Source organism: Corythoichthys intestinalis, chromosome 22 (genome assembly GCF_030265065.1).
Source record: "Corythoichthys intestinalis isolate RoL2023-P3 chromosome 22, ASM3026506v1, whole genome shotgun sequence".
Lineage (NCBI taxonomy): Eukaryota > Metazoa > Chordata > Actinopteri > Syngnathiformes > Syngnathidae > Corythoichthys > Corythoichthys intestinalis.
The window spans coordinates 38,011,640-38,299,997 of NC_080416.1; positions in this window are offsets into that span (position 1 = coordinate 38,011,640).

Sequence of the window (288,358 nt, forward strand, 5' to 3'; positions counted from 1 at the left end):
TATCGCATAGATCTCACTGTGAAAAGGCTTAAATGGCTTTTTTGACCTAAGTTTGAGGATTGCGCTCAAATCAAATGTCCTATAACCAAATTTCCACATGTAACTACTAGATTGTGATACAATACACTAATGGGTGAAGTTTGGTTGACTTCTGCGCAGCGGTTTGGGAGTTAACATCAAAATTACATTTCTCGGCCATATCGCATAGATCTCACTGTGAAAAGGCTTAAATGACTTTTTTAATTAAGTTTGATGATTGCGTTCAAACAAAATGTCCTAGAACAAAATTTTTAAATGTAACTACTAGATTGTGATACAATACACTATTGGGTGAAGTTTGGTTGACTTCTGCGCAGCGGTTTGGGAGTTAACATCAAAATTACATTTCTCGGCCATATCGCATAGATCTCACTGTGAAAAGGCTTAAATGGCTTTTTTGACCTAAGTTTGAGGATTGCGCTCAAATCAAATGTCCTAGAACCAAATTTCCACATGTAACTACTAGATTGTGATAAAATACACTAATGGGTGAAGTTTGGTTGACTTCTGCGCAGCGGTTTGGGAGTTAACATCAAAATTACATTTCTCGGCCATATCGCATAGATCTCACTGTGAAAAGGCTTAAATGGCTTTTTTGACCTAAGTTTGAGGATTGCGCTCAAACAAAATGTCCTAGAACAAAATTTTCAAATGTAACTACTAGATTGTGATACAATACACTATTGGGTGAAGTTTGGTTGACTTCTGCGCAGCGGTTTGGGAGTTAACATCAAAATTACATTTCTCGGCCATATCGCATAGATCTCACTGTGAAAAGGCTTAAATGACTTTTTTAATTAAGTTTGATGATTGCGTTCAAACAAAATGTCCTAGAAAAAAATTTTCAAATGTAACTACTAGATTGTGATACAATACACTATTGGGTGAAGTTTGGTTGACTTCTGCGCAGCGGTTTGGGAGTTAACATCAAAATTACATTTCTCGGCCATATCGCATAGATCTCACTGTGAAAAGGCTTAAATGGCTTTTTTGACCTAAGTTTGAGGATTGCGCTCAAACCAAATGTCCTAGAACGAAATTTTCAAATGTAACTACTAGAATGTGATACAATACACTATTGGGTGAAGTTTGGTTGACTTCTGCGCAGCGGTTTGGGAGTTAACATCAAAATTACATTTCTCGGCCATATCGCATAGATCTCACTGTGAAAAGGCTTAAATGGCTTTTTTGACCTAAGTTTGAGGATTGCGCTCAAATCAAATGTCCTAGAACCAAATTTCCACATGTAACTACTAGATTGTGATAAAATACACTAATGGGTGAAGTTTGGTTGACTTCTGCGCAGCGGTTTGGGAGTTAACATAAAAATTACATTTCTCGGCCATATCGCATAGATCTCACTGTGAAAAGGCTTAAATGACTTTTTTAATTAAGTTTGATGATTGCGCTCAAACAAAATTTCCTAGAACAAAATTTTCAAATGTAACTACTAGATTGTGATACAATACACTATTGGGTGAAGTTTGGTTGACTTCTGCGCAGCGGTTTGGGAGTTAACATCAAAATTACATTTCTCGGCCATATCGCATAGATCTCACTGTGAAAAGGCTTAAATGGCTTTTTTGACCTAAGTTTGAGGATTGCGCTCAAATCAAATGTCCTATAACCAAATTTCCACATGTAACTACTAGATTGTGATACAATACACTAATGGGTGAAGTTTGGTTGACTTCTGCGCAGCGGTTTGGGAGTTAACATCAAAATTACATTTCTCGGCCATATCGCATAGATCTCACTGTGAAAAGGCTTAAATGACTTTTTTAATTAAGTTTGATGATTGCGTTCAAACAAAATGTCCTAGAACAAAATTTTTAAATGTAACTACTAGATTGTGATACAATACACTATTGGGTGAAGTTTGGTTGACTTCTGCGCAGCGGTTTGGGAGTTAACATCAAAATTACATTTCTCGGCCATATCGCATAGATCTCACTGTGAAAAGGCTTAAATGGCTTTTTTGACCTAAGTTTGAGGATTGCGCTCAAATCAAATGTCCTAGAACCAAATTTCCACATGTAACTACTAGATTGTGATAAAATACACTAATGGGTGAAGTTTGGTTGACTTCTGCGCAGCGGTTTGGGAGTTAACATCAAAATTACATTTCTCGGCCATATCGCATAGATCTCACTGTGAAAAGGCTTAAATGACTTTTTTAATTAAGTTTGATGATTGCGCTCAAACAAAATTTCCTAGAACAAAATTTTCAAATGTAACTACTAGATTGTGATACAATACACTATTGGGTGAAGTTTGGTTGACTTCTGCGCAGCGGTTTGGGAGTTAACATCAAAATTACATTTCTCGGCCATATCGCATAGATCTCACTGTGAAAAGGCTTAAATGACTTTTTTAATTAAGTTTGATGATTGCGTTCAAACAAAATGTCCTAGAACAAAATTTTTAAATGTAACTACTAGATTGTGATACAATACACTATTGGGTGAAGTTTGGTTGACTTCTGCGCAGCGGTTTGGGAGTTAACATCAAAATTACATTTCTCGGCCATATCGCATAGATCTCACTGTGAAAAGGCTTAAATGGCTTTTTTGACCTAAGTTTGAGGATTGCGCTCAAATCAAATGTCCTAGAACCAAATTTCCACATGTAACTACTAGATTGTGATAAAATACACTAATGGGTGAAGTTTGGTTGACTTCTGCGCAGCGGTTTGGGAGTTAACATCAAAATTACATTTCTCGGCCATATCGCATAGATCTCACTGTGAAAAGGCTTAAATGACTTTTTTAATTAAGTTTGATGATTGCGCTCAAACAAAATTTCCTAGAACAAAATTTTCAAATGTAACTACTAGATTGTGATACAATACACTATTGGGTGAAGTTTGGTTGACTTCTGCGCAGCGGTTTGGGAGTTAACATCAAAATTACATTTCTCGGCCATATCGCATAGATCTCACTGTGAAAAGGCTTAAATGGCTTTTTTGACCTAAGTTTGAGGATTGCGCTCAAATCAAATGTCCTAGAACCAAATTTCCACATGTAACTACTAGATTGTGATAAAATACACTAATGGGTGAAGTTTGGTTGACTTCTGCGCAGCGGTTTGGGAGTTAACATCAAAATTACATTTCTCGGCCATATCGCATAGATCTCACTGTGAAAAGGCTTAAATGACTTTTTTAATTAAGTTTGATGATTGCGCTCAAACAAAATTTCCTAGAACAAAATTTTCAAATGTAACTACTAGATTGTGATACAATACACTATTGGGTGAAGTTTGGTTGACTTCTGCGCAGCGGTTTGGGAGTTAACATCAAAATTACATTTCTCGGCCATATCGCATAGATCTCACTGTGAAAAGGCTTAAATGGCTTTTTTGACCTAAGTTTGAGGATTGCGCTCAAATCAAATGTCCTATAACCAAATTTCCACATGTAACTACTAGATTGTGATACAATACACTAATGGGTGAAGTTTGGTTGACTTCTGCGCAGCGGTTTGGGAGTTAACATCAAAATTACATTTCTCGGCCATATCGCATAGATCTCACTGTGAAAAGGCTTAAATGACTTTTTTAATTAAGTTTGATGATTGCGTTCAAACAAAATGTCCTAGAACAAAATTTTTAAATGTAACTACTAGATTGTGATACAATACACTATTGGGTGAAGTTTGGTTGACTTCTGCGCAGCGGTTTGGGAGTTAACATCAAAATTACATTTCTCGGCCATATCGCATAGATCTCACTGTGAAAAGGCTTAAATGGCTTTTTTGACCTAAGTTTGAGGATTGCGCTCAAATCAAATGTCCTAGAACCAAATTTCCACATGTAACTACTAGATTGTGATAAAATACACTAATGGGTGAAGTTTGGTTGACTTCTGCGCAGCGGTTTGGGAGTTAACATCAAAATTACATTTCTCGGCCATATCGCATAGATCTCACTGTGAAAAGGCTTAAATGACTTTTTTAATTAAGTTTGATGATTGCGCTCAAACAAAATTTCCTAGAACAAAATTTTCAAATGTAACTACTAGATTGTGATACAATACACTATTGGGTGAAGTTTGGTTGACTTCTGCGCAGCGGTTTGGGAGTTAACATCAAAATTACATTTCTCGGCCATATCGCATAGATCTCACTGTGAAAAGGCTTAAATGACTTTTTTAATTAAGTTTGATGATTGCGTTCAAACAAAATGTCCTAGAACAAAATTTTCAAATGTAACTACTAGATTGTGATACAATACACTATTGGGTGAAGTTTGGTTGACTTCTGCGCAGCGGTTTGGGAGTTAACATCAAAATTACATTTCTCGGCCATATCGCATAGATCTCACTGTGAAAAGGCTTAAATGGCTTTTTTGACCTAAGTTTGAGGATTGCGCTCAAACAAAATGTCCTAGAACAAAATTTTCAAATGTAACTACTAGATTGTGATACAATACACTATTGGGTGAAGTTTGGTTGACTTCTGCGCAGCGGTTTGGGAGTTAACATCAAAATTACATTTCTCGGCCATATCGCATAGATCTCACTGTGAAAAGGCTTAAATGGCTTTTTTGACCTAAGTTTGAGGATTGCGCTCAAACCAAATGTCCTAGAACGAAATTTTCAAATGTAACTACTAGAATGTGATACAATACACTATTGGGTGAAGTTTGGTTGACTTCTGCGCAGCGGTTTGGGAGTTAACATCAAAATTACATTTCTCGGCCATATCGCATAGATCTCACTGTGAAAAGGCTTAAATGGCTTTTTTGACCTAAGTTTGAGGATTGCGCTCAAATCAAATGTCCTAGAACCAAATTTCCACATGTAACTACTAGATTGTGATAAAATACACTAATGGGTGAAGTTTGGTTGACTTCTGCGCAGCGGTTTGGGAGTTAACATAAAAATTACATTTCTCGGCCATATCGCATAGATCTCACTGTGAAAAGGCTTAAATGACTTTTTTAATTAAGTTTGATGATTGCGCTCAAACAAAATTTCCTAGAACAAAATTTTCAAATGTAACTACTAGATTGTGATACAATACACTATTGGGTGAAGTTTGGTTGACTTCTGCGCAGCGGTTTGGGAGTTAACATCAAAATTACATTTCTCGGCCATATCGCATAGATCTCACTGTGAAAAGGCTTAAATGGCTTTTTTGACCTAAGTTTGAGGATTGCGCTCAAATCAAATGTCCTATAACCAAATTTCCACATGTAACTACTAGATTGTGATACAATACACTAATGGGTGAAGTTTGGTTGACTTCTGCGCAGCGGTTTGGGAGTTAACATCAAAATTACATTTCTCGGCCATATCGCATAGATCTCACTGTGAAAAGGCTTAAATGACTTTTTTAATTAAGTTTGATGATTGCGTTCAAACAAAATGTCCTAGAACAAAATTTTTTAAATGTAACTACTAGATTGTGATACAATACACTATTGGGTGAAGTTTGGTTGACTTCTGCGCAGCGGTTTGGGAGTTAACATCAAAATTACATTTCTCGGCCATATCGCATAGATCTCACTGTGAAAAGGCTTAAATGACTTTTTTAATTAAGTTTGATGATTGCGCTCAAACAAAATTTCCTAGAACAAAATTTTCAAATGTAACTACTAGATTGTGATACAATACACTATTGGGTGAAGTTTGGTTGACTTCTGCGCAGCGGTTTGGGAGTTAACATCAAAATTACATTTCTCGGCCATATCGCATAGATCTCACTGTGAAAAGGCTTAAATGACTTTTTTAATTAAGTTTGATGATTGCGTTCAAACAAAATGTCCTAGAACAAAATTTTCAAATGTAACTACTAGATTGTGATACAATACACTATTGGGTGAAGTTTGGTTGACTTCTGCGCAGCGGTTTGGGAGTTAACATCAAAATTACATTTCTCGGCCATATCGCATAGATCTCACTGTGAAAAGGCTTAAATGGCTTTTTTGACCTAAGTTTGAGGATTGCGCTCAAACAAAATGTGCTAGAACAAAATTTTCAAATGTAACTACTAGATTGTGATACAATACACTATTGGGTGAAGTTTGGATGACTTCTGCGCAGCGGTTTGGGAGTTAACATCAAAATTACATTTCTCGGCCATATCGCATAGATCTCACTGTGAAAAGGCTTAAATGACTTTTTTAATTAAGTTTGATGATTGCGTTCAAACAAAATGTCCTAGAACAAAATTTTCAAATGTAACTACTAGATTGTGATACAATACACTATTGGGTGAAGTTTGGTTGACTTCTGCGCAGCGGTTTGGGAGTTAACATCAAAATTACATTTCTCGGCCATATCGCATAGATCTCACTGTGAAAAGGCTTAAATGGCTTTTTTGACCTAAGTTTGAGGATTGCGCTCAAATCAAATGTCCTAGAACCAAATTTCCACATGTAACTACTAGATTGTGATAAAATACACTAATGGGTGAAGTTTGGTTGACTTCTGCGCAGCGGTTTGGGAGTTAACATCAAAATTACATTTCTCGGCCATATCGCATAGATCTCACTGTGAAAAGGCTTAAATGGCTTTTTTGACCTAAGTTTGAGGATTGCGCTCAAACCAAATGTCCTAGAACGAAATTTTCAAATGTAACTACTAGAATGTGATACAATACACTATTGGGTGAAGTTTGGTTGACTTCTGCGCAGCGGTTTGGGAGTTAACATCAAAATTACATTTCTCGGCCATATCGCATAGATCTCACTGTGAAAAGGCTTAAATGGCTTTTTTGACCTAAGTTTGAGGATTGCGCTCAAATCAAATGTCCTATAACCAAATTTCCACATGTAACTACTAGATTGTGATACAATACACTAATGGGTGAAGTTTGGTTGACTTCTGCGCAGCGGTTTGGGAGTTAACATCAAAATTACATTTCTCGGCCATATCGCATAGATCTCACTGTGAAAAGGCTTAAATGACTTTTTTAATTAAGTTTGATGATTGCGTTCAAACAAAATGTCCTAGAACAAAATTTTTAAATGTAACTACTAGATTGTGATACAATACACTATTGGGTGAAGTTTGGTTGACTTCTGCGCAGCGGTTTGGGAGTTAACATCAAAATTACATTTCTCGGCCATATCGCATAGATCTCACTGTGAAAAGGCTTAAATGGCTTTTTTGACCTAAGTTTGAGGATTGCGCTCAAATCAAATGTCCTAGAACCAAATTTCCACATGTAACTACTAGATTGTGATAAAATACACTAATGGGTGAAGTTTGGTTGACTTCTGCGCAGCGGTTTGGGAGTTAACATCAAAATTACATTTCTCGGCCATATCGCATAGATCTCACTGTGAAAAGGCTTAAATGGCTTTTTTGACCTAAGTTTGAGGATTGCGCTCAAACAAAATGTCCTAGAACAAAATTTTCAAATGTAACTACTAGATTGTGATACAATACACTATTGGGTGAAGTTTGGTTGACTTCTGCGCAGCGGTTTGGGAGTTAACATCAAAATTACATTTCTCGGCCATATCGCATAGATCTCACTGTGAAAAGGCTTAAATGGCTTTTTTGACCTAAGTTTGAGGATTGCGCTCAAACCAAATGTCCTAGAACGAAATTTTCAAATGTAACTACTAGAATGTGATACAATACACTATTGGGTGAAGTTTGGTTGACTTCTGCGCAGCGGTTTGGGAGTTAACATCAAAATTACATTTCTCGGCCATATCGCATAGATCTCACTGTGAAAAGGCTTAAATGGCTTTTTTGACCTAAGTTTGAGGATTGCGCTCAAATCAAATGTCCTAGAACCAAATTTCCACATGTAACTACTAGATTGTGATAAAATACACTAATGGGTGAAGTTTGGTTGACTTCTGCGCAGCGGTTTGGGAGTTAACATAAAAATTACATTTCTCGGCCATATCGCATAGATCTCACTGTGAAAAGGCTTAAATGACTTTTTTAATTAAGATTGATGATTGCGCTCAAACAAAATTTCCTAGAACAAAATTTTCAAATGTAACTACTAGATTGTGATACAATACACTATTGGGTGAAGTTTGGTTGACTTCTGCGCAGCGGTTTGGGAGTTAACATCAAAATTACATTTCTCGGCCATATCGCATAGATCTCACTGTGAAAAGGCTTAAATGGCTTTTTTGACCTAAGTTTGAGGATTGCGCTCAAATCAAATGTCCTATAACCAAATTTCCACATGTAACTACTAGATAGTGATACAATACACTAATGGGTGAAGTTTGGTTGACTTCTGCGCAGCGGTTTGGGAGTTAACATCAAAATTACATTTCTCGGCCATATCGCATAGATCTCACTGTGAAAAGGCTTAAATGACTTTTTTAATTAAGTTTGATGATTGCGTTCAAACAAAATGTCCTAGAACAAAATTTTTAAATGTAACTACTAGATTGTGATACAATACACTATTGGGTGAAGTTTGGTTGACTTCTGCGCAGCGGTTTGGGAGTTAACATCAAAATTACATTTCTCGGCCATATCGCATAGATCTCACTGTGAAAAGGCTTAAATGGCTTTTTTGACCTAAGTTTGAGGATTGCGCTCAAATCAAATGTCCTAGAACCAAATTTCCACATGTAACTACTAGATTGTGATAAAATACACTAATGGGTGAAGTTTGGTTGACTTCTGCGCAGCGGTTTGGGAGTTAACATCAAAATTACATTTCTCGGCCATATCGCATAGATCTCACTGTGAAAAGGCTTAAATGACTTTTTTAATTAAGTTTGATGATTGCGCTCAAACAAAATTTCCTAGAACAAAATTTTCAAATGTAACTACTAGATTGTGATACAATACACTATTGGGTGAAGTTTGGTTGACTTCTGCGCAGCGGTTTGGGAGTTAACATCAAAATTACATTTCTCGGCCATATCGCATAGATCTCACTGTGAAAAGGCTTAAATGACTTTTTTAATTAAGTTTGATGATTGCGTTCAAACAAAATGTCCTAGAACAAAATTTTCAAATGTAACTACTAGAATGTGATACAATACACTATTGGGTGAAGTTTGGTTGACTTCTGCGCAGCGGTTTGGGAGTTAACATCAAAATTACATTTCTCGGCCATATCGCATAGATCTCACTGTGAAAAGGCTTAAATGGCTTTTTTGACCTAATTTTGAGGATTGCGCTCAAATCAAATGTCCTAGAACCAAATTTCCACATGTAACTACTAGATTGTGATAAAATACACTAATGGGTGAAGTTTGGTTGACTTCTGCGCAGCGGTTTGGGAGTTAACATCAAAATTACATTTCTCGGCCATATCGCATAGATCTCACTGTGAAAAGGCTTAAATGACTTTTTTAATTAAGTTTGATGATTGCGCTCAAACAAAATTTCCTAGAACAAAATTTTCAAATGTAACTACTAGATTGTGATACAATACACTATTGGGTGAAGTTTGGTTGACTTCTGCGCAGCGGTTTGGGAGTTAACATCAAAATTACATTTCTCGGCCATATCGCATAGATCTCACTGTGAAAAGGCTTAAATGGCTTTTTTGACCTAAGTTTGAGGATTGCGCTCAAATCAAATGTCCTATAACCAAATTTCCACATGTAACTACTAGATTGTGATACAATACACTAATGGGTGAAGTTTGGTTGACTTCTGCGCAGCGGTTTGGGAGTTAACATCAAAATTACATTTCTCGGCCATATCGCATAGATCTCACTGTGAAAAGGCTTAAATGACTTTTTTAATTAAGTTTGATGATTGCGTTCAAACAAAATGTCCTAGAACAAAATTTTTAAATGTAACTACTAGATTGTGATACAATACACTATTGGGTGAAGTTTGGTTGACTTCTGCGCAGCGGTTTGGGAGTTAACATCAAAATTACATTTCTCGGCCATATCGCATAGATCTCACTGTGAAAAGGCTTAAATGGCTTTTTTGACCTAAGTTTGAGGATTGCGCTCAAATCAAATGTCCTAGAACCAAATTTCCACATGTAACTACTAGATTGTGATAAAATACACTAATGGGTGAAGTTTGGTTGACTTCTGCGCAGCGGTTTGGGAGTTAACATCAAAATTACATTTCTCGGCCATATCGCATAGATCTCACTGTGAAAAGGCTTAAATGACTTTTTTAATTAAGTTTGATGATTGCGCTCAAACAAAATTTCCTAGAACAAAATTTTCAAATGTAACTACTAGATTGTGATACAATACACTATTGGGTGAAGTTTGGTTGACTTCTGCGCAGCGGTTTGGGAGTTAACATCAAAATTACATTTCTCGGCCATATCGCATAGATCTCACTGTGAAAAGGCTTAAATGACTTTTTTAATTAAGTTTGATGATTGCGTTCAAACAAAATGTCCTAGAACAAAATTTTCAAATGTAACTACTAGATTGTGATACAATACACTATTGGGTGAAGTTTGGTTGACTTCTGCGCAGCGGTTTGGGAGTTAACATCAAAATTACATTTCTCGGCCATATCGCATAGATCTCACTGTGAAAAGGCTTAAATGGCTTTTTTGACCTAAGTTTGAGGATTGCGCTCAAACAAAATGTGCTAGAACAAAATTTTCAAATGTAACTACTAGATTGTGATACAATACACTATTGGGTGAAGTTTGGATGACTTCTGCGCAGCGGTTTGGGAGTTAACATCAAAATTACATTTCTCGGCCATATCGCATAGATCTCACTGTGAAAAGGCTTAAATGACTTTTTTAATTAAGTTTGATGATTGCGTTCAAACAAAATGTCCTAGAACAAAATTTTCAAATGTAACTACTAGATTGTGATACAATACACTATTGGGTGAAGTTTGGTTGACTTCTGCGCAGCGGTTTGGGAGTTAACATCAAAATTACATTTCTCGGCCATATCGCATAGATCTCACTGTGAAAAGGCTTAAATGGCTTTTTTGACCTAAGTTTGAGGATTGCGCTCAAATCAAATGTCCTAGAACCAAATTTCCACATGTAACTACTAGATTGTGATAAAATACACTAATGGGTGAAGTTTGGTTGACTTCTGCGCAGCGGTTTGGGAGTTAACATCAAAATTACATTTCTCGGCCATATCGCATAGATCTCACTGTGAAAAGGCTTAAATGGCTTTTTTGACCTAAGTTTGAGGATTGCGCTCAAACCAAATGTCCTAGAACGAAATTTTCAAATGTAACTACTAGAATGTGATACAATACACTATTGGGTGAAGTTTGGTTGACTTCTGCGCAGCGGTTTGGGAGTTAACATCAAAATTACATTTCTCGGCCATATCGCATAGATCTCACTGTGAAAAGGCTTAAATGGCTTTTTTGACCTAAGTTTGAGGATTGCGCTCAAATCAAATGTCCTATAACCAAATTTCCACATGTAACTACTAGATTGTGATACAATACACTAATGGGTGAAGTTTGGTTGACTTCTGCGCAGCGGTTTGGGAGTTAACATCAAAATTACATTTCTCGGCCATATCGCATAGATCTCACTGTGAAAAGGCTTAAATGACTTTTTTAATTAAGTTTGATGATTGCGTTCAAACAAAATGTCCTAGAACAAAATTTTTAAATGTAACTACTAGATTGTGATACAATACACTATTGGGTGAAGTTTGGTTGACTTCTGCGCAGCGGTTTGGGAGTTAACATCAAAATTACATTTCTCGGCCATATCGCATAGATCTCACTGTGAAAAGGCTTAAATGGCTTTTTTGACCTAAGTTTGAGGATTGCGCTCAAATCAAATGTCCTAGAACCAAATTTCCACATGTAACTACTAGATTGTGATAAAATACACTAATGGGTGAAGTTTGGTTGACTTCTGCGCAGCGGTTTGGGAGTTAACATCAAAATTACATTTCTCGGCCATATCGCATAGATCTCACTGTGAAAAGGCTTAAATGGCTTTTTTGACCTAAGTTTGAGGATTGCGCTCAAACAAAATGTCCTAGAACAAAATTTTCAAATGTAACTACTAGATTGTGATACAATACACTATTGGGTGAAGTTTGGTTGACTTCTGCGCAGCGGTTTGGGAGTTAACATCAAAATTACATTTCTCGGCCATATCGCATAGATCTCACTGTGAAAAGGCTTAAATGGCTTTTTTGACCTAAGTTTGAGGATTGCGCTCAAACCAAATGTCCTAGAACGAAATTTTCAAATGTAACTACTAGAATGTGATACAATACACTATTGGGTGAAGTTTGGTTGACTTCTGCGCAGCGGTTTGGGAGTTAACATCAAAATTACATTTCTCGGCCATATCGCATAGATCTCACTGTGAAAAGGCTTAAATGGCTTTTTTGACCTAAGTTTGAGGATTGCGCTCAAATCAAATGTCCTAGAACCAAATTTCCACATGTAACTACTAGATTGTGATAAAATACACTAATGGGTGAAGTTTGGTTGACTTCTGCGCAGCGGTTTGGGAGTTAACATAAAAATTACATTTCTCGGCCATATCGCATAGATCTCACTGTGAAAAGGCTTAAATGACTTTTTTAATTAAGATTGATGATTGCGCTCAAACAAAATTTCCTAGAACAAAATTTTCAAATGTAACTACTAGATTGTGATACAATACACTATTGGGTGAAGTTTGGTTGACTTCTGCGCAGCGGTTTGGGAGTTAACATCAAAATTACATTTCTCGGCCATATCGCATAGATCTCACTGTGAAAAGGCTTAAATGACTTTTTTAATTAAGTTTGATGATTGCGTTCAAACAAAATGTCCTAGAACAAAATTTTCAAATGTAACTACTAGATTGTGATACAATACACTATTGGGTGAAGTTTGGTTGACTTCTGCGCAGCGGTTTGGGAGTTAACATCAAAATTACATTTCTCGGCCATATCGCATAGATCTCACTGTGAAAAGGCTTAAATGGCTTTTTTGACCTAAGTTTGAGGATTGCGCTCAAACAAAATGTGCTAGAACAAAATTTTCAAATGTAACTACTAGATTGTGATACAATACACTATTGGGTGAAGTTTGGATGACTTCTGCGCAGCGGTTTGGGAGTTAACATCAAAATTACATTTCTCGGCCATATCGCATAGATCTCACTGTGAAAAGGCTTAAATGACTTTTTTAATTAAGTTTGATGATTGCGTTCAAACAAAATGTCCTAGAACAAAATTTTCAAATGTAACTACTAGATTGTGATACAATACACTATTGGGTGAAGTTTGGTTGACTTCTGCGCAGCGGTTTGGGAGTTAACATCAAAATTACATTTCTCGGCCATATCGCATAGATCTCACTGTGAAAAGGCTTAAATGGCTTTTTTGACCTAAGTTTGAGGATTGCGCTCAAATCAAATGTCCTAGAACCAAATTTCCACATGTAACTACTAGATTGTGATAAAATACACTAATGGGTGAAGTTTGGTTGACTTCTGCGCAGCGGTTTGGGAGTTAACATCAAAATTACATTTCTCGGCCATATCGCATAGATCTCACTGTGAAAAGGCTTAAATGGCTTTTTTGACCTAAGTTTGAGGATTGCGCTCAAACCAAATGTCCTAGAACGAAATTTTCAAATGTAACTACTAGAATGTGATACAATACACTATTGGGTGAAGTTTGGTTGACTTCTGCGCAGCGGTTTGGGAGTTAACATCAAAATTACATTTCTCGGCCATATCGCATAGATCTCACTGTGAAAAGGCTTAAATGGCTTTTTTGACCTAAGTTTGAGGATTGCGCTCAAATCAAATGTCCTATAACCAAATTTCCACATGTAACTACTAGATTGTGATACAATACACTAATGGGTGAAGTTTGGTTGACTTCTGCGCAGCGGTTTGGGAGTTAACATCAAAATTACATTTCTCGGCCATATCGCATAGATCTCACTGTGAAAAGGCTTAAATGACTTTTTTAATTAAGTTTGATGATTGCGTTCAAACAAAATGTCCTAGAACAAAATTTTTAAATGTAACTACTAGATTGTGATACAATACACTATTGGGTGAAGTTTGGTTGACTTCTGCGCAGCGGTTTGGGAGTTAACATCAAAATTACATTTCTCGGCCATATCGCATAGATCTCACTGTGAAAAGGCTTAAATGGCTTTTTTGACCTAAGTTTGAGGATTGCGCTCAAATCAAATGTCCTAGAACCAAATTTCCACATGTAACTACTAGATTGTGATAAAATACACTAATGGGTGAAGTTTGGTTGACTTCTGCGCAGCGGTTTGGGAGTTAACATCAAAATTACATTTCTCGGCCATATCGCATAGATCTCACTGTGAAAAGGCTTAAATGGCTTTTTTGACCTAAGTTTGAGGATTGCGCTCAAACAAAATGTCCTAGAACAAAATTTTCAAATGTAACTACTAGATTGTGATACAATACACTATTGGGTGAAGTTTGGTTGACTTCTGCGCAGCGGTTTGGGAGTTAACATCAAAATTACATTTCTCGGCCATATCGCATAGATCTCACTGTGAAAAGGCTTAAATGGCTTTTTTGACCTAAGTTTGAGGATTGCGCTCAAACCAAATGTCCTAGAACGAAATTTTCAAATGTAACTACTAGAATGTGATACAATACACTATTGGGTGAAGTTTGGTTGACTTCTGCGCAGCGGTTTGGGAGTTAACATCAAAATTACATTTCTCGGCCATATCGCATGGATCTCACTGTGAAAAGGCTTAAATGGCTTTTTTGACCTAAGTTTGAGGATTGCGCTCAAATCAAATGTCCTAGAACCAAATTTCCACATGTAACTACTAGATTGTGATAAAATACACTAATGGGTGAAGTTTGGTTGACTTCTGCGCAGCGGTTTGGGAGTTAACATAAAAATTACATTTCTCGGCCATATCGCATAGATCTCACTGTGAAAAGGCTTAAATGACTTTTTTAATTAAGATTGATGATTGCGCTCAAACAAAATTTCCTAGAACAAAATTTTCAAATGTAACTACTAGATTGTGATACAATACACTATTGGGTGAAGTTTGGTTGACTTCTGCGCAGCGGTTTGGGAGTTAACATCAAAATTACATTTCTCGGCCATATCGCATAGATCTCACTGTGAAAAGGCTTAAATGGCTTTTTTGACCTAAGTTTGAGGATTGCGCTCAAATCAAATGTCCTATAACCAAATTTCCACATGTAACTACTAGATTGTGATACAATACACTAATGGGTGAAGTTTGGTTGACTTCTGCGCAGCGGTTTGGGAGTTAACATCAAAATTACATTTCTCGGCCATATCGCATAGATCTCACTGTGAAAAGGCTTAAATGACTTTTTTAATTAAGTTTGATGATTGCGTTCAAACAAAATGTCCTAGAACAAAATTTTTAAATGTAACTACTAGATTGTGATACAATACACTATTGGGTGAAGTTTGGTTGACTTCTGCGCAGCGGTTTGGGAGTTAACATCAAAATTACATTTCTCGGCCATATCGCATAGATCTCACTGTGAAAAGGCTTAAATGGCTTTTTTGACCTAAGTTTGAGGATTGCGCTCAAATCAAATGTCCTAGAACCAAATTTCCACATGTAACTACTAGATTGTGATAAAATACACTAATGGGTGAAGTTTGGTTGACTTCTGCGCAGCGGTTTGGGAGTTAACATCAAAATTACATTTCTCGGCCATATCGCATAGATCTCACTGTGAAAAGGCTTAAATGACTTTTTTAATTAAGTTTGATGATTGCGCTCAAACAAAATTTCCTAGAACAAAATTTTCAAATGTAACTACTAGATTGTGATACAATACACTATTGGGTGAAGTTTGGTTGACTTCTGCGCAGCGGTTTGGGAGTTAACATCAAAATTACATTTCTCGGCCATATCGCATAGATCTCACTGTGAAAAGGCTTAAATGACTTTTTTAATTAAGTTTGATGATTGCGTTCAAACAAAATGTCCTAGAACAAAATTTTCAAATGTAACTACTAGAATGTGATACAATACACTATTGGGTGAAGTTTGGTTGACTTCTGCGCAGCGGTTTGGGAGTTAACATCAAAATTACATTTCTCGGCCATATCGCATAGATCTCACTGTGAAAAGGCTTAAATGACTTTTTTAATTAAGTTTGATGATTGCGCTCAAACAAAATTTCCTAGAACAAAATTTTCAAATGTAACTACTAGATTGTGATACAATACACTATTGGGTGAAGTTTGGTTGACTTCTGCGCAGCGGTTTGGGAGTTAACATCAAAATTACATTTCTCGGCCATATCGCATAGATCTCACTGTGAAAAGGCTTAAATGACTTTTTTAATTAAGTTTGATGATTGCGTTCAAACAAAATGTCCTAGAACAAAATTTTCAAATGTAACTACTAGATTGTGATACAATACACTATTGGGTGAAGTTTGGTTGACTTCTGCGCAGCGGTTTGGGAGTTAACATCAAAATTACATTTCTCGGCCATATCGCATAGATCTCACTGTGAAAAGGCTTAAATGGCTTTTTTGACCTAAGTTTGAGGATTGCGCTCAAACAAAATGTGCTAGAACAAAATTTTCAAATGTAACTACTAGATTGTGATACAATACACTATTGGGTGAAGTTTGGATGACTTCTGCGCAGCGGTTTGGGAGTTAACATCAAAATTACATTTCTCGGCCATATCGCATAGATCTCACTGTGAAAAGGCTTAAATGACTTTTTTAATTAAGTTTGATGATTGCGTTCAAACAAAATGTCCTAGAACAAAATTTTCAAATGTAACTACTAGATTGTGATACAATACACTATTGGGTGAAGTTTGGTTGACTTCTGCGCAGCGGTTTGGGAGTTAACATCAAAATTACATTTCTCGGCCATATCGCATAGATCTCACTGTGAAAAGGCTTAAATGGCTTTTTTGACCTAAGTTTGAGGATTGCGCTCAAATCAAATGTCCTAGAACCAAATTTCCACATGTAACTACTAGATTGTGATAAAATACACTAATGGGTGAAGTTTGGTTGACTTCTGCGCAGCGGTTTGGGAGTTAACATCAAAATTACATTTCTCGGCCATATCGCATAGATCTCACTGTGAAAAGGCTTAAATGGCTTTTTTGACCTAAGTTTGAGGATTGCGCTCAAACCAAATGTCCTAGAACGAAATTTTCAAATGTAACTACTAGAATGTGATACAATACACTATTGGGTGAAGTTTGGTTGACTTCTGCGCAGCGGTTTGGGAGTTAACATCAAAATTACATTTCTCGGCCATATCGCATAGATCTCACTGTGAAAAGGCTTAAATGGCTTTTTTGACCTAAGTTTGAGGATTGCGCTCAAATCAAATGTCCTATAACCAAATTTCCACATGTAACTACTAGATTGTGATACAATACACTAATGGGTGAAGTTTGGTTGACTTCTGCGCAGCGGTTTGGGAGTTAACATCAAAATTACATTTCTCGGCCATATCGCATAGATCTCACTGTGAAAAGGCTTAAATGACTTTTTTAATTAAGTTTGATGATTGCGTTCAAACAAAATGTCCTAGAACAAAATTTTTAAATGTAACTACTAGATTGTGATACAATACACTATTGGGTGAAGTTTGGTTGACTTCTGCGCAGCGGTTTGGGAGTTAACATCAAAATTACATTTCTCGGCCATATCGCATAGATCTCACTGTGAAAAGGCTTAAATGGCTTTTTTGACCTAAGTTTGAGGATTGCGCTCAAATCAAATGTCCTAGAACCAAATTTCCACATGTAACTACTAGATTGTGATAAAATACACTAATGGGTGAAGTTTGGTTGACTTCTGCGCAGCGGTTTGGGAGTTAACATCAAAATTACATTTCTCGGCCATATCGCATAGATCTCACTGTGAAAAGGCTTAAATGGCTTTTTTGACCTAAGTTTGAGGATTGCGCTCAAACAAAATGTCCTAGAACAAAATTTTCAAATGTAACTACTAGATTGTGATACAATACACTATTGGGTGAAGTTTGGTTGACTTCTGCGCAGCGGTTTGGGAGTTAACATCAAAATTACATTTCTCGGCCATATCGCATAGATCTCACTGTGAAAAGGCTTAAATGGCTTTTTTGACCTAAGTTTGAGGATTGCGCTCAAACCAAATGTCCTAGAACGAAATTTTCAAATGTAACTACTAGAATGTGATACAATACACTATTGGGTGAAGTTTGGTTGACTTCTGCGCAGCGGTTTGGGAGTTAACATCAAAATTACATTTCTCGGCCATATCGCATAGATCTCACTGTGAAAAGGCTTAAATGGCTTTTTTGACCTAAGTTTGAGGATTGCGCTCAAATCAAATGTCCTAGAACCAAATTTCCACATGTAACTACTAGATTGTGATAAAATACACTAATGGGTGAAGTTTGGTTGACTTCTGCGCAGCGGTTTGGGAGTTAACATAAAAATTACATTTCTCGGCCATATCGCATAGATCTCACTGTGAAAAGGCTTAAATGACTTTTTTAATTAAGATTGATGATTGCGCTCAAACAAAATTTCCTAGAACAAAATTTTCAAATGTAACTACTAGATTGTGATACAATACACTATTGGGTGAAGTTTGGTTGACTTCTGCGCAGCGGTTTGGGAGTTAACATCAAAATTACATTTCTCGGCCATATCGCATAGATCTCACTGTGAAAAGGCTTAAATGACTTTTTTAATTAAGTTTGATGATTGCGTTCAAACAAAATGTCCTAGAACAAAAATTTCAAATGTAACTACTAGATTGTGATACAATACACTATTGGGTGAAGTTTGGTTGACTTCTGCGCAGCGGTTTGGGAGTTAACATCAAAATTACATTTCTCGGCCATATCGCATAGATCTCACTGTGAAAAGGCTTAAATGGCTTTTTTGACCTAAGTTTGAGGATTGCGCTCAAACAAAATGTGCTAGAACAAAATTTTCAAATGTAACTACTAGATTGTGATACAATACACTATTGGGTGAAGTTTGGATGACTTCTGCGCAGCGGTTTGGGAGTTAACATCAAAATTACATTTCTCGGCCATATCGCATAGATCTCACTGTGAAAAGGCTTAAATGACTTTTTTAATTAAGTTTGATGATTGCGTTCAAACAAAATGTCCTAGAACAAAATTTTCAAATGTAACTACTAGATTGTGATACAATACACTATTGGGTGAAGTTTGGTTGACTTCTGCGCAGCGGTTTGGGAGTTAACATCAAAATTACATTTCTCGGCCATATCGCATAGATCTCACTGTGAAAAGGCTTAAATGGCTTTTTTGACCTAAGTTTGAGGATTGCGCTCAAATCAAATGTCCTAGAACCAAATTTCCACATGTAACTACTAGATTGTGATAAAATACACTAATGGGTGAAGTTTGGTTGACTTCTGCGCAGCGGTTTGGGAGTTAACATCAAAATTACATTTCTCGGCCATATCGCATAGATCTCACTGTGAAAAGGCTTAAATGGCTTTTTTGACCTAAGTTTGAGGATTGCGCTCAAACCAAATGTCCTAGAACGAAATTTTCAAATGTAACTACTAGAATGTGATACAATACACTATTGGGTGAAGTTTGGTTGACTTCTGCGCAGCGGTTTGGGAGTTAACATCAAAATTACATTTCTCGGCCATATCGCATAGATCTCACTGTGAAAAGGCTTAAATGGCTTTTTTGACCTAAGTTTGAGGATTGCGCTCAAATCAAATGTCCTATAACCAAATTTCCACATGTAACTACTAGATTGTGATACAATACACTAATGGGTGAAGTTTGGTTGACTTCTGCGCAGCGGTTTGGGAGTTAACATCAAAATTACATTTCTCGGCCATATCGCATAGATCTCACTGTGAAAAGGCTTAAATGACTTTTTTAATTAAGTTTGATGATTGCGTTCAAACAAAATGTCCTAGAACAAAATTTTTAAATGTAACTACTAGATTGTGATACAATACACTATTGGGTGAAGTTTGGTTGACTTCTGCGCAGCGGTTTGGGAGTTAACATCAAAATTACATTTCTCGGCCATATCGCATAGATCTCACTGTGAAAAGGCTTAAATGGCTTTTTTGACCTAAGTTTGAGGATTGCGCTCAAATCAAATGTCCTAGAACCAAATTTCCACATGTAACTACTAGATTGTGATAAAATACACTAATGGGTGAAGTTTGGTTGACTTCTGCGCAGCGGTTTGGGAGTTAACATCAAAATTACATTTCTCGGCCATATCGCATAGATCTCACTGTGAAAAGGCTTAAATGGCTTTTTTGACCTAAGTTTGAGGATTGCGCTCAAACAAAATGTCCTAGAACAAAATTTTCAAATGTAACTACTAGATTGTGATACAATACACTATTGGGTGAAGTTTGGTTGACTTCTGCGCAGCGGTTTGGGAGTTAACATCAAAATTACATTTCTCGGCCATATCGCATAGATCTCACTGTGAAAAGGCTTAAATGGCTTTTTTGACCTAAGTTTGAGGATTGCGCTCAAACCAAATGTCCTAGAACGAAATTTTCAAATGTAACTACTAGAATGTGATACAATACACTATTGGGTGAAGTTTGGTTGACTTCTGCGCAGCGGTTTGGGAGTTAACATCAAAATTACATTTCTCGGCCATATCGCATGGATCTCACTGTGAAAAGGCTTAAATGGCTTTTTTGACCTAAGTTTGAGGATTGCGCTCAAATCAAATGTCCTAGAACCAAATTTCCACATGTAACTACTAGATTGTGATAAAATACACTAATGGGTGAAGTTTGGTTGACTTCTGCGCAGCGGTTTGGGAGTTAACATAAAAATTACATTTCTCGGCCATATCGCATAGATCTCACTGTGAAAAGGCTTAAATGACTTTTTTAATTAAGATTGATGATTGCGCTCAAACAAAATTTCCTAGAACAAAATTTTCAAATGTAACTACTAGATTGTGATACAATACACTATTGGGTGAAGTTTGGTTGACTTCTGCGCAGCGGTTTGGGAGTTAACATCAAAATTACATTTCTCGGCCATATCGCATAGATCTCACTGTGAAAAGGCTTAAATGGCTTTTTTGACCTAAGTTTGAGGATTGCGCTCAAATCAAATGTCCTATAACCAAATTTCCACATGTAACTACTAGATTGTGATACAATACACTAATGGGTGAAGTTTGGTTGACTTCTGCGCAGCGGTTTGGGAGTTAACATCAAAATTACATTTCTCGGCCATATCGCATAGATCTCACTGTGAAAAGGCTTAAATGACTTTTTTAATTAAGTTTGATGATTGCGTTCAAACAAAATGTCCTAGAACAAAATTTTTAAATGTAACTACTAGATTGTGATACAATACACTATTGGGTGAAGTTTGGTTGACTTCTGCGCAGCGGTTTGGGAGTTAACATCAAAATTACATTTCTCGGCCATATCGCATAGATCTCACTGTGAAAAGGCTTAAATGGCTTTTTTGACCTAAGTTTGAGGATTGCGCTCAAATCAAATGTCCTAGAACCAAATTTCCACATGTAACTACTAGATTGTGATAAAATACACTAATGGGTGAAGTTTGGTTGACTTCTGCGCAGCGGTTTGGGAGTTAACATCAAAATTACATTTCTCGGCCATATCGCATAGATCTCACTGTGAAAAGGCTTAAATGACTTTTTTAATTAAGTTTGATGATTGCGCTCAAACAAAATTTCCTAGAACAAAATTTTCAAATGTAACTACTAGATTGTGATACAATACACTATTGGGTGAAGTTTGGTTGACTTCTGCGCAGCGGTTTGGGAGTTAACATCAAAATTACATTTCTCGGCCATATCGCATAGATCTCACTGTGAAAAGGCTTAAATGACTTTTTTAATTAAGTTTGATGATTGCGTTCAAACAAAATGTCCTAGAACAAAATTTTCAAATGTAACTACTAGAATGTGATACAATACACTATTGGGTGAAGTTTGGTTGACTTCTGCGCAGCGGTTTGGGAGTTAACATCAAAATTACATTTCTCGGCCATATCGCATAGATCTCACTGTGAAAAGGCTTAAATGGCTTTTTTGACCTAAGTTTGAGGATTGCGCTCAAATCAAATGTCCTAGAACCAAATTTCCACATGTAACTACTAGATTGTGATAAAATACACTAATGGGTGAAGTTTGGTTGACTTCTGCGCAGCGGTTTGGGAGTTAACATCAAAATTACATTTCTCGGCCATATCGCATAGATCTCACTGTGAAAAGGCTTAAATGACTTTTTTAATTAAGTTTGATGATTGCGCTCAAACAAAATTTCCTAGAACAAAATTTTCAAATGTAACTACTAGATTGTGATACAATACACTATTGGGTGAAGTTTGGTTGACTTCTGCGCAGCGGTTTGGGAGTTAACATCAAAATTACATTTCTCGGCCATATCGCATAGATCTCACTGTGAAAAGGCTTAAATGGCTTTTTTGACCTAAGTTTGAGGATTGCGCTCAAATCAAATGTCCTATAACCAAATTTCCACATGTAACTACTAGATTGTGATACAATACACTAATGGGTGAAGTTTGGTTGACTTCTGCGCAGCGGTTTGGGAGTTAACATCAAAATTACATTTCTCGGCCATATCGCATAGATCTCACTGTGAAAAGGCTTAAATGACTTTTTTAATTAAGTTTGATGATTGCGTTCAAACAAAATGTCCTAGAACAAAATTTTTAAATGTAACTACTAGATTGTGATACAATACACTATTGGGTGAAGTTTGGTTGACTTCTGCGCAGCGGTTTGGGAGTTAACATCAAAATTACATTTCTCGGCCATATCGCATCGATCTCACTGTGAAAAGGCTTAAATGGCTTTTTTGACCTAAGTTTGAGGATTGCGCTCAAATCAAATGTCCTAGAACCAAATTTCCACATGTAACTACTAGATTGTGATAAAATACACTAATGGGTGAAGTTTGGTTGACTTCTGCGCAGCGGTTTGGGAGTTAACATCAAAATTACATTTCTCGGCCATATCGCATAGATCTCACTGTGAAAAGGCTTAAATGACTTTTTTAATTAAGTTTGATGATTGCGCTCAAACAAAATTTCCTAGAACAAAATTTTCAAATGTAACTACTAGATTGTGATACAATACACTATTGGGTGAAGTTTGGTTGACTTCTGCGCAGCGGTTTGGGAGTTAACATCAAAATTACATTTCTCGGCCATATCGCATAGATCTCACTGTGAAAAGGCTTAAATGACTTTTTTAATTAAGTTTGATGATTGCGTTCAAACAAAATGTCCTAGAACAAAATTTTCAAATGTAACTACTAGATTGTGATACAATACACTATTGGGTGAAGTTTGGTTGACTTCTGCGCAGCGGTTTGGGAGTTAACATCAAAATTACATTTCTCGGCCATATCGCATAGATCTCACTGTGAAAAGGCTTAAATGGCTTTTTTGACCTAAGTTTGAGGATTGCGCTCAAACAAAATGTGCTAGAACAAAATTTTCAAATGTAACTACTAGATTGTGATACAATACACTATTGGGTGAAGTTTGGATGACTTCTGCGCAGCGGTTTGGGAGTTAACATCAAAATTACATTTCTCGGCCATATCGCATAGATCTCACTGTGAAAAGGCTTAAATGACTTTTTTAATTAAGTTTGATGATTGCGTTCAAACAAAATGTCCTAGAACAAAATTTTCAAATGTAACTACTAGATTGTGATACAATACACTATTGGGTGAAGTTTGGTTGACTTCTGCGCAGCGGTTTGGGAGTTAACATCAAAATTACATTTCTCGGCCATATCGCATAGATCTCACTGTGAAAAGGCTTAAATGGCTTTTTTGACCTAAGTTTGAGGATTGCGCTCAAATCAAATGTCCTAGAACCAAATTTCCACATGTAACTACTAGATTGTGATAAAATACACTAATGGGTGAAGTTTGGTTGACTTCTGCGCAGCGGTTTGGGAGTTAACATCAAAATTACATTTCTCGGCCATATCGCATAGATCTCACTGTGAAAAGGCTTAAATGGCTTTTTTGACCTAAGTTTGAGGATTGCGCTCAAACCAAATGTCCTAGAACGAAATTTTCAAATGTAACTACTAGAATGTGATACAATACACTATTGGGTGAAGTTTGGTTGACTTCTGCGCAGCGGTTTGGGAGTTAACATCAAAATTACATTTCTCGGCCATATCGCATAGATCTCACTGTGAAAAGGCTTAAATGGCTTTTTTGACCTAAGTTTGAGGATTGCGCTCAAATCAAATGTCCTATAACCAAATTTCCACATGTAACTACTAGATTGTGATACAATACACTAATGGGTGAAGTTTGGTTGACTTCTGCGCAGCGGTTTGGGAGTTAACATCAAAATTACATTTCTCGGCCATATCGCATAGATCTCACTGTGAAAAGGCTTAAATGACTTTTTTAATTAAGTTTGATGATTGCGTTCAAACAAAATGTCCTAGAACAAAATTTTTAAATGTAACTACTAGATTGTGATACAATACACTATTGGGTGAAGTTTGGTTGACTTCTGCGCAGCGGTTTGGGAGTTAACATCAAAATTACATTTCTCGGCCATATCGCATAGATCTCACTGTGAAAAGGCTTAAATGGCTTTTTTGACCTAAGTTTGAGGATTGCGCTCAAATCAAATGTCCTAGAACCAAATTTCCACATGTAACTACTAGATTGTGATAAAATACACTAATGGGTGAAGTTTGGTTGACTTCTGCGCAGCGGTTTGGGAGTTAACATCAAAATTACATTTCTCGGCCATATCGCATAGATCTCACTGTGAAAAGGCTTAAATGGCTTTTTTGACCTAAGTTTGAGGATTGCGCTCAAACAAAATGTCCTAGAACAAAATTTTCAAATGTAACTACTAGATTGTGATACAATACACTATTGGGTGAAGTTTGGTTGACTTCTGCGCAGCGGTTTGGGAGTTAACATCAAAATTACATTTCTCGGCCATATCGCATAGATCTCACTGTGAAAAGGCTTAAATGGCTTTTTTGACCTAAGTTTGAGGATTGCGCTCAAACCAAATGTCCTAGAACGAAATTTTCAAATGTAACTACTAGAATGTGATACAATACACTATTGGGTGAAGTTTGGTTGACTTCTGCGCAGCGGTTTGGGAGTTAACATCAAAATTACATTTCTCGGCCATATCGCATAGATCTCACTGTGAAAAGGCTTAAATGGCTTTTTTGACCTAAGTTTGAGGATTGCGCTCAAATCAAATGTCCTAGAACCAAATTTCCACATGTAACTACTAGATTGTGATAAAATACACTAATGGGTGAAGTTTGGTTGACTTCTGCGCAGCGGTTTGGGAGTTAACATAAAAATTACATTTCTCGGCCATATCGCATAGATCTCACTGTGAAAAGGCTTAAATGACTTTTTTAATTAAGATTGATGATTGCGCTCAAACAAAATTTCCTAGAACAAAATTTTCAAATGTAACTACTAGATTGTGATACAATACACTATTGGGTGAAGTTTGGTTGACTTCTGCGCAGCGGTTTGGGAGTTAACATCAAAATTACATTTCTCGGCCATATCGCATAGATCTCACTGTGAAAAGGCTTAAATGGCTTTTTTGACCTAAGTTTGAGGATTGCGCTCAAATCAAATGTCCTATAACCAAATTTCCACATGTAACTACTAGATTGTGATACAATACACTAATGGGTGAAGTTTGGTTGACTTCTGCGCAGCGGTTTGGGAGTTAACATCAAAATTACATTTCTCTGCCATATCGCATAGATCTCACTGTGAAAAGGCTTAAATGACTTTTTTAATTAAGTTTGATGATTGCGTTCAAACAAAATGTCCTAGAACAAAATTTTTAAATGTAACTACTAGATTGTGATACAATACACTATTGGGTGAAGTTTGGTTGACTTCTGCGCAGCGGTTTGGGAGTTAACATCAAAATTACATTTCTCGGCCATATCGCATAGATCTCACTGTGAAAAGGCTTAAATGGCTTTTTTGACCTAAGTTTGAGGATTGCGCTCAAATCAAATGTCCTAGAACCAAATTTCCACATGTAACTACTAGATTGTGATAAAATACACTAATGGGTGAAGTTTGGTTGACTTCTGCGCAGCGGTTTGGGAGTTAACATCAAAATTACATTTCTCGGCCATATCGCATAGATCTCACTGTGAAAAGGCTTAAATGACTTTTTTAATTAAGTTTGATGATTGCGCTCAAACAAAATTTCCTAGAACAAAATTTTCAAATGTAACTACTAGATTGTGATACAATACACTATTGGGTGAAGTTTGGTTGACTTCTGCGCAGCGGTTTGGGAGTTAACATCAAAATTACATTTCTCGGCCATATCGCATAGATCTCACTGTGAAAAGGCTTAAATGACTTTTTTAATTAAGTTTGATGATTGCGTTCAAACAAAATGTCCTAGAACAAAATTTTCAAATGTAACTACTAGAATGTGATACAATACACTATTGGGTGAAGTTTGGTTGACTTCTGCGCAGCGGTTTGGGAGTTAACATCAAAATTACATTTCTCGGCCATATCGCATAGATCTCACTGTGAAAAGGCTTAAATGGCTTTTTTGACCTAAGTTTGAGGATTGCGCTCAAATCAAATGTCCTAGAACCAAATTTCCACATGTAACTACTAGATTGTGATAAAATACACTAATGGGTGAAGTTTGGTTGACTTCTGCGCAGCGGTTTGGGAGTTAACATCAAAATTACATTTCTCGGCCATATCGCATAGATCTCACTGTGAAAAGGCTTAAATGACTTTTTTAATTAAGTTTGATGATTGCGCTCAAACAAAATTTCCTAGAACAAAATTTTCAAATGTAACTACTAGATTGTGATACAATACACTATTGGGTGAAGTTTGGTTGACTTCTGCGCAGCGGTTTGGGAGTTAACATCAAAATTACATTTCTCGGCCATATCGCATAGATCTCACTGTGAAAAGGCTTAAATGGCTTTTTTGACCTAAGTTTGAGGATTGCGCTCAAATCAAATGTCCTATAACCAAATTTCCACATGTAACTACTAGATTGTGATACAATACACTAATGGGTGAAGTTTGGTTGACTTCTGCGCAGCGGTTTGGGAGTTAACATCAAAATTACATTTCTCGGCCATATCGCATAGATCTCACTGTGAAAAGGCTTAAATGACTTTTTTAATTAAGTTTGATGATTGCGTTCAAACAAAATGTCCTAGAACAAAATTTTTAAATGTAACTACTAGATTGTGATACAATACACTATTGGGTGAAGTTTGGTTGACTTCTGCGCAGCGGTTTGGGAGTTAACATCAAAATTACATTTCTCGGCCATATCGCATAGATCTCACTGTGAAAAGGCTTAAATGGCTTTTTTGACCTAAGTTTGAGGATTGCGCTCAAATCAAATGTCCTAGAACCAAATTTCCACATGTAACTACTAGATTGTGATAAAATACACTAATGGGTGAAGTTTGGTTGACTTCTGCGCAGCGGTTTGGGAGTTAACATCAAAATTACATTTCTCGGCCATATCGCATAGATCTCACTGTGAAAAGGCTTAAATGACTTTTTTAATTAAGTTTGATGATTGCGCTCAAACAAAATTTCCTAGAACAAAATTTTCAAATGTAACTACTAGATTGTGATACAATACACTATTGGGTGAAGTTTGGTTGACTTCTGCGCAGCGGTTTGGGAGTTAACATCAAAATTACATTTCTCGGCCATATCGCATAGATCTCACTGTGAAAAGGCTTAAATGACTTTTTTAATTAAGTTTGATGATTGCGTTCAAACAAAATGTCCTAGAACAAAATTTTCAAATGTAACTACTAGATTGTGATACAATACACTATTGGGTGAAGTTTGGTTGACTTCTGCGCAGCGGTTTGGGAGTTAACATCAAAATTACATTTCTCGGCCATATCGCATAGATCTCACTGTGAAAAGGCTTAAATGGCTTTTTTGACCTAAGTTTGAGGATTGCGCTCAAACAAAATGTCCTAGAACAAAATTTTCAAATGTAACTACTAGATTGTGATACAATACACTATTGGGTGAAGTTTGGTTGACTTCTGCGCAGCGGTTTGGGAGTTAACATCAAAATTACATTTCTCGGCCATATCGCATAGATCTCACTGTGAAAAGGCTTAAATGGCTTTTTTGACCTAAGTTTGAGGATTGCGCTCAAACCAAATGTCCTAGAACGAAATTTTCAAATGTAACTACTAGAATGTGATACAATACACTATTGGGTGAAGTTTGGTTGACTTCTGCGCAGCGGTTTGGGAGTTAACATCAAAATTACATTTCTCGGCCATATCGCATAGATCTCACTGTGAAAAGGCTTAAATGACTTTTTTAATTAAGTTTGATGATTGCGTTCAAACAAAATGTCCTAGAACAAAATTTTTAAATGTAACTAATAGATTGTGATACAATACACTATTGGGTGAAGTTTGGTTGACTTCTGCGCAGCGGTTTGGGAGTTAACATCAAAATTACATTTCTCGGCCATATCGCATAGATCTCACTGTGAAAAGGCTTAAATGACTTTTTTAATTAAGTTTGATGATTGCGCTCAAACAAAATTTCCTAGAACAAAATTTTCAAATGTAACTACTAGATTGTGATACAATACACTATTGGGTGAAGTTTGGTTGACTTCTGCGCAGCGGTTTGGGAGTTAACATCAAAATTACATTTCTCGGCCATATCGCATAGATCTCACTGTGAAAAGGCTTAAATGACTTTTTTAATTAAGTTTGATGATTGCGTTCAAACAAAATGTCCTAGAACAAAATTTTCAAATGTAACTACTAGATTGTGATACAATACACTATTGGGTGAAGTTTGGTTGACTTCTGCGCAGCGGTTTGGGAGTTAACATCAAAATTACATTTCTCGGCCATATCGCATAGATCTCACTGTGAAAAGGCTTAAATGGCTTTTTTGACCTAAGTTTGAGGATTGCGTTCAAACAAAATGTCCTAGAACAAAATTTTCAAATGTAACTACTAGATTGTGATACAATACACTATTGGGTGAAGTTTGGTTGACTTCTGCGCAGCGGTTTGGGAGTTAACATCAAAATTACATTTCTCGGCCATATCGCATAGATCTCACTGTGAAAAGGCTTAAATGGCTTTTTTGACCTAAGTTTGAGGATTGCGCTCAAACCAAATGTCCTAGAACGAAATTTTCAAATGTAACTACTAGAATGTGATACAATACACTATTGGGTGAAGTTTGGTTGACTTCTGCGCAGCGGTTTGGGAGTTAACATCAAAATTACATTTCTCGGCCATATCGCATAGATCTCACTGTGAAAAGGCTTAAATGGCTTTTTTGACCTAAGTTTGAGGATTGCGCTCAAACCAAATGTCCTAGAACGAAATTTTCAAATGTAACTACTAGAATGTGATACAATACACTATTGGGTGAAGTTTGGTTGACTTCTGCGCAGCGGTTTGGGAGTTAACATCAAAATTACATTTCTCGGCCATATCGCATAGATCTCACTGTGAAAAGGCTTAAATGACTTTTTTAATTAAGTTTGATGATTGCGCTCAAACAAAATTTCCTAGAACAAAATTTTCAAATGTAACTACTAGATTGTGATACAATACACTATTGGGTGAAGTTTGGTTGACTTCTGCGCAGCGGTTTGGGAGTTAACATCAAAATTACATTTCTCGGCCATATCGCATAGATCTCACTGTGAAAAGGCTTAAATGACTTTTTTAATTAAGTTTGATGATTGCGTTCAAACAAAATGTCCTAGAACAAAATTTTCAAATGTAACTACTAGATTGTGATACAATACACTATTGGGTGAAGTTTGGTTGACTTCTGCGCAGCGGTTTGGGAGTTAACATCAAAATTACATTTCTCGGCCATATCGCATAGATCTCACTGTGAAAAGGCTTAAATGGCTTTTTTGACCTAAGTTTGAGGATTGCGTTCAAACAAAATGTCCTAGAACAAAATTTTCAAATGTAACTACTAGATTGTGATACAATACACTATTGGGTGAAGTTTGGTTGACTTCTGCGCAGCGGTTTGGGAGTTAACATCAAAATTACATTTCTCGGCCATATCGCATAGATCTCACTGTGAAAAGGCTTAAATGGCTTTTTTGACCTAAGTTTGAGGATTGCGCTCAAACCAAATGTCCTAGAACGAAATTTTCAAATGTAACTACTAGAATGTGATACAATACACTATTGGGTGAAGTTTGGTTGACTTCTGCGCAGCGGTTTGGGAGTTAACATCAAAATTACATTTCTCGGCCATATCGCATAGATCTCACTGTGAAAAGGCTTAAATGGCTTTTTTGACCTAAGTTTGAGGATTGCGCTCAAACCAAATGTCCTAGAACGAAATTTTCAAATGTAACTACTAGAATGTGATACAATACACTATTGGGTGAAGTTTGGTTGACTTCTGCGCAGCGGTTTGGGAGTTAACATCAAAATTACATTTCTCGGCCATATCGCATAGATCTCACTGTGAAAAGGCTTAAATGGCTTTTTTGACCTAAGTTTGAGGATTGCGCTCAAATCAAATGTCCTAGAACCAAATTTCTACATGTAACTACTAGATTGTGATAAAATACACTAATGGGTGAAGTTTAGTTGACTTCTGCGCAGCGGTTTGGGAGTTAACATAAAAATTACATTTCTCGGCCATATCGCATAGATCTCACTGTGAAAAGGCTTAAATGACTTTTTTAATTAAGTTTGATGATTGCGCTCAAACAAAATTTCCTAGAACAAAATTTTCAAATGTAACTACTAGATTGTGATACAATACACTATTGGGTGAAGTTTGGTTGACTTCTGCGCAGCGGTTTGGGAGTTAACATCAAAATTACATTTCTCGGCCATATCGCATAGATCTCACTGTGAAAAGGCTTAAATGTCTTTTTTGACCTAAGTTTGAGGATTGCGCTCAAATCAAATGTCCTATAACCAAATTTCCACATGTAACTACTAGATTGTGATACAATACACTAATGGGTGAAGTTTGGTTGACTTCTGCGCAGCGGTTTGGGAGTTAACATCAAAATTACATTTCTCGGCCATATCGCATAGATCTCACTGTGAAAAGGCTTAAATGACTTTTTTAATTAAGTTTGATGATTGCGTTCAAACAAAATGTCCTAGAACAAAATTTTTAAATGTAACTACTAGATTGTGATACAATACACTATTGGGTGAACTTTGGTTGACTTCTGCGCAGCGGTTTGGGAGTTAACATCAAAATTACATTTCTCGGCCATATCGCATAGATCTCACTGTGAAAAGGCTTAAATGGCTTTTTTGACCTAAGTTTGAGGATTGCGCTCAAATCAAATGTCCTATAACCAAATTTCCACATGTAACTACTAGATTGTGATACAATACACTAATGGGTGAAGTTTGGTTGACTTCTGCGCAGCGGTTTGGGAGTTAACATCAAAATTACATTTCTCGGCCATATCGCATAGATCTCACTGTGAAAAGGCTTAAATGACTTTTTTAATTAAGTTTGATGATTGCGCTCAAACAAAATTTCCTAGAACAAAATTTTCAAATGTAACTACTAGATTGTGATACAATACACTATTGGGTGAAGTTTGGTTGACTTCTGCGCAGCGGTTTGGGAGTTAACATCAAAATTACATTTCTCGGCCATATCGCATAGATCTCACTGTGAAAAGGCTTAAATGACTTTTTTAATTAAGTTTGATGATTGCGTTCAAACAAAATGTCCTAGAACAAAATTTTCAAATGTAACTACTAGATTGTGATACAATACACTATTGGGTGAAGTTTGGTTGACTTCTGCGCAGCGGTTTGGGAGTTAACATCAAAATTACATTTCTCGGCCATATCGCATAGATCTCACTGTGAAAAGGCTTAAATGGCTTTTTTGACCTAAGTTTGAGGATTGCGCTCAAATCAAATGTCCTATAACCACATTTCCACATGTAACTACTAGATTGTGATACAATACACTAATGGGTGAAGTTTGGTTGACTTCTGCGCAGCGGTTTGGGAGTTAACATCAAAATTACATTTCTCGGCCATATCGCATAGATCTCACTGTGAAAAGGCTTAAATGACTTTTTTAATTAAGTTTGATGATTGCGTTCAAACAAAATGTCCTAGAACAAAATTTTTAAATGTAACTACTAGATTGTGATACAATACACTATTGGGTGAAGTTTGGTTGACTTCTGCGCAGCGGTTTGGGAGTTAACATCAAAATTACATTTCTCGGCCATATCGCATAGATCTCACTGTGAAAAGGCTTAAATGGCTTTTTTGACCTAAGTTTGAGGATTGCGTTCAAACAAAATGTCCTAGAACAAAATTTTCAAAGGTAACTACTAGATTGTGATACAATACACTATTGGGTGAAGTTTGGTTGACTTCTGCGCAGCGGTTTGGGAGTTAACATCAAAATTACATTTCTCGGCCATATCGCATAGATCTCACTGTGAAAAGGCTTAAATGACTTTTTTAATTAAGTTTGATGATTGCGCTCAAACAAAATTTCCTAGAACAAAATTTTCAAATGTAACTACTAGATTGTGATACAATACACTATTGGGTGAAGTTTGGTTGACTTCTGCGCAGCGGTTTGGGAGTTAACATCAAAATTACATTTCTCGGCCATATCGCATAGATCTCACTGTGAAAAGGCTTAAATGACTTTTTTAATTAAGTTTGATGATTGCGTTCAAACAAAATGTCCTAGAACAAAATTTTCAAATGTAACTACTAGATTGTGATACAATACACTATTGGGTGAAGTTTGGTTGACTTCTGCGCAGCGGTTTGGGAGTTAACATCAAAATTACATTTCTCGGCCATATCGCATAGATCTCACTGTGAAAAGGCTTAAATGACTTTTTTAATTAAGTTTGATGATTGCGCTCAAACAAAATTTCCTAGAACAAAATTTTCAAATGTAACTACTAGATTGTGATACAATACACTATTGGGTGAAGTTTGGTTGACTTCTGCGCAGCGGTTTGGGAGTTAACATCAAAATTACATTTCTCGGCCATATCGCATAGATCTCACTGTGAAAAGGCTTAAATGACTTTTTTAATTAAGTTTGATGATTGCGTTCAAACAAAATGTCCTAGAACAAAATTTTTAAATGTAACTACTAGATTGTGATACAATACACTATTGGGTGAAGTTTGGTTGACTTCTGCGCAGCGGTTTGGGAGTTAACATCAAAATTACATTTCTCGGCCATATCGCATAGATCTCACTGTGAAAAGGCTTAAATGGCTTTTTTGACCTAAGTTTGAGGATTGCGTTCAAACAAAATGTCCTAGAACAAAATTTTCAAAGGTAACTACTAGATTGTGATACAATACACTATTGGGTGAAGTTTGGTTGACTTCTGCGCAGCGGTTTGGGAGTTAACATCAAAATTACATTTCTCGGCCATATCGCATAGATCTCACTGTGAAAAGGCTTAAATGACTTTTTTAATTAAGTTTGATGATTGCGCTCAAACAAAATTTCCTAGAACAAAATTTTCAAATGTAACTACTAGATTGTGATACAATACACTATTGGGTGAAGTTTGGTTGACTTCTGCGCAGCGGTTTGGGAGTTAACATCAAAATTACATTTCTCGGCCATATCGCATAGATCTCACTGTGAAAAGGCTTAAATGACTTTTTTAATTAAGTTTGATGATTGCGTTCAAACAAAATGTCCTAGAACAAAATTTTCAAATGTAACTACTAGATTGTGATACAATACACTATTGGGTGAAGTTTGGTTGACTTCTGCGCAGCGGTTTGGGAGTTAACATCAAAATTACATTTCTCGGCCATATCGCATAGATCTCACTGTGAAAAGGCTTAAATGGCTTTTTTGACCTAAGTTTGAGGATTGCGCTCAAACAAAATGTCCTAGAACAAAATTTTCAAATGTAACTACTAGATTGTGATACAATACACTATTGGGTGAAGTTTGGTTGACTTCTGCGCAGCGGTTTGGGAGTTAACATCAAAATTACATTTCTCGGCCATATCGCATAGATCTCACTGTGAAAAGGCTTAAATGACTTTTTTAATTAAGTTTGATGATTGCGTTCAAACAAAATGTCCTAGAACAAAATTTTCAAATGTAACTACTAGATTGTGATACAATACACTATTGGGTGAAGTTTGGTTGACTTCTGCGCAGCGGTTTGGGAGTTAACATCAAAATTACATTTCTCGGCCATATCGCATAGATCTCACTGTGAAAAGGCTTAAATGGCTTTTTTGACCTAAGTTTGAGGATTGCGCTCAAACCAAATGTCCTAGAACGAAATTTTCAAATGTAACTACTAGAATGTGATACAATACACTATTGGGTGAAGTTTGGTTGACTTCTGCGCAGCGGTTTGGGAGTTAACATCAAAATTACATTTCTCGACCATATCGCATAGATCTCACTGTGAAAAGGCTTAAATGGCTTTTTTGACCTAAGTTTGAGGATTGCGCTCAATCCAAATGTCCTAGAACGAAATTTTCAAATGTAACTACTAGAATGTGATACAATACACTATTGGGTGAAGTTTGGTTGACTTCTGCGCAGCGGTTTGGGAGTTAACATCAAAATTACATTTCTCGGCCATATCGCATAGATCTCACTGTGAAAAGGCTTAAATGGCTTTTTTGACCTAAGTTTGAGGATTGCGCTCAAATCAAATGTCCTAGAACCAAATTTCCACATGTAACTACTAGATTGTGATAAAATACACTAATGGGTGAAGTTTGGTTGACTTCTGCGCAGCGGTTTGGGAGTTAACATAAAAATTACATTTCTCGGCCATATCGCATAGATCTCACTGTGAAAAGGCTTAAATGACTTTTTTAATTAAGTTTGATGATTGCGCTCAAACAAAATTTCCTAGAACAAAATTTTCAAATGTAACTACTAGATTGTGATACAATACACTATTGGGTGAAGTTTGGTTGACTTCTGCGCAGCGGTTTGGGAGTTAACATCAAAATTACATTTCTCGGCCATATCGCATAGATCTCACTGTGAAAAGGCTTAAATGGCTTTTTTGACCTAAGTTTGAGGATTGCGCTCAAACCAAATGTCCTAGAACGAAATTTTCAAATGTAACTACTAGAATGTGATACAATACACTATTGGGTGAAGTTTGGTTGACTTCTGCGCAGCGGTTTGGGAGTTAACATCAAAATTACATTTCTCGGCCATATCGCATAGATCTCACTGTGAAAAGGCTTAAATGGCTTTTTTGACCTAAGTTTGAGGATTGCGCTCAAACCAAATGTCCTAGAACGAAATTTTCAAATGTAACTACTAGAATGTGATACAATACACTATTGGGTGAAGTTTGGTTGACTTCTGCGCAGCGGTTTGGGAGTTAACATCAAAATTACATTTCTCGGCCATATCGCATAGATCTCACTGTGAAAAGGCTTAAATGACTTTTTTAATTAAGTTTGATGATTGCGCTCAAACAAAATTTCCTAGAACAAAATTTTCAAATGTAACTACTAGATTGTGATACAATACACTATTGGGTGAAGTTTGGTTGACTTCTGCGCAGCGGTTTGGGAGTTAACATCAAAATTACATTTCTCGGCCATATCGCATAGATCTCACTGTGAAAAGGCTTAAATGGCTTTTTTGACCTAAGTTTGAGGATTGCGCTCAAATCAAATGTCCTATAACCAAATTTCCACATGTAACTACTAGATTGTGATACAATACACTAATGGGTGAAGTTTGGTTGACTTCTGCGCAGCGGTTTGGGAGTTAACATCAAAATTACATTTCTCGGCCATATCGCATAGATCTCACTGTGAAAAGGCTTAAATGACTTTTTTAATTAAGTTTGATGATTGCGTTCAAACAAAATGTCCTAGAACAAAATTTTCAAATGTAACTACTAGATTGTGATACAATACACTATTGGGTGAAGTTTGGTTGACTTCTGCGCAGCGGTTTGGGAGTTAACATCAAAATTACATTTCTCGGCCATATCGCATAGATCTCACTGTGAAAAGGCTTAAATGACTTTTTTAATTAAGTCTGATGATTGCGCTCAAACAAAATTTCCTAGAACAAAATTTTCAAATGTAACTACTAGATTGTGATACAATACACTATTGGGTGAAGTTTGGTTGACTTCTGCGCAGCGGTTTGGGAGTTAACATCAAAATTACATTTCTCGGCCATATCGCATAGATCTCACTGTGAAAAGGCTTAAATGACTTTTTTAATTAAGTTTGATGATTGCGTTCAAACAAAATGTCCTAGAACAAAATTTTTAAATGTAACTACTAGATTGTGATACAATACACTATTGGGTGAAGTTTGGTTGACTTCTGCGCAGCGGTTTGGGAGTTAACATCAAAATTACATTTCTCGGCCATATCGCATAGATCTCACTGTGAAAAGGCTTAAATGGCTTTTTTGACCTAAGTTTGAGGATTGCGCTCAAACAAAATGTCCTAGAACAAAATTTTCAAATGTAACTACTAGATTGTGATACAATACACTATTGGGTGAAGTTTGGTTGACTTCTGCGCAGCGGTTTGGGAGTTAACATCAAAATTACATTTCTCGGCCATATCGCATAGATCTCACTGTGAAAAGGCTTAAATGACTTTTTTAATTAAGTTTGATGATTGCGTTCAAACAAAATGTCCTAGAACAAAATTTTCAAATGTAACTACTAGATTGTGATACAATACACTATTGGGTGAAGTTTGGTTGACTTCTGCGCAGCGGTTTGGGAGTTAACATCAAAATTACATTTCTCGGCCATATCGCATAGATCTCACTGTGAAAAGGCTTAAATGGCTTTTTTGACCTAAGTTTGAGGATTGCGCTCAAACCAAATGTCCTAGAACGAAATTTTCAAATGTAACTACTAGAATGTGATACAATACACTATTGGGTGAAGTTTGGTTGACTTCTGCGCAGCGGTTTGGGAGTTAACATCAAAATTACATTTCTCGACCATATCGCATAGATCTCACTGTGAAAAGGCTTAAATGGCTTTTTTGACCTAAGTTTGAGGATTGCGCTCAATCCAAATGTCCTAGAACGAAATTTTCAAATGTAACTACTAGAATGTGATACAATACACTATTGGGTGAAGTTTGGTTGACTTCTGCGCAGCGGTTTGGGAGTTAACATCAAAATTACATTTCTCGGCCATATCGCATAGATCTCACTGTGAAAAGGCTTAAATGGCTTTTTTGACCTAAGTTTGAGGATTGCGCTCAAATCAAATGTCCTAGAACCAAATTTCCACATGTAACTACTAGATTGTGATAAAATACACTAATGGGTGAAGTTTGGTTGACTTCTGCGCAGCGGTTTGGGAGTTAACATAAAAATTACATTTCTCGGCCATATCGCATAGATCTCACTGTGAAAAGGCTTAAATGACTTTTTTAATTAAGTTTGATGATTGCGCTCAAACAAAATTTCCTAGAACAAAATTTTCAAATGTAACTACTAGATTGTGATACAATACACTATTGGGTGAAGTTTGGTTGACTTCTGCGCAGCGGTTTGGGAGTTAACATCAAAATTACATTTCTCGGCCATATCGCATAGATCTCACTGTGAAAAGGCTTAAATGGCTTTTTTGACCTAAGTTTGAGGATTGCGCTCAAACCAAATGTCCTAGAATGAAATTTTCAAATGTAACTACTAGAATGTGATACAATACACTATTGGGTGAAGTTTGGTTGACTTCTGCGCAGCGGTTTGGGAGTTAACATCAAAATTACATTTCTCGGCCATATCGCATAGATCTCACTGTGAAAAGGCTTAAATGGCTTTTTTGACCTAAGTTTGAGGATTGCGCTCAAACCAAATGTCCTAGAACGAAATTTTCAAATGTAACTACTAGAATGTGATACAATACACTATTGGGTGAAGTTTGGTTGACTTCTGCGCAGCGGTTTGGGAGTTAACATCAAAATTACATTTCTCGGCCATATCGCATAGATCTCACTGTGAAAAGGCTTAAATGACTTTTTTAATTAAGTTTGATGATTGCGCTCAAACAAAATTTCCTAGAACAAAATTTTCAAATGTAACTACTAGATTGTGATACAATACACTATTGGGTGAAGTTTGGTTGACTTCTGCGCAGCGGTTTGGGAGTTAACATCAAAATTACATTTCTCGGCCATATCGCATAGATCTCACTGTGAAAAGGCTTAAATGGCTTTTTTGACCTAAGTTTGAGGATTGCGCTCAAATCAAATGTCCTATAACCAAATTTCCACATGTAACTACTAGATTGTGATACAATACACTAATGGGTGAAGTTTGGTTGACTTCTGCGCAGCGGTTTGGGAGTTAACATCAAAATTACATTTCTCGGCCATATCGCATAGATCTCACTGTGAAAAGGCTTAAATGACTTTTTTAATTAAGTTTGATGATTGCGTTCAAACAAAATGTCCTAGAACAAAATTTTCAAATGTAACTACTAGATTGTGATACAATACACTATTGGGTGAAGTTTGGTTGACTTCTGCGCAGCGGTTTGGGAGTTAACATCAAAATTACATTTCTCGGCCATATCGCATAGATCTCACTGTGAAAAGGCTTAAATGACTTTTTTAATTAAGTTTGATGATTGCGCTCAAACAAAATTTCCTAGAACAAAATTTTCAAATGTAACTACTAGATTGTGATACAATACACTATTGGGTGAAGTTTGGTTGACTTCTGCGCAGCGGTTTGGGAGTTAACATCAAAATTACATTTCTCGGCCATATCGCATAGATCTCACTGTGAAAAGGCTTAAATGACTTTTTTAATTAAGTTTGATGATTGCGTTCAAACAAAATGTCCTAGAACAAAATTTTTAAATGTAACTACTAGATTGTGATACAATACACTATTGGGTGAAGTTTGGTTGACTTCTGCGCAGCGGTTTGGGAGTTAACATCAAAATTACATTTCTCGGCCATATCGCATAGATCTCACTGTGAAAAGGCTTAAATGGCTTTTTTGACCTAAGTTTGAGGATTGCGTTCAAACAAAATGTCCTAGAACAAAATTTTCAAAGGTAACTACTAGATTGTGATACAATACACTATTGGGTGAAGTTTGGTTGACTTCTGCGCAGCGGTTTGGGAGTTAACATCAAAATTACATTTCTCGGCCATATCGCATAGATCTCACTGTGAAAAGGCTTAAATGACTTTTTTAATTAAGTTTGATGATTGCGCTCAAACAAAATTTCCTAGAACAAAATTTTCAAATGTAACTACTAGATTGTGATACAATACACTATTGGGTGAAGTTTGGTTGACTTCTGCGCAGCGGTTTGGGAGTTAACATCAAAATTACATTTCTCGGCCATATCGCATAGATCTCACTGTGAAAAGGCTTAAATGACTTTTTTAATTAAGTTTGATGATTGCGTTCAAACAAAATGTCCTAGAACAAAATTTTCAAATGTAACTACTAGATTGTGATACAATACACTATTGGGTGAAGTTTGGTTGACTTCTGCGCAGCGGTTTGGGAGTTAACATCAAAATTACATTTCTCGGCCATATCGCATAGATCTCACTGTGAAAAGGCTTAAATGGCTTTTTTGACCTAAGTTTGAGGATTGCGCTCAAACAAAATGTCCTAGAACAAAATTTTCAAATGTAACTACTAGATTGTGATACAATACACTATTGGGTGAAGTTTGGTTGACTTCTGCGCAGCGGTTTGGGAGTTAACATCAAAATTACATTTCTCGGCCATATCGCATAGATCTCACTGTGAAAAGGCTTAAATGACTTTTTTAATTAAGTTTGATGATTGCGTTCAAACAAAATGTCCTAGAACAAAATTTTCAAATGTAACTACTAGATTGTGATACAATACACTATTGGGTGAAGTTTGGTTGACTTCTGCGCAGCGGTTTGGGAGTTAACATCAAAATTACATTTCTCGGCCATATCGCATAGATCTCACTGTGAAAAGGCTTAAATGGCTTTTTTGACCTAAGTTTGAGGATTGCGCTCAAACCAAATGTCCTAGAACGAAATTTTCAAATGTAACTACTAGAATGTGATACAATACACTATTGGGTGAAGTTTGGTTGACTTCTGCGCAGCGGTTTGGGAGTTAACATCAAAATTACATTTCTCGACCATATCGCATAGATCTCACTGTGAAAAGGCTTAAATGGCTTTTTTGACCTAAGTTTGAGGATTGCGCTCAATCCAAATGTCCTAGAACGAAATTTTCAAATGTAACTACTAGAATGTGATACAATACACTATTGGGTGAAGTTTGGTTGACTTCTGCGCAGCGGTTTGGGAGTTAACATCAAAATTACATTTCTCGGCCATATCGCATAGATCTCACTGTGAAAAGGCTTAAATGGCTTTTTTGACCTAAGTTTGAGGATTGCGCTCAAATCAAATGTCCTAGAACCAAATTTCCACATGTAACTACTAGATTGTGATAAAATACACTAATGGGTGAAGTTTGGTTGACTTCTGCGCAGCGGTTTGGGAGTTAACATAAAAATTACATTTCTCGGCCATATCGCATAGATCTCACTGTGAAAAGGCTTAAATGACTTTTTTAATTAAGTTTGATGATTGCGCTCAAACAAAATTTCCTAGAACAAAATTTTCAAATGTAACTACTAGATTGTGATACAATACACTATTGGGTGAAGTTTGGTTGACTTCTGCGCAGCGGTTTGGGAGTTAACATCAAAATTACATTTCTCGGCCATATCGCATAGATCTCACTGTGAAAAGGCTTAAATGGCTTTTTTGACCTAAGTTTGAGGATTGCGCTCAAACCAAATGTCCTAGAACGAAATTTTCAAATGTAACTACTAGAATGTGATACAATACACTATTGGGTGAAGTTTGGTTGACTTCTGCGCAGCGGTTTGGGAGTTAACATCAAAATTACATTTCTCGGCCATATCGCATAGATCTCACTGTGAAAAGGCTTAAATGGCTTTTTTGACCTAAGTTTGAGGATTGCGCTCAAACCAAATGTCCTAGAACGAAATTTTCAAATGTAACTACTAGAATGTGATACAATACACTATTGGGTGAAGTTTGGTTGACTTCTGCGCAGCGGTTTGGGAGTTAACATCAAAATTACATTTCTCGGCCATATCGCATAGATCTCACTGTGAAAAGGCTTAAATGGCTTTTTTGACCTAAGTTTGAGGATTGCGCTCAAATCAAATGTCCTAGAACCAAATTTCCACATGTAACTACTAGATTGTGATACAATACACTAATGGGTGAAGTTTGGTTGACTTCTGCGCAGCGGTTTGGGAGTTAACATCAAAATTACATTTCTCGGCCATATCGCATAGATCTCACTGTGAAAAGGCTTAAATGACTTTTTTAATTAAGTTTGATGATTGCGCTCAAACAAAATTTCCTAGAACAAAATTTTCAAATGTAACTACTAGATTGTGATACAATACACTATTGGGTGAAGTTTGGTTGACTTCTGCGCAGCGGTTTGGGAGTTAACATCAAAATTACATTTCTCGGCCATATCGCATAGATCTCACTGTGAAAAGGCTTAAATGACTTTTTTAATTAAGTTTGATGATTGCGTTCAAACAAAATGTCCTAGAACAAAATTTTCAAATGTAACTACTAGATTGTGATACAATACACTATTGGGTGAAGTTTGGTTGACTTCTGCGCAGCGGTTTGGGAGTTAACATCAAAATTACATTTCTCGGCCATATCGCATAGATCTCACTGTGAAAAGGCTTAAATGGCTTTTTTGACCTAAGTTTGAGGATTGCGCTCAAATCAAATGTCCTATAACCAAATTTCCACATGTAACTACTAGATTGTGATACAATACACTAATGGGTGAAGTTTGGTTGACTTCTGCGCAGCGGTTTGGGAGTTAACATCAAAATTACATTTCTCGGCCATATCGCATAGATCTCACTGTGAAAAGGCTTAAATGACTTTTTTAATTAAGTTTGATGATTGCGTTCAAACAAAATGTCCTAGAACAAAATTTTTAAATGTAACTACTAGATTGTGATACAATACACTATTGGGTGAAGTTTGGTTGACTTCTGCGCAGCGGTTTGGGAGTTAACATCAAAATTACATTTCTCGGCCATATCGCATAGATCTCACTGTGAAAAGGCTTAAATGGCTTTTTTGACCTAAGTTTGAGGATTGCGTTCAAACAAAATGTCCTAGAACAAAATTTTCAAAGGTAACTACTAGATTGTGATACAATACACTATTGGGTGAAGTTTGGTTGACTTCTGCGCAGCGGTTTGGGAGTTAACATCAAAATTACATTTCTCGGCCATATCGCATAGATCTCACTGTGAAAAGGCTTAAATGACTTTTTTAATTAAGTTTGATGATTGCGCTCAAACAAAATTTCCTAGAACAAAATTTTCAAATGTAACTACTAGATTGTGATACAATACACTATTGGGTGAAGTTTGGTTGACTTCTGCGCAGCGGTTTGGGAGTTAACATCAAAATTACATTTCTCGGCCATATCGCATAGATCTCACTGTGAAAAGGCTTAAATGACTTTTTTAATTAAGTTTGATGATTGCGTTCAAACAAAATGTCCTAGAACAAAATTTTCAAATGTAACTACTAGATTGTGATACAATACACTATTGGGTGAAGTTTGGTTGACTTCTGCGCAGCGGTTTGGGAGTTAACATCAAAATTACATTTCTCGGCCATATCGCATAGATCTCACTGTGAAAAGGCTTAAATGACTTTTTTAATTAAGTTTGATGATTGCGCTCAAACAAAATTTCCTAGAACAAAATTTTCAAATGTAACTACTAGATTGTGATACAATACACTATTGGGTGAAGTTTGGTTGACTTCTGCGCAGCGGTTTGGGAGTTAACATCAAAATTACATTTCTCGGCCATATCGCATAGATCTCACTGTGAAAAGGCTTAAATGACTTTTTTAATTAAGTTTGATGATTGCGTTCAAACAAAATGTCCTAGAACAAAATTTTTAAATGTAACTACTAGATTGTGATACAATACACTATTGGGTGAAGTTTGGTTGACTTCTGCGCAGCGGTTTGGGAGTTAACATCAAAATTACATTTCTCGGCCATATCGCATAGATCTCACTGTGAAAAGGCTTAAATGGCTTTTTTGACCTAAGTTTGAGGATTGCGTTCAAACAAAATGTCCTAGAACAAAATTTTCAAAGGTAACTACTAGATTGTGATACAATACACTATTGGGTGAAGTTTGGTTGACTTCTGCGCAGCGGTTTGGGAGTTAACATCAAAATTACATTTCTCGGCCATATCGCATAGATCTCACTGTGAAAAGGCTTAAATGACTTTTTTAATTAAGTTTGATGATTGCGCTCAAACAAAATTTCCTAGAACAAAATTTTCAAATGTAACTACTAGATTGTGATACAATACACTATTGGGTGAAGTTTGGTTGACTTCTGCGCAGCGGTTTGGGAGTTAACATCAAAATTACATTTCTCGGCCATATCGCATAGATCTCACTGTGAAAAGGCTTAAATGACTTTTTTAATTAAGTTTGATGATTGCGTTCAAACAAAATGTCCTAGAACAAAATTTTCAAATGTAACTACTAGATTGTGATACAATACACTATTGGGTGAAGTTTGGTTGACTTCTGCGCAGCGGTTTGGGAGTTAACATCAAAATTACATTTCTCGGCCATATCGCATAGATCTCACTGTGAAAAGGCTTAAATGGCTTTTTTGACCTAAGTTTGAGGATTGCGCTCAAACAAAATGTCCTAGAACAAAATTTTCAAATGTAACTACTAGATTGTGATACAATACACTATTGGGTGAAGTTTGGTTGACTTCTGCGCAGCGGTTTGGGAGTTAACATCAAAATTACATTTCTCGGCCATATCGCATAGATCTCACTGTGAAAAGGCTTAAATGACTTTTTTAATTAAGTTTGATGATTGCGTTCAAACAAAATGTCCTAGAACAAAATTTTCAAATGTAACTACTAGATTGTGATACAATACACTATTGGGTGAAGTTTGGTTGACTTCTGCGCAGCGGTTTGGGAGTTAACATCAAAATTACATTTCTCGGCCATATCGCATAGATCTCACTGTGAAAAGGCTTAAATGGCTTTTTTGACCTAAGTTTGAGGATTGCGCTCAAACCAAATGTCCTAGAACGAAATTTTCAAATGTAACTACTAGAATGTGATACAATACACTATTGGGTGAAGTTTGGTTGACTTCTGCGCAGCGGTTTGGGAGTTAACATCAAAATTACATTTCTCGACCATATCGCATAGATCTCACTGTGAAAAGGCTTAAATGGCTTTTTTGACCTAAGTTTGAGGATTGCGCTCAATCCAAATGTCCTAGAACGAAATTTTCAAATGTAACTACTAGAATGTGATACAATACACTATTGGGTGAAGTTTGGTTGACTTCTGCGCAGCGGTTTGGGAGTTAACATCAAAATTACATTTCTCGGCCATATCGCATAGATCTCACTGTGAAAAGGCTTAAATGGCTTTTTTGACCTAAGTTTGAGGATTGCGCTCAAATCAAATGTCCTAGAACCAAATTTCCACATGTAACTACTAGATTGTGATAAAATACACTAATGGGTGAAGTTTGGTTGACTTCTGCGCAGCGGTTTGGGAGTTAACATAAAAATTACATTTCTCGGCCATATCGCATAGATCTCACTGTGAAAAGGCTTAAATGACTTTTTTAATTAAGTTTGATGATTGCGCTCAAACAAAATTTCCTAGAACAAAATTTTCAAATGTAACTACTAGATTGTGATACAATACACTATTGGGTGAAGTTTGGTTGACTTCTGCGCAGCGGTTTGGGAGTTAACATCAAAATTACATTTCTCGGCCATATCGCATAGATCTCACTGTGAAAAGGCTTAAATGGCTTTTTTGACCTAAGTTTGAGGATTGCGCTCAAATCAAATGTCCTATAACCAAATTTCCACATGTAACTACTAGATTGTGATACAATACACTAATGGGTGAAGTTTGGTTGACTTCTGCGCAGCGGTTTGGGAGTTAACATCAAAATTACATTTCTCGGCCATATCGCATAGATCTCACTGTGAAAAGGCTTAAATGACTTTTTTAATTAAGTTTGATGATTGCGTTCAAACAAAATGTCCTAGAACAAAATTTTTAAATGTAACTACTAGATTGTGATACAATACACTATTGGGTGAAGTTTGGTTGACTTCTGCGCAGCGGTTTGGGAGTTAACATCAAAATTACATTTCTCGGCCATATCGCATAGATCTCACTGTGAAAAGGCTTAAATGGCTTTTTTGACCTAAGTTTGAGGATTGCGCTCAAATCAAATGTCCTAGAACCAAATTTCCACATGTAACTACTAGATTGTGATAAAATACACTAATGGGTGAAGTTTGGTTGACTTCTGCGCAGCGGTTTGGGAGTTAACATCAAAATTACATTTCTCGGCCATATCGCATAGATCTCACTGTGAAAAGGCTTAAATGACTTTTTTAATTAAGTTTGATGATTGCGCTCAAACAAAATTTCCTAGAACAAAATTTTCAAATGTAACTACTAGATTGTGATACAATACACTATTGGGTGAAGTTTGGTTGACTTCTGCGCAGCGGTTTGGGAGTTAACATCAAAATTACATTTCTCGGCCATATCGCATAGATCTCACTGTGAAAAGGCTTAAATGACTTTTTTAATTAAGTTTGATGATTGCGTTCAAACAAAATGTCCTAGAACAAAATTTTCAAATGTAACTACTAGATTGTGATACAATACACTATTGGGTGAAGTTTGGTTGACTTCTGCGCAGCGGTTTGGGAGTTAACATCAAAATTACATTTCTCGGCCATATCGCATAGATCTCACTGTGAAAAGGCTTAAATGGCTTTTTTGACCTAAGTTTGAGGATTGCGCTCAAATCAAATGTCCTATAACCAAATTTCCACATGTAACTACTAGATTGTGATACAATACACTAATGGGTGAAGTTTGGTTGACTTCTGCGCAGCGGTTTGGGAGTTAACATCAAAATTACATTTCTCGGCCATATCGCATAGATCTCACTGTGAAAAGGCTTAAATGACTTTTTTAATTAAGTTTGATGATTGCGTTCAAACAAAATGTCCTAGAACAAAATTTTTAAATGTAACTACTAGATTGTGATACAATACACTATTGGGTGAAGTTTGGTTGACTTCTGCGCAGCGGTTTGGGAGTTAACATCAAAATTACATTTCTCGGCCATATCGCATAGATCTCACTGTGAAAAGGCTTAAATGGCTTTTTTGACCTAAGTTTGAGGATTGCGCTCAAATCAAATGTCCTAGAACCAAATTTCCACATGTAACTACTAGATTGTGATAAAATACACTAATGGGTGAAGTTTGGTTGACTTCTGCGCAGCGGTTTGGGAGTTAACATCAAAATTACATTTCTCGGCCATATCGCATAGATCTCACTGTGAAAAGGCTTAAATGACTTTTTTAATTAAGTTTGATGATTGCGCTCAAACAAAATTTCCTAGAACAAAATTTTCAAATGTAACTACTAGATTGTGATACAATACACTATTGGGTGAAGTTTGGTTGACTTCTGCGCAGCGGTTTGGGAGTTAACATCAAAATTACATTTCTCGGCCATATCGCATAGATCTCACTGTGAAAAGGCTTAAATGACTTTTTTAATTGTTTGATGATTGCGTTCAAACAAAATGTCCTAGAACAAAATTTTCAAATGTAACTACTAGATTGTGATACAATACACTATTGGGTGAAGTTTGGTTGACTTCTGCGCAGCGGTTTGGGAGTTAACATCAAAATTACATTTCTCGGCCATATCGCATAGATCTCACTGTGAAAAGGCTTAAATGGCTTTTTTGACCTACGTTTGAGGATTGCGCTCAAATCAAATGTCCTAGAACCAAATTTCCACATGTAACTACTAGATTGTGATAAAATACACTAATGGGTGAAGTTTGGTTGACTTCTGCGCAGCGGTTTGGGAGTTAACATCAAAATTACATTTCTCGGCCATATCGCATAGATCTCACTGTGAAAAGGCTTAAATGACTTTTTTAATTAAGTTTGATGATTGCATTCAAACAAAATGTCCTAGAACAAAATTTTCAAATGTAACTACTAGATTGTGATACAATACACTATTGGGTGAAGTTTGGTTGACTTCTGCGCAGCGGTTTGGGAGTTAACATCAAAATTACATTTCTCGGCCATATCGCATAGATCTCACTGTGAAAAGGCTTAAATGGCTTTTTTGACCTAAGTTTGAGGATTGCGCTCAAATCAAATGTCCTAGAACCAAATTTCCACATGTAACTACTAGATTGTGATACAATACACTAATGGGTGAAGTTTGGTTTACTTCTGCGCAGCGGTTTGGGAGTTAACATCAAAATTACATTTCTCGGCCATATCGCATAGATCTCACTGTGAAAAGGCTTAAATGGCTTTTTTGACCTAAGTTTGAGGATTGCGTTCAAACAAAATGTCCTAGAACAAAATTTTCAAAGGTAACTACTAGATTGTGATACAATACACTATTGGGTGAAGTTTGGTTGACTTCTGCGCAGCGGTTTGGGAGTTAACATCAAAATTACATTTCTCGGCCATATCGCATAGATCTCACTGTGAAAAGGCTTAAATGACTTTTTTAATTAAGTTTGATGATTGCGTTCAAACAAAATGTCCTAGAACAAAATTTTCAAATATAACTACTAGATTGTGATACAATACACTATTGGGTGAAGTTTGGTTGACTTCTGCGCAGCGGTTTGGGAGTTAACATCAAAATTACATTTCTCGGCCATATCGCTTAGATCTCACTGTGAAAAGGCTTAAATGGCTTTTTTGACCTAAGTTTGAGGATTGCGCTCAAATCAAATGTCCTAGAACGAAATTTTCAAATGTAACTACTAGAATGTGATACAATACACTATTGGGTGAAGTTTGGTTGACTTCTGCGCAGCGGTTTGGGAGTTAACATCAAAATTACATTTCTCGGCCATATCGCATAGATCTCACTGTGAAAAGGCTTAAATGGCTTTTTTGACCTAAGTTTGAGGATTGCGCTCAAATCAAATGTCCTAGAACCAAATTTCCACATGTAACTACTAGATTGTGATAAAATACACTAATGGGTGAAGTTTGGTTGACTTCTGCGCAGCGGTTTGGGAGTTAACATCAAAATTACATTTCTCGGCCATATCGCATAGATCTCACTGTGAAAAGGCTTAAATGGCTTTTTTGACCTAAGTTTGAGGATTGCGCTCAAATCAAATGTCCTATAACCAAATTTCCACATGTAACTACTAGATTGTGATACAATACACTAATGGGTGAAGTTTGGTTGACTTCTGCGCAGCGGTTTGGGAGTTAACATCAAAATTACATTTCTCGGCCATATCGCATAGATCTCACTGTGAAAAGGCTTAAATGACTTTTTTAATTAAGTTTGATGATTGCGTTCAAACAAAATGTCCTAGAACAAAATTTTTAAATGTAACTACTAGATTGTGATACAATACCCTATTGGGTGAAGTTTGGTTGACTTCTGCGCAGCGGTTTGGGAGTTAACATCAAAATTACATTTCTCGGCCATATCGCATAGATCTCACTGTGAAAAGGCTTAAATGGCTTTTTTGACCTAAGTTTGAGGATTGCGCTCAAATCAAATGTCCTAGAACCAAATTTCTACATGTAACTACTAGATTGTGATAAAATACACTAATGGGTGAAGTTTGGTTGACTTCTGCGCAGCGGTTTGGGAGTTAACATCAAAATTACATTTCTCGGCCATATCGCATAGATCTCACTGTGAAAAGGCTTAAATGACTTTTTTAATTAAGTTTGATGATTGCGCTCAAACAAAATTTCCTAGAACAAAATTTTCAAATGTAACTACTAGATTGTGATACAATACACTATTGGGTGAAGTTTGGTTGACTTCTGCGCAGCGGTTTGGGAGTTAACATCAAAATTACATTTCTCGGCCATATCGCATAGATCTCACTGTGAAAAGGCTTAAATGACTTTTTTAATTAAGTTTGATGATTGCGTTCAAACAAAATGTCCTAGAACAAAATTTTCAAATGTAACTACTAGATTGTGATACAATACACTATTGGGTGAAGTTTGGTTGACTTCTGCGCAGCGGTTTGGGAGTTAACATCAAAATTACATTTCTCGGCCATATCGCATAGATCTCACTGTGAAAAGGCTTAAATGGCTTTTTTGACCTAAGTTTGAGGATTGCGCTCAAATCAAATGTCCTATAACCAAATTTCCACATGTAACTACTAGATTGTGATACAATACACTAATGGGTGAAGTTTGGTTGACTTCTGCGCAGCGGTTTGGGAGTTAACATCAAAATTACATTTCTCGGCCATATCGCATAGATCTCACTGTGAAAAGGCTTAAATGACTTTTTTAATTAAGTTTGATGATTGCGTTCAAACAAAATGTCCTAGAACAAAATTTTTAAATGTAACTACTAGATTGTGATACAATACACTAATGGGTGAAGTTTGGTTGACTTCTGCGCAGCGGTTTGGGAGTTAACATCAAAATTACATTTCTCGGCCATATCGCATAGATCTCACTGTGAAAAGGCTTAAATGACTTTTTTAATTAAGTTTGATGATTGCGTTCAAACAAAATGTCCTAGAACAAAATTTTTAAATGTAACTACTAGATTGTGATACAATACACTATTGGGTGAAGTTTGGTTGACTTCTGCGCAGCGGTTTGGGAGTTAACATCAAAATTACATTTCTCGGCCATATCGCATAGATCTCACTGTGAAAAGGCTTAAATGGCTTTTTTGACCTAAGTTTGAGGATTGCGCTCAAATCAAATGTCCTAGAACCAAATTTCCACATGTAACTACTAGATTGTGATAAAATACACTAATGGGTGAAGTTTGGTTGACTTCTGCGCAGCGGTTTGGGAGTTAACATCAAAATTACATTTCTCGGCCATATCGCATAGATCTCACTGTGAAAAGGCTTAAATGACTTTTTTAATTAAGTTTGATGATTGCGCTCAAACAAAATTTCCTAGAACAAAATTTTCAAATGTAACTACTAGATTGTGATACAATACACTATTGGGTGAAGTTTGGTTGACTTCTGCGCAGCGGTTTGGGAGTTAACATCAAAATTACATTTCTCGGCCATATCGCATAGATCTCACTGTGAAAAGGCTTAAATGACTTTTTTAATTAAGTTTGATGATTGCGTTCAAACAAAATGTCCTAGAACAAAATTTTCAAATGTAACTACTAGATTGTGATACAATACACTATTGGGTGAAGTTTGGTTGACTTCTGCGCAGCGGTTTGGGAGTTAACATCAAAATTACATTTCTCGGCCATATCGCATAGATCTCACTGTGAAAAGGCTTAAATGGCTTTTTTGACCTACGTTTGAGGATTGCGCTCAAATCAAATGTCCTAGAACCAAATTTCCACATGTAACTACTAGATTGTGATAAAATACACTAATGGGTGAAGTTTGGTTGACTTCTGCGCAGCGGTTTGGGAGTTAACATCAAAATTACATTTCTCGGCCATATCGCATAGATCTCACTGTGAAAAGGCTTAAATGACTTTTTTAATTAAGTTTGATGATTGCATTCAAACAAAATGTCCTAGAACAAAATTTTCAAATGTAACTACTAGATTGTGATACAATACACTATTGGGTGAAGTTTGGTTGACTTCTGCGCAGCGGTTTGGGAGTTAACATCAAAATTACATTTCTCGGCCATATCGCATAGATCTCACTGTGAAAAGGCTTAAATGGCTTTTTTGACCTAAGTTTGAGGATTGCGCTCAAATCAAATGTCCTAGAACCAAATTTCCACATGTAACTACTAGATTGTGATACAATACACTATTGGGTGAAGTTTGGTTGACTTCTGCGCAGCGGTTTGGGAGTTAACATCAAAATTACATTTCTCGGCCATATCGCATAGATCTCACTGTGAAAAGGCTTAAATGACTTTTTTAATTAAGTTTGATGATTGCGTTCAAACAAAATGTCCTAGAACAAAATTTTCAAATATAACTACTAGATTGTGATACAATACACTATTGGGTGAAGTTTGGTTGACTTCTGCGCAGCGGTTTGGGAGTTAACATCAAAATTACATTTCTCGGCCATATCGCTTAGATCTCACTGTGAAAAGGCTTAAATGGCTTTTTTGACCTAAGTTTGAGGATTGCGCTCAAATCAAATGTCCTAGAACGAAATTTTCAAATGTAACTACTAGAATGTGATACAATACACTATTGGGTGAAGTTTGGTTGACTTCTGCGCAGCGGTTTGGGAGTTAACATCAAAATTACATTTCTCGGCCATATCGCATAGATCTCACTGTGAAAAGGCTTAAATGGCTTTTTTGACCTAAGTTTGAGGATTGCGCTCAAATCAAATGTCCTAGAACCAAATTTCCACATGTAACTACTAGATTGTGATAAAATACACTAATGGGTGAAGTTTGGTTGACTTCTGCGCAGCGGTTTGGGAGTTAACATCAAAATTACATTTCTCGGCCATATCGCATAGATCTCACTGTGAAAAGGCTTAAATGGCTTTTTTAATTAAGTTTGATGATTGCGTTCAAACAAAATGTCCTAGAACAAAATTTTTAAATGTAACTACTAGATTGTGATACAATACACTATTGGGTGAAGTTTGGTTGACTTCTGCGCAGCGGTTTGGGAGTTAACATCAAAATTACATTTCTCGGCCATATCGCATAGATCTCACTGTGAAAAGGCTTAAATGGCTTTTTTGACCTAAGTTTGAGGATTGCGCTCAAATCAAATGTCCTAGAACCAAATTTCCACATGTAACTACTAGATTGTGATAAAATACACTAATGGGTGAAGTTTGGTTGACTTCTGCGCAGCGGTTTGGGAGTTAACATCAAAATTACATTTCTCGGCCATATCGCATAGATCTCACTGTGAAAAGGCTTAAATGACTTTTTTAATTAAGTTTGATGATTGCGCTCAAACAAAATTTCCTAGAACAAAATTTTCAAATGTAACTACTAGATTGTGATACAATACACTATTGGGTGAAGTTTGGTTGACTTCTGCGCAGCGGTTTGGGAGTTAACATCAAAATTACATTTCTCGGCCATATCGCATAGATCTCACTGTGAAAAGGCTTAAATGACTTTTTTAATTAAGTTTGATGATTGCGTTCAAACAAAATGTCCTAGAACAAAATTTTCAAATGTAACTACTAGATTGTGATACAATACACTATTGGGTGAAGTTTGGTTGACTTCTGCGCAGCGGTTTGGGAGTTAACATCAAAATTACATTTCTCGGCCATATCGCATAGATCTCACTGTGAAAAGGCTTAAATGGCTTTTTTGACCTAAGTTTGAGGATTGCGCTCAAATCAAATGTCCTATAACCAAATTTCCACATGTAACTACTAGATTGTGATACAATACACTAATGGGTGAAGTTTGGTTGACTTCTGCGCAGCGGTTTGGGAGTTAACATCAAAATTACATTTCTCGGCCATATCGCATAGATCTCACTGTGAAAAGGCTTAAATGACTTTTTTAATTAAGTTTGATGATTGCGTTCAAACAAAATGTCCTAGAACAAAATTTTTAAATGTAACTACTAGATTGTGATACAATACACTATTGGGTGAAGTTTGGTTGACTTCTGCGCAGCGGTTTGGGAGTTAACATCAAAATTACATTTCTCGGCCATATCGCATAGATCTCACTGTGAAAAGGCTTAAATGACTTTTTTAATTAAGTTTGATGATTGCGTTCAAACAAAATGTCCTAGAACAAAATTTTCAAATGTAACTACTAGATTGTGATACAATACACTATTGGGTGAAGTTTGGTTGACTTCTGCGCAGCGGTTTGGGAGTTAACATCAAAATTACATTTCTCGGCCATATCGCATAGATCTCACTGTGAAAAGGCTTAAATGGTTTTTTTGACCTAAGTTTGAGGATTGCGCTCAAATCAAATGTCCTAGAACCAAATTTCCACATGTAACTACTAGATTGTGATAAAATACACTAATGGGTGAAGTTTGGTTGACTTCTGCGCAGCGGTTTGGGAGTTAACATCAAAATTACATTTCTCGGCCATATCGCATAGATCTCACTGTGAAAAGGCTTAAATGACTTTTTTAATTAAGTTTGATGATTGCATTCAAACAAAATGTCCTAGAACAAAATTTTCAAATGTAACTACTAGATTGTGATACAATACACTATTGGGTGAAGTTTGGTTGACTTCTGCGCAGCGGTTTGGGAGTTAACATCAAAATTACATTTCTCGGCCATATCGCATAGATCTCACTGTGAAAAGGCTTAAATGGCTTTTTTGACCTAAGTTTGAGGAATGCGCTCAAATCAAATGTCCTAGAACCAAATTTCCACATGTAACTACTAGATTGTGATACAATACACTAATGGGTGAAGTTTGGTTTACTTCTGCGCAGCGGTTTGGGAGTTAACATCAAAATTACATTTCTCGGCCATATCGCATAGATCTCACTGTGAAAAGGCTTAAATGGCTTTTTTGACCTAAGTTTAATAATTGCGCTCAAACCAAATGTCCTTGAACGAAATTTTAAAATGTAACTACTAGAATGTGATACAATACACTATTGGGTGAAGTTTGGTTGACTTCTGCGCAGCGGTTTGGGAGTTAACATCAAAATTACATTTTCTCGGCCATATCGCATAGATCTCACTGTGAAAAGGCTTAAATGGCTTTTTTGACCTAAGTTTGAGGATTGCGCTCAAATCAAATGTCCTATAACCAAATTTCCACATGTAACTACTAGATTGTGATACAATACACTAATGGGTGAAGTTTGGTTGACTTCTGCGCAGCGGTTTGGGAGTTAACATCAAAATTACATTTCTCGGCCATATCGCATAGATCTCACTGTGAAAAGGCTTAAATGACTTTTTTAATTAAGTTTGATGATTGCGTTCAAACAAAATGTCCTAGAACAAAATTTTCAAATGTAACTACTAGATTGTGATACAATACACTATTGTGTGAAGTTTGGTTGACTTCTGCGCAGCGGTTTGGGAGTTAACATCAAAATTACATTTCTCGGCCATATCGCATAGATCTCACTGTGAAAAGGCTTAAATGGCTTTTTTGACCTAAGTTTGAGGATTGCGCTCAAACCAAATGTCCTAGAACGAAATTTTCAAATGTAACTACTAGAATGTGATACAATACACTATTGGGTGAAGTTTGGTTGACTTCTGCGCAGCGGTTTGGGAGTTAACATCAAAATTACATTTCTCGGCCATATCGCATAGATCTCACTGTGAAAAGGCTTAAATGGCTTTTTTTACCTAAGTTTGAGGATTGCGCTCAAATCAAATGTCCTAGAACCAAATTTCCACATGTAACTACTAGATTGTGATAAAATACACTAATGGGTGAAGTTTGGTTGACTTCTGCGCAGCGGTTTTGGAGTTAACATCAAAATTACATTTCTCGGCCATATCGCATAGATCTCACTGTGAAAAGGCTTAAATGACTTTTTTAATTAAGTTTGATGATTGCGCTCAAACAAAATTTCCTAGAACAAAATTTTCAAATGTAACTACTAGATTGTGATACAATACACTATTGGGTGAAGTTTGGTTGACTTCTGCGCAGCGGTTTGGGAGTGAACATCAAAATTACATTTCTCGGCCATATCGCATAGATCTCACTGTGAAAAGGCTTAAATGGCTTTTTTGACCTAAGTTTGAGGATTTCGCTCAAATCAAATGTCCTAGAACCAAATTTCCACATGTAACTACTAGATTGTGATAAAATACACTAATGGGTGAAGTTTGGTTTACTTCTGCGCAGCGGTTTGGGAGTTAACATCAAAATTACATTTCTCGGCCATATCGCATAGATCTCACTGTGAAAAGGCTTAAATGACTTTTTTAATTAAGTTTGATGATTGCGCTCAAACAAAATTTCCTAGAACAAAATTTTCAAATGTAACTACTAGATTGTGATACAATACACTATTGGGTGAAGTTTGGTTGACTTCTGCGCAGCGGTTTGGGAGTTAACATCAATATTACATTTCTCGGCCATATCGCATAGATCTCACTGTGAAAAGGCTTAAATGGCTTTTTTGACCTAAGTTTGAGAATTGCGCTCAAATCAAATGTCCTATAACCAAATTTCCACATGTAACTACTAGATTGTGATACAATACACTAATGGGTGAAGTTTGGTTGACTTCTGCGCAGCGGTTTGGGAGTTAACATCAAAATTACATTTCTCGGCCATATCGCATAGATCTCACTGTGAAAAGGCTTAAATGACTTTTTTAATTAAGTTTGATGATTGCGTTCAAACAAAATGTCCTAGAACAAAATTTTTAAATGTAACTACTAGATTGTGATACAATACACTATTGGGTGAAGTTTGGTTGACTTCTGCGCAGCGGTTTGGGAGTTAACATCAAAATTACATTTCTCGGCCATATCGCATAGATCTCACTGTGAAAAGGCTTAAATGGCTTTTTTGACCTAAGTTTGAGGATTGCGCTCAAATCAAATGTCCTAGAACCAAATTTCCACATGTAACTACTAGATTGTGATAAAATACACTAATGGGTGAAGTTTGGTTGACTTCTGCGCAGCGGTTTGGGAGTTAACATCAAAATTACATTTCTCGGCCATATCGCATAGATCTCACTGTGAAAAGGCTTAAATGACTTTTTTAATTAAGTTTGATGATTGCGCTCAAACAAAATTTCCTAGAACAAAAGTTTCAAATGTAACTACTAGATTGTGATACAATACACTATTGGGTGAAGTTTGGTTGACTTCTGCGCAGCGGTTTGGGAGTTAACATCAAAATTACATTTCTCGGCCATATCGCATAGATCTCACTGTGAAAAGGCTTAAATGACTTTTTTAATTAAGTTTGATGATTGCGTTCAAACAAAATGTCCTAGAACAAAATTTTCAAATGTAACTACTAGATTGTGATACAATACACTATTGGGTGAAGTTTGGTTGACTTCTGCGCAGCGGTTTGGGAGTTAACATCAAAATTACATTTCTCGGCCATATCGCATAGATCTCACTGTGAAAAGGCTTAAATGGCTTTTTTGACCTAAGTTTAAAGATTGCGCTCAAACCAAATGTCCTAGAACGAAATTTTCAAATGTAACTACTAGATTGTGATACAATACACTAATGGGTGAAGTTTGGTTGACTTCTGCGCAGCGGTTTGGGAGTTAACATCAAAATTACATTTCTCGGCCATATCGCATAGATCTCACTGTGAAAAGACTTAAATGGCTTTTTTGACCTAAGTTTGAGGATTGCGCTCAAATCAAATGTCCTATAACCAAATTTCCACATGTAACTACTAGATTGTGATACAATACACTAATGGGTGAAGTTTGGTTGACTTCTGCGCAGCGGTTTGGGAGTGAACAAAATTACATTTCTCGGCCATATCGCATAGATCTCACTGTGAAAAGGCTTAAATGGCTTTTTTGACCTAAGTTTGAGGATTGCGCTCAAATCAAATGTCCTAGAACCAAATTTCCACATGTAACTACTAGATTGTGATAAAATACACTAATGGGTGAAGTTTGGTTGACTTCTGCGCAGCGGTTTGGGAGTTAACATCAAAATTACATTTCTCGGCCATATCGCATAGATCTCACTGTGAAAAGGCTTAAATGACTTTTTTAATTAAGTTTGATGATTGCGCTCAAACAAAATTTCCTAGAACAAAATTTTCAAATGTAACTACTAGATTGTGATACAATACACTATTGGGTGAAGTTTGGTTGACTTCTGCGCAGCGGTTTGGGAGTTAACATCAAAATTACATTTCTCGGCCATATCGCATAGATCTCACTGTGAAAAGGCTTAAATGGCTTTTTTGACCTAAGTTTGAGGATTGCGCTCAAATCAAATGTCCTATAACCAAATTTCCACATGTAACTACTAGATTGTGATACAATACACTAATGGGTGAAGTTTGGTTGACTTCTGCGCAGCGGTTTGGGAGTTAACATCAAAATTACATTTCTCGGCCATATCGCATAGATCTCACTGTGAAAAGGCTTAAATGACTTTTTTAATTAAGTTTGATGATTGCGTTCAAACAAAATGTCCTAGAACAAAATTTTCAAATGTAACTACTAGATTGTGATACAATACACTATTGGGTGAAGTTTGGTTGACTTCTGCGCAGCGGTTTGGGAGTTAACATCAAAATTACATTTCTCGGCCATATCGCATAGATCTCACTGTGAAAAGGCTTAAATGGCTTTTTTGACCTAAGTTTGAGGATTGCGCTCAAATCAAATGTCCTAGAACCAAATTTCCACATGTAACTACTAGATTGTGATAAAATACACTAATGGGTGAAGTTTGGTTGACTTCTGCGCAGCGGTTTGGGAGTTAACATCAAAATTACATTTCTCGGCCATATCGCATAGATCTCACTGTGAAAAGGCTTAAATGACTTTTTTAATTAAGTTTGATGATTGCGCTCAAACAAAATTTCCTAGAACAAAATTTTCAAATGTAACTACTAGATTGTGATACAATACACTATTGGGTGAAGTTTGGTTGACTTCTGCGCAGCGGTTTGGGAGTTAACATCAAAATTACATTTCTCGGCCATATCGCATAGATCTCACTGTGAAAAGGCTTAAATGACTTTTTTAATTAAGTTTGATGATTGCGTTCAAACAAAATGTCCTAGAACAAAATTTTCAAATGTAACTACTAGATTGTGATACAATACACTATTGGGTGAAGTTTGGTTGACTTCTGCGCAGCGGTTTGGGAGTTAACATCAAAATTACATTTCTCGGCCATATCGCATAGATCTCACTGTGAAAAGGCTTAAATGGCTTTTTTGACCTAAGTTTAAAGATTGCGTTCAAACCAAATGTCCTAGAACGAAATTTTCAAATGTAACTACTAGATTGTGATACAATACACTAATGGGTGAAGTTTGGTTGACTTCTGCGCAGCGGTTTGGGAGTTAACATCAAAATTACATTTCTCGGCCATATCGCATAGATCTCACTGTGAAAAGGCTTAAATGGCTTTTTTGACCTAAGTTTGAGGATTGCGCTCAAATCAAATGTCCTATAACCAAATTTCCACATGTAACTACTAGATTGTGATACAATACACTAATGGGTGAAGTTTGGTTGTCTTCTGCGCAGCGGTTTGGGAGTGAACATCAAAATTACATTTCTCGGCCATATCGCATATATCTCACTGTGAAAAGGCTTAAATGACTTTTTTAATTAAGTTTGATGATTGCATTCAAACAAAATGTCCTAGAACAAAATTTTCAAATGTAACTACTAGATTGTGATACAATACACTATTGGGTGAAGTTTGGTTGACTTCTGCGCAGCGGTTTGGGAGTTAACATCAAAATTACATTTCTCGGCCATATCGCATAGATCTCACTGTGAAAAGGCTTAAATGGCTTTTTTGACCTAAGTTTGAGGATTGCGCTCAAATCAAATGTCCTAGAACCAAATTTCCACATGTAACTACTAGATTGTGATACAATACACTAATGGGTGAAGTTTGGTTGACTTCTGCGCAGCGGTTTGGGAGTTAACATCAAAATTACATTTCTCGGCCATATCGCATAGATCTCACTGTGAAAAGGCTTAAATGGCTTTTTTGACCTAAGTTTGAGGATTGCGCTAAAATCAAATGTCCTAGAACCAAATTTCCACATGTAACTACTAGATTGTGATACAATACACTAATGGGTGAAGATTGGTTTACTTCTGCGCAGCGGTTTGGGAGTTAACATCAAAATTACATTTCTCGGCCATATCGCATAGATCTCACTGTGAAAAGGCTTAAATGGCTTTTTTGACCTAAGTTTAATAATTGCGCTCAAACCAAATGTCCTAGAACGAAATTTTCAAATGTAACTACTAGAATGTGATACAATACACTATTGGGTGAAGTTTGGTTGACTTCTGCGCAGCGGTTTGGGAGTTAACATCAAAATTACATTTCTCGGCCATATCGCATAGATCTCACTGTGAAAAGGCTTAAATGGCTTTTTTGACCTAAGTTTGAGGATTGCGCTCAAATCAAATGTCCTAGAACCAAATTTCCACATGTAACTACTAGATTGTGATACAATACACTATTGGGTGAAGTTTGGTTTACTTCTGCGCAGCGGTTTGGGAGTTAACATCAAAATTACATTTCTCGGCCATATCGCATAGATCTCACTGTGAAAAGGCTTAAATGGCTTTTTTGACCTAAGTTTAATAATTGCGCTCAAACCAAATGTCCTTGAACGAAATTTTAAAATGTAACTACTAGAATGTGATACAATACACTATTGGGTGAAGTTTGGTTGACTTCTGCGCAGCGGTTTGGGAGTTAACATCAAAATTACATTTTCTCGGCCATATCGCATAGATCTCACTGTGAAAAGGCTTAAATGGCTTTTTTGACCTAAGTTTGAGGATTGCGCTCAAATCAAATGTCCTATAACCAAATTTCCACATGTAACTACTAGATTGTGATACAATACACTAATGGGTGAAGTTTGGTTGACTTCTGCGCAGCGGTTTGGGAGTTAACATCAAAATTACATTTCTCGGCCATATCGCATAGATCTCACTGTGAAAAGGCTTAAATGGCTTTTTTGACCTAAGTTTGAGGATTGCGCTCAAACAAAATGTCCTAGAACAAAATTTTCAAATGTAACTACTAGATTGTGATACAATACACTATTGGGTGAAGTTTGGTTGACTTCTGCGCAGCGGTTTGGGAGTTAACATCAAAATTACATTTCTCGGCCATATCGCATAGATCTCACTGTGAAAAGGCTTAAATGACTTTTTTAATTAAGTTTGATGATTGCGTTCAAACAAAATGTCCTAGAACAAAATTTTCAAATGTAACTACTAGATTGTGATACAATACACTATTGTGTGAAGTTTGGTTGACTTCTGCGCAGCGGTTTGGGAGTTAACATCAAAATTACATTTCTCGGCCATATCGCATAGATCTCACTGTGAAAAGGCTTAAATGGCTTTTTTGACCTAAGTTTGAGGATTGCGCTCAAACCAAATGTCCTAGAACGAAATTTTCAAATGTAACTACTAGAATGTGATACAATACACTATTGGGTGAAGTTTGGTTGACTTCTGCGCAGCGGTTTGGGAGTTAACATCAAAATTACATTTCTCGGCCATATCGCATAGATCTCACTGTGAAAAGGCTTAAATGGCTTTTTTTACCTAAGTTTGAGGATTGCGCTCAAATCAAATGTCCTAGAACCAAATTTCCACATGTAACTACTAGATTGTGATAAAATACACTAATGGGTGAAGTTTGGTTGACTTCTGCGCAGCGGTTTTGGAGTTAACATCAAAATTACATTTCTCGGCCATATCGCATAGATCTCACTGTGAAAAGGCTTAAATGACTTTTTTAATTAAGTTTAATGATTGCGCTCAAACAAAATTTCCTAGAACAAAATTTTCAAATGTAACTACTAGATTGTGATACAATACACTATTGGGTGAAGTTTGGTTGACTTCTGCGCAGCGGTTTGGGAGTGAACATCAAAATTACATTTCTCGGCCATATCGCATAGATCTCACTGTGAAAAGGCTTAAATGGCTTTTTTGACCTAAGTTTGAGGATTTCGCTCAAATCAAATGTCCTAGAACCAAATTTCCACATGTAACTACTAGATTGTGATAAAATACACTAATGGGTGAAGTTTGGTTTACTTCTGCGCAGCGGTTTGGGAGTTAACATCAAAATTACATTTCTCGGCCATATCGCATAGATCTCACTGTGAAAAGGCTTAAATGACTTTTTTAATTAAGTTTGATGATTGCGCTCAAACAAAATTTCCTAGAACAAAATTTTCAAATGTAACTACTAGATTGTGATACAATACACTATTGGGTGAAGTTTGGTTGACTTCTGCGCAGCGGTTTGGGAGTTAACATCAATATTACATTTCTCGGCCATATCGCATAGATCTCACTGTGAAAAGGCTTAAATGGCTTTTTTGACCTAAGTTTGAGAATTGCGCTCAAATCAAATGTCCTATAACCAAATTTCCACATGTAACTACTAGATTGTGATACAATACACTAATGGGTGAAGTTTGGTTGACTTCTGCGCAGCGGTTTGGGAGTTAACATCAAAATTACATTTCTCGGCCATATCGCATAGATCTCACTGTGAAAAGGCTTAAATGACTTTTTTAATTAAGTTTGATGATTGCGTTCAAACAAAATGTCCTAGAACAAAATTTTTAAATGTAACTACTAGATTGTGATACAATACACTATTGGGTGAAGTTTGGTTGACTTCTGCGCAGCGGTTTGGGAGTTAACATCAAAATTACATTTCTCGGCCATATCGCATAGATCTCACTGTGAAAAGGCTTAAATGGCTTTTTTGACCTAAGTTTGAGGATTGCGCTCAAATCAAATGTCCTAGACCCAAATTTCTACATGTAACTACTAGATTGTGATAAAATACACTAATGGGTGAAGTTTGGTTGACTTCTGCGCAGCGGTTTGGGAGTTAACATCAAAATTACATTTCTCGGCCATATCGCATAGATCTCACTGTGAAAAGGCTTAAATGACTTTTTTAATTAAGTTTGATGATTGCGCTCAAACAAAATTTCCTAGAACAAAATTTTCAAATGTAACTACTAGATTGTGATACAATACACTATTGGGTGAAGTTTGGTTGACTTCTGCGCAGCGGTTTGGGAGTTAACATCAAAATTACATTTCTCGGCCATATCGCATAGATCTCACTGTGAAAAGGCTTAAATGACTTTTTTAATTAAGTTTGATGATTGCGCTCAAACAAAATTTCCTAAAACAAAATTTTCAAATGTAACTACTAGATTGTGATACAATACACTATTGGGTGAAGTTTGGTTGACTTCTGCGCAGCGGTTTGGGAGTTAACATCAAAATTACATTTCTCGGCCATATCGCATAGATCTCACTGTGAAAAGGCTTAAATGACTTTTTTAATTAAGTTTGATGATTGCGTTCAAACAAAATGTCCTAGAACAAAATTTTCAAATGTAACTACTAGATTGTGATACAATACACTATTGGGTGAAGTTTGGTTGACTTCTGCGCAGCGGTTTGGTAGTTAACATCAAAATTACATTTCTCGGCCATATCGCATAGATCTCACTGTGAAAAGGCTTAAATGACTTTTTTAATTAAGTTTAATGATTGCGCTCAAACCAAATGTCCTAGAACGAAATTTTCAAATGTAACTACTAGAATGTGATACAATACACTATTGGGTGAAGTTTAGTTGACTTCTGCGCAGCGGTTTGGGAGTTAACATCAAAATTACATTTCTCGGCCATATCGCATAGATCTCACTGTGAAAAGGCTTAAATGGCTTTTTTGACCTAAGTTTGAGGATTGCGCTCAAATCAAATGTCCTAGAACCAAATTTCCACATGTAACTACTAGATTGTGATAAAATACACTAATGGGTGAAGTTTGGTTGACTTCTGCGCAGCGGTTTGGGAGTTAACATCAAAATTACATTTCTCGGCCATATCGCATAGATCTCACTTTGAAAAGGCTTAAATGACTTTTTTAATTAAGTTTGATGATTGCATTCAAACAAAATGTCCTAGAACAAAATTTTCAAATGTAACTACTAGATTGTGATACAATACACTATTGGGTGAAGTTTGGTTGACTTCTGCGCAGCGGTTTGGGAGTTAACATCAAAATTACATTTCTCGGCCATATCGCATAGATCTCACTGTGAAAAGGCTTAAATGGCTTTTTTGACCTAAGTTTGAGGATTGCGCTCAAATCAAATGTCCTAGAACCAAATTTCCACATGTAACTACTAGATTGTGATACAATACACTAATGGGTGAAGTTTGGTTGACTTTTGCGCAGCGGTTTGGGAGTTAACATCAAAATTACATTTCTCGGCCATATCGCATAGATCTCACTGTGAAAAGGCTTAAATGGCTTTTTTGACCTAAGTTTAATAATTGCGCTCAAACCAAATGTCCTAGAACGAAATTTTCAAATGTAACTACTAGAATGTGATACAATACACTATTGGGTGAAGTTTGGTTGACTTCTGCGCAGCGGTTTGGGAGTTAACATCAAAATTACATTTCTCGGCCATGTCGCATAGATCTCACTGTGAAAAGGCTTAAATGGCTTTTTTGACCTAAGTTTGAGGATTGCGCTCAAATCAAATGTCCTAGAACCAAATTTCCACATGTAACTACTAGATTGTGATACAATACACTATTGGGTGAAGTTTGGTTGACTTCTGCGCAGCGGTTTGGGAGTTAACATCAAAATTACATTTCTCGGCCATATCGCATAGATCTCACTGTGAAAAGGCTTAAATGGCTTTTTTGACCTAAGTTTAATAATTGCGCTCAAACCAAATGTCCTTGAACGAAATTTTAAAATGTAACTACTAGAATGTGATACAATACACTATTGGGTGAAGTTTGGTTGACTTCTGCGCAGCGGTTTGGGAGTTAACATCAAAATTACATTTCTCGGCCATATCGCATAGATCTCACTGTGAAAAGGCTTAAATGACTTTTTTAATTAAGTTTGATGATTGCGTTCAAACAAAATGTCCTAGAACAAAATTTTCAAATGTAACTACTAGATTGTGATACAATACACTATTGTGTGAAGTTTGGTTGACTTCTGCGCAGCGGTTTGGGAGTTAACATCAAAATTACATTTCTCGGCCATATCGCATAGATCTCACTGTGAAAAGGCTTAAATGGCTTTTTTTACCTAAGTTTGAGGATTGCGCTCAAATCAAATGTCCTAGAACCAAATTTCCACATGTAACTACTAGATTGTGATAAAATACACTAATGGGTGAAGTTTGGTTGACTTCTGCGCAGCGGTTTTGGAGTTAACATCAAAATTACATTTCTCGGCCATATCGCATAGATCTCACTGTGAAAAGGCTTAAATGACTTTTTTAATTAAGTTTGATGATTGCGCTCAAACAAAATTTCCTAGAACAAAATTTTCAAATGTAACTACTAGATTGTGATACAATACACTATTGGGTGAAGTTTGGTTGACTTCTGCGCAGCGGTTTGGGAGTGAACATCAAAATTACATTTCTCGGCCATATCGCATAGATCTCACTGTGAAAAGGCTTAAATGGCTTTTTTGACCTAAGTTTGAGGATTTCGCTCAAATCAAATGTCCTAGAACCAAATTTCCACATGTAACTACTAGATTGTGATAAAATACACTAATGGGTGAAGTTTGGTTTACTTCTGCGCAGCGGTTTGGGAGTTAACATCAAAATTACATTTCTCGGCCATATCGCATAGATCTCACTGTGAAAAGGCTTAAATGACTTTTTTAATTAAGTTTGATGATTGCGCTCAAACAAAATTTCCTAGAACATAATTTTCAAATGTAACTACTAGATTGTGATACAATACACTATTGGGTGAAGTTTGGTTGACTTCTGCGCAGCGGTTTGGGAGTTACCATCAATATTACATTTCTCGGCCATATCGCATAGATCTCACTGTGAAAAGGCTTAAATGGCTTTTTTGACCTAAGTTTGAGAATTGCGCTCAAATCAAATGTCCTATAACCAAATTTCCACATGTAACTACTAGATTGTGATACAATACACTAATGGGTGAAGTTTGGTTGACTTCTGCGCAGCGGTTTGGGAGTTAACATCAAAATTACATTTCTCGGCCATATCGCATAGATCTCACTGTGAAAAGGCTTAAATGACTTTTTTAATTAAGTTTGATGATTGCGTTCAAACAAAATGTCCTAGAACAAAATTTTTAAATGTAACTACTAGATTGTGATACAATACACTATTGGGTGAAGTTTGGTTGACTTCTGCGCAGCGGTTTGGGAGTTAACATCAAAATTACATTTCTCGGCCATATCGCATAGATCTCACTGTGAAAAGGCTTAAATGGCTTTTTTGACCTAAGTTTGAGGATTGCGCTCAAATCAAATGTCCTAGAACCAAATTTCCACATGTAACTACTAGATTGTGATAAAATACACTAATGGGTGAAGTTTGGTTGACTTCTGCGCAGCGGTTTGGGAGTTAACATCAAAATTACATTTCTCGGCCATATCGCATAGATCTCACTGTGAAAAGGCTTAAATGACTTTTTTAATTAAGTTTGATGATTGCGCTCAAACAAAATTTCCTAGAACAAAATTTTCAAATGTAACTACTAGATTGTGATACAATACACTATTGGGTGAAGTTTGGTTGACTTCTGCGCAGCGGTTTGGGAGTTAACATCAAAATTACATTTCTCGGCCATATCGCATAGATCTCACTGTGAAAAGGCTTAAATGACTTTTTTAATTAAGTTTGATGATTGCGTTCAAACAAAATGTCCTAGAACAAAATTTTCAAATGTAACTACTAGATTGTGATACAATACACTATTGGGTGAAGTTTGGTTGACTTCTGCGCAGCGGTTTGGGAGTTAACATCAAAATTACATTTCTCGGCCATATCGCATAGATCTCACTGTGAAAAGGCTTAAATGGCTTTTTTGACCTAAGTTTGAGGATTGCGCTCAAACAAAATGTCCTAGAACAAAATTTTCAAATGTAACTACTAGATTGTGATACAATACACTATTGGGTGAAGTTTGGTTGACTTCTGCGCAGCGGTTTGGGAGTTAACATCAAAATTACATTTCTCGGCCATATCGCATAGATCTCACTGTGAAAAGGCTTAAATGGCTTTTTTGACCTAAGTTTGAGGATTGCGCTCAAATCAAATGTCCTAGAACCAAATTTCCACATGTAACTACTAGATTGTGATAAAATACACTAATGGGTGAAGTTTGGTTGACTTCTGCGCAGCGGTTTGGGAGTTAACATCAAAATTACATTTCTCGGCCATATCGCATAGATCTCACTGTGAAAAGGCTTAAATGACTTTTTTAATTAAGTTTGATGATTGCGCTCAAACAAAATTTCCTAGAACAAAATTTTCAAATGTAACTACTAGATTGTGATACAATACACTATTGGGTGAAGTTTGGTTGACTTCTGCGCAGCGGTTTGGGAGTTAACATCAAAATTACATTTCTCGGCCATATCGCATAGATCTCACTGTGAAAAGGCTTAAATGGCTTTTTTGACCTAAGTTTGAGGATTGCGCTCAAATCAAATGTCCTAGAACCAAATTTCCACATGTAACTACTAGATTGTGATAAAATACACTAATGGGTGAAGTTTGGTTGACTTCTGCGCAGCGGTTTGGGAGTTAACATCAAAATTACATTTCTCGGCCATATCGCATAGATCTCACTGTGAAAAGGCTTAAATGACTTTTTTAATTAAGTTTGATGATTGCGCTCAAACAAAATTTCCTAGAACAAAATTTTCAAATGTAACTACTAGATTGTGATACAATACACTATTGGGTGAAGTTTGGTTGACTTCTGCGCAGCGGTTTGGGAGTGAACATCAAAATTACATTTCTCGGCCATATCGCATAGATCTCACTGTGAAAAGGCTTAAATGGCTTTTTTGACCTAAGTTTGAGGATTAAGCTCAAATCAAATGTCCTAGAACCAAATTTCCACATGTAACTACTAGATTGTGATAAAATACACTAATGGGTGAAGTTTGGTTGACTTCTGCGCAGCGGTTTGGGAGTTAACATCAAAATTACATTTCTCGGCCATATCGCATAGATCTCACTGTGAAAAGGCTTAAATGACTTTTTTAATTAAGTTTGATGATTGCGCTCAAACAAAATTTCCTAGAACAAAATTTTCAAATGTAACTACTAGATTGTGATACAATACACTATTGGGTGAAGTTTGGTTGACTTCTGCGCAGCGGTTTGGGAGTTAACATCAATATTACATTTCTCGGCCATATCGCATAGATCTCACTGTGAAAAGGCTTAAATGGCTTTTTTGACCTAAGTTTGAGAATTGCGCTCAAATCAAATGTCCTATAACCAAATTTCCACATGTAACTACTAGATTGTGATACAATACACTAATGGGTGAAGTTTGGTTGACTTCTGCGCAGCGGTTTGGGAGTTAACATCAAAATTACATTTCTCGGCCATATCGCATAGATCTCACTGTGAAAAGGCTTAAATGACTTTTTTAATTAAGTTTGATGATTGCGTTCAAACAAAATGTCCTAGAACAAAATTTTTAAATGTAACTACTAGATTGTGATACAATACACTATTGGGTGAAGTTTGGTTGACTTCTGCGCAGCGGTTTGGGAGTTAACATCAAAATTACATTTCTCGGCCATATCGCATAGATCTCACTGTGAAAAGGCTTAAATGGCTTTTTTGACCTAAGTTTGAGGATTGCGCTCAAATCAAATGTCCTAGAACCAAATTTCCACATGTAACTACTAGATTGTGATAAAATACACTAATGGGTGAAGTTTGGTTGACTTCTGCGCAGCGGTTTGGGAGTTAACATCAAAATTACATTTCTCGGCCATATCGCATAGATCTCACTGTGAAAAGGCTTAAATGACTTTTTTAATTAAGTTTGATGATTGCGCTCAAACAAAATTTCCTAGAACAAAATTTTCAAATGTAACTACTAGATTGTGATACAATACACTATTGGGTGAAGTTTGGTTGACTTCTGCGCAGCGGTTTGGGAGTTAACATCAAAATTACATTTCTCGGCCATATCGCATAGATCTCACTGTGAAAAGGCTTAAATGACTTTTTTAATTAAGTTTGATGATTGCGTTCAAACAAAATGTCCTAGAACAAAATTTTCAAATGTAACTACTAGATTGTGATACAATACACTATTGGGTGAAGTTTGGTTGACTTCTGCGCAGCGGTTTGGGAGTTAACATCAAAATTACATTTCTCGGCCATATCGCATAGATCTCACTGTGAAAAGGCTTAAATGGCTTTTTTGACCTAAGTTTGAGGATTGCGCTCAAACAAAATGTCCTAGAACAAAATTTTCAAATGTAACTACTAGATTGTGATACAATACACTATTGGGTGAAGTTTGGTTGACTTCTGCGCAGCGGTTTGGGAGTTAACATCAAAATTACATTTCTCGGCCATATCGCATAGATCTCACTGTGAAAAGGCTTAAATGACTTTTTTGACCTAAGTTTGAGGATTGCGTTCAAACAAAATGTCCTAGAACAAAATTTTCAAATGTAACTACTAGATTGTGATACAATACACTATTGGGTGAAGTTTGGTTGACTTCTGCGCAGCGGTTTGGGAGTTAACATCAAAATTACATTTCTCGGCCATATCGCATAGATCTCACTGTGAAAAGGCTTAAATGACTTTTTCAATTGTTTGATGATTGCGTTCAAACAAAATGTCCTAGAACAAAATTTTCAAATGTAACTACTAGATTGTGATACAATACACTATTGGGTGAAGTTTGGTTGACTTCTGCGCAGCGGTTTGGGAGTTAACATCAAAATTACATTTCTCGGCCATATCGCATAGATCTCACTGTGAAAAGGCTTAAATGACTTTTTTAATTAAGTTTGATGATTGCGCTCAAACAAAATTTCCTAGAACAAAATTTTCAAATGTAACTACTAGATTGTGATACAATACACTATTGGGTGAAGTTTGGTTGACTTCTGCGCAGCGGTTTGGGAGTGAACATCAAAATTACATTTCTCGGCCATATCGCATAGATCTCACTGTGAAAAGGCTTAAATGGCTTTTTTGACCTAAGTTTGAGGATTGCGCTCAAATCAAATGTCCTAGAACCAAATTTCCACATGTAACTACTAGATTGTGATAAAATACACTAATGGGTGAAGTTTGGTTGACTTCTGCGCAGCGGTTTGGGAGTTAACATCAAAATTACATTTCTCGGCCATATCGCATAGATCTCACTGTGAAAAGGCTTAAATGACTTTTTTAATTATGTTTGATGATTGCGCTCAAACAAAATTTCCTAGAACAAAATTTTCAAATGTAACTACTAGATTGTGATACAATACACTATTGGGTGAAGTTTGGTTGACTTCTGCGCAGCGGTTTGGGAGTTAACATCAAAATTACATTTCTCGGCCATATCGCATAGATCTCACTGTGAAAAGGCTTAAATGGCTTTTTTGACCTAAGTTTGAGGATTGCGCTCAAATCAAATGTCCTATAACCAAATTTCCACATGTAAATACTAGATTGTGATACAATACACTAATGGGTGAAGTTTGGTTGACTTCTGCGCAGCGGTTTGGGAGTTAACATCAAAATTACATTTCTCGGCCATATCGCATAGATCTCACTGTGAAAAGGCTTAAATGACTTTTTTAATTAAGTTTGATGATTGCGTTCAAACAAAATGTCCTAGAACAAAATTTTTAAATGTAACTACTAGATTGTGATACAATACACTATTGGGTGAAGTTTGGTTGACTTCTGCGCAGCGGTTTGGGAGTTAACATCAAAATTACATTTCTCGGCCATATCGCATAGATCTCACTGTGAAAAGGCTTAAATGGCTTTTTTGACCTAAGTTTGAGGATTGCGCTCAAATCAAATGTCCTAGAACCAAATTTCCACATGTAACTACTAGATTGTGATAAAATACACTAATGGGTGAAGTTTGGTTGACTTCTGCGCAGCGGTTTGGGAGTTAACATCAAAATTACATTTCTCGGCCATATCGCATAGATCTCACTGTGAAAAGGCTTAAATGACTTTTTAAATTAAGTTTGATGATTGCGCTCAAACAAAATTTCCTAGAACGAAATTTTCAAATGTAACTACTAGAATGTGATACAATACACTATTGGGTGAAGTTTGGTTGACTTCTGCGCAGCGGTTTGGGAGTTAACATCAAAATTACATTTCTCGGCCATATCGCATAGATCTCACTGTGAAAAGGCTTAAATGGCTTTTTTGACCTAAGTTTGGGGATTGCGCTCAAACCAAATGTCCTAGAACAAAATTTTCAAATGTAACTACTAGATTGTGATACAATACACTATTGGGTGAAGTTTGGTTGACTTCTGCGCAGCGGTTTGGGAGTTAACATCAAAATTACATTTCTCGGCCATATCGCATAGATCTCACTGTGAAAAGGCTTAAATGACTTTTTTAATTAAGTTTGATGATTGCGTTCAAACAAAATGTCCTAGAACAAAATTTTCAAATGTAACTACTGGATTGTGATACAATACACTATTGGGTGAAGTTTGGTTGACTTCTGCGCAGCGGTTTGGGAGTTATCATCAAAATTACATTTCTCGGCCATATCGCATAGATCTCACTGTGAAAAGGCTTAAATGGCTTTTTTGACCTAAGTTTGAGGATTGCGCTCAAACCAAATGTCCTAGAACGAAATTTTCAAATGTAACTACTAGAATGTGATACAATACACTATTGGGTGAAGTTTGGTTGACTTCTGCGCAGCGGTTTGGGAGTTAACATCAAAATTACATTTCTCGGCCATATCGCATAGATCTCACTGTGAAAAGGCTTAAATGGCTTTTTTGACCTAAGTTTGAGGATTGCGCTCAAATCAAATGTCCTAGAACCAAATTTCCACATGTAACTACTAGATTGTGATAAAATACACTAATGGGTGAAGTTTGGTTGACTTCTGCGCAGCGGTTTGGGAGTTAACATCAAAATTACATTTCTCGGCCATATCGCATAGATCTCACTGTGAAAAGGCTTAAATGACTTTTTTAATTAAGTTTGATGATTGCGCTCAAACAAAATTTCCTAGAACAAAATTTTCAAATGTAACTACTAGATTGTGATACAATACACTATTGGGTGAAGTTTGGTTGACTTCTGCGCAGCGGTTTGGGAGTGAACATCAAAATTACATTTCTCGGCCATATCGCATAGATCTCACTGTGAAAAGGCTTAAATGGCTTTTTTGACCTAAGTTTGAGGATTGCGCTCAAATCAAATGTCCTAGAACCAAATTTCCACATGTAACTACTAGATTGTGATAAAATACACTAATGGGTGAAGTTTGGTTGACTTCTGCGCAGCGGTTTGGGAGTTAACATCAAAATTACATTTCTCGGCCATATCGCATAGATCTCACTGTGAAAAGGCTTAAATGACTTTTTTAATTAAGTTTGATGATTGCGCTCAAACAAAATTTCCTAGAACAAAATTTTCAAATGTAACTACTAGATTGTGATACAATACACTATTGGGTGAAGTTTGGTTGACTTCTGCGCAGCGGTTTGGGAGTTAACATCAATATTACATTTCTCGGCCATATCGCATAGATCTCACTGTGAAAAGGCTTAAATGGCTTTTTTGACCTAAGTTTGAGAATTGCGCTCAAATCAAATGTCCTATAACCAAATTTCCACATGTAACTACTAGATTGTGATACAATACACTAATGGGTGAAGTTTGGTTGACTTCTGCGCAGCGGTTTGGGAGTTAACATCAAAATTACATTTCTCGGCCATATCGCATAGATCTCACTGTGAAAAGGCTTAAATGACTTTTTTAATTAAGTTTGATGATTGCGTTCAAACAAAATGTCCTAGAACAAAATTTTTAAATGTAACTACTAGATTGTGATACAATACACTATTGGGTGAAGTTTGGTTGACTTCTGCGCAGCGGTTTGGGAGTTAACATCAAAATTACATTTCTCGGCCATATCGCATAGATCTCACTGTGAAAAGGCTTAAATGGCTTTTTTGACCTAAGTTTGAGGATTGCGCTCAAATCAAATGTCCTAGAACCAAATTTCCACATGTAACTACTAGATTGTGATAAAATACACTAATGGGTGAAGTTTGGTTGACTTCTGCGCAGCGGTTTGGGAGTTAACATCAAAATTACATTTCTCGGCCATATCGCATAGATCTCACTGTGAAAAGGCTTAAATGACTTTTTTAATTAAGTTTGATGATTGCGCTCAAACAAAATTTCCTAGAACAAAATTTTCAAATGTAACTACTAGATTGTGATACAATACACTATTGGGTGAAGTTTGGTTGACTTCTGCGCAGCGGTTTGGGAGTTAACATCAAAATTACATTTCTCGGCCATATCGCATAGATCTCACTGTGAAAAGGCTTAAATGACTTTTTTAATTAAGTTTGATGATTGCGTTCAAACAAAATGTCCTAGAACAAAATTTTCAAATGTAACTACTAGATTGTGATACAATACACTATTGGGTGAAGTTTGGTTGACTTCTGCGCAGCGGTTTGGGAGTTAACATCAAAATTACATTTCTCGGCCATATCGCATAGATCTCACTGTGAAAAGGCTTAAATGGCTTTTTTGACCTAAGTTTGAGGATTGCGCTCAAACAAAATGTCCTAGAACAAAATTTTCAAATGTAACTACTAGATTGTGATACAATACACTATTGGGTGAAGTTTGGTTGACTTCTGCGCAGCGGTTTGGGAGTTAACATCAAAATTACATTTCTCGGCCATATCGCATAGATCTCACTGTGAAAAGGCTTAAATGACTTTTTTAATTAAGTTTGATGATTGCGTTCAAACAAAATGTCCTAGAACAAAATTTTCAAATGTAACTACTAGATTGTGATACAATACACTATTGGGTGAAGTTTGGTTGACTTCTGCGCAGCGGTTTGGGAGTTAACATCAAAATTACATTTCTCGGCCATATCGCATAGATCTCACTGTGAAAAGGCTTAAATGACTTTTTTAATTAAGTTTGATGATTGCGTTCAAACAAAATGTCCTAGAACAAAATTTTCAAATGTAACTACTAGATTGTGATACAATACACTATTGGGTGAAGTTTGGTTGACTTCTGCGCAGCGGTTTGGGAGTTAACATCAATATTACATTTCTCGGCCATATCGCATAGATCTCACTGTGAAAAGGCTTAAATGGCTTTTTTGACCTAAGTTTGAGAATTGCGCTCAAATCAAATGTCCTATAACCAAATTTCCACATGTAACTACTAGATTGTGATACAATACACTAATGGGTGAAGTTTGGTTGACTTCTGCGCAGCGGTTTGGGAGTTAACATCAAAATTACATTTCTCGGCCATATCGCATAGATCTCACTGTGAAAAGGCTTAAATGACTTTTTTAATTAAGTTTGATGATTGCGTTCAAACAAAATGTCCTAGAACAAAATTTTTAAATGTAACTACTAGATTGTGATACAATACACTATTGGGTGAAGTTTGGTTGACTTCTGCGCAGCGGTTTGGGAGTTAACATCAAAATTACATTTCTCGGCCATATCGCATAGATCTCACTGTGAAAAGGCTTAAATGGCTTTTTTGACCTAAGTTTGAGGATTGCGCTCAAATCAAATGTCCTAGAACCAAATTTCCACATGTAACTACTAGATTGTGATAAAATACACTAATGGGTGAAGTTTGGTTGACTTCTGCGCAGCGGTTTGGGAGTTAACATCAAAATTACATTTCTCGGCCATATCGCATAGATCTCACTGTGAAAAGGCTTAAATGACTTTTTTAATTAAGTTTGATGATTGCGCTCAAACAAAATTTCCTAGAACAAAATTTTCAAATGTAACTACTAGATTGTGATACAATACACTATTGGGTGAAGTTTGGTTGACTTCTGCGCAGCGGTTTGGGAGTTAACATCAAAATTACATTTCTCGGCCATATCGCATAGATCTCACTGTGAAAAGGCTTAAATGACTTTTTTAATTAAGTTTGATGATTGCGTTCAAACAAAATGTCCTAGAACAAAATTTTCAAATGTAACTACTAGATTGTGATACAATACACTATTGGGTGAAGTTTGGTTGACTTCTGCGCAGCGGTTTGGGAGTTAACATCAAAATTACATTTCTCGGCCATATCGCATAGATCTCACTGTGAAAAGGCTTAAATGGCTTTTTTGACCTAAGTTTGAGGATTGCGCTCAAACAAAATGTCAGAACAAAATTTTCAAATGTAACTACTAGATTGTGATACAATACACTATTGGGTGAAGTTTGGTTGACTTCTGCGCAGCGGTTTGGGAGTTAACATCAAAATTACATTTCTCGGCCATATCGCATAGATCTCACTGTGAAAAGGCTTAAATGACTTTTTTAATTAAGTTTGATGATTGCGTTCAAACAAAATGTCCTAGAACAAAATTTTCAAATGTAACTACTAGATTGTGATACAATACACTATTGGGTGAAGTTTGGTTGACTTCTGCGCAGCGGTTTGGGAGTTAACATCAAAATTACATTTCTCGGCCATATCGCATAGATCTCACTGTGAAAAGGCTTAAATGACTTTTTTAATTAAGTTTGATGATTGCGTTCAAACAAAATGTCCTAGAACAAAATTTTCAAATGTAACTACTAGATTGTGATACAATACACTATTGGGTGAAGTTTGGTTGACTTCTGCGCAGCGGTTTGGGAGTTAACATCAATATTACATTTCTCGGCCATATCGCATAGATCTCACTGTGAAAAGGCTTAAATGGCTTTTTTGACCTAAGTTTGAGAATTGCGCTCAAATCAAATGTCCTATAACCAAATTTCCACATGTAACTACTAGATTGTGATACAATACACTAATGGGTGAAGTTTGGTTGACTTCTGCGCAGCGGTTTGGGAGTTAACATCAAAATTACATTTCTCGGCCATATCGCATAGATCTCACTGTGAAAAGGCTTAAATGACTTTTTTAATTAAGTTTGATGATTGCGTTCAAACAAAATGTCCTAGAACAAAATTTTTAAATGTAACTACTAGATTGTGATACAATACACTATTGGGTGAAGTTTGGTTGACTTCTGCGCAGCGGTTTGGGAGTTAACATCAAAATTACATTTCTCGGCCATATCGCATAGATCTCACTGTGAAAAGGCTTAAATGGCTTTTTTGACCTAAGTTTGAGGATTGCGCTCAAATCAAATGTCCTAGAACCAAATTTCCACATGTAACTACTAGATTGTGATAAAATACACTAATGGGTGAAGTTTGGTTGACTTCTGCGCAGCGGTTTGGGAGATAACATCAAAATTACATTTCTCGGCCATATCGCATAGATCTCACTGTGAAAAGGCTTAAATGACTTTTTTAATTAAGTTTGATGATTGCGCTCAAACAAAATTTCCTAGAACAAAATTTTCAAATGTAACTACTAGATTGTGATACAATACACTATTGGGTGAAGTTTGGTTGACTTCTGCGCAGCGGTTTGGGAGTTAACATCAAAATTACATTTCTCGGCCATATCGCATAGATCTCACTGTGAAAAGGCTTAAATGACTTTTTTAATTAAGTTTGATGATTGCGTTCAAACAAAATGTCCTAGAACAAAATTTTCAAATGTAACTACTAGATTGTGATACAATACACTATTGGGTGAAGTTTGGTTGACTTCTGCGCAGCGGTTTGGGAGTTAACATCAAAATTACATTTCTCGGCCATATCGCATAGATCTCACTGTGAAAAGGCTTAAATGGCTTTTTTGACCTAAGTTTGAGGATTGCGCTCAAACAAAATGTCCTAGAACAAAATTTTCAAATGTAACTACTAGATTGTGATACAATACACTATTGGGTGAAGTTTGGTTGACTTCTGCGCAGCGGTTTGGGAGTTAACATCAAAATTACATTTCTCGGCCATATCGCATAGATCTCACTGTGAAAAGGCTTAAATGACTTTTTTAATTAAGTTTGATGATTGCGTTCAAACAAAATGTCCTAGAACAAAATTTTCAAATGTAACTACTAGATTGTGATACAATACACTATTGGGTGAAGTTTGGTTGACTTCTGCGCAGCGGTTTGGGAGTTAACATCAAAATTACATTTCTCGGCCATATCGCATAGATCTCACTGTGAAAAGGCTTAAATGACTTTTTTAATTAAGTTTGATGATTGCGTTCAAACAAAATGTCCTAGAACAAAATTTTCAAATGTAACTACTAGATTGTGATACAATACACTATTGGGTGAAGTTTGGTTGACTTCTGCGCAGCGGTTTGGGAGTTAACATCAAAATTACATTTCTCGGCCATATCGCATAGATCTCACTGTGAAAAGGCTTAAATGGCTTTTTTGACCTAAGTTTGAGGATTGCGCTCAAACAAAATGTCCTAGAACAAAATTTTCAAATGTAACTACTAGATTGTGATACAATACACTATTGGGTGAAGTTTGGTTGACTTCTGCGCAGCGGTTTGGGAGTTAACATCAAAATTACATTTCTCGGCCATATCGCATAGATCTCACTGTGAAAAGGCTTAAATGACTTTTTTAATTAAGTTTGATGATTGCGTTCAAACAAAATGTCCTAGAACAAAATTTTCAAATGTAACTACTAGATTGTGATACAATACACTATTGGGTGAAGTTTGGTTGACTTCTGCGCAGCGGTTTGGGAGTTAACATCAAAATTACATTTCTCGGCCATATCGCATAGATCTCACTGTGAAAAGGCTTAAATGGCTTTTTTGACCTAAGTTTGAGGATTGCGCTCAAACCAAATGTCCTAGAACGAAATTTTCAAATGTAACTACTAGAATGTGATACAATACACTATTGGGTGAAGTTTGGTTGACTTCTGCGCAGCGGTTTGGGAGTTAACATCAAAATTACATTTCTCGGCCATATCGCATAGATCTCACTGTGAAAAGGCTTAAATGGCTTTTTTGACCTAAGTTTGAGGATTGCGCTCAAATCAAATGTCCTAGAACCAAATTTCCACATGTAACTACTAGATTGTGATAAAATACACTAATGGGTGAAGTTTGGTTGACTTCTGCGCAGCGGTTTGGGAGTTAACATCAAAATTACATTTCTCGGCCATATCGCATAGATCTCACTGTGAAAAGGCTTAAATGACTTTTTTAATTAAGTTTGATGATTGCGCTCAAACAAAATTTCCTAGAACAAAATTTTCAAATGTAACTACTAGATTGTGATACAATACACTATTGGGTGAAGTTTGGTTGACTTCTGCGCAGCGGTTTGGGAGTTAACATCAAAATTACATTTCTCGGCCATATCGCATAGATCTCACTGTGAAAAGGCTTAAATGGCTTTTTTGACCTAAGTTTGAGGATTGCGCTCAAATCAAATGTCCTATAACCAAATTTCCACATGTAACTACTAGATTGTGATACAATACACTAATGGGTGAAGTTTGGTTGACTTCTGCGCAGCGGTTTGGGAGTTAACATCAAAATTACATTTCTCGGCCATATCGCATAGATCTCACTGTGAAAAGGCTTAAATGGCTTTTTTGACCTAAGTTTGAGGATTGCGCTCAAACCAAATGTCCTAGAACGAAATTTTCAAATGTAACTACTAGAATGTGATACAATACACTATTGGGTGAAGTTTGGTTGACTTCTGCGCAGCGGTTTGGGAGTTAACATCAAAATTACATTTCTCGGCCATATCGCATAGATCTCACTGTGAAAAGGCTTAAATGGCTTTTTTGACCTAAGTTTGAGGATTGCGCTCAAATCAAATGTCCTAGAACCAAATTTCCACATGTAACTACTAGATTGTGATAAAATACACTAATGGGTGAAGTTTGGTTAACTTCTGCGCAGCGGTTTGGGAGTTAACATCAAAATTACATTTCTCGGCCATATCGCATAGATCTCACTGTGAAAAGGCTTAAATGACTTTTTTAATTAAGTTTGATGATTGCGCTCAAACAAAATTTCCTAGAACAAAATTTTCAAATGTAACTACTAGATTGTGATACAATACACTATTGGGTGAAGTTTGGTTGACTTCTGCGCAGCGGTTTGGGAGTTAACATCAAAATTACATTTCTCGGCCATATCGCATAGATCTCACTGTGAAAAGGCTTAAATGGCTTTTTTGACCTAAGTTTGAGGATTGCGCTCAAACCAAATGTCCTAGAACGAAATTTTCAAATGTAACTACTAGAATGTGATACAATACACTATTGGGTGAAGTTTGGTTGACTTCTGCGCAGCGGTTTGGGAGTTAACATCAAAATTACATTTCTCGGCCATATCGCATAGATCTCACTGTGAAAAGGCTTAAATGGCTTTTTTGACCTAAGTTTGAGGATTGCGCTCAAATCAAATGTCCTAGAACCAAATTTCCATTTGTAACTACTAGATTGTGATAAAATACACTAATGGGTGAAGTTTGGTTGACTTCTGCGCAGCGGTTTGGGAGTTAACATCAAAATTACATTTCTCGGCCATATCGCATAGATCTCACTGTGAAAAGGCTTAAATGACTTTTTTAATTAAGTTTGATGATTGCGCTCAAACAAAATTTCCTAGAACAAAATTTTCAAATGTAACTACTAGATTGTGATACAATACACTATTGGGTGAAGTTTGGTTGACTTCTGCGCAGCGGTTTGGGAGTGAACATCAAAATTACATTTCTCGGCCATATCGCATAGATCTCACTGTGAAAAGGCTTAAATGGCTTTTTTGACCTAAGTTTGAGGATTGCGCTCAAATCAAATGTCCTAGAACCAAATTTCCACATGTAACTACTAGATTGTGATAAAATACACTAATGGGTGAAGTTTGGTTGACTTCTGCGCAGCGGTTTGGGAGTTAACATCAAAATTACATTTCTCGGCCATATCGCATAGATCTCACTGTGAAAAGGCTTAAATGGCTTTTTTGACCTAAGTTTGAGGATTGCGCTCAAATCAAATGTCCTATAACCAAATTTCCACATGTAACTACTAGATTGTGATACAATACACTAATGGGTGAAGTTTGGTTGACTTCTGCGCAGCGGTTTGGGAGTTAACATCAAAATTACATTTCTCGGCCATATCGCATAGATCTCACTGTGAAAAGGCTTAAATGACTTTTTTAATTAAGTTTGATGATTACGTTCAAACAAAATGTCCTAGAACAAAATTTTTAAATGTAACTACTAGATTGTGATACAATACACTATTGGGTGAAGTTTGGTTGACTTCTGCGCAGCGGTTTGGGAGTTAACATCAAAATTACATTTCTCGGCCATATCGCATAGATCTCACTGTGAAAAGGCTTAAATGGCTTTTTTGACCTAAGTTTGAGGATTGCGCTCAAATCAAATGTCCTAGAACCAAATTTCCACATGTAACTACTAGATTGTGATAAAATACACTAATGGGTGAAGTTTGGTTGACTTCTGCGCAGCGGTTTGGGAGTTAACATCAAAATTACATTTCTCGGCCATATCGCATAGATCTCACTGTGAAAAGGCTTAAATGACTTTTTTAATTAAGTTTGATGATTGCGCTCAAACAAAATTTCCTAGAACAAAATTTTCAAATGTAACTACTAGATTGTGATACAATACACTATTGGGTGAAGTTTGGTTGACTTCTGCGCAGCGGTTTGGGAGTTAACATCAATATTACATTTCTCGGCCATATCGCATAGATCTCACTGTGAAAAGGCTTAAATGGCTTTTTTGACCTAAGTTTGAGGATTGCGCTCAAATCAAATGTCCTAGAACCAAATTTCCACATGTAACTACTAGATTGTGATAAAATACACTAATGGGTGAAGTTTGGTTAACTTCTGCGCAGCGGTTTGGGAGTTAACATCAAAATTACATTTCTCGGCCATATCGCATAGATCTCACTGTGAAAAGGCTTAAATGACTTTTTTAATTAAGTTTGATGATTGCGCTCAAACAAAATTTCCTAGAACAAAATTTTCAAATGTAACTACTAGATTGTGATACAATACACTATTGGGTGAAGTTTGGTTGACTTCTGCGCAGCGGTTTGGGAGTTAACATCAAAATTACATTTCTCGGCCATATCGCATAGATCTCACTGTGAAAAGGCTTAAATGGCTTTTTTGACCTAAGTTTGAGGATTGCGCTCAAACCAAATGTCCTAGAACGAAATTTTCAAATGTAACTACTAGAATGTGATACAATACACTATTGGGTGAAGTTTGGTTGACTTCTGCGCAGCGGTTTGGGAGTTAACATCAAAATTACATTTCTCGGCCATATCGCATAGATCTCACTGTGAAAAGGCTTAAATGGCTTTTTTGACCTAAGTTTGAGGATTGCGCTCAAATCAAATGTCCTAGAACCAAATTTCCATTTGTAACTACTAGATTGTGATAAAATACACTAATGGGTGACGTTTGGTTGACTTCTGCGCAGCGGTTTGGGAGTTAACATCAAAATTACATTTCTCGGCCATATCGCATAGATCTCACTGTGAAAAGGCTTAAATGACTTTTTTAATTAAGTTTGATGATTGCGCTCAAACAAAATTTCCTAGAACAAAATTTTCAAATGTAACTGCTAGATTGTGATACAATACACTATTGGGTGAAGTTTGGTTGACTTCTGCGCAGCGGTTTGGGAGTGAACATCAAAATTACATTTCTCGGCCATATCGCATAGATCTCACTGTGAAAAGGCTTAAATGGCTTTTTTGACCTAAGTTTGAGGATTGCGCTCAAATCAAATGTCCTAGAACCAAATTTCCACATGTAACTACTAGATTGTGATAAAATACACTAATGGGTGAAGTTTGGTTGACTTCTGCGCAGCGGTTTGGGAGTTAACATCAAAATTACATTTCTCGGCCATATCGCATAGATCTCACTGTGAAAAGGCTTAAATGACTTTTTTAATTATGTTTGATGATTGCGCTCAAACAAAATTTCCTAGAACAAAATTTTCAAATGTAACTACTAGATTGTGATACAATACACTATTGGGTGAAGTTTGGTTGACTTCTGCGCAGCGGTTTGGGAGTTAACATCAAAATTACATTTCTCGGCCATATCGCATAGATCTCACTGTGAAAAGGCTTAAATGGCTTTTTTGACCTAAGTTTGAGGATTGCGCTCAAATCAAATGTCCTATAACCAAATTTCCACATGTAACTAATAGATTGTGATACAATACACTAATGGGTGAAGTTTGGTTGACTTCTGCGCAGCGGTTTGGGAGTTAACATCAAAATTACATTTCTCGGCCATATCGCATAGATCTCACTGTGAAAAGGCTTAAATGACTTTTTTAATTAAGTTTGATGATTGCGTTCAAACAAAATGTCCTAGAACAAAATTTTTAAATGTAACTACTAGATTGTGATACAATACACTATTGGGTGAAGTTTGGTTGACTTCTGCGCAGCGGTTTGGGAGTTAACATCAAAATTACATTTCTCGGCCATATCGCATAGATCTCACTGTGAAAAGGCTTAAATGGCTTTTTTGACCTAAGTTTGAGGATTGCGCTCAAATCAAATGTCCTAGAACCAAATTTCCACATGTAACTACTAGATTGTGATAAAATACACTAATGGGTGAAGTTTGGTTGACTTCTGCGCAGCGGTTTGGGAGTTAACATCAAAATTACATTTCTCGGCCATATCGCATAGATCTCACTGTGAAAAGGCTTAAATGACTTTTTTAATTAAGTTTGATGATTGCGCTCAAACAAAATTTCCTAGAACGAAATGTTCAAATGTAACTACTAGAATGTGATACAATACACTATTGGGTGAAGTTTGGTTGACTTCTGCGCAGCGGTTTGGGAGTTAACATCAAAATTACATTTCTCGGCCATATCGCATAGATCTCACTGTGAAAAGGCTTAAATGGCTTTTTTGACCTAAGTTTGAGGGTTGCGCTCAAACCAAATGTCCTAGAACAAAATTTTCAAATGTAACTACTAGATTGTGATACAATACACTATTGGGTGAAGTTTGGTTGACTTCTGCGCAGCGGTTTGGGAGTTAACATCAAAATTATATTTCTCGGCCATATCGCATAGATCTCACTGTGAAAAGGCTTAAATGACTTTTTTAATTAAGTTTGATGATTGCGTTCAAACAAAATGTCCTAGAACAAAATTTTCAAATGTAACTACTAGATTGTGATACAATACACTATTGGGTGAAGTTTGGTTGACTTCTGCGCAGCGGTTTGGGAGTTATCATCAAAATTACATTTCTCGGCCATATCGCATAGATCTCACTGTGAAAAGGCTTAAATGGCTTTTTTGACCTAAGTTTGAGGATTGCGCTCAAACAAAATGTCCTAGAACAAAATTTTCAAATGTAACTACTAGATTGTGATACAATACACTATTGGGTGAAGTTTGGTTGACTTCTGCGCAGCGGTTTGGGAGTTAACATCAAAATTACATTTCTCGGCCATATCGTATAGATCTCACTGTGAAAAGGCTTAAATGACTTTTTTAATTAAGTTTGATGATTGCGTTCAAACAAAATGTCCTAGAACAAAATTTTCAAATGTAACTACTAGATTGTGATACAATACACTATTGGGTGAAGTTTGGTTGACTTCTGCGCAGCGGTTTGGGAGTTAACATCAAAATTACATTTCTCGGCCATATCGCATAGATCTCACTGTGAAAAGGCTTAAATGACTTTTTTAATTAAGTTTGATGATTGCGTTCAAACAAAATGTCCTAGAACAAAATTTTCAAATGTAACTACTAGATTGTGATACAATACACTATTGGGTGAAGTTTGGTTGACTTCTGCGCAGCGGTTTGGGAGTTAACATCAATATTACATTTCTCGGCCATATCGCATAGATCTCACTGTGAAAAGGCTTAAATGGCTTTTTTGACCTAAGTTTGAGAATTGCGCTCAAATCAAATGTCCTATAACCAAATTTCCACATGTAACTACTAGATTGTGATACAATACACTAATGGGTGAAGTTTGGTTGACTTCTGCGCAGCGGTTTGGGAGTTAACATCAAAATTACATTTCTCGGCCATATCGCATAGATCTCACTGTGAAAAGGCTTAAATGACTTTTTTAATTAAGTTTGATGATTGCGTTCAAACAAAATGTCCTAGAACAAAATTTTTAAATGTAACTACTAGATTGTGATACAATACACTATTGGGTGAAGTTTGGTTGACTTCTGCGCAGCGGTTTGGGAGTTAACATCAAAATTACATTTCTCGGCCATATCGCATAGATCTCACTGTGAAAAGGCTTAAATGGCTTTTTTGACCTAAGTTTGAGGATTGCGCTCAAATCAAATGTCCTAGAACCAAATTTCCACATGTAACTACTAGATTGTGATAAAATACACTAATGGGTGAAGTTTGGTTGACTTCTGCGCAGCGGTTTGGGAGTTAACATCAAAATTACATTTCTCGGCCATATCGCATAGATCTCACTGTGAAAAGGCTTAAATGACTTTTTTAATTAAGTTTGATGATTGCGCTCAAACAAAATTTCCTAGAACAAAATTTTCAAATGTAACTACTAGATTGTGATACAATACACTATTGGGTGAAGTTTGGTTGACTTCTGCGCAGCGGTTTGGGAGTTAACATCAAAATTACATTTCTCGGCCATATCGCATAGATCTCACTGTGAAAAGGCTTAAATGACTTTTTTAATTAAGTTTGATGATTGCGTTCAAACAAAATGTCCTAGAACAAAATTTTCAAATGTAACTACTAGATTGTGATACAATACACTATTGGGTGAAGTTTGGTTGACTTCTGCGCAGCGGTTTGGGAGTTAACATCAAAATTACATTTCTCGGCCATATCGCATAGATCTCACTGTGAAAAGGCTTAAATGGCTTTTTTGACCTAAGTTTGAGGATTGCGCTCAAACAAAATGTCCTAGAACAAAATTTTCAAATGTAACTACTAGATTGTGATACAATACACTATTGGGTGAAGTTTGGTTGACTTCTGCGCAGCGGTTTGGGAGTTAACATCAAAATTACATTTCTCGGCCATATCGCATAGATCTCACTGTGAAAAGGCTTAAATGGCTTTTTTGACCTAAGTTTGAGGATTGCGCTCAAATCAAATGTCCTAGAACCAAATTTCCACATGTAACTACTAGATTGTGATAAAATACACTAATGGGTGAAGTTTGGTTGACTTCTGCGCAGCGGTTTGGGAGTTAACATCAAAATTACATTTCTCGGCCATATCGCATAGATCTCACTGTGAAAAGGCTTAAATGACTTTTTTAATTAAGTTTGATGATTGCGCTCAAACAAAATTTCCTAGAACAAAATTTTCAAATGTAACTACTAGATTGTGATACAATACACTATTGGGTGAAGTTTGGTTGACTTCTGCGCAGCGGTTTGGGAGTTAACATCAAAATTACATTTCTCGGCCATATCGCATAGATCTCACTGTGAAAAGGCTTAAATGACTTTTTTAATTAAGTTTGATGATTGCGTTCAAACAAAATGTCCTAGAACAAAATTTTCAAATGTAACTACTAGATTGTGATACAATACACTATTGGGTGAAGTTTGGTTGACTTCTGCGCAGCGGTTTGGGAGTTAACATCAAAATTACATTTCTCGGCCATATCGCATAGATCTCACTGTGAAAAGGCTTAAATGGCTTTTTTGACCTAAGTTTGAGGATTGCGCTCAAACAAAATGTCCTAGAACAAAATTTTCAAATGTAACTACTAGATTGTGATACAATACACTATTGGGTGAAGTTTGGTTGACTTCTGCGCAGCGGTTTGGGAGTTAACATCAAAATTACATTTCTCGGCCATATCGCATAGATCTCACTGTGAAAAGGCTTAAATGACTTTTTTAATTAAGTTTGATGATTGCGTTCAAACAAAATGTCCTAGAACAAAATTTTCAAATGTAACTACTAGATTGTGATACAATACACTATTGGGTGAAGTTTGGTTGACTTCTGCGCAGCGGTTTGGGAGTTAACATCAAAATTACATTTCTCGGCCATATCGCATAGATCTCACTGTGAAAAGGCTTAAATGACTTTTTTAATTAAGTTTGATGATTGCGTTCAAACAAAATGTCCTAGAACAAAATTTTCAAATGTAACTACTAGATTGTGATACAATACACTATTGGGTGAAGTTTGGTTGACTTCTGCGCAGCGGTTTGGGAGTTAACATCAATATTACATTTCTCGGCCATATCGCATAGATCTCACTGTGAAAAGGCTTAAATGGCTTTTTTGACCTAAGTTTGAGAATTGCGCTCAAATCAAATGTCCTATAACCAAATTTCCACATGTAACTACTAGATTGTGATACAATACACTAATGGGTGAAGTTTGGTTGACTTCTGCGCAGCGGTTTGGGAGTTAACATCAAAATTACATTTCTCGGCCATATCGCATAGATCTCACTGTGAAAAGGCTTAAATGACTTTTTTAATTAAGTTTGATGATTGCGTTCAAACAAAATGTCCTAGAACAAAATTTTTAAATGTAACTACTAGATTGTGATACAATACACTATTGGGTGAAGTTTGGTTGACTTCTGCGCAGCGGTTTGGGAGTTAACATCAAAATTACATTTCTCGGCCATATCGCATAGATCTCACTGTGAAAAGGCTTAAATGGCTTTTTTGACCTAAGTTTGAGGATTGCGCTCAAATCAAATGTCCTAGAACCAAATTTCCACATGTAACTACTAGATTGTGATAAAATACACTAATGGGTGAAGTTTGGTTGACTTCTGCGCAGCGGTTTGGGAGTTAACATCAAAATTACATTTCTCGGCCATATCGCATAGATCTCACTGTGAAAAGGCTTAAATGACTTTTTTAATTAAGTTTGATGATTGCGCTCAAACAAAATTTCCTAGAACAAAATTTTCAAATGTAACTACTAGATTGTGATACAATACACTATTGGGTGAAGTTTGGTTGACTTCTGCGCAGCGGTTTGGGAGTTAACATCAAAATTACATTTCTCGGCCATATCGCATAGATCTCACTGTGAAAAGGCTTAAATGACTTTTTTAATTAAGTTTGATGATTGCGTTCAAACAAAATGTCCTAGAACAAAATTTTCAAATGTAACTACTAGATTGTGATACAATACACTATTGGGTGAAGTTTGGTTGACTTCTGCGCAGCGGTTTGGGAGTTAACATCAAAATTACATTTCTCGGCCATATCGCATAGATCTCACTGTGAAAAGGCTTAAATGGCTTTTTTGACCTAAGTTTGAGGATTGCGCTCAAACAAAATGTCCTAGAACAAAATTTTCAAATGTAACTACTAGATTGTGATACAATACACTATTGGGTGAAGTTTGGTTGACTTCTGCGCAGCGGTTTGGGAGTTAACATCAAAATTACATTTCTCGGCCATATCGCATAGATCTCACTGTGAAAAGGCTTAAATGACTTTTTTAATTAAGTTTGATGATTGCGTTCAAACAAAATGTCCTAGAACAAAATTTTCAAATGTAACTACTAGATTGTGATACAATACACTATTGGGTGAAGTTTGGTTGACTTCTGCGCAGCGGTTTGGGAGTTAACATCAAAATTACATTTCTCGGCCATATCGCATAGATCTCACTGTGAAAAGGCTTAAATGACTTTTTTAATTAAGTTTGATGATTGCGTTCAAACAAAATGTCCTAGAACAAAATTTTCAAATGTAACTACTAGATTGTGATACAATACACTATTGGGTGAAGTTTGGTTGACTTCTGCGCAGCGGTTTGGGAGTTAACATCAAAATTACATTTCTCGGCCATATCGCATAGATCTCACTGTGAAAAGGCTTAAATGGCTTTTTTGACCTAAGTTTGAGGATTGCGCTCAAACAAAATGTCCTAGAACAAAATTTTCAAATGTAACTACTAGATTGTGATACAATACACTATTGGGTGAAGTTTGGTTGACTTCTGCGCAGCGGTTTGGGAGTTAACATCAAAATTACATTTCTCGGCCATATCGCATAGATCTCACTGTGAAAAGGCTTAAATGACTTTTTTAATTAAGTTTGATGATTGCGTTCAAACAAAATGTCCTAGAACAAAATTTTCAAATGTAACTACTAGATTGTGATACAATACACTATTGGGTGAAGTTTGGTTGACTTCTGCGCAGCGGTTTGGGAGTTAACATCAAAATTACATTTCTCGGCCATATCGCATAGATCTCACTGTGAAAAGGCTTAAATGGCTTTTTTGACCTAAGTTTGAGGATTGCGCTCAAACCAAATGTCCTAGAACGAAATTTTCAAATGTAACTACTAGATTGTGATACAATACACTATTGGGTGAAGTTTGGTTGACTTCTGCGCAGCGGTTTGGGAGTTAACATCAAAATTACATTTCTCGGCCATATCGCATAGATCTCACTGTGAAAAGGCTTAAATGGCTTTTTTGACCTAAGTTTGAGGATTGCGCTCAAACCAAATGTCCTAGAACGAAATTTTCAAATGTAACTACTAGAATGTGATACAATACACTATTGGGTGAAGTTTGGTTGACTTCTGCGCAGCGGTTTGGGAGTTAACATCAAAATTACATTTCTCGGCCATATCGCATAGATCTCACTGTGAAAAGGCTTAAATGGCTTTTTTGACCTAAGTTTGAGGATTGCGCTCAAATCAAATGTCCTAGAACCAAATTTCCACATGTAACTACTAGATTGTGATAAAATACACTAATGGGTGAAGTTTGGTTGACTTCTGCGCAGCGGTTTGGGAGTTAACATCAAAATTACATTTCTCGGCCATATCGCATAGATCTCACTGTGAAAAGGCTTAAATGATTTTTTTAATTAAGTTTGATGATTGCGCTCAAACAAAATTTCCTAGAACAAAATTTTCAAATGTAACTACTAGATTGTGATACAATACACTATTGGGTGAAGTTTGGTTGACTTCTGCGCAGCGGTTTGGGAGTTAACATCAAAATTACATTTCTCGGCCATATCGCATAGATCTCACTGTGAAAAGGCTTAAATGGCTTTTTTGACCTAAGTTTGAGGATTGCGCTCAAATCAAATGTCCTATAACCAAATTTCCACATGTAACTACTAGATTGTGATACAATACACTAATGGGTGAAGTTTGGTTGACTTCTGCGCAGCGGTTTGGGAGTTAACATCAAAATTACATTTCTCGGCCATATCGCATAGATCTCACTGTGAAAAGGCTTAAATGACTTTTTTAATTAAGTTTGATGATTGCGTTCAAACAAAATGTCCTAGAACAAAATTTTTAAATGTAACTACTAGATTGTGATACAATACACTATTGGGTGAAGTTTGGTTGACTTCTGCGCAGCGGTTTGGGAGTTAACATCAAAATTACATTTCTCGGCCATATCGCATAGATCTCACTGTGAAAAGGCTTAAATGGCTTTTTTGACCTAAGTTTGATGATTGCGCTCAAACAAAATTTCCTAGAACAAAATTTTCAAATGTAACTACTAGATTGTGATACAATACACTATTGGGTGAAGTTTGGTTGACTTCTGCGCAGCGGTTTGGGAGTTAACATCAAAATTACATTTCTCGGCCATATCGCATAGATCTCACTGTGAAAAGGCTTAAATGGCTTTTTTGACCTAAGTTTGAGGATTGCGCTCAAACCAAATGTCCTAGAACGAAATTTTCAAATGTAACTACTAGAATGTGATACAATACACTATTGGGTGAAGTTTGGTTGACTTCTGCGCAGCGGTTTGGGAGTTAACATCAAAATTACATTTCTCGGCCATATCGCATAGATCTCACTGTGAAAAGGCTTAAATGGCTTTTTTGACCTAAGTTTGAGGATTGCGCTCAAATCAAATGTCCTAGAACCAAATTTCCACATGTAACTACTAGATTGTGATAAAATACACTAATGGGTGAAGTTTGGTTGACTTCTGCGCAGCGGTTTGGGAGTTAACATCAAAATTACATTTCTCGGCCATATCGCATAGATCTCACTGTGAAAAGGCTTAAATGGCTTTTTTGACCTAAGTTTGAGGATTGCGCTCAAATCAAATGTCCTAGAACCAAATTTCCACATGTAACTACTAGATTGTGATAAAATACACTAATGGGTGAAGTTTGGTTGACTTCTGCGCAGCGGTTTGGGAGTTAACATCAAAATTACATTTCTCGGCCATATCGCATAGATCTCACTGTGAAAAGGCTTAAATGACTTTTTTAATTAAGTTTGATGATTGCGCTCAAACAAAATTTCCTAGAACAAAATTTTCAAATGTAACTACTAGATTGTGATACAATACACTATTGGGTGAAGTTTGGTTGACTTCTGCGCAGCGGTTTGGGAGTTAACATCAAAATTACATTTCTCGGCCATATCGCATAGATCTCACTGTGAAAAGGCTTAAATGACTTTTTTAATTAAGTTTGATGATTGCGTTCAAACAAAATGTCCTAGAACAAAATTTTCAAATGTAACTACTAGATTGTGATACAATACACTATTGGGTGAAGTTTGGTTGACTTCTGCGCAGCGGTTTGGGAGTTAACATCAAAATTACATTTCTCGGCCATATCGCATAGATCTCACTGTGAAAAGGCTTAAATGGCTTTTTTGACCTAAGTTTGAGGATTGCGCTCAAACAAAATGTCCTAGAACAAAATTTTCAAATGTAACTACTAGATTGTGATACAATACACTATTGGGTGAAGTTTGGTTGACTTCTGCGCAGCGGTTTGGGAGTTAACATCAAAATTACATTTCTCGGCCATATCGCATAGATCTCACTGTGAAAAGGCTTAAATGACTTTTTTAATTAAGTTTGATGATTGCGTTCAAACAAAATGTCCTAGAACAAAATTTTCAAATGTAACTACTAGATTGTGATACAATACACTATTGGGTGAAGTTTGGTTGACTTCTGCGCAGCGGTTTGGGAGTTAACATCAAAATTACATTTCTCGGCCATATCGCATAGATCTCACTGTGAAAAGGCTTAAATGGCTTTTTTGACCTAAGTTTGAGGATTGCGCTCAAACCAAATGTCCTAGAACGAAATTTTCAAATGTAACTACTAGATTGTGATACAATACACTATTGGGTGAAGTTTGGTTGACTTCTGCGCAGCGGTTTGGGAGTTAACATCAAAATTACATTTCTCGGCCATATCGCATAGATCTCACTGTGAAAAGGCTTAAATGGCTTTTTTGACCTAAGTTTGAGGATTGCGCTCAAACCAAATGTCCTAGAACGAAATTTTCAAATGTAACTACTAGAATGTGATACAATACACTATTGGGTGAAGTTTGGTTGACTTCTGCGCAGCGGTTTGGGAGTTAACATCAAAATTACATTTCTCGGCCATATCGCATAGATCTCACTGTGAAAAGGCTTAAATGGCTTTTTTGACCTAAGTTTGAGGATTGCGCTCAAATCAAATGTCCTAGAACCAAATTTCCACATGTAACTACTAGATTGTGATAAAATACACTAATGGGTGAAGTTTGGTTGACTTCTGCGCAGCGGTTTGGGAGTTAACATCAAAATTACATTTCTCGGCCATATCGCATAGATCTCACTGTGAAAAGGCTTAAATGACTTTTTTAATTAAGTTTGATGATTGCGCTCAAACAAAATTTCCTAGAACAAAATTTTCAAATGTAACTACTAGATTGTGATACAATACACTATTGGGTGAAGTTTGGTTGACTTCTGCGCAGCGGTTTGGGAGTTAACATCAAAATTACATTTCTCGGCCATATCGCATAGATCTCACTGTGAAAAGGCTTAAATGGCTTTTTTGACCTAAGTTTGAGGATTGCGCTCAAATCAAATGTCCTATAACCAAATTTCCACATGTAACTACTAGATTGTGATACAATACACTAATGGGTGAAGTTTGGTTGACTTCTGCGCAGCGGTTTGGGAGTTAACATCAAAATTACATTTCTCGGCCATATCGCATAGATCTCACTGTGAAAAGGCTTAAATGACTTTTTTAATTAAGTTTGATGATTGCGTTCAAACAAAATGTCCTAGAACAAAATTTTTAAATGTAACTACTAGATTGTGATACAATACACTATTGGGTGAAGTTTGGTTGACTTCTGCGCAGCGGTTTGGGAGTTAACATCAAAATTACATTTCTCGGCCATATCGCATAGATCTCACTGTGAAAAGGCTTAAATGGCTTTTTTGACCTAAGTTTGATGATTGCGCTCAAACAAAATTTCCTAGAACAAAATTTTCAAATGTAACTACTAGATTGTGATACAATACACTATTGGGTGAAGTTTGGTTGACTTCTGCGCAGCGGTTTGGGAGTTAACATCAAAATTACATTTCTCGGCCATATCGCATAGATCTCACTGTGAAAAGGCTTAAATGGCTTTTTTGACCTAAGTTTGAGGATTGCGCTCAAACCAAATGTCCTAGAACGAAATTTTCAAATGTAACTACTAGAATGTGATACAATACACTATTGGGTGAAGTTTGGTTGACTTCTGCGCAGCGGTTTGGGAGTTAACATCAAAATTACATTTCTCGGCCATATCGCATAGATCTCACTGTGAAAAGGCTTAAATGGCTTTTTTGACCTAAGTTTGAGGATTGCGCTCAAATCAAATGTCCTAGAACCAAATTTCCACATGTAACTACTAGATTGTGATAAAATACACTAATGGGTGAAGTTTGGTTGACTTCTGCGCAGCGGTTTGGGAGTTAACATCAAAATTACATTTCTCGGCCATATCGCATAGATCTCACTGTGAAAAGGCTTAAATGACTTTTTTAATTAAGTTTGATGATTGCGCTCAAACAAAATTTCCTAGAACAAAATTTTCAAATGTAACTACTAGATTGTGATACAATACACTATTGGGTGAAGTTTGGTTGACTTCTGCGCAGCGGTTTGGGAGTGAACATCAAAATTACATTTCTCGGCCATATCGCATAGATCTCACTGTGAAAAGGCTTAAATGGCTTTTTTGACCTAAGTTTGAGGATTGCGCTCAAATCAAATGTCCTAGAACCAAATTTCCACATGTAACTACTAGATTGTGATAAAATACACTAATGGGTGAAGTTTGGTTGACTTCTGCGCAGCGGTTTGGGAGTTAACATCAAAATTACATTTCTCGGCCATATCGCATAGATCTCACTGTGAAAAGGCTTAAATGACTTTTTTAATTAAGTTTGATGATTGCGTTCAAACAAAATGTCCTAGAACAAAATTTTTAAATGTAACTACTAGATTGTGATACAATACACTATTGGGTGAAGTTTGGTTGACTTCTGCGCAGCGGTTTGGGAGTTAACATCAAAATTACATTTCTCGGCCATATCGCATAGATCTCACTGTGAAAAGGCTTAAATGGCTTTTTTGACCTAAGTTTGAGGATTGCGCTCAAATCAAATGTCCTAGAACCAAATTTCCACATGTAACTACTAGATTGTGATAAAATACACTAATGGGTGAAGTTTGGTTGACTTCTGCGCAGCGGTTTGGGAGTTAACATCAAAATTACATTTCTCGGCCATATCGCATAGATCTCACTGTGAAAAGGCTTAAATGACTTTTTTAATTAAGTTTGATGATTGCGCTCAAACAAAATTTCCTAGAACAAAATTTTCAAATGTAACTACTAGATTGTGATACAATACACTATTGGGTGAAGTTTGGTTGACTTCTGCGCAGCGGTTTGGGAGTTAACATCAAAATTACATTTCTCGGCCATATCGCATAGATCTCACTGTGAAAAGGCTTAAATGACTTTTTTAATTAAGTTTGATGATTGCGTTCAAACAAAATGTCCTAGAACAAAATTTTCAAATGTAACTACTAGATTGTGATACAATACACTATTGGGTGAAGTTTGGTTGACTTCTGCGCAGCGGTTTGGGAGTTAACATCAAAATTACATTTCTCGGCCATATCGCATAGATCTCACTGTGAAAAGGCTTAAATGGCTTTTTTGACCTAAGTTTGAGGATTGCGCTCAAACAAAATGTCCTAGAACAAAATTTTCAAATGTAACTACTAGATTGTGATACAATACACTATTGGGTGAAGTTTGGTTGACTTCTGCGCAGCGGTTTGGGAGTTAACATCAAAATTACATTTCTCGGCCATATCGCATAGATCTCACTGTGAAAAGGCTTAAATGACTTTTTTAATTAAGTTTGATGATTGCGTTCAAACAAAATGTCCTAGAACAAAATTTTCAAATGTAACTACTAGATTGTGATACAATACACTATTGGGTGAAGTTTGGTTGACTTCTGCGCAGCGGTTTGGGAGTTAACATCAAAATTACATTTCTCGGCCATATCGCATAGATCTCACTGTGAAAAGGCTTAAATGACTTTTTTAATTAAGTTTGATGATTGCGTTCAAACAAAATGTCCTAGAACAAAATTTTCAAATGTAACTACTAGATTGTGATACAATACACTATTGGGTGAAGTTTGGTTGACTTCTGCGCAGCGGTTTGGGAGTTAACATCAAAATTACATTTCTCGGCCATATCGCATAGATCTCACTGTGAAAAGGCTTAAATGGCTTTTTTGACCTAAGTTTGAGGATTGCGCTCAAACAAAATGTCCTAGAACAAAATTTTCAAATGTAACTACTAGATTGTGATACAATACACTATTGGGTGAAGTTTGGTTGACTTCTGCGCAGCGGTTTGGGAGTTAACATCAAAATTACATTTCTCGGCCATATCGCATAGATCTCACTGTGAAAAGGCTTAAATGACTTTTTTAATTAAGTTTGATGATTGCGTTCAAACAAAATGTCCTAGAACAAAATTTTCAAATGTAACTACTAGATTGTGATACAATACACTATTGGGTGAAGTTTGGTTGACTTCTGCGCAGCGGTTTGGGAGTTAATATCAAAATTACATTTCTCGGCCATATCGCATAGATCTCACTGTGAAAAGGCTTAAATGGCTTTTTTGACCTAAGTTTGAGGATTGCGCTCAAACCAAATGTCCTAGAACGAAATTTTCAAATGTAACTACTAGAATGTGATACAATACACTATTGGGTGAAGTTTGGTTGACTTCTGCGCAGCGGTTTGGGAGTTAACATCAAAATTACATTTCTCGGCCATATCGCATAGATCTCACTGTGAAAAGGCTTAAATGGCTTTTTTGACCTAAGTTTGAGGATTGCGCTCAAATCAAATGTCCTAGAACCAAATTTCCACATGTAACTACTAGATTGTGATAAAATACACTAATGGGTGAAGTTTGGTTGACTTCTGCGCAGCGGTTTGGGAGTTAACATCAAAATTACATTTCTCGGCCATATCGCATAGATCTCACTGTGAAAAGGCTTAAATGACTTTTTTAATTAAGTTTGATGATTGCGCTCAAACAAAATTTCCTAGAACAAAATTTTCAAATGTAACTACTAGATTGTGATACAATACACTATTGGGTGAAGTTTGGTTGACTTCTGCGCAGCGGTTTGGGAGTTAACATCAAAATTACATTTCTCGGCCATATCGCATAGATCTCACTGTGAAAAGGCTTAAATGACTTTTTTAATTAAGTTTGATGATTGCGTTCAAACAAAATGTCCTAGAACAAAATTTTCAAATGTAACTACTAGATTGTGATACAATACACTATTGGGTGAAGTTTGGTTGACTTCTGCGCAGCGGTTTGGGAGTTAACATCAAAATTACATTTCTCGGCCATATCGCATAGATCTCACTGTGAAAAGGCTTAAATGGCTTTTTTGACCTAAGTTTGAGGATTGCGCTCAAACAAAATGTCCTAGAACAAAATTTTCAAATGTAACTACTAGATTGTGATACAATACACTATTGGGTGAAGTTTGGTTGACTTCTGCGCAGCGGTTTGGGAGTTAACATCAAAATTACATTTCTCGGCCATATCGCATAGATCTCACTGTGAAAAGGCTTAAATGACTTTTTTAATTAAGTTTGATGATTGCGTTCAAACAAAATGTCCTAGAACAAAATTTTCAAATGTAACTACTAGATTGTGATACAATACACTATTGGGTGAAGTTTGGTTGACTTCTGCGCAGCGGTTTGGGAGTTAACATCAAAATTACATTTCTCGGCCATATCGCATAGATCTCACTGTGAAAAGGCTTAAATGACTTTTTTAATTAAGTTTGATGATTGCGTTCAAACAAAATGTCCTAGAACAAAATTTTCAAATGTAACTACTAGATTGTGATACAATACACTATTGGGTGAAGTTTGGTTGACTTCTGCGCAGCGGTTTGGGAGTTAACATCAAAATTACATTTCTCGGCCATATCGCATAGATCTCACTGTGAAAAGGCTTAAATGGCTTTTTTGACCTAAGTTTGAGGATTGCGCTCAAACAAAATGTCCTAGAACAAAATTTTCAAATGTAACTACTAGATTGTGATACAATACACTATTGGGTGAAGTTTGGTTGACTTCTGCGCAGCGGTTTGGGAGTTAACATCAAAATTACATTTCTCGGCCATATCGCATAGATCTCACTGTGAAAAGGCTTAAATGACTTTTTTAATTAAGTTTGATGATTGCGTTCAAACAAAATGTCCTAGAACAAAATTTTCAAATGTAACTACTAGATTGTGATACAATACACTATTGGGTGAAGTTTGGTTGACTTCTGCGCAGCGGTTTGGGAGTTAACATCAAAATTACATTTCTCGGCCATATCGCATAGATCTCACTGTGAAAAGGCTTAAATGGCTTTTTTGACCTAAGTTTGAGGATTGCGCTCAAACCAAATGTCCTAGAACGAAATTTTCAAATGTAACTACTAGAATGTGATACAATACACTATTGGGTGAAGTTTGGTTGACTTCTGCGCAGCGGTTTGGGAGTTAACATCAAAATTACATTTCTCGGCCATATCGCATAGATCTCACTGTGAAAAGGCTTAAATGGCTTTTTTGACCTAAGTTTGAGGATTGCGCTCAAATCAAATGTCCTAGAACCAAATTTCCACATGTAACTACTAGATTGTGATAAAATACACTAATGGGTGAAGTTTGGTTGACTTCTGCGCAGCGGTTTGGGAGTTAACATCAAAATTACATTTCTCGGCCATATCGCATAGATCTCACTGTGAAAAGGCTTAAATGACTTTTTTAATTAAGTTTGATGATTGCGCTCAAACAAAATTTCCTAGAACAAAATTTTCAAATGTAACTACTAGATTGTGATACAATACACTATTGGGTGAAGTTTGGTTGACTTCTGCGCAGCGGTTTGGGAGTTAACATCAAAATTACATTTCTCGGCCATATCGCATAGATCTCACTGTGAAAAGGCTTAAATGGCTTTTTTGACCTAAGTTTGAGGATTGCGCTCAAATCAAATGTCCTATAACCAAATTTCCACATGTAACTACTAGATTGTGATACAATACACTAATGGGTGAAGTTTGGTTGACTTCTGCGCAGCGGTTTGGGAGTTAACATCAAAATTACATTTCTCGGCCATATCGCATAGATCTCACTGTGAAAAGGCTTAAATGACTTTTTTAATTAAGTTTGATGATTGCGTTCAAACAAAATGTCCTAGAACAAAATTTTTAAATGTAACTACTAGATTGTGATACAATACACTATTGGGTGAAGTTTGGTTGACTTCTGCGCAGCGGTTTGGGAGTTAACATCAAAATTACATTTCTCGGCCATATCGCATAGATCTCACTGTGAAAAGGCTTAAATGGCTTTTTTGACCTAAGTTTGATGATTGCGCTCAAACAAAATTTCCTAGAACAAAATTTTCAAATGTAACTACTAGATTGTGATACAATACACTATTGGGTGAAGTTTGGTTGACTTCTGCGCAGCGGTTTGGGAGTTAACATCAAAATTACATTTCTCGGCCATATCGCATAGATCTCACTGTGAAAAGGCTTAAATGGCTTTTTTGACCTAAGTTTGAGGATTGCGCTCAAACCAAATGTCCTAGAACGAAATTTTCAAATGTAACTACTAGAATGTGATACAATACACTATTGGGTGAAGTTTGGTTGACTTCTGCGCAGCGGTTTGGGAGTTAACATCAAAATTACATTTCTCGGCCATATCGCATAGATCTCACTGTGAAAAGGCTTAAATGGCTTTTTTGACCTAAGTTTGAGGATTGCGCTCAAATCAAATGTCCTAGAACCAAATTTCCACATGTAACTACTAGATTGTGATAAAATACACTAATGGGTGAAGTTTGGTTGACTTCTGCGCAGCGGTTTGGGAGTTAACATCAAAATTACATTTCTCGGCCATATCGCATAGATCTCACTGTGAAAAGGCTTAAATGACTTTTTTAATTAAGTTTGATGATTGCGCTCAAACAAAATTTCCTAGAACAAAATTTTCAAATGTAACTACTAGATTGTGATACAATACACTATTGGGTGAAGTTTGGTTGACTTCTGCGCAGCGGTTTGGGAGTGAACATCAAAATTACATTTCTCGGCCATATCGCATAGATCTCACTGTGAAAAGGCTTAAATGGCTTTTTTGACCTAAGTTTGAGGATTGCGCTCAAATCAAATGTCCTAGAACCAAATTTCCACATGTAACTACTAGATTGTGATAAAATACACTAATGGGTGAAGTTTGGTTGACTTCTGCGCAGCGGTTTGGGAGTTAACATCAAAATTACATTTCTCGGCCATATCGCATAGATCTCACTGTGAAAAGGCTTAAATGACTTTTTTAATTAAGTTTGATGATTGCGCTCAAACAAAATTTCCTAGAACAAAATTTTCAAATGTAACTACTAGATTGTGATACAATACACTATTGGGTGAAGTTTGGTTGACTTCTGCGCAGCGGTTTGGGAGTTAACATCAATATTACATTTCTCGGCCATATCGCATAGATCTCACTGTGAAAAGGCTTAAATGGCTTTTTTGACCTAAGTTTGAGAATTGCGCTCAAATCAAATGTCCTATAACCAAATTTCCACATGTAACTACTAGATTGTGATACAATACACTAATGGGTGAAGTTTGGTTGACTTCTGCGCAGCGGTTTGGGAGTTAACATCAAAATTACATTTCTCGGCCATATCGCATAGATCTCACTGTGAAAAGGCTTAAATGACTTTTTTAATTAAGTTTGATGATTGCGTTCAAACAAAATGTCCTAGAACAAAATTTTTAAATGTAACTACTAGATTCTGATACAATACACTATTGGGTGAAGTTTGGTTGACTTCTGCGCAGCGGTTTGGGAGTTAACATCAAAATTACATTTCTCGGCCATATCGCATAGATCTCACTGTGAAAAGGCTTAAATGGCTTTTTTGACCTAAGTTTGAGGATTGCGCTCAAATCAAATGTCCTAGAACCAAATTTCCACATGTAACTACTAGATTGTGATAAAATACACTAATGGGTGAAGTTTGGTTGACTTCTGCGCAGCGGTTTGGGAGTTAACATCAAAATTACATTTCTCGGCCATATCGCATAGATCTCACTGTGAAAAGGCTTAAATGACTTTTTTAATTAAGTTTGATGATTGCGCTCAAACAAAATTTCCTAGAACAAAATTTTCAAATGTAACTACTAGATTGTGATACAATACACTATTGGGTGAAGTTTGGTTGACTTCTGCGCAGCGGTTTGGGAGTTAACATCAAAATTACATTTCTCGGCCATATCGCATAGATCTCACTGTGAAAAGGCTTAAATGACTTTTTTAATTAAGTTTGATGATTGCGTTCAAACAAAATGTCCTAGAACAAAATTTTCAAATGTAACTACTAGATTGTGATACAATACACTATTGGGTGAAGTTTGGTTGACTTCTGCGCAGCGGTTTGGGAGTTAACATCAAAATTACATTTCTCGGCCATATCGCATAGATCTCACTGTGAAAAGGCTTAAATGGCTTTTTTGACCTAAGTTTGAGGATTGCGCTCAAACAAAATGTCCTAGAACAAAATTTTCAAATGTAACTACTAGATTGTGATACAATACACTATTGGGTGAAGTTTGGTTGACTTCTGCGCAGCGGTTTGGGAGTTAACATCAAAATTACATTTCTCGGCCATATCGCATAGATCTCACTGTGAAAAGGCTTAAATGACTTTTTTAATTAAGTTTGATGATTGCGTTCAAACAAAATGTCCTAGAACAAAATTTTCAAATGTAACTACTAGATTGTGATACAATACACTATTGGGTGAAGTTTGGTTGACTTCTGCGCAGCGGTTTGGGAGTTAACATCAAAATTACATTTCTCGGCCATATCGCATAGATCTCACTGTGAAAAGGCTTAAATGACTTTTTTAATTAAGTTTGATGATTGCGTTCAAACAAAATGTCCTAGAACAAAATTTTCAAATGTAACTACTAGATTGTGATACAATACACTATTGGGTGAAGTTTGGTTGACTTCTGCGCAGCGGTTTGGGAGTTAACATCAAAATTACATTTCTCGGCCATATCGCATAGATCTCACTGTGAAAAGGCTTAAATGGCTTTTTTGACCTAAGTTTGAGGATTGCGCTCAAACAAAATGTCCTAGAACAAAATTTTCAAATGTAACTACTAGATTGTGATACAATACACTATTGGGTGAAGTTTGGTTGACTTCTGCGCAGCGGTTTGGGAGTTAACATCAAAATTACATTTCTCGGCCATATCGCATAGATCTCACTGTGAAAAGGCTTAAATGACTTTTTTAATTAAGTTTGATGATTGCGTTCAAACAAAATGTCCTAGAACAAAATTTTCAAATGTAACTACTAGATTGTGATACAATACACTATTGGGTGAAGTTTGGTTGACTTCTGCGCAGCGGTTTGGGAGTTAACATCAAAATTACATTTCTCGGCCATATCGCATAGATCTCACTGTGAAAAGGCTTAAATGGCTTTTTTGACCTAAGTTTGAGGATTGCGCTCAAACCAAATGTCCTAGAACGAAATTTTCAAATGTAACTACTAGAATGTGATACAATACACTATTGGGTGAAGTTTGGTTGACTTCTGCGCAGCGGTTTGGGAGTTAACATCAAAATTACATTTCTCGGCCATATCGCATAGATCTCACTGTGAAAAGGCTTAAATGGCTTTTTTGACCTAAGTTTGAGGATTGCGCTCAAATCAAATGTCCTAGAACCAAATTTCCACATGTAACTACTAGATTGTGATAAAATACACTAATGGGTGAAGTTTGGTTGACTTCTGCGCAGCGGTTTGGGAGTTAACATCAAAATTACATTTCTCGGCCATATCGCATAGATCTCACTGTGAAAAGGCTTAAATGACTTTTTTAATTAAGTTTGATGATTGCGCTCAAACAAAATTTCCTAGAACAAAATTTTCAAATGTAACTACTAGATTGTGATACAATACACTATTGGGTGAAGTTTGGTTGACTTCTGCGCAGCGGTTTGGGAGTTAACATCAAAATTACATTTCTCGGCCATATCGCATAGATCTCACTGTGAAAAGGCTTAAATGGCTTTTTTGACCTAAGTTTGAGGATTGCGCTCAAATCAAATGTCCTATAACCAAATTTCCACATGTAACTACTAGATTGTGATACAATACACTAATGGGTGAAGTTTGGTTGACTTCTGCGCAGCGGTTTGGGAGTTAACATCAAAATTACATTTCTCGGCCATATCGCATAGATCTCACTGTGAAAAGGCTTAAATGACTTTTTTAATTAAGTTTGATGATTGCGTTCAAACAAAATGTCCTAGAACAAAATTTTTAAATGTAACTACTAGATTGTGATACAATACACTATTGGGTGAAGTTTGGTTGACTTCTGCGCAGCGGTTTGGGAGTTAACATCAAAATTACATTTCTCGGCCATATCGCATAGATCTCACTGTGAAAAGGCTTAAATGGCTTTTTTGACCTAAGTTTGATGATTGCGCTCAAACAAAATTTCCTAGAACAAAATTTTCAAATGTAACTACTAGATTGTGATACAATACACTATTGGGTGAAGTTTGGTTGACTTCTGCGCAGCGGTTTGGGAGTTAACATCAAAATTACATTTCTCGGCCATATCGCATAGATCTCACTGTGAAAAGGCTTAAATGGCTTTTTTGACCTAAGTTTGAGGATTGCGCTCAAACCAAATGTCCTAGAACGAAATTTTCAAATGTAACTACTAGAATGTGATACAATACACTATTGGGTGAAGTTTGGTTGACTTCTGCGCAGCGGTTTGGGAGTTAACATCAAAATTACATTTCTCGGCCATATCGCATAGATCTCACTGTGAAAAGGCTTAAATGGCTTTTTTGACCTAAGTTTGAGGATTGCGCTCAAATCAAATGTCCTAGAACCAAATTTCCACATGTAACTACTAGATTGTGATAAAATACACTAATGGGTGAAGTTTGGTTAACTTCTGCGCAGCGGTTTGGGAGTTAACATCAAAATTACATTTCTCGGCCATATCGCATAGATCTCACTGTGAAAAGGCTTAAATGACTTTTTTAATTAAGTTTGATGATTGCGCTCAAACAAAATTTCCTAGAACAAAATTTTCAAATGTAACTACTAGATTGTGATACAATACACTATTGGGTGAAGTTTGGTTGACTTCTGCGCAGCGGTTTGGGAGTTAACATCAAAATTACATTTCTCGGCCATATCGCATAGATCTCACTGTGAAAAGGCTTAAATGGCTTTTTTGACCTAAGTTTGAGGATTGCGCTCAAACCAAATGTCCTAGAACGAAATTTTCAAATGTAACTACTAGAATGTGATACAATACACTATTGGGTGAAGTTTGGTTGACTTCTGCGCAGCGGTTTGGGAGTTAACATCAAAATTACATTTCTCGGCCATATCGCATAGATCTCACTGTGAAAAGGCTTAAATGGCTTTTTTGACCTAAGTTTGAGGATTGCGCTCAAATCAAATGTCCTAGAACCAAATTTCCATTTGTAACTACTAGATTGTGATAAAATACACTAATGGGTGAAGTTTGGTTGACTTCTGCGCAGCGGTTTGGGAGTTAACATCAAAATTACATTTCTCGGCCATATCGCATAGATCTCACTGTGAAAAGGCTTAAATGACTTTTTTAATTAAGTTTGATGATTGCGCTCAAACAAAATTTCCTAGAACAAAATTTTCAAATGTAACTACTAGATTGTGATACAATACACTATTGGGTGAAGTTTGGTTGACTTCTGCGCAGCGGTTTGGGAGTGAACATCAAAATTACATTTCTCGGCCATATCGCATAGATCTCACTGTGAAAAGGCTTAAATGGCTTTTTTGACCTAAGTTTGAGGATTGCGCTCAAATCAAATGTCCTAGAACCAAATTTCCACATGTAACTACTAGATTGTGATAAAATACACTAATGGGTGAAGTTTGGTTGACTTCTGCGCAGCGGTTTGGGAGTTAACATCAAAATTACATTTCTCGGCCATATCGCATAGATCTCACTGTGAAAAGGCTTAAATGACTTTTTTAATTAAGTTTGATGATTGCGTTCAAACAAAATGTCCTAGAACAAAATTTTTAAATGTAACTACTAGATTGTGATACAATACACTATTGGGTGAAGTTTGGTTGACTTCTGCGCAGCGGTTTGGGAGTTAACATCAAAATTACATTTCTCGGCCATATCGCATAGATCTCACTGTGAAAAGGCTTAAATGGCTTTTTTGACCTAAGTTTGAGGATTGCGCTCAAATCAAATGTCCTAGAACCAAATTTCCACATGTAACTACTAGATTGTGATAAAATACACTAATGGGTGAAGTTTGGTTGACTTCTGCGCAGCGGTTTGGGAGTTAAGATCAAAATTACATTTCTCGGCCATATCGCATAGATCTCACTGTGAAAAGGCTTAAATGACTTTTTTAATTAAGTTTGATGATTGCGCTCAAACAAAATTTCCTAGAACAAAATTTTCAAATGTAACTACTAGATTGTGATACAATACACTATTGGGTGAAGTTTGGTTGACTTCTGCGCAGCGGTTTGGGAGTTAACATCAAAATTACATTTCTCGGCCATATCGCATAGATCTCACTGTGAAAAGGCTTAAATGACTTTTTTAATTAAGTTTGATGATTGCGTTCAAACAAAATGTCCTAGAACAAAATTTTCAAATGTAACTACTAGATTGTGATACAATACACTATTGGGTGAAGTTTGGTTGACTTCTGCGCAGCGGTTTGGGAGTTAACATCAAAATTACATTTCTCGGCCATATCGCATAGATCTCACTGTGAAAAGGCTTAAATGGCTTTTTTGACCTAAGTTTGAGGATTGCGCTCAAACAAAATGTCCTAGAACAAAATTTTCAAATGTAACTACTAGATTGTGATACAATACACTATTGGGTGAAGTTTGGTTGACTTCTGCGCAGCGGTTTGGGAGTTAACATCAAAATTACATTTCTCGGCCATATCGCATAGATCTCACTGTGAAAAGGCTTAAATGACTTTTTTAATTAAGTTTGATGATTGCGTTCAAACAAAATGTCCTAGAACAAAATTTTCAAATGTAACTACTAGATTGTGATACAATACACTATTGGGTGAAGTTTGGTTGACTTCTGCGCAGCGGTTTGGGAGTTAACATCAAAATTACATTTCTCGGCCATATCGCATAGATCTCACTGTGAAAAGGCTTAAATGACTTTTTTAATTAAGTTTGATGATTGCGTTCAAACAAAATGTCCTAGAACAAAATTTTCAAATGTAACTACTAGATTGTGATACAATACACTATTGGGTGAAGTTTGGTTGACTTCTGCGCAGCGGTTTGGGAGTTAACATCAAAATTACATTTCTCGGCCATATCGCATAGATCTCACTGTGAAAAGGCTTAAATGGCTTTTTTGACCTAAGTTTGAGGATTGCGCTCAAACAAAATGTCCTAGAACAAAATTTTCAAATGTAACTACTAGATTGTGATACAATACACTATTGGGTGAAGTTTGGTTGACTTCTGCGCAGCGGTTTGGGAGTTAACATCAAAATTACATTTCTCGGCCATATCGCATAGATCTCACTGTGAAAAGGCTTAAATGACTTTTTTAATTAAGTTTGATGATTGCGTTCAAACAAAATGTCCTAGAACAAAATTTTCAAATGTAACTACTAGATTGTGATACAATACACTATTGGGTGAAGTTTGGTTGACTTCTGCGCAGCGGTTTGGGAGTTAACATCAAAATTACATTTCTCGGCCATATCGCATAGATCTCACTGTGAAAAGGCTTAAATGGCTTTTTTGACCTAAGTTTGAGGATTGCGCTCAAACCAAATGTCCTAGAACGAAATTTTCAAATGTAACTACTAGAATGTGATACAATACACTATTGGGTGAAGTTTGGTTGACTTCTGCGCAGCGGTTTGGGAGTTAACATCAAAATTACATTTCTCGGCCATATCGCATAGATCTCACTGTGAAAAGGCTTAAATGGCTTTTTTGACCTAAGTTTGAGGATTGCGCTCAAATCAAATGTCCTAGAACCAAATTTCCACATGTAACTACTAGATTGTGATAAAATACACTAATGGGTGAAGTTTGGTTGACTTCTGCGCAGCGGTTTGGGAGTTAACATCAAAATTACATTTCTCGGCCATATCGCATAGATCTCACTGTGAAAAGGCTTAAATGACTTTTTTAATTAAGTTTGATGATTGCGCTCAAACAAAATTTCCTAGAACAAAATTTTCAAATGTAACTACTAGATTGTGATACAATACACTATTGGGTGAAGTTTGGTTGACTTCTGCGCAGCGGTTTGGGAGTTAACATCAAAATTACATTTCTCGGCCATATCGCATAGATCTCACTGTGAAAAGGCTTAAATGGCTTTTTTGACCTAAGTTTGAGGATTGCGCTCAAATCAAATGTCCTATAACCAAATTTCCACATGTAACTACTAGATTGTGATACAATACACTAATGGGTGAAGTTTGGTTGACTTCTGCGCAGCGGTTTGGGAGTTAACATCAAAATTACATTTCTCGGCCATATCGCATAGATCTCACTGTGAAAAGGCTTAAATGACTTTTTTAATTAAGTTTGATGATTGCGTTCAAACAAAATGTCCTAGAACAAAATTTTTAAATGTAACTACTAGATTGTGATACAATACACTATTGGGTGAAGTTTGGTTGACTTCTGCGCAGCGGTTTGGGAGTTAACATCAAAATTACATTTCTCGGCCATATCGCATAGATCTCACTGTGAAAAGGCTTAAATGGCTTTTTTGACCTAAGTTTGATGATTGCGCTCAAACAAAATTTCCTAGAACAAAATTTTCAAATGTAACTACTAGATTGTGATACAATACACTATTGGGTGAAGTTTGGTTGACTTCTGCGCAGCGGTTTGGGAGTTAACATCAAAATTACATTTCTCGGCCATATCGCATAGATCTCACTGTGAAAAGGCTTAAATGGCTTTTTTGACCTAAGTTTGAGGATTGCGCTCAAACCAAATGTCCTAGAACGAAATTTTCAAATGTAACTACTAGAATGTGATACAATACACTATTGGGTGAAGTTTGGTTGACTTCTGCGCAGCGGTTTGGGAGTTAACATCAAAATTACATTTCTCGGCCATATCGCATAGATCTCACTGTGAAAAGGCTTAAATGGCTTTTTTGACCTAAGTTTGAGGATTGCGCTCAAATCAAATGTCCTAGAACCAAATTTCCACATGTAACTACTAGATTGTGATAAAATACACTAATGGGTGAAGTTTGGTTAACTTCTGCGCAGCGGTTTGGGAGTTAACATCAAAATTACATTTCTCGGCCATATCGCATAGATCTCACTGTGAAAAGGCTTAAATGACTTTTTTAATTAAGTTTGATGATTGCGCTCAAACAAAATTTCCTAGAACAAAATTTTCAAATGTAACTACTAGATTGTGATACAATACACTATTGGGTGAAGTTTGGTTGACTTCTGCGCAGCGGTTTGGGAGTTAACATCAAAATTACATTTCTCGGCCATATCGCATAGATCTCACTGTGAAAAGGCTTAAATGGCTTTTTTGACCTAAGTTTGAGGATTGCGCTCAAACCAAATGTCCTAGAACGAAATTTTCAAATGTAACTACTAGAATGTGATACAATACACTATTGGGTGAAGTTTGGTTGACTTCTGCGCAGCGGTTTGGGAGTTAACATCAAAATTACATTTCTCGGCCATATCGCATAGATCTCACTGTGAAAAGGCTTAAATGGCTTTTTTGACCTAAGTTTGAGGATTGCGCTCAAATCAAATGTCCTAGAACCAAATTTCCATTTGTAACTACTAGATTGTGATAAAATACACTAATGGGTGAAGTTTGGTTGACTTCTGCGCAGCGGTTTGGGAGTTAACATCAAAATTACATTTCTCGGCCATATCGCATAGATCTCACTGTGAAAAGGCTTAAATGACTTTTTTAATTAAGTTTGATGATTGCGCTCAAACAAAATTTCCTAGAACAAAATTTTCAAATGTAACTACTAGATTGTGATACAATACACTATTGGGTGAAGTTTGGTTGACTTCTGCGCAGCGGTTTGGGAGTGAACATCAAAATTACATTTCTCGGCCATATCGCATAGATCTCACTGTGAAAAGGCTTAAATGGCTTTTTTGACCTAAGTTTGAGGATTGCGCTCAAATCAAATGTCCTAGAACCAAATTTCCACATGTAACTACTAGATTGTGATAAAATACACTAATGGGTGAAGTTTGGTTGACTTCTGCGCAGCGGTTTGGGAGTTAACATCAAAATTACATTTCTCGGCCATATCGCATAGATCTCACTGTGAAAAGGCTTAAATGACTTTTTTAATTAAGTTTGATGATTGCGTTCAAACAAAATGTCCTAGAACAAAATTTTTAAATGTAACTACTAGATTGTGATACAATACACTATTGGGTGAAGTTTGGTTGACTTCTGCGCAGCGGTTTGGGAGTTAACATCAAAATTACATTTCTCGGCCATATCGCATAGATCTCACTGTGAAAAGGCTTAAATGGCTTTTTTGACCTAAGTTTGAGGATTGCGCTCAAATCAAATGTCCTAGAACCAAATTTCCACATGTAACTACTAGATTGTGATAAAATACACTAATGGGTGAAGTTTGGTTGACTTCTGCGCAGCGGTTTGGGAGTTAAGATCAAAATTACATTTCTCGGCCATATCGCATAGATCTCACTGTGAAAAGGCTTAAATGACTTTTTTAATTAAGTTTGATGATTGCGCTCAAACAAAATTTCCTAGAACAAAATTTTCAAATGTAACTACTAGATTGTGATACAATACACTATTGGGTGAAGTTTGGTTGACTTCTGCGCAGCGGTTTGGGAGTTAACATCAAAATTACATTTCTCGGCCATATCGCATAGATCTCACTGTGAAAAGGCTTAAATGACTTTTTTAATTAAGTTTGATGATTGCGTTCAAACAAAATGTCCTAGAACAAAATTTTCAAATGTAACTACTAGATTGTGATACAATACACTATTGGGTGAAGTTTGGTTGACTTCTGCGCAGCGGTTTGGGAGTTAACATCAAAATTACATTTCTCGGCCATATCGCATAGATCTCACTGTGAAAAGGCTTAAATGGCTTTTTTGACCTAAGTTTGAGGATTGCGCTCAAACAAAATGTCCTAGAACAAAATTTTCAAATGTAACTACTAGATTGTGATACAATACACTATTGGGTGAAGTTTGGTTGACTTCTGCGCAGCGGTTTGGGAGTTAACATCAAAATTACATTTCTCGGCCATATCGCATAGATCTCACTGTGAAAAGGCTTAAATGACTTTTTTAATTAAGTTTGATGATTGCGTTCAAACAAAATGTCCTAGAACAAAATTTTCAAATGTAACTACTAGATTGTGATACAATACACTATTGGGTGAAGTTTGGTTGACTTCTGCGCAGCGGTTTGGGAGTTAAGTTCAAAATTACATTTCTCGGCCATATCGCATAGATCTCACTGTGAAAAGGCTTAAATGACTTTTTTAATTAAGTTTGATGATTGCGTTCAAACAAAATGTCCTAGAACAAAATTTTCAAATGTAACTACTAGATTGTGATACAATACACTATTGGGTGAAGTTTGGTTGACTTCTGCGCAGCGGTTTGGGAGTTAACATCAAAATTACATTTCTCGGCCATATCGCATAGATCTCACTGTGAAAAGGCTTAAATGGCTTTTTTGACCTAAGTTTGAGGATTGCGCTCAAACAAAATGTCCTAGAACAAAATTTTCAAATGTAACTACTAGATTGTGATACAATACACTATTGGGTGAAGTTTGGTTGACTTCTGCGCAGCGGTTTGGGAGTTAACATCAAAATTACATTTCTCGGCCATATCGCATAGATCTCACTGTGAAAAGGCTTAAATGACTTTTTTAATTAAGTTTGATGATTGCGTTCAAACAAAATGTCCTAGAACAAAATTTTCAAATGTAACTACTAGATTGTGATACAATACACTATTGGGTGAAGTTTGGTTGACTTCTGCGCAGCGGTTTGGGAGTTAACATCAAAATTACATTTCTCGGCCATATCGCATAGATCTCACTGTGAAAAGGCTTAAATGGCTTTTTTGACCTAAGTTTGAGGATTGCGCTCAAACCAAATGTCCTAGAACGAAATTTTCAAATGTAACTACTAGAATGTGATACAATACACTATTGGGTGAAGTTTGGTTGACTTCTGCGCAGCGGTTTGGGAGTTAACATCAAAATTACATTTCTCGGCCATATCGCATAGATCTCACTGTGAAAAGGCTTAAATGGCTTTTTTGACCTAAGTTTGAGGATTGCGCTCAAATCAAATGTCCTAGAACCAAATTTCCACATGTAACTACTAGATTGTGATAAAATACACTAATGGGTGAAGTTTGGTTGACTTCTGCGCAGCGGTTTGGGAGTTAACATCAAAATTACATTTCTCGGCCATATCGCATAGATCTCACTGTGAAAAGGCTTAAATGACTTTTTTAATTAAGTTTGATGATTGCGCTCAAACAAAATTTCCTAGAACAAAATTTTCAAATGTAACTACTAGATTGTGATACAATACACTATTGGGTGAAGTTTGGTTGACTTCTGCGCAGCGGTTTGGGAGTTAACATCAAAATTACATTTCTCGGCCATATCGCATAGATCTCACTGTGAAAAGGCTTAAATGGCTTTTTTGACCTAAGTTTGAGGATTGCGCTCAAATCAAATGTCCTATAACCAAATTTCCACATGTAACTACTAGATTGTGATACAATACACTAATGGGTGAAGTTTGGTTGACTTCTGCGCAGCGGTTTGGGAGTTAACATCAAAATTACATTTCTCGGCCATATCGCATAGATCTCACTGTGAAAAGGCTTAAATGACTTTTTTAATTAAGTTTGATGATTGCGTTCAAACAAAATGTCCTAGAACAAAATTTTTAAATGTAACTACTAGATTGTGATACAATACACTATTGGGTGAAGTTTGGTTGACTTCTGCGCAGCGGTTTGGGAGTTAACATCAAAATTACATTTCTCGGCCATATCGCATAGATCTCACTGTGAAAAGGCTTAAATGGCTTTTTTGACCTAAGTTTGATGATTGCGCTCAAACAAAATTTCCTAGAACAAAATTTTCAAATGTAACTACTAGATTGTGATACAATACACTATTGGGTGAAGTTTGGTTGACTTCTGCGCAGCGGTTTGGGAGTTAACATCAAAATTACATTTCTCGGCCATATCGCATAGATCTCACTGTGAAAAGGCTTAAATGGCTTTTTTGACCTAAGTTTGAGGATTGCGCTCAAACCAAATGTCCTAGAACGAAATTTTCAAATGTAACTACTAGAATGTGATACAATACACTATTGGGTGAAGTTTGGTTGACTTCTGCGCAGCGGTTTGGGAGTTAACATCAAAATTACATTTCTCGGCCATATCGCATAGATCTCACTGTGAAAAGGCTTAAATGGCTTTTTTGACCTAAGTTTGAGGATTGCGCTCAAATCAAATGTCCTAGAACCAAATTTCCACATGTAACTACTAGATTGTGATAAAATACACTAATGGGTGAAGTTTGGTTAACTTCTGCGCAGCGGTTTGGGAGTTAACATCAAAATTACATTTCTCGGCCATATCGCATAGATCTCACTGTGAAAAGGCTTAAATGACTTTTTTAATTAAGTTTGATGATTGCGCTCAAACAAAATTTCCTAGAACAAAATTTTCAAATGTAACTACTAGATTGTGATACAATACACTATTGGGTGAAGTTTGGTTGACTTCTGCGCAGCGGTTTGGGAGTTAACATCAAAATTACATTTCTCGGCCATATCGCATAGATCTCACTGTGAAAAGGCTTAAATGGCTTTTTTGACCTAAGTTTGAGGATTGCGCTCAAACCAAATGTCCTAGAACGAAATTTTCAAATGTAACTACTAGAATGTGATACAATACACTATTGGGTGAAGTTTGGTTGACTTCTGCGCAGCGGTTTGGGAGTTAACATCAAAATTACATTTCTCGGCCATATCGCATAGATCTCACTGTGAAAAGGCTTAAATGGCTTTTTTGACCTAAGTTTGAGGATTGCGCTCAAATCAAATGTCCTAGAACCAAATTTCCATTTGTAACTACTAGATTGTGATAAAATACACTAATGGGTGAAGTTTGGTTGACTTCTGCGCAGCGGTTTGGGAGTTAACATCAAAATTACATTTCTCGGCCATATCGCATAGATCTCACTGTGAAAAGGCTTAAATGACTTTTTTAATTAAGTTTGATGATTGCGCTCAAACAAAATTTCCTAGAACAAAATTTTCAAATGTAACTACTAGATTGTGATACAATACACTATTGGGTGAAGTTTGGTTGACTTCTGCGCAGCGGTTTGGGAGTTAACATCAAAATTACATTTCTCGGCCATATCGCATAGATCTCACTGTGAAAAGGCTTAAATGGCTTTTTTGACCTAAGTTTGAGGATTGCGCTCAAACCAAATGTCCTAGAACGAAATTTTCAAATGTAACTACTAGAATGTGATACAATACACTATTGGGTGAAGTTTGGTTGACTTCTGCGCAGCGGTTTGGGAGTTAACATCAAAATTACATTTCTCGGCCATATCGCATAGATCTCACTGTGAAAAGGCTTAAATGGCTTTTTTGACCTAAGTTTGAGGATTGCGCTCAAATCAAATGTCCTATAACCAAATTTCCACATGTAACTACTAGATTGTGATACAATACACTAATGGGTGAAGTTTGGTTGACTTCTGCGCAGCGGTTTGGGAGTTAACATCAAAATTACATTTCTCGGCCATATCGCATAGATCTCACTGTGAAAAGGCTTAAATGACTTTTTTAATTAAGTTTGATGATTGCGTTCAAACAAAATGTCCTAGAACAAAATTTTTAAATGTAACTACTAGATTGTGATACAATACACTCTTGGGTGAAGTTTGGTTGACTTCTGCGCAGCGGTTTGGGAGTTAACATCAAAATTACATTTCTCGGCCATATCGCATAGATCTCACTGTGAAAAGGCTTAAATGGCTTTTTTGACCTAAGTTTGAGGATTGCGCTCAAATCAAATGTCCTAGAACCAAATTTCCACATGTAACTACTAGATTGTGATAAAATACACTAATGGGTGAAGTTTGGTTGACTTCTGCGCAGCGGTTTGGGAGTTAACATCAAAATTACATTTCTCGGCCATATCGCATAGATCTCACTGTGAAAAGGCTTAAATGACTTTTTTAATTAAGTTTGATGATTGCGCTCAAACAAAATTTCCTAGAACGAAATTTTCAAATGTAACTACTAGAATGTGATACAATACACTATTGGGTGAAGTTTGGTTGACTTCTGCGCAGCGGTTTGGGAGTTAACATCAAAATTACATTTCTCGGCCATATCGCATAGATCTCACTGTGAAAAGGCTTAAATGGCTTTTTTGACCTAAGTTTGAGGATTGCGCTCAAACCAAATGTCCTAGAACGAAATTTTCAAATGTAACTACTAGAATGTGATATAATACACTATTGGGTGAAGTTTGGTTGACTTCTGCGCAGCGGTTTGGGAGTTAACATCAAAATTACATTTCTCGGCCATATCGCATAGATCTCACTGTGAAAAGGCTTAAATGGCTTTTTTGACCTAAGTTTGAGGATTGCGCTCAAATCAAATGTCCTAGAACCAAATTTCCACATGTAACTACTAGATTGTGATAAAATACACTAATGGGTGAAGTTTGGTTGACTTCTGCGCAGCGGTTTGGGAGTTAACATCAAAATTACATTTCTCGGCCATATCGCATAGATCTCACTGTGAAAAGGCTTAAATGACTTTTTTAATTAAGTTTGATGATTGCGCTCAAACAAAATTTCCTAGAACAAAATTTTCAAATGTAACTACTAGATTGTGATACAATACACTATTGGGTGAAGTTTGGTTGACTTCTGCGCAGCGGTTTGGGAGTGAACATCAAAATTACATTTCTCGGCCATATCGCATAGATCTCACTGTGAAAAGGCTTAAATGGCTTTTTTGACCTAAGTTTGAGGATTGCGCTCAAATCAAATGTCCTAGAACCAAATTTCCACATGTAACTACTAGATTGTGATAAAATACACTAATGGGTGAAGTTTGGTTGACTTCTGCGCAGCGGTTTGGGAGTTAACATCAAAATTACATTTCTCGGCCATATCGCATAGATCTCACTGTGAAAAGGCTTAAATGACTTTTTTAATTAAGTTTGATGATTGCGCTCAAACAAAATTTCCTAGAACAAAATTTTCAAATGTAACTACTAGATTGTGATACAATACACTATTGGGTGAAGTTTGGTTGACTTCTGCGCAGCGGTTTGGGAGTTAACATCAATATTACATTTCTCGGCCATATCGCATAGATCTCACTGTGAAAAGGCTTAAATGGCTTTTTTGACCTAAGTTTGAGAATTGCGCTCAAATCAAATGTCCTATAACCAAATTTCCACATGTAACTACTAGATTGTGATACAATACACTAATGGGTGAAGTTTGGTTGACTTCTGCGCAGCGGTTTGGGAGTTAACATCAAAATTACATTTCTCGGCCATATCGCATAGATCTCACTGTGAAAAGGCTTAAATGACTTTTTTAATTAAGTTTGATGATTGCGTTCAAACAAAATGTCCTAGAACAAAATTTTTAAATGTAACTACTAGATTGTGATACAATACACTATTGGGTGAAGTTTGGTTGACTTCTGCGCAGCGGTTTGGGAGTTAACATCAAAATTACATTTCTCGGCCATATCGCATAGATCTCACTGTGAAAAGGCTTAAATGGCTTTTTTGACCTAAGTTTGAGGATTGCGCTCAAATCAAATGTCCTAGAACCAAATTTCCACATGTAACTACTAGATTGTGATAAAATACACTAATGGGTGAAGTTTGGTTGACTTCTGCGCAGCGGTTTGGGAGTTAACATCAAAATTACATTTCTCGGCCATATCGCATAGATCTCACTGTGAAAAGGCTTAAATGACTTTTTTAATTAAGTTTGATGATTGCGCTCAAACAAAATTTCCTAGAACAAAATTTTCAAATGTAACTACTAGATTGTGATACAATACACTATTGGGTGAAGTTTGGTTGACTTCTGCGCAGCGGTTTGGGAGTTAACATCAAAATTACATTTCTCGGCCATATCGCATAGATCTCACTGTGAAAAGGCTTAAATGACTTTTTTAATTAAGTTTGATGATTGCGTTCAAACAAAATGTCCTAGAACAAAATTTTCAAATGTAACTACTAGATTGTGATACAATACACTATTGGGTGAAGTTTGGTTGACTTCTGCGCAGCGGTTTGGGAGTTAACATCAAAATTACATTTCTCGGCCATATCGCATAGATCTCACTGTGAAAAGGCTTAAATGGCTTTTTTGACCTAAGTTTGAGGATTGCGCTCAAACAAAATGTCCTAGAACAAAATTTTCAAATGTAACTACTAGATTGTGATACAATACACTATTGGGTGAAGTTTGGTTGACTTCTGCGCAGCGGTTTGGGAGTTAACATCAAAATTACATTTCTCGGCCATATCGCATAGATCTCACTGTGAAAAGGCTTAAATGACTTTTTTAATTAAGTTTGATGATTGCGTTCAAACAAAATGTCCTAGAACAAAATTTTCAAATGTAACTACTAGATTGTGATACAATACACTATTGGGTGAAGTTTGGTTGACTTCTGCGCAGCGGTTTGGGAGTTAACATCAAAATTACATTTCTCGGCCATATCGCATAGATCTCACTGTGAAAAGGCTTAAATGGCTTTTTTGACCTAAGTTTGAGGATTGCGCTCAAACCAAATGTCCTAGAACGAAATTTTCAAATGTAACTACTAGAATGTGATACAATACACTATTGGGTGAAGTTTGGTTGACTTCTGCGCAGCGGTTTGGGAGTTAACATCAAAATTACATTTCTCGGCCATATCGCATAGATCTCACTGTGAAAAGGCTTAAATGGCTTTTTTGACCTAAGTTTGAGGATTGCGCTCAAATCAAATGTCCTAGAACCAAATTTCCACATGTAACTACTAGATTGTGATAAAATACACTAATGGGTGAAGTTTGGTTGACTTCTGCGCAGCGGTTTGGGAGTTAACATCAAAATTACATTTCTCGGCCATATCGCATAGATCTCACTGTGAAAAGGCTTAAATGACTTTTTTAATTAAGTTTGATGATTGCGCTCAAACAAAATTTCCTAGAACAAAATTTTCAAATGTAACTACTAGATTGTGATACAATACACTATTGGGTGAAGTTTGGTTGACTTCTGCGCAGCGGTTTGGGAGTTAACATCAAAATTACATTTCTCGGCCATATCGCATAGATCTCACTGTGAAAAGGCTTAAATGGCTTTTTTGACCTAAGTTTGAGGATTGCGCTCAAATCAAATGTCCTATAACCAAATTTCCACATGTAACTACTAGATTGTGATACAATACACTAATGGGTGAAGTTTGGTTGACTTCTGCGCAGCGGTTTGGGAGTTAACATCAAAATTACATTTCTCGGCCATATCGCATAGATCTCACTGTGAAAAGGCTTAAATGGCTTTTTTGACCTAAGTTTGAGGATTGCGCTCAAATCAAATGTCCTAGAACCAAATTTCCACATGTAACTACTAGATTGTGATACAATACACTAATGGGTGAAGTTTGGTTGACTTCTGCGCAGCGGTTTGGGAGTTAACATCAAAATTACATTTCTCGGCCATATCGCATAGATCTCACTGTGAAAAGGCTTAAATGACTTTTTTAATTAAGTTTGATGATTGCGTTCAAACAAAATGTCCTAGAACAAAATTTTTAAATGTAACTACTAGATTGTGATACAATACACTATTGGGTGAAGTTTGGTTGACTTCTGCGCAGCGGTTTGGGAGTTAACATCAAAATTACATTTCTCGGCCATATCGCATAGATCTCACTGTGAAAAGGCTTAAATGGCTTTTTTGACCTAAGTTTGAGGATTGCGCTCAAATCAAATGTCCTAGAACCAAATTTCCACATGTAACTACTAGATTGTGATAAAATACACTAATGGGTGAAGTTTGGTTGACTTCTGCGCAGCGGTTTGGGAGTTAACATCAAAATTACATTTCTCGGCCATATCGCATAGATCTCACTGTGAAAAGGCTTAAATGACTTTTTTAATTAAGTTTGATGATTGCGCTCAAACAAAATTTCCTAGAACAAAATTTTCAAATGTAACTACTAGATTGTGATACAATACACTATTGGGTGAAGTTTGGTTGACTTCTGCGCAGCGGTTTGGGAGTTAACATCAAAATTACATTTCTCGGCCATATCGCATAGATCTCACTGTGAAAAGGCTTAAATGACTTTTTTAATTAAGTTTGATGATTGCGTTCAAACAAAATGTCCTAGAACAAAATTTTCAAATGTAACTACTAGATTGTGATACAATACACTATTGGGTGAAGTTTGGTTGACTTCTGCGCAGCGGTTTGGGAGTTAACATCAAAATTACATTTCTCGGCCATATCGCATAGATCTCACTGTGAAAAGGCTTAAATGGCTTTTTTGACCTAAGTTTGAGGATTGCGCTCAAACAAAATGTCCTAGAACAAAATTTTCAAATGTAACTACTAGATTGTGATACAATACACTATTGGGTGAAGTTTGGTTGACTTCTGCGCAGCGGTTTGGGAGTTAACATCAAAATTACATTTCTCGGCCATATCGCATAGATCTCACTGTGAAAAGGCTTAAATGACTTTTTTAATTAAGTTTGATGATTGCGTTCAAACAAAATGTCCTAGAACAAAATTTTCAAATGTAACTACTAGATTGTGATACAATACACTATTGGGTGAAGTTTGGTTGACTTCTGCGCAGCGGTTTGGGAGTTAACATCAAAATTACATTTCTCGGCCATATCGCATAGATCTCACTGTGAAAAGGCTTAAATGGCTTTTTTGACCTAAGTTTGAGGATTGCGCTCAAACCAAATGTCCTAGAACGAAATTTTCAAATGTAACTACTAGAATGTGATACAATACACTATTGGGTGAAGTTTGGTTGACTTCTGCGCAGCGGTTTGGGAGTTAACATCAAAATTACATTTCTCGGCCATATCGCATAGATCTCACTGTGAAAAGGCTTAAATGGCTTTTTTGACCTAAGTTTGAGGATTGCGCTCAAATCAAATGTCCTAGAACCAAATTTCCACATGTAACTACTAGATTGTGATAAAATACACTAATGGGTGAAGTTTGGTTGACTTCTGCGCAGCGGTTTGGGAGTTAACATCAAAATTACATTTCTCGGCCATATCGCATAGATCTCACTGTGAAAAGGCTTAAATGACTTTTTTAATTAAGTTTGATGATTGCGCTCAAACAAAATTTCCTAGAACAAAATTTTCAAATGTAACTACTAGATTGTGATACAATACACTATTGGGTGAAGTTTGGTTGACTTCTGCGCAGCGGTTTGGGAGTTAACATCAAAATTACATTTCTCGGCCATATCGCATAGATCTCACTGTGAAAAGGCTTAAATGGCTTTTTTGACCTAAGTTTGAGGATTGCGCTCAAATCAAATGTCCTATAACCAAATTTCCACATGTAACTACTAGATTGTGATACAATACACTAATGGGTGAAGTTTGGTTGACTTCTGCGCAGCGGTTTGGGAGTTAACATCAAAATTACATTTCTCGGCCATATCGCATAGATCTCACTGTGAAAAGGCTTAAATGACTTTTTTAATTAAGTTTGATGATTGCGTTCAAACAAAATGTCCTAGAACAAAATTTTTAAATGTAACTACTAGATTGTGATACAATACACTATTGGGTGAAGTTTGGTTGACTTCTGCGCAGCGGTTTGGGAGTTAACATCAAAATTACATTTCTCGGCCATATCGCATAGATCTCACTGTGAAAAGGCTTAAATGGCTTTTTTGACCTAAGTTTGATGATTGCGCTCAAACAAAATTTCCTAGAACAAAATTTTCAAATGTAACTACTAGATTGTGATACAATACACTATTGGGTGAAGTTTGGTTGACTTCTGCGCAGCGGTTTGGGAGTTAACATCAAAATTACATTTCTCGGCCATATCGCATAGATCTCACTGTGAAAAGGCTTGAATGGCTTTTTTGACCTAAGTTTGAGGATTGCGCTCAAACCAAATGTCCTAGAACGAAATTTTCAAATGTAACTACTAGAATGTGATACAATACACTATTGGGTGAAGTTTGGTTGACTTCTGCGCAGCGGTTTGGGAGTTAACATCAAAATTACATTTCTCGGCCATATCGCATAGATCTCACTGTGAAAAGGCTTAAATGGCTTTTTTGACCTAAGTTTGAGGATTACGCTCAAATCAAATGTCCTAGAACCAAATTTCCACATGTAACTACTAGATTGTGATAAAATACACTAATGGGTGAAGTTTGGTTAACTTCTGCGCAGCGGTTTGGGAGTTAACATCAAAATTACATTTCTCGGCCATATCGCATAGATCTCACTGTGAAAAGGCTTAAATGACTTTTTTAATTAAGTTTGATGATTGCGCTCAAACAAAATTTCCTAGAACAAAATTTTCAAATGTAACTACTAGATTGTGATACAATACACTATTGGGTGAAGTTTGGTTGACTTCTGCGCAGCGGTTTGGGAGTTAACATCAAAATTACATTTCTCGGCCATATCGCATAGATCTCACTGTGAAAAGGCTTAAATGGCTTTTTTGACCTAAGTTTGAGGATTGCGCTCAAACCAAATGTCCTAGAACGAAATTTTCAAATGTAACTACTAGAATGTGATACAATACACTATTGGGTGAAGTTTGGTTGACTTCTGCGCAGCGGTTTGGGAGTTAACATCAAAATTACATTTCTCGGCCATATCGCATAGATCTCACTGTGAAAAGGCTTAAATGGCTTTTTTGACCTAAGTTTGAGGATTGCGCTCAAATCAAATGTCCTAGAACCAAATTTCCATTTGTAACTACTAGATTGTGATATAATACACTAATGGGTGAAGTTTGGTTGACTTCTGCGCAGCGGTTTGGGAGTTAACATCAAAATTACATTTCTCGGCCATATCGCATAGATCTCACTGTGAAAAGGCTTAAATGACTTTTTTAATTAAGTTTGATGATTGCGCTCAAACAAAATTTCCTAGAACAAAATTTTCAAATGTAACTACTAGATTGTGATACAATACACTATTGGGTGAAGTTTGGTTGACTTCTGCGCAGCGGTTTGGGAGTGAACATCAAAATTACATTTCTCGGCCATATCGCATAGATCTCACTGTGAAAAGGCTTAAATGGCTTTTTTGACCTAAGTTTGAGGATTGCGCTCAAATCAAATGTCCTAGAACCAAATTTCCACATGTAACTACTAGATTGTGATAAAATACACTAATGGGTGAAGTTTGGTTGACTTCTGCGCAGCGGTTTGGGAGTTAACATCAAAATTACATTTCTCGGCCATATCGCATAGATCTCACTGTGAAAAGGCTTAAATGACTTTTTTAATTAAGTTTGATGATTGCGCTCAAACAAAATTTCCTAGAACAAAATTTTCAAATGTAACTACTAGATTGTGATACAATACACTATTGGGTGAAGTTTGGTTGACTTCTGCGCAGCGGTTTGGGAGTTAACATCAAAATTACATTTCTCGGCCATATCGCATAGATCTCACTGTGAAAAGGCTTAAATGGCTTTTTTGACCTAAGTTTGAGGATTGCGCTCAAATCAAATGTCCTATAACCAAATTTCCACATGTAACTACTAGATTGTGATACAATACACTAATGGGTGAAGTTTGGTTGACTTCTGCGCAGCGGTTTGGGAGTTAACATCAAAATTACATTTCTCGGCCATATCGCATAGATCTCACTGTGAAAAGGCTTAAATGACTTTTTTAATTAAGTTTGATGATTGCGTTCAAACAAAATGTCCTAGAACAAAATTTTTAAATGTAACTACTAGATTGTGATACAATACACTATTGGGTGAAGTTTGGTTGACTTCTGCGCAGCGGTTTGGGAGTTAACATCAAAATTACATTTCTCGGCCATATCGCATAGATCTCACTGTGAAAAGGCTTAAATGGCTTTTTTGACCTAAGTTTGAGGATTGCGCTCAAATCAAATGTCCTAGAACCAAATTTCCACATGTAACTACTAGATTGTGATAAAATACACTAATGGGTGAAGTTTGGTTGACTTCTGCGCAGCGGTTTGGGAGTTAACATCAAAATTACATTTCTCGGCCATATCGCATAGATCTCACTGTGAAAAGGCTTAAATGACTTTTTTAATTAAGTTTGATGATTGCGCTCAAACAAAATTTCCTAGAACGAAATTTTCAAATGTAACTACTAGAATGTGATACAATACACTATTGGGTGAAGTTTGGTTGACTTCTGCGCAGCGGTTTGGGAGTTAACATCAAAATTACATTTCTCGGCCATATCGCATAGATCTCACTGTGAAAAGGCTTAAATGGCTTTTTTGACCTAAGTTTGAGGATTGCGCTCAAACAAAATGTCCTAGAACAAAATTTTCAAATGTAACTACTAGATTGTGATACAATACACTATTGGGTGAAGTTTGGTTGACTTCTGCGCAGCGGTTTGGGAGTTAACATCAAAATTACATTTCTCGGCCATATCGCATAGATCTCACTGTGAAAAGGCTTAAATGACTTTTTTAATTAAGTTTGATGATTGCGTTCAAACAAAATGTCCTAGAACAAAATTTTCAAATGTAACTACTAGATTGTGATACAATACACTATTGGGTGAAGTTTGGTTGACTTCTGCGCAGCGGTTTGGGAGTTAACATCAAAATTACATTTCTCGGCCATATCGCATAGATCTCACTGTGAAAAGGCTTAAATGGCTTTTTTGACCTAAGTTTGAGGATTGCGCTCAAACCAAATGTCCTAGAACGAAATTTTCAAATGTAACTACTAGAATGTGATACAATACACTATTGGGTGAAGTTTGGTTGACTTCTGCGCAGCGGTTTGGGAGTTAACATCAAAATTACATTTCTCGGCCATATCGCATAGATCTCACTGTGAAAAGGCTTAAATGGCTTTTTTGACCTAAGTTTGAGGATTGCGCTCAAATCAAATGTCCTAGAACCAAATTTCCACATGTAACTACTAGATTGTGATAAAATACACTAATGGGTGAAGTTTGGTTGACTTCTGCGCAGCGGTTTGGGAGTTAACATCAAAATTACATTTCTCGGCCATATCGCATAGATCTCACTGTGAAAAGGCTTAAATGACTTTTTTAATTAAGTTTGATGATTGCGCTCAAACAAAATTTCCTAGAACAAAATTTTCAAATGTAACTACTAGATTGTGATACAATACACTATTGGGTGAAGTTTGGTTGACTTCTGCGCAGCGGTTTGGGAGTTAACATCAAAATTACATTTCTCGGCCATATCGCATAGATCTCACTGTGAAAAGGCTTAAATGGCTTTTTTGACCTAAGTTTGAGGATTGCGCTCAAATCAAATGTCCTATAACCAAATTTCCACATGTAACTACTAGATTGTGATACAATACACTAATGGGTGAAGTTTGGTTGACTTCTGCGCAGCGGTTTGGGAGTTAACATCAAAATTACATTTCTCGGCCATATCGCATAGATCTCACTGTGAAAAGGCTTAAATGACTTTTTTAATTAAGTTTGATGATTGCGTTCAAACAAAATGTCCTAGAACAAAATTTTTAAATGTAACTACTAGATTGTGATACAATACACTATTGGGTGAAGTTTGGTTGACTTCTGCGCAGCGGTTTGGGAGTTAACATCAAAATTACATTTCTCGGCCATATCGCATAGATCTCACTGTGAAAAGGCTTAAATGGCTTTTTTGACCTAAGTTTGATGATTGCGCTCAAACAAAATTTCCTAGAACAAAATTTTCAAATGTAACTACTAGATTGTGATACAATACACTATTGGGTGAAGTTTGGTTGACTTCTGCGCAGCGGTTTGGGAGTTAACATCAAAATTACATTTCTCGGCCATATCGCATAGATCTCACTGTGAAAAGGCTTAAATGGCTTTTTTGACCTAAGTTTGAGGATTGCGCTCAAACCAAATGTCCTAGAACGAAATTTTCAAATGTAACTACTAGAATGTGATACAATACACTATTGGGTGAAGTTTGGTTGACTTCTGCGCAGCGGTTTGGGAGTTAACATCAAAATTACATTTCTCGGCCATATCGCATAGATCTCACTGTGAAAAGGCTTAAATGGCTTTTTTGACCTAAGTTTGAGGATTGCGCTCAAATCAAATGTCCTAGAACCAAATTTCCACATGTAACTACTAGATTGTGATAAAATACACTAATGGGTGAAGTTTGGTTAACTTCTGCGCAGCGGTTTGGGAGTTAACATCAAAATTACATTTCTCGGCCATATCGCATAGATCTCACTGTGAAAAGGCTTAAATGACTTTTTTAATTAAGTTTGATGATTGCGCTCAAACAAAATTTCCTAGAACAAAATTTTCAAATGTAACTACTAGATTGTGATACAATACACTATTGGGTGAAGTTTGGTTGACTTCTGCGCAGCGGTTTGGGAGTTAACATCAAAATTACATTTCTCGGCCATATCGCATAGATCTCACTGTGAAAAGGCTTAAATGGCTTTTTTGACCTAAGTTTGAGGATTGCGCTCAAATCAAATGTCCTATAACCAAATTTCCACATGTAACTACTAGATTGTGATACAATACACTAATGGGTGAAGTTTGGTTGACTTCTGCGCAGCGGTTTGGGAGTTAACATCAAAATTACATTTCTCGGCCATATCGCATAGATCTCACTGTGAAAAGGCTTAAATGACTTTTTTAATTAAGTTTGATGATTGCGTTCAAACAAAATGTCCTAGAACAAAATTTTTAAATGTAACTACTAGATTGTGATACAATACACTATTGGGTGAAGTTTGGTTGACTTCTGCGCAGCGGTTTGGGAGTTAACATCAAAATTACATTTCTCGGCCATATCGCATAGATCTCACTGTGAAAAGGCTTAAATGGCTTTTTTGACCTAAGTTTGATGATTGCGCTCAAACAAAATTTCCTAGAACAAAAATTTCAAATGTAACTACTAGATTGTGATACAATACACTATTGGGTGAAGTTTGGTTGACTTCTGCGCAGCGGTTTGGGAGTTAACATCAAAATTACATTTCTCGGCCATATCGCATAGATCTCACTGTGAAAAGGCTTAAATGGCTTTTTTGACCTAAGTTTGAGGATTGCGCTCAAACCAAATGTCCTAGAACGAAATTTTCAAATGTAACTACTAGAATGTGATACAATACACTATTGGGTGAAGTTTGGTTGACTTCTGCGCAGCGGTTTGGGAGTTAACATCAAAATTACATTTCTCGGCCATATCGCATAGATCTCACTGTGAAAAGGCTTAAATGGCTTTTTTGACCTAAGTTTGAGGATTGCGCTCAAATCAAATGTCCTAGAACCAAATTTCCACATGTAACTACTAGATTGTGATAAAATACACTAATGGGTGAAGTTTGGTTAACTTCTGCGCAGCGGTTTGGGAGTTAACATCAAAATTACATTTCTCGGCCATATCGCATAGATCTCACTGTGAAAAGGCTTAAATGACTTTTTTAATTAAGTTTGATGATTGCGCTCAAACAAAATTTCCTAGAACAAAATTTTCAAATGTAACTACTAGATTGTGATACAATACACTATTGGGTGAAGTTTGGTTGACTTCTGCGCAGCGGTTTGGGAGTTAACATCAAAATTACATTTCTCGGCCATATCGCATAGATCTCACTGTGAAAAGGCTTAAATGGCTTTTTTGACCTAAGTTTGAGGATTGCGCTCAAACCAAATGTCCTAGAACGAAATTTTCAAATGTAACTACTAGAATGTGATACAATACACTATTGGGTGAAGTTTGGTTGACTTCTGCGCAGCGGTTTGGGAGTTAACATCAAAATTACATTTCTCGGCCATATCGCATAGATCTCACTGTGAAAAGGCTTAAATGGCTTTTTTGACCTAAGTTTGAGGATTGCGCTCAAATCAAATGTCCTAGAACCAAATTTCCATTTGTAACTACTAGATTGTGATAAAATACACTAATGGGTGAAGTTTGGTTGACTTCTGCGCAGCGGTTTGGGAGTTAACATCAAAATTACATTTCTCGGCCATATCGCATAGATCTCACTGTGAAAAGGCTTAAATGACTTTTTTAATTAAGTTTGATGATTGCGCTCAAACAAAATTTCCTAGAACAAAATTTTCAAATGTAACTACTAGATTGTGATACAATACACTATTGGGTGAAGTTTGGTTGACTTCTGCGCAGCGGTTTGGGAGTTAACATCAAAATTACATTTCTCGGCCATATCGCATAGATCTCACTGTGAAAAGGCTTAAATGGCTTTTTTGACCTAAGTTTGAGGATTGCGCTCAAACCAAATGTCCTAGAACGAAATTTTCAAATGTAACTACTAGAATGTGATACAATACACTATTGGGTGAAGTTTGGTTGACTTCTGCGCAGCGGTTTGGGAGTTAACATCAAAATTACATTTCTCGGCCATATCGCATAGATCTCACTGTGAAAAGGCTTAAATGGCTTTTTTGACCTAAGTTTGAGGATTGCGCTCAAATCAAATGTCCTAGAACCAAATTTCCATTTGTAACTACTAGATTGTGATAAAATACACTAATGGGTGAAGTTTGGTTGACTTCTGCGCAGCGGTTTGGGAGTTAACATCAAAATTACATTTCTCGGCCATATCGCATAGATCTCACTGTGAAAAGGCTTAAATGACTTTTTTAATTAAGTTTGATGATTGCGCTCAAAAGAAATTTCCTAGAACAAAATTTTCAAATGTAACTACTAGATTGTGATACAATACACTATTGGGTGAAATTTGGTTGACTTCTGCGCAGCGGTTTGGGAGTTAACATCAAAATTACATTTCTCGGCCATATCGCATAGATCTCACTGTGAAAAGGCTTAAATGGCTTTTTTGACCTAAGTTTGATGATTGCGCTCAAACAAAATTTCCTAGAACAAAAATTTCAAATGTAACTACTAGATTGTGATACAATACACTATTGGGTGAAGTTTGGTTGACTTCTGCGCAGCGGTTTGGGAGTTAACATCAAAATTACATTTCTCGGCCATATCGCATAGATCTCACTGTGAAAAGGCTTAAATGGCTTTTTTGACCTAAGTTTGAGGATTGCGCTCAAACCAAATGTCCTAGAACGAAATTTTCAAATGTAACTACTAGAATGTGATACAATACACTATTGGGTGAAGTTTGGTTGACTTCTGCGCAGCGGTTTGGGAGTTAACATCAAAATTACATTTCTCGGCCATATCGCATAGATCTCACTGTGAAAAGGCTTAAATGGCTTTTTTGACCTAAGTTTGAGGATTGCGCTCAAATCAAATGTCCTAGAACCAAATTTCCACATGTAACTACTAGATTGTGATAAAATACACTAATGGGTGAAGTTTGGTTAACTTCTGCGCAGCGGTTTGGGAGTTAACATCAAAATTACATTTCTCGGCCATATCGCATAGATCTCACTGTGAAAAGGCTTAAATGACTTTTTTAATTAAGTTTGATGATTGCGCTCAAACAAAATTTCCTAGAACAAAATTTTCAAATGTAACTACTAGATTGTGATACAATACACTATTGGGTGAAGTTTGGTTGACTTCTGCGCAGCGGTTTGGGAGTTAACATCAAAATTACATTTCTCGGCCATATCGCATAGATCTCACTGTGAAAAGGCTTAAATGGCTTTTTTGACCTAAGTTTGAGGATTGCGCTCAAACCAAATGTCCTAGAACGAAATTTTCAAATGTAACTACTAGAATGTGATACAATACACTATTGGGTGAAGTTTGGTTGACTTCTGCGCAGCGGTTTGGGAGTTAACATCAAAATTACATTTCTCGGCCATATCGCATAGATCTCACTGTGAAAAGGCTTAAATGGCTTTTTTGACCTAAGTTTGAGGATTGCGCTCAAATCAAATGTCCTAGAACCAAATTTCCATTTGTAACTACTAGATTGTGATAAAATACACTAATGGGTGAAGTTTGGTTGACTTCTGCGCAGCGGTTTGGGAGTTAACATCAAAATTACATTTCTCGGCCATATCGCATAGATCTCACTGTGAAAAGGCTTAAATGACTTTTTTAATTAAGTTTGATGATTGCGCTCAAACAAAATTTCCTAGAACAAAATTTTCAAATGTAACTACTAGATTGTGATACAATACACTATTGGGTGAAGTTTGGTTGACTTCTGCGCAGCGGTTTGGGAGTTAACATCAAAATTACATTTCTCGGCCATATCGCATAGATCTCACTGTGAAAAGGCTTAAATGGCTTTTTTGACCTAAGTTTGAGGATTGCGCTCAAACCAAATGTCCTAGAACGAAATTTTCAAATGTAACTACTAGAATGTGATACAATACACTATTGGGTGAAGTTTGGTTGACTTCTGCGCAGCGGTTTGGGAGTTAACATCAAAATTACATTTCTCGGCCATATCGCATAGATCTCACTGTGAAAAGGCTTAAATGGCTTTTTTGACCTAAGTTTGAGGATTGCGCTCAAATCAAATGTCCTAGAACCAAATTTCCATTTGTAACTACTAGATTGTGATAAAATACACTAATGGGTGAAGTTTGGTTGACTTCTGCGCAGCGGTTTGGGAGTTAACATCAAAATTACATTTCTCGGCCATATCGCATAGATCTCACTGTGAAAAGGCTTAAATGACTTTTTTAATTAAGTTTGATGATTGCGCTCAAAAGAAATTTCCTAGAACAAAATTTTCAAATGTAACTACTAGATTGTGATACAATACACTATTGGGTGAAGTTTGGTTGACTTCTGCGCAGCGGTTTGGGAGTGAACATCAAAATTACATTTCTCGGCCATATCGCATAGATCTCACAGTGAAAAGGCTTAAATGGCTTTTTTGACCTAAGTTTGAGGATTGCGCTCAAATCAAATGTCCTAGAACCAAATTTCCACATGTAACTACTAGATTGTGATAAAATACACTAATGGGTGAAGTTTGGTTGACTTCTGCGCAGCGGTTTGGGAGTTAACATCAAAATTACATTTCTCGGCCATATCGCATAGATCTCACTGTGAAAAGGCTTAAATGACTTTTTTAATTAAGTTTGATGATTGCGCTCAAACAAAATTTCCTAGAACAAAATTTTCAAATGTAACTACTAGATTGTGATACAATACACTATTGGGTGAAGTTTGGTTGACTTCTGCGCAGCGGTTTGGGAGTTAACATCAAAATTACATTTCTCGGCCATATCGCATAGATCTCACTGTGAAAAGGCTTAAATGGCTTTTTTGACCTAAGTTTGAGGATTGCGCTAAAATCAAATGTCCTAGAACCAAATTTCCACATGTAACTACTAGATTGTGATACAATACACTAATGGGTGAAGTTTGGTTTACTTCTGCGCAGCGGTTTGGGAGTTAACATCAAAATTACATTTCTCGGCCATATCGCATAGATCTCACTGTGAAAAGGCTTAAATGGCTTTTTTGACCTAAGTTTAATAATTGCGTTCAAACAAAATGTCCTAGAACAAAATTTTCAAATGTAACTACTAGATTGTGATACAATACACTATTGGGTGAAGTTTGGTTGACTTCTGCGCAGCGGTTTGGGAGTTAACATCAAAATTACATTTCTCGGCCATATCGCATAGATCTCACTGTGAAAAGGCTTAAATGGCTTTTTTGACCTAAGTTTGAGGATTGCGCTCAAACCAAATGTCCTAGAACGAAATTTTCAAATGTAACTACTAGAATGTGATACAATACACTATTGGGTGAAGTTTGGTTGACTTCTGCGCAGCGGTTTGGGAGTTAACATCAAAATTACATTTCTCGGCCATATCGCATAGATCTCACTGTGAAAAGGCTTAAATGGCTTTTTTGACCTAAGTTTGAGGATTGCGCTCAAATCAAATGTCCTAGAACCAAATTTCCACATGTAACTACTAGATTGTGATAAAATACACTAATGGGTGAAGTTTGGTTGACTTCTGCGCAGCGGTTTGGGAGTTAACATCAAAATTACATTTCTCGGCCATATCGCATAGATCTCACTGTGAAAAGGCTTAAATGACTTTTTTAATTAAGTTTGATGATTGCGCTCAAACAAAATTTCCTAGAACAAAATTTTCAAATGTAACTACTAGATTGTGATACAATACACTATTGGGTGAAGTTTGGTTGACTTCTGCGCAGCGGTTTGGGAGTTAACATCAAAATTACATTTCTCGGCCATATCGCATAGATCTCACTGTGAAAAGGCTTAAATGACTTTTTTAATTAAGTTTGATGATTGCGTTCAAACAAAATGTCCTAGAACAAAATTTTCAAATGTAACTACTAGATTGTGATACAATACACTATTGGGTGAAGTTTGGTTGACTTCTGCGCAGCGGTTTGGGAGTTAACATCAAAATTACATTTCTCGGCCATATCGCATAGATCTCACTGTGAAAAGGCTTAAATGGCTTTTTTGACCTAAGTTTGAGGATTGCGCTCAAACCAAATGTCCTAGAACAAAATTTTCAAATGTAACTACTAGATTGTGATACAATACACTATTGGGTGAAGTTTGGTTGACTTCTGCGCAGCGGTTTGGGAGTAAACATCAAAATTACATTTCTCGGCCATATCGCATAGATCTCACTGTGAAAAGGCTTAAATGACTTTTTTAATTAAGTTTGATGATTGCGTTCAAACAAAATGTCCTAGAACAAAATGTTCAAATGTAACTACTAGATTGTGATACAATACACTATTGGGTGAAGTTTGGTTGACTTCTGCGCAGCGGTTTGGGAGTTAACATCAAAATTACATTTCTCGGCCATATCGCATAGATCTCACTGTGAAAAGGCTTAAATGGCTTTTTCGACCTAAGTTTGAGGATTGCGCTCAAACCAAATGTCCTAGAACGAAATTTTCAAATGTAACTACTAGAATGTGATACAATACACTATTGGGTGAAGTTTGGTTGACTTCTGCGCAGCGGTTTGGGAGTTAACATCAAAATTACATTTCTCGGCCATATCGCATAGATCTCACTGTGAAAAGGCTTAAATGGCTTTTTTGACCTAAGTTTGAGGATTGCGCTCAAATCAAATGTCCTAGAACCAAATTTCCACATGTAACTACTAGATTGTAATAAAATACACTAATGGGTGAAGTTTGGTTGACTTCTGCGCAGCGGTTTGGGAGTTAACATCAAAATTACATTTCTCGGCCATATCGCATAGATCTCACTGTGAAAAGGCTTAAATGACTTTTTTAATTAAGTTTATGATTGCGCTCAAACAAAATTTCCTAGAACAAAATTTTCAAATGTAACTACTAGATTATGATACAATACACTATTGGGTGAAGTTTGGTTGACTTCTGCGCAGCGGTTTGGGAGTTAACATCAAAATTACATTTCTCGGCCATATCGCATAGATCTCACTGTGAAAAGGCTTAAATGGCTTTTTTGATCTAAGTTTGAGGATTGCGCTCAAATCAAATGTCCTATAACCAAATTTCCACATGTAACTACTAGATTGTGATACAATACACTAATGGGTGAAGTTTGGTTGACTTCTGCGCAGCGGTTTGGGAGTTAACATCAAAATTACATTTCTCGGCCATATCGCATAGATCTCACTGTGAAAAGGCTTAAATGACTTTTTTAATTAAGTTTGATGATTGCGTTCAAACAAAATGTCCTAGAACAAAATTTTTAAATGTAACTACTAGATTGTGATACAATACACTATTGGGTGAAGTTTGGTTGACTTCTGCGCAGCGGTTTGGGAGTTAACATCAAAATTACATTTCTCGGCCATATCGCATAGATCTCACTGTGAAAAGGCTTAAATGGCTTTTTTGACCTAAGTTTGAGGATTGCGCTCAAATCAAATGTCCTAGAACCAAATTTCCACATGTAACTACTAGATTGTGATAAAATACACTAATGGGTGAAGTTTGGTTGACTTCTGCGCAGCGGTTTGGGAGTTAACATCAAAATTACATTTCTCGGCCATATCGCATAGATCTCACTGTGAAAAGGCTTAAATGACTTTTTTAATTAAGTTTGATGATTGCGCTCAAACAAAATTTTCTAGAACAAAATTTTCAAATGTAACTACTAGATTGTGATACAATACACTATTGGGTGAAGTTTGGTTGACTTCTGCGCAGCGGTTTGGGAGTTAACATCAAAATTACATTTCTCGGCCATATCGCATAGATCTCACTGTGAAAAGGCTTAAATGACTTTTTTAATTAAGTTTGATGATTGCGTTCAAACAAAATGTCCTAGAACAAATTTTTCAAATGTAACTACTAGATTGTGATACAATACACTATTGGGTGAAGTTTGGTTGACTTCTGCGCAGCGGTTTGGGAGTTAACATCAAAATTACATTTCTCGGCCATATCGCATAGATCTCACTGTGAAAAGGCTTAAATGGCTTTTTTGACCTAAGTTTGAGGATTGCGCTCAAACAAAATGTCCTAGAACAAAATTTTTAAATGTAACTACTAGATTGTGATACAATACACTATTGGGTGAAGTTTGGTTGACTTCTGCGCAGCGGTTTGGGAGTTAACATCAAAATTACATTTCTCGGCCATATCGCATAGATCTCACTGTGAAAAGGCTTAAATGACTTTTTTAATTAAGTTTGATGATTGCATTCAAACAAAATGTCCTAGAACAAAATTTTCAAATGTAACTACTAGATTGTGATACAATACACTATTGGGTGAAGTTTGGTTGACTTCTGCGCAGCGGTTTGGGAGTTAACATCAAAATTACATTTCTCGGCCATATCGCATAGATCTCACTGTGAAAAGGCTTAAATGGCTTTTTTGACCTAAGTTTAATAATTGCGCTCAAACCAAATGTCCTAGAACGAAATTTTAAAATGTAACTACTAGAATGTGATACAATACACTATTGGGTGAAGTTTGGTTGACTTCTGCGCAGCGGTTTGGGAGTTAACATCAAAATTACATTTCTCGGCCATATCGCATAGATCTCACTGTGAAAAGGCTTAAATGGCTTTTTTGACCTAAGTTTGAGGATTGCGCTCAAATCAAATGTCCTAGAACCAAATTTCCACATGTAACTACTAGATTGTGATACAATACACTAATGGGTGAAGTTTGGTTGACTTTTGCGCAGCGGTTTGGGAGTTAACATCAAAATTACATTTCTCGGCCATATCGCATAGATCTCACTGTGAAAAGGCTTAAATGACTTTTTTAATTAAGTTTGATGATTGCGCTCAAACAAAATTTCCTAGAACAAAATTTCCAAATGTAACTACTAGATTGTGATACAATACACTATTGGGTGAAGTTTGGTTGACTTCTGCGCAGCGGTTTGGGAGTTAACATCAAAATTACATTTCTCGGCCATATCGCATAGATCTCACTGTGAAAAGGCTTAAATGGCTTTTTTGACCTAAGTTTGAGGATTGCGCTAAAATCAAATGTCCTAGAACCAAATTTCCACATGTAACTACTAGATTGTGATACAATACACTAATGGGTGAAGTTTGGTTTACTTCTGCGCAGCGGTTTGGGAGTTAACATCAAAATTACATTTCTCGGCCATATCGCATAGATCTCACTGTGAAAAGGCTTAAATGGCTTTTTTGACCTAAGTTTAATAATTGCGTTCAAACAAAATGTCCTAGAACAAAATTTTCAAATGTAACTACTAGATTGTGATACAATACACTATTGGATGAAGTTTGGTTGACTTCTGCGCAGCGGTTTGGGAGTTAACATCAAAATTACATTTCTCGGCCATATCGCATAGATCTCACTGTGAAAAGGCTTAAATGGCTTTTTTGACCTAAGTTTGAGGATTGCGCTCAAACCAAATGTCCTAGAACGAAATTTTCAAATGTAACTACTAGAATGTGATACAATACACTATTGGGTGAAGTTTGGTTGACTTCTGCGCAGCGGTTTGGGAGTAAACATCAAAATTACATTTCTCGGCCATATCGCATAGATCTCACTGTGAAAAGGCTTAAATGGCTTTTTTGACCTAAGTTTGAGGATTGCGCTCAAATCAAATGTCCTAGAACCAAATTTCCACATGTAACTACTAGATTGTGATAAAATACACTAATGGGTGAAGTTTGGTTGACTTCTGCGCAGCGGTTTGGGAGTTAACATCAAAATTACATTTCTCGGCCATATCGCATAGATCTCACTGTGAAAAGGCTTAAATGACTTTTTTAATTAAGTTTGATGATTGCGTTCAAACAAAATGTCCTAGAACAAAATTTTCAAATGTAACTACTAGATTGTGATACAATACACTATTGGGTGAAGTTTGGTTGACTTCTGCGCAGCGGTTTGGGAGTTAACATCAAAATTACATTTCTCGGCCATATCGCATAGATCTCACTGTGAAAAGGCTTAAATGGCTTTTTTGACCTAAGTTTGAGGATTGCGCTCAAACAAAATGTCCTAGAACAAAATTTTCAAATGTAACTACTAGATTGTGATACAATACACTATTGGGTGAAGTTTGGTTGACTTCTGCGCAGCGGTTTGGGAGTAAACATCAAAATTACATTTCTCGGCCATATCGCATAGATCTCACTGTGAAAAGGCTTAAATGACTTTTTTAATTAAGTTTGATGATTGCGTTCAAACAAAATGTCCTAGAACAAAATTTTCAAATGTAACTACTAGATTGTGATACAATACACTATTGGGTGAAGTTTGGTTGACTTCTGCGCAGCGGTTTGGGAGTTAACATCAAAATTACATTTCTCGGCCATATCGCATAGATCTCACTGTGAAAAGGCTTAAATGGCTTTTTTGACCTAAGTTTGAGGATTGCGCTCAAACCAAATGTCCTAGAACGAAATTTTCAAATGTAACTACTAGAATGTGATACAATACACTATTGGGTGAAGTTTGGTTGACTTCTGCGCAGCGGTTTGGGAGTTAACATCAAAATTACATTTCTCGGCCATATCGCATAGATCTCACTGTGAAAAGGCTTAAATGGCTTTTTTGACCTAAGTTTGAGGATTGCGCTCAAATCAAATGTCCTAGAACCAAATTTCCACATGTAACTACTAGATTGTGATAAAATACACTAATGGGTGAAGTTTGGTTGACTTCTGCGCAGCGGTTTGGGAGTTAACATCAAAATTACATTTCTCGGCCATATCGCATAGATCTCACTGTGAAAAGGCTTAAATGACTTTTTTAATTAAGTTTGATGATTGCGCTCAAACAAAATTTCCTAGAACAAAATTTTCAAATGTAACTACTAGATTGTGATACAATACACTATTGGGTGAAGTTTGGTTGACTTCTGCGCAGCGGTTTGGGAGTTAACATCAAAATTACATTTCTCGGCCATATCGCATAGATCTCACTGTGAAAAGGCTTAAATGGCTTTTTTGATCTAAGTTTGAGGATTGCGCTCAAATCAAATGTCCTATAACCAAATTTCCACATGTAACTACTAGATTGTGATACAATACACTAATGGGTGAAGTTTGGTTGACTTCTGCGCAGCGGTTTGGGAGTTAACATCAAAATTACATTTCTCGGCCATATCGCATAGATCTCACTGTGAAAAGGCTTAAATGACTTTTTTAATTAAGTTTGATGATTGCGTTCAAACAAAATGTCCTAGAACAAAATTTTTAAATGTAACTACTAGATTGTGATACAATACACTATTGGGTGAAGTTTGGTTGACTTCTGCGCAGCGGTTTGGGAGTTAACATCAAAATTACATTTCTCGGCCATATCGCATAGATCTCACTGTGAAAAGGCTTAAATGGCTTTTTTGACCTAAGTTTGAGGATTGCGCTCAAATCAAATGTCCTAGAACCAAATTTCCACATGTAACTACTAGATTGTGATAAAATACACTAATGGGTGAAGTTTGGTTGACTTCTGCGCAGCGGTTTGGGAGTTAACATCAAAATTACATTTCTCGGCCATATCGCATAGATCTCACTGTGAAAAGGCTTAAATGACTTTTTTAATTAAGTTTGATGATTGCGCTCAAACAAAATTTTCTAGAACAAAATTTTCAAATGTAACTACTAGATTGTGATACAATACACTATTGGGTGAAGTTTGGTTGACTTCTGCGCAGCGGTTTGGGAGTTAACATCAAAATTACATTTCTCGGCCATATCGCATAGATCTCACTGTGAAAAGGCTTAAATGACTTTTTTAATTAAGTTTGATGATTGCGTTCAAACAAAATGTCCTAGAACAAATTTTTCAAATGTAACTACTAGATTGTGATACAATACACTATTGGGTGAAGTTTGGTTGACTTCTGCGCAGCGGTTTGGGAGTTAACATCAAAATTACATTTCTCGGCCATATCGCATAGATCTCACTGTGAAAAGGCTTAAATGGCTTTTTTGACCTAAGTTTGAGGATTGCGCTCAAACCAAATGTCCTAGAACGAAATTTTCAAATGTAACTACTAGAATGTGATACAATACACTATTGGGTGAAGTTTGGTTGACTTCTGCGCAGCGGTTTGGGAGTTAACATCAAAATTACATTTCTCGGCCATATCGCATAGATCTCACTGTGAAAAGGCTTAAATGGCTTTTTTGACCTAAGTTTGAGGATTGCGCTCAAATCAAATGTCCTAGAACCAAATTTCCACATGTAACTACTAGATTGTGATAAAATACACTAATGGGTGAAGTTTGGTTGACTTCTGCGCAGCGGTTTGGGAGTTAACATCAAAATTACATTTCTCGGCCATATCGCATAGATCTCACTGTGAAAAGGCTTAAATGACTTTTTTAATTAAGTTTGATGATTGCGCTCAAACAAAATTTCCTAGAACAAAATTTTCAAATGTAACTACTAGATTGTGATACAATACACTATTGGGTGAAGTTTGGTTGACTTCTGCGCAGCGGTTTGGGAGTTAACATCAAAATTACATTTCTCGGCCATATCGCATAGATCTCACTGTGAAAAGGCTTAAATGACTTTTTTAATTAAGTTTGATGATTGCGTTCAAACAAAATGTCCTAGAACAAAATTTTCAAATGTAACTACTAGATTGTGATACAATACACTATTGGGTGAAGTTTGGTTGACTTCTGCGCAGCGGTTTGGGAGTTAACATCAAAATTACATTTCTCGGCCATATCGCATAGATCTCACTGTGAAAAGGCTTAAATGGCTTTTTTGACCTAAGTTTGAGGATTGCGCTCAAACAAAATGTCCTAGAACAAAATTTTCAAATGTAACTACTAGATTGTGATACAATACACTATTGGGTGAAGTTTGGTTGACTTCTGCGCAGCGGTTTGGGAGTAAACATCAAAATTACATTTCTCGGCCATATCGCATAGATCTCACTGTGAAAAGGCTTAAATGACTTTTTTAATTAAGTTTGATGATTGCGTTCAAACAAAATGTCCTAGAACAAAATTTTCAAATGTAACTACTAGATTGTGATACAATACACTATTGGGTGAAGTTTGGTTGACTTCTGCGCAGCGGTTTGGGAGTTAACATCAAAATTACATTTCTCGGCCATATCGCATAGATCTCACTGTGAAAAGGCTTAAATGGCTTTTTTGACCTAAGTTTGAGGATTGCGCTCAAATCAAATGTCCTAGAACCAAATTTCCACATGTAACTACTAGATTGTGATAAAATACACTAATGGGTGAAGTTTGGTTGACTTCTGCGCAGCGGTTTGGGAGTTAACATCAAAATTACATTTCTCGGCCATATCGCATAGATCTCACTGTGAAAAGGCTTAAATGACTTTTTTAATTAAGTTTGATGATTGCGCTCAAACAAAATTTCCTAGAACAAAATTTTCAAATGTAACTACTAGATTGTGATACAATACACTATTGGGTGAAGTTTGGTTGACTTCTGCGCAGCGGTTTGGGAGTTAACATCAAAATTACATTTCTCGGCCATATCGCATAGATCTCACTGTGAAAAGGCTTAAATGGCTTTTTTGATCTAAGTTTGAGGATTGCGCTCAAATCAAATGTCCTATAACCAAATTTCCACATGTAACTACTAGATTGTGATACAATACACTAATGGGTGAAGTTTGGTTGACTTCTGCGCAGCGGTTTGGGAGTTAACATCAAAATTACATTTCTCGGCCATATCGCATAGATCTCACTGTGAAAAGGCTTAAATGACTTTTTTAATTAAGTTTGATGATTGCGTTCAAACAAAATGTCCTAGAACAAAATTTTTAAATGTAACTACTAGATTGTGATACAATACACTATTGGGTGAAGTTTGGTTGACTTCTGCGCAGCGGTTTGGGAGTTAACATCAAAATTACATTTCTCGGCCATATCGCATAGATCTCACTGTGAAAAGGCTTAAATGGCTTTTTTGACCTAAGTTTGAGGATTGCGCTCAAATCAAATGTCCTAGAACCAAATTTCCACATGTAACTACTAGATTGTGATAAAATACACTAATGGGTGAAGTTTGGTTGACTTCTGCGCAGCGGTTTGGGAGTTAACATCAAAATTACATTTCTCGGCCATATCGCATAGATCTCACTGTGAAAAGGCTTAAATGACTTTTTTAATTAAGTTTGATGATTGCGCTCAAACAAAATTTTCTAGAACAAAATTTTCAAATGTAACTACTAGATTGTGATACAATACACTATTGGGTGAAGTTTGGTTGACTTCTGCGCAGCGGTTTGGGAGTTAACATCAAAATTACATTTCTCGGCCATATCGCATAGATCTCACTGTGAAAAGGCTTAAATGACTTTTTTAATTAAGTTTGATGATTGCGTTCAAACAAAATGTCCTAGAACAAATTTTTCAAATGTAACTACTAGATTGTGATACAATACACTATTGGGTGAAGTTTGGTTGACTTCTGCGCAGCGGTTTGGGAGTTAACATCAAAATTACATTTCTCGGCCATATCGCATAGATCTCACTGTGAAAAGGCTTAAATGGCTTTTTTGACCTAAGTTTGAGGATTGCGCTCAAACAAAATGTCCTAGAACAAAATTTTTAAATGTAACTACTAGATTGTGATACAATACACTATTGGGTGAAGTTTGGTTGACTTCTGCGCAGCGGTTTGGGAGTTAACATCAAAATTACATTTCTCGGCCATATCGCATAGATCTCACTGTGAAAAGGCTTAAATGACTTTTTTAATTAAGTTTGATGATTGCGTTCAAACAAAATGTCCTAGAACAAAATTTTCAAATGTAACTACTAGATTGTGATACAATACACTATTGGGTGAAGTTTGGTTGACTTCTGCGCAGCGGTTTGGGAGTTAACATCAAAATTACATTTCTCGGCCATATCGCATAGATCTCACTGTGAAAAGGCTTAAATGACTTTTTTAATTAAGTTTGATGATTGCGCTCAAACAAAATTTCCTAAAACAAAATTTTCAAATGTAACTACTAGATTGTGATACAATACACTATTGGGTGAAGTTTGGTTGACTTCTGCGCAGCGGTTTGGGAGTTAACATCAAAATTACATTTCTCGGCCATATCGCATAGATCTCACTGTGAAAAGGCTTAAATGGCTTTTTTGACCTAAGTTTGAGGATTGCGCTAAAATCAAATGTCCTAGAACCAAATTTCCACATGTAACTACTAGATTGTGATACAATACACTAATGGGTGAAGTTTGGTTTACTTCTGCGCAGCGGTTTGGGAGTTAACATCAAAATTACATTTCTCGGCCATATCGCATAGATCTCACTGTGAAAAGGCTTAAATGGCTTTTTTGACCTAAGTTTAATAATTGCGCTCAAACCAAATGTCCTAGAACGAAATTTTCAAATGTAACTACTAGAATGTGATACAATACACTATTGGGTGAAATTTGGTTGACTTCTGCGCAGCGGTTTGGGAGTTAACATCAAAATTACATTTCTCGGCCATATCGCATAGATCTCACTGTGAAAAGGCTTAAATGGCTTTTTTGACCTAAGTTTGAGGATTGCGCTCAAATCAAATGTCCTAGAACCAAATTTCCACATGTAACTACTAGATTGTGATACAATACACTAATGGGTGAAGTTTGGTTTACTTCTGCGCAGCGGTTTGGGAGTTAACATCAAAATTACATTTCTCGGCCATATCGCATAGATCTCACTGTGAAAAGGCTTAAATGGCTTTTTTGACCTAAGTTTAATAATTGCGCTCAAACCAAATGTCCTTGAACGAAATTTTAAAATGTAACTACTAGAATGTGATACAATACACTATTGGGTGAAGTTTGGTTGACTTCTGCGCAGCGGTTTGGGAGTTAACATCAAAATTACATTTCTCGGCCATATCGCATAGATCTCACTGTGAAAAGGCTTAAATGACTTTTTTAATTAAGTTTGATGATTGCATTCAAACAAAATGTCCTAGAACAAAATTTTCAAATGTAACTACTAGATTGTGATACAATACACTATTGGGTGAAGTTTGGTTGACTTCTGCGCAGCGGTTTGGGAGTTAACATCAAAATTACATTTCTCGGCCATATCGCATAGATCTCACTGTGAAAAGGCTTAAATGGCTTTTTTGACCTAAGTTTAATAATTGTGCTCAAACCAAATGTCCTAGAACGAAATTTTAAAATGTAACTACTAGAATGTGATACAATACACTATTGGGTGAAGTTTGGTTGACTTCTGCGCAGCGGTTTGGGAGTTAACATCAAAATTACATTTCTCGGCCATATCGCATAGATCTCACTGTGAAAAGGCTTAAATGGCTTTTTTGACCTAAGTTTGAGGATTGCGCTCAAATCAAATGTCCTAGAACCAAATTTCCACATGTAACTACTAGATTGTGATACAATACACTAATGGGTGAAGTTTGGTTGACTTTTGCGCAGCGGTTTGGGAGTTAACATCAAAATTACATTTCTCGGCCATATCGCATAGATCTCACTGTGAAAAGGCTTAAATGACTTTTTTAATTAAGTTTGATGATTGCGCTCAAACAAAATTTCCTAGAACAAAATTTCCAAATGTAACTACTAGATTGTGATACAATACACTATTGGGTGAAGTTTGGTTGACTTCTGCGCAGCGGTTTGGGAGTTAACATCAAAATTACATTTCTCGGCCATATCGCATAGATCTCACTGTGAAAAGGCTTAAATGGCTTTTTTGACCTAAGTTTGAGGATTGCGCTAAAATCAAATGTCCTAGAACCAAATTTCCACATGTAACTACTAGATTGTGATACAATACACTAATGGGTGAAGTTTGGTTTACTTCTGCGCAGCGGTTTGGGAGTTAACATCAAAATTACATTTCTCGGCCATATCGCATAGATCTCACTGTGAAAAGGCTTAAATGGCTTTTTTGACCTAAGTTTAATAATTGCGTTCAAACAAAATGTCCTAGAACAAAATTTTCAAATGTAACTACTAGATTGTGATACAATACACTATTGGGTGAAGTTTGGTTGACTTCTGCGCAGCGGTTTGGGAGTTAACATCAAAATTACATTTCTCGGCCATATCGCATAGATCTCACTGTGAAAAGGCTTAAATGGCTTTTTTGACCTAAGTTTGAGGATTGCGCTCAAACCAAATGTCCTAGAACGAAATTTTCAAATGTAACTACTAGAATGTGATACAATACACTATTGGGTGAAGTTTGGTTGACTTCTGCGCAGCGGTTTGGGAGTTAACATCAAAATTACATTTCTCGGCCATATCGCATAGATCTCACTGTGAAAAGGCTTAAATGACTTTTTTGACCTAAGTTTGAGGATTGCGCTCAAATCAAATGTCCTAGAACCAAATTTCCACATGTAACTACTAGATTGTGATAAAATACACTAATGGGTGAAGTTTGGTTGACTTCTGCGCAGCGGTTTGGGAGTTAACATCAAAATTACATTTCTCGGCCATATCGCATAGATCTCACTGTGAAAAGGCTTAAATGACTTTTTTAATTAAGTTTGATGATTGCGCTCAAACAAAATTTCCTAGAACAAAATTTTCAAATGTAACTACTAGATTGTGATACAATACACTATTGGGTGAAGTTTGGTTGACTTCTGCGCAGCGGTTTGGGAGTTAACATCAAAATTACATTTCTCGGCCATATCGCATAGATCTCACTGTGAAAAGGCTTAAATGGCTTTTTTGATCTAAGTTTGAGGATTGCGCTCAAATCAAATGTCCTATAACCAAATTTCCACATGTAACTACTAGATTGTGATACAATACACTAATGGGTGAAGTTTGGTTGACTTCTGCGCAGCGGTTTGGGAGTTAACATCAAAATTACATTTCTCGGCCATATCGCATAGATCTCACTGTGAAAAGGCTTAAATGACTTTTTTAATTAAGTTTGATGATTGCGTTCAAACAAAATGTCCTAGAACAAAATTTTTAAATGTAACTACTAGATTGTGATACAATACACTATTGGGTGAAGTTTGGTTGACTTCTGCGCAGCGGTTTGGGAGTTAACATCAAAATTACATTTCTCGGCCATATCGCATAGATCTCACTGTGAAAAGGCTTAAATGGCTTTTTTGACCTAAGTTTGAGGATTGCGCTCAAATCAAATGTCCTAGAACCAAATTTCCACATGTAACTACTAGATTGTGATAAAATACACTAATGGGTGAAGTTTGGTTGACTTCTGCGCAGCGGTTTGGGAGTTAACATCAAAATTACATTTCTCGGCCATATCGCATAGATCTCACTGTGAAAAGGCTTAAATGACTTTTTTAATTAAGTTTGATGATTGCGCTCAAACAAAATTTTCTAGAACAAAATTTTCAAATGTAACTACTAGATTGTGATACAATACACTATTGGGTGAAGTTTGGTTGACTTCTGCGCAGCGGTTTGGGAGTTAACATCAAAATTACATTTCTCGGCCATATCGCATAGATCTCACTGTGAAAAGGCTTAAATGACTTTTTTAATTAAGTTTGATGATTGCGTTCAAACAAAATGTCCTAGAACAAATTTTTCAAATGTAACTACTAGATTGTGATACAATACACTATTGGGTGAAGTTTGGTTGACTTCTGCGCAGCGGTTTGGGAGTTAACATCAAAATTACATTTCTCGGCCATATCGCATAGATCTCACTGTGAAAAGGCTTAAATGGCTTTTTTGACCTAAGTTTGAGGATTGCGCTAAAATCAAATGTCCTAGAACCAAATTTCCACATGTAACTACTAGATTGTGAGACAATACACTAATGGGTGAAGTTTGGTTTACTTCTGCGCAGCGGTTTGGGAGTTAACATCAAAATTACATTTCTCGGCCATATCGCATAGATCTCACTGTGAAAAGGCTTAAATGGCTTTTTTGACCTAAGTTTAATAATTGTGCTCAAACCAAATGTCCTAGAACGAAATTTTAAAATGTAACTACTAGAATGTGATACAATACACTATTGGGTGAAGTTTGGTTGACTTCTGCGCAGCGGTTTGGGAGTTAACATCAAAATTACATTTCTCGGCCATATCGCATAGATCTCACTGTGAAAAGGCTTAAATGGCTTTTTTGACCTAAGTTTGAGGATTGCGCTCAAATCAAATGTCCTAGAACCAAATTTCCACATGTAACTACTAGATTGTGATACAATACACTAATGGGTGAAGTTTGGTTGACTTTTGCGCAGCGGTTTGGGAGTTAACATCAAAATTACATTTCTCGGCCATATCGCATAGATCTCACTGTGAAAAGGCTTAAATGGCTTTTTTGACCTAAGTTTGAGGATTGCGCTCAAACCAAATGTCCTAGAACGAAATTTTCAAATGTAACTACTAGAATGTGATACAATACACTATTGGGTGAAGTTTGGTTGACTTCTGCGCAGCGGTTTGGGAGTTAACATCAAAATTACATTTCTCGGCCATATCGCATAGATCTCACTGTGAAAAGGCTTAAATGACTTTTTTGACCTAAGTTTGAGGATTGCGCTCAAATCAAATGTCCTAGAACCAAATTTCCACATGTAACTACTAGATTGTGATAAAATACACTAATGGGTGAAGTTTGGTTGACTTCTGCGCAGCGGTTTGGGAGTTAACATCAAAATTACATTTCTCGGCCATATCGCATAGATCTCACTGTGAAAAGGCTTAAATGACTTTTTTAATTAAGTTTGATGATTGCGCTCAAACAAAATTTCCTAGAACAAAATTTTCAAATGTAACTACTAGATTGTGATACAATACACTATTGGGTGAAGTTTGGTTGACTTCTGCGCAGCGGTTTGGGAGTTAACATCAAAATTACATTTCTCGGCCATATCGCATAGATCTCACTGTGAAAAGGCTTAAATGGCTTTTTTGATCTAAGTTTGAGGATTGCGCTCAAATCAAATGTCCTATAACCAAATTTCCACATGTAACTACTAGATTGTGATACAATACACTAATGGGTGAAGTTTGGTTGACTTCTGCGCAGCGGTTTGGGAGTTAACATCAAAATTACATTTCTCGGCCATATCGCATAGATCTCACTGTGAAAAGGCTTAAATGACTTTTTTAATTAAGTTTGATGATTGCGTTCAAACAAAATGTCCTAGAACAAAATTTTTAAATGTAACTACTAGATTGTGATACAATACACTATTGGGTGAAGTTTGGTTGACTTCTGCGCAGCGGTTTGGGAGTTAACATCAAAATTACATTTCTCGGCCATATCGCATAGATCTCACTGTGAAAAGGCTTAAATGGCTTTTTTGACCTAAGTTTGAGGATTGCGCTCAAATCAAATGTCCTAGAACCAAATTTCCACATGTAACTACTAGATTGTGATAAAATACACTAATGGGTGAAGTTTGGTTGACTTCTGCGCAGCGGTTTGGGAGTTAACATCAAAATTACATTTCTCGGCCATATCGCATAGATCTCACTGTGAAAAGGCTTAAATGACTTTTTTAATTAAGTTTGATGATTGCGCTCAAACAAAATTTTCTAGAACAAAATTTTCAAATGTAACTACTAGATTGTGATACAATACACTATTGGGTGAAGTTTGGTTGACTTCTGCGCAGCGGTTTGGGAGTTAACATCAAAATTACATTTCTCGGCCATATCGCATAGATCTCACTGTGAAAAGGCTTAAATGACTTTTTTAATTAAGTTTGATGATTGCGTTCAAACAAAATGTCCTAGAACAAATTTTTCAAATGTAACTACTAGATTGTGATACAATACACTATTGGGTGAAGTTTGGTTGACTTCTGCGCAGCGGTTTGGGAGTTAACATCAAAATTACATTTCTCGGCCATATCGCATAGATCTCACTGTGAAAAGGCTTAAATGGCTTTTTTGACCTAAGTTTGAGGATTGCGCTAAAATCAAATGTCCTAGAACCAAATTTCCACATGTAACTACTAGATTGTGAGACAATACACTAATGGGTGAAGTTTGGTTTACTTCTGCGCAGCGGTTTGGGAGTTAACATCAAAATTACATTTCTCGGCCATATCGCATAGATCTCACTGTGAAAAGGCTTAAATGGCTTTTTTGACCTAAGTTTAATAATTGCGCTCAAACCAAATGTCCTAGAACGAAATTTTAAAATGTAACTACTAGAATGTGATACAATACGCTATTGGGTGAAGTTTGGTTGACTTCTGCGCAGCGGTTTGGGAGTTAACATCAAAATTACATTTCTCGGCCATATCGCATAGATCTCACTGTGAAAAGGCTTAAATGGCTTTTTTGACCTAAGTTTGAGGATTGCGCTCAAATCAAATGTCCTAGAACCAAATTTCCACATGTAACTACTAGATTGTGATACAATACACTAATGGGTGAAGTTTGGTTGACTTTTGCGCAGCGGTTTGGGAGTTAACATCAAAATTACATTTCTCGGCCATATCGCATAGATCTCACTGTGAAAAGGCTTAAATGACTTTTTTAATTAAGTTTGATGATTGCGCTCAAACAAAATTTCCTAGAACAAAATTTCCAAATGTAACTACTAGATTGTGATACAATACACTATTGGGTGAAGTTTGGTTGACTTCTGCGCAGCGGTTTGGGAGTTAACATCAAAATTACATTTCTCGGCCATATCGCATAGATCTCACTGTGAAAAGGCTTAAATGGCTTTTTTGACCTAAGTTTGAGGATTGCGCTAAAATCAAATGTCCTAGAACCAAATTTCCACATGTAACTACTAGATTGTGATACAATACACTAATGGGTGAAGTTTGGTTTACTTCTGCGCAGCGGTTTGGGAGTTAACATCAAAATTACATTTCTCGGCCATATCGCATAGATCTCACTGTGAAAAGGCTTAAATGGCTTTTTTGACCTAAGTTTAATAATTGCGTTCAAACAAAATGTCCTAGAACAAAATTTTCAAATGTAACTACTAGATTGTGATACAATACACTATTGGGTGAAGTTTGGTTGACTTCTGCGCAGCGGTTTGGGAGTTAACATCAAAATTACATTTCTCGGCCATATCGCATAGATCTCACTGTGAAAAGGCTTAAATGGCTTTTTTGACCTAAGTTTGAGGATTGCGCTCAAACCAAATGTCCTAGAACGAAATTTTCAAATGTAACTACTAGAATGTGATACAATACACTATTGGGTGAAGTTTGGTTGACTTCTGCGCAGCGGTTTGGGAGTTAACATCAAAATTACATTTCTCGGCCATATCGCATAGATCTCACTGTGAAAAGGCTTAAATGGCTTTTTTGACCTAAGTTTGAGGATTGCGCTCAAATCAAATGTCCTAGAACCAAATTTCCACATGTAACTACTAGATTGTGATAAAATACACTAATGGGTGAAGTTTGGTTGACTTCTGCGCAGCGGTTTGGGAGTTAACATCAAAATTACATTTCTCGGCCATATCGCATAGATCTCACTGTGAAAAGGCTTAAATGACTTTTTTAATTAAGTTTGATGATTGCGCTCAAACAAAATTTCCTAGAACAAAATTTTCAAATGTAACTACTAGATTGTGATACAATACACTATTGGGTGAAGTTTGGTTGACTTCTGCGCAGCGGTTTGGGAGTTAACATCAAAATTACATTTCTCGGCCATATCGCATAGATCTCACTGTGAAAAGGCTTAAATGGCTTTTTTGATCTAAGTTTGAGGATTGCGCTCAAATCAAATGTCCTATAACCAAATTTCCACATGTAACTACTAGATTGTGATACAATACACTAATGGGTGAAGTTTGGTTGACTTCTGCGCAGCGGTTTGGGAGTTAACATCAAAATTACATTTCTCGGCCATATCGCATAGATCTCACTGTGAAAAGGCTTAAATGACTTTTTTAATTAAGTTTGATGATTGCGTTCAAACAAAATGTCCTAGAACAAAATTTTTAAATGTAACTACTAGATTGTGATACAATACACTATTGGGTGAAGTTTGGTTGACTTCTGCGCAGCGGTTTGGGAGTTAACATCAAAATTACATTTCTCGGCCATATCGCATAGATCTCACTGTGAAAAGGCTTAAATGGCTTTTTTGACCTAAGTTTGAGGATTGCGCTCAAATCAAATGTCCTAGAACCAAATTTCCACATGTAACTACTAGATTGTGATAAAATACACTAATGGGTGAAGTTTGGTTGACTTCTGCGCAGCGGTTTGGGAGTTAACATCAAAATTACATTTCTCGGCCATATCGCATAGATCTCACTGTGAAAAGGCTTAAATGACTTTTTTAATTAAGTTTGATGATTGCGCTCAAACAAAATTTTCTAGAACAAAATTTTCAAATGTAACTACTAGATTGTGATACAATACACTATTGGGTGAAGTTTGGTTGACTTCTGCGCAGCGGTTTGGGAGTTAACATCAAAATTACATTTCTCGGCCATATCGCATAGATCTCACTGTGAAAAGGCTTAAATGACTTTTTTAATTAAGTTTGATGATTGCGTTCAAACAAAATGTCCTAGAACAAATTTTTCAAATGTAACTACTAGATTGTGATACAATACACTATTGGGTGAAGTTTGGTTGACTTCTGCGCAGCGGTTTGGGAGTTAACATCAAAATTACATTTCTCGGCCATATCGCATAGATCTCACTGTGAAAAGGCTTAAATGGCTTTTTTGACCTAAGTTTGAGGATTGCGCTCAAACAAAATGTCCTAGAACAAAATTTTTAAATGTAACTACTAGATTGTGATACAATACACTATTGGGTGAAGTTTGGTTGACCTGCGCAGCGGTTTGGGAGTTAACATCAAAATTACATTTCTCGGCCATATCGCATAGATCTCACTGTGAAAAGGCTTAAATGACTTTTTTAATTAAGTTTGATGATTGCGTTCAAACAAAATGTCCTAGAACAAAATTTTCAAATGTAACTACTAGATTGTGATACAATACACTATTGGGTGAAGTTTGGTTGACTTCTGCGCAGCGGTTTGGGAGTTAACATCAAAATTACATTTCTCGGCCATATCGCATAGATCTCACTGTGAAAAGGCTTAAATGACTTTTTTAATTAAGTTTGATGATTGCGCTCAAACAAAATTTCCTAAAACAAAATTTTCAAATGTAACTACTAGATTGTGATACAATACACTATTGGGTGAAGTTTGGTTGACTTCTGCGCAGCGGTTTGGGAGTTAACATCAAAATTACATTTCTCGGCCATATCGCATAGATCTCACTGTGAAAAGGCTTAAATGGCTTTTTTGACCTAAGTTTGAGGATTGCGCTAAAATCAAATGTCCTAGAACCAAATTTCCACATGTAACTACTAGATTGTGAGACAATACACTAATGGGTGAAGTTTGGTTTACTTCTGCGCAGCGGTTTGGGAGTTAACATCAAAATTACATTTCTCGGCCATATCGCATAGATCTCACTGTGAAAAGGCTTAAATGGCTTTTTTGACCTAAGTTTAATAATTGCGCTCAAACCAAATGTCCTAGAACGAAATTTTCAAATGTAACTACTAGAATGTGATACAATACACTATTGGGTGAAATTTGGTTGACTTCTGCGCAGCGGTTTGGGAGTTAACATCAAAATTACATTTCTCGGCCATATCGCATAGATCTCACTGTGAAAAGGCTTAAATGGCTTTTTTGACCTAAGTTTGAGGATTGCGCTCAAATCAAATGTCCTAGAACCAAATTTCCACATGTAACTACTAGATTGTGATACAATACACTAATGGGTGAAGTTTGGTTTACTTCTGCGCAGCGGTTTGGGAGTTAACATCAAAATTACATTTCTCGGCCATATCGCATAGATCTCACTGTGAAAAGGCTTAAATGACTTTTTTAATTAAGTTTGATGATTGCATTCAAACAAAATGTCCTAGAACAAAATTTTCAAATGTAACTACTAGATTGTGATACAATACACTATTGGGTGAAGTTTGGTTGACTTCTGCGCAGCGGTTTGGGAGTTAACATCAAAATTACATTTCTCGGCCATATCGCATAGATCTCACTGTGAAAAGGCTTAAATGGCTTTTTTGACCTAAGTTTAATAATTGCGCTCAAACCAAATGTCCTAGAACGAAATTTTAAAATGTAACTACTAGAATGTGATACAATACACTATTGGGTGAAGTTTGGTTGACTTCTGCGCAGCGGTTTGGGAGTTAACATCAAAATTACATTTCTCGGCCATATCGCATAGATCTCACTGTGAAAAGGCTTAAATGGCTTTTTTGACCTAAGTTTGAGGATTGCGCTCAAATCAAATGTCCTAGAACCAAATTTCCACATGTAACTACTAGATTGTGATACAATACACTAATGGGTGAAGTTTGGTTGACTTTTGCGCAGCGGTTTGGGAGTTAACATCAAAATTACATTTCTCGGCCATATCGCATAGATCTCACTGTGAAAAGGCTTAAATGACTTTTTTAATTAAGTTTGATGATTGCGCTCAAACAAAATTTCCTAGAACAAAATTTTCAAATGTAACTACTAGATTGTGATACAATACACTATTGGGTGAAGTTTGGTTGACTTCTGCGCAGCGGTTTGGGAGTTAACATCAAAATTACATTTCTCGGCCATATCGCATAGATCTCACTGTGAAAAGGCTTAAATGGCTTTTTTGACCTAAGTTTGAGGATTGCGCTAAAATCAAATGTCCTAGAACCAAATTTCCACATGTAACTACTAGATTGTGATACAATACACTAATGGGTGAAGTTTGGTTTACTTCTGCGCAGCGGTTTGGGAGTTAACATCAAAATTACATTTCTCGGCCATATCGCATAGATCTCACTGTGAAAAGGCTTAAATGGCTTTTTTGACCTAAGTTTAATAATTGCGCTCAAACCAAATGTCCTAGAACGAAATTTTCAAATGTAACTACTAGAATGTGATACAATACACTATTGGGTGAAGTTTGGTTGACTTCTGCGCAGCGGTTTGGGAGTTAACATCAAAATTACATTTCTCGGCCATATCGCATAGATCTCACTGTGAAAAGGCTTAAATGGCTTTTTTGACCTAAGTTTGAGGATTGCGCTCAAATCAAATGTCCTAGAACCAAATTTCCACATGTAACTACTAGATTGTGATACAATACACTAATGGGTGAAGTTTGGTTTACTTCTGCGCAGCGGTTTGGGAGTTAACATCAAAATTACATTTCTCGGCCATATCGCATAGATCTCACTGTGAAAAGGCTTAAATGGCTTTTTTGACCTAAGTTTAATAATTGCGCTCAAACCAAATGTCCTTGAACGAAATTTTAAAATGTAACTACTAGAATGTGATACAATACACTATTGGGTGAAGTTTGGTTGACTTCTGCGCAGCGGTTTGGGAGTTAACATCAAAATTACATTTCTCGGCCATATCGCATAGATCTCACTGTGAAAAGGCTTAAATGGCTTTTTTGACCTAAGTTTGAGGATTGCGCTCAAATCAAATGTCCTAGAACCAAATTTCCACATGTAACTACTAGATTGTGATACAATACACTAATGGGTGAAGTTTGGTTGACTTCTGCGCAGCGGTTTGGGAGTTAACATCAAAATTACATTTCTCGGCCATATCGCATAGATCTCACTGTGAAAAGGCTTAAATGGCTTTTTTGACCTAAGTTTGAGGATTGCGCTCAAACAAAATGTCCTAGAACAAAATTTTCAAATGTAACTACTAGATTGTGATACAATACACTATTGGGTGAAGTTTGGTTGACTTCTGCGCAGCGGTTTGGGAGTTAACATCAAAATTACATTTCTCGGCCATATCGCATAGATCTCACTGTGAAAAGGCTTAAATGGCTTTTTTGACCTAAGTTTGAGGATTGCGCTCAAATCAAATGTCCTAGAACCAAATTTCCACATGTAACTACTAGATTGTGATACAATACACTAATGGGTGAAGTTTGGTTTACTTCTGCGCAGCGGTTTGGGAGTTAACATCAAAATTACATTTCTCGGCCATATCGCATAGATCTCACTGTGAAAAGGCTTAAATGGCTTTTTTGACCTAAGTTTAATAATTGCGTTCAAACAAAATGTCCTAGAACAAAATTTTCAAATGTAACTACTAGATTGTGATACAATACACTATTGGGTGAAGTTTGGTTGACTTCTGCGCAGCGGTTTGGGAGTTAACATCAAAATTACATTTCTCGGCCATATCGCATAGATCTCACTGTGAAAAGGCTTAAATGGCTTTTTTGACCTAAGTTTGAGGATTGCGCTCAAACCAAATGTCCTAGAACGAAATTTTCAAATGTAACTACTAGAATGTGATACAATACACTATTGGGTGAAGTTTGGTTGACTTCTGCGCAGCGGTTTGGGAGTTAACATCAAAATTACATTTCTCGGCCATATCGCATAGATCTCACTGTGAAAAGGCTTAAATGACTTTTTTGACCTAAGTTTGAGGATTGCGCTCAAATCAAATGTCCTAGAACCAAATTTCCACATGTAACTACTAGATTGTGATAAAATACACTAATGGGTGAAGTTTGGTTGACTTCTGCGCAGCGGTTTGGGAGTTAACATCAAAATTACATTTCTCGGCCATATCGCATAGATCTCACTGTGAAAAGGCTTAAATGACTTTTTTAATTAAGTTTGATGATTGCGCTCAAACAAAATTTTCTAGAACAAAATTTTCAAATGTAACTACTAGATTGTGATACAATACACTATTGGGTGAAGTTTGGTTGACTTCTGCGCAGCGGTTTGGGAGTTAACATCAAAATTACATTTCTCGGCCATATCGCATAGATCTCACTGTGAAAAGGCTTAAATGGCTTTTTTGATCTAAGTTTGAGGATTGCGCTCAAATCAAATGTCCTATAACCAAATTTCCACATGTAACTACTAGATTGTGATACAATACACTAATGGGTGAAGTTTGGTTGACTTCTGCGCAGCGGTTTGGGAGTTAACATCAAAATTACATTTCTCGGCCATATCGCATAGATCTCACTGTGAAAAGGCTTAAATGACTTTTTTAATTAAGTTTGATGATTGCGTTCAAACAAAATGTCCTAGAACAAAATTTTTAAATGTAACTACTAGATTGTGATACAATACACTATTGGGTGAAGTTTGGTTGACTTCTGCGCAGCGGTTTGGGAGTTAACATCAAAATTACATTTCTCGGCCATATCGCATAGATCTCACTGTGAAAAGGCTTAAATGGCTTTTTTGACCTAAGTTTGAGGATTGCGCTCAAATCAAATGTCCTAGAACCAAATTTCCACATGTAACTACTAGATTGTGATAAAATACACTAATGGGTGAAGTTTGGTTGACTTCTGCGCAGCGGTTTGGGAGTTAACATCAAAATTACATTTCTCGGCCATATCGCATAGATCTCACTGTGAAAAGGCTTAAATGACTTTTTTAATTAAGTTTGATGATTGCGCTCAAACAAAATTTTCTAGAACAAAATTTTCAAATGTAACTACTAGATTGTGATACAATACACTATTGGGTGAAGTTTGGTTGACTTCTGCGCAGCGGTTTGGGAGTTAACATCAAAATTACATTTCTCGGCCATATCGCATAGATCTCACTGTGAAAAGGCTTAAATGACTTTTTTAATTAAGTTTGATGATTGCGTTCAAACAAAATGTCCTAGAACAAATTTTTCAAATGTAACTACTAGATTGTGATACAATACACTATTGGGTGAAGTTTGGTTGACTTCTGCGCAGCGGTTTGGGAGTTAACATCAAAATTACATTTCTCGGCCATATCGCATAGATCTCACTGTGAAAAGGCTTAAATGGCATTTTTGACCTAAGTTTGAGGATTGCGCTAAAATCAAATGTCCTAGAACCAAATTTCCACATGTAACTACTAGATTGTGAGACAATACACTAATGGGTGAAGTTTGGTTTACTTCTGCGCAGCGGTTTGGGAGTTAACATCAAAATTACATTTCTCGGCCATATCGCATAGATCTCACTGTGAAAAGGCTTAAATGGCTTTTTTGACCTAAGTTTAATAATTGCGCTCAAACCAAATGTCCTAGAACGAAATTTTAAAATGTAACTACTAGAATGTGATACAATACACTATTGGGTGAAGTTTGGTTGACTTCTGCGCAGCGGTTTGGGAGTTAACATCAAAATTACATTTCTCGGCCATATCGCATAGATCTCACTGTGAAAAGGCTTAAATGGCTTTTTTGACCTAAGTTTGAGGATTGCGCTCAAATCAAATGTCCTAGAACCAAATTTCCACATGTAACTACTAGATTGTGATACAATACACTAATGGGTGAAGTTTGGTTGACTTTTGCGCAGCGGTTTGGGAGTTAACATCAAAATTACATTTCTCGGCCATATCGCATAGATCTCACTGTGAAAAGGCTTAAATGACTTTTTTAATTAAGTTTGATGATTGCGCTCAAACAAAATTTCCTAGAACAAAATTTCCAAATGTAACTACTAGATTGTGATACAATACACTATTGGGTGAAGTTTGGTTGACTTCTGCGCAGCGGTTTGGGAGTTAACATCAAAATTACATTTCTCGGCCATATCGCATAGATCTCACTGTGAAAAGGCTTAAATGGCTTTTTTGACCTAAGTTTGAGGATTGCGCTAAAATCAAATGTCCTAGAACCAAATTTCCACATGTAACTACTAGATTGTGATACAATACACTAATGGGTGAAGTTTGGTTTACTTCTGCGCAGCGGTTTGGGAGTTAACATCAAAATTACATTTCTCGGCCATATCGCATAGATCTCACTGTGAAAAGGCTTAAATGGCTTTTTTGACCTAAGTTTAATAATTGCGTTCAAACAAAATGTCCTAGAACAAAATTTTCAAATGTAACTACTAGATTGTGATACAATACACTATTGGGTGAAGTTTGGTTGACTTCTGCGCAGCGGTTTGGGAGTTAACATCAAAATTACATTTCTCGGCCATATCGCATAGATCTCACTGTGAAAAGGCTTAAATGGCTTTTTTGACCTAAGTTTGAGGATTGCGCTCAAACCAAATGTCCTAGAACGAAATTTTCAAATGTAACTACTAGAATGTGATACAATACACTATTGGGTGAAGTTTGGTTGACTTCTGCGCAGCGGTTTGGGAGTTAACATCAAAATTACATTTCTCGGCCATATCGCATAGATCTCACTGTGAAAAGGCTTAAATGGCTTTTTTGACCTAAGTTTGAGGATTGCGCTCAAATCAAATGTCCTAGAACCAAATTTCCACATGTAACTACTAGATTGTGATAAAATACACTAATGGGTGAAGTTTGGTTGACTTCTGCGCAGCGGTTTGGGAGTTAACATCAAAATTACATTTCTCGGCCATATCGCATAGATCTCACTGTGAAAAGGCTTAAATGACTTTTTTAATTAAGTTTGATGATTGCGCTCAAACAAAATTTCCTAGAACAAAATTTTCAAATGTAACTACTAGATTGTGATACAATACACTATTGGGTGAAGTTTGGTTGACTTCTGCGCAGCGGTTTGGGAGTTAACATCAAAATTACATTTCTCGGCCATATCGCATAGATCTCACTGTGAAAAGGCTTAAATGGCTTTTTTGATCTAAGTTTGAGGATTGCGCTCAAATCAAATGTCCTATAACCAAATTTCCACATGTAACTACTAGATTGTGATACAATACACTAATGGGTGAAGTTTGGTTGACTTCTGCGCAGCGGTTTGGGAGTTAACATCAAAATTACATTTCTCGGCCATATCGCATAGATCTCACTGTGAAAAGGCTTAAATGACTTTTTTAATTAAGTTTGATGATTGCGTTCAAACAAAATGTCCTAGAACAAAATTTTTAAATGTAACTACTAGATTGTGATACAATACACTATTGGGTGAAGTTTGGTTGACTTCTGCGCAGCGGTTTGGGAGTTAACATCAAAATTACATTTCTCGGCCATATCGCATAGATCTCACTGTGAAAAGGCTTAAATGGCTTTTTTGACCTAAGTTTGAGGATTGCGCTCAAATCAAATGTCCTAGAACCAAATTTCCACATGTAACTACTAGATTGTGATACAATACACTAATGGGTGAAGTTTGGTTTACTTCTGCGCAGCGGTTTGGGAGTTAACATCAAAATTACATTTCTCGGCCATATCGCATAGATCTCACTGTGAAAAGGCTTAAATGACTTTTTTAATTAAGTTTGATGATTGCGCTCAAACAAAATTTTCTAGAACAAAATTTTCAAATGTAACTACTAGATTGTGATACAATACACTATTGGGTGAAGTTTGGTTGACTTCTGCGCAGCGGTTTGGGAGTTAACATCAAAATTACATTTCTCGGCCATATCGCATAGATCTCACTGTGAAAAGGCTTAAATGACTTTTTTAATTAAGTTTGATGATTGCGTTCAAACAAAATGTCCTAGAACAAATTTTTCAAATGTAACTACTAGATTGTGATACAATACACTATTGGGTGAAGTTTGGTTGACTTCTGCGCAGCGGTTTGGGAGTTAACATCAAAATTACATTTCTCGGCCATATCGCATAGATCTCACTGTGAAAAGGCTTAAATGGCTTTTTTGACCTAAGTTTGAGGATTGCGCTCAAACAAAATGTCCTAGAACAAAATTTTTAAATGTAACTACTAGATTGTGATACAATACACTATTGGGTGAAGTTTGGTTGACCTGCGCAGCGGTTTGGGAGTTAACATCAAAATTACATTTCTCGGCCATATCGCATAGATCTCACTGTGAAAAGGCTTAAATGACTTTTTTAATTAAGTTTGATGATTGCGTTCAAACAAAATGTCCTAGAACAAAATTTTCAAATGTAACTACTAGATTGTGATACAATACACTATTGGGTGAAGTTTGGTTGACTTCTGCGCAGCGGTTTGGGAGTTAACATCAAAATTACATTTCTCGGCCATATCGCATAGATCTCACTGTGAAAAGGCTTAAATGACTTTTTTAATTAAGTTTGATGATTGCGCTCAAACAAAATTTCCTAAAACAAAATTTTCAAATGTAACTACTAGATTGTGATACAATACACTATTGGGTGAAGTTTGGTTGACTTCTGCGCAGCGGTTTGGGAGTTAACATCAAAATTACATTTCTCGGCCATATCGCATAGATCTCACTGTGAAAAGGCTTAAATGGCTTTTTTGACCTAAGTTTGAGGATTGCGCTAAAATCAAATGTCCTAGAACCAAATTTCCACATGTAACTACTAGATTGTGAGACAATACACTAATGGGTGAAGTTTGGTTTACTTCTGCGCAGCGGTTTGGGAGTTAACATCAAAATTACATTTCTCGGCCATATCGCATAGATCTCACTGTGAAAAGGCTTAAATGGCTTTTTTGACCTAAGTTTAATAATTGCGCTCAAACCAAATGTCCTAGAACGAAATTTTCAAATGTAACTACTAGAATGTGATACAATACACTATTGGGTGAAATTTGGTTGACTTCTGCGCAGCGGTTTGGGAGTTAACATCAAAATTACATTTCTCGGCCATATCGCATAGATCTCACTGTGAAAAGGCTTAAATGGCTTTTTTGACCTAAGTTTGAGGATTGCGCTCAAATCAAATGTCCTAGAACCAAATTTCCACATGTAACTACTAGATTGTGATACAATACACTAATGGGTGAAGTTTGGTTTACTTCTGCGCAGCGGTTTGGGAGTTAACATCAAAATTACATTTCTCGGCCATATCGCATAGATCTCACTGTGAAAAGGCTTAAATGACTTTTTTAATTAAGTTTGATGATTGCATTCAAACAAAATGTCCTAGAACAAAATTTTCAAATGTAACTACTAGATTGTGATACAATACACTATTGGGTGAAGTTTGGTTGACTTCTGCGCAGCGGTTTGGGAGTTAACATCAAAATTACATTTCTCGGCCATATCGCATAGATCTCACTGTGAAAAGGCTTAAATGGCTTTTTTGACCTAAGTTTAATAATTGCGCTCAAACCAAATGTCCTAGAACGAAATTTTAAAATGTAACTACTAGAATGTGATACAATACACTATTGGGTGAAGTTTGGTTGACTTCTGCGCAGCGGTTTGGGAGTTAACATCAAAATTACATTTCTCGGCCATATCGCATAGATCTCACTGTGAAAAGGCTTAAATGGCTTTTTTGACCTAAGTTTGAGGATTGCGCTCAAATCAAATGTCCTAGAACCAAATTTCCACATGTAACTACTAGATTGTGATACAATACACTAATGGGTGAAGTTTGGTTGACTTTTGCGCAGCGGTTTGGGAGTTAACATCAAAATTACATTTCTCGGCCATATCGCATAGATCTCACTGTGAAAAGGCTTAAATGACTTTTTTAATTAAGTTTGATGATTGCGCTCAAACAAAATTTCCTAGAACAAAATTTTCAAATGTAACTACTAGATTGTGATACAATACACTATTGGGTGAAGTTTGGTTGACTTCTGCGCAGCGGTTTGGGAGTTAACATCAAAATTACATTTCTCGGCCATATCGCATAGATCTCACTGTGAAAAGGCTTAAATGGCTTTTTTGACCTAAGTTTGAGGATTGCGCTAAAATCAAATGTCCTAGAACCAAATTTCCACATGTAACTACTAGATTGTGATACAATACACTAATGGGTGAAGTTTGGTTTACTTCTGCGCAGCGGTTTGGGAGTTAACATCAAAATTACATTTCTCGGCCATATCGCATAGATCTCACTGTGAAAAGGCTTAAATGGCTTTTTTGACCTAAGTTTAATAATTGCGCTCAAACCAAATGTCCTAGAACGAAATTTTCAAATGTAACTACTAGAATGTGATACAATACACTATTGGGTGAAGTTTGGTTGACTTCTGCGCAGCGGTTTGGGAGTTAACATCAAAATTACATTTCTCGGCCATATCGCATAGATCTCACTGTGAAAAGGCTTAAATGGCTTTTTTGACCTAAGTTTGAGGATTGCGCTCAAATCAAATGTCCTAGAACCAAATTTCCACATGTAACTACTAGATTGTGATAAAATACACTAATGGGTGAAGTTTGGTTGACTTCTGCGCAGCGGTTTGGGAGTTAACATCAAAATTACATTTCTCGGCCATATCGCATAGATCTCACTGTGAAAAGGCTTAAATGACTTTTTTAATTAAGTTTGATGATTGCGCTCAAACAAAATTTTCTAGAACAAAATTTTCAAATGTAACTACTAGATTGTGATACAATACACTATTGGGTGAAGTTTGGTTGACTTCTGCGCAGCGGTTTGGGAGTTAACATCAAAATTACATTTCTCGGCCATATCGCATAGATCTCACTGTGAAAAGGCTTAAATGACTTTTTTAATTAAGTTTGATGATTGCGTTCAAACAAAATGTCCTAGAACAAATTTTTCAAATGTAACTACTAGATTGTGATACAATACACTATTGGGTGAAGTTTGGTTGACTTCTGCGCAGCGGTTTGGGAGTTAACATCAAAATTACATTTCTCGGCCATATCGCATAGATCTCACTGTGAAAAGGCTTAAATGGCATTTTTGACCTAAGTTTGAGGATTGCGCTAAAATCAAATGTCCTAGAACCAAATTTCCACATGTAACTACTAGATTGTGAGACAATACACTAATGGGTGAAGTTTGGTTTACTTCTGCGCAGCGGTTTGGGAGTTAACATCAAAATTACATTTCTCGGCCATATCGCATAGATCTCACTGTGAAAAGGCTTAAATGGCTTTTTTGACCTAAGTTTAATAATTGCGCTCAAACCAAATGTCCTAGAACGAAATTTTAAAATGTAACTACTAGAATGTGATACAATACACTATTGGGTGAAGTTTGGTTGACTTCTGCGCAGCGGTTTGGGAGTTAACATCAAAATTACATTTCTCGGCCATATCGCATAGATCTCACTGTGAAAAGGCTTAAATGGCTTTTTTGACCTAAGTTTGAGGATTGCGCTCAAATCAAATGTCCTAGAACCAAATTTCCACATGTAACTACTAGATTGTGATACAATACACTAATGGGTGAAGTTTGGTTGACTTTTGCGCAGCGGTTTGGGAGTTAACATCAAAATTACATTTCTCGGCCATATCGCATAGATCTCACTGTGAAAAGGCTTAAATGACTTTTTTAATTAAGTTTGATGATTGCGCTCAAACAAAATTTCCTAGAACAAAATTTCCAAATGTAACTACTAGATTGTGATACAATACACTATTGGGTGAAGTTTGGTTGACTTCTGCGCAGCGGTTTGGGAGTTAACATCAAAATTACATTTCTCGGCCATATCGCATAGATCTCACTGTGAAAAGGCTTAAATGGCTTTTTTGACCTAAGTTTGAGGATTGCGCTAAAATCAAATGTCCTAGAACCAAATTTCCACATGTAACTACTAGATTGTGATACAATACACTAATGGGTGAAGTTTGGTTTACTTCTGCGCAGCGGTTTGGGAGTTAACATCAAAATTACATTTCTCGGCCATATCGCATAGATCTCACTGTGAAAAGGCTTAAATGGCTTTTTTGACCTAAGTTTAATAATTGCGTTCAAACAAAATGTCCTAGAACAAAATTTTCAAATGTAACTACTAGATTGTGATACAATACACTATTGGGTGAAGTTTGGTTGACTTCTGCGCAGCGGTTTGGGAGTTAACATCAAAATTACATTTCTCGGCCATATCGCATAGATCTCACTGTGAAAAGGCTTAAATGGCTTTTTTGACCTAAGTTTGAGGATTGCGCTCAAACCAAATGTCCTAGAACGAAATTTTCAAATGTAACTACTAGAATGTGATACAATACACTATTGGGTGAAGTTTGGTTGACTTCTGCGCAGCGGTTTGGGAGTTAACATCAAAATTACATTTCTCGGCCATATCGCATAGATCTCACTGTGAAAAGGCTTAAATGGCTTTTTTGACCTAAGTTTGAGGATTGCGCTCAAATCAAATGTCCTAGAACCAAATTTCCACATGTAACTACTAGATTGTGATAAAATACACTAATGGGTGAAGTTTGGTTGACTTCTGCGCAGCGGTTTGGGAGTTAACATCAAAATTACATTTCTCGGCCATATCGCATAGATCTCACTGTGAAAAGGCTTAAATGACTTTTTTAATTAAGTTTGATGATTGCGCTCAAACAAAATTTCCTAGAACAAAATTTTCAAATGTAACTACTAGATTGTGATACAATACACTATTGGGTGAAGTTTGGTTGACTTCTGCGCAGCGGTTTGGGAGTTAACATCAAAATTACATTTCTCGGCCATATCGCATAGATCTCACTGTGAAAAGGCTTAAATGGCTTTTTTGATCTAAGTTTGAGGATTGCGCTCAAATCAAATGTCCTATAACCAAATTTCCACATGTAACTACTAGATTGTGATACAATACACTAATGGGTGAAGTTTGGTTGACTTCTGCGCAGCGGTTTGGGAGTTAACATCAAAATTACATTTCTCGGCCATATCGCATAGATCTCACTGTGAAAAGGCTTAAATGACTTTTTTAATTAAGTTTGATGATTGCGTTCAAACAAAATGTCCTAGAACAAAATTTTTAAATGTAACTACTAGATTGTGATACAATACACTATTGGGTGAAGTTTGGTTGACTTCTGCGCAGCGGTTTGGGAGTTAACATCAAAATTACATTTCTCGGCCATATCGCATAGATCTCACTGTGAAAAGGCTTAAATGGCTTTTTTGACCTAAGTTTGAGGATTGCGCTCAAATCAAATGTCCTAGAACCAAATTTCCACATGTAACTACTAGATTGTGATACAATACACTAATGGGTGAAGTTTGGTTTACTTCTGCGCAGCGGTTTGGGAGTTAACATCAAAATTACATTTCTCGGCCATATCGCATAGATCTCACTGTGAAAAGGCTTAAATGACTTTTTTAATTAAGTTTGATGATTGCGCTCAAACAAAATTTTCTAGAACAAAATTTTCAAATGTAACTACTAGATTGTGATACAATACACTATTGGGTGAAGTTTGGTTGACTTCTGCGCAGCGGTTTGGGAGTTAACATCAAAATTACATTTCTCGGCCATATCGCATAGATCTCACTGTGAAAAGGCTTAAATGACTTTTTTAATTAAGTTTGATGATTGCGTTCAAACAAAATGTCCTAGAACAAATTTTTCAAATGTAACTACTAGATTGTGATACAATACACTATTGGGTGAAGTTTGGTTGACTTCTGCGCAGCGGTTTGGGAGTTAACATCAAAATTACATTTCTCGGCCATATCGCATAGATCTCACTGTGAAAAGGCTTAAATGGCTTTTTTGACCTAAGTTTGAGGATTGCGCTCAAACAAAATGTCCTAGAACAAAATTTTTAAATGTAACTACTAGATTGTGATACAATACACTATTGGGTGAAGTTTGGTTGACCTGCGCAGCGGTTTGGGAGTTAACATCAAAATTACATTTCTCGGCCATATCGCATAGATCTCACTGTGAAAAGGCTTAAATGACTTTTTTAATTAAGTTTGATGATTGCGTTCAAACAAAATGTCCTAGAACAAAATTTTCAAATGTAACTACTAGATTGTGATACAATACACTATTGGGTGAAGTTTGGTTGACTTCTGCGCAGCGGTTTGGGAGTTAACATCAAAATTACATTTCTCGGCCATATCGCATAGATCTCACTGTGAAAAGGCTTAAATGACTTTTTTAATTAAGTTTGATGATTGCGCTCAAACAAAATTTCCTAAAACAAAATTTTCAAATGTAACTACTAGATTGTGATACAATACACTATTGGGTGAAGTTTGGTTGACTTCTGCGCAGCGGTTTGGGAGTTAACATCAAAATTACATTTCTCGGCCATATCGCATAGATCTCACTGTGAAAAGGCTTAAATGGCTTTTTTGACCTAAGTTTGAGGATTGCGCTAAAATCAAATGTCCTAGAACCAAATTTCCACATGTAACTACTAGATTGTGAGACAATACACTAATGGGTGAAGTTTGGTTTACTTCTGCGCAGCGGTTTGGGAGTTAACATCAAAATTACATTTCTCGGCCATATCGCATAGATCTCACTGTGAAAAGGCTTAAATGGCTTTTTTGACCTAAGTTTAATAATTGCGCTCAAACCAAATGTCCTAGAACGAAATTTTCAAATGTAACTACTAGAATGTGATACAATACACTATTGGGTGAAATTTGGTTGACTTCTGCGCAGCGGTTTGGGAGTTAACATCAAAATTACATTTCTCGGCCATATCGCATAGATCTCACTGTGAAAAGGCTTAAATGGCTTTTTTGACCTAAGTTTGAGGATTGCGCTCAAATCAAATGTCCTAGAACCAAATTTCCACATGTAACTACTAGATTGTGATACAATACACTAATGGGTGAAGTTTGGTTTACTTCTGCGCAGCGGTTTGGGAGTTAACATCAAAATTACATTTCTCGGCCATATCGCATAGATCTCACTGTGAAAAGGCTTAAATGACTTTTTTAATTAAGTTTGATGATTGCATTCAAACAAAATGTCCTAGAACAAAATTTTCAAATGTAACTACTAGATTGTGATACAATACACTATTGGGTGAAGTTTGGTTGACTTCTGCGCAGCGGTTTGGGAGTTAACATCAAAATTACATTTCTCGGCCATATCGCATAGATCTCACTGTGAAAAGGCTTAAATGGCTTTTTTGACCTAAGTTTAATAATTGCGCTCAAACCAAATGTCCTAGAACGAAATTTTAAAATGTAACTACTAGAATGTGATACAATACACTATTGGGTGAAGTTTGGTTGACTTCTGCGCAGCGGTTTGGGAGTTAACATCAAAATTACATTTCTCGGCCATATCGCATAGATCTCACTGTGAAAAGGCTTAAATGGCTTTTTTGACCTAAGTTTGAGGATTGCGCTCAAATCAAATGTCCTAGAACCAAATTTCCACATGTAACTACTAGATTGTGATACAATACACTAATGGGTGAAGTTTGGTTGACTTTTGCGCAGCGGTTTGGGAGTTAACATCAAAATTACATTTCTCGGCCATATCGCATAGATCTCACTGTGAAAAGGCTTAAATGACTTTTTTAATTAAGTTTGATGATTGCGCTCAAACAAAATTTCCTAGAACAAAATTTTCAAATGTAACTACTAGATTGTGATACAATACACTATTGGGTGAAGTTTGGTTGACTTCTGCGCAGCGGTTTGGGAGTTAACATCAAAATTACATTTCTCGGCCATATCGCATAGATCTCACTGTGAAAAGGCTTAAATGGCTTTTTTGACCTAAGTTTGAGGATTGCGCTAAAATCAAATGTCCTAGAACCAAATTTCCACATGTAACTACTAGATTGTGATACAATACACTAATGGGTGAAGTTTGGTTTACTTCTGCGCAGCGGTTTGGGAGTTAACATCAAAATTACATTTCTCGGCCATATCGCATAGATCTCACTGTGAAAAGGCTTAAATGGCTTTTTTGACCTAAGTTTAATAATTGCGCTCAAACCAAATGTCCTAGAACGAAATTTTCAAATGTAACTACTAGAATGTGATACAATACACTATTGGGTGAAGTTTGGTTGACTTCTGCGCAGCGGTTTGGGAGTTAACATCAAAATTACATTTCTCGGCCATATCGCATAGATCTCACTGTGAAAAGGCTTAAATGGCTTTTTTGACCTAAGTTTGAGGATTGCGCTCAAATCAAATGTCCTAGAACCAAATTTCCACATGTAACTACTAGATTGTGATACAATACACTAATGGGTGAAGTTTGGTTTACTTCTGCGCAGCGGTTTGGGAGTTAACATCAAAATTACATTTCTCGGCCATATCGCATAGATCTCACTGTGAAAAGGCTTAAATGGCTTTTTTGACCTAAGTTTAATAATTGCGCTCAAACCAAATGTCCTTGAACGAAATTTTAAAATGTAACTACTAGAATGTGATACAATACACTATTGGGTGAAGTTTGGTTGACTTCTGCGCAGCGGTTTGGGAGTTAACATCAAAATTACATTTCTCGGCCATATCGCATAGATCTCACTGTGAAAAGGCTTAAATGGCTTTTTTGACCTAAGTTTGAGGATTGCGCTCAAATCAAATGTCCTAGAACCAAATTTCCACATGTAACTACTAGATTGTGATACAATACACTAATGGGTGAAGTTTGGTTGACTTCTGCGCAGCGGTTTGGGAGTTAACATCAAAATTACATTTCTCGGCCATATCGCATAGATCTCACTGTGAAAAGGCTTAAATGGCTTTTTTGACCTAAGTTTGAGGATTGCGCTCAAACAAAATGTCCTAGAACAAAATTTTCAAATGTAACTACTAGATTGTGATACAATACACTATTGGGTGAAGTTTGGTTGACTTCTGCGCAGCGGTTTGGGAGTTAACATCAAAATTACATTTCTCGGCCATATCGCATAGATCTCACTGTGAAAAGGCTTAAATGACTTTTTTAATTAAGTTTGATGATTGCGTTCAAACAAAATGTCCTAGAACAAAATTTTCAAATGTAACTACTAGATTGTGATACAATACACTATTGGGTGAAGTTTGGTTGACTTCTGCGCAGCGGTTTGGGAGTTAACATCAAAATTACATTTCTCGGCCATATCGCATAGATCTCACTGTGAAAAGGCTTAAATGGCTTTTTTGACCTAAGTTTGAGGATTGCGCTCAAACCAAATGTCCTAGAACGAAATTTTCAAATGTAACTACTAGAATGTGATACAATACACTATTGGGTGAAGTTTGGTTGACTTCTGCGCAGCGGTTTGGGAGTTAACATCAAAATTACATTTCTCGGCCATATCGCATAGATCTCACTGTGAAAAGGCTTAAATGGCTTTTTTGACCTAAGTTTGAGGATTGCGCTCAAATCAAATGTCCTAGAACCAAATTTCCACATGTAACTACTAGATTGTGATAAAATACACTAATGGGTGAAGTTTGGTTGACTTCTGCGCAGCGGTTCGGGAGTTAACATCAAAATTACATTTCTCGGCCATATCGCATAGATCTCACTGTGAAAAGGCTTAAATGACTTTTTTAATTAAGTTTGATGATTGCGCTCAAACAAAATTTCCTAGAACAAAATTTTCAAATGTAACTACTAGATTGTGATACAATACACTATTGGGTGAAGTTTGGTTGACTTCTGCGCAGCGGTTTGGGAGTGAACATCAAAATTACATTTCTCGGCCATATCGCATAGATCTCACTGTGAAAAGGCTTAAATGGCTTTTTTGACCTAAGTTTGAGGATTGCGCTCAAATCAAATGTCCTAGAACCAAATTTCCACATGTAACTACTAGATTGTGATAAAATACACTAATGGGTGAAGTTTGGTTGACTTCTGCGCAGCGGTTTGGGAGTTAACATCAAAATTACATTTCTCGGCCATATCGCATAGATCTCACTGTTAAAAGGCTTAAATGACTTTTTTAATTAAGTTTGATGATTGCGCTCAAACAAAATTTCCTAGAACAAAATTTTAAAATGTAACTACTAGATTGTGATACAATACACTATTGGGTGAAGTTTGGTTGACTTCTGCGCAGCGGTTTGGGAGTTAACATCAATATTACATTTCTCGGCCATATCGCATAGATCTCACTGTGAAAAGGCTTAAATGGCTTTTTTGACCTAAGTTTGAGAATTGCGCTCAAATCAAATGTCCTATAACCAAATTTCCACATGTAACTACTAGATTGTGATACAATACACTAATGGGTGAAGTTTGGTTGACTTCTGCGCAGCGGTTTGGGAGTTAACATCAAAATTACATTTCTCGGCCATATCGCATAGATCTCACTGTGAAAAGGCTTAAATGACTTTTTTAATTAAGTTTGATGATTGCGCTCAAACAAAATTTCCTAAAACAAAATTTTCAAATGTAACTACTAGATTGTGATACAATACACTATTGGGTGAAGTTTGGTTGACTTCTGCGCAGCGGTTTGGGAGTTAACATCAAAATTACATTTCTCGGCCATATCGCATAGATCTCACTGTGAAAAGGCTTAAATGGCTTTTTTGACCTAAGTTTGAGGATTGCGCTCAAATCAAATGTCCTAGAACCAAATTTCCACATGTAACTACTAGATTGTGATAAAATACACTAATGGGTGAAGTTTGGTTGACTTCTGCGCAGCGGTTTGGGAGTTAACATCAAAATTACATTTCTCGGCCATATCGCATAGATCTCACTGTGAAAAGGCTTAAATGACTTTTTTAATTAAGTTTGATGATTGCGCTCAAACAAAATTTCCTAGAACAAAATTTTCAAATGTAACTACTAGATTGTGATACAATACACTATTGGGTGAAGTTTGGTTGACTTCTGCGCAGCGGTTTGGGAGTTAACATCAAAATTACATTTCTCGGCCATATCGCATAGATCTCACTGTGAAAAGGCTTAAATGGCTTTTTTGACCTAAGTTTGAGGATTGCGCTCAAACCAAATGTCCTAGAACGAAATTTTCAAATGTAACTACTAGAATGTGATACAATACACTATTGGGTGAAGTTTGGTTGACTTCTGCGCAGCGGTTTGGGAGTTAACATCAAAATTACATTTCTCGGCCATATCGCATAGATCTCACTGTGAAAAGGCTTAAATGGCTTTTTTGACCTAAGTTTGAGGATTGCGCTCAAATCAAATGTCCTAGAACCAAATTTCCATTTGTAACTACTAGATTGTGATAAAATACACTAATGGGTGAAGTTTGGTTGACTTCTGCGCAGCGGTTTGGGAGTTAACATCAAAATTACATTTCTCGGCCATATCGCATAGATCTCACTGTGAAAAGGCTTAAATGACTTTTTTAATTAAGTTTGATGATTGCGCTCAAACAAAATTTCCTAGAACAAAATTTTCAAATGTAACTACTAGATTGTGATACAATACACTATTGGGTGAAGTTTGGTTGACTTCTGCGCAGCGGTTTGGGAGTGAACATCAAAATTACATTTCTCGGCCATATCGCATAGATCTCACTGTGAAAAGGCTTAAATGGCTTTTTTGACCTACGTTTGAGGATTGCGCTCAAATCAAATGTCCTAGAACCAAATTTCCACATGTAACTACTAGATTGTGATAAAATACACTAATGGGTGAAGTTTGGTTGACTTCTGCGCAGCGGTTTGGGAGTTAACATCAAAATTACATTTCTCGGCCATATCGCATAGATCTCACTGTGAAAAGGCTTAAATGACTTTTTTAATTAAGTTTGATGATTGCGCTCAAACAAAATTTCCTAGAACAAAATTTTCAAATGTAACTACTAGATTGTGATACAATACACTATTGGGTGAAGTTTGGTTGACTTCTGCGCAGCGGTTTGGGAGTTAACATCAAAATTACATTTCTCGGCCATATCGCATAGATCTCACTGTGAAAAGGCTTAAATGACTTTTTTAATTAAGTTTGATGATTACGCTCAAACAAAATTTCCTAGAACAAAATTTTCAAATGTAACTACTAGATTGTGATACAATACACTATTGGGTGAAGTTTGGTTGACTTCTGCGCAGCGGTTTGGGAGTTAACATCAAAATTACATTTCTCGGCCATATCGCATAGATCTCACTGTGAAAAGGCTTAAATGACTTTTTTAATTAAGTTTGATGATTGCGTTCAAACCAAATGTCCTAGAACAAAATTTTCAAATGTAACTACTAGATTGTGATACAATACACTATTGGGTGAAGTTTGGTTGACTTCTGCGCAGCGGTTTGGGAGTTAACATCAAAATTACATTTCTCGGCCATATCGCATAGATCTCACTGTGAAAAGGCTTAAATGGCTTTTTTGACCTAAGTTTGAGGATTGCGCTCAAACAAAATGTCCTAGAACAAAATTTTCAAATGTAACTACTAGATTGTGATACAATACACTATTGGGTGAAGTTTGGTTGACTTCTGCGCAGCGGTTTGGGAGTTAACATCAAAATTACATTTCTCGGCCATATCGCATAGATCTCACTGTGAAAAGGCTTAAATGACTTTTTTAATTAAGTTTGATGATTGCGTTCAAACAAAATGTCCTAGAACAAAATTTTCAAATGTAACTACTAGATTGTGATACAATACACTATTGGGTGAAGTTTGGTTGACTTCTGCGCAGCGGTTTGGGAGTTAACATCAAAATTACATTTCTCGGCCATATCGCATAGATCTCACTGTGAAAAGGCTTAAATGGCTTTTTTGACCTAAGTTTGAGGATTGCGCTCAAACCAAATGTCCTAGAACGAAATTTTCAAATGTAACTACTAGAATGTGATACAATACACTATTGGGTGAAGTTTGGTTGACTTCTGCGCAGCGGTTTGGGAGTTAACATCAAAATTACATTTCTCGGCCATATCGCATAGATCTCACTGTGAAAAGGCTTAAATGGCTTTTTTGACCTAAGTTTGAGGATTGCGCTCAAATCAAATGTCCTAGAACCAAATTTCCACATGTAACTACTAGATTGTGATAAAATACACTAATGGGTGAAGTTTGGTTGACTTCTGCGCAGCGGTTTGGGAGTTAACATCAAAATTACATTTCTCGGCCATATCGCATAGATCTCACTGTGAAAAGAATTAAATGGCTTTTTTGACCTAAGTTTGAGGATTGCGCTCAAACCAAATGTCCTAGAACGAAATTTTCAAATGTAACTACTAGAATGTGATACAATACACTATTGGGTGAAGTTTGGTTGACTTCTGCGCAGCGGTTTGGGAGTTAACATCAAAATTACATTTCTCGGCCATATCGCATAGATCTCACTGTGAAAAGGCTTAAATGGCTTTTTTGACCTAAGTTTGAGGATTGCGCTCAAATCAAATGTCCTAGAACCAAATTTCCACATGTAACTACTAGATTGTGATAAAATACACTAATGGGTGAAGTTTGGTTGACTTCTGCGCAGCGGTTTGGGAGTTAACATCAAAATTACATTTCTCGGCCATATCGCATAGATCTCACTGTGAAAAGGCTTAAATGACTTTTTTAATTAAGTTTGATGATTGCGCTCAAACAAAATTTCCTAGAACAAAATTTTCAAATGTAACTACTAGATTGTGATACAATACACTATTGGGTGAAGTTTGGTTGACTTCTGCGCAGCGGTTTGGGAGTGAACATCAAAATTACATTTCTCGGCCATATCGCATAGATCTCACTGTGAAAAGGCTTAAATGGCTTTTTTGACCTAAGTTTGAGGATTGCGCTCAAATCAAATGTCCTAGAACCAAATTTCCACATGTAACTACTAGATTGTGATAAAATACACTAATGGGTGAAGTTTGGTTGACTTCTGCGCAGCGGTTTGGGAGTTAACATCAAAATTACATTTCTCGGCCATATCGCATAGATCTCACTGTGAAAAGGCTTAAATGACTTTTTTAATTAAGTTTGATGATTGCGCTCAAACAAAATTTCCTAGAACAAAATTTTCAAATGTAACTACTAGATTGTGATAAAATACACTAATGGGTGAAGTTTGGTTGACTTCTGCGCAGCGGTTTGGGAGTTAACATCAAAATTACATTTCTCGGCCATATCGCATAGATCTCACTGTGCAAAGGCTTAAATGACTTTTTTAATTAAGTTTGATGATTGCGCTCAAACAAAATTTCCTAGAACAAAATTTTCAAATGTAACTACTAGATTGTGATACAATACACTATTGGGTGAAGTTTGGTTGACTTCTGCGCAGCGGTTTGGGAGTTAACATCAAAATTACATTTCTCGGCCATATCGCATAGATCTCACTGTGAAAAGGCTTAAATGGCTTTTTTGACCTAAGTTTGAGGATTGCGCTCAAATCAAATGTCCTATAACCAAATTTCCACATGTAACTACTAGATTGTGATACAATACACTAATGGGTGAAGTTTGGTTGACTTCTGCGCAGCGGTTTGGGAGTTAACATCAAAATTACATTTCTCGGCCATATCGCATAGATCTCACTGTGAAAAGGCTTAAATGACTTTTTTAATTAAGTTTGATGATTGCGTTCAAACAAAATGTCCTAGAACAAAATTTTTAAATGTGACTACTAGATTGTGATACAATACACTATTGGGTGAAGTTTGGTTGACTTCTGCGCAGCGGTTTGGGAGTTAACATCAAAATTACATTTCTCGGCCATATCGCATAGATCTCACTGTGAAAAGGCTTAAATGGCTTTTTTGACCTAAGTTTGAGGATTGCGCTCAAATCAAATGTCCTAGAACCAAATTTCCACATGTAACTACTAGATTGTGATAAAATACACTAATGGGTGAAGTTTGGTTGACTTCTGCGCAGCGGTTTGGGAGTTAACATCAAAATTACATTTCTCGGCCATATCGCATAGATCTCACTGTGAAAAGGCTTAAATGACTTTTTTAATTAAGTTTGATGATTGCGCTCAAACAAAATTTCCTAGAACAAAATTTTCAAATGTAACTACTAGATTGTGATACAATACACTATTGGGTGAAGTTTGGTTGACTTCTGCGCAGCGGTTTGGGAGTTAACATCAAAATTACATTTCTCGGCCATATCGCATAGATCTCACTGTGAAAAGGCTTAAATGACTTTTTTAATTAAGTTTGATGATTGCGTTCAAACAAAATGTCCTAGAACAAAATTTTCAAATGTAACTACTAGATTGTGATACAATACACTATTGGGTGAAGTTTGGTTGACTTCTGCGCAGCGGTTTGGGAGTTAACATCAAAATTACATTTCTCGGCCATATCGCATAGATCTCACTGTGAAAAGGCTTAAATGGCTTTTTTGACCTAAGTTTGAGGATTGCGCTCAAATCAAATGTCCTATAACCAAATTTCCACATGTAACTACTAGATTGTGATACAATACACTAATGGGTGAAGTTTGGTTGACTTCTGCGCAGCGGTTTGGGAGTGAACATCAAAATTACATTTCTCGGCCATATCGCATAGATCTCACTGTGAAAAGGCTTAAATGGCTTTTTTGACCTAAGTTTGAGGATTGCGCTCAAATCAAATGTCCTAGAACCAAATTTCCACATGTAACTACTAGATTGTGATAAAATACACTAATGGGTGAAGTTTGGTTGACTTCTGCGCAGCGGTTTGGGAGTTAACATCAAAATTACATTTCTCGGCCATATCGCATAGATCTCACTGTGAAAAGGCTTAAATGACTTTTTTAATTAAGTTTGATGATTGCGCTCAAACAAAATTTCCTAGAACAAAATTTTCAAATGTAACTACTAGATTGTGATACAATACACTATTGGGTGAAGTTTGGTTGACTTCTGCGCAGCGGTTTGGGAGTTAACATCAAAATTACATTTCTCGGCCATATCGCATAGATCTCACTGTGAAAAGGCTTAAATGGCTTTTTTGACCTAAGTTTGAGGATTGCGCTCAAATCAAATGTCCTAGAACCAAATTTCCACATGTAACTACTAGATTGTGATACAATACACTAATGGGTGAAGTTTGGTTGACTTTTGCGCAGCGGTTTGGGAGTTAACATCAAAATTACATTTCTCGGCCATATCGCATAGATCTCACTGTGAAAAGGCTTAAATGACTTTTTTAATTAAGTTTGATGATTGCGCTCAAACAAAATTTCCTAGAACAAAATTTTCAAATGTAACTACTAGATTGTGATACAATACACTATTGGGTGAAGTTTGGTTGACTTCTGCGCAGCGGTTTGGGAGTTAACATCAAAATTACATTTCTCGGCCATATCGCATAGATCTCACTGTGAAAAGGCTTAAATGGCTTTTTTGACCTAAGTTTGAGGATTGCGCTAAAATCAAATGTCCTAGAACCAAATTTCCACATGTAACTACTAGATTGTGATACAATACACTAATGGGTGAAGTTTGGTTTACTTCTGCGCAGCGGTTTGGGAGTTAACATCAAAATTACATTTCTCGGCCATATCGCATAGATCTCACTGTGAAAAGGCTTAAATGGCTTTTTTGACCTAAGTTTAATTATTGCGCTCAAACCAAATGTCCTAGAACGAAATTTTCAAATGTAACTACTAGAATGTGATACAATACACTATTGGGTGAAGTTTGGTTGACTTCTGCGCAGCGGTTTGGGAGTTAACATCAAAATTACATTTCTCTGCCATATCGCATAGATCTCACTGTGAAAAGGCTTAAATGGCTTTTTTGACCTAAGTTTGAGGATTGCGCTCAAATCAAATGTCCTATAACCAAATTTCCACATGTAACTACTAGATTGTGATACAATACACTAATGGGTGAAGTTTGGTTGACTTCTGCGCAGCGGTTTGGGAGTGAACATCAAAATTACATTTCTCGGCCATATCGCATAGATCTCACTGTGAAAAGGCTTAAATGGCTTTTTTGACCTAAGTTTGAGGATTGCGCTCAAATCAAATGTCCTAGAACCAAATTTCCACATGTAACTACTAGATTGTGATACAATACACTAATGGGTGAAGTTTGGTTGACTTCTGCGCAGCGGTTTGGGAGTTAACATCAAAATTACATTTCTCGGCCATATCGCATAGATCTCACTGTGAAAAGGCTTAAATGACTTTTTTAATTAAGTTTGATGATTGCGCTCAAACAAAATTTCCTAGAACAAAATTTTCAAATGTAACTACTAGATTGTGATACAATACACTATTGGGTGAAGTTTGGTTGACTTCTGCGCAGCGGTTTGGGAGTTAACATCAAAATTACATTTCTCGGCCATATCGCATAGATCTCACTGTGAAAAGGCTTAAATGGCTTTTTTGACCTAAGTTTGAGGATTGCGCTCAAATCAAATGTCCTAGAACCAAATTTCCACATGTAACTACTAGATTGTGATACAATACACTAATGGGTGAAGTTTGGTTGACTTTTGCGCAGCGGTTTGGGAGTTAACATCAAAATTACATTTCTCGGCCATATCGCATAGATCTCACTGTGAAAAGGCTTAAATGACTTTTTTAATTAAGTTTGATGATTGCGCTCAAACAAAATTTCCTAGAACAAAATTTTCAAATGTAACTACTAGATTGTGATACAATACACTATTGGGTGAAGTTTGGTTGACTTCTGCGCAGCGGTTTGGGAGTTAACATCAAAATTACATTTCTCGGCCATATCGCATAGATCTCACTGTGAAAAGGCTTAAATGGCTTTTTTGACCTAAGTTTGAGGATTGCGCTAAAATCAAATGTCCTAGAACCAAATTTCCACATGTAACTACTAGATTGTGATACAATACACTAATGGGTGAAGTTTGGTTTACTTCTGCGCAGCGGTTTGGGAGTTAACATCAAAATTACATTTCTCGGCCATATCGCATAGATCTCACTGTGAAAAGGCTTAAATGGCTTTTTTGACCTAAGTTTAATAATTGCGCTCAAACCAAATGTCCTAGAACGAAATTTTCAAATGTAACTACTAGAATGTGATACAATACACTATTGGGTGAAGTTTGGTTGACTTCTGCGCAGCGGTTTGGGAGTTAACATCAAAATTACATTTCTCGGCCATATCGCATAGATCTCACTGTGAAAAGGCTTAAATGGCTTTTTTGACCTAAGTTTGAGGATTGCGCTCAAATCAAATGTCCTAGAAACAAATTTCCACATGTAACTACTAGATTGTGATACAATACACTAATGGGTGAAGTTTGGTTTACTTCTGCGCAGCGGTTTGGGAGTTAACATCAAAATTACATTTCTCGGCCATATCGCATAGATCTCACTGTGAAAAGGCTTAAATGGCTTTTTTGACCTAAGTTTAATAATTGCGCTCAAACCAAATGTCCTTGAACGAAATTTTAAAATGTAACTACTAGAATGTGATACAATACACTATTGGGTGAAGTTTGGTTGACTTCTGCGCAGCGGTTTGGGAGTTAACATCAAAATTACATTTCTCGGCCATATCGCATAGATCTCACTGTGAAAAGGCTTAAATGGCTTTTTTGACCTAAGTTTGAGGATTGCGCTAAAATCAAATGTCCTAGAACCAAATTTCCACATGTAACTACTAGATTGTGATACAATACACTAATGGGTGAAGTTTGGTTTACTTCTGCGCAGCGGTTTGGGAGTTAACATCAAAATTACATTTCTCGGCCATATCGCATAGATCTCACTGTGAAAAGGCTTAAATGGCTTTTTTGACCTAAGTTTAATAATTGCGCTCAAACCAAATGTCCTTGAACGAAATTTTAAAATGTAACTACTAGATTGTGATACAATACACTATTGGGTGAAGTTTGGTTGACTTCTGCGCAGCGGTTTGGGAGTTAACATCAAAATTACATTTCTCGGCCATATCGCATAGATCTCACTGTGAAAAGGCTTAAATGGCTTTTTTGACCTAAGTTTGAGGATTGCGCTCAAACAAAATGTCCTAGAACAAAATTTTCAAATGTAACTACTAGATTGTGATACAATACACTATTGGGTGAAGTTTGGTTGACTTCTGCGCAGCGGTTTGGGAGTTAACATCAAAATTACATTTCTCGGCCATATCGCATAGATCTCACTGTGAAAAGGCTTAAATGGCTTTTTTGACCTAAGTTTGAGGATTGCGCTCAAATCAAATGTCCTAGAACCAAATTTCCACATGTAACTACTAGATTGTGATACAATACACTATTGGGTGAAGTTTGGTTGACTTCTGCGCAGCGAATTGGGAGTTAACATCAAAATTAAATTTCTCGGCCATATCGCGTAGATCTCACTGTGGAAAGGCTTAAATGACTTTTTTAATTAAGTTTGATGATTGCGCTCAAATCAAATGTCCTAGAACCAAATTTCCACATGTAACTACTAGATTGTGATACAATACACTATTGGGTGAAGTTTGGTTGACTTCTGCGCAGCGGTTTGGGAGTTAACATCAAAATTACATTTCTCGGCCATATCGCATAGATCTCACTGTGAAAAGGCTTAAATGGCTTTTTTGACCTAAGTTTGAGGATTGCGCTCAAATCAAATGTCCTAGAACCAAATTTCCACATGTAACTACTAGATTGTGATACAATACACTAATGGGTGAAGTTTGGTTGACTTTTGCGCAGCGGTTTGGGAGTTAACATCAAAATTACATTTCTCGGCCATATCGCATAGATCTCACTGTGAAAAGGCTTAAATGACTTTTTTAATTAAGTTTGATGATTGCGCTCAAACAAAATTTCCTAGAACAAAATTTTCAAATGTAACTACTAGATTGTGATACAATACACTATTGGGTGAAGTTTGGTTGACTTCTGCGCAGCGGTTTGGGAGTTAACATCAAAATTACATTTCTCGGCCATATCGCATAGATCTCACTGTGAAAAGGCTTAAATGGCTTTTTTGACCTAAGTTTGAGGATTGCGCTCAAATCAAATGTCCTAGAACCAAATTTCCACATGTAACTACTAGATTGTGATACAATACACTATTGGGTGAAGTTTGGTTGACTTCTGCGCAGCGAATTGGGAGTTAACATCAAAATTAAATTTCTCGGCCATATCGCGTAGATCTCACTGTGAAAAGGCTTAAATGACTTTTTTAATTAAGTTTGATGATTGCGCTCAAACAAAATTTCCTAGAACAAAATTTTCAAATGTAACTACTAGATTGTGATACAATACACTATTGGGTGAAGTTTGGTTGACTTCTGCGCAGCGGTTTGGGAGTTAACATCAAAATTACATTTCTCGGCCATATCGCATAGATCTCACTGTGAAAAGGCTTAAATGGCTTTTTTGACCTAAGTTTGAGGATTGCGCTCAAATCAAATGTCCTAGAACCAAATTTCCACATGTAACTACTAGATTGTGATACAATACACTAATGGGTGAAGTTTGGTTGACTTTTGCGCAGCGGTTTGGGAGTTAACATCAAAATTACATTTCTCGGCCATATCGCATAGATCTCACTGTGAAAAGGCTTAAATGACTTTTTTAATTAAGTTTGATGATTGCGCTCAAACAAAATTTCCTAGAACAAAATTTTCAAATGTAACTACTAGATTGTGATACAATACACTATTGGGTGAAGTTTGGTTGACTTCTGCGCAGCGGTTTGGGAGTTAACATCAAAATTACATTTCTCGGCCATATCGCATAGATCTCACTGTGAAAAGGCTTAAATGGCTTTTTTGACCTAAGTTTGAGGATTGCGCTAAAATCAAATGTCCTAGAACCAAATTTCCACATGTAACTACTAGATTGTGATACAATACACTATTGGGTGAAGTTTGGTTGACTTCTGCGCAGCGGTTTGGGAGTTAACATCAAAATTACATTTCTCGGCCATATCGCATAGATCTCACTGTGAAAAGGCTTAAATGACTTTTTTAATTAAGTTTGATGATTGCGTTCAAACAAAATGTCCTAGAACAAAATTTTCAAATGTAACTACTAGATTGTGATACAATACACTATTGGGTGAAGTTTGGTTGACTTCTGCGCAGCGGTTTGGGAGTTAACATCAAAATTACATTTCTCGGCCATATCGCATAGATCTCACTGTGAAAAGGCTTAAATGGCTTTTTTGACCTAAGTTTGAGGATTGCGCTCAAATCAAATGTCCTATAACCAAATTTCCACATGTAACTACTAGATTGTGATACAATACACTAATGGGTGAAGTTTGGTTGACTTCTGCGCAGCGGTTTGGGAGTGAACATCAAAATTACATTTCTCGGCCATATCGCATAGATCTCACTGTGAAAAGGCTTAAATGGCTTTTTTGACCTAAGTTTGAGGATTGCGCTCAAATCAAATGTCCTAGAACCAAATTTCCACATGTAACTACTAGATTGTGATAAAATACACTAATGGGTGAAGTTTGGTTGACTTCTGCGCAGCGGTTTGGGAGTTAACATCAAAATTACATTTCTCGGCCATATCGCATAGATCTCACTGTGAAAAGGCTTAAATGACTTTTTTAATTAAGTTTGATGATTGCGCTCAAACAAAATTTCCTAGAACAAAATTTTCAAATGTAACTACTAGATTGTGATACAATACACTATTGGGTGAAGTTTGGTTGACTTCTGCGCAGCGGTTTGGGAGTTAACATCAAAATTACATTTCTCGGCCATATCGCATAGATCTCACTGTGAAAAGGCTTAAATGACTTTTTTAATTAAGTTTGATGATTGCGCTCAAACAAAATTTCCTAGAACAAAATTTTCAAATGTAACGACTAGATTGTGATACAATACACTATTGGGTGAAGTTTGGTTGACTTCTGCGCAGCGGTTTGGGAGTTAACATCAAAATTACATTTCTCGGCCATATCGCATAGATCTCACTGTGAAAAGGCTTAAATGGCTTTTTTGACCTAAGTTTGAGGATTGCGCTAAAATCAAATGTCCTAGAACCAAATTTCCCCATGTAACTACTAGATTGTGATACAATACACTAATGGGTGAAGTTTGGTTTACTTCTGCGCAGCGGTTTGGGAGTTAACATCAAAATTACATTTCTCGGCCATATCGCATAGATCTCACTGTGAAAAGGCTTAAATGGCTTTTTTGACCTAAGTTTAATAATTGCGCTCAAACCAAATGTCCTAGAACGAAATTTTCAAATGTAACTACTAGAATGTGATACAATACACTAATGGGTGAAGTTTGGTTGACTTCTGCGCAGCGGTTTGGGAGTGAACATCAAAATTACATTTCTCGGCCATATCGCATAGATCTCACTGTGAAAAGGCTTAAATGGCTTTTTTGACCTAAGTTTGAGGATTGCGCTAAAATCAAATGTCCTAGAACCAAATTTCCCCATGTAACTACTAGATTGTGATACAATACACTAATGGGTGAAGTTTGGTTTACTTCTGCGCAGCGGTTTGGGAGTTAACATCAAAATTACATTTCTCGGCCATATCGCATAGATCTCACTGTGAAAAGGCTTAAATGGCTTTTTTGACCTAAGTTTGAGGATTGCGCTCAAATCAAATGTCCTATAACCAAATTTCCACATGTAACTACTAGATTGTGATACAATACACTAATGGGTGAAGTTTGGTTGACTTCTGCGCAGCGGTTTGGGAGTGAACATCAAAATTACATTTCTCGGCCATATCGCATAGATCTCACTGTGAAAAGGCTTAAATGGCTTTTTTGACCTAAGTTTGAGGATTGCGCTCAAATCAAATGTCCTAGAACCAAATTTCCACATGTAACTACTAGATTGTGATACAATACACTAATGGGTGAAGTTTGGTTGACTTCTGCGCAGCGGTTTGGGAGTTAACATCAAAATTACATTTCTCGGCCATATCGCATAGATCTCACTGTGAAAAGGCTTAAATGACTTTTTTAATTAAGTTTGATGATTGCGCTCAAACAAAATTTCCTAGAACAAAATTTTCAAATGTAACTACTAGATTGTGATACAATACACTATTGGGTGAAGTTTGGTTGACTTCTGCGCAGCGGTTTGGGAGTTAACATCAAAATTACATTTCTCGGCCATATCGCATAGATCTCACTGTGAAAAGGCTTAAATGGCTTTTTTGACCTAAGTTTGAGGATTGCGCTCAAATCAAATGTCCTAGAACCAAATTTCCACATGTAACTACTAGATTGTGATACAATACACTAATGGGTGAAGTTTGGTTGACTTTTGCGCAGCGGTTTGGGAGTTAACATCAAAATTACATTTCTCGGCCATATCGCATAGATCTCACTGTGAAAAGGCTTAAATGACTTTTTTAATTAAGTTTGATGATTGCGCTCAAACAAAATTTCCTAGAACAAAATTTTCAAATGTAACTACTAGATTGTGATACAATACACTATTGGGTGAAGTTTGGTTGACTTCTGCGCAGCGGTTTGGGAGTTAACATCAAAATTACATTTCTCGGCCATATCGCATAGATCTCACTGTGAAAAGGCTTAAATGGCTTTTTTGACCTAAGTTTGAGGATTGCGCTAAAATCAAATGTCCTAGAACCAAATTTCCACATGTAACTACTAGATTGTGATACAATACACTAATGGGTGAAGTTTGGTTTACTTCTGCGCAGCGGTTTGGGAGTTAACATCAAAATTACATTTCTCGGCCATATCGCATAGATCTCACTGTGAAAAGGCTTAAATGGCTTTTTTGACCTAAGTTTAATAATTGCGCTCAAACCAAATGTCCTAGAACGAAATTTTCAAATGTAACTACTAGAATGTGATACAATACACTATTGGGTGAAGTTTGGTTGACTTCTGCGCAGCGGTTTGGGAGTTAACATCAAAATTACATTTCTCGGCCATATCGCATAGATCTCACTGTGAAAAGGCTTAAATGGCTTTTTTGACCTAAGTTTGAGGATTGCGCTCAAATCAAATGTCCTAGAACCAAATTTCCACATGTAACTACTAGATTGTGATACAATACACTAATGGGTGAAGTTTGGTTTACTTCTGCGCAGCGGTTTGGGAGTTAACATCAAAATTACATTTCTCGGCCATATCGCATAGATCTCACTGTGAAAAGGCTTAAATGGCTTTTTTGACCTAAGTTTAATAATTGCGCTCAAACCAAATGTCCTTGAACGAAATTTTAAAATGTAACTACTAGAATGTGATACAATACACTATTGGGTGAAGTTTGGTTGACTTCTGCGCAGCGGTTTGGGAGTTAACATCAAAATTACATTTCTCGGCCATATCGCATAGATCTCACTGTGAAAAGGCTTAAATGGCTTTTTTGACCTAAGTTTGAGGATTGCGCTAAAATCAAATGTCCTAGAACCAAATTTCCACATGTAACTACTAGATTGTGATACAATACACTAATGGGTGAAGTTTGGTTTACTTCTGCGCAGCGGTTTGGGAGTTAACATCAAAATTACATTTCTCGGCCATATCGCATAGATCTCACTGTGAAAAGGCTTAAATGGCTTTTTTGACCTAAGTTTAATAATTGCGCTCAAACCAAATGTCCTTGAACGAAATTTTAAAATGTAACTACTAGATTGTGATACAATACACTATTGGGTGAAGTTTGGTTGACTTCTGCGCAGCGGTTTGGGAGTTAACATCAAAATTACATTTCTCGGCCATATCGCATAGATCTCACTGTGAAAAGGCTTAAATGGCTTTTTTGACCTAAGTTTGAGGATTGCGCTCAAACAAAATGTCCTAGAACAAAATTTTCAAATGTAACTACTAGATTGTGATACAATACACTATTGGGTGAAGTTTGGTTGACTTCTGCGCAGCGGTTTGGGAGTTAACATCAAAATTACATTTCTCGGCCATATCGCATAGATCTCACTGTGAAAAGGCTTAAATGGCTTTTTTGACCTAAGTTTGAGGATTGCGCTCAAACCAAATGTCCTAGAACGAAATTTTCAAATGTAACTACTAGAATGTGATACAATACACTAATGGGTGAAGTTTGGTTGACTTCTGCGCAGCGGTTTGGGAGTTAACATCAAAATTACATTTCTCGGCCATATCGCATAGATCTCACAGTGAAAAGGCTTAAATGGCTTTTTTGACCTAAGTTTGAGGATTGCGCTCAAATCAAATGTCCTAGAACCAAATTTCCACATGTAACTACTAGATTGTGATAAAATACACTAATGGGTGAAGTTTGGTTGACTTCTGCGCAGCGGTTTGGGAGTTAACTTAAAAATTACATTTCTCGGCCATATCGCATAGATCTCACTGTGAAAAGGCTTAAATGACTTTTTTAATTAAGTTTGATGATTGCGCTCAAACAAAATTTCCTAGAACAAAATTTTCAAATGTAACTACTAGATTGTGATACAATACACTATTGGGTGAAGTTTGGTTGACTTCTGCGCAGCGGTTTGGGAGTGAACATCAAAATTACATTTCTCGGCCATATCGCATAGATCTCACTGTGAAAAGGCTTAAATGGCTTTTTTGACCTAAGTTTGAGGATTGCGCTCAAATCAAATGTCCTAGAACCAAATTTCCACATGTAACTACTAGATTGTGATAAAATACACTAATGGGTGAAGTTTGGTTGACTTCTGCGCAGCGGTTTGGGAGTTAACATCAAAATTACATTTCTCGGCCATATCGCATAGATCTCACTGTGAAAAGGCTTAAATGACTTTTTTAATTAAGTTTGATGATTGCGCTCAAACAAAATTTCCTAGAACAAAATTTTCAAATGTAACTACTAGATTGTGATACAATACACTATTGGGTGAAGTTTGGTTGACTTCTGCGCAGCGGTTTGGGAGTTAACATCAAAATTACATTTCTCGGCCATATCGCATAGATCTCACTGTGAAAAGGCTTAAATGACTTTTTTAATTAAGTTTGATGATTGCGTTCAAACAAAATGTCCTAGAACAAAATTTTTAAATGTAACTACTAGATTGTGATACAATACACTATTGGGTGAAGCTTGGTTGACTTCTGCGCAGCGGTTTGGGAGTTAACATCAAAATTACATTTCTCGGCCATATCGCATAGATCTCACTGTGAAAAGGCTTAAATGGCTTTTTTGACCTAAGTTTGAGGATTGCGCTCAAATCAAATGTCCTAGAACCAAATTTCCACATGTAACTACTAGATTGTGATACAATACACTAATGGGTGAAGTTTGGTTTACTTCTGCGCAGCGGTTTGGGAGTTAACATCAAAATTACATTTCTCGGCCATATCGCATAGATCTCACTGTGAAAAGGCTTAAATGGCTTTTTTGACCTAAGTTTAATAATTGCGCTCAAACCAAATGTCCTTGAACGAAATTTTAAAATGTAACTACTAGAATGTGATACAATACACTATTGGGTGAAGTTTGGTTGACTTCTGCGCAGCGGTTTGGGAGTTAACATCAAAATTACATTTCTCGGCCATATCGCATAGATCTCACTGTGAAAAGGCTTAAATGGCTTTTTTGACCTAAGTTTGAGGATTGCGCTCAAATCAAATGTCCTAGAACCAAATTTCCACATGTAACTACTAGATTGTGATACAATACACTAATGGGTGAAGTTTGGTTGACTTCTGCGCAGCGGTTTGGGAGTTAACATCAAAATTACATTTCTCGGCCATATCGCATAGATCTCACTGTGAAAAGGCTTAAATGGCTTTTTTGACCTAAGTTTGAGGATTGCGCTCAAACAAAATGTCCTAGAACAAAATTTTCAAATGTAACTACTAGATTGTGATACAATACACTATTGGGTGAAGTTTGGTTGACTTCTGCGCAGCGGTTTGGGAGTTAACATCAAAATTACATTTCTCGGCCATATCGCATAGATCTCACTGTGAAAAGGCTTAAATGACTTTTTTAATTAAGTTTGATGATTGCGTTCAAACAAAATGTCCTAGAACAAAATTTTCAAATGTAACTACTAGATTGTGATACAATACACTATTGGGTGAAGTTTGGTTGACTTCTGCGCAGCGGTTTGGGAGTTAACATCAAAATTACATTTCTCGGCCATATCGCATAGATCTCACTGTGAAAAGGCTTAAATGGCTTTTTTGACCTAAGTTTGAGGATTGCGCTCAAACCAAATGTCCTAGAACGAAATTTTCAAATGTAACTACTAGAATGTGATACAATACACTATTGGGTGAAGTTTGGTTGACTTCTGCGCAGCGGTTTGGGAGTTAACATCAAAATTACATTTCTCGGCCATATCGCATAGATCTCACTGTGAAAAGGCTTAAATGGCTTTTTTGACCTAAGTTTGAGGATTGCGCTCAAATCAAATGTCCTAGAACCAAATTTCCACATGTAACTACTAGATTGTGATAAAATACACTAATGGGTGAAGTTTGGTTGACTTCTGCGCAGCGGTTCGGGAGTTAACATCAAAATTACATTTCTCGGCCATATCGCATAGATCTCACTGTGAAAAGGCTTAAATGACTTTTTTAATTAAGTTTGATGATTGCGCTCAAACAAAATTTCCTAGAACAAAATTTTCAAATGTAACTACTAGATTGTGATACAATACACTATTGGGTGAAGTTTGGTTGACTTCTGCGCAGCGGTTTGGGAGTGAACATCAAAATTACATTTCTCGGCCATATCGCATAGATCTCACTGTGAAAAGGCTTAAATGGCTTTTTTGACCTAAGTTTGAGGATTGCGCTCAAATCAAATGTCCTAGAACCAAATTTCCACATGTAACTACTAGATTGTGATAAAATACACTAATGGGTGAAGTTTGGTTGACTTCTGCGCAGCGGTTTGGGAGTTAACATCAAAATTACATTTCTCGGCCATATCGCATAGATCTCACTGTTAAAAGGCTTAAATGACTTTTTTAATTAAGTTTGATGATTGCGCTCAAACAAAATTTCCTAGAACAAAATTTTAAAATGTAACTACTAGATTGTGATACAATACACTATTGGGTGAAGTTTGGTTGACTTCTGCGCAGCGGTTTGGGAGTTAACATCAATATTACATTTCTCGGCCATATCGCATAGATCTCACTGTGAAAAGGCTTAAATGGCTTTTTTGACCTAAGTTTGAGAATTGCGCTCAAATCAAATGTCCTATAACCAAATTTCCACATGTAACTACTAGATTGTGATACAATACACTAATGGGTGAAGTTTGGTTGACTTCTGCGCAGCGGTTTGGGAGTTAACATCAAAATTACATTTCTCGGCCATATCGCATAGATCTCACTGTGAAAAGGCTTAAATGACTTTTTTAATTAAGTTTGATGATTGCGTTCAAACAAAATGTCCTAGAACAAAATTTTTAAATGTAACTACTAGATTGTGATACAATACACTATTGGGTGAAGTTTGGTTGACTTCTGCGCAGCGGTTTGGGAGTTAACATCAAAATTACATTTCTCGGCCATATCGCATAGATCTCACTGTGAAAAGGCTTAAATGGCTTTTTTGACCTAAGTTTGAGGATTGCGCTCAAATCAAATGTCCTAGAACCAAATTTCCACATGTAACTACTAGATTGTGATAAAATACACTAATGGGTGAAGTTTGGTTGACTTCTGCGCAGCGGTTTGGGAGTTAACATCAAAATTACATTTCTCGGCCATATCGCATAGATCTCACTGTGAAAAGGCTTAAATGACTTTTTTAATTAAGTTTGATGATTGCGTTCAAACAAAATGTCCTAGAACAAAATTTTCAAATGTAACTACTAGATTGTGATACAATACACTATTGGGTGAAGTTTGGTTGACTTCTGCGCAGCGGTTTGGGAGTTAACATCAAAATTACATTTCTCGGCCATATCGCATAGATCTCACTGTGAAAAGGCTTAAATGGCTTTTTTGACCTAAGTTTGAGGATTGCGCTCAAACCAAATGTCCTAGAACGAAATTTTCAAATGTAACTACTAGAATGTGATACAATACACTATTGGGTGAAGTTTGGTTGACTTCTGCGCAGCGGTTTGGGAGTTAACATCAAAATTACATTTCTCGGCCATATCGCATAGATCTCACTGTGAAAAGGCTTAAATGGCTTTTTTGACCTAAGTTTGAGGATTGCGCTCAAATCAAATGTCCTAGAACCAAATTTCCACATGTAACTACTAGATTGTGATAAAATACACTAATGGGTGAAGTTTGGTTGACTTCTGCGCAGCGGTTTGGGAGTTAACATCAAAATTACATTTCTCGGCCATATCGCATAGATCTCACTGTGAAAAGGCTTAAATGACTTTTTTAATTAAGTTTGATGATTGCGCTCAAACAAAATTTCCTAGAACAAAATTTTCAAATGTAACTACTAGATTGTGATACAATACACTATTGGGTGAAGTTTGGTTGACTTCTGCGCAGCGGTTTGGGAGTTAACATCAAAATTACATTTCTCGGCCATATCGCATAGATCTCACTGTGAAAAGGCTTAAATGGCTTTTTTGACCTAAGTTTGAGGATTGCGCTCAAACCAAATGTCCTAGAACGAAATTTTCAAATGTAACTACTAGAATGTGATACAATACACTATTGGGTGAAGTTTGGTTGACTTCTGCGCAGCGGTTTGGGAGTTAACATCAAAATTACATTTCTCGGCCATATCGCATAGATCTCACTGTGAAAAGGCTTAAATGGCTTTTTTGACCTAAGTTTGAGGATTGCGCTCAAATCAAATGTCCTAGAACCAAATTTCCATTTGTAACTACTAGATTGTGATAAAATACACTAATGGGTGAAGTTTGGTTGACTTCTGCGCAGCGGTTTGGGAGTTAACATCAAAATTACATTTCTCGGCCATATCGCATAGATCTCACTGTGAAAAGGCTTAAATGACTTTTTTAATTAAGTTTGATGATTGCGCTCAAACAAAATTTCCTAGAACAAAATTTTCAAATGTAACTACTAGATTGTGATACAATACACTATTGGGTGAAGTTTGGTTGACTTCTGCGCAGCGGTTTGGGAGTGAACATCAAAATTACATTTCTCGGCCATATCGCATAGATCTCACTGTGAAAAGGCTTAAATGGCTTTTTTGACCTACGTTTGAGGATTGCGCTCAAATCAAATGTCCTAGAACCAAATTTCCACATGTAACTACTAGATTGTGATAAAATACACTAATGGGTGAAGTTTGGTTGACTTCTGCGCAGCGGTTTGGGAGTTAACATCAAAATTACATTTCTCGGCCATATCGCATAGATCTCACTGTGAAAAGGCTTAAATGACTTTTTTAATTAAGTTTGATGATTGCGCTCAAACAAAATTTCCTAGAACAAAATTTTCAAATGTAACTACTAGATTGTGATACAATACACTATTGGGTGAAGTTTGGTTGACTTCTGCGCAGCGGTTTGGGAGTTAACATCAAAATTACATTTCTCGGCCATATCGCATAGATCTCACTGTGAAAAGGCTTAAATGACTTTTTTAATTAAGTTTGATGATTACGCTCAGACAAAATTTCCTAGAACAAAATTTTCAAATGTAACTACTAGATTGTGATACAATACACTATTGGGTGAAGTTTGGTTGACTTCTGCGCAGCGGTTTGGGAGTTAACATCAAAATTACATTTCTCGGCCATATCGCATAGATCTCACTGTGAAAAGGCTTAAATGACTTTTTTAATTAAGTTTGATGATTGCGTTCAAACCAAATGTCCTAGAACAAAATTTTCAAATGTAACTACTAGATTGTGATACAATACACTATTGGGTGAAGTTTGGTTGACTTCTGCGCAGCGGTTTGGGAGTTAACATCAAAATTACATTTCTCGGCCATATCGCATAGATCTCACTGTGAAAAGGCTTAAATGGCTTTTTTGACCTAAGTTTGAGGATTGCGCTCAAACAAAATGTCCTAGAACAAAATTTTCAAATGTAACTACTAGATTGTGATACAATACACTATTGGGTGAAGTTTGGTTGACTTCTGCGCAGCGGTTTGGGAGTTAACATCAAAATTACATTTCTCGGCCATATCGCATAGATCTCACTGTGAAAAGGCTTAAATGACTTTTTTAATTAAGTTTGATGATTGCGTTCAAACAAAATGTCCTAGAACAAAATTTTCAAATGTAACTACTAGATTGTGATACAATACACTATTGGGTGAAGTTTGGTTGACTTCTGCGCAGCGGTTTGGGAGTTAACATCAAAATTACATTTCTCGGCCATATCGCATAGATCTCACTGTGAAAAGGCTTAAATGGCTTTTTTGACCTAAGTTTGAGGATTGCGCTCAAACCAAATGTCCTAGAACGAAATTTTCAAATGTAACTACTAGAATGTGATACAATACACTATTGGGTGAAGTTTGGTTGACTTCTGCGCAGCGGTTTGGGAGTTAACATCAAAATTACATTTCTCGGCCATATCGCATAGATCTCACTGTGAAAAGGCTTAAATGGCTTTTTTGACCTAAGTTTGAGGATTGCGCTCAAATCAAATGTCCTAGAACCAAATTTCCACATGTAACTACTAGATTGTGATAAAATACACTAATGGGTGAAGTTTGGTTGACTTCTGCGCAGCGGTTTGGGAGTTAACATCAAAATTACATTTCTCGGCCATATCGCATAGATCTCACTGTGAAAAGAATTAAATGGCTTTTTTGACCTAAGTTTGAGGATTGCGCTCAAACCAAATGTCCTAGAACGAAATTTTCAAATGTAACTACTAGAATGTGATACAATACACTATTGGGTGAAGTTTGGTTGACTTCTGCGCAGCGGTTTGGGAGTTAACATCAAAATTACATTTCTCGGCCATATCGCATAGATCTCACTGTGAAAAGGCTTAAATGGCTTTTTTGACCTAAGTTTGAGGATTGCGCTCAAATCAAATGTCCTAGAACCAAATTTCCACATGTAACTACTAGATTGTGATAAAATACACTAATGGGTGAAGTTTGGTTGACTTCTGCGCAGCGGTTTGGGAGTTAACATCAAAATTACATTTCTCGGCCATATCGCATAGATCTCACTGTGAAAAGGCTTAAATGACTTTTTTAATTAAGTTTGATGATTGCGCTCAAACAAAATTTCCTAGAACAAAATTTTCAAATGTAACTACTAGATTGTGATACAATACACTATTGGGTGAAGTTTGGTTGACTTCTGCGCAGCGGTTTGGGAGTGAACATCAAAATTACATTTCTCGGCCATATCGCATAGATCTCACTGTGAAAAGGCTTAAATGGCTTTTTTGACCTAAGTTTGAGGATTGCGCTCAAATCAAATGTCCTAGAACCAAATTTCCACATGTAACTACTAGATTGTGATAAAATACACTAATGGGTGAAGTTTGGTTGACTTCTGCGCAGCGGTTTGGGAGTTAACATCAAAATTACATTTCTCGGCCATATCGCATAGATCTCACTGTGAAAAGGCTTAAATGACTTTTTTAATTAAGTTTGATGATTGCGCTCAAACAAAATTTCCTAGAACAAAATTTTCAAATGTAACTACTAGATTGTGATACAATACACTATTGGGTGAAGTTTGGTTGACTTCTGCGCAGCGGTTTGGGAGTTAACATCAAAATTACATTTCTCGGCCATATCGCATAGATCTCACTGTGAAAAGGCTTAAATGGCTTTTTTGACCTAAGTTTGAGGATTGCGCTCAAATCAAATGTCCTAGAACCAAATTTCCACATGTAACTACTAGATTGTGATAAAATACACTAATGGGTGAAGTTTGGTTGACTTCTGCGCAGCGGTTTGGGAGTTAACATCAAAATTACATTTCTCGGCCATATCGCATAGATCTCACTGTGCAAAGGCTTAAATGACTTTTTTAATTAAGTTTGATGATTGCGCTCAAACAAAATTTCCTAGAACAAAATTTTCAAATGTAACTACTAGATTGTGATACAATACACTATTGGGTGAAGTTTGGTTGACTTCTGCGCAGCGGTTTGGGAGTTAACATCAAAATTACATTTCTCGGCCATATCGCATAGATCTCACTGTGAAAAGGCTTAAATGGCTTTTTTGACCTAAGTTTGAGGATTGCGCTCAAATCAAATGTCCTATAACCAAATTTCCACATGTAACTACTAGATTGTGATACAATACACTAATGGGTGAAGTTTGGTTGACTTCTGCGCAGCGGTTTGGGAGTTAACATCAAAATTACATTTCTCGGCCATATCGCATAGATCTCACTGTGAAAAGGCTTAAATGACTTTTTTAATTAAGTTTGATGATTGCGTTCAAACAAAATGTCCTAGAACAAAATTTTTAAATGTAACTACTAGATTGTGATACAATACACTATTGGGTGAAGTTTGGTTGACTTCTGCGCAGCGGTTTGGGAGTTAACATCAAAATTACATTTCTCGGCCATATCGCATAGATCTCACTGTGAAAAGGCTTAAATGGCTTTTTTGACCTAAGTTTGAGGATTGCGCTCAAATCAAATGTCCTAGAACCAAATTTCCACATGTAACTACTAGATTGTGATAAAATACACTAATGGGTGAAGTTTGGTTGACTTCTGCGCAGCGGTTTGGGAGTTAACATCAAAATTACATTTCTCGGCCATATCGCATAGATCTCACTGTGAAAAGGCTTAAATGACTTTTTTAATTAAGTTTGATGATTGCGCTCAAACAAAATTTCCTAGAACAAAATTTTCAAATGTAACTACTAGATTGTGATACAATACACTATTGGGTGAAGTTTGGTTGACTTCTGCGCAGCGGTTTGGGAGTTAACATCAAAATTACATTTCTCGGCCATATCGCATAGATCTCACTGTGAAAAGGCTTAAATGACTTTTTTAATTAAGTTTGATGATTGCGTTCAAACAAAATGTCCTAGAACAAAATTTTCAAATGTAACTACTAGATTGTGATACAATACACTATTGGGTGAAGTTTGGTTGACTTCTGCGCAGCGGTTTGGGAGTTAACATCAAAATTACATTTCTCGGCCATATCGCATAGATCTCACTGTGAAAAGGCTTAAATGGCTTTTTTGACCTAAGTTTGAGGATTGCGCTCAAATCAAATGTCCTATAACCAAATTTCCACATGTAACTACTAGATTGTGATACAATACACTAATGGGTGAAGTTTGGTTGACTTCTGCGCAGCGGTTTGGGAGTGAACATCAAAATTACATTTCTCGGCCATATCGCATAGATCTCACTGTGAAAAGGCTTAAATGGCTTTTTTGACCTAAGTTTGAGGATTGCGCTCAAATCAAATGTCCTAGAACCAAATTTCCACATGTAACTACTAGATTGTGATAAAATACACTAATGGGTGAAGTTTGGTTGACTTCTGCGCAGCGGTTTGGGAGTTAACATCAAAATTACATTTCTCGGCCATATCGCATAGATCTCACTGTGAAAAGGCTTAAATGACTTTTTTAATTAAGTTTGATGATTGCGCTCAAACAAAATTTCCTAGAACAAAATTTTCAAATGTAACTACTAGATTGTGATACAATACACTATTGGGTGAAGTTTGGTTGACTTCTGCGCAGCGGTTTGGGAGTTAACATCAAAATTACATTTCTCGGCCATATCGCATAGATCTCACTGTGAAAAGGCTTAAATGGCTTTTTTGACCTAAGTTTGAGGATTGCGCTCAAATCAAATGTCCTAGAACCAAATTTCCACATGTAACTACTAGATTGTGATACAATACACTAATGGGTGAAGTTTGGTTGACTTTTGCGCAGCGGTTTGGGAGTTAACATCAAAATTACATTTCTCGGCCATATCGCATAGATCTCACTGTGAAAAGGCTTAAATGACTTTTTTAATTAAGTTTGATGATTGCGCTCAAACAAAATTTCCTAGAACAAAATTTTCAAATGTAACTACTAGATTGTGATACAATACACTATTGGGTGAAGTTTGGTTGACTTCTGCGCAGCGGTTTGGGAGTTAACATCAAAATTACATTTCTCGGCCATATCGCATAGATCTCACTGTGAAAAGGCTTAAATGGCTTTTTTGACCTAAGTTTGAGGATTGCGCTAAAATCAAATGTCCTAGAACCAAATTTCCACATGTAACTACTAGATTGTGATACAATACACTAATGGGTGAAGTTTGGTTTACTTCTGCGCAGCGGTTTGGGAGTTAACATCAAAATTACATTTCTCGGCCATATCGCATAGATCTCACTGTGAAAAGGCTTAAATGGCTTTTTTGACCTAAGTTTAATAATTGCGCTCAAACCAAATGTCCTAGAACGAAATTTTCAAATGTAACTACTAGAATGTGATACAATACACTATTGGGTGAAGTTTGGTTGACTTCTGCGCAGCGGTTTGGGAGTTAACATCAAAATTACATTTCTCGGCCATATCGCATAGATCTCACTGTGAAAAGGCTTAAATGGCTTTTTTGACCTAAGTTTGAGGATTGCGCTCAAATCAAATGTCCTATAACCAAATTTCCACATGTAACTACTAGATTGTGATACAATACACTAATGGGTGAAGTTTGGTTGACTTCTGCGCAGCGGTTTGGGAGTGAACATCAAAATTACATTTCTCGGCCATATCGCATAGATCTCACTGTGAAAAGGCTTAAATGGCTTTTTTGACCTAAGTTTGAGGATTGCGCTCAAATCAAATGTCCTAGAACCAAATTTCCACATGTAACTACTAGATTGTGATACAATACACTAATGGGTGAAGTTTGGTTGACTTCTGCGCAGCGGTTTGGGAGTTAACATCAAAATTACATTTCTCGGCCATATCGCATAGATCTCACTGTGAAAAGGCTTAAATGACTTTTTTAATTAAGTTTGATGATTGCGCTCAAACAAAATTTCCTAGAACAAAATTTTCAAATGTAACTACTAGATTGTGATACAATACACTATTGGGTGAAGTTTGGTTGACTTCTGCGCAGCGGTTTGGGAGTTAACATCAAAATTACATTTCTCGGCCATATCGCATAGATCTCACTGTGAAAAGGCTTAAATGGCTTTTTTGACCTAAGTTTGAGGATTGCGCTCAAATCAAATGTCCTAGAACCAAATTTCCACATGTAACTACTAGATTGTGATACAATACACTAATGGGTGAAGTTTGGTTGACTTTTGCGCAGCGGTTTGGGAGTTAACATCAAAATTACATTTCTCGGCCATATCGCATAGATCTCACTGTGAAAAGGCTTAAATGACTTTTTTAATTAAGTTTGATGATTGCGCTCAAACAAAATTTCCTAGAACAAAATTTTCAAATGTAACTACTAGATTGTGATACAATACACTATTGGGTGAAGTTTGGTTGACTTCTGCGCAGCGGTTTGGGAGTTAACATCAAAATTACATTTCTCGGCCATATCGCATAGATCTCACTGTGAAAAGGCTTAAATGGCTTTTTTGACCTAAGTTTGAGGATTGCGCTAAAATCAAATGTCCTAGAACCAAATTTCCACATGTAACTACTAGATTGTGATACAATACACTAATGGGTGAAGTTTGGTTTACTTCTGCGCAGCGGTTTGGGAGTTAACATCAAAATTACATTTCTCGGCCATATCGCATAGATCTCACTGTGAAAAGGCTTAAATGGCTTTTTTGACCTAAGTTTAATAATTGCGCTCAAACCAAATGTCCTAGAACGAAATTTTCAAATGTAACTACTAGAATGTGATACAATACACTATTGGGTGAAGTTTGGTTGACTTCTGCGCAGCGGTTTGGGAGTTAACATCAAAATTACATTTCTCGGCCATATCGCATAGATCTCACTGTGAAAAGGCTTAAATGGCTTTTTTGACCTAAGTTTGAGGATTGCGCTCAAATCAAATGTCCTAGAAACAAATTTCCACATGTAACTACTAGATTGTGATACAATACACTAATGGGTGAAGTTTGGTTTACTTCTGCGCAGCGGTTTGGGAGTTAACATCAAAATTACATTTCTCGGCCATATCGCATAGATCTCACTGTGAAAAGGCTTAAATGGCTTTTTTGACCTAAGTTTAATAATTGCGCTCAAACCAAATGTCCTTGAACGAAATTTTAAAATGTAACTACTAGAATGTGATACAATACACTATTGGGTGAAGTTTGGTTGACTTCTGCGCAGCGGTTTGGGAGTTAACATCAAAATTACATTTCTCGGCCATATCGCATAGATCTCACTGTGAAAAGGCTTAAATGGCTTTTTTGACCTAAGTTTGAGGATTGCGCTAAAATCAAATGTCCTAGAACCAAATTTCCACATGTAACTACTAGATTGTGATACAATACACTAATGGGTGAAGTTTGGTTTACTTCTGCGCAGCGGTTTGGGAGTTAACATCAAAATTACATTTCTCGGCCATATCGCATAGATCTCACTGTGAAAAGGCTTAAATGGCTTTTTTGACCTAAGTTTAATAATTGCGCTCAAACCAAATGTCCTTGAACGAAATTTTAAAATGTAACTACTAGATTGTGATACAATACACTATTGGGTGAAGTTTGGTTGACTTCTGCGCAGCGGTTTGGGAGTTAACATCAAAATTACATTTCTCGGCCATATCGCATAGATCTCACTGTGAAAAGGCTTAAATGGCTTTTTTGACCTAAGTTTAATAATTGCGCTCAAACCAAATGTCCTTGAACGAAATTTTAAAATGTAACTACTAGAATGTGATACAATACACTATTGGGTGAAGTTTGGTTGACTTCTGCGCAGCGGTTTGGGAGTTAACATCAAAATTACATTTCTCGGCCATATCGCATAGATCTCACTGTGAAAAGGCTTAAATGGCTTTTTTGACCTAAGTTTGAGGATTGCGCTAAAATCAAATGTCCTAGAACCAAATTTCCACATGTAACTACTAGATTGTGATACAATACACTAATGGGTGAAGTTTGGTTTACTTCTGCGCAGCGGTTTGGGAGTTAACATCAAAATTACATTTCTCGGCCATATCGCATAGATCTCACTGTGAAAAGGCTTAAATGGCTTTTTTGACCTAAGTTTAATAATTGCGCTCAAACCAAATGTCCTTGAACGAAATTTTAAAATGTAACTACTAGATTGTGATACAATACACTATTGGGTGAAGTTTGGTTGACTTCTGCGCAGCGGTTTGGGAGTTAACATCAAAATTACATTTCTCGGCCATATCGCATAGATCTCACTGTGAAAAGGCTTAAATGGCTTTTTTGACCTAAGTTTGAGGATTGCGCTCAAACAAAATGTCCTAGAACAAAATTTTCAAATGTAACTACTAGATTGTGATACAATACACTATTGGGTGAAGTTTGGTTGACTTCTGCGCAGCGGTTTGGGAGTTAACATCAAAATTACATTTCTCGGCCATATCGCATAGATCTCACTGTGAAAAGGCTTAAATGGCTTTTTTGACCTAAGTTTGAGGATTGCGCTCAAATCAAATGTCCTAGAACCAAATTTCCACATGTAACTACTAGATTGTGATACAATACACTATTGGGTGAAGTTTGGTTGACTTCTGCGCAGCGAATTGGGAGTTAACATCAAAATTAAATTTCTCGGCCATATCGCGTAGATCTCACTGTGAAAAGGCTTAAATGACTTTTTTAATTAAGTTTGATGATTGCGCTCAAATCAAATGTCCTAGAACCAAATTTCCACATGTAACTACTAGATTGTGATACAATACACTATTGGGTGAAGTTTGGTTGACTTCTGCGCAGCGGTTTGGGAGTTAACATCAAAATTACATTTCTCGGCCATATCGCATAGATCTCACTGTGAAAAGGCTTAAATGGCTTTTTTGACCTAAGTTTGAGGATTGCGCTCAAATCAAATGTCCTAGAAACAAATTTCCACATGTAACTACTAGATTGTGATACAATACACTAATGGGTGAAGTTTGGTTTACTTCTGCGCAGCGGTTTGGGAGTTAACATCAAAATTACATTTCTCGGCCATATCGCATAGATCTCACTGTGAAAAGGCTTAAATGGCTTTTTTGACCTAAGTTTAATAATTGCGCTCAAACCAAATGTCCTTGAACGAAATTTCCACATGTAACTACTAGATTGTGATACAATACACTATTGGGTGAAGTTTGGTTGACTTCTGCGCAGCGAATTGGGAGTTAACATCAAAATTAAATTTCTCGGCCATATCGCGTAGATCTCACTGTGAAAAGGCTTAAATGACTTTTTTAATTAAGTTTGATGATTGCGCTCAAACAAAATTTCCTAGAACAAAATTTTCAAATGTAACTACTAGATTGTGATACAATACACTATTGGGTGAAGTTTGGTTGACTTCTGCGCAGCGGTTTGGGAGTTAACATCAAAATTACATTTCTCGGCCATATCGCATAGATCTCACTGTGAAAAGGCTTAAATGGCTTTTTTGACCTAAGTTTGAGGATTGCGCTCAAATCAAATGTCCTAGAACCAAATTTCCACATGTAACTACTAGATTGTGATACAATACACTAATGGGTGAAGTTTGGTTGACTTTTGCGCAGCGGTTTGGGAGTTAACATCAAAATTACATTTCTCGGCCATATCGCATAGATCTCACTGTGAAAAGGCTTAAATGACTTTTTTAATTAAGTTTGATGATTGCGCTCAAACAAAATTTCCTAGAACAAAATTTTCAAATGTAACTACTAGATTGTGATACAATACACTATTGGGTGAAGTTTGGTTGACTTCTGCGCAGCGGTTTGGGAGTTAACATCAAAATTACATTTCTCGGCCATATCGCATAGATCTCACTGTGAAAAGGCTTAAATGGCTTTTTTGACCTAAGTTTGAGGATTGCGCTAAAATCAAATGTCCTATAACCAAATTTCCACATGTAACTACTAGATTGTGATACAATACACTAATGGGTGAAGTTTGGTTGACTTCTGCGCAGCGGTTTGGGAGTGAACATCAAAATTACATTTCTCGGCCATATCGCATAGATCTCACTGTGAAAAGGCTTAAATGGCTTTTTTGACCTAAGTTTGAGGATTGCGCTCAAATCAAATGTCCTAAAACCAAATTTCCACATGTAACTACTAGATTGTGATACAATACACTAATGGGTGAAGTTTGGTTGACTTCTGCGCAGCGGTTTGGGAGTTAACATCAAAATTACATTTCTCGGCCATATCGCATAGATCTCACTGTGAAAAGGCTTAAATGACTTTTTTAATTAAGTTTGATGATTGCGCTCAAACAAAATTTCCTAGAACAAAATTTTCAAATGTAACTACTAGATTGTGATACAATACACTATTGGGTGAAGTTTGGTTGACTTCTGCGCAGCGGTTTGGGAGTTAACATCAAAATTACATTTCTCGGCCATATCGCATAGATCTCACTGTGAAAAGGCTTAAATGGCTTTTTTGACCTAAGTTTGAGGATTGCGCTCAAATCAAATGTCCTAGAACCAAATTTCCACATGTAACTACTAGATTGTGATACAATACACTAATGGGTGAAGTTTGGTTGACTTCTGCGCAGCGGTTTGGGAGTTAACATCAAAATTACATTTCTCGGCCATATCGCATAGATCTCACTGTGAAAAGGCTTAAATGACTTTTTTAATTAAGTTTGATGATTGCGCTCAAACAAAATTTCCTAGAACAAAATTTTCAAATGTAACGACTAGATTGTGATACAATACACTATTGGGTGAAGTTTGGTTGACTTCTGCGCAGCGGTTTGGGAGTTAACATCAAAATTACATTTCTCGGCCATATCGCATAGATCTCACTGTGAAAAGGCTTAAATGGCTTTTTTGACCTAAGTTTGAGGATTGCGCTAAAATCAAATGTCCTAGAACCAAATTTCCCCATGTAACTACTAGATTGTGATACAATACACTAATGGGTGAAGTTTGGTTTACTTCTGCGCAGCGGTTTGGGAGTTAACATCAAAATTACATTTCTCGGCCATATCGCATAGATCTCACTGTGAAAAGGCTTAAATGGCTTTTTTGACCTAAGTTTAATAATTGCGCTCAAACCAAATGTCCTAGAACGAAATTTTCAAATGTAACTACTAGAATGTGATACAATACACTATTGGGTGAAGTTTGGTTGACTTCTGCGCAGCGGTTTGGGAGTTAACATCAAAATTACATTTCTCGGCCATATCGCATAGATCTCACTGTGAAAAGGCTTAAATGGCTTTTTTGACCTAAGTTTGAGGATTGCGCTCAAATCAAATGTCCTATAACCAAATTTCCACATGTAACTACTAGATTGTGATACAATACACTAATGGGTGAAGTTTGGTTGACTTCTGCGCAGCGGTTTGGGAGTGAACATCAAAATTACATTTCTCGGCCATATCGCATAGATCTCACTGTGAAAAGGCTTAAATGGCTTTTTTGACCTAAGTTTGAGGATTGCGCTCAAATCAAATGTCCTAAAACCAAATTTCCACATGTAACTACTAGATTGTGATACAATACACTAATGGGTGAAGTTTGGTTGACTTCTGCGCAGCGGTTTGGGAGTTAACATCAAAATTACATTTCTTGGCCATATCGCATAGATCTCACTGTGAAAAGGCTTAAATGACTTTTTTAATTAAGTTTGATGATTGCGCTCAAACAAAATTTCCTAGAACAAAATTTTCAAATGTAACTACTAGATTGTGATACAATACACTATTGGGTGAAGTTTGGTTGACTTCTGCGCAGCGGTTTGGGAGTTAACATCAAAATTACATTTCTCGGCCATATCGCATAGATCTCACTGTGAAAAGGCTTAAATGGCTTTTTTGACCTAAGTTTGAGGATTGCGCTCAAATCAAATGTCCTAGAACCAAATTTCCACATGTAACTACTAGATTGTGATACAATACACTAATGGGTGAAGTTTGGTTGACTTTTGCGCAGCGGTTTGGGAGTTAACATCAAAATTACATTTCTCGGCCATATCGCATAGATCTCACTGTGAAAAGGCTTAAATGACTTTTTTAATTAAGTTTGATGATTGCGCTCAAACAAAATTTCCTAGAACAAAATTTTCAAATGTAACTACTAGATTGTGATACAATACACTATTGGGTGAAGTTTGGTTGACTTCTGCGCAGCGGTTTGGGAGTTAACATCAAAATTACATTTCTCGGCCATATCGCATAGATCTCACTGTGAAAAGGCTTAAATGGCTTTTTTGACCTAAGTTTGAGGATTGCGCTAAAATCAAATGTCCTAGAACCAAATTTCCACATGTAACTACTAGATTGTGATACAATACACTAATGGGTGAAGTTTGGTTTACTTCTGCGCAGCGGTTTGGGAGTTAACATCAAAATTACATTTCTCGGCCATATCGCATAGATCTCACTGTGAAAAGGCTTAAATGGCTTTTTTGACCTAAGTTTAATAATTGCGCTCAAACCAAATGTCCTAGAACGAAATTTTCAAATGTAACTACTAGAATGTGATACAATACACTATTGGGTGAAGTTTGGTTGACTTCTGCGCAGCGGTTTGGGAGTTAACATCAAAATTACATTTCTCGGCCATATCGCATAGATCTCACTGTGAAAAGGCTTAAATGGCTTTTTTGACCTAAGTTTGAGGATTGCGCTCAAATCAAATGTCCTAGAAACAAATTTCCACATGTAACTACTAGATTGTGATACAATACACTAATGGGTGAAGTTTGGTTTACTTCTGCGCAGCGGTTTGGGAGTTAACATCAAAATTACATTTCTCGGCCATATCGCATAGATCTCACTGTGAAAAGGCTTAAATGGCTTTTTTGACCTAAGTTTAATAATTGCGCTCAAACCAAATGTCCTTGAACGAAATTTTAAAATGTAACTACTAGAATGTGATACAATACACTATTGGGTGAAGTTTGGTTGACTTCTGCGCAGCGGTTTGGGAGTTAACATCAAAATTACATTTCTCGGCCATATCGCATAGATCTCACTGTGAAAAGGCTTAAATGGCTTTTTTGACCTAAGTTTGAGGATTGCGCTAAAATCAAATGTCCTAGAACCAAATTTCCACATGTAACTACTAGATTGTGATACAATACACTAATGGGTGAAGTTTGGTTTACTTCTGCGCAGCGGTTTGGGAGTTAACATCAAAATTACATTTCTCGGCCATATCGCATAGATCTCACTGTGAAAAGGCTTAAATGGCTTTTTTGACCTAAGTTTAATAATTGCGCTCAAACCAAATGTCCTTGAACGAAATTTTAAAATGTAACTACTAGATTGTGATACAATACACTATTGGGTGAAGTTTGGTTGACTTCTGCGCAGCGGTTTGGGAGTTAACATCAAAATTACATTTCTCGGCCATATCGCATAGATCTCACTGTGAAAAGGCTTAAATGGCTTTTTTGACCTAAGTTTGAGGATTGCGCTCAAACAAAATGTCCTAGAACAAAATTTTCAAATGTAACTACTAGATTGTGATACAATACACTATTGGGTGAAGTTTGGTTGACTTCTGCGCAGCGGTTTGGGAGTTAACATCAAAATTACATTTCTCGGCCATATCGCATAGATCTCACTGTGAAAAGGCTTAAATGGCTTTTTTGACCTAAGTTTGAGGATTGCGCTCAAACCAAATGTCCTAGAACGAAATTTTCAAATGTAACTACTAGAATGTGATACAATACACTAATGGGTGAAGTTTGGTTGACTTCTGCGCAGCGGTTTGGGAGTTAACATCAAAATTACATTTCTCGGCCATATCGCATAGATCTCACTGTGAAAAGGCTTAAATGGCTTTTTTGACCTAAGTTTGAGGATTGCGCTCAAATCAAATGTCCTAGAACCAAATTTCCACATGTAACTACTAGATTGTGATAAAATACACTAATGGGTGAAGTTTGGTTGACTTCTGCGCAGCGGTTTGGGAGTTAACTTAAAAATTACATTTCTCGGCCATATCGCATAGATCTCACTGTGAAAAGGCTTAAATGACTTTTTTAATTAAGTTTGATGATTGCGCTCAAACAAAATTTCCTAGAACAAAATTTTCAAATGTAACTACTAGATTGTGATACAATACACTATTGGGTGAAGTTTGGTTGACTTCTGCGCAGCGGTTTGGGAGTGAACATCAAAATTACATTTCTCGGCCATATCGCATAGATCTCACTGTGAAAAGGCTTAAATGGCTTTTTTGACCTAAGTTTGAGGATTGCGCTCAAATCAAATGTCCTAGAACCAAATTTCCACATGTAACTACTAGATTGTGATAAAATACACTAATGGGTGAAGTTTGGTTGACTTCTGCGCAGCGGTTTGGGAGTTAACATCAAAATTACATTTCTCGGCCATATCGCATAGATCTCACTGTGAAAAGGCTTAAATGACTTTTTTAATTAAGTATGATGATTGCGCTCAAACAAAATTTCCTAGAACAAAATTTTCAAATGTAACTACTAGATTGTGATACAATACACTATTGGGTGAAGTTTGGTTGACTTCTGCGCAGCGGTTTGGGAGTTAACATCAAAATTACATTTCTCGGCCATATCGCATAGATCTCACTGTGAAAAGGCTTAAATGACTTTTTTAATTATGTTTGATGATTGCGTTCAAACAAAATGTCCTAGAACAAAATTTTTAAATGTAACTACTAGATTGTGATACAATACACTATTGGGTGAAGTTTGGTTGACTTCTGCGCAGCGGTTTGGGAGTTAACATCAAAATTACATTTCTCGGCCATATCGCATAGATCTCACTGTGAAAAGGCTTAAATGGCTTTTTTGACCTAAGTTTGAGGATTGCGCTCAAATCAAATGTCCTAGAACCAAATTTCCACATGTAACTACTAGATTGTGATAAAATACACTAATGGGTGAAGTTTGGTTGACTTCTGCGCAGCGGTTTGGGAGTTAACATCAAAATTACATTTCTCGGCCATATCGCATAGATCTCACTGTGAAAAGGCTTAAATGACTTTTTTAATTAAGTTTGATGATTGCGCTCAAACAAAATTTCCTAGAACAAAATTTTCAAATGTAACTACTAGATTGTGATAAAATACACTAATGGGTGAAGTTTGGTTGACTTCTGCGCAGCGGTTTGGGAGTTAACATCAAAATTACATTTCTCGGCCATATCGCATAGATCTCACTGTGAAAAGGCTTAAATGACTTTTTTAATTAAGTTTGATGATTGCGCTCAAACAAAATTTCCTAGAACAAAATTTTCAAATGTAACTACTAGATTGTGATACAATACACTATTGGGTGAAGTTTGGTTGACTTCTGCGCAGCGGTTTGGGAGTTAACATCAAAATTACATTTCTCGGCCATATCGCATAGATCTCACTGTGAAAAGGCTTAAATGACTTTTTTAATTAAGTTTGATGATTGCGCTCAAACAAAATTTCCTAGAACAAAATTTTCAAATGTAACTACTAGATTGTGATACAATACACTATTGGGTGAAGTTTGGTTGACTTCTGCGCAGCGGTTTGGGAGTTAACATCAAAATTACATTTCTCGGCCATATCGCATAGATCTCACTGTGAAAAGGCTTAAATGGCTTTTTTGACCTAAATTTGAGGATTGCGCTCAAACAAAATGTCCTAGAACAAAATTTTCAAATGTAACTACTAGATTGTGATACAATACACTATTGGGTGAAGTTTGGTTGACTTCTGCGCAGCGGTTTGGGAGTTAACATCAAATTTACATTTCTCGGCCATATCGCATAGATCTCACTGTGAAAAGGCTTAAATGACTTTTTTAATTAAGTTTGATGATTGCGTTCAAACAAAATGTCCTAGAACAAAATTTTCAAATGTAACTACTAGATTGTGATACAATACACTATTGGGTGAAGTTTGGTTGACTTCTGCGCAGCGGTTTGGGAGTTAACATCAAAATTACATTTCTCGGCCATATCGCATAGATCTCACTGTGAAAAGGCTTAAATGGCTTTTTTGACCTAAGTTTGAGGATTGCGCTCAAACCAAATGTCCTAGAACGAAATTTTCAAATGTAACTACTAGAATGTGATACAATACACCAGGGGTTCCCAACCTATTCCACTAAGGCACACTGTGGGTGCAGGATTTCATTCTTACCAAACAAGATGACAACACTTTTTCCCCAATCTGGTGTTTTACAAGTGCAATCAGTTGATTGCAGTCAGGTGTGGCTTGTTTTAGCAGAAGCCTCATTGGTTCAACTGTCTCTGCTGGATCGGCTGGAACAAAAACCAGGATCCACAGTGTGCCTTGAGGACTGGGTTGAAAACCCCTGCAATACACTATTGGGTGAAGTTTGGTTGACTTCTGCGCAGCGGTTTGGGAGTTAACATCAAAATTACATTTCTCGGCCATATCGCATAGATCTCACTGTGAAAAGGCTTAAATGGCTTTTTTGACCTAAGTTTGAGGATTGCGCTCAAATCAAATGTCCTAGAACCAAATTTCCACATGTAACTACTAGATTGTGATAAAATACACTAATGGGTGAAGTTTGGTTGACTTCTGCGCAGCGGTTTGGGAGTTAACATCAAAATTACATTTCTCGGCCATATCGCATAGATCTCACTGTGAAAAGGCTTAAATGGCTTTTTTGACCTAAGTTTGAGGATTGCGCTCAAATCAAATGTCCTAGAACCAAATTTCCACATGTAACTACTAGATTGTGATAAAATACACTAATGGGTGAAGTTTGGTTGACTTCTGCGCAGCGGTTTGGGAGTTAACATCAAAATTACATTTCTCGGCCATATCGCATAGATCTCACTGTGAAAAGGCTTAAATGACTTTTTTAATTAAGTTTGATGATTGCGCTCAAACAAAATTTCCTAGAACAAAATTTTCAAATGTAACTACTAGATTGTGATAAAATACACTAATGGGTGAAGTTTGGTTGACTTCTGCGCAGCGGTTTGGGAGTTAACATCAAAATTACATTTCTCGGCCATATCGCATAGATCTCACTGTGAAAAGGCTTAAATGACTTTTTTAATTAAGTTTGATGATTGCGCTCAAACAAAATTTCCTAGAACAAAATTTTCAAATGTAACTACTAGATTGTGATACAATACACTATTGGGTGAAGTTTGGTTGACTTCTGCGCAGCGGTTTGGGAGTTAACATCAAAATTACATTTCTCGGCCATATCGCATAGATCTCACTGTGAAAAGGCTTAAATGACTTTTTTAATTAAGTTTGATGATTGCGCTCAAACAAAATTTCCTAGAACAAAATTTTCAAATGTAACTACTAGATTGTGATACAATACACTATTGGGTGAAGTTTGGTTGACTTCTGCGCAGCGGTTTGGGAGTTAACATCAAAATTACATTTCTCGGCCATATCGCATAGATCTCACTGTGAAAAGGCTTAAATGGCTTTTTTGACCTAAATTTGAGGATTGCGCTCAAACAAAATGTCCTAGAACAAAATTTTCAAATGTAACTACTAGATTGTGATACAATACACTATTGGGTGAAGTTTGGTTGACTTCTGCGCAGCGGTTTGGGAGTGAACATCAAAATTACATTTCTCGGCCATATCGCATAGATCTCACTGTGAAAAGGCTTAAATGGCTTTTTTGACCTAAGTTTGAGGATTGCGCTCAAATCAAATGTCCTAGAACCAAATTTCCACATGTAACTACTAGATTGTGATAAAATACACTAATGGGTGAAGTTTGGTTGACTTCTGCGCAGCGGTTTGGGAGTTAACATCAAAATTACATTTCTCGGCCATATCGCATAGATCTCACTGTGAAAAGGCTTAAATGACTTTTTTAATTAAGTTTGATGATTGCGCTCAAACTAAATTTCCTAGAACAAAATTTTCAAATGTAACTACTAGATTGTGATAAAATACACTAATGGGTGAAGTTTGGTTGACTTCTGCGCAGCGGTTTGGGAGTTAACATCAAAATTACATTTCTCGGCCATATCGCATAGATCTCACTGTGAAAAGGCTTAAATGACTTTTTTAATTAAGTTTGATGATTGCGCTCAAACAAAATTTCCTAGAACAAAATTTTCAAATGTAACTACTAGATTGTGATACAATACAGTATTGGGTGAAGTTTGGTTGACTTCTGCGCAGCGGTTTGGGAGTTAACATCAAAATTACATTTCTCGGCCATATCGCATAGATCTCACTGTGAAAAGGCTTAAATGGCTTTTTTGACCTAAATTTGAGGATTGCGCTCAAACAAAATGTCCTAGAACAAAATTTTCAAATGTAACTACTAGATTGTGATACAATACACTATTGGGTGAAGTTTGGTTGACTTCTGCGCAGCGGTTTGGGAGTTAACATCAAATTTACATTTCTCGGCCATATCGCATAGATCTCACTGTGAAAAGGCTTAAATGACTTTTTTAATTAAGTTTGATGATTGCGTTCAAACAAAATGTCCTAGAACAAAATTTTCAAATGTAACTACTAGATTGTGATACAATACACTATTGGGTGAAGTTTGGTTGACTTCTGCGCAGCGGTTTGGGAGTTAACATCAAAATTACATTTCTCGGCCATATCGCATAGATCTCACTGTGAAAAGGCTTAAATGGCTTTTTTGACCTAAGTTTGAGGATTGCGCTCAAACCAAATGTCCTAGAACGAAATTTTCAAATGTAACTACTAGAATGTGATACAATACACCAGGGGTTCCCAACCTATTCCACTAAGGCACACTGTGGGTGCAGGATTTCATTCTTACCAAACAAGATGACAACACTTTTTCCCCAATCTGGTGTTTTACAAGTGCAATCAGTTGATTGCAGTCAGGTGTGGCTTGTTTTAGCAGAAGCCTCATTGGTTCAACTGTCTCTGCTGGATCGGCTGGAACAAAAACCAGGACCCACAGTGTGCCTTGAGGACTGGGTTGAAAACCCCTGCAATACACTATTGGGTGAAGTTTGGTTGACTTCTGCGCAGCGGTTTGGGAGTTAACATCAAAATTACATTTCTCGGCCATATCGCATAGATCTCACTGTGAAAAGGCTTAAATGGCTTTTTTGACCTAAGTTTGAGGATTGCGCTCAAATCAAATGTCCTAGAACCAAATTTCCACATGTAACTACTAGATTGTGATAAAATACACTAATGGGTGAAGTTTGGTTGACTTCTGCGCAGCGGTTTGGGAGTTAACATCAAAATTACATTTCTCGGCCATATCGCATAGATCTCACTGTGAAAAGGCTTAAATGGCTTTTTTGACCTAAGTTTGAGGATTGCGCTCAAATCAAATGTCCTAGAACCAAATTTCCACATGTAACTACTAGATTGTGATAAAATACACTAATGGGTGAAGTTTGGTTGACTTCTGCGCAGCGGTTTGGGAGTTAACATCAAAATTACATTTCTCGGCCATATCGCATAGATCTCACTGTGAAAAGGCTTAAATGACTTTTTTAATTAAGTTTGATGATTGCGCTCAAACAAAATTTCCTAGAACAAAATTTTCAAATGTAACTACTAGATTGTGATAAAATACACTAATGGGTGAAGTTTGGTTGACTTCTGCGCAGCGGTTTGGGAGTTAACATCAAAATTACATTTCTCGGCCATATCGCATAGATCTCACTGTGAAAAGGCTTAAATGACTTTTTTAATTAAGTTTGATGATTGCGCTCAAACAAAATTTCCTAGAACAAAATTTTCAAATGTAACTACTAGATTGTGATACAATACACTATTGGGTGAAGTTTGGTTGACTTCTGCGCAGCGGTTTGGGAGTTAACATCAAAATTACATTTCTCGGCCATATCGCATAGATCTCACTGTGAAAAGGCTTAAATGACTTTTTTAATTAAGTTTGATGATTGCGCTCAAACAAAATTTCCTAGAACAAAATTTTCAAATGTAACTACTAGATTGTGATACAATACACTATTGGGTGAAGTTTGGTTGACTTCTGCGCAGCGGTTTGGGAGTTAACATCAAAATTACATTTCTCGGCCATATCGCATAGATCTCACTGTGAAAAGGCTTAAATGGCTTTTTTGACCTAAATTTGAGGATTGCGCTCAAACAAAATGTCCTAGAACAAAATTTTCAAATGTAACTACTAGATTGTGATACAATACACTATTGGGTGAAGTTTGGTTGACTTCTGCGCAGCGGTTTGGGAGTGAACATCAAAATTACATTTCTCGGCCATATCGCATAGATCTCACTGTGAAAAGGCTTAAATGGCTTTTTTGACCTAAGTTTGAGGATTGCGCTCAAATCAAATGTCCTAGAACCAAATTTCCACATGTAACTACTAGATTGTGATAAAATACACTAATGGGTGAAGTTTGGTTGACTTCTGCGCAGCGGTTTGGGAGTTAACATCAAAATTACATTTCTCGGCCATATCGCATAGATCTCACTGTGAAAAGGCTTAAATGACTTTTTTAATTAAGTTTGATGATTGCGCTCAAACAAAATTTCCTAGAACAAAATTTTCAAATGTAACTACTAGATTGTGATACAATACACTATTGGGTGAAGTTTGGTTGACTTCTGCGCAGCGGTTTGGGAGTTAACATCAAAATTACATTTCTCGGCCATATCGCATAGATCTCACTGTGAAAAGGCTTAAATGACTTTTTTAATTAAGTTTGATGATTGCGTTCAAACAAAATGTCCTAGAACAAAATTTTTAAATGTAACTACTAGATTGTGATACAATACACTATTGGGTGAAGTTTGGTTGACTTCTGCGCAGCGGTTTGGGAGTTAACATCAAAATTACATTTCTCGGCCATATCGCATAGATCTCACTGTGAAAAGGCTTAAATGGCTTTTTTGACCTAAGTTTGAGGATTGCGCTCAAATCAAATGTCCTAGAACCAAATTTCCACATGTAACTACTAGATTGTGATAAAATACACTAATGGGTGAAGTTTGGTTGACTTCTGCGCAGCGGTTTGGGAGTTAACATCAAAATTACATTTCTCGGCCATATCGCATAGATCTCACTGTGAAAAGGCTTAAATGACTTTTTTAATTAAGTTTGATGATTGCGCTCAAACAAAATTTCCTAGAACAAAATTTTCAAATGTAACTACTAGATTGTGATACAATACACTATTGGGTGAAGTTTGGTTGACTTCTGCGCAGCGGTTTGGGAGTTAACATCAAAATTACATTTCTCGGCCATATCGCATAGATCTCACTGTGAAAAGGCTTAAATGACTTTTTTAATTAAGTTTGATGATTGCGCTCAAACAAAATTTCCTAGAACAAAATTTTCAAATGTAACTACTAGATTGTGATACAATACACTATTGGGTGAAGTTTGGTTGACTTCTGCGCAGCGGTTTGGGAGTTAACATCAAAATTACATTTCTCGGCCATATCGCATAGATCTCACTGTGAAAAGGCTTAAATGGCTTTTTTGACCTAAATTTGAGGATTGCGCTCAAACAAAATGTCCTAGAACAAAATTTTCAAATGTAACTACTAGATTGTGATACAATACACTATTGGGTGAAGTTTGGTTGACTTCTGCGCAGCGGTTTGGGAGTTAACATCAAATTTACATTTCTCGGCCATATCGCATAGATCTCACTGTGAAAAGGCTTAAATGACTTTTTTAATTAAGTTTGATGATTGCGTTCAAACAAAATGTCCTAGAACAAAATTTTCAAATGTAACTACTAGATTGTGATACAATACACTATTGGGTGAAGTTTGGTTGACTTCTGCGCAGCGGTTTGGGAGTTAACATCAAAATTACATTTCTCGGCCATATCGCATAGATCTCACTGTGAAAAGGCTTAAATGGCTTTTTTGACCTAAGTTTGAGGATTGCGCTCAAACCAAATGTCCTAGAACGAAATTTTCAAATGTAACTACTAGAATGTGATACAATACACCAGGGGTTCCCAACCTATTCCACTAAGGCACACTGTGGGTGCAGGATTTCATTCTTACCAAACAAGATGACAACACTTTTTCCCCAATCTGGTGTTTTACAAGTGCAATCAGTTGATTGCAGTCAGGTGTGGCTTGTTTTAGCAGAAGCCTCATTGGTTCAACTGTCTCTGCTGGATCGGCTGGAACAAAAACCAGGACCCACAGTGTGCCTTGAGGACTGGGTTGAAAACCCCTGCAATACACTATTGGGTGAAGTTTGGTTGACTTCTGCGCAGCGGTTTGGGAGTTAACATCAAAATTACATTTCTCGGCCATATCGCATAGATCTCACTGTGAAAAGGCTTAAATGGCTTTTTTGACCTAAGTTTGAGGATTGCGCTCAAATCAAATGTCCTAGAACCAAATTTCCACATGTAACTACTAGATTGTGATAAAATACACTAATGGGTGAAGTTTGGTTGACTTCTGCGCAGCGGTTTGGGAGTTAACATCAAAATTACATTTCTCGGCCATATCGCATAGATCTCACTGTGAAAAGGCTTAAATGGCTTTTTTGACCTAAGTTTGAGGATTGCGCTCAAATCAAATGTCCTAGAACCAAATTTCCACATGTAACTACTAGATTGTGATAAAATACACTAATGGGTGAAGTTTGGTTGACTTCTGCGCAGCGGTTTGGGAGTTAACATCAAAATTACATTTCTCGGCCATATCGCATAGATCTCACTGTGAAAAGGCTTAAATGACTTTTTTAATTAAGTTTGATGATTGCGCTCAAACAAAATTTCCTAGAACAAAATTTTCAAATGTAACTACTAGATTGTGATAAAATACACTAATGGGTGAAGTTTGGTTGACTTCTGCGCAGCGGTTTGGGAGTTAACATCAAAATTACATTTCTCGGCCATATCGCATAGATCTCACTGTGAAAAGGCTTAAATGACTTTTTTAATTAAGTTTGATGATTGCGCTCAAACAAAATTTCCTAGAACAAAATTTTCAAATGTAACTACTAGATTGTGATACAATACACTATTGGGTGAAGTTTGGTTGACTTCTGCGCAGCGGTTTGGGAGTTAACATCAAAATTACATTTCTCGGCCATATCGCATAGATCTCACTGTGAAAAGGCTTAAATGACTTTTTTAATTAAGTTTGATGATTGCGCTCAAACAAAATTTCCTAGAACAAAATTTTCAAATGTAACTACTAGATTGTGATACAATACACTATTGGGTGAAGTTTGGTTGACTTCTGCGCAGCGGTTTGGGAGTTAACATCAAAATTACATTTCTCGGCCATATCGCATAGATCTCACTGTGAAAAGGCTTAAATGGCTTTTTTGACCTAAATTTGAGGATTGCGCTCAAACAAAATGTCCTAGAACAAAATTTTCAAATGTAACTACTAGATTGTGATACAATACACTATTGGGTGAAGTTTGGTTGACTTCTGCGCAGCGGTTTGGGAGTGAACATCAAAATTACATTTCTCGGCCATATCGCATAGATCTCACTGTGAAAAGGCTTAAATGGCTTTTTTGACCTAAGTTTGAGGATTGCGCTCAAATCAAATGTCCTAGAACCAAATTTCCACATGTAACTACTAGATTGTGATAAAATACACTAATGGGTGAAGTTTGGTTGACTTCTGCGCAGCGGTTTGGGAGTTAACATCAAAATTACATTTCTCGGCCATATCGCATAGATCTCACTGTGAAAAGGCTTAAATGACTTTTTTAATTAAGTTTGATGATTGCGCTCAAACAAAATTTCCTAGAACAAAATTTTCAAATGTAACTACTAGATTGTGATACAATACACTATTGGGTGAAGTTTGGTTGACTTCTGCGCAGCGGTTTGGGAGTTAACATCAAAATTACATTTCTCGGCCATATCGCATAGATCTCACTGTGAAAAGGCTTAAATGACTTTTTTAATTAAGTTTGATGATTGCGTTCAAACAAAATGTCCTAGAACAAAATTTTTAAATGTAACTACTAGATTGTGATACAATACACTATTGGGTGAAGTTTGGTTGACTTCTGCGCAGCGGTTTGGGAGTTAACATCAAAATTACATTTCTCGGCCATATCGCATAGATCTCACTGTGAAAAGGCTTAAATGGCTTTTTTGACCTAAGTTTGAGGATTGCGCTCAAATCAAATGTCCTAGAACCAAATTTCCACATGTAACTACTAGATTGTGATAAAATACACTAATGGGTGAAGTTTGGTTGACTTCTGCGCAGCGGTTTGGGAGTTAACATCAAAATTACATTTCTCGGCCATATCGCATAGATCTCACTGTGAAAAGGCTTAAATGACTTTTTTAATTAAGTTTGATGATTGCGCTCAAACAAAATTTCCTAGAACAAAATTTTCAAATGTAACTACTAGATTGTGATACAATACACTATTGGGTGAAGTTTGGTTGACTTCTGCGCAGCGGTTTGGGAGTTAACATCAAAATTACATTTCTCGGCCATATCGCATAGATCTCACTGTGAAAAGGCTTAAATGACTTTTTTAATTAAGTTTGATGATTGCGCTCAAACAAAATTTCCTAGAACAAAATTTTCAAATGTAACTACTAGATTGTGATACAATACACTATTGGGTGAAGTTTGGTTGACTTCTGCGCAGCGGTTTGGGAGTTAACATCAAAATTACATTTCTCGGCCATATCGCATAGATCTCACTGTGAAAAGGCTTAAATGGCTTTTTTGACCTAAATTTGAGGATTGCGCTCAAACAAAATGTCCTAGAACAAAATTTTCAAATGTAACTACTAGATTGTGATACAATACACTATTGGGTGAAGTTTGGTTGACTTCTGCGCAGCGGTTTGGGAGTTAACATCAAATTTACATTTCTCGGCCATATCGCATAGATCTCACTGTGAAAAGGCTTAAATGACTTTTTTAATTAAGTTTGATGATTGCGTTCAAACAAAATGTCCTAGAACAAAATTTTCAAATGTAACTACTAGATTGTGATACAATACACTATTGGGTGAAGTTTGGTTGACTTCTGCGCAGCGGTTTGGGAGTTAACATCAAAATTACATTTCTCGGCCATATCGCATAGATCTCACTGTGAAAAGGCTTAAATGGCTTTTTTGACCTAAGTTTGAGGATTGCGCTCAAACCAAATGTCCTAGAACGAAATTTTCAAATGTAACTACTAGAATGTGATACAATACACCAGGGGTTCCCAACCTATTCCACTAAGGCACACTGTGGGTGCAGGATTTCATTCTTACCAAACAAGATGACAACACTTTTTCCCCAATCTGGTGTTTTACAAGTGCAATCAGTTGATTGCAGTCAGGTGTGGCTTGTTTTAGCAGAAGCCTCATTGGTTCAACTGTCTCTGCTGGATCGGCTGGAACAAAAACCAGGACCCACAGTGTGCCTTGAGGACTGGGTTGAAAACCCCTGCAATACACTATTGGGTGAAGTTTGGTTGACTTCTGCGCAGCGGTTTGGGAGTTAACATCAAAATTACATTTCTCGGCCATATCGCATAGATCTCACTGTGAAAAGGCTTAAATGGCTTTTTTGACCTAAGTTTGAGGATTGCGCTCAAATCAAATGTCCTAGAACCAAATTTCCACATGTAACTACTAGATTGTGATAAAATACACTAATGGGTGAAGTTTGGTTGACTTCTGCGCAGCGGTTTGGGAGTTAACATCAAAATTACATTTCTCGGCCATATCGCATAGATCTCACTGTGAAAAGGCTTAAATGGCTTTTTTGACCTAAGTTTGAGGATTGCGCTCAAATCAAATGTCCTAGAACCAAATTTCCACATGTAACTACTAGATTGTGATAAAATACACTAATGGGTGAAGTTTGGTTGACTTCTGCGCAGCGGTTTGGGAGTTAACATCAAAATTACATTTCTCGGCCATATCGCATAGATCTCACTGTGAAAAGGCTTAAATGACTTTTTTAATTAAGTTTGATGATTGCGCTCAAACAAAATTTCCTAGAACAAAATTTTCAAATGTAACTACTAGATTGTGATAAAATACACTAATGGGTGAAGTTTGGTTGACTTCTGCGCAGCGGTTTGGGAGTTAACATCAAAATTACATTTCTCGGCCATATCGCATAGATCTCACTGTGAAAAGGCTTAAATGACTTTTTTAATTAAGTTTGATGATTGCGCTCAAACAAAATTTCCTAGAACAAAATTTTCAAATGTAACTACTAGATTGTGATACAATACACTATTGGGTGAAGTTTGGTTGACTTCTGCGCAGCGGTTTGGGAGTTAACATCAAAATTACATTTCTCGGCCATATCGCATAGATCTCACTGTGAAAAGGCTTAAATGACTTTTTTAATTAAGTTTGATGATTGCGCTCAAACAAAATTTCCTAGAACAAAATTTTCAAATGTAACTACTAGATTGTGATACAATACACTATTGGGTGAAGTTTGGTTGACTTCTGCGCAGCGGTTTGGGAGTTAACATCAAAATTACATTTCTCGGCCATATCGCATAGATCTCACTGTGAAAAGGCTTAAATGGCTTTTTTGACCTAAATTTGAGGATTGCGCTCAAACAAAATGTCCTAGAACAAAATTTTCAAATGTAACTACTAGATTGTGATACAATACACTATTGGGTGAAGTTTGGTTGACTTCTGCGCAGCGGTTTGGGAGTTAACATCAAATTTACATTTCTCGGCCATATCGCATAGATCTCACTGTGAAAAGGCTTAAATGACTTTTTTAATTAAGTTTGATGATTGCGTTCAAACAAAATGTCCTAGAACAAAATTTTCAAATGTAACTACTAGATTGTGATACAATACACTATTGGGTGAAGTTTGGTTGACTTCTGCGCAGCGGTTTGGGAGTTAACATCAAAATTACATTTCTCGGCCATATCGCATAGATCTCACTGTGAAAAGGCTTAAATGGCTTTTTTGACCTAAGTTTGAGGATTGCGCTCAAACCAAATGTCCTAGAACGAAATTTTCAAATGTAACTACTAGAATGTGATACAATACACCAGGGGTTCCCAACCTATTCCACTAAGGCACACTGTGGGTGCAGGATTTCATTCTTACCAAACAAGATGACAACACTTTTTCCCCAATCTGGTGTTTTACAAGTGCAATCAGTTGATTGCAGTCAGGTGTGGCTTGTTTTAGCAGAAGCCTCATTGGTTCAACTGTCTCTGCTGGATCGGCTGGAACAAAAACCAGGACCCACAGTGTGCCTTGAGGACTGGGTTGAAAACCCCTGCAATACACTATTGGGTGAAGTTTGGTTGACTTCTGCGCAGCGGTTTGGGAGTTAACATCAAAATTACATTTCTCGGCCATATCGCATAGATCTCACTGTGAAAAGGCTTAAATGGCTTTTTTGACCTAAGTTTGAGGATTGCGCTCAAATCAAATGTCCTAGAACCAAATTTCCACATGTAACTACTAGATTGTGATAAAATACACTAATGGGTGAAGTTTGGTTGACTTCTGCGCAGCGGTTTGGGAGTTAACATCAAAATTACATTTCTCGGCCATATCGCATAGATCTCACTGTGAAAAGGCTTAAATGACTTTTTTAATTAAGTTTGATGATTGCGCGCAAACAAAATTTCCTAGAACAAAATTTTCAAATGTAACTACTAGATTGTGATACAATACACTATTGGGTGAAGTTTGGTTGACTTCTGCGCAGCGGTTTGGGAGTTAACATCAAAATTACATTTCTCGGCCATATCGCATAGATCTCACTGTGAAAAGGCTTAAATGGCTTTTTTGACCTAAGTTTGAGGATTGCGCTAAAATCAAATGTCCTAGAACCAAATTTCCACATGTAACTACTAGATTGTGATACAATACACTAATGGGTGAAGTTTGGTTTACTTCTGCGCAGCGGTTTGGGAGTTAACATCAAAATTACATTTCTCGGCCATATCGCATAGATCTCACTGTGAAAAGGCTTAAATGGCTTTTTTGACCTAAGTTTAATAATTGCGCTCAAACCAAATGTCCTAGAACGAAATTTTCAAATGTAACTACTAGAATGTGATACAATACACTATTGGGTGAAGTTTGGTTGACTTCTGCGCAGCGGTTTGGGAGTTAACATCAAAATTACATTTCTCGGCCATATCGCATAGATCTCACTGTGAAAAGGCTTAAATGGCTTTTTTGACCTAAGTTTGAGGATTGCGCTCAAATCAAATGTCCTAGAACCAAATTTCCACATGTAACTACTAGATTGTGATACAATACACTAATGGGTGAAGTTTGGTTTACTTCTGCGCAGCGGTTTGGGAGTTAACATCAAAATTACATTTCTCGGCCATATCGCATAGATCTCACTGTGAAAAGGCTTAAATGGCTTTTTTGACCTAAGTTTAATAATTGCGCTCAAACCAAATGTCCTTGAACGAAATTTTAAAATGTAACTACTAGAATGTGATACAATACACTATTGGGTGAAGTTTTGTTGACTTCTGCGCAGCGGTTTGGGAGTTAACATCAAAATTACATTTCTCGGCCATATCGCATAGATCTCACTGTGAAAAGGCTTAAATGGCTTTTTTGACCTAAGTTTGAGGATTGCGCTCAAATCAAATGTCCTAGAACCAAATTTCCACATGTAACTACTAGATTGTGATACAATACACTAATGGGTGAAGTTTGGTTTACTTCTGCGCAGCGGTTTGGGAGTTAACATCAAAATTACATTTCTCGGCCATATCGCATAGATCTCACTGTGAAAAGGCTTAAATGGCTTTTTTGACCTAAGTTTAATAATTGCGCTCAAACCAAATGTCCTTGAACGAAATTTTAAAATGTAACTACTAGATTGTGATACAATACACTATTGGGTGAAGTTTGGTTGACTTCTGCGCAGCGGTTTGGGAGTTAACATCAAAATTACATTTCTCGGCCATATCGCATAGATCTCACTGTGAAAAGGCTTAAATGGCTTTTTTGACCTAAGTTTGAGGATTGCGCTCAAACAAAATGTCCTAGAACAAAATTTTCAAATGTAACTACTAGATTGTGATACAATACACTATTGGGTGAAGTTTGGTTGACTTCTGCGCAGCGGTTTGGGAGTTAACATCAAAATTACATTTCTCGGCCATATCGCATAGATCTCACTGTGAAAAGGCTTAAATGACTTTTTTAATTAAGTTTGATGATTGCGTTCAAACAAAATGTCCTAGAACAAAATTTTCAAATGTAACTACTAGATTGTGATACAATACACTATTGGGTGAAGTTTGGTTGACTTCTGCGCAGCGGTTTGGGAGTTAACATCAAAATTACATTTCTCGGCCATATCGCATAGATCTCACTGTGAAAAGGCTTAAATGGCTTTTTTGACCTAAGTTTGAGGATTGCGCTCAAACCAAATGTCCTAGAACGAAATTTTCAAATGTAACTACTAGAATGTGATACAATACACTATTGGGTGAAGTTTGGTTGACTTCTGCGCAGCGGTTTGGGAGTTAACATCAAAATTACATTTCTCGGCCATATCGCATAGATCTCACTGTGAAAAGGCTTAAATGGCTTTTTTGACCTAAGTTTGAGGATTGCGCTCAAATCAAATGTCCTAGAACCAAATTTCCACATGTAACTACTAGATTGTGATAAAATACACTAATGGGTGAAGTTTGGTTGACTTCTGCGCAGCGGTTTGGGAGTTAACATCAAAATTACATTTCTCGGCCATATCGCATAGATCTCACTGTGAAAAGGCTTAAATGACTTTTTTAATTAAGTTTGATGATTGCGCTCAAACAAAATTTCCTAGAACAAAATTTTCAAATGTAACTACTAGATTGTGATACAATACACTATTGGGTGAAGTTTGGTTGACTTCTGCGCAGCGGTTTGGGAGTGAACATCAAAATTACATTTCTCGGCCATATCGCATAGATCTCACTGTGAAAAGGCTTAAATGGCTTTTTTGACCTAAGTTTGAGGATTGCGCTCAAATCAAATGTCCTAGAACCAAATTTCCACATGTAACTACTAGATTATGATAAAATACACTAATGGGTGAAGTTTGGTTGACTTCTGCGCAGCGGTTTGGGAGTTAACATCAAAATTACATTTCTCGGCCATATCGCATAGATCTCACTGTGAAAAGGCTTAAATGACTTTTTTAATTAAGTTTGATGATTGCGCTCAAACAAAATTTCCTAGAACAAAATTTTCAAATGTAACTACTAGATTGTGATACAATACACTATTGGGTGAAGTTTGGTTGACTTCTGCGCAGCGGTTTGGGAGTTAACATCAAAATTACATTTCTCGGCCATATCGCATAGATCTCACTGTGAAAAGGCTTAAATGGCTTTTTTGATCTAAGTTTGAGGATTGCGCTCAAATCAAATGTCCTATAACCAAATTTCCACATGTAACTACTAGATTGTGATACAATACACTAATGGGTGAAGTTTGGTTGACTTCTGCGCAGCGGTTTGGGAGTTAACATCAAAATTACATTTCTCGGCCATATCGCATAGATCTCACTGTGAAAAGGCTTAAATGACTTTTTTAATTAAGTTTGATGATTGCGCTCAAACAAAATTTCCTAGAACAAAATTTTCAAATGTAACTACTAGATTGTGATAAAATACACTAATGGGTGAAGTTTGGTTGACTTCTGCGCAGCGGTTTGGGAGTTAACATCAAAATTACATTTCTCGGCCATATCGCATAGATCTCACTGTGAAAAGGCTTAAATGACTTTTTTAATTAAGTTTGATGATTGCGCTCAAACAAAATTTCCTAGAACAAAATTTTCAAATGTAACTACTAGATTGTGATACAATACACTATTGGGTGAAGTTTGGTTGACTTCTGCGCAGCGGTTTGGGAGTTAACATCAAAATTACATTTCTCGGCCATATCGCATAGATCTCACTGTGAAAAGGCTTAAATGACTTTTTTAATTAAGTTTGATGATTGCGCTCAAACAAAATTTCCTAGAACAAAATTTTCAAATGTAACTACTAGATTGTGATACAATACACTATTGGGTGAAGTTTGGTTGACTTCTGCGCAGCGGTTTGGGAGTTAACATCAAAATTACATTTCTCGGCCATATCGCATAGATCTCACTGTGAAAAGGCTTAAATGGCTTTTTTGACCTAAATTTGAGGATTGCGCTCAAACAAAATGTCCTAGAACAAAATTTTCAAATGTAACTACTAGATTGTGATACAATACACTATTGGGTGAAGTTTGGTTGACTTCTGCGCAGCGGTTTGGGAGTTAACATCAAATTTACATTTCTCGGCCATATCGCATAGATCTCACTGTGAAAAGGCTTAAATGACTTTTTTAATTAAGTTTGATGATTGCGTTCAAACAAAATGTCCTAGAACAAAATTTTCAAATGTAACTACTAGATTGTGATACAATACACTATTGGGTGAAGTTTGGTTGACTTCTGCGCAGCGGTTTGGGAGTTAACATCAAAATTACATTTCTCGGCCATATCGCATAGATCTCACTGTGAAAAGGCTTAAATGGCTTTTTTGACCTAAGTTTGAGGATTGCGCTCAAACCAAATGTCCTAGAACGAAATTTTCAAATGTAACTACTAGAATGTGATACAATACACCAGGGGTTCCCAACCTATTCCACTAAGGCACACTGTGGGTGCAGGATTTCATTCTTACCAAACAAGATGACAACACTTTTTCCCCAATCTGGTGTTTTACAAGTGCAATCAGTTGATTGCAGTCAGGTGTGGCTTGTTTTAGCAGAAGCCTCATTGGTTCAACTGTCTCTGCTGGATCGGCTGGAACAAAAACCAGGACCCACAGTGTGCCTTGAGGACTGGGTTGAAAACCCCTGCAATACACTATTGGGTGAAGTTTGGTTGACTTCTGCGCAGCGGTTTGGGAGTTAACATCAAAATTACATTTCTCGGCCATATCGCATAGATCTCACTGTGAAAAGGCTTAAATGGCTTTTTTGACCTAAGTTTGAGGATTGCGCTCAAATCAAATGTCCTAGAACCAAATTTCCACATGTAACTACTAGATTGTGATAAAATACACTAATGGGTGAAGTTTGGTTGACTTCTGCGCAGCGGTTTGGGAGTTAACATCAAAATTACATTTCTCGGCCATATCGCATAGATCTCACTGTGAAAAGGCTTAAATGACTTTTTTAATTAAGTTTGATGATTGCGCGCAAACAAAATTTCCTAGAACAAAATTTTCAAATGTAACTACTAGATTGTGATACAATACACTATTGGGTGAAGTTTGGTTGACTTCTGCGCAGCGGTTTGGGAGTTAACATCAAAATTACATTTCTCGGCCATATCGCATAGATCTCACTGTGAAAAGGCTTAAATGGCTTTTTTGACCTAAGTTTGAGGATTGCGCTAAAATCAAATGTCCTAGAACCAAATTTCCACATGTAACTACTAGATTGTGATACAATACACTAATGGGTGAAGTTTGGTTTACTTCTGCGCAGCGGTTTGGGAGTTAACATCAAAATTACATTTCTCGGCCATATCGCATAGATCTCACTGTGAAAAGGCTTAAATGGCTTTTTTGACCTAAGTTTAATAATTGCGCTCAAACCAAATGTCCTAGAACGAAATTTTCAAATGTAACTACTAGAATGTGATACAATACACTATTGGGTGAAGTTTGGTTGACTTCTGCGCAGCGGTTTGGGAGTTAACATCAAAATTACATTTCTCGGCCATATCGCATAGATCTCACTGTGAAAAGGCTTAAATGGCTTTTTTGACCTAAGTTTGAGGATTGCGCTCAAATCAAATGTCCTAGAACCAAATTTCCACATGTAACTACTAGATTGTGATACAATACACTAATGGGTGAAGTTTGGTTTACTTCTGCGCAGCGGTTTGGGAGTTAACATCAAAATTACATTTCTCGGCCATATCGCATAGATCTCACTGTGAAAAGGCTTAAATGGCTTTTTTGACCTAAGTTTAATAATTGCGCTCAAACCAAATGTCCTTGAACGAAATTTTAAAATGTAACTACTAGAATGTGATACAATACACTATTGGGTGAAGTTTTGTTGACTTCTGCGCAGCGGTTTGGGAGTTAACATCAAAATTACATTTCTCGGCCATATCGCATAGATCTCACTGTGAAAAGGCTTAAATGGCTTTTTTGACCTAAGTTTGAGGATTGCGCTCAAATCAAATGTCCTAGAACCAAATTTCCACATGTAACTACTAGATTGTGATACAATACACTAATGGGTGAAGTTTGGTTTACTTCTGCGCAGCGGTTTGGGAGTTAACATCAAAATTACATTTCTCGGCCATATCGCATAGATCTCACTGTGAAAAGGCTTAAATGGCTTTTTTGACCTAAGTTTAATAATTGCGCTCAAACCAAATGTCCTTGAACGAAATTTTAAAATGTAACTACTAGATTGTGATACAATACACTATTGGGTGAAATTTGGTTGACTTCTGCGCAGCGGTTTGGGAGTTAACATCAAAATTACATTTCTCGGCCATATCGCATAGATCTCACTGTGAAAAGGCTTAAATGGCTTTTTTGACCTAAGTTTGAGGATTGCGCTCAAACAAAATGTCCTAGAACAAAATTTTCAAATGTAACTACTAGATTGTGATACAATACACTATTGGGTGAAGTTTGGTTGACTTCTGCGCAGCGGTTTGGGAGTTAACATCAAAATTACATTTCTCGGCCATATCGCATAGATCTCACTGTGAAAAGGCTTAAATGACTTTTTTAATTAAGTTTGATGATTGCGTTCAAACAAAATGTCCTAGAACAAAATTTTCAAATGTAACTACTAGATTGTGATACAATACACTATTGGGTGAAGTTTGGTTGACTTCTGCGCAGCGGTTTGGGAGTTAACATCAAAATTACATTTCTCGGCCATATCGCATAGATCTCACTGTGAAAAGGCTTAAATGGCTTTTTTGACCTAAGTTTGAGGATTGCGCTCAAACCAAATGTCCTAGAACGAAATTTTCAAATGTAACTACTAGAATGTGATACAATACACTATTGGGTGAAGTTTGGTTGACTTCTGCGCAGCGGTTTGGGAGTTAACATCAAAATTACATTTCTCGGCCATATCGCATAGATCTCACTGTGAAAAGGCTTAAATGGCTTTTTTGACCTAAGTTTGAGGATTGCGCTCAAATCAAATGTCCTAGAACCAAATTTCCACATGTAACTACTAGATTGTGATAAAATACACTAATGGGTGAAGTTTGGTTGACTTCTGCGCAGCGGTTTGGGAGTTAACATCAAAATTACATTTCTCGGCCATATCGCATAGATCTCACTGTGAAAAGGCTTAAATGACTTTTTTAATTAAGTTTGATGATTGCGCTCAAACAAAATTTCCTAGAACAAAATTTTCAAATGTAACTACTAGATTGTGATACAATACACTATTGGGTGAAGTTTGGTTGACTTCTGCGCAGCGGTTTGGGAGTGAACATCAAAATTACATTTCTCGGCCATATCGCATAGATCTCACTGTGAAAAGGCTTAAATGGCTTTTTTGACCTAAGTTTGAGGATTGCGCTCAAATCAAATGTCCTAGAACCAAATTTCCACATGTAACTACTAGATTATGATAAAATACACTAATGGGTGAAGTTTGGTTGACTTCTGCGCAGCGGTTTGGGAGTTAACATCAAAATTACATTTCTCGGCCATATCGCATAGATCTCACTGTGAAAAGGCTTAAATGACTTTTTTAATTAAGTTTGATGATTGCGCTCAAACAAAATTTCCTAGAACAAAATTTTCAAATGTAACTACTAGATTGTGATACAATACACTATTGGGTGAAGTTTGGTTGACTTCTGCGCAGCGGTTTGGGAGTTAACATCAAAATTACATTTCTCGGCCATATCGCATAGATCTCACTGTGAAAAGGCTTAAATGGCTTTTTTGATCTAAGTTTGAGGATTGCGCTCAAATCAAATGTCCTATAACCAAATTTCCACATGTAACTACTAGATTGTGATACAATACACTAATGGGTGAAGTTTGGTTGACTTCTGCGCAGCGGTTTGGGAGTTAACATCAAAATTACATTTCTCGGCCATATCGCATAGATCTCACTGTGAAAAGGCTTAAATGACTTTTTTAATTAAGTTTGATGATTGCGTTCAAACAAAATGTCCTAGAACAAAATTTTCAAATGTAACTACTAGATTGTGATACAATACACTATTGGGTGAAGTTTGGTTGACTTCTGCGCAGCGGTTTGGGAGTTAACATCAAAATTACATTTCTCGGCCATATCGCATAGATCTCACTGTGAAAAGGCTTAAATGGCTTTTTTGACCTAAGTTTGAGGATTGCGCTCAAACCAAATGTCCTAGAACGAAATTTTCAAATGTAACTACTAGAATGTGATACAATACACCAGGGGTTCCCAACCTATTCCACTAAGGCACACTGTGGGTGCAGGATTTCATTCTTACCAAACAAGATGACAACACTTTTTCCCCAATCTGGTGTTTTACAAGTGCAATCAGTTGATTGCAGTCAGGTGTGGCTTGTTTTAGCAGAAGCCTCATTGGTTCAACTGTCTCTGCTGGATCGGCTGGAACAAAAACCAGGACCCACAGTGTGCCTTGAGGACTGGGTTGAAAACCCCTGCAATACACTATTGGGTGAAGTTTGGTTGACTTCTGCGCAGCGGTTTGGGAGTTAACATCAAAATTACATTTCTCGGCCATATCGCATAGATCTCACTGTGAAAAGGCTTAAATGGCTTTTTTGACCTAAGTTTGAGGATTGCGCTCAAATCAAATGTCCTAGAACCAAATTTCCACATGTAACTACTAGATTGTGATAAAATACACTAATGGGTGAAGTTTGGTTGACTTCTGCGCAGCGGTTTGGGAGTTAACATCAAAATTACATTTCTCGGCCATATCGCATAGATCTCACTGTGAAAAGGCTTAAATGGCTTTTTTGACCTAAGTTTGAGGATTGCGCTCAAATCAAATGTCCTAGAACCAAATTTCCACATGTAACTACTAGATTGTGATAAAATACACTAATGGGTGAAGTTTGGTTGACTTCTGCGCAGCGGTTTGGGAGTTAACATCAAAATTACATTTCTCGGCCATATCGCATAGATCTCACTGTGAAAAGGCTTAAATGACTTTTTTAATTAAGTTTGATGATTGCGCTCAAACAAAATTTCCTAGAACAAAATTTTCAAATGTAACTACTAGATTGTGATAAAATACACTAATGGGTGAAGTTTGGTTGACTTCTGCGCAGCGGTTTGGGAGTTAACATCAAAATTACATTTCTCGGCCATATCGCATAGATCTCACTGTGAAAAGGCTTAAATGACTTTTTTAATTAAGTTTGATGATTGCGCTCAAACAAAATTTCCTAGAACAAAATTTTCAAATGTAACTACTAGATTGTGATACAATACACTATTGGGTGAAGTTTGGTTGACTTCTGCGCAGCGGTTTGGGAGTTAACATCAAAATTACATTTCTCGGCCATATCGCATAGATCTCACTGTGAAAAGGCTTAAATGGCTTTTTTGACCTAAATTTGAGGATTGCGCTCAAACAAAATGTCCTAGAACAAAATTTTCAAATGTAACTACTAGATTGTGATACAATACACTATTGGGTGAAGTTTGGTTGACTTCTGCGCAGCGGTTTGGGAGTGAACATCAAAATTACATTTCTCGGCCATATCGCATAGATCTCACTGTGAAAAGGCTTAAATGGCTTTTTTGACCTAAGTTTGAGGATTGCGCTCAAATCAAATGTCCTAGAACCAAATTTCCACATGTAACTACTAGATTGTGATAAAATACACTAATGGGTGAAGTTTGGTTGACTTCTGCGCAGCGGTTTGGGAGTTAACATCAAAATTACATTTCTCGGCCATATCGCATAGATCTCACTGTGAAAAGGCTTAAATGACTTTTTTAATTAAGTTTGATGATTGCGCTCAAACAAAATTTCCTAGAACAAAATTTTCAAATGTAACTACTAGATTGTGATACAATACACTATTGGGTGAAGTTTGGTTGACTTCTGCGCAGCGGTTTGGGAGTTAACATCAAAATTACATTTCTCGGCCATATCGCATAGATCTCACTGTGAAAAGGCTTAAATGACTTTTTTAATTAAGTTTGATGATTGCGTTCAAACAAAATGTCCTAGAACAAAATTTTTAAATGTAACTACTAGATTGTGATACAATACACTATTGGGTGAAGTTTGGTTGACTTCTGCGCAGCGGTTTGGGAGTTAACATCAAAATTACATTTCTCGGCCATATCGCATAGATCTCACTGTGAAAAGGCTTAAATGGCTTTTTTGACCTAAGTTTGAGGATTGCGCTCAAATCAAATGTCCTAGAACCAAATTTCCACATGTAACTACTAGATTGTGATAAAATACACTAATGGGTGAAGTTTGGTTGACTTCTGCGCAGCGGTTTGGGAGTTAACATCAAAATTACATTTCTCGGCCATATCGCATAGATCTCACTGTGAAAAGGCTTAAATGACTTTTTTAATTAAGTTTGATGATTGCGCTCAAACAAAATTTCCTAGAACAAAATTTTCAAATGTAACTACTAGATTGTGATAAAATACACTAATGGGTGAAGTTTGGTTGACTTCTGCGCAGCGGTTTGGGAGTTAACATCAAAATTACATTTCTCGGCCATATCGCATAGATCTCACTGTGAAAAGGCTTAAATGACTTTTTTAATTAAGTTTGATGATTGCGCTCAAACAAAATTTCCTAGAACAAAATTTTCAAATGTAACTACTAGATTGTGATACAATACACTATTGGGTGAAGTTTGGTTGACTTCTGCGCAGCGGTTTGGGAGTTAACATCAAAATTACATTTCTCGGCCATATCGCATAGATCTCACTGTGAAAAGGCTTAAATGACTTTTTTAATTAAGTTTGATGATTGCGCTCAAACAAAATTTCCTAGAACAAAATTTTCAAATGTAACTACTAGATTGTGATACAATACACTATTGGGTGAAGTTTGGTTGACTTCTGCGCAGCGGTTTGGGAGTTAACATCAAAATTACATTTCTCGGCCATATCGCATAGATCTCACTGTGAAAAGGCTTAAATGGCTTTTTTGACCTAAATTTGAGGATTGCGCTCAAACAAAATGTCCTAGAACAAAATTTTCAAATGTAACTACTAGATTGTGATACAATACACTATTGGGTGAAGTTTGGTTGACTTCTGCGCAGCGGTTTGGGAGTTAACATCAAATTTACATTTCTCGGCCATATCGCATAGATCTCACTGTGAAAAGGCTTAAATGACTTTTTTAATTAAGTTTGATGATTGCGTTCAAACAAAATGTCCTAGAACAAAATTTTCAAATGTAACTACTAGATTGTGATAAAATACACTATTGGGTGAAGTTTGGTTGACTTCTGCGCAGCGGTTTGGGAGTTAACATCAAAATTACATTTCTCGGCCATATCGCATAGATCTCACTGTGAAAAGGCTTAAATGGCTTTTTTGACCTAAGTTTGAGGATTGCGCTCAAACCAAATGTCCTAGAACGAAATTTTCAAATGTAACTACTAGAATGTGATACAATACACCAGGGGTTCCCAACCTATTCCACTAAGGCACACTGTGGGTGCAGGATTTCATTCTTACCAAACAAGATGACAACACTTTTTCCCCAATCTGGTGTTTTACAAGTGCAATCAGTTGATTGCAGTCAGGTGTGGCTTGTTTTAGCAGAAGCCTCATTGGTTCAACTGTCTCTGCTGGATCGGCTGGAACAAAAACCAGGACCCACAGTGTGCCTTGAGGACTGGGTTGAAAACCCCTGCAATACACTATTGGGTGAAGTTTGGTTGACTTCTGCGCAGCGGTTTGGGAGTTAACATCAAAATTACATTTCTCGGCCATATCGCATAGATCTCACTGTGAAAAGGCTTAAATGGCTTTTTTGACCTAAGTTTGAGGATTGCGCTCAAATCAAATGTCCTAGAACCAAATTTCCACATGTAACTACTAGATTGTGATAAAATACACTAATGGGTGAAGTTTGGTTGACTTCTGCGCAGCGGTTTGGGAGTTAACATCAAAATTACATTTCTCGGCCATATCGCATAGATCTCACTGTGAAAAGGCTTAAATGGCTTTTTTGACCTAAGTTTGAGGATTGCGCTCAAATCAAATGTCCTAGAACCAAATTTCCACATGTAACTACTAGATTGTGATAAAATACACTAATGGGTGAAGTTTGGTTGACTTCTGCGCAGCGGTTTGGGAGTTAACATCAAAATTACATTTCTCGGCCATATCGCATAGATCTCACTGTGAAAAGGCTTAAATGACTTTTTTAATTAAGTTTGATGATTGCGCTCAAACAAAATTTCCTAGAACAAAATTTTCAAATGTAACTACTAGATTGTGATAAAATACACTAATGGGTGAAGTTTGGTTGACTTCTGCGCAGCGGTTTGGGAGTTAACATCAAAATTACATTTCTCGGCCATATCGCATAGATCTCACTGTGAAAAGGCTTAAATGACTTTTTTAATTAAGTTTGATGATTGCGCTCAAACAAAATTTCCTAGAACAAAATTTTCAAATGTAACTACTAGATTGTGATACAATACACTATTGGGTGAAGTTTGGTTGACTTCTGCGCAGCGGTTTGGGAGTTAACATCAAAATTACATTTCTCGGCCATATCGCATAGATCTCACTGTGAGAAGGCTTAAATGACTTTTTTAATTAAGTTTGATGATTGCGCTCAAACAAAATTTCCTAGAACAAAATTTTCAAATGTAACTACTAGATTGTGATACAATACACTATTGGGTGAAGTTTGGTTGACTTCTGCGCAGCGGTTTGGGAGTTAACATCAAAATTACATTTCTCGGCCATATCGCATAGATCTCACTGTGAAAAGGCTTAAATGGCTTTTTTGACCTAAATTTGAGGATTGCGCTCAAACAAAATGTCCTAGAACAAAATTTTCAAATGTAACTACTAGATTGTGATACAATACACTATTGGGTGAAGTTTGGTTGACTTCTGCGCAGCGGTTTGGGAGTTAACATCAAATTTACATTTCTCGGCCATATCGCATAGATCTCACTGTGAAAAGGCTTAAATGACTTTTTTAATTAAGTTTGATGATTGCGTTCAAACAAAATGTCCTAGAACAAAATTTTCAAATGTAACTACTAGATTGTGATACAATACACTATTGGGTGAAGTTTGGTTGACTTCTGCGCAGCGGTTTGGGAGTTAACATCAAAATTACATTTCTCGGCCATATCGCATAGATCTCACTGTGAAAAGGCTTAAATGGCTTTTTTGACCTAAGTTTGAGGATTGCGCTCAAACCAAATGTCCTAGAACGAAATTTTCAAATGTAACTACTAGAATGTGATACAATACACCAGGGGTTCCCAACCTATTCCACTAAGGCACACTGTGGGTGCAGGATTTCATTCTTACCAAACAAGATGACAACACTTTTTCCCCAATCTGGTGTTTTACAAGTGCAATCAGTTGATTGCAGTCAGGTGTGGCTTGTTTTAGCAGAAGCCTCATTGGTTCAACTGTCTCTGCTGGATCGGCTGGAACAAAAACCAGGACCCACAGTGTGCCTTGAGGACTGGGTTGAAAACCCCTGCAATACACTATTGGGTGAAGTTTGGTTGACTTCTGCGCAGCGGTTTGGGAGTTAACATCAAAATTACATTTCTCGGCCATATCGCATAGATCTCACTGTGAAAAGGCTTAAATGGCTTTTTTGACCTAAGTTTGAGGATTGCGCTCAAATCAAATGTCCTAGAACCAAATTTCCACATGTAACTACTAGATTGTGATAAAATACACTAATGGGTGAAGTTTGGTTGACTTCTGCGCAGCGGTTTGGGAGTTAACATCAAAATTACATTTCTCGGCCATATCGCATAGATCTCACTGTGAAAAGGCTTAAATGACTTTTTTAATTAAGTTTGATGATTGCGCTCAAACAAAATTTCCTAGAACAAAATTTTCAAATGTAACTACTAGATTGTGATACAATACACTATTGGGTGAAGTTTGGTTGACTTCTGCGCAGCGGTTTGGGAGTTAACATCAAAATTACATTTCTCGGCCATATCGCATAGATCTCACTGTGAAAAGGCTTAAATGGCTTTTTTGACCTAAGTTTGAGGATTGCGCTAAAATCAAATGTCCTAGAACCAAATTTCCACATGTAACTACTAGATTGTGAAACAATACACTAATGGGTGAAGTTTGGTTTACTTCTGCGCAGCGGTTTGGGAGTTAACATCAAAATTACATTTCTCGGCCATATCGCATAGATCTCACTGTGAAAAGGCTTAAATGGCTTTTTTGACCTAAGTTTAATAATTGCGCTCAAACCAAATGTCCTAGAACGAAATTTTCAAATGTAACTACTAGAATGTGATACAATACACTATTGGGTGAAGTTTGGTTGACTTCTGCGCAGCGGTTTGGGAGTTAACATCAAAATTACATTTCTCGGCCATATCGCATAGATCTCACTGTGAAAAGGCTTAAATGGCTTTTTTGACCTAAGTTTGAGGATTGCGCTCAAATCAAATGTCCTAGAACCAAATTTCCACATGTAACTACTAGATTGTGATACAATACACTAATGGGTGAAGTTTGGTTTACTTCTGCGCAGCGGTTTGGGAGTTAACATCAAAATTACATTTCTCGGCCATATCGCATAGATCTCACTGTGAAAAGGCTTAAATGGCTTTTTTGACCTAAGTTTAATAATTGCGCTCAAACCAAATGTCCTTGAACGAAATTTTAAAATGTAACTACTAGAATGTGATACAATACACTATTGGGTGAAGTTTTGTTGACTTCTGCGCAGCGGTTTGGGAGTTAACATCAAAATTACATTTCTCGGCCATATCGCATAGATCTCACTGTGAAAAGGCTTAAATGGCTTTTTTGACCTAAGTTTGAGGATTGCGCTCAAATCAAATGTCCTAGAACCAAATTTCCACATGTAACTACTAGATTGTGATACAATACACTAATGGGTGAAGTTTGGTTTACTTCTGCGCAGCGGTTTGGGAGTTAACATCAAAATTACATTTCTCGGCCATATCGCATAGATCTCACTGTGAAAAGGCTTAAATGGCTTTTTTGACCTAAGTTTAATAATTGCGCTCAAACCAAATGTCCTTGAACGAAATTTTAAAATGTAACTACTAGATTGTGATACAATACACTATTGGGTGAAGTTTGGTTGACTTCTGCGCAGCGGTTTGGGAGTTAACATCAAAATTACATTTCTCGGCCATATCGCATAGATCTCACTGTGAAAAGGCTTAAATGGCTTTTTTGACCTAAGTTTGAGGATTGCGCTCAAACAAAATGTCCTAGAACAAAATTTTCAAATGTAACTACTAGATTGTGATACAATACACTATTGGGTGAAGTTTGGTTGACTTCTGCGCAGCGGTTTGGGAGTTAACATCAAAATTACATTTCTCGGCCATATCGCATAGATCTCACTGTGAAAAGGCTTAAATGACTTTTTTAATTAAGTTTGATGATTGCGTTCAAACAAAATGTCCTAGAACAAAATTTTCAAATGTAACTACTAGATTGTGATACAATACACTATTGGGTGAAGTTTGGTTGACTTCTGCGCAGCGGTTTGGGAGTTAACATCAAAATTACATTTCTCGGCCATATCGCATAGATCTCACTGTGAAAAGGCTTAAATGGCTTTTTTGACCTAAGTTTGAGGATTGCGCTCAAACCAAATGTCCTAGAACGAAATTTTCAAATGTAACTACTAGAATGTGATACAATACACTATTGGGTGAAGTTTGGTTGACTTCTGCGCAGCGGTTTGGGAGTTAACATCAAAATTACATTTCTCGGCCATATCGCATAGATCTCACTGTGAAAAGGCTTAAATGGCTTTTTTGACCTAAGTTTGAGGATTGCGCTCAAATCAAATGTCCTAGAACCAAATTTCCACATGTAACTACTAGATTGTGATAAAATACACTAATGGGTGAAGTTTGGTTGACTTCTGCGCAGCGGTTTGGGAGTTAACATCAAAATTACATTTCTCGGCCATATCGCATAGATCTCACTGTGAAAAGGCTTAAATGACTTTTTTAATTAAGTTTGATGATTGCGCTCAAACAAAATTTCCTAGAACAAAATTTTCAAATGTAACTACTAGATTGTGATACAATACACTATTGGGTGAAGTTTGGTTGACTTCTGCGCAGCGGTTTGGGAGTGAACATCAAAATTACATTTCTCGGCCATATCGCATAGATCTCACTGTGAAAAGGCTTAAATGGCTTTTTTGACCTAAGTTTGAGGATTGCGCTCAAATCAAATGTCCTAGAACCAAATTTCCACATGTAACTACTAGATTATGATAAAATACACTAATGGGTGAAGTTTGGTTGACTTCTGCGCAGCGGTTTGGGAGTTAACATCAAAATTACATTTCTCGGCCATATCGCATAGATCTCACTGTGAAAAGGCTTAAATGACTTTTTTAATTAAGTTTGATGATTGCGCTCAAACAAAATTTCCTAGAACAAAATTTTCAAATGTAACTACTAGATTGTGATACAATACACTATTGGGTGAAGTTTGGTTGACTTCTGCGCAGCGGTTTGGGAGTTAACATCAAAATTACATTTCTCGGCCATATCGCATAGATCTCACTGTGAAAAGGCTTAAATGGCTTTTTTGATCTAAGTTTGAGGATTGCGCTCAAATCAAATGTCCTATAACCAAATTTCCACATGTAACTACTAGATTGTGATACAATACACTAATGGGTGAAGTTTGGTTGACTTCTGCGCAGCGGTTTGGGAGTTAACATCAAAATTACATTTCTCGGCCATATCGCATAGATCTCACTGTGAAAAGGCTTAAATGACTTTTTTAATTAAGTTTGATGATTGCGTTCAAACAAAATGTCCTAGAACAAAATTTTTAAATGTAACTACTAGATTGTGATACAATACACTATTGGGTGAAGTTTGGTTGACTTCTGCGCAGCGGTTTGGGAGTTAACATCAAAATTACATTTCTCGGCCATATCGCATAGATCTCACTGTGAAAAGGCTTAAATGGCTTTTTTGACCTAAGTTTGAGGATTGCGCTCAAATCAAATGTCCTAGAACCAAATTTCCACATGTAACTACTAGATTGTGATAAAATACACTAATGGGTGAAGTTTGGTTGACTTCTGCGCAGCGGTTTGGGAGTTAACATCAAAATTACATTTCTCGGCCATATCGCATAGATCTCACTGTGAAAAGGCTTAAATGACTTTTTTAATTAAGTTTGATGATTGCGCTCAAACAAAATTTCCTAGAACAAAATTTTCAAATGTAACTACTAGATTGTGATACAATACACTATTGGGTGAAGTTTGGTTGACTTCTGCGCAGCGGTTTGGGAGTTAACATCAAAATTACATTTCTCGGCCATATCGCATAGATCTCACTGTGAAAAGGCTTAAATGTCTTTTTTGACCTAAGTTTGAGGATTGCGCTCAAATCAAATGTCCTATAACCAAATTTCCACATGTAACTACTAGATTGTGATACAATACACTAATGGGTGAAGTTTGGTTGACTTCTGCGCAGCGGTTTGGGAGTTAACATCAAAATTACATTTCTCGGCCATATCGCATAGATCTCACTGTGAAAAGGCTTAAATGACTTTTTTAATTAAGTTTGATGATTGCGTTCAAACAAAATGTCCTAGAACAAAATTTTTAAATGTAACTACTAGATTGTGATACAATACACTATTGGGTGAAGTTTGGTTGACTTCTGCGCAGCGGTTTGGGAGTTAACATCAAAATTACATTTCTCGGCCATATCGCATAGATCTCACTGTGAAAAGGCTTAAATGGCTTTTTTGACCTAAGTTTGAGGATTGCGCTCAAATCAAATGTCCTAGAACCAAATTTCCACATGTAATTACTAGATTATGATACAATACACTAATGGGTGAAGTTTGGTTGACTTCTGCGCAGCGGTTTGGGAGTTAACATCAAAATTACATTTCTCGGCCATATCGCATAGATCTCACTGTGAAAAGGCTTAAATGACTTTTTTAATTAAGTTTGATGATTGCGCTCAAACAAAATTTCCTAGAACAAAATTTTCAAATGTAACTACTAGATTGTGATACAATACACTATTGGGTGAAGTTTGGTTGACTTCTGCGCAGCGGTTTGGGAGTTAACATCAAAATTACATTTCTCGGCCATATCGCATAGATCTCACTGTGAAAAGGCTTAAATGGCTTTTTTGACCTAAGTTTGAGGATTGCGCTCAAACAAAATGTCCTAGAACAAAATTTTCAAATGTAACTACTAGATTGTGATACAATACACTATTGGGTGAAGTTTGGTTGACTTCTGCGCAGCGGTTTGGGAGTTAACATCAAAATTACATTTCTCGGCCATATCGCATAGATCTCACTGTGAAAAGGCTTAAATGGCTTTTTTGACCTAAGTTTGAGGATTGCGCTCAAACCAAATGTCCTAGAACGAAATTTTCAAATGTAACTACTAGAATGTGATACAATACACTATTGGGTGAAGTTTGGTTGACTTCTGCGCAGCGGTTTGGGAGTGAACATCAAAATTACATTTCTCGGCCATATCGCATAGATCTCACTGTGAAAAGGCTTAAATGGCTTTTTTGACCTAAGTTTGAGGATTGCGCTCAAATCAAATGTCCTAGAACCAAATTTCCACATGTAACTACTAGATTGTGATAAAATACACTAATGGGTGAAGTTTGGTTGACTTCTGCGCAGCGGTTTGGGAGTTAACATCAAAATTACATTTCTCGGCCATATCGCATAGATCTCACTGTGAAAAGGCTTAAATGACTTTTTTAATTAAGTTTGATGATTGCGCTCAAACAAAATTTCCTAGAACAAAATTTTCAAATGTAACTACTAGATTGTGATACAATACACTATTGGGTGAAGTTTGGTTGACTTCTGCGCAGCGGTTTGGGAGTTAACATCAAAATTACATTTCTCGGCCATATCGCATAGATCTCACTGTGAAAAGGCTTAAATGGCTTTTTTGACCTAAGTTTGAGGATTGCGCTCAAATCAAATGTCCTATAACCAAATTTCCACATGTAACTACTAGATTGTGATACAATACACTAATGGGTGAAGTTTGGTTGACTTCTGCGCAGCGGTTTGGGAGTTAACATCAAAATTACATTTCTCGGCCATATCGCATAGATCTCACTGTGAAAAGGCTTAAATGACTTTTTTAATTAAGTTTGATGATTGCGTTCAAACAAAATGTCCTAGAACAAAATTTTTAAATGTAACTACTAGATTGTGATACAATACACTATTGGGTGAAGTTTGGTTGACTTCTGCGCAGCGGTTTGGGAGTTAACATCAAAATTACATTTCTCGGCCATATCGCATAGATCTCACTGTGAAAAGGCTTAAATTGCTTTTTTGACCTAAGTTTGAGGATTGCGCTCAAATCAAATGTCCTAGAACCAAATTTCCACATGTAATTACTAGATTATGATACAATACACTAATGGGTGAAGTTTGGTTGACTTCTGCGCAGCGGTTTGGGAGTTAACATCAAAATTACATTTCTCGGCCATATCGCATAGATCTCACTGTGAAAAGGCTTAAATGACTTTTTTAATTAAGTTTGATGATTGCGCTCAAACAAAATTTCCTAGAACAAAATTTTCAAATGTAACTACTAGATTGTGATACAATACACTATTGGGTGAAGTTTGGTTGACTTCTGCGCAGCGGTTTGGGAGTTAACATCAAAATTACATTTCTCGGCCATATCGCATAGATCTCACTGTGAAAAGGCTTAAATGGCTTTTTTGACCTAAGTTTGAGGATTGCGCTCAAACCAAATGTCCTAGAACGAAATTTTAAAATGTAACTACTAGAATGTGATACAATACACTATTGGGTGAAGTTTGGTTGACTTCTGCGCAGCGGTTTGGGAGTTAACATCAAAATTACATTTCTCGGCCATATCGCATAGATCTCACTGTGAAAAGGCTTAAATGGCTTTTTTGACCTAAGTTTGAGGATTGCGCTCAAATCAAATGTCCTAGAACCAAATTTCCACATGTAACTACTAGATTGTGATAAAATACACTAATGGGTGAAGTTTGGTTGACTTCTGCGCAGCGGTTTGGGAGTTAACATCAAAATTACATTTCTCGGCCATATCGCATAGATCTCACTGTGAAAAGGCTTAAATGGCTTTTTTGACCTAAGTTTGAGGATTGCGCTCAAACCAAATGTCCTAGAACGAAATTTTCAAATGTAACTACTAGAATGTGATACAATACACTATTGGGTGAAGTTTGGTTGACTTCTGCGCAGCGGTTTGGGAGTGAACATCAAAATTACATTTCTCGGCCATATCGCATAGATCTCACTGTGAAAAGGCTTAAATGGCTTTTTTGACCTAAGTTTGAGGATTGCGCTCAAATCAAATGTCCTAGAACCAAATTTCCACATGTAACTACTAGATTGTGATAAAATACACTAATGGGTGAAGTTTGGTTGACTTCTGCGCAGCGGTTTGGGAGTTAACATCAAAATTACATTTCTCGGCCATATCGCATAGATCTCACTGTGAAAAGGCTTAAATGACTTTTTTAATTAAGTTTGATGATTGCGCTCAAACAAAATTTCCTAGAACAAAATTTTCAAATGTAACTACTAGATTGTGATACAATACACTATTGGGTGAAGTTTGGTTGACTTCTGCGCAGCGGTTTGGGAGTTAACATCAAAATTACATTTCTCGGCCATATCGCATAGATCTCACTGTGAAAAGGCTTAAATGGCTTTTTTGACCTAAGTTTGAGGATTGCGCTCAAATCAAATGTCCTATAACCAAATTTCCACATGTAACTACTAGATTGTGATACAATACACTAATGGGTGAAGTTTGGTTGACTTCTGCGCAGCGGTTTGGGAGTTAACATCAAAATTACATTTCTCGGCCATATCGCATAGATCTCACTGTGAAAAGGCTTAAATGACTTTTTTAATTAAGTTTGATGATTGCGTTCAAACAAAATGTCCTAGAACAAAATTTTTAAATGTAACTACTAGATTGTGATACAATACACTATTGGGTGAAGTTTGGTTGACTTCTGCGCAGCGGTTTGGGAGTTAACATCAAAATTACATTTCTCGGCCATATCGCATAGATCTCACTGTGAAAAGGCTTAAATGGCTTTTTTGACCTAAGTTTGAGGATTGCGCTCAAATCAAATGTCCTAGAACCAAATTTCCACATGTAATTACTAGATTATGATACAATACACTAATGGGTGAAGTTTGGTTGACTTCTGCGCAGCGGTTTGGGAGTTAACATCAAAATTACATTTCTCGGCCATATCGCATAGATCTCACTGTGAAAAGGCTTAAATGACTTTTTTAATTAAGTTTGATGATTGCGCTCAAACAAAATTTCCTAGAACAAAATTTTCAAATGTAACTACTAGATTGTGATACAATACACTATTGGGTGAAGTTTGGTTGACTTCTGCGCAGCGGTTTGGGAGTTAACATCAAAATTACATTTCTCGGCCATATCGCATAGATCTCACTGTGAAAAGGCTTAAATGGCTTTTTTGACCTAAGTTTGAGGATTGCGCTCAAATCAAATGTCCTAGAACCAAATTTCCACATGTAACTACTAGATTGTGATAAAATACACTAATGGGTGAAGTTTGGTTGACTTCTGCGCAGCGGTTTGGGAGTTAACATCAAAATTACATTTCTCGGCCATATCGCATAGATCTCACTGTGAAAAGGCTTAAATGACTTTTTTAATTAAGTTTGATGATTGCGCTCAAACAAAATTTTCTAGAACAAAATTTTCAAATGTAACTACTAGATTGTGATACAATACACTATTGGGTGAAGTTTGGTTGACTTCTGCGCAGCGGTTTGGGAGTTAACATCAAAATTACATTTCTCGGCCATATCGCATAGATCTCACTGTGAAAAGGCTTAAATGACTTTTTTAATTAAGTTTGATGATTGCGTTCAAACAAAATGTCCTAGAACAAAATTTTCAAATGTAACTACTAGATTGTGATACAATACACTATTGGGTGAAGTTTGGTTGACTTCTGCGCAGCGGTTTGAGAGTTAACATCAAAATTACATTTCTCGGCCATATCGCATAGATCTCACTGTGAAAAGGCTTAAATGGCTTTTTTGACCTAAGTTTGAGGATTGCGCTCAAACCAAATGTCCTAGAACGAAATTTTCAAATGTAACTACTAGATTGTGATACAATACACTATTGGGTGAAGTTTGGTTGACTTCTGCGCAGCGGTTTGGGAGTTAACATCAAAATTACATTTCTCGGCCATATCGCATAGATCTCACTGTGAAAAGGCTTAAATGACTTTTTTAATTAAGTTTGATGATTGCGTTCAAACAAAATGTCCTAGAACAAAATTTTCAAATGTAACTACTAGATTGTGATACAATACACTATTAAGTGAAGTTTGGTTGACTTCTGCGCAGCGGTTTGGGAGTTAACATCAAAATTACATTTCTCGGCCATATCGCATAGATCTCACTGTGAAAAGGCTTAAATGGCTTTTTTGACCTAAGTTTGAGGATTGCGCTCAAACCAAATGTCCTAGAACGAAATTTTCAAATGTAACTACTAGAATGTGATACAATACACTATTGGGTGAAGTTTGGTTGACTTCTACGCAGCGGTTTGGGAGTTAACATCAAAATTACATTTCTCGGCCATATCGCATAGATCTCACTGTGAAAAGGCTTAAATGGCTTTTTTGACCTAAGTTTGAGGATTGCGCTCAAACCAAATGTCCTAGAACGAAATTTCCACATGTAACTACTAGATTGTGATAAAATACACTAATGGGTGAAGTTTGGTTGACTTCTGCGCAGCGGTTTGGGAGTTAACATCAAAATTACATTTCTCGACCATATCGCATAGATCTCACTGTGAAAAGGCTTAAATGACTTTTTTAATTAAGTTTGATGATTGCGCTCAAACAAAATTTCCTAGAACAAAATTTTCAAATGTAACTACTAGATTGTGATACAATACACTATTGGGTGAAGTTTGGTTGACTTCTGCGCAGCGGTTTGGGAGTTAACATCAAAATTACATTTCTCGGCCATATCGCATAGATCTCACTGTGAAAAGGCTTAAATGACTTTTTTAATTAAGTTTGATGATTGCGTTCAAACAAAATGTCCTAGAACAAAATTTTCAAATGTAACTACTAGATTGTGATACAATACACTATTGGGTGAAGTTTGGTTGACTTCTGCGCAGCGGTTTGGGAGTTAACATCAAAATTACATTTCTCGGCCATATCGCATAGATCTCACTGTGAAAAGGCTTAAATGGCTTTTTTGACCTAAGTTTGAGGATTGCGCTCAAACAAAATGTCCTAGAACAAAATTTTCAAATGTAACTACTAGATTGTGATACAATACACTATTGGGTGAAGTTTGGTTGACTTCTGCGCAGCGGTTTGGGAGTTAACATCAAAATTACATTTCTCGGCCATATCGCATAGATCTCACTGTGAAAAGGCTTAAATGACTTTTTTAATTAAGTTTGATGATTGCGTTCAAACAAAATGTCCTAGAACAAAATTTTCAAATGTAACTACTAGATTGTGATACAATACACTATTGGGTGAAGTTTGGTTGACTTCTGCGCAGCGGTTTGGGAGTTAACATCAAAATTACATTTCTCGGCCATATCGCATAGATCTCACTGTGAAAAGGCTTAAATGGCTTTTTTGACCTAAGTTTGAGGATTGCGCTCAAACCAAATGTCCTAGAACGAAATTTTCAAATGTAACTACTAGAATGTGATACAATACACTATTGGGTGAAGTTTGGTTGACTTCTACGCAGCGGTTTGGGAGTTAACATCAAAATTACATTTCTCGGCCATATCGCATAGATCTCACTGTGAAAAGGCTTAAATGGCTTTTTTGACCTAAATTTGAGGATTGCGCTCAAATCAAATGTCCTAGAACCAAATTTCCACATGTAACTACTAGATTGTGATAAAATACACTAATGGGTGAAGTTTGGTTGACTTCTGCGCAGCGGTTTGGGAGTTAACATCAAAATTACATTTCTCGGCCATATCGCATAGATCTCACTGTGAAAAGGCTTAAATGACTTTTTTAATTAAGTTTGATGATTGCGCTCAAACAAAATTTCCTAGAACAAAATTTTCAAATGTAACTACTAGATTGTGATACAATACACTATTGGGTGAAGTTTGGTTGACTTCTGCGCAGCGGTTTGGGAGTTAACATCAAAATTACATTTCTCGGCCATATCGCATAGATCTCACTGTGAAAAGGCTTAAATGGGTTTTTTGACCTAAGTTTGAGGATTGCGCTCAAATCAAATGTCCTAGAACCAAATTTCCACATGTAACTACTAGATTGTGATAAAATACACTAATGGGTGAAGTTTGGTTGACTTCTGCGCAGCGGTTTGGGAGTTAACATCAAAATTACATTTCTCGGCCATATCGCATAGATCTCACTGTGAAAAGGCTTAAATGACTTTTTTAATTAAGTTTGATGATTGCGCTCAAACAAAATTTTCTAGAACAAAATTTTCAAATGTAACTACTAGATTGTGATACAATACACTATTGGGTGAAGTTTGGTTGACTTCTGCGCAGCGGTTTGGGAGTTAACATCAAAATTACATTTCTCGGCCATATCGCATAGATCTCACTGTGAAAAGGCTTAAATGACTTTTTTAATTAAGTTTGATGATTGCGTTCAAACAAAATGTCCTAGAACAAAATTTTCAAATGTAACTACTAGATTGTGATACAATACACTATTAAGTGAAGTTTGGTTGACTTCTGCGCAGCGGTTTGGGAGTTAACATCAAAATTACATTTCTCGGCCATATCGCATAGATCTCACTGTGAAAAGGCTTAAATGGCTTTTTTGACCTAAGTTTGAGGATTGCGCTCAAACCAAATGTCCTAGAACGAAATTTTCAAATGTAACTACTAGAATGTGATACAATACACTATTGGGTGAAGTTTGGTTGACTTCTACGCAGCGGTTTGGGAGTTAACATCAAAATTACATTTCTCGGCCATATCGCATAGATCTCACTGTGAAAAGGCTTAAATGGCTTTTTTGACCTAAGTTTGAGGATTGCGCTCAAACCAAATGTCCTAGAACGAAATTTCCACATGTAACTACTAGATTGTGATAAAATACACTAATGGGTGAAGTTTGGTTGACTTCTGCGCAGCGGTTTGGGAGTTAACATCAAAATTACATTTCTCGGCCATATCGCATAGATCTCACTGTGAAAAGGCTTAAATGACTTTTTTAATTAAGTTTGATGATTGCGCTCAAACAAAATTTCCTGGAACAAAATTTTCAAATGTAACTACTAGATTGTGATACAATACACTGTTGGGTGAAGTTTGGTTGACTTCTGCGCAGCGGTTTGGGAGTGAACATCAAAATTACATTTCTCGGCCATATCGCATAGATCTCACTGTGAAAAGGCTTAAATGGCTTTTTTGACCTAAGTTTGAGGATTGCGCTCAAATCAAATGTCCTAGAACCAAATTTCCACATGTAACTACTAGACTGTGATAAAATACACTAATGGGTGAAGTTTGGTTGACTTCTGCGCAGCGGTTTGGGAGTTAACATCAAAATTACATTTCTCGGCCATATCGCATAGATCTCACTGTGAAAAGGCTTAAATGACTTTTTTAATTAAGTTTGATGATTGCGCTCAAACAAAATTTCCTAGAACAAAATTTTCAAATGTAACTACTAGATTGTGATACAATACACTATTGGGTGAAGTTTGGTTGACTTCTGCGCAGCGGTTTGGGAGTTAACATCAAAATTACATTTCTCGGCCATATCGCATAGATCTCACTGTGAAAAGGCTTAAATGACTTTTTTAATTAAGTTTGATGATTGCGTTCAAACAAAATGTCCTAGAACAAAATTTTTAAATGTAACTACTAGATTGTGATACAATACACTATTGGGTGAAGTTTGGTTGACTTCTGCGCAGCGGTTTGGGAGTTAACATCAAAATTACATTTCTCGGCCATATCGCATAGATCTCACTGTGAAAAGGCTTAAATGGCTTTTTTGACCTAAGTTTGAGGATTGCGCTCAAATCAAATGTCCTAGAACCAAATTTCCACATGTAACTACTAGATTGTGATAAAATACACTAATGGGTGAAGTTTGGTTGACTTCTGCGCAGCGGTTTGGGAGTTAACATCAAAATTACATTTCTCGGCCATATCGCATAGATCTCACTGTGAAAAGGCTTAAATGACTTTTTTAATTAAGTTTGATGATTGCGCTCAAACAAAATTTTCTAGAACAAAATTTTCAAATGTAACTACTAGATTGTGATACAATACACTATTGGGTGAAGTTTGGTTGACTTCTGCGCAGCGGTTTGGGAGTTAACATCAAAATTACATTTCTCGGCCATATCGCATAGATCTCACTGTGAAAAGGCTTAAATGACTTTTTTAATTAAGTTTGATGATTGCGTTCAAACAAAATGTCCTAGAACAAAATTTTCAAATGTAACTACTAGATTGTGATACAATACACTATTGGGTGAAGTTTGGTTGACTTCTGCGCAGCGGTTTGAGAGTTAACATCAAAATTATATTTCTCGGCCATATCGCATAGATCTCACTGTGAAAAGGCTTAAATGGCTTTTTTGACCTAAGTTTGAGGATTGCGCTCAAACCAAATGTCCTAGAACGAAATTTTCAAATGTAACTACTAGAATGTGATACAATACACTATTGGGTGAAGTTTGGTTGACTTCTGCGCAGCGGTTTGGGAGTTAACATCAAAATTACATTTCTCGGCCATATCGCATAGATCTCACTGTGAAAAGGCTTAAATGACTTTTTTTTATTAAGTTTGATGATTGCGCTCAAACAAAATTTCCTAGAACCAAATTTCCAAATGTAACTACTAGATTGTGATACAATACACTAATGGGTGAAGTTTGGTTGACTTCTGCGCAGCGGTTTGGGAGTTAACATCAAAATTACATTTCTCGGCCATATCGCATAGATCTCACTGTGAAAAGGCTTAAATGACTTTTTTAATTAAGTTTGATGATTGCGCTCAAACAAAATTTCCTAGAACAAAATTTTCAAATGTAACTACTAGATTGTGATACAATACACTATTGGGTGAAGTTTGGTTGACTTCTGCGCAGCGGTTTGGGAGTTAACATCAAAATTACATTTCTCGGCCATATCGCATAGATCTCACTGTGAAAAGGCTTAAATGGCTTTTTTGACCTAAGTTTGAGGATTGCGCTCAAACCAAATTTCCTAGAACAAAATTTTCAAATGTAACTACTAGATTGTGATACAATACATTATTGGGTGAAGTTTGGTTGACTTCTGCGCAGCGGTTTGGGAGTTAACATCAAAATTACATTTCTTGGCCATATCGCATAGATCTCACTGTGAAAAGGCTTAAATGGCTTTTTTGACCTAAGTTTGAGGATTGCGCTCAAATCAAATGTCCTAGAACCAAATTTCCACATGTAACTACTAGATTGTGATACAATACACTAATGGGTGAAGTTTGGTTGACTTCTGCGCAGCGGTTTGGGAGTTAACATCAAAATTACATTTCTCGGCCATATCGCATAGATCTCACTGTGAAAAGGCTTAAATGACTTTTTTAATTAAGTTTGATGATTGCGTTCAAACAAAATGTCCTAGAACAAAATTTTTAAATGTAACTACTAGATTGTGATACAATACACTATTGGGTGAAGTTTGGTTGACTTCTGCGCAGCGGTTTGGGAGTTAACATCAAAATTACATTTCTCGGCCATATCGCATAGATCTCACTGTGAAAAGGCTTAAATGGCTTTTTTGACCTAAGTTTGAGGATTGCGCTCAAATCAAATGTCCTAGAACCAAATTTCCACATGTAACTACTAGATTGTGATAAAATACACTAATGGGTGAAGTTTGGTTGACTTCTGCGCAGCGGTTTGGGAGTTAACATCAAAATTACATTTCTCGGCCATATCGCATAGATCTCACTGTGAAAAGGCTTAAATGACTTTTTTAATTAAGTTTGATGATTGCGCTCAAACAAAATTTCCTAGAACAAAATTTTCAAATGTAACTACTAGATTGTGATACAATACACTATTGGGTGAAGTTTGGTTGACTTCTGCGCAGCGGTTTTGGAGTTAACATCAAAATTACATTTCTCGGCCATATCGCATAGATCTCACTGTGAAAAGGCTTAAATGACTTTTTTAATTAAGTTTGATGATTGCGTTCAAACAAAATGTCCTAGAACAAAATTTTCAAATGTAACTACTAGATTGTGATACAATACACTATTGGGTGAAGTTTGGTTGACTTCTGCGCAGCGGTTTGGGAGTTAACATCAAAATTACATTTCTCGGCCATATCGCATAGATCTCACTGTGAAAAGGCTTAAATGGCTTTTTTGACCTAAGTTTGAGGATTGCGCTCAAACAAAATGTCCTAGAACAAAATTTTCAAATGTAACTACTAGATTGTGATACAATACACTATTGGGTGAAGTTTGGTTGACTTCTGCGCAGCGGTTTGGGAGTTAACATCAAAATTACATTTCTCGGCCATATCGCATAGATCTCACTGTGAAAAGGCTTAAATGACTTTTTTAATTAAGTTTGATGATTGCGTTCAAACAAAATGTCCTAGAACAAAATTTTCAAATGTAACTACTAGATTGTGATACAATACACTATTGGGTGAAGTTTGGTTGACTTCTGCGCAGCGGTTTGGGAGTTAACATCAAAATTACATTTCTCGGCCATATCGCATAGATCTCACTGTGAAAAGGCTTAAATGGCTTTTTTGACCTAAGTTTGAGGATTGCGCTCAAACCAAATGTCCTAGAACGAAATTTTAAAATGTAACTACTAGAATGTGATACAATACACTATTGGGTGAAGTTTGGTTGACTTCTGCGCAGCGGTTTGGGAGTTAACATCAAAATTACATTTCTCGGCCATATCGCATAGATCTCACTGTGAAAAGGCTTAAATGACTTTTTTAATTAAGTTTGATGATTGCGCTCAAACAAAATGTCCTAGAACAAAATTTTCAAATGTAACTACTAGATTGTGATACAATACACTATTGGGTGAAGTTTGGTTGACTTCTGCGCAGCGGTTTGGGAGTTAACATCAAAATTACATTTCTCGGCCATATCGCATAGATCTCACTGTGAAAAGGCTTAAATGACTTTTTTAATTAAGTTTGATGATTGCGTTCAAACAAAATGTCCTAGAACAAAATTTTCAAATGTAACTACTAGATTGTGATACAATACACTATTGGGTGAAGTTTGGTTGACTTCTGCACAGCGGTTTGGGAGTTAACATCAAAATTACATTTCTCGGCCATATCGCATAGATCTCACTGTGAAAAGGCTTAAATGGCTTTTTTGACCTAAGTTTGAGGATTGCGCTCAAACCAAATGTCCTAGAACGAAATTTTAAAATGTAACTACTAGAATGTGATACAATACACTATTGGGTGAAGTTTGGTTGACTTCTGCGCAGCGGTTTGGGAGTTAACATCAAAATTACATTTCTCGGCCATATCGCATAGATCTCACTGTGAAAAGGCTTAAATGGCTTTTTTGACCTAAGTTTGAGGATTGCGCTCAAATCAAATGTCCTAGAACCAAATTTCCACATGTAACTACTAGATTGTGATAAAATACACTAATGGGTGAAGTTTGGTTGACTTCTGCGCAGCGGTTTGGGAGTTAACATCAAAATTACATTTCTCGGCCATATCGCATAGATCTCACTGTGAAAAGGCTTAAATGACTTTTTTAATTAAGTTTGATGATTGCGCTCAAACAAAATTTCCTAGAACAAAATTTTCAAATGTAACTACTAGATTGTGATACAATACACTATTGGGTGAAGTTTGGTTGACTTCTGCGCAGCGGTTTGGGAGTTAACATCAAAATTACATTTCTCGGCCATATCGCATAGATCTCACTGTGAAAAGGCTTAAATGGCTTTTTTGACCTAAGTTTGAGGATTGCGCTCAAACCAAATGTCCTAGAACGAAATTTTCAAATGTAACTACTAGAATGTGATACAATACACTATTGGGTGAAGTTTGGTTGACTTCTGCGCAGCGGTTTGGGAGTGAACATCAAAATTACATTTCTCGGCCATATCGCATAGATCTCACTGTGAAAAGGCTTAAATGGCTTTTTTGACCTAAGTTTGAGGATTGCGCTCAAATCAAATGTCCTAGAACCAAATTTCCACATGTAACTACTAGATTGTGATAAAATACACTAATGGGTGAAGTTTGGTTGACTTCTGCGCAGCGGTTTGGGAGTTAACATCAAAATTACATTTCTCGGCCATATCGCATAGATCTCACTGTGAAAAGGCTTAAATGACTTTTTTAATTAAGTTTGATGATTGCGCTCAAACAAAATTTCCTAGAACAAAATTTTCAAATGTAACTACTAGATTGTGATACAATACACTATTGGGTGAAGTTTGGTTGACTTCTGCGCAGCGGTTTGGGAGTTAACATCAAAATTACATTTCTCGGCCATATCGCATAGATCTCACTGTGAAAAGGCTTAAATGGATTTTTTGACCTAAGTTTGAGGATTGCGCTCAAATCAAATGTCCTAGAACCAAATTTCCACATGTAATTACTAGATTATGATACAATACACTAATGGGTGAAGTTTGGTTGACTTCTGCGCAGCGGTTTGGGAGTTAACATCAAAATTACATTTCTCGGCCATATCGCATAGATCTCACTGTGAAAAGGCTTAAATGACTTTTTTAATTAAGTTTGATGATTGCGCTCAAACAAAATTTCCTAGAACAAAATTTTCAAATGTAACTACTAGATTGTGATACAATACACTATTGGGTGAAGTTTGGTTGACTTCTGCGCAGCGGTTTGGGAGTTAACATCAAAATTACATTTCTCGGCCATATCGCATAGATCTCACTGTGAAAAGGCTTAAATGACTTTTTTAATTAAGTTTGATGATTGCGTTCAAACAAAATGTCCTAGAACAAAATTTTCAAATGTAACTACTAGATTGTGATACAATACACTATTGGGTGAAGTTTGGTTGACTTCTGCGCAGCGGTTTGGGAGTTAACATCAAAATTACATTTCTCGGCCATATCGCATAGATCTCACTGTGAAAAGGCTTAAATGGCTTTTTTGACCTAAGTTTGAGGATTGCGCTCAAACAAAATGTCCTAGAACAAAATTTTCAAATGTAACTACTAGATTGTGATACAATACACTATTGGGTGAAGTTTGGTTGACTTCTGCGCAGCGGTTTGGGAGTTAACATCAAAATTACATTTCTCGGCCATATCGCATAGATCTCACTGTGAAAAGGCTTAAATGACTTTTTTAATTAAGTTTGATGATTGCGTTCAAACAAAATGTCCTAGAACAAAATTTTCAAATGTAACTACTAGATTGTGATACAATACACTATTGGGTGAAGTTTGGTTGACTTCTGCGCAGCGGTTTGGGAGTTAACATCAAAATTACATTTCTCGGCCATATCGCATAGATCTCACTGTGAAAAGGCTTAAATGGCTTTTTTGACCTAAGTTTGAGGATTGCGCTCAAACCAAATGTCCTAGAACGAAATTTTCAAATGTAACTACTAGAATGTGATACAATACACTATTGGGTGAAGTTTGGTTGACTTCTACGCAGCGGTTTGGGAGTTAACATCAAAATTACATTTCTCGGCCATATCGCATAGATCTCACTGTGAAAAGGCTTAAATGGCTTTTTTGACCTAAGTTTGAGGATTGCGCTCAAATCAAATGTCCTAGAACCAAATTTCCACATGTAACTACTAGATTGTGATAAAATACACTAATGGGTGAAGTTTGGTTGACTTCTGCGCAGCGGTTTGGGAGTTAACATCAAAATTACATTTCTCGGCCATATCGCATAGATCTCACTGTGAAAAGGCTTAAATGACTTTTTTAATTAAGTTTGATGATTGCGCTCAAACAAAATTTCCTAGAACAAAATTTTCAAATGTAACTACTAGATTGTGATACAATACACTATTGGGTGAAGTTTGGTTGACTTCTGCGCAGCGGTTTGGGAGTTAACATCAAAATTACATTTCTCGGCCATATCGCATAGATCTCACTGTGAAAAGGCTTAAATGGCTTTTTTGACCTAAGTTTGAGGATTGCGCTCAAATCAAATGTCCTAGAACCAAATTTCCACATGTAACTACTAGATTGTGATAAAATACACTAATGGGTGAAGTTTGGTTGACTTCTGCGCAGCGGTTTGGGAGTTAACATCAAAATTACATTTCTCGGCCATATCGCATAGATCTCACTGTGAAAAGGCTTAAATGACTTTTTTAATTAAGTTTGATGATTGCGCTCAAACAAAATTTTCTAGAACAAAATTTTCAAATGTAACTACTAGATTGTGATACAATACACTATTGGGTGAAGTTTGGTTGACTTCTGCGCAGCGGTTTGGGAGTTAACATCAAAATTACATTTCTCGGCCATATCGCATAGATCTCACTGTGAAAAGGCTTAAATGACTTTTTTAATTAAGTTTGATGATTGCGTTCAAACAAAATGTCCTAGAACAAAATTTTCAAATGTAACTACTAGATTGTGATACAATACACTATTGGGTGAAGTTTGGTTGAATTCTGCGCAGCGGTTTGAGAGTTAACATCAAAATTACATTTCTCGGCCATATCGCATAGATCTCACTGTGAAAAGGCTTAAATGGCTTTTTTGACCTAAGTTTGAGGATTGCGCTCAAACCAAATGTCCTAGAACGAAATTTTCAAATGTAACTACTAGAATGTGATACAATACACTATTGGGTGAAGTTTGGTTGACTTCTGCGCAGCGGTTTGGGAGTTAACATCAAAATTACATTTCTCGGCCATATCGCATAGATCTCACTGTGAAAAGGCTTAAATGGCTTTTTTGACCTAAGTTTGAGGATTGCGCTCAAACCAAATGTCCTAGAACGAAATTTTCAAATGTAACTACTAGATTGTGATACAATACACTATTGGGTGAAGTTTGGTTGACTTCTGCGCAGCGGTTTGGGAGTTAACATCAAAATTACATTTCTCGGCCATATCGCATAGATCTCACTGTGAAAAGGCTTAAATGACTTTTTTAATTAAGTTTGATGATTGCGTTCAAACAAAATGTCCTAGAACAAAATTTTCAAATGTAACTACTAGATTGTGATACAATACACTATTAAGTGAAGTTTGGTTGACTTCTGCGCAGCGGTTTGGGAGTTAACATCAAAATTACATTTCTCGGCCATATCGCATAGATCTCACTGTGAAAAGGCTTAAATGGCTTTTTTGACCTAAGTTTGAGGATTGCGCTCAAACCAAATGTCCTAGAACGAAATTTTCAAATGTAACTACTAGAATGTGATACAATACACTATTGGGTGAAGTTTGGTTGACTTCTACGCAGCGGTTTGGGAGTTAACATCAAAATTACATTTCTCGGCCATATCGCATAGATCTCACTGTGAAAAGGCTTAAATGGCTTTTTTGACCTAAGTTTGAGGATTGCGCTCAAACCAAATGTCCTAGAACGAAATTTCCACATGTAACTACTAGATTGTGATAAAATACACTAATGGGTGAAGTTTGGTTGACTTCTGCGCAGCGGTTTGGGAGTTAACATCAAAATTACATTTCTCGGCCATATCGCATAGATCTCACTGTGAAAAGGCTTAAATGACTTTTTTAATTAAGTTTGATGATTGCGCTCAAACAAAATTTCCTGGAACAAAATTTTCAAATGTAACTACTAGATTGTGATACAATACACTGTTGGGTGAAGTTTGGTTGACTTCTGCGCAGCGGTTTGGGAGTGAACATCAAAATTACATTTCTCGGCCATATCGCATAGATCTCACTGTGAAAAGGCTTAAATGGCTTTTTTGACCTAAGTTTGAGGATTGCGCTCAAATCAAATGTCCTAGAACCAAATTTCCACATGTAACTACTAGACTGTGATAAAATACACTAATGGGTGAAGTTTGGTTGACTTCTGCGCAGCGGTTTGGGAGTTAACATCAAAATTACATTTCTCGGCCATATCGCATAGATCTCACTGTGAAAAGGCTTAAATGACTTTTTTAATTAAGTTTGATGATTGCGCTCAAACAAAATTTCCTAGAACAAAATTTTCAAATGTAACTACTAGATTGTGATACAATACACTATTGGGTGAAGTTTGGTTGACTTCTGCGCAGCGGTTTGGGAGTTAACATCAAAATTACATTTCTCGGCCATATCGCATAGATCTCACTGTGAAAAGGCTTAAATGACTTTTTTAATTAAGTTTGATGATTGCGTTCAAACAAAATGTCCTAGAACAAAATTTTTAAATGTAACTACTAGATTGTGATACAATACACTATTGGGTGAAGTTTGGTTGACTTCTGCGCAGCGGTTTGGGAGTTAACATCAAAATTACATTTCTCGGCCATATCGCATAGATCTCACTGTGAAAAGGCTTAAATGGCTTTTTTGACCTAAGTTTGAGGATTGCGCTCAAATCAAATGTCCTAGAACCAAATTTCCACATGTAACTACTAGATTGTGATAAAATACACTAATGGGTGAAGTTTGGTTGACTTCTGCGCAGCGGTTTGGGAGTTAACATCAAAATTACATTTCTCGGCCATATCGCATAGATCTCACTGTGAAAAGGCTTAAATGACTTTTTTAATTAAGTTTGATGATTGCGCTCAAACAAAATTTTCTAGAACAAAATTTTCAAATGTAACTACTAGATTGTGATACAATACACTATTGGGTGAAGTTTGGTTGACTTCTGCGCAGCGGTTTGGGAGTTAACATCAAAATTACATTTCTCGGCCATATCGCATAGATCTCACTGTGAAAAGGCTTAAATGACTTTTTTAATTAAGTTTGATGATTGCGTTCAAACAAAATGTCCTAGAACAAAATTTTCAAATGTAACTACTAGATTGTGATACAATACACTATTGGGTGAAGTTTGGTTGACTTCTGCGCAGCGGTTTGAGAGTTAACATCAAAATTACATTTCTCGGCCATATCGCATAGATCTCACTGTGAAAAGGCTTAAATGGCTTTTTTGACCTAAGTTTGAGGATTGCGCTCAAACCAAATGTCCTAGAACGAAATTTTCAAATGTAACTACTAGAATGTGATACAATACACTATTGGGTGAAGTTTGGTTGACTTCTGCGCAGCGGTTTGGGAGTTAACATCAAAATTACATTTCTCGGCCATATCGCATAGATCTCACTGTGAAAAGGCTTAAATGACTTTTTTTATTAAGTTTGATGATTGCGCTCAAACAAAATTTCCTAGAACCAAATTTCCAAATGTAACTACTAGATTGTGATACAATACACTAATGGGTGAAGTTTGGTTGACTTCTGCGCAGCGGTTTGGGAGTTAACATCAAAATTACATTTCTCGGCCATATCGCATAGATCTCACTGTGAAAAGGCTTAAATGACTTTTTTAATTAAGTTTGATGATTGCGCTCAAACAAAATTTCCTAGAACAAAATTTTCAAATATAACTACTAGATTGTGATACAATACACTATTGGGTGAAGTTTGGTTGACTTCTGCGCAGCGGTTTGGGAGTTAACATCAAAATTACATTTCTCGGCCATATCGCATAGATCTCACTGTGAAAAGGCTTAAATGACTTTTTTAATTAAGTTTGATGATTGCGTTCAAACAAAATGTCCTAGAACAAAATTTTCAAATGTAACTACTAGATTGTGATACAATACACTATTGGGTGAAGTTTGGTTGACTTCTGCGCAGCGGTTTGGGAGTTAACATCAAAATTACATTTCTCGGCCATATCGCATAGATCTCACTGTGAAAAGGCTTAAATGGCTTTTTTGACCTAAGTTTGAGGATTGCGCTCAAACCAAATGTCCTAGAACGAAATTTTCAAATGTAACTACTAGAATGTGATACAATACACTATTGGGTGAAGTTTGGTTGACTTCTGCGCAGCGGTTTGGGAGTTAACATCAAAATTACATTTCTCGGCCATATCGCATAGATCTCACTGTGAAAAGGCTTAAATGGCTTTTTTGACCTAAGTTTGAGGATTGCGCTCAAATCAAATGTCCTAGAACCAAATTTCCACATGTAACTACTAGATTGTGATAAAATACACTAATGGGTGAAGTTTGGTTGACTTCTGCGCAGCGGTTTGGGAGTTAACATCAAAATTACATTTCTCGGCCATATCGCATAGATCTCACTGTGAAAAGGCTTAAATGACTTTTTAAATTAAGTTTGATGATTGCGCTCAAACAAAATTTCCTAGAACAAAATTTTCAAATGTAACTACTAGATTGTGATACAATACACTATTGGGTGAAGTTTGGTTGACTTCTGCGCAGCGGTTTGGGAGTGAACATCAAAATTACATTTCTCGGCCATATCGCATAGATCTCACTGTGAAAAGGCTTAAATGGCTTTTTTGACCTAAGTTTGAGGATTGCGCTCAAATCAAATGTCCTAGAACCAAATTTCCACATGTAACTACTAGATTGTGATAAAATACACTAATGGGTGAAGTTTGGTTGACTTTTGCGCAGCGGTTTGGGAGTTAACATCAAAATTACATTTCTCGGCCATATCGCATAGATCTCACTGTGAAAAGGCTTAAATGACTTTTTTAATTAAGTTTGATGATTGCGCTCAAACAAAATTTCCTAGAACAAAATTTTAAAATGTAACTACTAGATTGTGATACACTACACTATTGGGTGAAGTTTGGTTGACTTCTGCGCAGCGGTTTGGGAGTTAACATCAAAATTACATTTCTCGGCCATATCGCATAGATCTCACTGTGAAAAGGCTTAAATGGCTTTTTTGACCTAAGTTTGAGGATTGCGCTCAAATCAAATGTCCTATAACCAAATTTCCACATGTAACTACTAGATTGTGATACAATACACTAATGGGTGAAGTTTGGTTGACTTCTGCGCAGCGGTTTGGGAGTTAACATCAAAATTACATTTCTCGGCCATATCGCATAGATCTCACTGTGAAAAGGCTTAAATGACTTTTTTAATTAAGTTTGATGATTGCGTTCAAACAAAATGTCCTAGAACAAAATTTTTAAATGTAACTACTAGATTGTGATACAATACACTATTGGGTGAAGTTTGGTTGACTTCTGCGCAGCGGTTTGGGAGTTAACATCAAAATTACATTTCTCGGCCATATCGCATAGATCTCACTGTGAAAAGGCTTAAATGGCTTTTTTGACCTAAGTTTGAGGATTGCGCTCAAATCAAATGTCCTAGAACCAAATTTCCACATGTAATTACTAGATTATGATACAATACACTAATGGGTGAAGTTTGGTTGACTTCTGCGCAGCGGTTTGGGAGTTAACATCAAAATTACATTTCTCGGCCATATCGCATAGATCTCACTGTGAAAAGGCTTAAATGACTTTTTTAATTAAGTTTGATGATTGCGCTCAAACAAAATTTCCTAGAACAAAATTTTCAAATGTAACTACTAGATTGTGATACAATACACTATTGGGTGAAGTTTGGTTGACTTCTGCGCAGCGGTTTGGGAGTTAACATCAAAATTACATTTCTCGGCCATATCGCATAGATCTCACTGTGAAAAGGCTTAAATGACTTTTTTAATTAAGTTTGATGATTGCGTTCAAACAAAATGTCCTAGAACAAAATTTTCAAATGTAACTACTAGATTGTGATACAATACAATATTGGGTGAAGTTTGGTTGACTTCTGCGCAGCGGTTTGGGAGTTAACATCAAAATTACATTTCTCGGCCATATCGCATAGATCTCACTGTGAAAAGGCTTAAATGGCTTTTTTGACCTAAGTTTGAGGATTGCGCTCAAACAAAATGTCCTAGAACAAAATTTTCAAATGTAACTACTAGATTGTGATACAATACACTATTGGGTGAAGTTTGGTTGACTTCTGCGCAGCGGTTTGGGAGTTAACAACAAAATTACATTTCTCGGCCATATCGCATAGATCTCACTGTGAAAAGGCTTAAATGACTTTTTTAATTAAGTTTGATGATTGCGTTCAAACAAAATGTCCTAGAACAAAATTTTCAAATGTAACTACTAGATTGTGATACAATACACTATTGGGTGAAGTTTGGTTGACTTCTGCGCAGCGGTTTGGGAGTTAACATCAAAATTACATTTCTCGGCCATATCGCATAGATCTCACTGTGAAAAGGCTTAAATGGCTTTTTTGACCTAAGTTTGATGATTGCGCTCAAACCAAATGTCCTAGAACGAAATTTTCAAATGTAACTACTAAAATGTGATACAATACACTATTGGGTGAAGTTTGGTTGACTTCTGCGCAGCGGTTTGGGAGTTAACATCAAAATTACATTTCTCGGCCATATCGCATAGATCTCACTGTGAAAAGGCTTAAATGGCTTTTTTGACCTAAGTTTGAGGATTGCGCTCAAATCAAATGTCCTAGAACCAAATTTCCACATGTAACTACTAGATTGTGATAAAATACACTATTGGGTGAAGTTTGGTTGACTTCTGCGCAGCGGTTTGAGAGTTAACATCAAAATTACATTTCTCGGCCATATCGCATAGATCTCACTGTGAAAAGGCTTAAATGGCTTTTTTTACCTAAGTTTGAGGATTGCGCTCAAACCAAATGTCCTAGAACGAAATTTTCAAATGTAACTACTACAATGTGATACAATACACTATTGGGTGAAGTTTGGTTGACTTCTGCGCAGCGGTTTGGGAGTTAACATCAAAATTACATTTCTCGGCCATATCGCATAGATCTCACTGTGAAAAGGCTTAAATGGCTTTTTTGACCTAAGTTTGAGGATTGCGCTCAAACCAAATGTCCTAGAACGAAATTTTCAAATGTAACTACTAGAATGTGATACAATACACTATTGGGTGAAGTTTGGTTGACTTCTGCGCAGCGGTTTGGGAGTTAACATCAAAATTACATTTCTCGGCCATATCGCATAGATCTCACTGTGAAAAGGCTTAAATGGCTTTTTTGACCTAAGTTTGAGGATTGCGCTCAAATCAAATGTCCTAGAACCAAATTTCCACATGTAACTACTAGATTGTGATAAAATACACTAATGGGTGAAGTTTGGTTGACTTCTGCGCAGCGGTTTGGGAGTTAACATCAAAATTACATTTCTCGGCCATATCGCATAGATCTCACTGTGAAAAGGCTTAAATGACTTTTTTAATTAAGTTTGATGATTGCGCTCAAACAAAATTTCCTAGAACAAAATTTTCAAATGTAACTACTAGATTGTGATACAATACACTATTGGGTGAAGTTTGGTTGACTTCTGCGCAGCGGTTTGGGAGTGAACATCAAAATTACATTTCTCGGCCATATCGCATAGATCTCACTGTGAAAAGGCTTAAATGGCTTTTTTGACCTAAGTTTGAGGATTGCGCTCAAATCAAATGTCCTAGAACCAAATTTCCACATGTAACTACTAGATTGTGATAAAATACACTAATGGGTGAAGTTTGGTTGACTTCTGCGCAGCGGTTTGGGAGTTAACATCAAAATTACATTTCTCGGCCATATCGCATAGATCTCACTGTGAAAAGGCTTAAATGACTTTTTTAATTAAGTTTGATGATTGCGCTCAAACAAAATTTCCTAGAACAAAATTTTCAAATGTAACTACTAGATTGTGATACAATACACTATTGGGTGAAGTTTGGTTGACTTCTGCGCAGCGGTTTGGGAGTTAACATCAAAATTACATTTCTCGGCCATATCGCATAGATCTCACTGTGAAAAGGCTTAAATGACTTTTTTAATTAAGTTTGATGATTGCGTTCAAACAAAATGTCCTAGAACAAAATTTTTAAATGTAACTACTAGATTGTGATACAATACACTATTCGGTGAAGTTTGGTTGACTTCTGCGCAGCGGTTTGGGAGTTAACATCAAAATTACATTTCTCGGCCATATCGCATAGATCTCACTGTGAAAAGGCTTAAATGGCTTTTTTGACCTAAGTTTGAGGATTGCGCTCAAATCAAATGTCCTAGAACCAAATTTCCACATGTAACTACTAGATTGTGATAAAATACACTAATGGGTGAAGTTTGGTTGACTTCTGCGCAGCGGTTTGGGAGTTAACATCAAAATTACATTTCTCGGCCATATCGCATAGATCTCACTGTGAAAAGGCTTAAATGACTTTTTTAATTAAGTTTGATGATTGCGCTCAAACAAAATTTCCTAGAACAAAATTTTCAAATGTAACTACTAGATTGTGATACAATACACTATTGGGTGAAGTTTGGTTGACTTCTGCGCAGCGGTTTGGTAGTTAACATCAAAATTACATTTCTCGGCCATATCGCATAGATCTCACTGTGAAAAGGCTTAAATGACTTTTTTAATTAAGTTTGATGATTGCGCTCAAACAAAATTTCCTAGAACAAAATTTTAAAATGTAACTACTAGATTGTGATACACTACACTATTGGGTGAAGTTTGGTTGACTTCTGCGCAGCGGTTTGGGAGTTAACATCAAAATTACATTTCTCGGCCATATCGCATAGATCTCACTGTGAAAAGGCTTAAATGGCTTTTTTGACCTAAGTTTGAGGATTGCGCTCAAATCAAATGTCCTATAACCAAATTTCCACATGTAACTACTAGATTGTGATACAATACACTAATGGGTGAAGTTTGGTTGACTTCTGCGCAGCGGTTTGGGAGTTAACATCAAAATTACATTTCTCGGCCATATCGCATAGATCTCACTGTGAAAAGGCTTAAATGACTTTTTTAATTAAGTTTGATGATTGCGTTCAAACAAAATGTCCTAGAACAAAATTTTTAAATGTAACTACTAGATTGTGATACAATACACTATTGGGTGAAGTTTGGTTGACTTCTGCGCAGCGGTTTGGGAGTTAACATCAAAATTACATTTCTCGGCCATATCGCATAGATCTCACTGTGAAAAGGCTTAAATGGCTTTTTTGACCTAAGTTTGAGGATTGCGCTCAAATCAAATGTCCTAGAACCAAATTTCCACATGTAATTACTAGATTATGATACAATACACTAATGGGTGAAGTTTGGTTGACTTCTGCGCAGCGGTTTGGGAGTTAACATCAAAATTACATTTCTCGGCCATATCGCATAGATCTCACTGTGAAAAGGCTTAAATGACTTTTTTAATTAAGTTTGATGATTGCGCTCAAACAAAATTTCCTAGAACAAAATTTTCAAATGTAACTACTAGATTGTGATACAATACACTATTGGGTGAAGTTTGGTTGACTTCTGCGCAGCGGTTTGGGAGTTAACATCAAAATTACATTTCTCGGCCATATCGCATAGATCTCACTGTGAAAAGGCTTAAATGACTTTTTTAATTAAGTTTGATGATTGCGTTCAAACAAAATGTCCTAGAACAAAATTTTCAAATGTAACTACTAGATTGTGATACAATACAATATTGGGTGAAGTTTGGTTGACTTCTGCGCAGCGGTTTGGGAGTTAACATCAAAATTACATTTCTCGGCCATATCGCATAGATCTCACTGTGAAAAGGCTTAAATGGCTTTTTTGACCTAAGTTTGAGGATTGCGCTCAAACAAAATGTCCTAGAACAAAATTTTCAAATGTAACTACTAGATTGTGATACAATACACTATTGGGTGAAGTTTGGTTGACTTCTGCGCAGCGGTTTGGGAGTTAACAACAAAATTACATTTCTCGGCCATATCGCATAGATCTCACTGTGAAAAGGCTTAAATGACTTTTTTAATTAAGTTTGATGATTGCGTTCAAACAAAATGTCCTAGAACAAAATTTTCAAATGTAACTACTAGATTGTGATACAATACACTATTGGGTGAAGTTTGGTTGACTTCTGCGCAGCGGTTTGGGAGTTAACATCAAAATTACATTTCTCGGCCATATCGCATAGATCTCACTGTGAAAAGGCTTAAATGGCTTTTTTGACCTAAGTTTGATGATTGCGCTCAAACCAAATGTCCTAGAACGAAATTTTCAAATGTAACTACTAAAATGTGATACAATACACTATTGGGTGAAGTTTGGTTGACTTCTGCGCAGCGGTTTGGGAGTTAACATCAAAATTACATTTCTCGGCCATATCGCATAGATCTCACTGTGAAAAGGCTTAAATGGCTTTTTTGACCTAAGTTTGAGGATTGCGCTCAAATCAAATGTCCTAGAACCAAATTTCCACATGTAACTACTAGATTGTGATAAAATACACTATTGGGTGAAGTTTGGTTGACTTCTGCGCAGCGGTTTGAGAGTTAACATCAAAATTACATTTCTCGGCCATATTGCATAGATCTCACTGTGAAAAGGCTTAAATGGCTTTTTGACCTAAGTTTGAGAATTGCGCTCAAATCAAATGTCCTAGAACCAAATTTCCACATGTAACTACTAGATTGTGATACAATACACTATTGGGTGAAGTTTGGTTGACTTCTGCGCAGCGGTTTGGGAGTTAACATCAAAATTACATTTCTCGGCCATATCGCATAGATCTCACTGTGAAAAGGCTTAAATGGCTTTTTTGACCTAAGTTTGAGGATTGCGCTCAAACCAAATGTCCTAGAACCAAATTTCCACATGTAACTACTAGATTGTGATACAATACACTATTGGGTGAAGTTTGGTTGACTTCTGCGCAGCGGTTTGGGAGTGAACATCAAAATTACATTTCTCGGCCATATCGCATAGATCTCACTGTGAAAAGGCTTAAATGACTTTTTTTAATTAAGTTTGAAGATTGCGCTCAAACCAAATGTCCTAAAACTAAATTTCCAAATGTAACTACTAGATTGTGATAAAATACACTATTGGGTGAAGTTTGGTTGACTTCTGCGCAGCGGTTTGGGAGTTAACATCAAAATTACATTTCTCGGCCATATCGCATAGATCTCACTGTGAAAAGGCTTAAATGACTTTTTTTTAATTAAGTTTGAAGATTGCGCTCAAATCAAATGTCCTAGAACCAAATTTCCACATGTAACTACTAGATTGTGATACAATACACTATTGGGTGAAATTTGGTTTACTTCAGCGTAGCGGTTTGGGACTTAACATCAAAATTACATTTCTCGGCCATATCGCATAGATCTATCTGTGAAAAGGATTAAATGACTTTTTTAATTAAGTTTGAAGATTGCGCTCAAACCAAATGTCCTAAAACTACATTTTCAAATGTAACTACTAGATTGTGATAAAATACACTATTGGGTGAAGTTTGGTTGACTTCTGCGCAGCGGTTTGGGAGTCAACATCAAAATTACATTTCTCGGCCATATCGCATAGATCTCACTGTGAAAAGGCTTAAATGACTTTTTTTTAATTAAGTTTGAAGATTGCGCTCAAATCAAATGTCCTAGAACCAAATTTCCACATGTAACTACTAGATTGTGATACAATACACTATTGGGTGAAGTTTGGTTTACTTCAGCGCAGCGGTTTGGGAGTTAACATCAAAATTACATTTCTCGGCCATATCGCATAGATCTCACTGTGAAAAGGCTTAAATGGCTTTTTTGACCTAAGTTTGAGGATTGCGCTCAAATCAAATGTACTAGAACCAAATTTCCACATGTAACTACTAGATTGTGATACAATACACTATTGGGTGAAGTATGGTTTACTTCTGCGCAGCGGTTTGGGAGTTAACATCAAATTTACATTTCTCGGCCATATTGCATAGATCTCACTGTGAAAAGGCTTAAATGACTTTTTTTAATTAAGTTTGAAGATTGCGCTCAAACCAAATGTCCTAGAACTAAATTTCCAAATGTAACTACTAGATTGTGATAAAATACACTATTGGGTGAAGTTTGGTTTACTTCTGCGCAGCGGTTTGGGAGTTAACATCAAAATTACATTTCTCGGCCATATCGCATAGATCTCACTGTGAAAAGGCTTAAATGGCTTTTTTGACCTAAGTTTGAGGATTGCGCTCAAACCAAATGTCCTAGAACCAAATTTCCACATGTAACTACTAGATTGTGATACAATACACTATTGGGTGAAGTTTGGTTTACTTCTGCGCAGCTGTTTGGGAGTTAACATCAAAATTACATTTCTCGGCCATATCGCATAGATCTCACTGTGAAAAGGCTTAAATGGCTTTTTTGACCGAAGTTTGAGGATTGCGCTCAAATCAAATGTCCTAGAACTAAATTTCCAAATGTAACTTCTAGATTGTGATAAAATACACTATTGGGTGAAGTTTGGTTGACTTCTGCGCAGCGGTTTGGGAGTAAACATCAAAATTACATTTCTCGGCCATATCGCATAGATCTCACTGTGAAAAGGCTTAAATGACTTTTTTAATTAAGTTTGATGATTGCGCTCAAACCAAATGTCCTAGAACTAAATTTCCAAATGTAACTACTAGATTGTGATAAAATACACTATTGGGTGAAGTTTGGTTTACTTCTGCGCAGCGGTTTTGGAGTTAACATCAAATTTACATTTCTCGGCCATATCGCGTAGATCTCACTGTGAAAAGGCTTAAATGGCTTTTTTGACCTAAGTTTGAGGATTGCGCTCAAATCAAATGTCCTAGAACCAAATAAGTTTGGTTTACTTCTGCGCAGCGGTTTGGGAGTTAACATCAAAATTACATTTCTCGGCCATATCGCATAGATCTCACTGTGAAAAGGCTTAAATGGCTTTTTTGACCTAAGTTTGAGGATTGCGCTCAAATCAAATGTCCTAGAACTAAATTTCCAAATGTAACTTCTAGATTGTGATAAAATACACTATTGGGTGAAGTTTGGTTGACTTCTGCGCAGCGGTTTGGGAGTAAACATCAAAATTACATTTCTCGGCCATATCGCATAGATCTCACTGTGAAAAGGCTTAAATGACTTTTTTAATTAAGTTTGATGATTGCGCTCAAACAAAATGTCCTAGAACAAAATTTTCAAATGTAACTACTAGATTGTGATACAATACACTATTGGGTGAAGTTTGGTTGACTTCTGCGCAGCGGTTTGGGAGTTAACATCAAAATTACATTTCTCGGCCATATCGCATAGATCTCACTGTGAAAAGGCTTAAATGGCTTTTTTGACCTAAGTTTGAGGTTTGCGCTCAAACCAAATGTCCTAGAACTAAATTTCCAAATGTAACTACTAGATTGTGATAAAATACACTATTGGGTGAAGTTTGGTTGACTTCTGCGCAGTGGTTTGGGAGTTAACATCAAAATTACATTTCTCGGCCATATCGCATAGATCTCACTGTGAAACGGCTTAAATGACTTTTTTAATTAAGTTTGATGATTGCGCTCAAACAAAATGTCCTAGAACAAAATTTTCAAATGTAACTACTAGATTGTGATACAATACACTATTGGGTGAAGTTTGGTTGACTTCTGCGCAGCGGTTTTGGAGTTAACATCAAAATTACATTTCTCGGCCATATCGCATAGATCTCACTGTGAAACGGCTTAAATGACTTTTTTAATTAAGTTTGATGATTGCGCTCAAACAAAATGTCCTAGAACAAAATTTTCAAATGTAACTACTAGATTGTGATACAATACACTATTGGGTGAAGTTTGGTTTACTTCTGCGCAGCTGTTTGGGAGTTAACATCAAAATTACATTTCTCGGCCATATCGCATAGATCTCACTGTGAAAAGGCTTAAATGGCTTTTTTGACCTAAGTTTGAGGATTGCGCTCAAATCAAATGTCCTAGAACCAAATTTCCACATGTAACTACTAGATTGTGATCAATACACTATTGGGTGAAGTTTGGTTGACTTCTGCGCAGCGGTTTGGGAGTGAACATCAAAATTACATTTCTCGGCCATATCGCATAGATCTCACTGTGAAAAGGCTTAAATGACTTTTTTTAATTAAGTTTGAAGATAGCGCTCAAACCAAATGTCCTAGAACTAAATTTCTAAATGTAACTACTAGATTGTGATACAATACACTATTGGGTGAAGTTTGGTTGACTTCCGCGCAGCGGTTTGGGAGTGAACATCAAAATTACATTTCTCGGCCATATCGCATAGATCTAACTGTGAAAAGGCTTAAATGACTTTTTTTAATTAAGTTTGAAGATTGCGCTCAAACCAAATGTCCTAAAACTAAATTTCCAAATGTAACTACTAGATTGTGATAAAATACACTATTGGGTGAAGTTTGGTTGACTTCTGCGCAGCGGTTTGGGAGTTAACATCAAAATTACATTTCTCGGCCATATCGCATAGATCTCACTGCGAAAAGGCTTAAATGACTTTTTTTAATTAAGTTTGAAGATTGCGCTCAAACCAAATGTCCTAAAACTAAATTTCCACATGTAACTACTAGATTGTGATAAAATACACTATTGTGTGAAGTTTGGTTGACTTCTGCGCCGCGGTTTGGGAGTTAACATCAAAATTACATTTCTCGGCCATATCGCATAGATCTCACTGTGAAAAGGCTTAAATGGCTTTTTTGACCTAAGTTTGAGAATTGCGCTCAAATCAAATGTCCTAGAACCAAATTTCCACATGTAACTACTAGATTGTGATACAATACACTATTGGGTGAAGTTTGGTTGACTTCTGCGCAGCGGTTTGGGAGTTAACATCAAAATTACATTTCTCGGCCATATCGCATAGATCTCACTGTGAAAAGGCTTAAATGGCTTTTTTGACCTAAGTTTGAGGATTGCGCTCAAATCAAATGTCCTAGAACCAAATTTCCACATGTAACTACTAGATTGTGATACAATACACTATTGGGTGAAGTTTGGTTTACTTCTGCGCAGCGGTTTGGGAGTTAACATCAAAATTACATTTCTCGGCCATATCGCATAGATCTCACTGTGAAAAGGCTTAAATGGCTTTTTGACCTAAGTTTGAGAATTGCGCTCAAATCAAATGTCCTAGAACCAAATTTCCACATGTAACTACTAGATTGTGATACAATACACTATTGGGTGAAGTTTGGTTGACTTCTGCGCAGCGGTTTGGGAGTTAACATCAAAATTACATTTCTCGGCCATATCGCATAGATCTCACTGTGAAAAGGCTTAAATGGCTTTTTTGACCTAAGTTTGAGGATTGCGCTCAAACCAAATGTCCTAGAACCAAATTTCCACATGTAACTACTAGATTGTGATACAATACACTATTGGGTGAAGTTTGGTTGACTTCTGCGCAGCGGTTTGGGAGTGAACATCAAAATTACATTTCTCGGCCATATCGCATAGATCTCACTGTGAAAAGGCTTAAATGACTTTTTTTAATTAAGTTTGAAGATTGCGCTCAAACCAAATGTCCTAAAACTAAATTTCCAAATGTAACTACTAGATTGTGATAAAATACACTATTGGGTGAAGTTTGGTTGACTTCTGCGCAGCGGTTTGGGAGTTAACATCAAAATTACATTTCTCGGCCATATCGCATAGATCTCACTGTGAAAAGGCTTAAATGACTTTTTTTTAATTAAGTTTGAAGATTGCGCTCAAATCAAATGTCCTAGAACCAAATTTCCACATGTAACTACTAGATTGTGATACAATACACTATTGGGTGAAATTTGGTTTACTTCAGCGTAGCGGTTTGGGACTTAACATCAAAATTACATTTCTCGGCCATATCGCATAGATCTATCTGTGAAAAGGATTAAATGACTTTTTTTAATTAAGTTTGAAGATTGCGCTCAAACCAAATGTCCTAAAACTAAATTTTCAAATGTAACTACTAGATTGTGATAAAATACACTATTGGGTGAAGTTTGGTTGACTTCTGCGCAGCGGTTTGGGAGTCAACATCAAAATTACATTTCTCGGCCATATCGCATAGATCTCACTGTGAAAAGGCTTAAATGACTTTTTTTTAATTAAGTTTGAAGATTGCGCTCAAATCAAATGTCCTAGAACCAAATTTCCACATGTAACTACTAGATTGTGATACAATACACTATTGGGTGAAGTTTGGTTTACTTCAGCGCAGCGGTTTGGGAGTTAACATCAAAATTACATTTCTCGGCCATATCGCATAGATCTCACTGTGAAAAGGCTTAAATGGCTTTTTTGACCTAAGTTTGAGGATTGCGCTCAAATCAAATGTACTAGAACCAAATTTCCACATGTAACTACTAGATTGTGATACAATACACTATTGGGTGAAGTATGGTTTACTTCTGCGCAGCGGTTTGGGAGTTAACATCAAAATTACATTTCTCGGCCATATCGCATAGATCTCACTGTGAAAAGGCTTAAATGACTTTTTTTAATTAAGTTTGAAGATTGCGCTCAAACCAAATGTCCTATAACTAAATTTCCAAATGTAACTACTAGATTGTGATAAAATACACTATTGGGTGAAGTTTGGTTGACTTCTGCGCAGCGGTTTGGGAGTTAACATCAAAATTACATTTCTCGGCCATATCGCATAGATCTCACTGTGAAAAGGCTTAAATGACTTTTTTTTAATTAAGTTTGAAGATTGCGCTCAAATCAAATGTCCTAGAACCAAATTTCCACATGTAACTACTAGATTGTGATACAATACACTATTGGGTGAAGTTTGGTTGACTTCTGCGCAGCGGTTTGGGAGTTAACATCAAAATTACATTTCTCGGCCATATCGCATAGATCTCACTGTGAAAAGGATTAAATGACTTTTTTTAATTAAGTTTGATGATTGCGCTCAAACAAAATGTCCTAGAACAAAATTTTCAAATGTAACTACTAGATTGTGATACAATACACTATTGGGTGAAGTTTGGTTTACTTCTGCGCAGCTGTTTGGGAGTTAACATCAAAATTACATTTCTCGGCCATATCGCATAGATCTCACTGTGAAAAGGCTTAAATGGCTTTTTTGACCTAAGTTTGAGGATTGCGCTCAAATCAAATGTCCTAGAACCAAATTTCCACATGTAACTACTAGATTGTGATACAATACACTATTGGGTGAAGTTTTGTTGACTTCTGCGCAGCGGTTTGGGAGTTAACATCAAAATTACATTTCTCGGCCATATCGCATAGATCTCACTGTGAAAAGGCTTAAATGGCTTTTTTGACCTAAGTTTGAGGATTGCGCTCAAATCAAATGTCCTAGAACCAAATTTCCACATGTAACTACTAGATTGTGATACAATACACTAATGGGTGAAGTTTTGTTGACTTCTGCGCAGCGGTTTGGGAGTGAACATCAAAATTACATTTCTCGGCCATATCGCATAGATCTCACTGTGAAAAGGCTTAAATGACTTTTTTAAATTAAGTTTGAAGATTGCGCTCAAACCAAATGTCCTAGAACTAAATTTCTAAATGTAACTACTAGATTGTGATAAAATACACTATTGGGTGAAGTTTGGTTGACTTCTGCGCAGCGGTTTGGGAGTGAACATCAAAATTACATTTCACGGCCATATCGCATAGATCTCACTGTGAAAAGGCTTAAATGACTTTTTTAAATTAAGTTTGAAGATTGCGCTCAAATCAAATGTCCTAGAACCAAATTTCCAAATGTAACTACTAGATTGTGATACAATACACTATTGGGTGAAGTTTGGTTTACTTCTGCGCAGCGGTTTGGGAGTTAACATCAAAATTACATTTCTCGGCCATATCGCATAGATCTCACTGTGAAAAGGCTTAAATGACTTTTTTTAATTAAGTTTGAAGATAGCGCTCAAACCAAATGTCCTAGAACTAAATTTCTAAATGTAACTACTAGATTGTGATACAATACACTATTGGGTGAAGTTTGGTTGACTTCCGCGCAGCGGTTTGGGAGTGAACATCAAAATTACATTTCTCGGCCATATCGCATAGATCTCACTGTGAAAAGGCTTAAATGACTTTTTTTAATTAAGTTTGAAGATTGCGCTCAAACCAAATGTCCTAAAACTAAATTTCCACATGTAACTACTAGATTGTGATAAAATACACTATTGTGTGAAGTTTGGTTGACTTCTGCGCAGCGGTTTGGGAGTTAACATCAAAATTACATTTCTCGGCCATATCGCAGAGATCACACTGTGAAAAGGCTTAAATGGCTTTTTTGACCTAAGTTTGAGAATTGCGCTCAAATCAAATGTCCTAGAACCAAATTTCCACATGTAACTACTAGATTGTGATACAATACACTATTGGGTGAAGTTTGGTTGACTTCTGCGCAGCGGTTTGGGAGTTAACATCAAAATTACATTTCTCGGCCATATCGCATAGATCTCACTGTGAAAAGGCTTAAATGGCTTTTTTGACCTAAGTTTGAGGATTGCGCTCAAATCAAATGTCCTAGAACCAAATTTCCACATGTAACTACTAGATTGTGATACAATACACTATTGGGTGAAGTTTGGTTTACTTCTGCGCAGCGGTTTGGGAGTTAACATCAAAATTACATTTCTCGGCCATATCGCATAGATCTCACTGTGAAAAGGCTTAAATGACTTTTTTTAATTAAGTTTGAAGATTGCGCTCAAACCAAATGTCCTAGAACTAAATTTCTAAATGTAACTACTAGATTGTGATAAAATACACTATTGGGTGAAGTTTGGTTTCCTTCTGCGCAGCGGTTTGGGAGTTAACATCAAAATTACATTTCTCGGCCATATCGCATAGATCTCACTGTGAAAAGGCTTAAATGGCTTTTTTGACCTAAGTTTGAGGATTGCGCTCAAATCAAATGTCCTAGAACCAAATTTCCACATGTAACTACTAGATTGTGATACAATACACTATTGGGTGAAGTTTGGTTGACTTCTGCGCAGCGGTTTGGGAGTTAACATCAAAATTACATTTCTCGGCCATATCGCATAGATCTCACTGTGAAAAGGCTTAAATGACTTTTTTTAATTAAGTTTGAAGATTGCGCTCAAACCAAATGTCCTAAAACTAAATTTCTAAATGTAACTACTAGATTGTGATAAAATACACTATTGGGTGAAGTTTGGTTTCCTTCTGCGCAGCGGTTTGGGAGTTAACATCAAAATTACATTTCTCGGCCATATCGCATAGATCTCACTGTGAAAAGGCTTAAATGGCTTTTTGACCTAAGTTTGAGAATTGCGCTCAAATCAAATGTCCTAGAACCAAATTTCCACATGTAACTACTAGATTGTGATACAATACACTATTGGGTGAAGTTTGGTTGACTTCTGCGCAGCGGTTTGGGAGTTAACATCAAAATTACATTTCTCGGCCATATCGCATAGATCTCACTGTGAAAAGGCTTAAATGGCTTTTTTGACCTAAGTTTGAGGATTGCGCTCAAACCAAATGTCCTAGAACCAAATTTTCACATGTAACTACTAGATTGTGATACAATACACTATTGGGTGAAGTTTGGTTGACTTCTGCGCAGCGGTTTGGGAGTGAACATCAAAATTACATTTCTCGGCCATATCGCATAGATCTCACTGTGAAAAGGCTTAAATGACTTTTTTTAATTAAGTTTGAAGATTGCGCTCAAACCAAATGTCCTAAAACTAAATTCCCAAATGTAACTACTAGATTGTGATAAAATACACTATTGGGTGAAGTTTGGTTGACTTCTGCGCAGCGGTTTGGGAGTTAACATCAAAATTACATTTCTCGGCCATATCGCATAGATCTCACTGTGAAAAGGCTTAAATGACTTTTTTTTAATTAAGTTTGAAGATTGCGCTCAAATCAAATGTCCTAGAACCAAATTTCCACATGTAACTACTAGATTGTGATACAATACACTATTGGGTGAAGTTTGGTTTACTTCAGCGCAGCGGTTTGGGAGTTAACATCAAAATTACATTTCTCGGCCATATCGCATAGATCTCACTGTGAAAAGGATTAAATGACTTTTTTTAATTAAGTTTGAAGATTGCGCTCAAACCAAATGTCCTAGAACTAAATTTCTAAATGTAACTACTAGATTGTGATAAAATACACTATTGGGTGAAGTTTGGTTGACTTCTGCGCAGCGGTTTGGGAGTGAACATCAAAATTACATTTCTCGGCCATATCGCATAGATCTCACTGTGAAAAGGCTTAAATGACTTTTTTTAATTAAGTTTGAAGATTGCGCTCAAACCAAATGTCCTAGAACTAAATTTCCAAATGTAACTACTAGATTATGATAAAATACACTATTGGGTGAAGTTTGGTTTACTTCTGCGCAGCGGTTTGGGAGTTAACATCAAAATTACATTTCTCGGCCATATCGCATAGATCTCACTGTGAAAAGGCTTAAATGGCTTTTTTGACCTAAGTTTGAGGATTGCGCTCAAATCAAATGTCCTAGAACCAAATTTCCACATGTAACTACTAGATTGTGATACAATACACTAATGGGTGAAGTTTGGTTGACTTCTGCGCAGCGGTTTGGGAGTGAACATCAAAATTACATTTCTCGGCCATATCGCATAGATCTCACTGTGAAAAGGCTTAAATGACTTTTTTTAATTAAGTTTGAAGATTGCGCTCAAACCAAATGTCCTAAAACTAAATTTTCAAATGTAACTACTAGATTGTGATAAAATACACTATTGGGTGAAGTTTGGTTGACTTCTGCGCAGCGGTTTGGGAGTCAACATCAAAATTACATTTCTCGGCCATATCGCATAGATCTCACTGTGAAAAGGCTTAAATTACTTTTTTTTAATTAAGTTTGAAGATTGCGCTCAAATCAAATGTCCTAGAACCAAATTTCCACATGTAACTACTAGATTGTGATACAATACACTATTGGGTGAAGTTTGGTTTACTTCAGCGCAGCGGTTTGGGAGTTAACATCAAAATTACATTTCTCGGCCATATCGCATAGATCTCACTGTGAAAAGGCTTAAATGGCTTTTTTGACCTAAGTTTGAGGATTGCGCTCAAATCAAATGTCCTAGAACCAAATTTTCACATGTAACTACTAGATTGTGATACAATACACTATTGGGTGAAGTTTGGTTTACTTCTGCGCAGCGGTTTGGGAGTTAACATCAAAATTACATTTCTCGGCCATATCGCATAGATCTCACTGTGAAAAGGCTTAAATGACTTTTTTTAATTAAGTTTGAAGATTGCGCTCAAACCAAATGTCCTAGAACTAAATTTCCAAATGTAACTACTAGATTGTGATAAAATACACTATTGGGTGAAGTTTGGTTGACTTCTGCGCAGCGGTTTGGGAGTTAACATCAAAATTACATTTCTCGGCCATATCGCATAGATCTCACTGTGAAAAGGCTTAAATGGCTTTTTTGACCTAAGTTTGAGGATTGCGCTCAAATCAAATGTCCTAGAACCAAATTTCCACATGTAACTACTAGATTGTGATACAATACACTAATGGGTGAAGTTTGGTTGACTTCTGCGCAGCGGTTTGGGAGTCAACATCAAAATTACATTTCTCGGCCATATCGCATAGATCTCACTGTGAAAAGGCTTAAATGACTTTTTTTTAATTAAATTTGAAGATTGCGCTCAAATCAAATGTCCTAGAACCAAATTTCCACATGTAACTACTAGATTGTGATACAATACACTATTGGGTGAAGTTTGGTTTACTTCAGCGCAGCGGTTTGGGAGTTAACATCAAAATTACATTTCTCGGCCATATCGCATAGATCTCACTGTGAAAAGGATTAAATGACTTTTTTTAATTAAGTTTGAAGATTGCGCTCAAACCAAATGTCCTAGAACTAAATTTCTAAATGTAACTACTAGATTGTGATTAAATACACTATTGGGTGAAGTTTGGTTGACTTCTGCGCAGCGGTTTGGGAGTTAACATCAAAATTACATTTCTCAGCCATATCGCATAGATCTCACTGTGAAAAGGCTTAAATGACTTTTTTTTAATTAAGTTTGAAGATTGCGCTCAAATCAAATGTCCTAGAACCAAATTTCCACATGTAACTACTAGATTGTGATACAATACACTATTGGGTGAAGTTTGGTTGACTTCTGCGCAGCGGTTTGGGAGTTAACATCAAAATTACATTTCTCAGCCATATCGCATAGATCTCACTGTGAAAAGGATTAAATGACTTTTTTTATTTAAGTTTGATGATTGCGCTCAAACAAAATGTCCTAGAACAAAATTTTCAAATGTAACTACTAGATTGTGATACAATACACTATTGGGTGAAGTTTGGTTTACTTCTGCGCAGCTGTTTGGGAGTTAACATCAAAATTACATTTCTCGGCCATATCGCATAGATCTCACTGTGAAAAGGCTTAAATGGCTTTTTTGACCTAAGTTTGAGGATTGCGCTCAAATCAAATGTCCTAGAACCAAATTTCCAGATGTAACTACTAGATTGTGATACAATACACTATTGGGTGAAGTTTGGTTGACTTCTGCGCAGCGGTTTGGGAGTTAACATCAAAATTACATTTCTCGGCCATATCGCATAGATCTCACTGTGAAAAGGCTTAAATGACTTTTTTTTGATTAAGTTTGAAGATTGCGCTCAAATCAAATGTCCTAGAACCAAATTTCCACATGTAACTACTAGATTGTGATACAATACACTATTGGGTGAAATTTGGTTTACTTCAGCGTAGCGGTTTGGGACTTAACATCAAAATTACATTTCTCGGCCATATCGCATAGATCTATCTGTGAAAAGGATTAAATGACTTTTTTTAATTAAGTTTGAAGATTGCGCTCAAACCAAATGTCCTAAAACTAAATTTTCAAATGTAACTACTAGATTGTGATAAAATACACTATTGGGTGAAGTTTGGTTGACTTCTGCGCAGCGGTTTGGGAGTCAACATCAAAATTACATTTCTCGGCCATATCGCATAGATCTCACTGTGAAAAGGCTTAAATGACTTTTTTTTAATTAAGTTTGAGGATTGCGCTCAAATCAAATGTACTAGAACCAAATTTCCACATGTAACTACTAGATTGTGATACAATACACTATTGGGTGAAGTATGGTTTACTTCTGCGCAGCGGTTTGGGAGTTAACATCAAAATTACATTTCTCGGCCATATCGCATAGATCTCACTGTGAAAAGGCTTAAATGACTTTTTTTAATTAAGTTTGAAGATTGCGCTCAAACCAAATGTCCTAGAACTAAATTTCCAAATGTAACTACTAGATTGTGATAAAATACACTATTGGGTGAAGTTTGGTTGACTTCTGCGCAGCGGTTTGGGAGTTAACATCAAAATTACATTTCTCGGCCATATCGCATAGATCTCACTGTGAAAAGGCTTAAATGACTTTTTTTTAATTAAGTTTGAAGATTGCGCTCAAATCAAATGTCCTAGAACCAAATTTCCACATGTAACTACTAGATTGTGATACAATACACTATTGGGTGAAGTTTGGTTGACTTCTGCGCAGCGGTTTGGGAGTTAACATCAAAATTACATTTCTCGGCCATATCGCATAGATCTCACTGTGAAAAGGATTAAATGACTTTTTTTAATTAAGTTTGATGATTGCGCTCAAACAAAATGTCCTAGAACAAAATTTTCAAATGTAACTACTAGATTGTGATACAATACACTATTGGGTGAAGTTTGGTTTACTTCTGCGCAGCTGTTTGGGAGTTAACATCAAAATTACATTTCTCGGCCATATCGCATAGATCTCACTGTGAAAAGGCTTAAATGGCTTTTTTGACCTAAGTTTGAGGATTGCGCTCAAATCAAATGTCCTAGAACCAAATTTCCACATGTAACTACTAGATTGTGATACAATACACTATTGGGTGAAGTTTTGTTGACTTCTGCGCAGCGGTTTGGGAGTTAACATCAAAATTACATTTCTCGGCCATATCGCATAGATCTCACTGTGAAAAGGCTTAAATGGCTTTTTTGACCTAAGTTTGAGGATTGCGCTCAAATCAAATGTCCTAGAACCAAATTTCCACATGTAACTACTAGATTGTGATACAATACACTAATGGGTGAAGTTTTGTTGACTTCTGCGCAGCGGTTTGGGAGTGAACATCAAAATTACATTTCTCGGCCATATCGCATAGATCTCACTGTGAAAAGGCTTAAATGACTTTTTTAAATTAAGTTTGAAGATTGCGCTCAAACCAAATGTCCTAGAACTAAATTTCTAAATGTAACTACTAGATTGTGATAAAATACACTATTGGGTGAAGTTTGGTTGACTTCTGCGCAGCGGTTTGGGAGTGAACATCAAAATTACATTTCACGGCCATATCGCATAGATCTCACTGTGAAAAGGCTTAAATGACTTTTTTAAATTAAGTTTGAAGATTGCGCTCAAATCAAATGTCCTAGAACCAAATTTCCACATGTAACTACTAGATTGTGATAAAATACACTATTGGGTGAAGTTTGGTTGACTTCTGCGCAGCGGTTTGGGAGTGAACATCAAAATTACATTTCACGGCCATATCGCAGAGATCACACTGTGAAAAGGCTTAAATGGCTTTTTTGACCTAAGTTTGAGAATTGCGCTCAAATCAAATGTCCTAGAACCAAATTTCCACATGTAACTACTAGATTGTGATACAATACACTATTGGGTGAAGTTTGGTTGACTTCTGCGCAGCGGTTTGGGAGTTAACATCAAAATTACATTTCTCGGCCATATCGCATAGATCTCACTGTGAAAAGGCTTAAATGGCTTTTTTGACCTAAGTTTGAGGATTGCGCTCAAACCAAATGTCCTAGAACCAAATTTTCACATGTAACTACTAGATTGTGATACAATACACTATTGGGTGAAGTTTGGTTGACTTCTGCGCAGCGGTTTGGGAGTGAACATCAAAATTACATTTCTCGGCCATATCGCATAGATCTCACTGTGAAAAGGCTTAAATGACTTTTTTTAATTAAGTTTGAAGATTGCGCTCAAACCAAATGTCCTAAAACTAAATTCCCAAATGTAACTACTAGATTGTGATAAAATACACTATTGGGTGAAGTTTGGTTGACTTCTGCGCAGCGGTTTGGGAGTTAACATCAAAATTACATTTCTCGGCCATATCGCATAGATCTCACTGTGAAAAGGCTTAAATGACTTTTTTTTAATTAAGTTTGAAGATTGCGCTCAAATCAAATGTCCTAGAACCAAATTTCCACATGTAACTACTAGATTGTGATACAATACACTATTGGGTGAAGTTTGGTTTACTTCTGCGCAGCGGTTTGGGAGTTAACATCAAAATTACATTTCTCGGCCATATCGCATAGATCTCACTGTGAAAAGGCTTAAATGGCTTTTTTGACCTAAGTTTGAGGATTGCGCTCAAACCAAATGTCCTAGAACCAAATTTCCACATGTAACTACTAGATTGTGATACAATACACTATTGGGTGAAGTTTGGTTGACTTCTGCGCAGCGGTTTGGGAGTTAACATCAAAATTACATTTCTCGGCCATATCGCATAGATCTCACTGTGAAAAGGCTTAAATGACTTTTTTTAATTAAGTTTGAAGATTGCGCTCAAACCAAATGTCCTAGAACTAAATTTCTAAATGTAACTACTAGATTGTGATAAAATACACTATTGGGTGAAGTTTGGTTTCCTTCTGCGCAGCGGTTTGGGAGTTAACATCAAAATTACATTTCTCGGCCATATCGCATAGATCTCACTGTGAAAAGGCTTAAATGGCTTTTTGACCTAAGTTTGAGAATTGCGCTCAAATCAAATGTCCTAGAACCAAATTTCCACATGTAACTACTAGATTGTGATACAATACACTATTGGGTGAAGTTTGGTTGACTTCTGCGCAGCGGTTTGGGAGTTAACATCAAAATTACATTTCTCGGCCATATCGCATAGATCTCACTGTGAAAAGGCTTAAATGGCTTTTTTGACCTAAGTTTGAGGATTGCGCTCAAACCAAATGTCCTAGAACCAAATTTTCACATGTAACTACTAGATTGTGATACAATACACTATTGGGTGAAGTTTGGTTGACTTCTGCGCAGCGGTTTGGGAGTGAACATCAAAATTACATTTCTCGGCCATATCGCATAGATCTCACTGTGAAAAGGCTTAAATGACTTTTTTTAATTAAGTTTGAAGATTGCGCTCAAACCAAATGTCCTAAAACTAAATTCCCAAATGTAACTACTAGATTGTGATAAAATACACTATTGGGTGAAGTTTGGTTGACTTCTGCGCAGCGGTTTGGGAGTTAACATCAAAATTACATTTCTCGGCCATATCGCATAGATCTCACTGTGAAAAGGCTTAAATGACTTTTTTTTAATTAAGTTTGAAGATTGCGCTCAAATCAAATGTCCTAGAACCAAATTTCCACATGTAACTACTAGATTGTGATACAATACACTATTGGGTGAAGTTTGGTTTACTTCAGCGCAGCGGTTTGGGAGTTAACATCAAAATTACATTTCTCGGCCATATCGCATAGATCTCACTGTGAAAAGGATTAAATGACTTTTTTTAATTAAGTTTGAAGATTGCGCTCAAACCAAATGTCCTAGAACTAAATTTCTAAATGTAACTACTAGATTGTGATAAAATACACTATTGGGTGAAGTTTGGTTGACTTCTGCGCAGCGGTTTGGGAGTGAACATCAAAATTACATTTCTCGGCCATATCGCATAGATCTCACTGTGAAAAGGCTTAAATGACTTTTTTTAATTAAGTTTGAAGATTGCGCTCAAACCAAATGTCCTAGAACTAAATTTCCAAATGTAACTACTAGATTATGATAAAATACACTATTGGGTGAAGTTTGGTTTACTTCTGCGCAGCGGTTTGGGAGTTAACATCAAAATTACATTTCTCGGCCATATCGCATAGATCTCACTGTGAAAAGGCTTAAATGGCTTTTTTGACCTAAGTTTGAGGATTGCGCTCAAATCAAATGTCCTAGAACCAAATTTCCACATGTAACTACTAGATTGTGATACAATACACTAATGGGTGAAGTTTGGTTGACTTCTGCGCAGCGGTTTGGGAGTGAACATCAAAATTACATTTCTCGGCCATATCGCATAGATCTCACTGTGAAAAGGCTTAAATGACTTTTTTTAATTAAGTTTGAAGATTGCGCTCAAACCAAATGTCCTAAAACTAAATTTTCAAATGTAACTACTAGATTGTGATAAAATACACTATTGGGTGAAGTTTGGTTGACTTCTGCGCAGCGGTTTGGGAGTCAACATCAAAATTACATTTCTCGGCCATATCGCATAGATCTCACTGTGAAAAGGCTTAAATTACTTTTTTTTAATTAAGTTTGAAGATTGCGCTCAAATCAAATGTCCTAGAACCAAATTTCCACATGTAACTATTAGATTGTGATACAATACACTATTGGGTGAAGTTTGGTTTACTTCAGCGCAGCGGTTTGGGAGTTAACATCAAAATTACATTTCTCGGCCATATCGCATAGATCTCACTGTGAAAAGGCTTAAATGGCTTTTTTGACCTAAGTTTGAGGATTGCGCTCAAATCAAATGTCCTAGAACCAAATTTTCACATGTAACTACTAGATTGTGATACAATACACTATTGGGTGAAGTTTGGTTTACTTCTGCGCAGCGGTTTGGGAGTTAACATCAAAATTACATTTCTCGGCCATATCGCATAGATCTCACTGTGAAAAGGCTTAAATGACTTTTTTTAATTAAGTTTGAAGATTGCGCTCAAACCAAATGTCCTAGAACTAAATTTCCAAATGTAACTACTAGATTGTGATAAAATACACTATTGGGTGAAGTTTGGTTGACTTCTGCGCAGCGGTTTGGGAGTTAACATCAAAATTACATTTCTCGGCCATATCGCATAGATCTCACTGTGAAAAGGCTTAAATGGCTTTTTTGACCTAAGTTTGAGGATTGCGCTCAAATCAAATGTCCTAGAACCAAATTTCCACATGTAACTACTAGATTGTGATACAATACACTAATGGGTGAAGTTTGGTTGACTTCTGCGCAGCGGTTTGGGAGTCAACATCAAAATTACATTTCTCGGCCATATCGCATAGATCTCACTGTGAAAAGGCTTAAATGACTTTTTTTTAATTAAATTTGAAGATTGCGCTCAAATCAAATGTCCTAGAACCAAATTTCCACATGTAACTACTAGATTGTAATACAATACACTATTGGGTGAAGTTTGGTTTACTTCAGCGCAGCGGTTTGGGAGTTAACATCAAAATTACATTTCTCGGCCATATCGCATAGATCTCACTGTGAAAAGGATTAAATGACTTTTTTTAATTAAGTTTGAAGATTGCGCTCAAACCAAATGTCCTAGAACTAAATTTCTAAATGTAACTACTAGATTGTGATTAAATACACTATTGGGTGAAGTTTGGTTGACTTCTGCGCAGCGGTTTGGGAGTTAACATCAAAATTACATTTCTCAGCCATATCGCATAGATCTCACTGTGAAAAGGCTTAAATGACTTTTTTTTAATTAAGTTTGAAGATTGCGCTCAAATCAAATGTCCTAGAACCAAATTTCCACATGTAACTACTAGATTGTGATACAATACACTATTGGGTGAAGTTTGGTTGACTTCTGCGCAGCGGTTTGGGAGTTAACATCAAAATTACATTTCTCAGCCATATCGCATAGATCTCACTGTGAAAAGGATTAAATGACTTTTTTTATTTAAGTTTGATGATTGCGCTCAAACAAAATGTCCTAGAACAAAATTTTCAAATGTAACTACTAGATTGTGATACAATACACTATTGGGTGAAGTTTGGTTTACTTCTGCGCAGCTGTTTGGGAGTTAACATCAAAATTACATTTCTCGGCCATATCGCATAGATCTCACTGTGAAAAGGCTTAAATGGCTTTTTTGACCTAAGTTTGAAGATTGCGCTCAAATCAAATGTCCTAGAACCAAATTTCCAGATGTAACTACTAGATTGTGATACAATACACTATTGGGTGAAGTTTGGTTGACTTCTGCGCAGCGGTTTGGGAGTTAACATCAAAATTACATTTCTCGGCCATATCGCATAGATCTCACTGTGAAAAGGCTTAAATGACTTTTTTTTAATTAAGTTTGAAGATTGCGCTCAAATCAAATGTCCTAGAACCAAATTTCCACATGTAACTACTAGATTGTGATACAATACACTATTGGGTGAAATTTGGTTTACTTCAGCGTAGCGGTTTGGGACTTAACATCAAAATTACATTTCTCGGCCATATCGCAAAGATCTATCTGTGAAAAGGATTAAATGACTTTTTTTAATTAAGTTTGAAGATTGCGCTCAAACCAAATGTCCTAAAACTAAATTTTCAAATGTAACTACTAGATTGTGATAAAATACACTATTGGGTGAAGTTTGGTTGACTTCTGCGCAGCGGTTTGGGAGTCAACATCAAAATTACATTTCTCGGCCATATCGCATAGATCTCACTGTGAAAAGGCTTAAATGACTTTTTTTTAATTAAGTTTGAAGATTGCGCTCAAATCAAATGTCCTAGAACCAAATTTCCACATGTAACTACTAGATTGTGATACAATACACTATTGGGTGAAGTTTGGTTTACTTCAGCGCAGCGGTTTGGGAGTTAACATCAAAATTACATTTCTCGGCCATATCGCATAGATCTCACTGTGAAAAGGCTTAAATGGCTTTTTTGACCTAAGTTTGAGGATTGCGCTCAAATCAAATGTACTAGAACCAAATTTCCACATGTAACTACTAGATTGTGATACAATACACTATTGGGTGAAGTATGGTTTACTTCTGCGCAGCGGTTTGGGAGTTAACATCAAAATTACATTTCTCGGCCATATCGCATAGATCTCACTGTGAAAAGGCTTAAATGACTTTTTTTAATTAAGTTTGAAGATTGCGCTCAAACCAAATGTCCTAGAACTAAATTTCCAAATGTAACTACTAGATTGTGATAAAATACACTATTGGGTGAAGTTTGGTTGACTTCTGCGCAGCGGTTTGGGAGTTAACATCAAAATTACATTTCTCGGCCATATCGCATAGATCTCACTGTGAAAAGGCTTAAATGACTTTTTTTTAATTAAGTTTGAAGATTGCGCTCAAATCAAATGTCCTAGAACCAAATTTCCACATGTAACTACTAGATTGTGATACAATACACTATTGGGTGAAGTTTGGTTGACTTCTGCGCAGCGGTTTGGGAGTTAACATCAAAATTACATTTCTCGGCCATATCGCATAGATCTCACTGTGAAAAGGATTAAATGACTTTTTTTAATTAAGTTTGATGATTGCGCTCAAACAAAATGTCCTAGAACAAAATTTTCAAATGTAACTACTAGATTGTGATACAATACACTATTGGGTGAAGTTTGGTTTACTTCTGCGCAGCTGTTTGGGAGTTAACATCAAAATTACATTTCTCGGCCATATCGCATAGATCTCACTGTGAAAAGGCTTAAATGGCTTTTTTGACCTAAGTTTGAGGATTGCGCTCAAATCAAATGTCCTAGAACCAAATTTCCACATGTAACTACTAGATTGTGATACAATACACTATTGGGTGAAGTTTTGTTGACTTCTGCGCAGCGGTTTGGGAGTTAACATCAAAATTACATTTCTCGGCCATATCGCATAGATCTCACTGTGAAAAGGCTTAAATGGCTTTTTTGACCTAAGTTTGAGGATTGCGCTCAAATCAAATGTCCTAGAACCAAATTTCCACATGTAACTACTAGATTGTGATACAATACACTAATGGGTGAAGTTTTGTTGACTTCTGCGCAGCGGTTTGGGAGTGAACATCAAAATTACATTTCTCGGCCATATCGCATAGATCTCACTGTGAAAAGGCTTAAATGACTTTTTTAAATTAAGTTTGAAGATTGCGCTCAAACCAAATGTCCTAGAACTAAATTTCTAAATGTAACTACTAGATTGTGATAAAATACACTATTGGGTGAAGTTTGGTTGACTTCTGCGCAGCGGTTTGGGAGTGAACATCAAAATTACATTTCACGGCCATATCGCATAGATCTCACTGTGAAAAGGCTTAAATGACTTTTTTAAATTAAGTTTGAAGATTGCGCTCAAATCAAATGTCCTAGAACCAAATTTCCACATGTAACTACTAGATTGTGATACAATACACTATTGGGTGAAGTTTGGTTTACTTCTGCGCAGCGGTTTGGGAGTTAACATCAAAATTACATTTCTCGGCCATATCGCATAGATCTCACTGTGAAAAGGCTTAAATGACTTTTTTTAATTAAGTTTGAAGATAGCGCTCAAACCAAATGTCCTAGAACTAAATTTCTAAATGTAACTACTAGATTGTGATACAATACACTATTGGGTGAAGTTTGGTTGACTTCCGCGCAGCGGTTTGGGAGTGAACATCAAAATTACATTTCTCGGCCATATCGCATAGATCTCACTGTGAAAAGGCTTAAATGACTTTTTTTAATTAAGTTTGAAGATTGCGCTCAAACCAAATGTCCTAAAACTAAATTTCCAAATGTAACTACTAGATTGTGATAAAATACACTATTGGGTGAAGTTTGGTTGACTTCTGCGCAGCGGTTTGGGAGTTAACATCAAAATTACATTTCTCGGCCATATCGCATAGATCTCACTGTGAAAAGGCTTAAATGACTTTTTTTAATTAAGTTTGAAGATTGCGCTCAAACCAAATGTCCTAAAACTAAATTTCCACATGTAACTACTAGATTGTGATAAAATACACTATTGTGTGAAGTTTGGTTGACTTCTGCGCAGCGGTTTGGGAGTTAACATCAAAATTACATTTCTCGGCCATATCGCAGAGATCACACTGTGAAAAGGCTTAAATGGCTTTTTTGACCTAAGTTTGAGAATTGCGCTCAAATCAAATGTCCTAGAACCAAATTTCCACATGTAACTACTAGATTGTGATACAATACACTATTGGGTGAAGTTTGGTTGACTTCTGCGCAGCGGTTTGGGAGTTAACATCAAAATTACATTTCTCGGCCATATCGCATAGATCTCACTGTGAAAAGGCTTAAATGGCTTTTTTGACCTAAGTTTGAGGATTGCGCTCAAATCAAATGTCCTAGAACCAAATTTCCACATGTAACTACTAGATTGTGATACAATACACTATTGGGTGAAGTTTGGTTTACTTCTGCGCAGCGGTTTGGGAGTTAACATCAAAATTACATTTCTCGGCCATATCGCATAGATCTCACTGTGAAAAGGCTTAAATGGCTTTTTTGACCTAAGTTTGAGGATTGCGCTCAAACCAAATGTCCTAGAACCAAATTTCCACATGTAACTACTAGATTGTGATACAATACACTATTGGGTGAAGTTTGGTTGACTTCTGCGCAGCGGTTTGGGAGTTAACATCAAAATTACATTTCTCGGCCATATCGCATAGATCTCACTGTGAAAAGGCTTAAATGACTTTTTTTAATTAAGTTTGAAGATTGCGCTCAAACCAAATGTCCTAGAACTAAATTTCTAAATGTAACTACTAGATTGTGATAAAATACACTATTGGGTGAAGTTTGGTTTCCTTCTGCGCAGCGGTTTGGGAGTTAACATCAAAATTACATTTCTCGGCCATATCGCATAGATCTCACTGTGAAAAGGCTTAAATGGCTTTTTGACCTAAGTTTGAGAATTGCGCTCAAATCAAATGTCCTAGAACCAAATTTCCACATGTAACTACTAGATTGTGATACAATACACTATTGGGTGAAGTTTGGTTGACTTCTGCGCAGCGGTTTGGGAGTTAACATCAAAATTACATTTCTCGGCCATATCGCATAGATCTCACTGTGAAAAGGCTTAAATGGCTTTTTTGACCTAAGTTTGAGGATTGCGCTCAAACCAAATGTCCTAGAACCAAATTTTCACATGTAACTACTAGATTGTGATACAATACACTATTGGGTGAAGTTTGGTTGACTTCTGCGCAGCGGTTTGGGAGTGAACATCAAAATTACATTTCTCGGCCATATCGCATAGATCTCACTGTGAAAAGGCTTAAATGACTTTTTTTAATTAAGTTTGAAGATTGCGCTCAAACCAAATGTCCTAAAACTAAATTCCCAAATGTAACTACTAGATTGTGATAAAATACACTATTGGGTGAAGTTTGGTTGACTTCTGCGCAGCGGTTTGGGAGTTAACATCAAAATTACATTTCTCGGCCATATCGCATAGATCTCACTGTGAAAAGGCTTAAATGACTTTTTTTTAATTAAGTTTGAAGATTGCGCTCAAATCAAATGTCCTAGAACCAAATTTCCACATGTAACTACTAGATTGTGATACAATACACTATTGGGTGAAGTTTGGTTTACTTCAGCGCAGCGGTTTGGGAGTTAACATCAAAATTACATTTCTCGGCCATATCGCATAGATCTCACTGTGAAAAGGATTAAATGACTTTTTTTAATTAAGTTTGAAGATTGCGCTCAAACCAAATGTCCTAGAACTAAATTTCTAAATGTAACTACTAGATTGTGATAAAATACACTATTGGGTGAAGTTTGGTTGACTTCTGCGCAGCGGTTTGGGAGTGAACATCAAAATTACATTTCTCGGCCATATCGCATAGATCTCACTGTGAAAAGGCTTAAATGACTTTTTTTAATTAAGTTTGAAGATTGCGCTCAAACCAAATGTCCTAGAACTAAATTTCCAAATGTAACTACTAGATTATGATAAAATACACTATTGGGTGAAGTTTGGTTTACTTCTGCGCAGCGGTTTGGGAGTTAACATCAAAATTACATTTCTCGGCCATATCGCATAGATCTCACTGTGAAAAGGCTTAAATGGCTTTTTTGACCTAAGTTTGAGGATTGCGCTCAAATCAAATGTCCTAAACCAAATTTCCACATGTAACTACTAGATTGTGATACAATACACTAATGGGTGAAGTTTGGTTGACTTCTGCGCAGCGGTTTGGGAGTGAACATCAAAATTACATTTCTCGGCCATATCGCATAGATCTCACTGTGAAAAGGCTTAAATGACTTTTTTTAATTAAGTTTGAAGATTGCGCTCAAACCAAATGTCCTAAAACTAAATTTTCAAATGTAACTACTAGATTGTGATAAAATACACTATTGGGTGAAGTTTGGTTGACTTCTGCGCAGCGGTTTGGGAGTCAACATCAAAATTACATTTCTCGGCCATATCGCATAGATCTCACTGTGAAAAGGCTTAAATTACTTTTTTTTAATTAAGTTTAAAGATTGCGCTCAAATCAAATGTCCTAGAACCAAATTTCCACATGTAACTACTAGATTGTGATACAATACACTATTGGGTGAAGTTTGGTTTACTTCAGCGCAGCGGTTTGGGAGTTAACATCAAAATTACATTTCTCGGCCATATCGCATAGATCTCACTGTGAAAAGGCTTAAATGGCTTTTTTGACCTAAGTTTGAGGATTGCGCTCAAATCAAATGTCCTAGAACCAAATTTTCACATGTAACTACTAGATTGTGATACAATACACTATTGGGTGAAGTTTGGTTTACTTCTGCGCAGCGGTTTGGGAGTTAACATCAAAATTACATTTCTCGGCCATATCGCATAGATCTCACTGTGAAAAGGCTTAAATGACTTTTTTTAATTAAGTTTGAAGATTGCGCTCAAACCAAATGTCCTAGAACTAAATTTCCAAATGTAACTACTAGATTGTGATAAAATACACTATTGGGTGAAGTTTGGTTGACTTCTGCGCAGCGGTTTGGGAGTTAACATCAAAATTACATTTCTCGGCCATATCGCATAGATCTCACTGTGAAAAGGCTTAAATGGCTTTTTTGACCTAAGTTTGAGGATTGCGCTCAAATCAAATGTCCTAGAACCAAATTTCCACATGTAACTACTAGATTGTGATACAATACACTAATGGGTGAAGTTTGGTTGACTTCTGCGCAGCGGTTTGGGAGTCAACATCAAAATTACATTTCTCGGCCATATCGCATAGATCTCACTGTGAAAAGGCTTAAATGACTTTTTTTTAATTAAATTTGAAGATTGCGCTCAAATCAAATGTCCTAGAACCAAATTTCCACATGTAACTACTAGATTGTGATACAATACACTATTGGGTGAAGTTTGGTTTACTTCAGCGCAGCGGTTTGGGAGTTAACATCAAAATTACATTTCTCGGCCATATCGCATAGATCTCACTGTGAAAAGGATTAAATGACTTTTTTTAATTAAGTTTGAAGATTGCGCTCAAACCAAATGTCCTAGAACTAAATTTCTAAATGTAACTACTAGATTGTGATTAAATACACTATTGGGTGAAGTTTGGTTGACTTCTGCGCAGCGGTTTGGGAGTTAACATCAAAATTACATTTCTCAGCCATATCGCATAGATCTCACTGTGAAAAGGCTTAAATGACTTTTTTTTAATTAAGTTTGAAGATTGCGCTCAAATCAAATGTCCTAGAACCAAATTTCCACATGTAACTACTAGATTGTGATACAATACACTATTGGGTGAAGTTTGGTTGACTTCTGCGCAGCGGTTTGGGAGTTAACATCAAAATTACATTTCTCAGCCATATCGCATAGATCTCACTGTGAAAAGGATTAAATGACTTTTTTTATTTAAGTTTGATGATTGCGCTCAAACAAAATGTCCTAGAACAAAATTTTCAAATGTAACTACTAGATTGTGATACAATACACTATTGGGTGAAGTTTGGTTTACTTCTGCGCAGCTGTTTGGGAGTTAACATCAAAATTACATTTCTCGGCCATATCGCATAGATCTCACTGTGAAAAGGCTTAAATGGCTTTTTTGACCTAAGTTTGAGGATTGCGCTCAAATCAAATGTCCTAGAACCAAATTTCCAGATGTAACTACTAGATTGTGATACAATACACTATTGGGTGAAGTTTGGTTGACTTCTGCGCAGCGGTTTGGGAGTTAACATCAAAATTACATTTCTCGGCCATATCGCATAGATCTCACTGTGAAAAGGCTTAAATGGCTTTTTTGACCTAAGTTTGAGGATTGCGCTCAAATCAAATGTCCTAGAACCAAATTTCCACATGTAACTACTAGATTGTGATACAATACACTAATGGGTGAAGTTTTGTTGACTTCTGCGCAGCGGTTTGGGAGTGAACATCAAAATTACATTTCTCGGCCATATCGCATAGATCTCACTGTGAAAAGGCTTAAATGACTTTTTTAAATTAAGTTTGAAGATTGCGCTCAAACCAAATGTCCTAGAACTAAATTTCTAAATGTAACTACTAGATTGTGATAAAATACACTATTGGGTGAAGTTTGGTTGACTTCTGCGCAGCGGTTTGGGAGTGAACATCAAAATTACATTTCACGGCCATATCGCATAGATCTCACTGTGAAAAGGCTTAAATGACTTTTTTTAATTAAGTTTGAAGATTGCGCTCAAATCAAATGTCCTAGAACCAAATTTCCACATGTAACTACTAGATTGTGATACAATACACTATTGGGTGAAGTTTGGTTTACTTCTGCGCAGCGGTTTGGGAGTTAACATCAAAATTACATTTCTCGGCCATATCGCATAGATCTCACTGTGAAAAGGCTTAAATGGCTTTTTTGACCTAAGTTTGAGGATTGTGCTCAAATCAAATGTCCTAGAACCAAATTTCCACATGTAACTACTAGATTGTGATACAATACACTAATGGGTGAAGTTTGGTTGACTTCTGCGCAGCGGTTTGGGAGTGAACATCAAAATTACATTTCTCGGCCATATCGCATAGATCTCACTGTGAAAAGGCTTAAATGACTTTTTTTAATTAAGTTTGAAGATTGCGCTCAAACCAAATGTCCTAAAACTAAATTTCCAAATGTAACTACTAGATTGTGATAAAATACACTATTGGGTGAAGTTTGGTTGACTTCTGCGCAGCGGTTTGGGAGTTAACATCAAAATTACATTTCTCGGCCATATCGCATAGATCTCACTGTGAAAAGGCTTAAATGACTTTTTTTAATTAAGTTTGAAGATTGCGCTCAAACCAAATGTCCTAAAACTAAATTTCCACATGTAACTACTAGATTGTGATAAAATACACTATTGTGTGAAGTTTGGTTGACTTCTGCGCAGCTGTTTGGGAGTTAACATCAAAATTACATTTCTCGGCCATATCGCATAGATCTCACTGTGAAAAGGCTTAAATGGCTTTTTTGACCTAAGTTTGAGAATTGCGCTCAAATCAAATGTCCTAGAACCAAATTTCCACATGTAACTACTAGATTGTGATACAATACACTATTGGGTGAAGTTTGGTTGACTTCTGCGCAGCGGTTTGGGAGTTAACATCAAAATTACATTTCTCGGCCATATCGCATAGATCTCACTGTGAAAAGGCTTAAATGGCTTTTTTGACCTAAGTTTGAGGATTGCGCTCAAATCAAATGTCCTAGAACCAAATTTCCACATGTAACTACTAGATTGTGATACAATACACTATTGGGTGAAGTTTGGTTTACTTCTGCGCAGCGGTTTGGGAGTTAACATCAAAATTACATTTCTCGGCCATATCGCATAGATCTCACTGTGAAAAGGCTTAAATGGCTTTTTTGACCTAAGTTTGAGGATTGCGCTCAAACCAAATGTCCTAGAACCAAATTTCCACATGTAACTACTAGATTGTGATACAATGCACTATTGGGTGAAGTTTGGTTGACTTCTGCGCAGCGGTTTGGGAGTTAACATCAAAATTACATTTCTCGGCCATATCGCATAGATCTCACTGTGAAAAGGCTTAAATGACTTTTTTTAATTAAGTTTGAAGATTGCGCTCAAACCAAATGTCCTAGAACTAAATTTCTAAATGTAACTACTAGATTGTGATAAAATACACTATTGGGTGAAGTTTGGTTGACTTCTGCGCAGCGGTTTGGGAGTTAACATCAAAATTACATTTCTCAGCCATATCGCATAGATCTCACCGTTAAAAGGCTTAAATGGCTTTTTTGACCTAAGTTTGATGATTGCGCTCAAACCAAATGTCCTAGAACTAAATTTCCAAATGTAACTACTAGATTGTGATAAAATACACTATTGGGTGAAGTTTGGTTGACTTCTGCGCAGCGGTTTGGGAGTTAACATCAAAATTACATTTCTCGGCCATATCGCATAGATCTCACTGTGAAAAGGCTTAAATGGCTTTTTGACCTAAGTTTGAGAATTGCGCTCAAATCAAATGTCCTAGAACCAAATTTCCACATGTAACTACTAGATTGTGATACAATACACTATTGGGTGAAGTTTGGTTGACTTCTGCGCAGCGGTTTGGGAGTTAACATCAAAATTACATTTCTCGGCCATATCGCATAGATCTCACTGTGAAAAGGCTTAAATGGCTTTTTTGACCTAAGTTTGAGGATTGCGCTCAAACCAAATGTCCTAGAACCAAATTTCCACATGTAACTACTAGATTGTGATACAATACACTATTGGGTGAAGTTTGGTTGACTTCTGCGCAGCGGTTTGGGAGTTAACATCAAAATTACATTTCTCGGCCATATCGCATAGATCTCACTGTGAAAAGGCTTAAATGACTTTTTTTTAATTAAGTTTGAAGATTGCGCTCAAATCAAATGTCCTAGAACCAAATTTCCACATGTAACTACTAGATTGTGATACAATACACTAATGGGTGAAGTTTGGTTGACTTCTGCGCAGCGGTTTGGGAGTGAACATCAAAATTACATTTCTCGGCCATATCGCATAGATCTCACTGTGAAAAGGCTTAAATGACTTTTTTTAATTAAGTTTGAAGATTGCGCTCAAACCAAATGTCCTAAAACTAAATTTCCAAATGTAACTACTAAATTGTGATAAAATACACTATTGGGTGAAGTTTGGTTGACTTCTGCGCAGCGGTTTGGGAGTTAACATCAAAATTACATTTCTCGGCCATATCGCATAGATCTCACTGTGAAAAGGCTTAAATGGCTTTTTTGACCTAAGTTTGAAGATTGCGCTCAAATCAATGTCCTAGAACCAAATTTCCACATGTAACTTCTAGATTGTGATACAATACACTATTGGGTGAAGTTTGGTTGACTTCTGCGCAGCGGTTTGGGAGTGAACATCAAAATTACATTTCTCGGCCATATCGCATAGATCTCACTGTGAAAAGGCTTAAATGACTTTTTTTTAATTGTTTGAAGATTGCGCTCAAACCAAATGTCCTAAAACTAAATTTTCAAATGTAACTACTAGATTGTGATAAAATACACTATTGGGTGAAGTTTGGTTGAGTTCTGCGCAGCGGTTTGGGAGTTAACATCAAAATTACATTTCTCGGCCATATCGCATAGATCTCACCGTTAAAAGGCTTAAATGGCTTTTTTGACCTAAGTTTGATGATTGCGCTCAAACCAAATGTCCTAGAACTAAATTTCTAAATGTAACTACTAGATAGTGATAAAATACACTATTGGGTGAAGTTTGGTTGACTTCTGCGCAGCGGTTTGGGAGTTAACATCAAAATTACATTTCTCGGCCATATCGCATAGATCTCACTGTGAAAAGGCTTAAATGGCTTTTTTGACCTAAGTTTGAGGATTGCGCTCAAATCAAATGTCCTAGAACCAAATTTCCACATGTAACTACTAGATTGTGATACAATACACTAATGGGTGAAGTTTGGTTGACTTCTGCGCAGCGGTTTGGGAGTGAACATCAAAATTACATTTCTCGGCCATATCGCATAGATCTCACTGTGAAAAGGCTTAAATGACTTTTTTTAATTAAGTTTGAAGATTGCGCTCAAACCAATTGTCCTAAAACTAAATTTCCAAATGTAACTACTAGATTGTGATAAAATACACTATTGGGTGAAGTTTGGTTGAGTTCTGCGCAGCGGTTTGGGAGTTAACATCAAAATTACATTTCTCGGCCATATCGCATAGATCTCACTGTGAAAAGGCTTAAATGGCTTTTTTGACCTAAGTTTGATGATTGCGCTCAAACCAAATGTCCTAGAACTAAATTTCCAAATGTAACTACTAGATTGTGATAAAATACACTATTGGGTGAAGTTTGGTTGACTTCTGCGCAGCGGTTTGGGAGTTAACATCAAAATTACATTTCTCGGCCATATCGCATAGATCTCACTGTGAAAAGGCTTAAATGGCTTTTTGATCTAAGTTTGAGAATTGCGCTCAAATCAAATGTCCTAGAACCAAATTTCCACATGTAACTACTAGATTGTGATACAATACACTATTGGGTGAAGTTTGGTTGACTTCTGCGCAGCGGTTTGGGAGTTAACATCAAAATTACATTTCTCGGCCATATCGCATAGATCTCACTGTGAAAAGGCTTAAATGGCTTTTTTGACCTAAGTTTGAGGATTGCGCTCAAACCAAATGTCCTAGAACCAAATTTCCACATGTAACTACTAGATTGTGATACAATACACTATTGGGTGAAGTTTGGTTGACTTCTGCGCAGCGGTTTGGGAGTGAACATCAAAATTACATTTCTCGGCCATATCGCATAGATCTCACTGTGAAAAGGCTTAAATGACTTTTTTTAATTAAGTTTGAAGATTGCGCTCAAACCAAATGTCCTAAAACTAAATTCCCAAATGTAACTACTAGATTGTGATAAAATACACTATTGGGTGAAGTTTGGTTGACTTCTGCGCAGCGGTTTGGGAGTTAACATCAAAATTACATTTCTCGGCCATATCGCATAGATCTCACTGTGAAAAGGCTTAAATGACTTTTTTTTAATTAAGTTTGAAGATTGCGCTCAAATCAAATGTCCTAGAACCAAATTTCCACATGTAACTACTAGATTGTGATACAATACACTATTGGGTGAAGTTTGGTTGACTTCTGCGCAGCGGTTTGGGAGTTAACATCAAAATTACATTTCTCGGCCATATCGCATAGATCTCACTGTGAAAAGGATTAAATGACTTTTTTTAATTAAGTTTGATGATTGCGCTCAAACAAAATGTCCTAGAACAAAATTTTCAAATGTAACTACTAGATTGTGATACAATACACTATTGGGTGAAGTTTGGTTTACTTCTGCGCAGCTGTTTGGGAGTTAACATCAAAATTACATTTCTCGGCCATATCGCATAGATCTCACTGTGAAAAGGCTTAAATGGCTTTTTTGACCTAAGTTTGAGGATTGCGCTCAAATCAAATGTCCTAGAACCAAATTTCCAGATGTAACTACTAGATTGTGATACAATACACTATTGGGTGAAGTTTGGTTGACTTCTGCGCAGCGGTTTGGGAGTTAACATCAAAATTACATTTCTCGGCCATATCGCATAGATCTCACTGTGAAAAGGCTTAAATGGCTTTTTTGACCTAAGTTTGAGGATTGCGCTCAAATCAAATGTCCTAGAACCAAATTTCCACATGTAACTACTAGATTGTGATACAATACACTAATGGGTGAAGTTTTGTTGACTTCTGCGCAGCGGTTTGGGAGTGAACATCAAAATTACATTTCTCGGCCATATCGCATAGATCTCCCTGTTAAAAGGCTTAAAAGACTTTTTTAAATTAAGTTTGAAGATTGCGCTCAAACCAAATGTCCTAGAACTAAATTTCTAAATGTAACTACTAGATTGTGATAAAATACACTATTGGGTGAAGTTTGGTTGACTTCTGCGCAGCGGTTTGGGAGTGAACATCAAAATTACATTTCACGGCCATATCGCATAGATCTCACTGTGAAAAGGCTTAAATGACTTTTTTTAATTAAGTTTGAAGATTGCGCTCAAATCAAATGTCCTAGAACCAAATTTCCACATGTAACTACTAGATTGTGATACAATACACTATTGGGTGAAGTTTGGTTTACTTCTGCGCAGCGGTTTGGGAGTTAACATCAAAATTACATTTCTCGGCCATATCGCATAGATCTCACTGTGAAAAGGCTTAAATGGCTTTTTTGACCTAAGTTTGAGGATTGTGCTCAAATCAAATGTCCTAGAACCAAATTTCCACATGTAACTACTAGATTGTGATACAATACACTAATGGGTGAAGTTTGGTTGACTTCTGCGCAGCGGTTTGGGAGTGAACATCAAAATTACATTTCTCGGCCATATCGCATAGATCTCACTGTGAAAAGGCTTAAATGACTTTTTTTAATTAAGTTTGAAGATTGCGCTCAAACCAAATGTCCTAAAACTAAATTTCCAAATGTAACTACTAGATTGTGATAAAATACACTATTGGGTGAAGTTTGGTTGACTTCTGCGCAGCGGTTTGGGAGTTAACATCAAAATTACATTTCTCGGCCATATCGCATAGATCTCACTGTGAAAAGGCTTAAATGACTTTTTTTAATTAAGTTTGAAGATTGCGCTCAAACCAAATGTCCTAAAACTAAATTTCCACATGTAACTACTAGATTGTGATAAAATACACTATTGTGTGAAGTTTGGTTGACTTCTGCGCAGCGGTTTGGGAGTTAACATCAAAATTACATTTCTCGGCCATATCGCATAGATCTCACTGTGAAAAGGCTTAAATGGCTTTTTTGACCTAAGTTTGAGAATTGCGCTCAAATCAAATGTCCTAGAACAAAATTTCCACATGTAACTACTAGATTGTGATACAATACACTATTGGGTGAAGTTTGGTTTACTTCTGCGCAGCGGTTTGGGAGTTAACATCAAAATTACATTTCTCGGCCATATCGCATAGATCTCACTGTGAAAAGGCTTAAATGGCTTTTTTGACCTAAGTTTGAGGATTGCGCTCAAACCAAATGTCCTAGAACCAAATTTCCACATGTAACTACTAGATTGTGATACAATACACTATTGGGTGAAGTTTGGTTGACTTCTGCGCAGCGGTTTGGGAGTTAACATCAAAATTACATTTCTCGGCCATATCGCATAGATCTCACTGTGAAAAGGCTTAAATGACTTTTTTTAATTAAGTTTGAAGATTGCGCTCAAACCAAATGTCCTAGAACTAAATTTCTAAATGTAACTACTAGATTGTGATAAAATACACTATTGGGTGAAGTTTGGTTGACTTCTGCGCAGCGGTTTGGGAGTTAACATCAAAATTACATTTCTCAGCCATATCGCATAGATCTCACTGTTAAAAGGCTTAAATGGCTTTTTTGACCTAAGTTTGATGATTGCGCTCAAACCAAATGTCCTAGAACTAAATTTCCAAATGTAACTACTAGATTGTGATAAAATACACTATTGGGTGAAGTTTGGTTGACTTCTGCGCAGCGGTTTGGGAGTTAACATCAAAATTACATTTCTCGGCCATATCGCATAGATCTCACTGTGAAAAGGCTTAAATGGCTTTTTGACCTAAGTTTGAGAATTGCGCTCAAATCAAATGTCCTAGAACCAAATTTCCACATGTAACTACTAGATTGTGATACAATACACTATTGGGTGAAGTTTGGTTGACTTCTGCGCAGCGGTTTGGGAGTTAACATCAAAATTACATTTCTCGGCCATATCGCATAGATCTCACTGTGAAAAGGCTTAAATGGCTTTTTTGACCTAAGTTTGAGGATTGCGCTCAAACCAAATGTCCTAGAACCAAATTTCCACATGTAACTACTAGATTGTGATACAATACACTATTGGGTGAAGTTTGGTTGACTTCTGCGCAGCGGTTTGGGAGTGAACATCAAAATTACATTTCTCGGCCATATCGCATAGATCTCACTGTGAAAAGGCTTAAATGACTTTTTTTAATTAAGTTTGAAGATTGCGCTCAAACCAAATGTCCTAAAACTAAATTTCCAAATGTAACTACTAGATTGTGATAAAATACACTATTGGGTGAAGTTTGGTTGACTTCTGCGCAGCGGTTTGGGAGTTAACATCAAAATTACATTTCTCGGCCATATCGCATAGATCTCACTGTGAAAAGGCTTAAATGACTTTTTTTTAATTAAGTTTGAAGATTGCGCTCAAATCAAATGTCCTAGAACCAAATTTCCACATGTAACTACTAGATTGTGATACAATACACTAATGGGTGAAGTTTGGTTGACTTCTGCGCAGCGGTTTGGGAGTGAACATCAAAATTACATTTCTCGGCCATATCGCATAGATCTCACTGTGAAAAGGCTTAAATGACTTTTTTTAATTAAGTTTGAAGATTGCGCTCAAACCAAATGTCCTAAAACTAAATTTCCAAATGTAACTACTAAATTGTGATAAAATACACTATTGGGTGAAGTTTGGTTGACTTCTGCGCAGCGGTTTGGGAGTTAACATCAAAATTACATTTCTCGGCCATATCGCATAGATCTCACTGTGAAAAGGCTTAAATGGCTTTTTTGACCTAAGTTTAAGAATTGTGCTCAAATCAAATGTCCTAGAACCAAATTTCCACATGTAACTACTAGATTGTGATAAAATACACTATTGGGTGAAGTTTGGTTGACTGCGGCGCAGCGGTTTGGGAGTTAACATCAAAATTACATTTCTCAGCCATATCGCATAGATCTCACTGTGAAAAGGCTTAAATGACTTTTTTAAATTAAGTTTGATGATTGCGCTCAAACCAAATGTCCTAGAACGAAATTTCTAAATGTAACTACTAGATTATGATAAAATACACTATTGGGTGAAGTTTGGTTGACTTCTGCGCAGCGGTTTGGGAGTGAACATCAAAATTACATTTCTCGGCCATATCGCATAGATCTCACTGTGAAAAGGCTTAAATGACTTTTTTTAATTAAGTTTGAAGATTGCGCTCAAACCAAATGTCCTAGAACTAAATTTCCAAATGTAACTACTAGATTATGATAAAATACACTATTGGGTGAAGTTTGGTTTACTTCTGCGCAGCGGTTTGGGAGTTAACATCAAAATTACATTTCTCGGCCATATCGCATAGATCTCACTGTGAAAAGGCTTAAATGGCTTTTTTGACCTAAGTTTGAAGATTGCGCTCAAATCAATGTCCTAGAACCAAATTTCCACATGTAACTTCTAGATTGTGATACAATACACTAATGGGTGAAGTTTGGTTGACTTCTGCGCAGCGGTTTGGGAGTGAACATCAAAATTACATTTCTCGGCCATATCGCATAGATCTCACTGTGAAAAGGCTTAAATGACTTTTTTTTAATTGTTTGAAGATTGCGCTCAAACCAAATGTCCTAAAACTAAATTTTCAAATGTAACTACTAGATTGTGATAAAATACACTATTGGGTGAAGTTTGGTTGACTTCTGCGCAGCGGTTTGGGAGTTAACATCAAAATTACATTTCTCGGCCGTATCGCATAGATCTCACTGTGAAAAGGCTTAAATGGCTTTTTTGACCTAAGTTTGAGGATTGCGCTCAAACCAAATGTCCTAGAACCAAATTTCCACATGTAACTACTAGATTGTGATACAATACACTAATAGGTGAAGTTTGGTTGACTTCTGCGCAGCGGTTTGGGAGTGAACATCAAAATTACATTTCTCGGCCATATCGCATAGATCTCACTGTGAAAAGGCTTAAATGACTTTTTTTAATTAAGTTTGAAGATTGCGCTCAAATCAAATGTCCTAAAACTAAATTTCCAAATGTAACTACTAGATTGTGATTAAATACACTATTGGGTGAAGTTTGGTTGACTTCTTCGCAGCGGTTTGGGAGTTAACATCAAAATTACATTTCTCAGCCATATCTCATAGATCTCACTGTGAAAAGGCTTAAATGGCTTTTTTGACCTAAGTTTGATGATTGCGCTCAAACCAAATGTCCTAGAACTAAATTTCTAAATGTAACTACTAGATAGTGATAAAATACACTATTGGGTGAAGTTTGGTTGACTTCTGCGCAGCGGTTTGGGAGTTAACATCAAAATTACATTTCTCGGCCATATCGCATAGATCTCACTGTGAAAAGGCTTAAATGGCTTTTTTGACCTAAGTTTGAGGATTGCGCTCAAATCAAATGTCCTAGAACCAAATTTCCACATGTAACTACTAGATTGTGATACAATACACTAATGGGTGAAGTTTGGTTGACTTCTGCGCAGCGGTTTGGGAGTGAACATCAAAATTACATTTCTCGGCCATATCGCATAGATCTCACTGTGAAAAGGCTTAAATGACTTTTTTTAATTAAGTTTGAAGATTGCGCTCAAACCAATTGTCCTAAAACTAAATTTCCAAATGTAACTACTAGATTGTGATAAAATACACTATTGGGTGAAGTTTGGTTGAGTTCTGCGCAGCGGTTTGGGAGTTAACATCAAAATTACATTTCTCGGCCATATCGCATAGATCTCACTGTGAAAAGGCTTAAATGGCTTTTTTGACCTAAGTTT